At 46.0% G+C, this 260,765-nt stretch overlaps 7 protein-coding genes across 16 annotated transcripts in view; 4 read left to right on the forward strand and 3 right to left on the reverse strand.

Annotated features, from left to right (window-relative positions):
- Positions 1-12,436, forward strand: part of FAM171A1 (family with sequence similarity 171 member A1) — an 84,371-nt gene extending 71,935 nt beyond the window's left edge. Inside the window, exons 6-8 of the mRNA XM_083189391.1 lie at positions 6,744-6,860; positions 7,549-7,663; positions 9,617-12,436. Of these exons, the coding sequence (XP_083045517.1) occupies positions 6,744-6,860; positions 7,549-7,663; positions 9,617-11,189 (1,805 nt within the window). The 3' untranslated portion in view covers positions 11,190-12,436. The remainder of the gene's footprint in view (positions 1-6,743; positions 6,861-7,548; positions 7,664-9,616) is intronic.
- A 20,278-nt stretch (positions 12,437-32,714) lies between these two features.
- Positions 32,715-71,778, forward strand: NMT2 (N-myristoyltransferase 2). Its single transcript, XM_083189392.1, has 12 exons — positions 32,715-32,882; positions 45,319-45,451; positions 52,781-52,925; positions 57,821-57,939; positions 58,428-58,519; positions 59,587-59,703; positions 59,805-59,975; positions 61,468-61,576; positions 62,238-62,408; positions 63,009-63,176; positions 65,086-65,223; positions 66,817-71,778. The coding sequence occupies exons 1-12, from the start codon at positions 32,773-32,775 to the stop codon at positions 66,835-66,837; spliced, it is 1,494 nt and encodes a 497-aa protein (XP_083045518.1). The 5' UTR covers positions 32,715-32,772; the 3' UTR covers positions 66,838-71,778.
- A 6,027-nt stretch (positions 71,779-77,805) lies between these two features.
- Positions 77,806-80,486, reverse strand: RPP38 (ribonuclease P/MRP subunit p38). Of its 4 annotated transcripts, none has more exons than XM_083189395.1 (2): positions 80,306-80,486; positions 77,806-78,810 (listed from the first exon to the last, which is right to left on the reverse strand). In XM_083189395.1, the coding sequence occupies exon 2, from the start codon at positions 78,772-78,774 to the stop codon at positions 77,812-77,814; it is 963 nt and encodes a 320-aa protein (XP_083045521.1). In that variant the 5' UTR covers positions 78,775-78,810; positions 80,306-80,486; the 3' UTR covers positions 77,806-77,811. The 4 variants fall into 4 exon arrangements, with proteins under 4 accessions (XP_083045521.1, XP_083045519.1, XP_083045522.1 ...); XM_083189393.1 differs by having other exon boundaries at positions 77,806-78,813; XM_083189396.1 differs by having other exon boundaries at positions 80,219-80,486.
- Positions 80,487-86,746: 6,260 nt separating this feature from the next.
- On the forward strand, positions 86,747-97,326 carry ACBD7 (acyl-CoA binding domain containing 7). The gene is made up of 4 exons (XM_083189397.1): positions 86,747-86,904; positions 93,579-93,696; positions 95,983-96,045; positions 97,041-97,326. The coding sequence occupies exons 1-4, from the start codon at positions 86,893-86,895 to the stop codon at positions 97,112-97,114; spliced, it is 267 nt and encodes an 88-aa protein (XP_083045523.1). The 5' UTR covers positions 86,747-86,892; the 3' UTR covers positions 97,115-97,326.
- Positions 97,327-104,959: 7,633 nt separating this feature from the next.
- OLAH (oleoyl-ACP hydrolase) lies at positions 104,960-138,393 on the reverse strand. Of its 3 annotated transcripts, none has more exons than XM_083189406.1 (7): positions 138,285-138,393; positions 136,569-136,698; positions 124,114-124,252; positions 115,978-116,077; positions 115,622-115,791; positions 107,334-107,416; positions 104,960-106,045 (listed from the first exon to the last, which is right to left on the reverse strand). In XM_083189406.1, exons 2-7 carry the CDS (start codon positions 136,696-136,698, stop codon positions 105,903-105,905), a joined length of 765 nt encoding a protein of 254 aa, XP_083045532.1. In that variant the 5' UTR covers positions 138,285-138,393; the 3' UTR covers positions 104,960-105,902. The 3 variants fall into 3 exon arrangements, with proteins under 3 accessions (XP_083045532.1, XP_083045530.1, XP_083045531.1); XM_083189404.1 differs by having other exon boundaries at positions 138,080-138,341; XM_083189405.1 differs by having other exon boundaries at positions 138,289-138,307.
- A 54-nt stretch (positions 138,394-138,447) lies between these two features.
- CROT (carnitine O-octanoyltransferase) lies at positions 138,448-168,724 on the forward strand. Of its 2 annotated transcripts, XM_083189401.1 has the most exons (17): positions 138,448-138,596; positions 144,617-144,751; positions 145,982-146,106; positions 151,291-151,472; positions 152,564-152,688; positions 152,819-152,927; positions 154,472-154,565; positions 154,662-154,787; positions 158,890-158,991; positions 159,988-160,071; positions 160,157-160,264; positions 163,620-163,750; positions 164,882-165,005; positions 165,123-165,201; positions 165,798-165,891; positions 166,294-166,413; positions 166,803-168,724. In XM_083189401.1, exons 2-17 carry the CDS (start codon positions 144,631-144,633, stop codon positions 166,921-166,923), a joined length of 1,845 nt encoding a protein of 614 aa, XP_083045527.1. In that variant the 5' UTR covers positions 138,448-138,596; positions 144,617-144,630; the 3' UTR covers positions 166,924-168,724. The 2 variants fall into 2 exon arrangements, with proteins under 2 accessions (XP_083045527.1, XP_083045529.1); XM_083189403.1 differs by lacking the exon at positions 159,988-160,071.
- Positions 168,296-234,911, reverse strand: LOC146081273 (ATP-dependent translocase ABCB1-like). Of its 4 annotated transcripts, XM_083189398.1 has the most exons (28): positions 229,686-234,893; positions 229,068-229,179; positions 215,724-215,790; positions 213,270-213,411; positions 212,894-212,954; positions 211,726-211,917; positions 210,268-210,439; positions 208,428-208,552; positions 205,946-206,117; positions 205,754-205,867; positions 204,982-205,092; positions 202,631-202,756; positions 194,877-195,080; positions 194,269-194,439; positions 191,342-191,503; positions 189,881-190,051; positions 187,598-187,744; positions 185,752-185,853; positions 185,210-185,287; positions 183,954-184,037; positions 183,007-183,210; positions 181,130-181,230; positions 179,015-179,155; positions 178,397-178,553; positions 177,324-177,521; positions 173,680-173,886; positions 172,745-172,891; positions 168,296-171,553 (listed from the first exon to the last, which is right to left on the reverse strand). In XM_083189398.1, exons 2-28 carry the CDS (start codon positions 229,166-229,168, stop codon positions 171,353-171,355), a joined length of 3,858 nt encoding a protein of 1,285 aa, XP_083045524.1. In that variant the 5' UTR covers positions 229,169-229,179; positions 229,686-234,893; the 3' UTR covers positions 168,296-171,352. The 4 variants fall into 4 exon arrangements, 3 of the variants coding, with proteins under 3 accessions (XP_083045524.1, XP_083045525.1, XP_083045526.1); XM_083189399.1 differs by lacking the exons at positions 215,724-215,790; positions 229,686-234,893; XR_014475103.1 differs by lacking the exons at positions 168,296-171,553; positions 172,745-172,891; positions 173,680-173,886; positions 177,324-177,521 and adding an exon at positions 178,661-178,841 and having other exon boundaries at positions 178,417-178,553; positions 229,686-234,907.
- Positions 234,912-260,765: the final 25,854 nt, after the last annotated feature.

Here is a 260,765-nt window from a genome sequence, read left to right on the forward strand (position 1 = left end):
TGACACGTGAATGACAATTAGCATGACAATTCCTTAGATGTCAGATGGCACTCGGGGACAGTTGATTCATACAAAGGAACAGTTGTCATGTCAAAGGAGCGAGTATTTAACACGCCCGGGATGATTAAATATTCACAATTACCGAGCAGTTTTGCAAATGGTTTCTGTTACTATGGATGTAAATCCACTGTACAGATAGATATACATTAAAATGGGATTGACCGAAACTAGTATGTTGGAAGTGGAGGGGGGGGGGGGGGGTATATATGTATTTTTATGATCAAATTAAATTATGGGGGCAAATCAAAAAGTTCGATTGTTAAGTCGATACTATAAAGGTTGACATACATTGGGGTCGAAATGCCTTAGGTCGACACAGGAAAAAGGCAGACATGCCTAAGGTCGACACAAGCAGTAGGTTGACAGTAGGGCATGGGGGGAGAATAGAATTGTGCCCGAAGCATGGCGAGCCATGCGAGGGGACGCAGTTCACCGATATGGTGTCCATGTTGACTATGTCGACATTAAGGACAAAAAAAACCCTGTGAAAAAACATGTCGACCTTGCCAATGTTGACCTAATGCGTTTGTCAACCTTTTAACCTTGTCGACCTTAAGCGTGTCGACCTTCAGTGGTCGACCCAATGTATGTCCACCTTAATTTTGGTCGACCCATATCCATAAAAAACAGGCTTTTTTTTGTTGCTGTTTTTTGGGTGGCAATTCGATTTCAAGGAACGATCTACCCCAGGCATGTCCAAACTGTGGCCCTCCAGCTGTTGTGAAACTACATATCCCAGAGCACCTTGCCATAGTTTTAGCATTCCCTAATAGTAAAACTGTGGCAAGGCATGATGGGACTTGTAGTCTCACAACAGCTGGAGGGCCATAGATGGGACATGCGTGATCTGCCCCTTTCCAATGCAAAAAAAACCACATGGATTGTAGCCACGAACAAACATCATTTTTGGGGGGTATTTTGATTCACTTGTGCCGCTATCGGGGATAATTGAATTACTCCCTGGGGGCCAATTATCCACAGTGATTCATGGCAGCTATTTGAATTTCCACCCATAGTTGTATTTGTACTAAATCGGGTTTATAGAAGTGGAGTTGTTGTTGTGGGAGGAAACCGGAGGAAACCCGCGCAAGTACGGGGAGAATATACAAACTCTGCACATTAGGGAATCGAACCCATGACCTCAGTGATGTGAGGCAGTAATGCTAACCATTACACCATCTGTACTGCCCACTGATATCCCTTAGAAGGGGCACAAGAAGCAATATCTTTTGTAATATCAGGTATTGTTTATGGGGCTTTGCTGTACCACAAAAAAAAAGCGTACAATTAAATTTTGTTCCATACGTACAAAACCTTTGTGTGTGAAACGGGCTGTAGCCTAGATTAAAGGCACATGCACACTGGGCAATTTGGAGCACTGCCGATATACTTTAATGATATTAGCAGTGCTCCCGAACGATATAGCTCACACACGCTGACCGATATTGTTAATGTTTTTATTCAGTGATGTCACCGGGTCCTCTCCGCTGAACATGCAGTTGTTGACAATAAGTCAAATTGAGCTGAGTGCGCAGACGACAAGGGTTGTTAATGACCCGCGGGAGTGGGCATACACACTGAGCAATATTTTAAACACTATCACTCAGAAGAGCCAAAATGAGCAATAAAGTTGAAAAAAATCACCCAGTGTGTATGAACCTTTAGTAAATTTTATGTGAAACTTATTTTAAAAGTAACGAGAGTAAACATGTAATCTACAACCGTGTGTAAAAATAAAACCGAGGTTGTGGCCTTATGCTGTAATATTGGAATTTCGTTTAAAAAATTGAGCATAATTGCACATACAAAAAATATTTATAGGTTTGATTTTCTTTGAACAATAAAGCAGCCTTTGACTAATTAAGCTACTTAGGTTCTGGCCTGTGATTGGGTATGGTATAGAAGACCTAATAAATATTTATAAAATGTGTTTCCGGGATATTAGGGCTACTTTCTCTTTGATCAATATGGCCTTAATGCAGTTAATTGTCATGTCAAGCGGATAAATAGATGATAGACGGGAAACTTGTGGAGCAGATGTGAAAACAAGAGAGGAACGGGGGTCCTTCCTGCTGCAGAATGTGACTGACTGGTGACTGCTCTGTGGTTCGGGAAGCACATATAGGGGGGAAGCCACTGAACCGTGTGCGAATGTGCCCTGCAGCGTTCCCCTCCCGCAGTGCGCAAGTGGGTTAAGAGGCTCCGGCCGGTATGAAGATGTGATCCATAGAGAGAAGCCATAATTGGAGAGGATTAAACATCTGCTGGGAGGCCAAAAGATTAAAGTGGTTCATCCGAGCCGTATGCTGTGTCATAGCAATCAGGATATTTAAATCCGCTGCCTGTGCAATCTGTTCAATTTCTAAAAATGAGGATGAGATATTTTCATATGTTCTAAAGCAAATTATGTAGTGCGGCCATGCTTTTATCCATGGCAAAGTGCTGGAGCTTGCAGGATGCATATTGCAGGCCAGACATCGGGATAGGGTTACTTGCCGTCTAAGCATAAAAAGGTTCTCGTTTTGGTTCAAGATAATAAAAAAATCTAGAACGTTTTGTCCTTTTTAAAAACAACGGTCAATATCTCATTAATCAACGCTGGCAGCTATATTTGCCTGTGGGGTGCGTTTGGTTAGTAAGAATTTGCTGCAGTTTGTGCACTATATTGTGGGCTAGTGTTTGAGGATGCAGCTGATCTGCTCACTAGGAGCCCGAGACACGTTTTGCCTCATACCTCGCTGATGTCTCTGGTAATTGTTGGGGGATTGACTGTCTACATTTCAATGTGTGTTGGCCAAGCTGACTTGACGGTCTGCCTTCCCTGAGAGATGAGGGACCCTCAGGAGGCATAATTGAAAGCTAATTAGCATAATTGAGCAAAATGATGGCCTAATTACCATAATTAACGTCAAAAATTGCTAACTCAGCTTTCCATGCTACATACGTGTCCGTGTGACATTGTTGCCACCAGCCAATGGCAAAGTGTGTTCATAAACAGCCACGTGATGATTACAGTTGCATTGTACAGTATGTATGTATTCTAGCACTACTGTATAATGTAAAAATGTTTCATTTTATATTTATTTTACATATGCTTTTATTTTGATCATAGAATTTATTTATTTTTTTATGCATAGGATTAGCATTTTGTTGGAGCATCCTATAATTCCCCAAACCCTCTACCTCCTAATTGTTTCTGGTAACAATATGATGCTGAAAGATGGAGTACTCTACTCCTCCAATGAATTGACATACCCGCAATGTTATACGTGTTTAAGGCAACTGCTCCACCTAGTGGACACACTAAGGCTGCTGCAGTGTCTGTGTTTTTCAAATGATTGTGTATCCTTTATTCCTAGTGGAGGAGGGGTGCTAGAGGCTTTGTAAAATGCATTCATTTATGCAGTGCTGCTATTGGGCCCCCCAGAAGTGTGGGCAGTGGTGTAACTAGCAATTTTGTACCCCCATGGCAAAAAAATTCGAGTGCCCAACCCCCATACATTTATTTTATATATATATATATATATATATATATATATATATATATATATATATATATATATATATATATATATTTTTTTTTTACCTAATTGCTCGTTGCCAGGGCTGTCATTCTCCGCAGGTCATTAATGACATCCTGTTGTCTGTACATGATATCTGAAGATCTCGTCGACGACCGCTTGACTCCTAGATGTGGCCACTGGCGATATCTTTTGTAAAGTCGCCCAGTGTGTATGCACAATATCATTTGTTTGGGAATTCAAGGGAAATCATATCCTCTGCAGGGGCGGATAATTGGCTGGATGCACAAAAGGAAAAATGCAGTAAAAAAAACATTATTGGATTTTTACCGCATTTTGGGATGCAAAAAAAGGCCGCACGCACGGTTTCCACTGCGGGGAAGTATCACCAGCAAAAGCTATGGGCTTCTTAATTCATCCTACACCACTCCGCACGACCTCCACCGCCCATTCCCCTCACCTGTGTCCAGGCAGCCTCCTGCTGTGTTGCCCGGACCAGTGACTTCCTCCTCCTCCTCCTCCCTGCACCTCTTCCGGGTGCAGGGAGGAGGAGGTGGAGCCCAGCAGTCCCTGCAGCCATCTGAGCAGGAGGCTTACCGGGCAGGAGGAGGGGGGAGAGCGGGCGAGGACACACTCAAACATCGCCAGGTGCATCGCAAAAGGGTAGCTCTTAACGCAAGAGCTGTCCTTTGCGATATGTTAGTGCATATGCAATTTATTATCTATGCGGTAGCCAGCGATGTGCGGCGGACAGGGGCTGCGGATGTTACTGCATCCTGCCCAATGTGTGCCCAGCTTTAAATGTGCATGTGGAGGCAGCTTGGGTAAGATACAGTATGGTGGCAATAAGAAGAAAATCTTTGCCATGTTTGACGTGTAGAGTAAATGCAAAAGTGACATTTAAAAATGTAAACTGTAGAGAAAGTAATAGATTACGAAATCACGTTGCTCATGGCCCTTGTCCTTAATGACAATCAAACCCAGGAACAAGCCACCAATAAGAATATTTACACTGTTGTCTGTGAGTTGCTGTTCAGTGCCTGTAGCAGTGTATCAGTATGGCTGATCAGCCATACCAGGTTGTCGACATGGTCAAAACTGACACAAGCAATAGGTCAACATCACAATGGTCATTTTTCAGTGTTTTGGTTTTTCATACTTTAAAAATAGTATAGTGACCCAAAAGCGTGGTGAGCGAAGCGGTACACTAACTGGTGGTCCACTTGTTCAGGTGTTAATATTTACACCAAAAAAAAAAGTGAAAAACTATCAAACTTTTGTGTTGACCTTTTCAGTGTTGTAATAAATCTTGTGTTGACCTTTTTTCAATGTCAACTTACACATTGTCTGCGAGCTATACCACACCCCTATAGTAGATTAGCAGGTAGGGTCACGCAACACTACATGTCAGAATCTTCTTTTATTGAAAGCTTAAAGTGCGTCTTTACACCACCGCCAGTTCCGTGATATTGAACATGTTGGGTCATGATGAGAAAGTTTGCTAGCGACAATATCTGCAGTGATTGGCAGTAAAGACATCTCTCTACAGTATATGTATACTATCCAGCTGGACACTGTAGTAGCGTATGTGATTGGCCCGTCTGGTACAGATCTCCAACCACTGCTGCTGTATTGCATTCAGTACTGTATCAATCAGTGGAGCATTCGCCACCCAGTGGTTAAGCTGTGCATTGCATGCCTTGGATTCTCCCACATTGTAGCATAACATGGGTATTGACATGCTACATAACTAGGTGTAAGGGATGCCACCAAGGTGGTATAGGTGGCGCTGTTGCACTTGCCCAGCAGTCCTTAAAGCCTCCTGCAGGCTGAGGCTTCACCTATAACAGCCACGTTCGAAGGGGTTAATTAGGTTCACCCCAACCCCAGTGCCGCCAGGACTTTTGAGGGGACAAGGCTGCTACAGGAGGCTGGGCAAGGCAAACACAGGACTGGAGTCAGACTGGGACACAAAAGGAAGGACCAGACACACAAGACAAATACTAAATTAGCACACTACCATGTGCGACTAGCACAGGACCACTGCAGCAGCTTGTATACACGAGCACCACAGCACTGGAGATGGAATTACTAAGCACTGGGTACTGAACCACAATGGTGTTAGAGGTGCAGTGTCTAAATGCAATACAGGACAGGCAGACAAGGAACAGGACCGGATTGCGGAGCAGAGCCGGCACAGGCAGGTAGATACAAGTACCTACATCAAGGTTGCCTACCTGGCCCTCTCCTTCAGGGAGAAAATGCTCTGTTCCTGGACTTCCCTGGTAAAGTATAATTACCATCACCTGTGGGGAGCCAGGTAATTGATAAGAAAGGTGTTTCACCACAGGTGCTGGTAATCCTACATTACCAGGGAAGTCCAGGAACAAAGCATTTTCTCCCTGAAGGAGAGGGTAAGGTAGGCAACCCTGACCTACAGCAGGACCGGACTGTGGGGCAGTTCTGGTTACAGACAGACAAATGGGTGAAAACACAGGTTCATAAACAGAAGCTCTATTGGCGCAAGTATCAACTGAGACAAACAGGACCAAACACAGCACAGGCACATGAAGGGTTAAACAAACTCAGGGCTGGGTAGGATCAGGGTATACAGACAAGGACTAAGTACAGGAGACATCAGCATAAGGGTTGGTCAGGAAAGCATGCATGTGCAATGGCTTGACGCAAGCAGTATAACCAGCACAGAGCTTAGGGCAGGCTGGGTAATATAGAAAGCAATGTCCAATCAGAACAGCTAGAATGGACAAGCCCCCTTAATGAGGAAAGTAACTGCAGGTGCGCAGCCTGACACAAGGCTAATTGCCTAATTATATGACAGGTGAAACTGAACACAGAACAAATACAAGAGTCAGACTGCATTTACACAGACCCGCTAGACTCGTAACTCTAGGACACCTGAATGCCACACTATTGATACTTGTGGTCTGGTACGTGACTGTACCAGCTGATGGCAGATGAGCAGAACTGTGCACATGTTGTAGCATTAATGTGAAGGTCATTTACTTTCTGCATATCTGGTTCATTACGGTCATGCTACCCGCAAGTCTCTCAGTGCCGCCATTAACCTTCCTACTCTGCCTTGTAAGACATTGTGTTGCACCACTGCACAAGCTAACACTCTTCCTGTCTGTCCTGTAACAGGAACATGGGTGAAGAGTAGCATCGGAATCATCCAGCAGGAGGGAAACCAGCTCACCTGGACATACATTGCACCGCAGATGGGATACTGGGTCGCCGCCATGTCCCCATCAAACCCAGGTATGAAGGCGGAGGAATTTTATAAAGTAGGGGAGAGATTGGGTGTGTTCTTTATTCTTTATGGGTGAAGGTGTTATGACCTAGGGATCAACAATATTATTGTTAAATATTGTTCGTCTCTTTACGGATATTAATATAAGTAGAAAGTTCTGTTAATTTGACTTTAACTCTAGATATCTCACTTTCTTCTAAAGCCCCATACAGACTAGGCAATATTGTGAACAATATCGCCTAGTGTGTACACTCAATGACGTTAATGATGCGGACTCCCAAGTGTCCTTAACTACCCCCTCCCTCGACTAAACAGGGAGGTCCTTGTTAACGATGGCCATTCTGTGGGTGCAGCATGACTATACCTCCCCACTGCCGCCAGCCCCCTCACACCCTTGGCTCAGTACCTAGGTTCTGTATACTGATTAATCGGGCTGGTTACGAGATCAGAATACCGACACCGCTATCCCGACTGCCATATTTCCGACAGGTGCCAGCAGTTAAACAAACCCTACCCCTAACCCTCCCCTCTTGCAGCCTAGCTCTAAACCACCCTCACCTCAATAATGCAACCGAACCCTATCCACTCCCCGCAGCAGCCTATCCCTAAACCAGTCTTCTGTACATTCCCGATTAATCAAGTTCCCATTATCCCGATAGAGAAAGCTAATCTCACTGGTTACTTTTTGGCTTTCAGATCCAGTAGTGACACAGGACATCACAAGCTATCACACCTACTTCCTGTTGGCTATATTAGGAGGGATTGTGTTCATTCTGCTGGTCCTGTTCTGCCTGCTGCTGTATTACTGCAGGTAAGCCTATGTGTCCAATTGTATACCTCCTGTATGCTACCGATAAACCTGTGTACAGTATATGGTGTAGCGGTGAAACCTACGGATGGACTGGGTGTTGTTCTGTAAACTTAGAACACGATGTATAAATTTAATGATTCCAGTCTGCCTCCATAGGGGGGATCCTATTGGCTGAATACATTGCTCAGGACCGCCCAGTTAACTTATCAAGGATGTTTTGGTGTCTCAGGCAGGGTAAAACCAAATTTGTTTTAAAGAGCCCTTTGTACTCCAATTGCGACAATACATAGGATATAAAAAAAAGTTGCGGACCTATGTGTTTTTTGTGAGGAAAAAAAACTAACAATTTGTGGACAGAAAAATGTTGGTTTAATTTGATACCCCTGATTTTTTTTTTAGTATTTTTTTTTTTTTGTATTTTTTTTTTTTATAGTGAACATAAAAGGAGGTTCTCCGTGCTTGTGAAATTATACCACCAAGCAGCAAATTTTTTTTGGGGGGGGGGGGGGAAGGGGGGGGTTGTTTTGTTCATTCTTTTGGTGTTTCACGAATACGGTGGTCAAATAATAATAATTTTTAAAAAGTCTGTTATTAAAGATGGTCTACTTTGAAAAAACCCATTAAATGTAATCCAGTAATATCCTAAACCATTTTTAGCCCTAAAAATAAAATGCTAAAAACTCACAAGAATGGAAAATAATTTATAGTAACCTATTTGAAACTCCAGTTGGCTATACAATAAATAGTAATATCCATACAAGAAAACAATCCTCAAAGCCTATCTGAAATCACTCTTTGACTAGCCGCAACTTCTATCGCACTTCCACCTGGAGTTGTTCCCAGCACACTACTCCCATGGCCACATCATTCATCATGTCTACACGATGTGGCCGAATCCCGCACGACGGGTCATTCACCTTTCTGCGTACTGAAGGGATCAGCAGGCTCTATAAATGACCCGCGGGCACCCACGTTGCATCGTCATAATGCCCACACATGTTACATTTTGAAACGATTGGTCATTCCTATCCGTCAAACGGCCATATCGCCTAAAAAGATCTTACGGTATGTAGGTAGCTTTAAGGCCTAAGGCCAATCCTATTGTTGTATTTAAAAATGTAGTTTTAAGCACACACATAGGCCCGTATTCAATGCGGACGGCGAGGGGGTTAAATGGCGGGATTGCAGAAAACAAGTGGCCCTCGCTGTTTAACCCCCGTGCCGGCCGCTCACTCTATTCTACATTCCGGGGGAATCCTCGCTGTCACAGGACGGTGAGGATTCCCCCAAACAGGGAGTCTCTCTCTTTTTTTGTGACCGCATACACCAATTCCCCCTCGCTCCAAAAAGAGAGCAAGGGGGCATCAGCGTATGCAGGGGGGGTCAGTTGAATACTGCTTGCCTTCACAGCTCACCAGCATTAAATACACCCCATAAAATGATACCAAATCAAATGAGAGAGCACAATATCACCACTGTGATGATGGCTCAGCTGGATCTCCAATCTGCATCCTCTACAAAAAGTTCCATCTATAACCCTCCTATGCGTTTTCATAGAATCCCATCTTCATCGGCTGAGTAACTTGACAAAAAAACGCAATGGGTAGTTCTACTTGTTAGTGGTCAAATCTCAGAGGATATATAGTGTAATTATAACCGACGACCTGTTGTGCTTTTGAATGCTACCGCAAATTTACATTCTTATTTGAAATGACTAGACACCTAAGGGGATCATTTAATTAGGCAATTGCTGTCTAGAATGCTTTTAGTTATTTCAGGCAATAGGTTTCTTAGGGGATATCCAATTACTTGAAATCAACAATTTTATCAGAGGGAATTGGATACCCCCAAGTTTATTTGTAGAGTACCATATAAACTTTTGCCAATTGGTTAAGTTTTTTTTTTTTTGGTGGTGGTTATTGTATTAATAATATCTCCGGTTTATTTTACCAGGAGGAAATGTTTAAAGCCACGTCAGCATCACCGAAAGCTTCAGCTCACATCAGCTCTGGATTCTTCCAAGAAGGATCAGGCAACGTCTATGTCCCACATTAATTTAATTAGCCCTATCCATATGGAGATGATGTCCTCTAGTGGTGAGGCAGATATACATACACCAATGCTCAAAGCTTCATATAATACCTCAAGGGAATTCAGCTCAAGAGAGGAGCTGCTTTCTCACCATGATGAGAAGAGCCGAATGTCTTTGGATAACCTGACTCAAAGTGGAACTTTGAGACACGTGTACAATAAATCTTTGGACCAGTTCCTATTGAAGTCAAGGAAGTCAGCAGAAATCTCCGATGGATATCCGTCTCCAATAACCGATGAGTACCGCCGGAGTTACAACTCAGTGATCTGTCAGCCTTTATTTGACAGCAAAGATCAGTCCTCTACAAACCATCTTACGGCAGGAAGTAAGCCAAACATTCAGGAACAAAGTCACCTAGTGCCTTCTGCTCCTGATCCAGAGCAGGTCCTAGACCGACGACCCAATGAATGTATGATGTCTAAGTCTGTAGATCACCTAGAAAGGCCGACCTCTTTCCCTCGTCCGGGTCAACTTATATGCTATAACTCTGTGGATCAAGTCAATGACAGTGTTTACAGAAATGTTCTGCCTACGCTGGTGATTCCAGCTCACTACATGAAACTGCAAGGTGAACACCCTTACCTTGGCCAACAGCTGATTGTGTCCGCCGAACAGCAGTATGAGCTGGAACGTCTTCAAGCCGAGCTTTCAAAATCTCACTCTCAACATCCCCAGCAGATGCAGTCTTCACAACTGGCCCCCCAAGCCATATCGCAGCAACATTTGCCAGACAGAGATGGCAATGAATGGAACGCACAAAACACTGTGATGTCCGAATCAGTTTCTATCCCAGCCTCACTGAATGATGCCACCATTGCTCAAATTAATGGCGAGGTGCAACTCCTTACAGAGAAAGCTTTGATGGAGCTTGGTGGAGGAAAACCGATGCCCCATCCCCGTGCCTGGTTTGTATCTTTAGACGGTCGGACAAATGCACATATTAGACATTCATACATTGATCTCCAAAGAGCAGGGAAAAATGGGAGCAACGATGCCAGTTTGGATTCTGGCGTTGACATGAACGAGCCAAAGCCTGGTCGGAAAGGTAGAGGCGAGAAATTTTCAAAGCTACAGCATTCGACCCTGCAGGATCATCACCAGCATGAGCAGAAGAGGTCAGACAGTACGGCTTACACACAGCTGGTATATTTAGAGGATATGGACCAAAGTGGTAGTGAATGTGGAACAGCTGAGTGCAGCCCAGAGGATAATAGACCTTTCAATGAGGCACCGGCAAGGAGGAGCGGTGGCCAGTTGCCCAGCCTTCAGGAAGAAACCATTAAACGAACTGAAGATTCCTCACCAGTGCCATTAAACAGCCCCGAACGAGAATACTCCATTAACGACGATGGTTCCGACGATCAAGGAGAGAATAAAAAAAGTCCTTGGCAAAAACGCGAAGAACGACCGCTTCTGGCTTTCAATGTGAAATAAGTTGCTATACCACAAAGTGGAGTCAATATAAAATTTGCCAAATAGTCTTTCTTTGGGGATGCTTCGTTTATAAGGGCCGGGAGGGAGTGTAGAGGGTGGGGTCGTTCTACCTGTGAAAAATGAACTGATCGGTGATTTAAACTTTTGAAGACTTTCTACTCAAAGTGTTGGAAGGATAAGTGAAAGGAATCTTTTGAATGGAATTTAAGGAATCTTTTACCGTTTAAAAACAAAAATTTAAGTGTAGCACTATCACTATCCCAGTTTTTTTTTTTTTTTTTTTTAACTGGTTTCTAAGGATTTAAAAAAAAAAACTTGACATTGCTAGGTTCTGACCACTAACCTCCCGCTAAAGGGAGCATGTGACAGCTTTGTAGTTCTGAAACCAATTGTATCGCAGTGTTTACTGTTACATCTGCATTCTACAGGAGGAAATAATATTCCGCGTCGCCATTTAGACACTACTAAAAAATAAAAAAAGGCTATGCATTGCTGCTTTTACACCAACTGACATTTTTGCCTAGAGGCTGCTTTTAAATTCTTAATTTTTTTATTACAAGGCTGTAAATGTGTTTGTGTAAATATATATATATATATATATATATATATATATATATATATATATATTATTTTACACACAGACTATTTCTGGTTTTCATTATAACCTGCTTTTATCTTCTTTACTGTCCTTATTTTGTAATGTATTTCTACACGGAAGCTGTGAGTTGGAACTTTTTTGGTATTAAAAGCTTTTGTTTTGAGGTTTCTAAACAAACAAAAAGTAAAACAAAAACAAAAAAATTATTGCATTGCCCGTTTTGTGTCCATAGAAGTTGATCTCTATTCTCCAAGTGCCTTTTTTAATAGCTTCCCAAATGTTTATCTCCATCCAATCGAATGATCGATCATTTAATTTTTTTTTATTTTTGCATGAACCAGATGTCTGTTGTTCACTCTCTCTCTCGTTTTAGTATACGTATGCTCTAAATTCCATTGTGTACTGTAGAGATCAATGTAGCTGAAGAACTAGGAGTCATCTAGACCCTTTTGTAGTGTTACGAGCATAATATTTATGTAAATATGGTTTCTCTTCCTTTGATAGTTGATTCAAGCTGCTCCCGGTAGACTTGGAGGGCAGAGAATGTGAGAACATTTATTAAGTGCTGGAATGACTTTTCTGTGCATTCTCTTTAAAGAACTGCTTGGTTATACAAGAATTATTCAAATAAAACCGTTAAAAAATGTTTTGTTACTTGTTGGTGCCCGGTGTTTAGGTCGTTTCAATGGGATGTTTTCACCTGTCTTATTGTGTTTGTGTGTTGGGATTCTGTTTGTGTCTGAGCTGTGAAGTAGATGGATTTCACACCACTCTAGAGCAGTGGTTCCCATCCTCGGTTCTCAAGTACCCCAACGGTTCATGTTTTCCCGGTCACCCGGCAGGTGCACAAGATTACTCATTATTTGCTGACACATTTTAAAAGATCCACAGGTGGAGCTAATTATTTGTGATTCTGTGTGGAGACCTGGAGAACGTGAATCGTTAAGGGTACTTCATATAACAAGGTTGGTAACCACTGCTCCAGAGTATAGCTTACCATCAATGGAATATAGTCTTGCAATCTATAACCACCACTGATGGCTAAATCGCAAGGGAGGTGTTCTTATGGTGGATGTCTGATGTAGTCTTAAGGCCCCCATACACTATGCGATTTGAGCACAATTTCACCCGATTCGGAGGAATGTTTAGACAATCGCATGTTTAGACATCCTGTCCAACCCGATGCGCGGTCCCGTGCGCATCGGATCGGAGTCCAGCAGTCGGACCGGCTGCACATAAGATATCCTAAATCTTATGTGCAGGGTCAGCGGGCGGGGGACACTGCGAGGGCAGTGAGAGAGGAGGGGCAGTAGCAGCGAGCGGGGGACACCGGAGAACCGGACAGGGGGAGAGCCAGGCAGAGTCAGCGGCGGCAGATGTTGAGGAGCTGCAGGGGGGGGAGCCGGGGGGATTGACTAGAGCTCTCAGCCAATCAGCAATTGGCTGAGTGAGCTCTCAGCCAATCACTGGCAGCCCATTCATTTGTATTGTTTTTTTCTTCCTTGCAGAGTGAGTCCCCGATCCTCCTGCCCAGCTCCCTCGTTTCACTCGCCGGTTCACCGGCGTCCCCCCGCGCACTGTCTCTGTGTCCCCTGCCCGGCTCCCCAGCGCGCCCCCCCCCCCAACTTACCATGCCCCGCTCTCCCCCTGCTTGCATCTCCCACTGCAGCTCCCCGGGAGTTGCATATGATAAATTGCATGCTCCTGCGACCAGCTGATTACCTCTGTGGCACCACCGGCAGAGGTTTCTTTTCATCAGCGACCATCTCTTGTCGCCGATGAAAAGGGGGCATTAGAACGGGACTGAAACCGGGAGCGCGCACCCGGCAATTTATTGCCGGGGAACACTCCCATCACTGGCAATATATGGCCATATTCCCAGCGATATCCGCCCCTATTGCTGACGAGTGTACACGGCTTTAGGGGTAAAATTGCCACGATTGGATGGTACCCATAGCAACTAATCAGATTCTTTCTATTATCTTCTAGAAGATGCTAATTAAGTAGAATCTGATTGGTTGCTAAGGGCAACATCACATCTTTAGTAGAACTTCCATCTTATACCCCTTTCAGACATACTACCCAGGATTTCACTCCCGGGTTCATTATGGAAATAGATAGATATATGGCAAAATATGTAATGTAGGGAATGCTTTTCACGTACAATTAATCTGAAAACCAGATTGCAAAGCTAACCACAAAATGTTTTTCAACCACATAAATAGCAATAAAAGCGACTACTCTAATAAACTAGAAAAAGTAACAGTAGAAGAGAAGAGCTTTTAAAATCGCCTTTCCAAAGTAAAAAAATGACCATAAACGGTTGTGTAGAAACCTCGGCATGGAAATGTTCTCTTGTCCAACGTATAAGGCGGACACCGGATGACCGAATAAATGGACCAAGCGTGCGGCAGGACGTCAACGCATTTTGGATACTTTCTCTGGGCTGGCCCCTTTTACACCAGCATTTTTTGGTGTGAATGGAAGAGAAAACCATCCCCCCCCCCCTTTTAACTGGCTAGATAGTTTTAACAGGCTATATCTTTGGAACCAACTGACCCTTTTACATGAAACCAGTATTATTTTGAATAACTTTTAAGTGGGTTTCAAATGATTTTGGTCCCATGAAGCTGGGCCATTTGGTTTCAGAGAAATCTGCCCTCCAAAGAATATGAACAGCAATGAAATTAGATTTCAGAAGTAAAAAAATCTGTTTACCCGCAATATCTCTGGAATTAATTAACCCATATGAACCAGCCTGGTATCTGATTGAAGTTTTGGGTTCGAATGAGATCAACCTTGAGCTTATGTGATGCTAGGGGGGACGGGGGGGGGCTGACAGCCGTCTGAACTGGGTGGGGGTCAGAATCAGCGGTATCTCTGGTTCCCCAGGGGGGGCTAGCGGCGCTGGGCTCATTGGAAAGCCCCAGTCCTCCTCTACAAAATAGGCCTATTTGGAGAGTGGGCCTGGAGCTACAGCTCCATCAGAAAATAAGTTTTATGGGTTGACTTTTGCGCTGTACCTTCGCTGAGGGATATAGAGGAAAGTGAGGGTCACCTACCCTCACCAGACAGTAGACAAGTATGAAAAGAATTTACCAATGTATCCCCTAAGCGCTGGTAACAATATGATCCTTTTCCTCTCAGATGGTTACCCAAAATAAAGAGAAAAAGGGGTACAATAGTGTATTACAGTTTTTATACACAGTTTAATTATATATCCACAGAATTTTTATGTGATTTGACTCGTACCCTTTCTTTATGTCTACTAATGTGTAGACAATAGCGTTTTGTAAGGGGGCGGTCATGTCACCGGTGTATCAAGCTTGTATCTTGACCCATAAAGAGAAGAAGAAAACTGGATGGTGCAATACAGTTTAATTCACTTTAAAATATCTACATAAAGAAAACAGCAGGATGGACTCTCACCAGATTGTGTGGTCCACACACAAAGATGCAGACAACAAGATGTTATTACAATTGTGGAGGATCCCAGGTGTCCCTGATCGTCTCACAGGTTCCAGTTTCACCAAGCTGTTTTTTCCAATAGCCATTAGGCTATTGGAAAAAAACAGCTTGGTGAAACTGGAACCTGTGAGACGATCAGGGACGCCTGGGATCCTCCACAATTGCCATTAGGCTATTGGAAAAAACAGCTTGGTGAAACTGGAACCTGTGAGACGATCAGGGACGCCTGGGATCCTCCACAATTGCCATTAGGCTATTGGAAAAAACAGCTTGGTGAAACTGGAACCTGTGAGACGATCAGGGACACCTGGGATCCTCCACAATTGTAATAACATCTTGTTGTCTGCATCTTTGTGTGTGGACCACACAATCTGGTGAGAGTCCATCCTGCTGTTTTCTTTATGTAGATATTTTAAAGTGAATTAAACTGTATTGCACCATCCAGTTTTCTTCTTCTCTTTATGGGTCAAGATACAAGCTTGATACACCGGTGACATGACCGCCCCCTTACAAAACGCTATTGTCTACACATTAGTAGACATAAAGAAAGGGTACGAGTCAAATCACATAAAAATTCTGTGGATATATAATTAAACTGTGTATAAAAACTGTAATACACTATTGTACCCCTTTTTCTCTTTATTTTGGGTAACCATCTGAGAGGAAAAGGATCATATTGTTACCAGCGCTTAGGGGATACATTGATAAATTCTTTTCATACTTGTCTACAGCTCCATCAGGCTCATTGTTAATCCGGGCCTGGTCATTTATGCTTAGACATGCAGCTATAGAAGCAGTTGACAGACTCTAGATCAGTGGTTCCCAACCCTGGTCCTCAAGTGCCCCCAAAAGTTCACATTTTCCAGGTCACCCAGTAGGTGCACTCATGATTCAGATACATTTTAAAAGATCCACAGGTGGATCTAATTATGTCACTTGTGATTGTGTGTGGAGACCTCGAAAACACCCCCTGTGTGGGGTACTTGAGGACCAGGGTTGGGAGCCACTGCTCTAGACCAGTGGTTCTCAACCTCAGTCCTTAAGCCCCCAACAGTGCATGTTTTGCAGGTCTCCACACACAATCAAAGGTAAAATAATTAGCCCCAACTGTCATCTTTTAAAATGTGTCAGTGAGTGTCATGAGTGCACCTGTTCACCTACCAGGTGACCTGGAAAATGTGCACTGTTGGGGGTCCTTGAGGACCAAAGTTAAGAACCACTGCTCTGGATCACAGCAGGGGGCCTTAGAAGATACACACTTTCCCCAAGGTGACAAAATTATATCAGCAGTTCCTGTAAAACTGGTTCCTGTAAAACCCGAATGTCGACATGGACACAGGTTAAGGTGCACCTCGTCTGCTCGCTATGCTTGGGCCTCGTCGCCTCGCTGTGCTCTGCACACTATTTTATTTTCCCACCACGCCCTAGTGGATGGTAGGCAGGGCCAGTGCAAACCCTGTGAGCACCCTAGGCAACCGATCCCCGCCGTGGCGAATAAAGCGGGACACTTCTATCCCTTTTGCACCAGAAAATGCAGGGACTTACCAGGGAATTCAGTCCCAGGATCATGCCGGGGCACTCCCAGGTAGGCCCCTTTCACACCAGCCTACTCTTGTGGGTTGACCTGAGTCTAAAGCTGGTGTGAATGGATCCCGGGCCAAAACTCCAGGGACTGTTTAGGCATTTCAACCCTATGATCCAGTAATAAAAGACCTGTGTGACGCTGACTTTCCCAATACCCAGCCCATAGTCAGACTCTCACAATTCCTAGCAAAAAAAGGAATAAACTGCGCTTTTAACGAATGCACCAAAATAGTACATTTATTAATACATGAATAAGCACCAATAATAAAACCAATTTATTAAATAAAAATGTAAAAAGTGATTACATAGAACCATTTGTAAAGGCTTAATCAAGATCTTGGTTACCCCTTTTTTTTCCCTTCACATAGGATCCTGTTCCTATAGTGGACATTAAAGTGTTGTTTTGTAAATGCAAGGAGTTAAGTGTTCAAAAGGACAGTCTTGATATAACCACTCACAATTCATGGGAGTCCTGCATCAAAAGTGCTTGGATATTGCCCTGTGGAGTGGTGCCAGCTGGGTAGATGCCCTCTGGTGGCGCTCCTCCAATAGTACCAAATACAGTCCTGGTTCAGGTATCCAAATGGAAGGATTGTTTGATAGCCACAAATATTGGGGTGAAACAGCCTGTTGCATTGGATTCAGTATTGGATCCCGGCGTTCAGAATCCCGACGCCGGAATCCCGACAGCTGAAATGCCGACAAGGGGGGACGTGGATTGCCCCCCCTTGCGGGCTCGCCACGCGCTCGCTACGCTCGGCACACTAATTTATTCTCCCTCCAGGGGTGTCGTGGACACCCAAGGAGGGAGAATGTGTCGGCATTTCGGCGGTCGGGATTCCGAACGCCGGGATCCCGACCGCCGGGATTTTAACTGCATTCCGTTGCATTTGCTGGGGGATTCCCAGCTTTTTTCAAAGGTCTTACATTTCTTCGCCCTGGGCCCAGTCATACTCCTCAAATTCCCAGCCCCGGGCCCAGTGAGACTCTCCCAATACCCAGCCATGGGCCCAGTCAGAGTCTTCTAATTCCCAGGCCCAGTCAGACTTTTCCAATACCCATCCTTGGTCCCAGTAAGGCTCTCCTAATTCACAGCTCCGGCCAAAGTGAGACTCTCCCAATGTCCAACCCTGGGCTCAGTCAGACTCTTCCAATTTAAAGACCTGTGCTAAGTCAGACTCTACCAAATCCCAGACCTAGGCCTAGTCAGACTCTTCCAACTTCCAGGACCAGTGATAGTCTTCAATGACCCAGGCCCAGCTAGACTTTACCAAATCCCAGACCTGGGCGCAGTGGGACTCTTCCAATTCCCAGCCCCATGCCCTGCTAAACTCAGGCCCAGCTAGACTTTAACAACTCCTAGCCCAGGGACCATTCAGACTCTTCAAATTTAAAGCCCTGCTCCAAGTCAGACTCTGACAATTTCCAGCTCTTGGCCTAGTCAGACACTCCCAGCCCAGGGATCAGTCAGACTCTTCAAATTTAAAGCCCTGCTCCAAGTCAGACTCTGACAATTCCCAGCTCTTGGCCTAGTCAGACACTCCCAGCCCAGGGATCAGTCAGACTCTTCAAATTCAAAGCCTTGGGCCCAATCAGACTCTAATTCCCAGCCCTGGGCAAAGTCATACTTTTCTAATTCTCAGCCCTGGGCCCAGTGAGACTCTACCACACTCTGCAGAATCCGCAGCTGCCACAGGTACCTGCTCAAAATACGGCTGCGGGACACAGCAATTTAGCAGACTGACCGCTCTGTGTGAAGATGAATAACAGGAACAATGCTTAATATGCCTATTGGACAATGAGACTGAGGGGCTGGTTACAATGTTACCATGCAGACATGAATTCCATCCCCATTGTCATGCATGTTTGATCGAAATATGGAAGAACTGTGGTCTGTGCCACCACCCATTCTTTCTACAGAGAACATGGAGAGAATGGTGTTGCATCTTTTGTGTTCAGGGATTTTCCTTACAGAAAAGCAAATAAAGTTATATTTTTTATAACTATCTTAAGATTTATGTTTACAGAGATTAGGATCAAGCAATCACCAAGATATTTTTTATCCCTAGGGACTGGTACCCAACCAGAAGGTACATTAATGAACCTGTTGAGTGGAGATGTCAGATAGGCATCACCACGCAAATGAAGTTATACAGGGGACAAGGGAAAACGGGGCAGTAGGAAGGAAGGAATACAAAAATGATTCATACAATAGAAGAACCAGAGGAAACATAACCTAGCTAAATCAGAGGTTTTTACTTTTGAATAGTGGTCTTTCTTTTGCACCAATGGGAGGCCTAAACAAGTTTGAAACCTTCACTGACCTCCACAAATTTATCTGAAAACTAACACTTCAAGACACCTTGTAAGGAAGACAATGCCTTTATAAACAATTTTGGAAACAAATCCAAATCAGGATTCAGGATCTAAGGTAAGTAATATCAATATTTTTTATGATCCAGTAAAAAAGGACCTGTGTGACACTGACTATTCCAATACCCAGCCCCTGGGCCCAGTGAGACTCTCCCAATTCTTAGTCCTGGTCCAAGTCAGACTCTTCCAATACCCAGGCACGGGCGCAGCGAGACTCTCCCAATTCCCAGCCCTGAGCCCAGTCAGACGCTTCCAACTCACAGGACCAGTGATACTCTTCCAATACCCAGCCCGGGACCAGTCAGACTCTTCTAATTCCCAGCTCTGAGCTCAGTGAGACTCTACCACTTCCCAACCCTGAACCCAGTCAGACTCTACCAGTTCCCAGCCTTGTATAGAATCAGCAGCTGCCACAGGTACCTGCTCAAAATAGGTAGTCTTGGATGGCCACTGGACACAGCAATTTAACAGACTGCCATCTTGTGTTATGTGTGAAGGTGAAGAGAAGGAGAACTGCTCAATATGCTTCGACTATGAGACTGGGGAGCTGGTTACAGTGTTACCATGCAGACATGAAATCCATCCCCATTGTCTTGAATGTTGGATCGACATACGGTAGAACTGAGCTCTGTGCCACCGTCTATGCTTTCCACAGAGAACATGGGAGGTCATTCTAGTTAGAAAACTCACCCCTACATTTTGGCGGGGGTTCGATAATGAAGCTCTGCGCATATTTGCTTATGCACATGTGCAGAGCTTCAATTTGGGTGCCTTCGGGGACTTACATAGTCTCTGTGGTGCTCACAAAGGGGGTATGTGTAGGAGGCAGGCAGGGGGGCATCCCCATGCGGATGGCCTGCGTTTCCTGGGTGTAACCACAAAAACGCTGGGTGCACCCATGAAAACGCTAGGCGTCCCATGTGAACAGGAGCGGGTACCTGCCATACAGATCACCAGATGTCAGCTGCCCATCCATCTCTCAGAGCTGGACGCCGCAGATCTGACTCAGCAGAGACTAACTTTGGTTTCCAAGCACTGAATAAATCATTTGATAACTATATTAACACCCAGTCACCTGACGTAGTGAGACAAATTAACATATGCTTTACTTGCATAAAGTGCTATTGTACTTCTGTTATGATACCTTAACTGAGGATTGCGTACGGGCTGTCCAGACACAGGCCCTTATTCTGGTTGGTGCGGATATGTCCGCGTGCGTTCGTTCCGCCGATGTTTTGTGTCTGCGCATGTGCAGAGGCATATCTGCGCATGTGCGAAAGGGACATACGTCCAAATTCCGCATGAATTGTTTACGCTACGAACAGGGGGTGGAGAGGGTGTGAAGGGCTGTTTGGCCTCATTAACATATGCATACGCTCCGCGTTTCATGGGCGTTCCCATGAAAACGCTGGGCGTACGTATGGTAATGCGGCCGTGACGCACGTGTAGGGGGCGGACATATGACATTGCCGGATGTCAGCTGCCCGCCCAGATCCCTGCTTTTGCACGGAGAAATGCCCGAGTGGTCTGAGCTCGCGGGAGCTGCCTGACCGCTCGGTCCTGCATTCGATGGCATGCGACCATCGAATGATGGGGGAGGTTCCCAGAGATGGAGGAGGTGTATACATGAGAAATACACTCGTGCTCCGTGCGGTCAGCGGCTTACCGCATTCGGACGGAGTGAGCCATCCGTACGGAAGGCGGGGTTTAGGATGCACAGTCCTGGCCGCATATTCGGCTCCGGCCGCACAGACCAGAATAAGGCCCTCAGTGCTCTTCTTCTTTTTCTCTTTCTCGTCTTATTCCATATATATATATATATATATATATATATATATATATATATATATATATATATACACACATACACACTACTAATTTTAACTACAATTATATCAATCCATCTCTTCACTTACAATTTCTCCCTTTCTTTCTTCGGATTCAGTATTGAATCCCGGCGGTCGGGATCCCGGCGTTCAGAATCCCGACGCCGGAATCCCGACAGCCGAAATGCCGACAAGGGGGGGACGTGGATCGCCCCCCCTTGCGGGCTCGCTGTGCTCGCCACTCAGCGGGCCCGGTGCCTCGCTACGCTCGGCACACTATTTTATTCTCCCTCCAGGGGTGTCGTGGACACCCACGGAGGGAGAATGTGTCGGCATTTCGGCGGTCGGGATTCCGGCGTCAGGATTCTGAACGCCGGGATCCCGACCGCCGGGATTGTAACTGCATCCCATTTCTTCCTATTCCACTTTGTTTGGTCTCTTCTACTTAAATCCTCTGAGTCTACCCCAATCTCCCTTTCCTAATTTACAGTTTGTCATGTTTAACACCTAAAATACCCCAACATAGTAAAATAAGAGAAAAAAACTCAGAAATGTTTTCTTTAGTTTACAGTTACTAACTTTTATTGTATATATGCATGATCAAAAACATATTTTACAATGACCTTTTCTGCATAATATACTGCGGTGTGGTATAGGGTTCCGACAGTCGGGATCCGACAGTCATTAGCCCGACGTCCCGACTGGCCGGACTCAGACAGCTTGGCGAGCGCAACAAAGCCCCTTGCGGGCTCGCTACCTATTCTATTCTCCCTCATGGGGGTTGTGGACCCCCACGAGGGAGAATAGCCGGTGGCCAGTGTACCCTTTTACACCTAATTCCTCAGGAACCACTGAGAAATACTCCTTATGGATCCAGTGTTGAAGGATATACTGCCTCCAAAACCACAAAATAATTTTTATGAAATCTGAAAACCGGAAGGATACCAGGACCCAATATGATGACCAGAAGAATCATGCTCCATACATGGGGTCCTATTAGTGTGGGCGATGTTATGGTTGTAAATATCTTCACCCTTCATTAACATGGTTATAATCAAAGAATACAAGATCAAAGACTTCATGAACTGCAGTCAGTCATATATCTACTAGAATGCAACTGTAGAAAGAATTATGTAGTAAAAATCAAGAGACCTCTCAAAGAGTCTTATTCAGATCTGAGCTCAGTACAAATTTGTTTGGAAAATGGGCAAAACCATGTGCACTGCAGGTGGGGCAGATGTAAAATGTATAGAGAGAGTTAGATTTGTGTGAGTTATTTTGTTTCTGTGCAGGGTAAATACTGGCTGTATTAGTTTTATGCTGTGTACACACGGGGTAATATGATTGCTGGGGATATATTGCTAGCAATATATCCCCAGCAATCATATTGCTCAGTGTCTCCTTTTCATCAGCGGTGAAAAGGAGACACTGCTACGGGGCGGAGGGGGAGCGCAGCAGCAGACGCTGCTGCTGTCACTTTGATGGGAGGAGGGAGGGAGCAGCGGCACGGGGCTGGGGAGATCAACGCTGATCTCGCCGGGGAAAGCCGCTGGTCGCAGGAGCATGCTCAGCGACCATATTCCCAGCGATTTTACATGAAATTGCACCCGTGTGTACTCACCTTAACACTGCAATTTAGATTTCAGTTTCAACACACCACACCCAAATTTAACTCTCTCTATACATGTTACATTTGCCCCACCTGCAGTGCACATGGTTTTGCCCATTTTCCAAACAAATTTGTAGTGAGGTCAGATCTAAATAAGGCCCCAAGTGAGGATCCAGGAACTCATCCACATCATTAAAAATCTAGTAGAAAATCATGCAAGTTCAAGACACTTAACTATACACCACAATTAAAACCCAAAGGAATTGACGTTTAAAGCCATATAATTGGTCAAACTGGTGGAAAGAGAAGGTGATCTGGCCAATAAACTGTCAAGATGTGAAATGCTTTGTGTATTTCAGATACAAACATTGCATCCAGTAGGTTTAAATGGGAATTATGAGATTTCCTGTCAAGTGAAATGTTCTACATTCACCTACTTCATTTTTGCAATTATTCTGCATTAACCTTCTTCGTTGTTCTCCAAATGCACCATTTTCTGCACTACCCTTCCCGTGTATGTTCACTAATTATGACTCTACACTTCAATCCTGGGGAAAAAAAGAACTTAAACTTCTTGCAACATTTGATACAGTCAAACCACATTGGAAATGCCCAGTCTTGTCCAGGAAGGGTGACCAGGTGATCAGATACTGTAATAATAATTTAATTATTTTAACGTATTAATTATAATGAATAGAATTTAATAGTAATGTAATAAATATGAATAAATGCAAGACATTGTAATCTGACATATCCTTAAAATAGGCACTAGATAAGATTCATACTTTACATTATTGATATTATGCATTCCTGTGTCTTTTTATATATTATTAATACACATCCTAAACCCTTTTTACTGTTTGTTTTTTCATATAAAATACCGCATATACAATTGAGCTTCCGCAGCCTGAGCAGAGAAAAATGTGGCTTCCCCAATCTGTCCTCAAATATATACCTACCAGAAAATGGCTGCTGCATCAAGAGATAAGAAGGAAGCGCACCATAGAACACGATGCATTTCAGATGTGCTCCACCTAAAAGACGTTTCTGGGAACCAGATTACATGCAAGCTCAGAACAATACCGGAAGCAGCAGTGGCGTAACTACTAGATCTGCACCCCTCCTGCCGAAAATGTTGGCAGCCCCCCCAAGTAAAGTTAACCCCCCCTGCCTTACCCCTTCCACATGCCGCTTCTGGGACCATATCTCCGGCGATATTGGCTGAAATCGCCCCATGTGTATTGGGCTTAACAGCGACCAAAGACAACGATAAATTGATTTGCAATTCCCTCACAATTTGACTGAGAGGAAGCTGGCATTTGTGGGTGGTAAACGTTCGTTTTCTGGGAGTGTCAGAAAAAAGGAGGAGTGCCCAGGCATTTTCAGGGAGGGTTTGTAATGTCAGCGCCAGCCTCAAACGGCCTAATTCTGATGCACAGTTGTGGAAGGGTCAGAGTTATGCACACTTGCAAAGAGTGGGAAAATCATTAGACGGTGAGAGAGTTGCAGATAGCAGATAGGGTGTGATTTCACTCTGACTGGGCTGCGGCTATCTGGTCGCAAAATCGCCCATCAGCGATAAGGTCTGAATTTATTTATTTATTAACAGTTTCTTATATAGCACATACATATTCCGCAGCGCTTTACAGAGTATAGTTGAACATTCACATCAGTCCCTGCCCCAGTGGAGCTTACAATCTACAGTATATTCCCTACCACATATACATGCACACACAGACATTCTAGGGTTAATACTGTCGGTAGCCAATTAACCTACCAGTATATGGTACTTGTATATTATCACGGCGCCCAGAGCCGGCCCTAGCTTAAATGACTCCCTAGGCAAGATTTTGGCTGTTGCCCCCTAGCACCGCCACTAGTTCCGCCTGACTCTGCTCCCCTTTCCCAGCACCATCAACCCTCATCATAACAGTCATCATTTTGGTGCTCCTACCCGCAATATTTAAATAGAAACAGTGCACACATTCGGTGCGCAGCCCATACAGGGGTGTGTTCTTGCTGGGAAGGGGCATGGCAACCCAATAGTACACCCAATTCAAATTATGCAACACAGTAGTGCAACTTTATTCACAATATATCATGCAATGGTGTCCCTTATTCACGTTACATCACACAGTAGTACTACTTTACCTTATGTACATTACTCTTCACATTATTCACATTATACTCTTAGAAAAAAATCCTGAGAAAATATTGTATTTTAAGCACCTCCATGGCCACACTGCAACCCAGCACAAAGCAGCTTGTGCTGGGCAGAGGTGAAGAGCTGCAGCTGCTGCTGTCATTTAAGGGGAGGGGGCCCGGGGCCCCCACTGGGCCCTTCCATCAGACTTTGGCTTGGGTAATTTGTACCCCCTACCCCTTTCTCTCGGCACCCCTGATAATACCACACAGTAATGCAGCTCCTGGCCAGTTCTGCCAACGTTGGGTGCATTTTTTGCTGAAAATTCATCTTATTTGCACACAAGGAGCTTCCATAACTGCATACGGAATGCTAGTTTACAGTGATTTCCATGAATACACTATTTCATATGCAGATACAGCCTCACTCACACACAGAATATAGGCATGCTGCATATCATTTTAATCAGCAGAAGCTGCTGATGCCCCTCGGCATTCCAAATGCCCTAGGCAATTGCCTAGTTTGCCTATGCCTAAGGCCGGCTCTGACGGCGCCCGTCGCATCGCATACCACTAATTAAGGTATGCGATGGATCCGATTTGAGGCTTTTCCCGGGATGAGTGTACAATTTTAATATCGCATGCCATATATAACGATTTCAATGTTAAATGCCCACCCAGACCCGATTTTTAATTGTATCCCCACCCTGATGGGTAATGACAATGTTAAATGCCCCCCCCCCCCATTGTTAACGCCACCCCACTATCAACGCCAACCCGAAGCGTGGCGAGCGGCGGCAGTACGCATCCTCCGACCTTTTCATACCCCCACTATCCACGTCGGCGTGGAGTTGATTTTATATAGTGTGGCGAGTGCATCGAGCCCGAAGCGTAGCGAGCGGACGCGCATTACTTCACAAGTATTACGCGTCCCCTCGCGGGCACGCTGTGCTTGCCACGCTTCGGGCTTGCTGCGCTCGCCACACTATATAAAATCAACTCCACGCCAACGTGGATAGTAGGGGTATGATAAGGTCGGAGGATGCGTACCGCCGACCCTCGCCACGCTTCGGGTTTGCCTTGATAGTGGGGTGGCGTTAACAATGGGGGGGCATTTAACATTGTCATTACCCATCAGTGGGTGGGTGTACAATGTAAAATCGGGTCTGGGTGCCTGTACAATTAAAAATCGGGTATAATCGCGTCTCATCGCATTGCATGCGATCATATGGCATGGCATGCGATGTGACGCGATTTTGTGGTTGTACAATGCCCTGCGATGGAAATCGGGGGCGCTGTGATAATACTCAAGTACCCAGTATATTTTTGGATAACCCCCTGAAATGCTTTCTGTTAGGACCTCTGTGAGATTAGTGCCGTTTATTAACCTATAAATAAGACAACCAGCTTTAGGGGCGCATTTATCAACATAGAGCGATGCCGGCGCGGTGACATTGCCGGACATCGCATTGCGGTATTGTGAAATACCGCCTGGATGTATCATTATCAGGGCGCAGGGACAGGGCTTCAAAAGGAGCCCGTCCCTGCGAAGCCCTGACCTGGAAGCCGGGGGGGCTGCTCATGCGCGGTTATGCGCTGAACCCCGCCGACTCCTCTGACCGCACTGCCCCGCTCGGCAGTGCGATCCTGCAGCCATAGGCTACAATGGGCTATCGCCATCCCAGAATGGCGATAGCCCAGGTATGCGAAGCTGGGCTGCCCTATGTTAATACATTGGGCAGCTTCGCATCCCCCATAGAAACCTATGGGGGATCGCAGCAGGGATCGGAGATTCTTGCTGCGGTCCCCCTTTGATACATTTACAGTAGGTGATACTTAATATTTGCAGCTAAACCCCAAAAACGGGTGTTTTCGGGGATTTAGTTGCAAATATGGTTTGATAAATGGGCCCCATAGAACCTCTAAAAATGAGACGCGCGCCTTTATGCTGCTTTCAGACCGCAAAACTGCCTTTGACCAGGTATTTTAAAACTTTTCTAAAAACGGGTCTGCCAGCTAAAACCCCTTTCACACCGCATGTCTTTAAACGGTATTTCAGTGCAGTTTTTGTTCCTTCACAACACTGAACCCGTTTTAACCCATAGAAAACAGTGGTTGAAAAAAAGGTCTGAAACGGGTAGGACCCTGATTTATTACCGTTTAGAAATACCAGTTCAATAGAACCGGTAAATTCACTTTGCACCTTTCAGACTGCACAAATTACAGTTTTAAAACGGTAAAAAAAAACGGCAAAATAACGGGTAAAAAGTGCGGTCTGAAAGGGGCATTAGAAACTCTGTAATTAGGGTTAGTGTAAGGGTTTTGACAAGTCTCTACCTCCAATCAGTAATGTCAGAAGACACACGGAAACCAAGCATGTACATAATGTACGGATTTTTATTTAGCATTTAGACCCCTCTATAAGTGAAACGAATGCTGTTTGAACCTGCATAAGTGAGATACTTCAAGCTGGGCACACACTAGACCACATGCACCACGAATAATATCGCCTGGCGATGTCCCTTGAACTGGAGACCCGGACAAACGATATTGTGCATACATGCTGAGCGATTTCACAATCGATATACAGGAGTCATCCAATATGACCAAATTGTTGAGTTTCAGCGTAATTTAAATACTGGGCAGGCATTACAGAGGGCAGGACTTCCAGACGCATACTGGACACATTGGTGGGCAGTGGTGTGGTTAATATACATGGGTGGCATACAATATGCATTGGTGGCATACAAAACATATTGGTGGGCAGTGGTGTGGGCAATATGCATGGGTGGAATACATAACATGGATGGAATATACATGGGTGGCATACAGAACACATTGGTGGCCAGTGGTGTGGTTAATATACATGGGTGGCATACAGAACACATTGGTGGCCAGTGGCGTGGGTAATATAAATGGGTGGTAAGCAGAGCTTATTGGTAGCCAGTGGCGTGTGTAATATACGGAATGGGATCATTCGTCAGACTGCATTTAGGTCTACAGTCATTAGGTCGACCCCACTAGGTCGACTGGCAGGAAGGTCGACCTGACTTAAGGTCGACATGGGCCAAGGTCGACATGACTTAAGGTCGAATTTGCATAAAGGTCGACATAAGGAAGGTCGACTGGTCATAAGGTCGACATGGGTTTTTCACTGGTTTTTTTATCCGAATGTCGACACAGTCGACATGGACACAGTTGGCAATGAGAATCGGACCCTCGCATCGCTCGCTTCGCTCGCCATGCTTCGGGCACGGTGCCTCGCTGCGCTCGGCACACTATTTTATTCTCCCACCACGCCCTAGTGGATGGTAGGGCATGAAATACCGCCTGTCGGCACATGTCGGCTCAAAAAACAGTGAAAAACCCATGTCGACCTTATGACCAGTCGACCTTCCTCATGTCGACCTTTATGCAAATTCGACCTTAAGTCATGTCGACCTTGGCCCATGTCGACCTTAAGTCAGGTCGACCTTCCTGCCAGTCGACCTAGTGGGGTCGACCTAATGACTGTAGACCTAAGTTCATTCTAATAGATGACCGCATCCCTAATATACATAGGGTGACCAACTCATTTCTTTAATCCGGGACACATATTAATTACACAGGTTCTGTGGCTGGATTTCACCTGGTTTTAAACTGCCACACCTCAAGACTCCATTTCACCTGGTTTTAAACTGCCACAGAACCTAATTAATATGTGACCGGGCCCGCTGCGTGGCGAGCGCAGCTAGCCCGCAAGGGGGGGCGATCCACGTCCCCCCCTTGTCGGCATTTCGGCTGTCGGGATTCCGGCGTCGGGATTCTGAACGTCGGGATCCCGACCACCGGGATTCAGTACTGAATCCGGTTCTAATATGTCTGTGTATTTATTATGATATGTTTAACCTTTTTCTGACCACTTATCCTATTTAAATGTTTGAAACAGCCTTTACCATAGACCACCTGTACTGTTAAATATTAATACTCTATTTCATATAGTATCCAGTGTATAAAAAGACCAATTTTTAGAGCTGCTACCGCTCCCCCAGACTCCAGTACTTACTCCAATGGAGATTTTGGAGTACATTTGGAAACCGCTCTCTAGAAATCCTGCGTTTGACACTGGTATTCAGAGGATCTACACGCTGACCACTAGAGTGCTAAAAGATGTTATAACAGAAAGTGAAAGCAATGTTTGCAGGGACACTGAATTCTTTCAAACTTGCTGGATATAAAGGGCCTTATTTTGGTTCATTCTTTCTGACAAAATCCTTCTTAGATGGACAAAACCATGTGCACTGCAGGGGGGCAGATGTAACATGTGCAGAGAGAATTAGATTTGGGTGAGTAATTTTGTTTCTGAGCAGGGTAAATACTGACTGCTTTATTTTTACACTGCAATATAGATCTCACTTTGAAGTAAAACCCCACCCAAATCTAATTCTCTCTGCACATGTTACATCTGCCCCACCTGCAGTGCACATGGTTTTGCCCATCTAAGAAGGATTTTGTCAGAAAGAATGAACCAAAATAAGGCCCAAAGAGAGGGAGCTGTGAAGACAGAGATTGGAGGTAGGAGCAGATAGGAACAGAGGGTGTGGTGGAGAGTTTGTGGGCTAAAAACTGTCACAGCTCAAAGTGAAAGTAAAAACGGTCACAGCTCAAAGTGAAAGTACAATGCAGAAGTCATCATTGTGACAGGCTTTTAACTAGTACCCATAATAATTGTGTTGCCCCAGGAAGTACTGCATGAAGACAAACACAATTAACAATACATATAATATAAAAAAAAAGGTATAAGTACAATTAATACAAATACCAATTAATGTTTAATAATTCCCAGTAGGGATTGGTTGTTAAATTCAGGTGATAAATTCAGTCCCTTTAGAACAATTGGTGGTAGAAACTGATTTATTTGTCCAGCTCAGTCTCAGCTGCACTATGGGCCTTATTCAGATCTGAGCTCAGTACAAATTTGTGCGCAAAATGGGCAAAACCATGTGCACTGCAGGTGGGGCAGATGTAACCTGTGCAAAGAGAGTTAGATTTGTGTGAGTTATTTTGTTTCTGCGCAGGGTAAATACTGGCTGCATTATTTTTACACTGCCATTTAGATTTGAGTTCCAGCACACACCACCCAAATCATAAGCTGTGTACACACGGGGGCGATAGGGGCTATAATCGCTGGGAATATGGTCGCAGGCGACCATATAGCCAGTGATGGGAGTGTGCCCTGGCGATAAATTGCCGGGTGCGCGCTCCCATTTTCAGCCCCATTGTAATCGCTGACCAGCTAATTACTTCTGCGGCTCCCCCGACAGAGGTTCCCTTTCATCAGCGACCATCTCTGGTCACTGATGAAAAGGAGACACTGTGCAATATATTGCTCAGCAATGTATTGCTAGCAATATATTGCTGAGCAATATATCTCCCCCGTGTGTACGGGGCTTAACTCGTTTTGCACAGGTTACATCTGCTCCTCCTGCAGTGTACATGGTTTTGCCCATTTTCCGAACAAATTTGCACTGAGCGCAGATCTGAATAAGGCCCTATATGAAAAGTGTCTTTCAATTGACTTGGAACCGTCCAGTATTAAATATGTATATTCTGCCACACGGGTATGGGTAATACTGTCTCTGTTATATATACAGGTTGAGTATCCCCTATCCATGCATCCCGTATCCAAATTATTCCCAAAACCGTGTTTTTTCAGAACAATTCGAATCCCCCCCCCCACCCTAACCCTTTTTTAATACTTACCAATTCCCCCGGCGTCCATGGCATGCCTTCAGCATCCTCTCCGGCATCTCCAGCGCTCCCAGGAGTGCTTTCGCGAGGGTGCGCGGGCGCCGGTGACGTCACTGGCGCGCCTGGAAACTCATGCAAAGCACTCCTGGGACCACTGGAGACATCTGAGATGGTGCTGAAGGCCTGCTGTGGACTCCAGGGGACAACATGGACGCCGAGGGACCACCGGGCACCACCAGGGGACAGGTAAGTATGCCTAAAAAATTTTATTCCAAAAACCGGAAAATTCCCTTATCCGGAATGCTCGTGGTCCCGAGCATTTCGGATAAGGGATACTCAACCTGTATAGTGAAACGAAAACTGTGATATTACCTCCAGTATGATAGGTATAGACGCCAGTTCGTGATCGGCGGCAGTGTCCGGTAATTGTGATGACCGGCAGCTCCAACGGCACTTTTGAACTTTCACGGTTCAGTGCAGGGAGCCGACTTGAGGAGAGATAAACATCCAGCCAATCACCTGCTAACTGCCATGTTACAGCCTGTGTTTGAAAAAAGTCAGTAAGGAGCTGATTGGCTGGACGTTTATCTCTCCTTATCACCCTTGCATTTATCTCTTGTTAAGGCTTAATACATCTGCCCCAGTATGTCTTACTGGAGCAAAGACGTCTATCTTCCACTGTGGTACTGTAACACAATCCCAAAATGGCTCTGCACATGCTTAGTTGTAGCCTCAGTGGCCATCTTGGTATAGGGAATGAAGCTTCCCAGGAGGAGCAGCATCACAGAATTTGCAAAGTAGCACAATCCACATTCAACATATAGGAGCTGTTATAAGAATAAAATGGAATTGCCTCATTATTATTACACCATGATCTGCTTTCTTGAAATCTAAAGGCCACCATCCATTGGGGCAATTCACATGCAATTTGGGCTCTTTTTCAAGCGATTGTAGCGATCATTCACATGTACAGTATCCATATTGCAGGTCATTAGCAGCAGGTTAATGACCTGCAATATGGATACTGTATGGGGTCCCATGCGCAACGCATTGGAGCCTGCGAGTTGCATCAGCTGCAGTAGCAATCTATTGGATAGCTTTCGGGGCTTGGATCGCATGCAATTTATCTCATGCAAAAGGACCTCCCGCAAAATATGGCATGCGATCCTGGGCGGCTCAATGGGGGTGATCACGGGCAACTTGGCTGAGGGGAGAAGTCATCCTAGTGTATGCCCAGCTTAAGTAAATCTAAGTCCCCTCATTGGATTACAATGGCTAACCTAACCTTGCAGTAACCCTCATCATTGCAAATATCTAAATCGGTACTTGTTTCCTAGCACGGCGCCCATCGCATTCCGTATTTAGTGGTATGCGATGCGATATTCACGAGGGGCGGCGGTACGCGTCCTCCGACCTTTTCATACCCCCACTATCCACGTCGGCGTGGAGTTGATTTTATATAGTGTGGTGAGCCACCGAGCCCGAAGCATGGCGAGCGCACGCATATTACTTCACATGTATTTCGCTGCGTTCGCCACGCTTCGGGCTCGCTGCGCTCACCACACTATCTAAAATCAACTCCACGCCGACGTGGATAGTGAGGGTATGAAACGGTCAGAGGACGCGTACCAACGCCCCACGCGGGCACGCTGCGCTCACCACGCTTCGGGTTGTCGTTCATAGTGGGGGTGGCGTTGACAATGGGGGTGCATTTAACATTGTAAGCACCCATTAGGGTGCTTGTACAATTAAAAATCTCATTGCATGCCGCTATATTGCATACAATGCGATTGCATAGGATGCACTTCGATCAAAATCGGGGGCGCCGTGCTAGGAAACAAGTACCTCTAAATCAAAGACTAGCAAAGAACAATTGCAGAGGGAGAGCTATACAGTGCTACTTCATACATTACTAAAGATAAGCTGCACATTGGAATGCATGAACACTGAGTAATTGCATGTTAAAATAATTTATAACATTTAATTATAGCAGCAATGTAGGGTTAATTAGGTGCCTATGATTTGTAGAGGGTTTCCCAGCAACAGGCAGCAGAGGTTTTCCCGGGCACTCAGCTCACCAGTGGGTAGTAGCACTGCTGCCAGGTGACAGCGCCCTCGTGTGTCTGAAAGGAGCACTGCAGCTCCGGCTGATGAGAGCGATGAAGCGTCCCGGCCGCCAGGCGGCGCTGCGCGGGATCCGCCGCCTGCTTGTCCCCCGCTGTGTGGCTCAGCCTCCTCTGTGTCTCTCTCGTGATGGCGGAGGACAGCGAGTCGGCGGCCAGCCAGCAGAGCCTGGAGCTGGATGACCAGGACACCTGCGGCATAGACGGCGACAACGAGGACGAGGCTGAGCATGCTAAGGGGTGAGGCCGGGAGGAGAGCGGAGGCTGGGGGAGGATGGTGCATGCATTGTGTCATGGTGCAGTGTCTGTGCTACATGCTGGCCACACACGTCACCCAGCCATAGGCAGCATAGGAGGGAGCTGCATGGATTACTCACCCTGGCATGCACCAGCACCCACCCCAGTGCCCCACACAGCTGGCATTCACATGGGCATGTGCTGGTGCTCCTCCCTATGTCCCATATAGCTGGCAGTCATCATGCTGTGCCCCAGGGCTGTCATTCACCCCTGTCATTCCCCGGTGCTGAGCCTCACCCCTGTCATTCCCTGGTGCTGACCCTCATCCATGTCTTTTACCAGCGCTGCCATTTCTCCATGCGCTCCCTGGAGCTGGCACTCACTGTTGTTGTTTTCCCGCTCTGGCCTTGACCTCGGTGGCATCCCCATGCTGACCCCCGCTGCGTCCCCGCGCTGGCCCTGACTCCCTGTGCTGGCCCTGACCCCCCCACCAGACACACGAGGGCGCTGTCCAGCGCGCCTGACACCCCGAGGCGTCCCCGCGCTGGCCCTGACCCCCCAAGGCGTCCCCGCGCTGGCCCTGACCCCCCGAAGCATCCCCGCGCTGGCCCTGACCCCCCGAGGCGTCCCCGCGCTGGCCCTGACCCCCCCCCCGAGGCGTCCGCACGCTGGCCCTGACCCCCCCGCTCCATCCCCGCGCTGGCCCTGACCCCCCCGCTCCATCCCCGCGCTGGCCCTGACCCCCCACTCCATCCCCGCCCTGACCCCCCCCCCCCCCCCGCTCCATCCCCGTGCTGGCCCTGACCCCCCCCCCCGCTCCATCCCTGCGCTGGCCCTGACCCCCCCCCCCGCTCCATCCCTGCGCTGGCCCTGACCCCCCCCGCTGCGTCCCCACGCTGGCCCTGACCCCCCGCTCCGTCCCCGCACTGGCAATGACCCCCCGCGCCGTCCCCGCGCTGGCCCTGACCAGAAATCACCCTGATGTCAACCGCCTTTCTCAACCAGTAGATAACATGTCTTCATACCAGTCTTCTCCATCAAAAGTAGCGCTATCCCTGATGTCCACTTTATACTTGCCCCACCCCAGCATGTGTCCCTTACCCTGTGGCACCTTGACACTGATCTGGCTGCACCATCCCTGTGCAGATTCTGTGCTCTGTTATTTGTGGGAAATGTCATCCCAGTCTCCTGTGGTGTAAGATGGTGTGATGTGTCACATACAGAGGGATTGATGGTGGGGGTCACAGGTCTGCTGTCACCATTGTATTACCTAGTCTCCTAATATACTCAATTACATATAAATGCAGATGAATAGATTCTGTATTTAGTAGACAGACAAGTGCATCCATACAGGCGGCGACACCCGCTCCTGTATGTAGAATATGAAGTGTACACTCATAACTGTTCTACCTAGATGGTTTCATAGTATTATACCCATTTGCACACACACCATGACGAGGGAACGTGTTGGCCCTCCATACAGTGTGCCGCCCCCACCCACCCTTCCTGCACAGAGGTGTCATGTACTAGTTGTGCTCGCGCTGTGGCTCATAGCATCTTATAACACGCTCTCGGTTATTTTCCATTCGGAAACAATGTTTTCTGCAGAATAGACATTTGGGAAAAGTTACTGGTTGTGCTGGAGATGCCAAATGTTTATATGCTAAAATGTAGCAACACCCATTGTGCTCATCATATCTGTATGTACCCTGCCACTAGCGTTCTGTCTACTTGCATGTGTGCACTACATAGCCTATGCTGGGATTGTCCCAGGGCCATAGTCTAGGAAACTTCTTCCTCCGAGGACTGTGACATGGATAAAGGTGGGTCTGCTCCTTCCTGTACACTTTGTATTGCATGTGTCCTGCAAACCCCCCCCCCCCAGAATATCGACATAGACACCATATCCCTGTACCGCAACCCCTCGCATGGCACGCTGCGCTCGCTATGCTTCGGGCACACAGTTATATTCTCCCTACACGTCCTAGTGGATGGTAGGGTATGAAATAGCGCATGTCGACTCCCCTTAGGTCATCAGGCAGTGTCTTTCTTGTTGCTGTACAATATGCAAACGACTCTCTGGATTCGAATTGTATCCAAAGTAGAGAACACTCTACAGAAGCAATGACGTTTCTCGCGGCAGTGTGGATCAAAGGGTCGACACAGAAAAGTTGACAGGCTTAAGGTTGACCTGGTCTTAAAAGTTGACACAAGCAAAAGATTGACAGGAAAAAGGTCCACACTTGAAAAGAGTTTTTCACGTATTTTTGTGTGTCAATGTTGACACCTGCCAACTCGCACCTCCGACTAGTGTAGAGCGTAAGGATGCGTCTTGTCCATTGAACCTCTTGTGCTTCCTGCAGCCTGTCTCCCGGTCCCCCTTTCCCTCCGTATGGCGTATAAGGGGGATACACTGCAGTTGTCATATGCATCAATCGCAGTTGTGGTCACAGGGCTGTGCTGCGTGGGCTGAAGCGTGCATCCAGCATCTCTATATCTGACAGGCGGCCTTGCACAATGCTTCCTCAGCAACAGCCAGCCTTGTGCCTGGGCAAAATGACAGCATTAGCCCTGGAGCCCGGCTAATGATTCTTTGTGTTCCACTGAGGTGGATGGAGAACGCATCCTCTTCTCTCCCTGCAAGTGCCTTGTAGCTTAGGGAAGGACACCCCTTACTCAGTGGAAGTTTGTCACTATGCATAGTGGAAATTCATATGCATGCAGCAAGTGGAACACGTTCTTTTCTCCTTCTTGGTGATTGGTAGATAAAATTCATATGGATAAGGGAGGGATGCTGGAGTTGGTATACTATTAACCCCTGGGCTACAAGCTTATAGTATGGGGAAAGTAGGATCAGATGTGACCATAGGGGCAGTTATATAATGTAACAACCTAGCAGTTCCTATCTGCCATGTTACTGTTTGAAAATGACAGTGAGGAGCTGATTGTTTGGTTCTTGATTACTCTCCACTTTATCACTTATCTAGGGTCAGTACATCTGGCCCTGCTGCATTTTGCAGAAGTCAGTGATGCTAGGAGTTGCAAAGAGTAACCCTGAGTCCTATCATTTCTTATTGACATTGGGTGACTGACAGAAGGCTGCAGGAATGGCAGCCTCTCATACCAGTCCTTGGTAATCACAGAGTTTGGAGGTCGTCGTCCACCCGTAAGGGCATCTCATACAGCTTTCACACCTCCAAAACGTTTTAAAAACCGGTATTTTTAAACAGTATTTAAAATGGGTCTGAGCCTTCATATTGCAGTAGATTACCGTTTTAAATACCGTTTAAGTACCATTCACATCAGTCAACCCGTTTAATCCCCTGAACACGTTTCAAGGTAGAATGCAGGGGACAGCCTATCACAGGTCTGTAATGTGTTGTTTTTACTAAATACCGTTTCAGAGCCATTCTCACTGCATAGAAAACGGCTCTGAAACGTGTAGGACTCTGCTTTTTAAACGTTTTGAAATACCGGTTATCTTTAACCGGTAAATCAACTCTGGCACTTTCCCACTGCAGCGTTAAACGTTTTGAAATGTGAAAAAAACGGCAATATACCGTTTAACAAGTGCGGTGTGAAAGGGGTACTAGCTGCCTGAATATGTTATTTTCTCTCCTAGGGAACCAGAGGCCAACCAACAAGTAAAAAAATAAAAAAAAAATGTAATTATAGACCTTTTTAACAGCTACATTTTCTGTTTGTAAAGAGCATGAGTGAAAAGAAGTATCTAATGTTGTGTCAATTGAAGTTAGCCTAGTACACTGCATGCTTGTTGTGGTGTTTTATAAGAATTAAAACTAAATAAATACAATTAAAATAGAAACATTGACATAAATCAGTGGTTCCCAAACTGTGTGCCGCGGCTCCCTGGGGTGCCTCAAGACACTTGCAGGGGTGCCACGGGTTGGTGGTCCAGGACCAATTCAAATTATTTATGAACAATTACTTATGGACAAAACCAGTGCTGGTGGCTGCCAATCATAAAATGTGTGTACAATCAGAAGCAAATCCTGCCCTTTAACACATAACTGAAGCTAAGAGTCACATATAATCCCAATCTACTTCATTTTATATATATTTTTTGGGGCCTAGGGGTGCCACGGAAAAATTCTGATACTCTAGGGTGCCGTGATTCGAAAAAGATTGGGAACCCCTGACATAAATATAAATGCCTACCCATAATCCAAGGCTGCCAGTCCATCCACGAACCGGTCCAGTCTGCCAGCAAGAGACACCAAAAAGAGGGAAGGAGTAGGAGAAAGTAGAGAAAAAGAAGGGAGAAGTGTAATGAAGTCAGAGGGTGACGGGGGTTTTATTATGTAGAAGTTGCTCGGTACTGTATACCGAGCACACATACCATAGATTGGGAACAAGTATTAATTGCCAACTTGGTTTGAAGAGGCCAGCATTTAAATAGAGCTGGGGGTAGAGAGTCCTTGTGTAACATACTAAAGTTTCCAACCAGTCCATGGTAAAAAAAAGAAAGGGTGAATTAGATGTGGCCATGTGAAGCGAGGGCGCAGAATCTTTAATCAAACCAATCATTTTTATATTGTTATCTATGGGGTTAATTCAGGTAGGTGGGCAATTTTTAAAGACCTTTTAGGGTGCTTTTTCTGGCATCACAACAGCACACTGCGCATCGCCTGCAAATCGCCCTTAATTAATTTAACCCCTATGTGCTTTTGTCATGGATATTGGCACTTTTGAATTTAAACACAGGGGAGATTCAATTAAATGCAGAGTATAACTCCAGGAATGATTGCCCAGAGCTATTCAATTGTCTGCACCTTTTGGATTATAGGAAGACTTGTTCATATTGTATGTTTGAAAAGAGCCACCGTGGGCCCTGAGCCGAACACCTTTCTCCGTGGGACACTGCCATCATATATCACCTCAACACCCAGCCCACAGTTATTTTTCCCAGCCACAGACTTTACACCCATTGACATTGGACAATCAACATCTATCGCCCAATCCCAGAGCGCCAGCACCCCCCATCCCCCCAAAATATTTCCTAGCGACCTACAAGGGGGATCAGGACTCCCCGCCTCCCGGTGCAGGCTGCTAAGGGTTTACCCTTTCCTCTCTGTGCAAACACCATTCACCTAAAAGGTTGACATGCATTAAGTTGACCACTGATGGTCAACATGGGTAGGTCGACACTATTCTATTCTCCTTCCACGCCCTAATGGGTGGTAGGGCATGAAATACCACATGTCGGCTCAAAAAAAGTGAAAAACCCCATGTTGATTTTTTGACTGTCAACCTAGCCATTGTCGACCTAATGCTTGTGTCAACCTTCTGCCCATGTCGATCTAAGGCACGTCGACTTATTTGAGGTGTCGACCTTAAGCCATGTCGACCTGCAGTGGTCGTCCCAATGCATGTTGCCCGTTGGTGTGTCGACCCAACGCAGTACACTAACACAATGGGGATTCCTCGCTGTCCTCTGAGTGCTGGACTCTCGGAGAATTGGAGAAGGGACTTTTTAAACCAGTCAAAGGGATATGAAAATAATATGTCTGTATTGAGATGAGTCAGGATATATATATATATATATATATATATATATATATATATATATGTGAATACTATTCTGGCAGGAAGATGTCTGATACAATGAGAAGCCGACGTGCCTACCGCAGTGGTGTGCAGAATAAGTCACCATGTACTCGGTCGCTTACTTGTTATTATCGGTGTCTCTATAACTGTCTGCGCTGCTCACTATTCCCGACATGTGCTCAGCAGCATGTCCAGCAACACAAGTACATTACACTTTTTTGTTGTTGTTATTTTTGTATAAAAATATATGAAGTGCTTATTTCACCATGGGAACCAGGGAGCTATATACATCTTATCGGGTTTTTTGGCTTTCGGGGTGTCAAGTTTTATCTTGTAGATATTGGACATCCGATTAGTGTAACCGTCTCCCCTTGCTTCATGCGCCGTAACATTCCCAGCCATAGTCCACATCGATGGTAAAGTATAAAAACTTCGTAAATTGTGGTTAACTCATGATGACCGTATCCTGTGACATCACTTATCATGTTGACCATTTAACTATGTCAACGTAATACGTGTTGTCCGACCCAGTGACTGACAGACTATGGTCTAGATACCTACCTTGTCCTACTGTTGTAGTCCTCAGTCGCAGCTACTATGAGGTACAAGAGGAAGCTCTGACCACATACCTGCAGCGAGTGATTTGGTTTATATGGGGAACTTCTCTACTCTGTAGTAGATTTGATATACAGTATCGCTCATTTAGTGTCAGAGGTTTGGAAAGTTCTTTGGTGGCTTTAGTCAGACGGTTGCGCGGGAAGTGGTGAGTTGGGCATGGAAGGCAGTGCTTCCATGTGGGACCTGGTAGCTGGCTCCTGGAAGTGGCTCTTAGATAAGTGATGTAAAGTAAACATTTAGAACTTATCAAACAGAACGTGTAGATCTTATGCCTTGTTGAGGGGTTTGTAGTTCAACAGTAGACTTGAGTTGAGGATCTGTTAAGTACAAATTCTAAATGAGATAAAGCACAAACCGTATGATCTGATACGACCGCAAGCAAAGCCGATGGATCATACCTGCAGCACGTATGATCCGAGGATCGACCCACTGGACTGCGCATCTGAACGATGTGCCTCACGATGTGCACACAATCGATCGCACAACCCCTCTAAATCGTACGTTAAGGCCTGATATCGTTCTAGTGTATGGCCACCTGTACAGTCATAGGTAACAAATTGTTCTACTTACTCATTGAAACTATCTGCAGACCTCTGGAGACTAAATCAGCCTTAGAAGAGGCCACCCCTCAACTTTTTTTTTTTTTTTTTTAAATAAGGTCCCACCTTTTAAAAAATATAAAAGAAGGAATCCCTGATGTATCATATACAATCCCATTCCCCGCGGCTGGGAGGGGAGCCGAGTCGGAGGTCGGACGTTCAGCACGTACAACCCCCCGAGGCGCATGGGACCATGTATCTGATGTCAAACCCCGCAGATTTGGCCACCTCTCACCCATTTTTTTTCTAACCCCGATCTGTCTGAATTCGACGATAAGTGGTTTAATTGGACAAATGTGTGCGGCTTTATTGGCCAGATATACTTGCGTATACTAGGAATTAGATTTGGATTGCTGTGCAACAGCCAGGTTGGGACAAGGAAACCAGTGACCCTACAGATATATCACACGTACAGATGTGCACTAGACCAGGCATGTACAAACTATAGGCCTCGATGCTGTAAAACTACAAGTCCCATCATGCCTTGCCACAGTTTTGCTATTAGGGAATGCTAAAACAATTGCAAGGCATGCTGGGATGTGTAGTTTCACAACAGGGCCACAGTTTGTACATGCCTGCACTAGACGTATCCTGATGAGGGACACGGACATGGGGAACATATATCTATATATATATATATATATATATACTTGGAGGGAAGATGCGGCACACCATTCACGTAAACATGAACAATTTAATAGCACAAAGGCAACGTTTTAATGCCTATGACGGCATTTTCATCAGGCCTGATGACTCGACCAATCTCTGACTTTTTTATTTTATTATTTTTGTTTAAATCAGAGATTGGTCGAGCCTCACACCTCCGGTAGATTTGGACCCTATTTCATATGCCCTCCCATAATGATTTTTGTCCACATACTGTGTCACCATTTTAGCCATGTCAACATTACAACAGTTGACATTGCGGTGTCAATCTTTTGCTATTTACACTGTGAGATTTCTTTGTTATTCGACTGCTATGGAACTCGTGTGCTATTTACATTCAATCTGCACTATATATAGTCATTGCTGCACTGTCTATTTGGCTTTTTCGATTTTCAGCTGAATGGGAGCACGCATCGGCATCGAATCGGGATCAGAAGCTTAAAAACATATTCGATCTGCAGTCGATGTCTATTATTATTATTATTATAATTTTATTTATAAGGCGCCACAAGTGTTTTGCAGCGCCGTACAAAGGAACAATACAGGGAGACAAAACTTGGCATAACATTGAATAAATAACAAAAATACAGTACAAATAAAGAGCACCACAGTTCAATACACATTACAGCTTAAATGTAAGTAGTGAGGACTCAATTAACATACTATAAGAGGCTTGAGGCCAATGATGGAGATGAGTATGCAGACAAAGATGGTCACTGAGTGTTGGAGTATAGGAGAGCTGTGAGTGACATGTGAAGAGAAGAGGGCTTTGACAACAGGAGGGAAGAGGGCCCTGCTCGGAGGAGCTTACAATCTATTAGGAAGGGGAGACAGACAGATTACAAGAGGTGCAAGCGAGGGGGTGGTGGTTAGATAGCAGGATGTAAACAGGCAAGGGGTCGGAGAACCAGCTGGTTTATGCAGTGGAAGGGTACGCTTTGGTGAATAGGTGAGTTTTCAGTGCCCGTTTGAAGATTTGCAAGGTTGGGGAGAGTCTAATGGAGCGAGGGAGTGCGTTCCACTGAAGGGGTGCAGCACGGGCAAAGTCCTGTACTCTAGCATGGGAAGCAGTGATCAGGGTGGAGGAGAGACGACAGTCGTCAGCTGACCGTAGAGGGCGGGAGGGTGTATGAATGGATGTCTATGCGATACTGATTCGATTTTGGCTATATAGTCGATATTGAAGGGTAAATTGCACCGTGTGTACACACCATTAGATATATACAGGTACTTGTTTAGTTTCACGGCGGCCATTATATTGGATTATTATTATAATTTTATTTATAAGGCGCCACAAGTGTTTCGCAGCGCCGTATGCGATATCGGCCAATAAATAGGCCGATCCGATGCAATTTTTTACCTGTTCATAACCCCACTATCCACTACGCATGGATTTGATTTTATATAGTGTGGCGAGCCACTGAGCCCGAAGCGTGGCGAGCGGACGCGGATTACTGAGCTCACCACACTATATAAAATCAACTCTATGCGTAGTGGATAGTGGGGTTATGAACAGGTAAAAAAAAAACATTTATGATGTCATACAGTGAAGTAAAAAGGTGTTTGTGCTGTTGGCTTCTGTACGTACAGCGAGCATCAAATGGTTTAGAGCAAATGGCTGCGTTAAGAGCGGAGGGGTACACACACACACACGCACACATGACGCATTTATCGCAGTATTATCTACACTTGTAGGTCACGAGACCATTTTATTCCTCCGCTCTATAATTATGGTTGTTAGCGGACAATCTCCTTATTTGTTTTCTGTGCTGTGAACTCCCATTGACATATTGATGTAATGAAATTATATCAATTGCATTTCGTACATGCCATCAGAACCGTGCGTCGATGTGACAGATTCCACAAGTGGCCAGTGTTCTTCAGGAATTCCGATGGTCTGGTTTAGAAAAAAAAAAATATTATTATTTGCTAAATCCACTCTGAGCAGTTACTGTTGGGATGGGGATTTTGTGTATTCCTTAGTCCGTTAGTAAGCCATCAAGTACACTTACAGCAGGCTGGCCTATATGTGTAGGATGCAAGGCTCCGCTACATAGTCGTTGCTGTTACGTGAAGTATTGGCGGATGAAAGACCATATAGCTTTGGATGACTGATACATTCATAACACTATATTTATTTTTTATAAATGCCTATTGGTTATAAGAGTTCCTTCTATGGTTCTAGTAAGTATGCTTACAAAGCTTGCCCTGCAGTACAGATGCCATTGTTTCTCTCCCCTGCCCTATAATTCCCTTATGTCTGCCCAGAATTCTTCCGTCAGGCTTATTGAAGTGTAATCCTACTTTCACATACTACGTTATATTCCATGCTTTCTGTGAGCTGTCACGGCTCGCAGGGTCAGTATTCAACCGACCCCCTGCCACACGCCGTTTCCCCCCTCATTAGGTTTTTAGAGCGAGTGGAAATCGGCGTATGCAGCCGCTAAAACTGCGAGGCTCGCGGCTAAATGCAGCGGGGTCCCTGCATTAGCCACGAGCCTCGCTGTTTGGGGGAATCCTTGGGTCCCATGTCAGCGAGGGTTTACTTGGTGTATTGTATAGGGTGAGCGGCCGGCGCGTGTGTTAAACAGCGAGGATCGCTTGTTTTCAGCGATCCCTACCGTTAAACCCCCCTCACCGGCCGAAGTGAATGGGTTTGGTATAGGGTTCCGACAGTCGGGATCCCGAAAGTCATTAGCCCGACATCAGGATACCGACTGGCCGGACGCTCTCCACCTATTCTATTCTCCCTCTATGGGGGTCGTGGACCCCCACGAGGGAGAATAGCCGGTGGTCGTCGGGAACCCATCTGTCAGTGTTTTAACAGTCGGGATCCCGACGTTGGGTAAATGACTGTCAGGATTACACCACATTGTCTTATTATTTTAAGGCAGTATGTGAAAGTATGATCACACCCCACAGTGTATATCCACAATGTGACCACCGGCAGTGTGCTGTGTTAGTGCTGGTGGTCATATTATAGATATACACAGTGAACGTAAGGCACTTAGATTGTGATTCCACTTGAGGATGAAACTGCCCTATTATCTTTTGATGGCACAATCTTTTAATTTGATTTTCCACAACATAATATGCACTTTAATATTACTATTGGCAAAACTTGATGCGCTGTAAACCTGAAAATCCCTGATGAAGTCTTTGACCTTCTTTGTCTGAAAATCATTGAAGACTTAAAGACTTCTTAATAAAAATCCTGGCCTTTCCCTCTCTCGCTCTCTCGCTCTCTCTCTCTCTCTCTCTCTCTCTCTCTCTCATTCTCTCTCGCTCGCTCGCTCTCTCTCTCTCTCTCTCTCTCTCTCTCTCATTCTCTCTCCCCCCCCCCCCCATATTGATGGATCGGTGTATGATTAGTACTATTCTGTAAGTGTAGTTCTGTAGGTACATCTTGTGTACCTACGAGTGTTAGAAGTCTACTACTAATCCCTCTAGTAGAGTAGATTAAGAAGAAGAAAAATATATTCATCCAAATATGTTGACAAACAAATGTGGGGGTGATGAGTTGACTGTAAAGTATTTAAGTTGCGTTTTCTCTTGATGCATAGTTATTGTTTTTTTTTTTTTTTGTGTTCTTTTAATCCAGATTGGCTAAATCACTTTGAGTTAAACAAGAATTCTAATTTAGAAAAGGGATGCATACGTATACCTGGGGTGCCTACTCTGGAGCAGCTCTACTAGATATAAAGTCCTGAGGATCCCCAAATTTTCTTTCCATAGCCACTCAGTGATCCATTAGTTTGGTAAACAGAGGGGTGCAGATGCGCCTCTGGCTGACGGCCGTGGTGGAGTCTTTATCGGTAAAAGAAATAGATACTGTGGTACTTGTGGAGTATCACGGCTCCCACGACCTGCATCGTATGCAGATCGTATGCTAAAAATCGCATCGCATGCCATATGTAGTGGCATACGATGCGATGTTTTACCGATTTTTGAGCATTTTTGCTCAAAAATCGTATGCCATCGCATGGCATCATATGCCATATGTAGTGGCATACGATGCGATACGATGTTTTACCGATTTTTGAGCATTTTAGCTCAAAAATCGTATGCGATCGCATCGGATGCGATGCGTCGCACCCGATTTTGCATTGAAATGCATCAGAATGCATTGAAATGTGTATTAAACTTGTGAAATGCCCCCAAATGCCATTTTTCATAGTGCACCACCCCCACTATCAACGTCAACCCGAAGCGTGGCGAGCGCAGCGGTACGCGTCCTACGACCTTTTCATACCCCCACTATCCACGTCGGCGTGGAGTTGAGAATAGAATAGTGTGGCGAGCGCAGCGAGCCACCGAGCCCGAAGCGTGGCGAGCGCACGCGGATACCTTCACAGCTATACGTGTCCCCTTGCGGGCTTAACAGGTATCGCTGCGCTCGCCACGCTTCGGGCTCGGTGGCTCGCTGCCCTCGCCACACTATTCTATTCTCAACTCCATGCCGACGTGGATAGTGGGGGTATGAAAAGGTCGTAGGACGCGTACCGCCGCCCCTCGCGGGCTCGCAGCGCTTGCCACGCTTCGGGTTGACGTTGATAGTGGGGGTGGTGCCCTATGAAAAATGGCATTTGGGGGCATTTCACTACTTTAATACACATTTCAATGCATTCTGATGCATTTCAGTGCAAAATCGGGTGCCATCGCATCGGATGCCATCGTATGGCATCCGATGCGATCGCATACGATTTTTGAGCTAAAATGCTCAAAAATCGGTAAAACATCGTATGCCATCGTATGCCACTACATATGGCATACGATGCCATGCGATGGCATACGATTTTTGAGCAAAAATGCTCAAAAATCTGTAAAACATCGCATCGTATGCCACTACATATGGCATACGATGCCATACGATGGGAGCCATGATACTCCACAAGTACCTTTTTCTTTTTCAGTGTCCATGACGCACTGTGACTTTATATTCTAACTTGTTTGTATGAATAAGCCATTTTCTGTCTTCTCTCTATCAGAAGTCCATCCGGGGATCTTGGAGCTAAAAAGAAAAAGAAGAAACAGAAGCGGAAAAAAGAGAAGCCAAATTCTGGCGGCACCAAGTCGGACTCTGCCTCTGACTCTCAAGAAATCCGAACACAGCACTCAAAAGTAAGTTGGGTTTGACCATGCGAGCACTAGAAGTCTGTGGACCAGTTTATACTCTCCTCCTACCATGTGGACCTACAGTGTTAGTCTGCAACTGTCTTCAAAACCACTTGTACCCTTTTTACTCCTACAAGCTGGGTGACACCCGGGGATTTGTACCCGGCTCCAACATGGCTGCGACCCGGGTTGTGGCCCTTTTTACACCAGAGTCCCCATCCGGCAGAATGCCGGAGGCGGTTCCTGAGCCAGTGATGGGAGATGAGAGCATATCTCAGCGCCGGCAATTGCCTTTCAGTGAATGGGCCCCGGGTTACATCGCACTGAACAGCGAGCCGGGTTGAATCAGTGTTCAACCTTGCTTGCTACCCGGGTTGAAATGCTGGGTCTCACGATCCCGGTCATTTCAAATGGGAGAGTCATCCCGTGCAAAAACCCGGGTTATTTAGTCTAGTGGAAAAGGGGTATTAGTGAAAGAGTTGCACATTTCCTGGATGGTGGCTGTCCCTGCAAAGCAAAATGAGATTCCACTTAGTATAACCGTGTTCATTTAATTTATATTATTCTAAAATACACCCCAGTTTAGCTTATATCTTCAGTTACTCGTGTGCGGGGACACCAGAACTTTGTTACTGGTCACTTAAGAGTGTTTGGATGTTTATCACATCGGTCAGTGCTGCGATTTCTATGCATACAGGACCTCTTCAACCAGTGGTTCTCAACAGGACCCCCCCAACAGTTCACGGTTTCCAGGTCACCCGGCAGCTGCACTCATTATTCACTGACACATTTTAAAAGATCCACAGGTGGAGCTAATTACTTCACTTGTGATTCTGTGAGGAGACATGGAAAACGTTAACTGTTGGGGGAGGTCCTGGGGGCCAAGGTTGAGAACCACTGCCTTAAACCTTGGTCACATTCTGGGAAATGTGTTACTTTCAGGTAAGCAGCAGCACTGTTAGATCCAACCACCACATCTCAGTCATGGATGTGGGATAATATATGGTTGTTAGGTTGACACACACAAGATCCACATGCATTGGGTCGACACATGACATAGGTCGACATGGCTGGAAGGTTGATAATGGCTAGGTCGACAGTCAAAAGGTGGACATGGGATTTTCATATTTTTTTTTTTTTAGCCATCTTGTGCTGACAGGCGGTATTACATGTATACCATCCACTAGGTTCTCAAACTGTGGGTCCTGACCCCAAAGTGTGTCCCGACCACCTCAGCATGGGGTCACGACTCCATGTTGCTGATCTTAGGCTAATGTGTCTGTGGAGGGGGGACATGGTATAACTCATTAAGTAAACACCCACTGCTTCCCTCTTCCATCCCCTGTCACCCTTTTGCGTTTGCCCCCCCCCCCCCTGCACTGCACTGCTCACACATTCAGTAGTAACTTGCTGGGGTCCTGTAATAATTTTTATTGTCTGACAGGGTCCCAGAGCAAAATAGTTTGAGCACCCCTGCACTATGGCATCAAGGGAAAATAGAATAGTGTTCCAAGCATAGCGTGGCACCACGCCCGAAGCATGGCGAGTGCAGCCGGCACACTTTGACGGTGTCCATGTCGACATTCGGGACAAAAAAAAACAAGTGAAAACCCGTGTTGACCATTTGACTGTCGACCTAATGCTTGTGTAGATCTTCCAACCATGTCGACCTATTTCATCTGTCAACCTAAGCCACTTCGAACCTTCAGTGGTATATCACATATTTATACCTTGTTGAGCGTCCATCTTTCTGTGGAATACACGGGATCCCCCCTGCCTACCTGCAACATCAACCCCCCCCCCCCCCCCCCCAGGCATCCAGAGTCTGTAATACAGTATCCCCACCAATAAGAGCTACAAACAAACTGAGGTCTGGGTGGCTTACAAACGGCAGGTACAGTATTGGGAGAATTCTCCCGTTTCATTTTGTCTGCTGACAGGAAGAGACTAAACAGAGCGGTTAGGAAAGCCAGTTCTGTTTTGGGAATCCCCTTGGATACAGTAGAGGTGGTGGGTGAGAGGAGAATAATTGGCAAGTTTGCATCCCTGCTGGATGATCTGTCCCACCCACTCCAGGACATTTTGTCGGAATGAACTAGTTCCTTTAGTGCTAGATTGCTTCACCTTCTATGCACTTTGCTGTAACAATGTGAATTTCTCCATTGTGAGACGAATAAAGGAATTCTATTCTATTCTCTTTTCTTCCCATTCTTCAAGCCATGGTACAATATGAAAAGATCTTTACATGTGTCCAGTATAGCCACGTCGACATATGTATGTCGACCTAGACTGTCTGTCAACAGATCCGGATACCCTTGGCCAGGACTTCTGTGCAGATAGGCATGCTGAACCAGCTCCAGTGGTTATACAGCAGTGTTTAGGCAGAGCTGTCAGTTTGTACACTACTGATTTTTTACCTCTTGTGTTATCAGCCTATTGTCTCCCAGCGACAGCTGCAGCACCGTTATAATGTAAAGTAAACAAGGTGGAGTTCTACTAATTGTTTGACAGCCGCCCTGGAGTCAGCACTCTGTGCCACTGGCCTGGAAATGTGGAGGGAGTGATAAGCAGCTGGAATTACCTTTTCCCTTGTAGAGCGCTGTACAATTAATATATCAAACACAATGGTATTGTTAAGGGCGGCCTGCGGATATGGAAAAGCAATAATTAGCGTTGAATACGAAAAGTGCTTCTTTTTATTTGGTGAGTGTTTTCCTTTAAATACGTTCAGCTCTAATAAAGCCTTAAAAACTAAATGTACCATCATTACAGCTCTATATAATCGTATTTAGGCAACCAGTAGCACACACAGCCTAACTCAGGGGTGGGGAACCTTTGGTCCTCCAGCATGCCCTGCATCAGTTTTAGCATGGCCAAATATCAAAACTGTAGCAGGGCATGCTGGAATGTGTAGTTCATCAACAGCTGGAGGGCGGAAGGTTCCCCATCTCTGGCCTAACTATTGCTCAGTTACATAGCTGCCATCCATGGTGCAGACTGTGTTTGGTGAGAGCCGGAGAAGTGTTATGTACCTTAGTTCTGAATTATTTATTTTCAGCTGTTCCCAGCAGCTGCTTTACATGGGGTCAACAGGAACAAGAGAAACAAACAGTTTATTTAGAAAGAGAGCACTGACTTGCATTATGCAGGTATCCCTTTATTATTGTTCTATACTGTACCCCCCCCCCCCCCCCCCCCCCCCCCAAAAAAAAAAAGTGAACCTATTATCAGATAACAATATTATTTTCCATGTGATTTCCACTAAACGGGAGCGCGCATCGGGATCAAATGCGGCTGAAAACCATTCGATTTCGATTCGATTTTTGTTATATGGTCAAAATAGAATAGAGTTTGCAGCTTATGTCAAGAGACCCCAATATTTTGTAAGTCCCTAACCTATCTTATAAGCTCAGCGCACTGTTACATTGCAGTTATATAAACTCACCTCCCCAGATACAGAGCGGAACATCTATCTATACAGGACTAAAAACAGAAAAAAAATATGTGCCCATGGTACCAGCTGCCTGACAGTATTATGGCTTATATGTACAAAGTGGTCTTAGTGATTGCACTGGTAAAAAAAAAAAAAAAAAAACGGATTTTGCCTATGGGTGGCCTGCAGTGCTCCAGCCCCCACAGTCTTCCTGTAATTGGTACACACACCTCAACGCCCATACACACTAGATGAGATAGTAAAATATCTCTTTTACTATAGTGTGTACATGCAATATTGTTAATGAGCGCTCCCGTGCACCCTCCCATCCTCTTGCATGTACAGGCAGGGGAGGTCCTCGTTAACCACAGCCATACTGCAGCATGGCCCCCACTCGGGAGTGTGTATGTACATGATTGGGTTGAGGGATTGGGTCTTGGTGATCTGTTCTGCTGCAGTCTCACAAGCATTGGTTAAGCCCACAAACTCGGCATTTATGTGTGAGTCACGAGGCACCAGATTCCATAGACAAAAGAGTGCCATAGACAAGAGAGAAGGGTATCGTTCACATCATAACAGCCGCCACCATCAGGGCCGGCGCTGCCCACTCAGCAGAGCCTGCAAAGCAGGGAGGCGCTGGGATGTAAAGGTGCTCTCTCCCTGCCCTGCAGCTCTACCACTGTGTGCTTTGATGTAAGGTGCTGGCTGCCAGCTGCTGCTGCGCCTGTCAGTGACAGTGTAGCGCAAGCAGCAGCAAAGGGGAGAGAGTACTTACGTTGTGATATACAGTAGAAGCAGCAGCAGCAAGGGATGTCCCTGCACCGGCTTCCTCACTGGTGACTGCGGTGCCGAGCCCCTCCCCCTTCATGTCATCATCAGAGCCAGGACAGCATGTGCCAAGCTGTGATTGGAGGAGCTTGGCACATGCTGAATAGAAGAGAACCTGATTGGACTGGAGGAGCTCCTCTGATCCATCAAACATGGAGGATCTGACTGTCAGCATGGACCTGAGGCTGTCTGTGAGTGTTGTGCCCTGCCTCCACTGTCTCTGCAGCTTTTCTCTCTCTACCACCCCCTCCCTGTCCAGCATCTGTCTGCCCCCAACTCTCTGCCCATCATCTGTCCCCCCTCTCCCTGCCCAGCATCTGCCCCCCTCTCCCTGCCCAGCATCTGCCCCCCTCTCCCTGCCCAGCATCTGCCCCCTCTCCCTGCCCAGCATCTGCCCCCCTCTCCCTGCCCAGCATCTGCCCCCCTCTCCCTGCCCAGCATCTGCCCCCCTCTCCCTGCCCAGCATCTGCCCCCCTCTCCCTGCCCAGCATCTGCCCCCCTCTCCCTGCCCAGCATCTGCCCCCCTCCCTGCTCAGCATCTGTCCCCCTCTGTCTGCCCCCAACTCTCTGCCCATCATCTGTCCCCCCTCTCCCTGCCCAGCATCTGCCCCCCTCTCCCTGCCCAGCATCTGTCCCCCTCCCTGCTCAGCATCTGTCCCCCTTTTCCCTGCCCACCATCTGTCCCCCTTTTCCCTGCCCACCATCTGTCCCCCACTCCATGCCCACCATCTGTCCCCCCACTCCATGCCCACCATCTGTCCCCCCTCTCCCTGCCCACCATCTATCCCCCCTACCCTGCCCACCAACTATCCCCCCTACCCTGCCCACCATCTGTCCCCCCTCTCCCTGCCCACCATCTGTCCCCCCTACCCTGCCCACCATCTGCCCCCCCCTCTCCCTGCCCACCATCTATCCCCCCTACCCTGCCCACCATGTGTCCCCCCTCTCCCTGCCCACCATCTATCCCCCCTACCCTGCCCACCATCTGTCCCCCCTTTCCCTTCCCACCATTTATGCCACCTACCCTGCCCACCATCAGTCCCCCCTTTCCCTGCCCACCGTCTGTCCCTTCTTTCCCTGCCCACCATCTGTCACCCCTTTCCCTGCCCACCGTCTGTCCCTTCTTTCCCTGCCCACCATCTGTCACCCCTTTCCCTGCCCACCGTCTGTCCCTTCTTTCCCTGCCCACCATCTGTCACCCCTTTCCCTGCCCACCGTCTGTCCCTTCTTTCCCTGCCCACCATCTGTCCCTTCTTTCCCTGCCCACCATCTGTCCCTTCTTTCCCTGTCCTCCTTTCCCTGCTCAGTACCTGCCCCCTCTCCCTGCCCAGTATCTGCCCCTCTATCTCTGCCCAGAATATCTCCCCCTCTCTATCTCTGCCCAGAATATCTCCCCCTCTCTCTCTCTCTCTCTCTCTCTCTCTCTCTCTCTCTCTCTCTCTCTCTCTCTCTCTCTCTCTCTCTCTCTCTCTCTCTCTCTCTCTCTCTCTCTCTGTCCAGCATATCTCCCCCTCTCTCTCTGCCCAGTGATCGCCCCTCTCTCACTGCCCAGTATCTGCCCCCCACTCCCTGCCAAGTATCTGCCCCTCCTTTCTCTGCCCAGCATATCTCCCCTCTCTCTCTGCCCAGCATATCTCCCCCTCTCTCTCTGCCCAGCATATCTCAACCTCTCTGCCCAGCGATTGTACCCCCTCTCCCTGTCCATCATCTGGCCCCAATCCCTCTCTGCCCAGCATTTGCCCCCTCTCCCCACATCTGCACCCCCAATTTGCTTCTTTCCAGCATCTGCCCCCCTCTCCCCAGCATCTGTCCCCCATCCCTTTCTGCCCATCTGTACCCCATCTTCCTGCCCATAATCTTTCCCCCCTATCAGTATCTACCCAGCACCTGTCCACATCTCCCCACCATCTGCCCCCTCTGCCAAGTATCTGCCCCCTCTCCCTGCACATCATCTCTTCCCCTCTCGCCACCCATCACATTTCCCTCCATCCCTCTCTGCCCAGCAACTGCCCCCCTCTACCCAGCATCTATCCCCCCACTTTCTCCCCAGCATCTCTCCCCATATCTGTCCCACATCTCTCTGCCCAGCATATGGCTGCCCCTCCCCCTCACTCTGCCGAGTATATGGCCCTCCTACCCTCTCTCTGCCCAGTATCTTTTATCATTTCTGTTCTTTATCCATTTTCCAACAGCAGCCACTTTTCCCTTGTTCCCCTGACAACTCACTGTTCCACTTATATTTCCCCTTCTCACGGATCCCCTTTCTTATTCCTCTTATGCTCTCTTCACACCTTACATCACTACTGTTGTGGGCATTATGTGTATAAGGTGCATTACCACTGTGGATTTTATGTGTAATGGGTGCTACTGTGGGCATTATGTATAAGGGGCATTATTGTAGGTGTTTTTAGTGGCACCACTGTGGGCATTGTGTTTAATGGGCACTACTTCTGTGGTCTTTGTGTACAAGGGATGCTACTATGTGGTGTATTATGAATCATGGGCACCATCTGCAATGTAATGTAAATAAGATTGTGCTACTGTAAGGTGTAATTAAAGTGGGCTATGGTCATTCCTTATGATACCAAACCATTTATTTGTGTGCGCTGTCCCTTTAGGAGAGGGAGGGCGCAAATATAGATTTTGCAGGAGGGCGCCGGACACCCTAGCACCGGCCCTGGCCACCATTGACTCAAAGTTGTATACTGTCATTAGGTCGACAGCACGAAGGTCAACATGCAGTGGGTCCACCACTGAAGGTCAACATGGGCTAGGTCGACAGTCAAAAGGTCGACATGGTGTTTTTTCATTATTTTTGTTAGCCGACATATGCCGCAGGTGGTATTTCATGCCCTACCATCCACTAGGTCTTGGTGGTAGAATAAAAAAGTGTGCCGAGCGTGATGAGGCACCGTGCCCGAAGCATGGCTAGCGCAAGGGTGCACCTATACCCTATGACCCAGACCCCTGGAGGCTACATGTGCACTTTTTATTGATTTTTTTTTTTTTACTTTTGTATCTTTATTTAATTTGTTACAAAGATTGCCTAATGTTAAATGGTTGTGTCTCTGCAGAACCCTGCCATCCCAATGCAGAAACTCCAGGATATTCAGAGAGCTATGGAGCTGCTTTCAGCCTGCCAGGGACCAGCGAAGAACCTTGACGAGGCAAGCAAACGTAAATACCAGTTTTGGGATACACAGCCTGTACCAAAACTTAGTAAGTTGGCATTAGGGAACACCCTGTTTAATCTCTGCTTGTGTTTGCCAAGGAGATTGTAATTGCACCTTTTTATGCAAGTTCAGAACGTTAAAGGGCCACTATACCCCAAAGCTGACCTTTTGTAATAAGTGATAATATAATTCATTTTTATTCTCATCTATGATCTTTATTAATTGAAAACTAGTGTATTACCGCTCACTTTAAAAAAAACAACAACATTCTATTGAAGGGTCAAAAGTGTCATGCGTTCTATTTTATTTATATGGTGCTGAAAGGCAGGGATGGGGAACCTTCGGCCCTCCAGCTGTTGTTGAACTACACATCCCAGCATGTCTTGCAACAGTTTTAGCATGGCCAAATAGTAGAACTGCAGCAGGGCATGCTGGGATGTGTAGTTCTACAACAGCTGGAGGGCCTAAGGTTCCCCATCCCTGCCGTAAGGGTTCCATCATATAAAGGGCATTGGACATACTCTAGCATTACATAAGTAGAATGGTTATAGAAAAGAAGGAGAAACGGTCCTACTCACAAGAGCTTACATTCTAGAAGGGCTAAGGGTGGAACATAAAGGGGGGAATTCAATTGTGCCGCAAGATCACTGCTGGCCGTCTGTAGCAGAGGGCTTCTGCCAGATCTATTTAATTGCTCATTAGCATTTAGCGACTAATGTCCAAGTTTGTGCGCCCAAACTTCAGACTTTAAACACGCAGAGACTGCTTGTGCTGCGGGCAATGACTGCCTGATTGGAGCAACAATTGAATGGCTCTGATAGGCACATTACAAAAGACTGCCAGCAAGGAGGGGGGTGCACAATTGAATTCACCCCAATGAGAGAGAAGGGGGGCGCTTTTAGCGAGTGCAGATACTGCAGAATTTTAAAGGAAAGGTTGTAGTGTTAAAAGAAAAGATGAGTTTTGATTCCCTTTTTTAAAGACTGAGAGGTTGGAAGCAATAGGCGGATCAGAGGTAGGGAACTGTTTTGAAGAAATCCTGCAAACGTAAGTAGGAGGAGACAATCCGGCAGGGGGAGAAGGAATGGTTGAGGAATTTGGACTTGCTTCTGGGTAGGACAGTCAGACACTGGAGGAAGATCAGGTTTATTGGGGGTTATTCATTAAGGATATGAAAAACAAAATCTTTCACTAACGGGCAAAACCAGGCTGCACTGCAGGTGGGGCAAATAACGTGCAGAGAGATTTACATTTGGGGGAGTTATTGTATTTCTGTGCCGGGTAAATATTGTCTGCTTTACTTTTACACTGTTATATAAGCTGGCCATACACCTGAAGACCTATTGTTCATTCTAGTTGGAACAAAAATCTGGTACCGTGTTGGGAGTAAATGGCAGTTGACCATTTGCTTCTCCATTCTGCAGCGTGGCCCTAGTTAACAAAGTCCTTCCTCTTTATTACATGCAGGACAACATCGTTAACAACATATTGTGTACGCATTAGACAAAATGTATGCTAACGATCGTGCATATGTTAACTTCTGTTCAGACAGATCTAGCATCACTCATAACGCTCAGCAAAATCTCCCCGTGTGTAGGCCCCTTTAATCCACCAGTCCACTCTGTGCAAACCAAATCTGTAAGTAGTCGGATCCCCTTACTAATATATATAATTTCCTCTAGGAGTTTCCCTTTCATCGCTGTGCATTATGGTGCATGAAAGCATTTCTCGACAGCATACTGTCTAAAATTAGATCCTTTCTAGGTTCTTTAAAATGAAAATGAAGGAAAATCGTTTTATCCGCTATTTTTCACCTCCCCGCCGGGACCCTCCTGTGAGAGCAGGCTGCATGCTAATCATCTCTCTGGCACTGGGAAGGGCGTTCAAGGTCACTGGGGAGGTCAGACAGAAGAAGGAATGGAATGGAGATTTCTTACAGTGCTGCACATTGTGGTGCTGTAAAATGCACGGCCGGGTGGAAATTATTTTTATTTATTTTCAGTTCTGTATAATACAATTTGGTTTATAGTTTTACTCCTTGCGGATTGTTTTCTGAATAATGCATAATAGGTAGAATACATGGTGACTTTCGACCTTAAGTTAACACATGAAATAGGTCGACATAAAAAAAACTCGACATAAGGTTTTCACGTTTTCTTGCTGTCTGTTGACTTGAACCACGTCCTTTCGTGTGGCTCCCTTCGCTACACTCGGCATACTATTATATTCTCACTGCGGGCCAGATGTACTAAGCTTCAAGAAGTGATAAAGTGGAGAGCGATAAACAGCCAGCCAATCAGCTCCTACCTGTCATTTTTCAAACTCAGTCTGTAATGTGACAGGTAAGAGCTGATTGGCTGGTTGTTTATCACGGGGTGCGGTCATTGGGTCTACAGCATGATAGTCGACAGTCATTAGGTCGACATGGTTCTAGGTTGACAGTCAAAAGGTCAACATGGGGTTTTTCACTGCTTTTTGAGACGACATGTGCCCTACCATCCACTAGGGCATTGTGGGAGAATAAAATAGTGTGCCGAGCGCAGCTGTGCACTTTAAACTGTGTTCTTGTCGACTGTGTTGACATTCGGGTCAAAAAAACAGTGAAAAAGCCCATGTCGACTTTTTGACTGTTGACCTAGACACTGTCGAACTAATGACCTTTTGACCTAGACCCATGTCGACCTAATGACTGTCGACCATGCTGTAGACTAAATGATCCCAAGCCGTTTATCACTCTCCATTTTATTTGGAGCTTGATAGATCTAAACCTTCTATGCCCACTTGGATATTAAAGTATGAAAACCCACTTTTTTTTTTTTAAACCACGAAATCTCATGTCGACGTATTGTTTTTGTCGACCTAAGGACCACGTCTACTATATGCATGTCAAACCCTCCCCCAGATATCCTTGGCAGACCACACAGCGTATGAGCTTAGTGCTGATGTTCTGTGTTTCCTCTCCTGACCGGCTGTCCCTGCTGCAATGAATAAGTAACGACACCTGCTACTAACCCTTCACACATTGGCCAGCATATCAGCATGCATAGCGCCCCTGTCATATCACTCACAACAAGGTTTGTGTTGGGCATTAAATGCAGCAGCAGCAGATAATAAGCTTTTAGTTGAGTTTCCTCAGAAAGTCATCTCCAGATTTTCCTGATGATCCATCCTCTTCCTGGAAAATCTGTGACTCTTACTTATACCCCTTCACACAGCCATTTTAAACCAGTTTGCCAGGTCATCCTTGGTGGTTGCTTGGTGTGAAAGGGGGCGTAGCCTGGGTTGACAATAGACGACCCATTTTCCATTAATATTGTATAGAGAGCCAGCTTAACGGCGCCTAGAGATAATGTCATCTCCTAGTGCCGGCAGAGGGGATGCACCGACAATATCCTGAATCCAGGCTGTGGTGTCAAAGGTTTTCAAGCAACTGTGTCGATGCTTGAGACCCATGTTCAGTGACACGGTCTGCTTCCAGGAATTTGGTGTGTAAAGGGTAGGGCATTCATGTTCGCTCCCAAAATCACCTAATATGTAATTGTTGGTTAGTTCTTTGCAAAAAAAACGGTTTTCTGTAGTTAGAAAAGTTACATAGTGGTAGAGCAATAAGGTGTTGGTTCCGAAATATTATGAATCTCTGCACCCTTAGAGTATAAGAATTTGTTTCGCAGCATTCTTATGCCTTAAAGATTCATATTAAATTAAGTAAATCGTGTTGGTCACCTTTAGTTTCAGTTATATGATGGAAACATCACTTGTTTCTGTTTGTCCACATATTTTACACTCGGAAGCCACAAGCACTGGTTTTTCCAATTACATTCACCATAATTAGTTTTAATTGGTCCAGGACAACCAACCCAGGGCACCGCTGAAAGTTCCTCAAGGCACCATAGGGTGCCTAGGCACACCGTTTTGGAACCACTGGAATGAAGTATATGAGTGGTAAATAGGTTGCAAAAGGGTATATACATAGATGTTCCACACATGGGCCCTTATTCTTGTTCGTGCGGTACGGCCCGCGTGCGGCCGTACCGCCGATGTTTTTACACTGCACATGCGCAGAGGTCAATCTGCGCATGTGCAGCCCCCTTCGCCGCAGACGTATTTCGTCCGCCGCAAAGGGGGCGTATAGGGGCGTGAGAGGCATCATGCCCTCATTTCCCTATGTGTACGCCCCGCGTTTCATGGGCGTTCCCATGCAAACGCGGGGCGTATGCATGGTAATGAGGCCATGACGCAACTCATGGGGGCGGAAAGCTGACGTCGCCGGATGTCAGCTTTCAGCCCCCATACAAGCTACCACACGGACGATTGTCCGTGTGGTCTCAGCTTGCGGGAGCTGCCGCGGCGTGCGGACCTGCCTTCGATGGTCGACGACCATCGAATGCAGGGGGCAGCTCCCACCATGGTGGAGGCGTACGCCTCCACCATTTTTATGCGGATCGCCAGCCGTCCGTGTACGGACGGCCGTGGCGATCCGTAGGGTGGGCGGGGATTGGTTTGTGCGGCTGGAGCCCCGTGTGCGGCTCTGGCCGCACCAACCAGAATAAGGGCCAAGGCCTGTGGCATGCACTCTGCGGGCTGTTAGGGAGCTATACGCAATGGTGGCGGCTATTCTGTGGTCTGAACTCTGATATAACCAGCACCGGTGAGTTACATAAGAAGATATCAGAGTCTCCATACCAGTCATGTCATGGTAAGTAGGCCATGATGTAGTAGTAGTAGTGCTTTGTGTGTATGGGATCCCAGCATCCTCCATTCTGCACTCTTCTGTGTTATTTGTGTGTGTTAAGTGGAACAAAAAAGGAAGTTAGAATGGTCCCTTGGGATGGAGAGAGGAAGATGCAGCTTTGAGAAATAAGTGGGCAGAAGCGCCGTCATTATCATAATATCACAGTGCATCATGAACCTGTCTCTTTATCTCATCCCTCTTTATTTTAGACGAAATTGTAACCTGTCACGGTCCCATCGAACCCGACAAGGACAACATTCGCCAAGAGCCATACTCTCTGCCTCAGGGCTTCATGTGGGACACCCTAGACCTGAGCGATGCTGAGGTGGTAAGTCAGCCGACCCCTGTATTGTGTCGCGTAGCTGCCTGTTATTCCTGGGGAAATAATGCGCGTACGTCATTGTGATTTATCTGTTGGGCCTAGCGCACAGACCAACTTATTTCCATTCACATTTACTAGTCCTGCTGCAATATCCACCTACCCCAGCACTGACTGACTCGCTACAGACGGGCCAGGCTGATCTCTAACCACTCATACATCATTAAGCTTACAGAAAGTTGGTGTACGTGCTGGAAGACCAATGAGGAAATTATGTGACAATCATTGTTGGCTTTTCATTGGTCCTCCCACTCATACTCCCCTCCAGTGCCTCACACAGTCCTGGTTTTCAGCCATGAGAACTTGTCTCTCCGTCATTTTGATTGAACCAGGATCTAGAAATCACTTTTACAGCTGGTTCCTCATGTTAGAAAGCCCTGTGTCATTAATTAATGATTACAGTCACCGATCTCTCCATTTCTGTGTCTAATAACCAGCTCAAAGAACTGTATACTTTGCTGAATGAGAATTATGTGGAAGATGATGACAACATGTTCAGATTTGACTATTCCCCAGAGTTCTTACAGTGGTGAGTATCGCAGCTCTTGTCTCTAGGTAGAGAGTCCATTTTTTTTTTCATTCTAAAAGACACAAAAAATGCATACTTATAGATGAACTAAAATAACAAGATACAAGGACATGGTTAGACATTGTTGTATGTATATTTGTTATCCCTTTAATACAGGACACTCATGAATTACACATGTTCCGTGTTTCATTAAAACCAGGGGAAATGCAGGCCTAAAGTTAGCCAGCCACGGAACCTGTGTAATTCATGAGTGTCCCTGTAAAAAGGACTCCTGCACTCCTTTTTTTTGTGTTTTTTTTTGTGGGGGCCTATGGATGGTACTTATGAAGGAAGATGAAAAGTACTCTCTCTTTTTTGGGTCAGCACAACTTTGTTAGTTTCAATTAAAACTTATTTATGGATGGTGTAATGGTTAGTATTACTGACTCACGGTACTGATGTCATGGTTTCAGTTCCCTTTATGGCCCTGTGTGGAGTTTGTATATTGGCCCTCATTGTAGTTTTTTCGATCCCCTTCGCATACGCACGGGGGACCGATGTTTGTGCCCTTCACATAACCGGTTATGCACATGTGCAGGGCTTCTGTGGGGTGGATGGGAGCGGTGGTGCAGCCTTTCATAGGTGTCCCCATGCAAACGCCGACCGTTCCCATGTAAATACGGCGGTGTGCCGGGCCGCTGATGTCACATGACGCCGCCCACCCTGTCTTCAGATCAGAGCCTGCAAATATAAGTCATTCTCCACTGACTAGGGAATATAAATTGTAAGCTCTATAGGGGCAGGGACTGATGTGAATGGCAAATATTCTCTGTAAATGCTGTGGAACATGTGTGCGCTATATAAATAACTGCTAATAAACAGTGGCGGCTCCAGAGGAGGGGCTGCAGCATGGTCCACTATTTAAATGGGAGAAACACCAACTGCCAGCGAATCAGTTTGGAATGTCCGATGGTGTCGTTTCCGTTTTTGAATTTTGAACTGTGCTGAAGCTCTCCCAACTCCCCTCCCCTGGAGCCGCCACTGGTAATAAATAACACATACTTTATGCTGAGGTGTATCTGTTACAGGGCCCTGCGACCCCCTGGCTGGCTGTCTCACTGGCACTGCGGTGTGCGGGTGTCTTCCAACAAGAAGTTAGTTGGCTTCATAAGTGCTGTACCTGCAACTATCCGTATATATGACAAGTACGTAATGCATTCTACAGTCATACAAATGTTCATCTGGTGGACAGTCAAACAGGACTACTATTATAAATGGTTTTTCTGGTGTTTTGTGCCTCTTTCAGTGTAAAGAAGATGGTAGAAATCAATTTCCTTTGCGTGCACAAAAAGCTGCGATCGAAGCGCGTGGCCCCAGTTCTCATCCGCGAGATCACTCGGAGGGTAAACCTGGAGGGGATATTCCAGGCTGTGTACACGGCAGGTGTTGTCCTACCAAAGCCTGTGTCTACTTGCAGGTACAGTATATATTCCCAATGTATACTACTAGGCTAGTGTATACCCAGTCACTCTAATGAAGTGGTTGGACTGAGGGTGTTTGTTGACACAGGGCATTATGTGGGTGACCTAAAGATGTGATGGGCAGATATATCGGTGTGTACAAGGCTGCAAACAGGGCACAGTTCTGTATGCATTGCATGGCATGGTTGGTGTAATGGTCAGCATTGTTGGGCCCAGGTAGTAGTAGGCATGAGGTCTTTAGTATAGGGGGCACAGGGATTTGTATTGTTGATATGTGGTGAGCATTGGGTTATTATGTTAGGGCTGTATATTGTGGCCACGTCAGTCCTCGCTGGGCACACTGGAGTATCTGGCACACACTGCAGCCATTGCCAGTACCATCAGCTCTCAGTGGTAGATTTATGAAGCAGTGATAAGGGAGGAGAAGTGAGCCAGAGGAGAAGTGGTCTATGGCAACCAATCGGCACTGATGTAACATCTATCATTTGCATATCATAAAACTATACAGAGCAGCTGATTGGTTGCCATGAGCCACTTCTCTGGCTCACTTTTATCCTCCCTTATCACTGCCTCATACATCTATCTCTCATTACTCTACTTTGACCAGATTTTTTTGGTGGGGTGAGTGGTATTTATAATTCCTCAGGGAAATACGTAAAAAAATGAATTTGATAAAGATATTAAGTTGACTGATTAAGAATTATTTTCTTCTTAACTTGCTGTGAGGGAAGCTGTAAGACCACCACCTGTGTGTGGCATGTTCCTGGTTCTCCCGAGATGGCAACCCATGCAAAATGCCCTCATTGCCATGCCAGCTCTCAGTTCAGCTTCCATACAGCGTGATGCCACCCCCTCTGTGTGCATGCAGTTAGATACCAGCTGATTGCTGTCTGTAACATTGCTCCGAGATCATCTATAGGTGCAGCCTGGGTCCATCTTACTGGTCAGCGCAGCACAAATTAGCAAACGATGTAGCATCTGATGAAGAAAATCTGAATAGTTAGTAATATGTAACTTGACAACAAATAATTGGAGGTGAAGAATAGATGTTTGCCCACTGCCCAGCTACCGTCTTTTGGGCTTTTCATTCCTTATAAAGAGCCGTTCTCCAGCCTTTGCTTCCTGTATAAGGCTTTGTTTGCTTCACAAATAAACAGGCCTTGGCTGGCTATAAACATGCCATGTACGATAGAAGGGAGTCCAGGTTTGGCTGCAAACATTATTCTAAAAGTAGTTTCCAAACAAGGAGGGTACTTTGTATGCACCCTGTGATTCAGGCGGAGACCGCGCCAACCCCTCGCAGAGTCTGGTCTGTGCCACCCTCTCTTTTACCGCAGTTTAACCTCATGGCTGCCGGACATTTGTGTGCTGGCAGCATGAACGAAGGGGGAAATTTTTTTAAAGCTTAGAGAGATAAAGGGGAGGGTGATAAAGTACCAACCAATCAACTGTCATTTTCAACTGTATTTCAACTGTTTCTTTCCTCAGGTACTGGCATCGATCTCTGAATCCTAGAAAATTGGTAGAGGTGAAGTTTTCCCACCTGAGTAGAAATATGACGTTACAGAGGACGATGAAACTGTACCGGCTGCCAGATGTAAGTCACCTGCATCGCCATTCTGGTATCGGGAATAATTATCAGTAATAACGGTTATTTGTAAGGTGCCACAAAGTATATGCTGCGCGGCACATGGCATTGTTCTTCTTATATAAAGAGGTGGGTGGATCAGTGGAGATGTTGGTCCTAGCAACTGATTAGCTTTGTGGTATCAAGTGCATTTAAAAAAAATAAAAAAATGATACGTAGCAGCTGATTGGTTGACATTTCTACTTGATACCTCAGTCTTCTGTGTACTAGAATATCTAGTGATTAATATACTTTGTCAGTAACTAATTTACCGATCCTCTTATGCATACATACATACATACATACATACATACATACATACATACATACATACATACATACAAGCACACTCACATCACAATCACTTCTTGGAGACTGAGAATTTGCAAACAGAACTGCAGGGTAGCAATTTCCACACACTGCTTCAATTACAGTATATTGCCCTCTAGATCACAGGTTCTCAAAGTCGGTCCTCAGGACCCCACACGGTGCGTGTTTTGCCATCTGGATTTTTTTAAAAAGTGTTAGTGAGTAAGGAATGCACCTGCGGACCGAGTTTGAGAACCCCTACTCTAGATGTCCTAATAAAGTTCATGTTCTATATTCTGCTCCATTTCATCCTTCTGATAAGGCCACAAAGACCGCCGGGTTAAGACCAATGGAGAGGAAAGACGTTCCAATGGTCCAGCATTTATTAAACGACTATTTGAGTCAGTTTACCCTCGCTCCAGTCATGGATGAAGAAGAGGTTCTACACTGGTTCTTCCCTCAGGATAGTATTATTGACACGTTTGTTGTAGAGGTAAGTCCGTGCTCCCTCCACTGCATGTTGTCCAGTCCCAACGGCTGTAGGAGTGCCGACTGCAATGATGAGGCAGCTGTGGTCGGACAGATAAACGAACGAGTTTCTTCTCCGTATTTGGAGCTCTCTGTACGACCACAGCATTGTTCTGTCAAATGATGTCTCTATGGTTTAAAACATAGGAGGTTTTCCGATAGGAAAATAATAATCAATGTACTGTTTCTATGCTGTGTGTCCGCCAGAGCCTCGCACAGCGGCCGGCGTCTCACATCTGTCCTATTCGCTGAGCATAATTAATGCCACCTAGGCCGTACCCGCATTATAAGTTGGTTAATGGTGATACAGCTTCCTGTTCTGAGGAAGAAAGGTTCCGCGATTGGCTCTACAACTGCATTCAGGTCTCAACTGAGCTGTTTCTTTTAAACTTACCCTATAATTCTGGTTTATAAACACCTATAGAGTTTTCAGTTCTTCTTAAATGTGGTTTTTGGCTGGTATTTATGTGTGAGTCTCTTCTATGTAACATCTGTCCTGTTCTCTAGCTCTGTACTGTGAGGGTAATGGCTAATGTAACGCCTTATGTGTCTGTTTCCTTCTCAGAGTTCTAATGGCGTATTAACGGACTTCCTCAGTTTTTACACGTTACCCTCCACCGTCATGCACCATCCAGCGCATAAAACCCTCAAAGCGGCTTACTCATTCTACAACATCCACACAGAGACTCCGCTGCTGGACCTAATGAACGATGCACTAATTATCGCCAAATTAGTAGGTTCTTTTCTCTTTTTTCTATTCCACATTCCGCCTTGCTAACAACGATGAGAGATTGTGTCTACATGTCATTATACGGTGAAATGTATGTTTTTTTTTTTATGAACGTCCGTTTTATATAGCGCCAGGGTATTCGGTTACATTTTACAGTTGGGAACAAACCAAGTAATAAGACTGGGTAGTAACAGGCCGAGAGATCATAAGGCCCTGCTCGCATGCTTAGTCTATAGGATATCACATATTAACTTATGTGCATTATATCATTCACTATCCACATATATTGTACTAAGCAGTAGCAGTTTTGATGGTTGCCGCACCCTCTGCTGTTATGTTATGCTAATGCCACAGAAGGTGTCACGTGTAGATAGACGCCTCCTGCTGGCTTCTGTGATTCACTGCTGCATGGAGGACGCAGCCATCAGATCACTTGCATGCTATCGGCTGTCTACATACAGGATTTTTCACGTGCAACCAGGATTGTACCGGGTTTAAAATCCCGGGTGGTATGTCTGAAAGGGGTATTACCCTGAGTTTATTCAGGATGGGTGTGGATCTGTTGGTCACCAGCAAGTTGTTAGACCGTCATTACGTGGACATGTGTCTAGGTTAACAGGGTCATTAGGTCGACAGTCAAAAGGTCCACATGGAATTTTTCACTGTTTTTTTACCCGAATGTCGACAGTCGACATGGACACAGGTTAAAGTGCACCACATCCCCTCGCATGGCTTGCTGCGCTCGCCATGCTTCGACTTAATGACCCCGTTGACGTTCCTGCATGTCGACCTAGATGCATGTCGACCTAAATGCAACTCGACCTAATGACTCTCTAACAACTTGCTGGTGACCCAATGACCATATCCCTTCAGGACTGCCAGAGGTTTTATTCAGCTGGGGCCAGTGAACCTGCATTGAAAGATTGCTTGGGGGGGGGGTGGACTGCTTCCTGTTCCGCCCCTTCTCTACCCCAAATGGACACTGTTACTTCTGCTACCGTCATTGTGGTAACTACCGTTGGTGCAGGGGATGCAGCTGCTATGGGGCCCAGACTAACTATAGGGCCTTCTGCTCCCAGTCACAGTCCCCCAGTAAAAAAACATTCCTGCTGACAGATGTCGACTTTCAGGACATAAAAAAAACTGTGAAAAACTCATGTCGACATTTTGATGGTTGATCTAGCCAGTGTCTAACCCAATGCTTGTGTCGACCTTCATTGCTCGCCCTAATGACCGCATACCAGCTCAGTGTACCTATGTTAAAAATGTAAGATAATTATGTCAACTTCTGTCTTCTGAAAGTTACACGTGAAAAACACACAAATGCTTCCATCGGTTCTGGGATGACCTGGGATTTTGGTGGAAATGAGGAATAATTTAAATGCTAAAATGATGCCCATATATTGAAGGGGGACAGGGTAAAATCATTCCAAAAGGTTTTTTATATTAGTTGACCTTAAACTGATCTACTTAACATCATCCTTCCCATCCCTGCTTCCGTCATATCCGCACAATTTGTTTTGAAGATGCTGGTCCGTATATCGCACATGAGGTGACACACATGCTTGCATAAAAAATCTGGTGGCCCGGGGGATGCCCACATCCTTTCGCAAACGGTTGTGTCTGTATAGTAGAAGTGTGGCGAGCCTGACCATTTTTAGCCCGGTGTAATATTAGGTATTTGATTATATTATTTATCTTCCAGTATACATTATATAAACCTTTGTATGACCCATATGTATCTATATAGTCACGTTACACCATTGATGGTAGTTTCCCAATGACTGCCACCACGGATCTTCTGTAGATGGCTGAGGGACGTTCTTTGCAGGATTCGTGACACTGTTGAAGCCTCTAGTGAACAGTTCCCAGTGTGCTCTCATTGTTCTGTCTGACTTCTGTATCCCGGCAGAAAGGGTTTGATGTGTTCAATGCTCTCGATCTGATGGAGAACAAAACATTCCTGGAAAAGCTGAAGTTTGGCATAGGAGATGGCAACTTGCAATATTACTTGTTCAACTGGAGATGCCCAGCCATGGATTCTGAAAAGGTGAGGTGACCTCGCTGACCCCCGAGTCCTTTTATCTTAGGTTCCGCAGCTCGTCGGCAACCTGACGTTTGCTGCTTCTGTATTCTTTTTTTTTTTTGTCCGTTTCATTTGCATTTACATCCTTTCCTTTTATCCACATGTTGATAGGAAAATGACTAATTGTGAAGATTAATTTACATCGACATAAAAAGCGATCATATAAAATACCCAATTTTGCCTCTGAAGATTGAGGCTAAACTGTTTACATACTATTCTTGCCTGTTGTCCTTGATGAATTAGGGACGTACAGAAGCACTGGTTCAAGACCAATCATGAACAGACTATAGCTAACAAAAATATCAGAAAATTCACAGCAGCACAGATCATTTCAGGAGTTGAATGTTGTAAAACATCTGATTATAACCTCATATGGTCAGGGAAAGCCCGCAGCTGGCAGGGCTTTACATGACCATGCAGTGCTGTGCCTGGCTTTTAAAGAGTATGTCACTGGCCATTTTGCTTCCCAGGATGCTGTGCGAGTGTCAATCAGAAGCGCATGTACAGGTGCGCTAATCAGCTGATCTCCAGAGTGCAGAGATTGGCTGCAGCAGGGGGACTGGTGATCATACCCCTTGACATATACAGCTTCTCTGCGACTGTGGCCCCTGATGCATGGTAGGCTACTATACTATATGTCACACAGGGTAGTGCCGCAAGGAGGCTTTTGGACACTGGTTGGTTATGCTAATGGGGATCTAGAACTGCAAAAGGGTATGGGCCAATACCTCTGGCGGGGTGTGGGGGTTAATGTTACAATAGGGAACATATTACATGAGGGTGTGCGACACCTCCATAGACATGACCTTTTGCAATACACGGAGGACGTGGCATAGAGTAAAACACGATTCTTAGTGGTAAGTTTACTAAAGCTTCTTAAGAATTTAAGAGGTGATGTTGCCCATAGCAACCGATCATATTATAATTCTCATTTCTCTATTGCATCCTAGAAGATTATAGAACCTGGTTGGTTGCTATGGGAAACCTCACCTCTTTTCCTGTAACTGCTGATTCGTTCTTCTGAGGACTCCTTTCACCTTTTTATTGGTGCAGTCCCTTCTCCTGACACCCTGGGGGTGATTTGACTTCTCAGACTGGTATCTATAATACTAAGGGGGATATTCAACCACGGCGAGCATCTCCCGTCGGGCCCTATTCAATGCTGTCTTCCCTGACCGCATTGAGCAGGGTATCTCGGCAGAACGAGCCCAACATCACAAGCTGTCGGGCTCGTTCTGCCGAGAACGGCCAGGAAGTGACAAACTGCCGGCTGCAGCTCGCCTCTTCCCGGCCGCAATTCACGGCCACGCCCCCTTCTCGCTCCCCGGCAGGTGGGACATTGAATCCCGCCTGCATGTTCTCGGTCAAGCTGACAGAGAACGGGACTGGGTCATGGCGGTCGAGCAAGCTCGACTGCCGTGACCCCCACATTGAATACCCCCTAAAAATAGAGATAAATGTGTGGGTATGACCCAAAAAAGTGTTACTGTGCGGTCTTTAGTTTCTTTTTATTTATTTTTTTATTCACATGATATATTAACTTCTTTTACTTTTCAGGTGGGTCTTGTGTTACAGTAACTCCTCCGTATTAGACTGCCAGTCATTAGAGACACGCAACGTAAGCTGCTCTTCAGGAAATACGAGCACAAACCGACGGGAGTCAGGGGAACCTGGAGGTGTGACCTAGAGGATATGCGAGCAGCCTAGAGACTTACCGCCACACCGTTATCATACTGCGCTGTGGTCATTTTCCCCATGGCGCACGTGCATTATTTATGGGAGTAAAACAAGCAAACCAACGGGAAACACAAAACCAGAATGAAAGACCAACTCTCTAAGCACACATTCCTTTTCATTACGAAACGTTGAACTTTACAAGGACGCGATCGATCGTTTGGTCTTTACGTCACAACCATTTTTTATACAGCGTGAACTGCAAAATGCATGTAAAATAAACTTTTCAGATTTGATAAAGCACCGTTGAAGCAGGTGTCAACTACGTGGTTTTCCCAAGGGCCAAAAATAAATTACTTTGCATTGTGTTTCGGGCCAATTCCCACAGGTCTCCGCAAGGGAACGTTAGATCTTTCCCTCTTTTTACTGTAACGCTTGTCTGTCCTATGAGATCAGGAATTGTCATAGTGTCCGTTCGTAGCTGGCAATGTGAACAAACAGAGAAATGCCTGTGAGAATTTGTGCAAGCCAGGTCATAGAACATGTACGGAGATGCTGGGAGTTGCAATTTTGCATACAGTCTGGGAAAGGGTAACTCCTAGGTAACACGTGAGGGCAGTAAGTAGCATTTCCAGCCAGCAGGAAGCTACCGCAGGGTACCTTGCCTGAGGATGCTCAGAACTTTTAATAAACTGTATTGGTAATCGTGAAAAAGCAAGATTTTTACTTTCTAGAAATATCTGCCTCAGTTATTTAAGGGACCGAGATGCCAATCACCTCACATGATCATATTAAAGGGTACCCTTTATTTTCGTAATGTGGAGGCGGCCATTTTGTAAGGGACCAAAGGCATCATTGAGACAAAAAAATAAGATGTTCCCTAGAACTCCTATTACGGTAATTTGTAGCAGACATTATAATGACCAGTGTCAGGAGATTGCAGCCTTATTAATTTGGCTTGCCATCACTGAGGTGCTGTATGACTGGTACTTATTGAGTCTGACTTATAGTCATGAGGCAGTGATGTTGGGTAATTTTAATAGGTTGCCATCCCACAATTATTGATTTGGCCGAGACAGGTTCTGCTTAGATTTTTTTTTTTAAAGGTAGCAAGTTTTATATATGTTTAACATTAAGCTGAGGACTATTTGTTTAATAGGTTCTGCTTGAAATCAGTGTTTGCCAAATGCATGTACAGTATTGGGGACATTGCTTCTGCTGCAGCACAAAGGAGTGCCACCTGAGCAGGAGCCAATCAGGAATCCCCTTGGTGGGTCACATGACTGGGGAAAAGGGATGTGGCCTGCTAGCTGCTTCAAATGTTGTATGGTCATTACTAGAGACAGGATTATATGCATTTGCATATTTGCATATGCATTTGCATATTTTGCCCATTCTCACTGGTTATTGCATATTTTACCTAAAATCTAGTAATGGTGCATATTTTAGGCCCCGCCCTCCTCCCACCTGCGAGTCACAGCACTGCTTTGCCCTGTTGCTGCAGACCAGGTAGTGGTAGAGTGTGCAGGCTGGGGCAATATGTGCGCAGTGTGGGGAACCTTGGATGTACGCTATGTCTGACACTGTTCTAGGCTGCCAATCCATGTTGATAAAAGTCAGTCAGGGCGGATGCCATTACGGTGCTCCTGAACCTTTGCCTGCCCCTGGCCTGGGACTTTACACCAAGAGACAGACTTCTGCAGCAGAGGAGGCGGCAGAAGGGTTGTGACATCACGCGGTGCGGAGGAAATGCTGTGTCACAGTGAGTATGCGGCGCAGGGAGGGAGCCTTCCACTGCGCTGCCCTCACATGCTATGCTGACATTGGATCCATCGGAGCTGGAGATGAGGGTCCGTGTAGTTGATGCAAGAAGAGCTTTGGATGATGCAGTCTGCTGTAGCAGCCAGGAAGAAAAAAATCCTGTGTACAGCCCTAGACATCTGCAGCTGTGGGCCTATTTTTGAGGTTTCTTTGCAACTAATTGTATGCTGATTTTTAAATAAATAAGTTAAAAATTACTTTTTTAAAATTATTTAATGTAGCATATTTTAACACTTTTCATGCATATTTTAAGTATTTTTCATGCATATTTGCATGCATATTTCAAGCTTTTTTTGTTGCATATAATCCTGTCTCTAGTCATTACATAACCAGTGCTGGGGTGCCGCTGGCCGGGGGCGGCTCAGCGGTCGTCCTGCATCAGAACTTTCTTGTGTCCAAATTGAGCCGCGGCTATTTGGAAACAACACAAAGACCACCAGGGGGAGTCTGAGGAGCTGGCGCATGTGCAGCCCGGGAGCCCAGAAGATTCATTTTATTTCAGGGGGAGTCTCGAGAGCATTTACATGTGCACAGAACGGTTGGGAAGGAGTAGGTTTCTGGTCCACCATAGAAACCTATGATAGGCCATAATAAAATTAAAGAGGTTGCTGGAGAGGTGACGGGAGTTGGGCGCCTAATAATATTGTGTTTAGGGGCAGCCTGACCCCTTAATCCACCCCTGCGCATAACACTGAGTAACTGGTATCTGTTCGCTTGAATCACAACTCAAATAAAAAATGTAAATAAAAAAAAAAAAAACTGATTTATCTTGCAAGTAATTTTTGAATTTTTTTATTATTATCCAGTCAGTAATTACACATGCATTGCTGGGCCACCAGCACAGGTACATGCAGATCAGAATACTGTCATTGGAAATATTACTGTTTGCATAATTAAGTTAAGGATTTTGATGTCAAAGTGGAGTGAAAGGGATGCAAGTAACAACCTAGAACTGTTATTTATGTGAAATGTCGCTGCTAAAGCTTCGATCTTGCCAGTTAGAAATGTATTTATTGCGGTTCCGCAGTATTGCTGACCAGCCAAACGCATGCGATCTTACTGGACACTATTGTGGATTGCCGCTAGCCATTAGCCATGCAGCAAAAGTAACCGCGTGCTAGAACCGTGTGTATTGTCCCACTGGCTGGCATAGATTTTGAAGTCTATTAATCCATCGTACGCTCCTGATATTCCCATAATCGCTGGAAGCTGAGTCTGTGCCAGTTGTTTAAGGATCGAAATTCTATAAAATCGCATCTGGTTGCTATGGGCAACACAACCATTTTCTGTCTCCCCTCACATATTTTCCTTTGTGCCTTTGTCTACATAGCTACTTACAGAGCTTTGGTGCATTTCTGTTTTTCTATGCAGCCATCTGCAGTATTCATGGTATTAATACCAAATTTCTTACACAAGATCGTTCTTTCCACTCTAGGAAATATCTCATGATAAATAGGGCCTGATTCACACCTGCGTATTTCCGCTGCGCAGTGAGCAGGTAAACTCTGCCCAAAGCCCCTCACTAGCATGGAAGAGAAATCTTTTGATGGTGCTCATTGAATTAATTTTCTTCCCTATAAAAGTAAGGCTGGACTTATTCTGTCCGGAGATGGCTGAATACGGGGCGGGCATCAGGTGACCTCATGGACACGCCCAGCTTTTCTATGGGCACGCCCACTGTTTTTGTGGAAACGCCAAAGAAACGCTGGGCAGTCCCATCCGTTCGCCCACTCTTGAGCAAACGTCCCAGCGGGTGTGAAACTCACCGAAAGCATTCGCTCCGGGGATTTGCACATGTGCATATTCAACAATCGGTCCGGGTAGCGAATTCGGCCTACACAGAGCGGGACTGAATCACCCCCATAGTTGCGGAGTTACTGTTTTTACCCTTCCTTTAGGTCATGCATTGCTGTAAAAAGCTTTAGATTTATATGGAAAAAATGAATGTAATTATGCATTTTGTAGCCTCCATTCAGTCTACTAAGTCCTAGGAAGATTCTATTTCATGCTGTGAAGCGAAGGTACCAGCAATTACCAGTGACAACCAAACCAGTGTATTAGAGTAATTCACCTCCTGAAGTGCTAGAGCGGGCACCGAAAACTGCCCATCCCAGCATGCTTTGCCACAGGTTTAGCATTCCCTAATAGCAAAACAGTTGCAATGCATGCTGGGACTTGTAGTTTCACAACAGCTGGAGAGGCCCGTGTTAGAGGTTTGCCAGCCTAAATGTTTTATCTTATAACGGATGTGGATCATTGGATCGACAGACACAAGTTCGACACCTGAAAATATCGACATGAGTTTTTTCACTTTTTTGGGTGTCAATATGTAGATTTTAATCAAGGACCCCAAATTTGTGTACTGTGTACCCTTGTAAAAAAAATAAAAAAAACCACAAATTTTGACCTTTAAAATGACCATGTCAACCTTTTGCTTGTGTCAAACTTTTAATCATGTAGGCCAATAATTGGCGATATATTGATGGACGACACAAAGTATGGATCCCACACTTATTGGGCCTTTTTTTGTGGGGGGGGGGGGGTTAATAAAATTGAATTTGCACCTGATTATCATGTATTGTCCCTTCCCTGCTCCAGTCATACATATCATTTTATCTTCCCTTTTAACGCCTGTTCCTGTGTCCCCAGATTTTAAACGAGCTGCAATGAAATAATCTACAGCCAATCAGATTATGAGAATGTTCCCAGCAGCACAGACTGTTTCAGCATATAAGAGTTTGCTGATCTTGTGCGGGGCAGTGACTTGTCCCCTCCTGAGATTGTTCGAGAACAGCGCTGTATGTGACTGGGGCTGAGAAATTGGGAGGAGGGGGGGTGGAAGTATATAGTCCTGGAAGGAGCAGGGTTCCATAACGGAACATCCTGCGCACACATTATGTTAAAAAATAAAATGTCTATGATGGAAGACCCCTGTATGTTGTAGCATCTCCCCCTGGAAAGTTACTGTATTGTCCTCAGTGATGAGGTTCCAGTCTGTTTAATAAAAGGAAAGCTGTTACTGCACATTGTATGCTGTCTCCTTTTTTTCCCCTGGAAACCTTTCTCCTCTATAATTCTATTAATTTAGGGAAGAGCCAGCCATGTTTTTATTATTTTAGTTTTTAAGTTATTTTTTACTACTTCTAGTTTTAGTGTTTATTACGCTTCACATGATTAAAGTGTGAGAGAACAATAGCTGGTACTATGGGGCCCATTGCAAGGCATTCACAGCCTGATTGACAGGCTGTGGGTGTGCCAGGGTGGACCCCCAGAATTTCATGATGGGCGTGTCCATAAAAAAAGCAGTGGGCATACCCATACAAACGCTGGGAGGGCCCAACAACGCAGGTGTGTCTTTTGCCTGCTAGGGGCAGGCGCATGACGTTGGTGCCTGCCTGAAAATTGCTGAATTCCTTGCAGCCACCAAATGACTCCTGGGTTATGCTACAGCTGTGATTGGCAGGGAGAGGAGGAAAGATCATTCCAGGGTAACTATCAATTGATGTTTTCCTTTGTGTGGGCGCTGGCGAACGGGTACACATCCGTTCCCAGACCGGCACAGGGTACTGTGCAACTGATTTATTGGATGTGCAATACATGTACATCTACTGCATGTGCAAATGAGTCTGAAGTGCTTTGATGCAGAAACCGTGTCTTCTTCGTTTCATGTATTCTTTGTATACAGATTGCGTCTAATACACATGTTGGTGCGAAGAAGATGCTGCACCGTCCGGTACGGCTCAGTTGCAAAACAGGTGTTGCGCTGCATGGCGAATCGAGGCTAGGTGTAGGAGGTCACATCTGTAGGTTATTTTCAATTTGAGATTTAAATGGATGTTTCACTTTTTGGGTAAAGTGGAGGTAAGTAACGTCGAAAAAAAAATTGAAATAACATTTGCTTCCTCCCAAGATTTTTCTAGTGGTCATTGTCCTGGATGCCCCGTAATTTAAAAACATTTATGTGGAAATTAGACTATGGATTTTTGGCTGAGGGAAGAATATCCTGCTGAGACTGTTGTGGTTGTGGAACAAGCTGGAGCAGCGTATAACAACACTTTATATGAGGAGACTATAAATGGGAAAACTGGGTCAATCCACTAGAGCACCAAACTCTGGGGGTTATTCAGACCTGATCGCTGCTATGCCAAATTGCAGAGCTCTGCTTTCAGATAGCCGCCACCCTGTGCAAGAAGTCTGCAAATGGCTTGTGTAAATAATGCAGATAGGTGGCTAGCTGCAAATCCATATGCAACTCACTCACCAACAAATGATTTTCCCAGTCTGTGCCAGAACCTACTCTGCCTGTGAGATAGCGGGCGTCACATGACTTCCCTGAAAATGCATGAGCATGCCTGCATTTTCCCTGACATGCCCAGATAACTACCAGTTACCACCTCTAAACGTCTGCTTCCTGTCAGTCAGATGGCGGCTGGCTTACGATTTTTAAAAAAATGCTGATTTTTGTTGGTTAGGCGTCATGCGCGGGTACTGTGGTCTCTACACGTGCGCATCATTCGATAATCAGTCGCTGAGCGATCTGCTCTGATTAACCCCTTCTGTTAGGATATATGGCAGGGTAAATTGAAGCTGTACTAGAGTATCCTAGTGGTTTAAAGCCGTATTAATAATGCGATTGTCAGTGGGTTATTTGCTCTGTTCCTTGGATGGGTTTTGATGACAAGTTTATAAGTTGCCCATAACCCTTTAGACATGTTATTAAGAAGCTGTAGCTTTGCCATAAGCCAGTATCCATGTAAGGTAATTAAGAAAATACTGTACCTCACAAAGTAATCCATACAAAATCTGCTTTCCAGTTATGTCCATTAGAGGCAGCCATTTTGTTAGCGGTGTTAGATTAATAAAAATGTGTACTATGCCTGAGGTAAAATAGTGTTTTAGTTTGACCCACAACTTGTCTTCCTCCGCTGTGTAGGTAATGGGGGACATTGTACAGTATGTCAGTGTACAGAGCCGGGCCTAGGCATAGACAAAATAGTAAAATGGCTAAGGCATCCCAAATCTATCTCTAATGGCCTACCTGCCTCTCACAGGCAGCAAAATAAACTACTGTATAAGTGTTTATCTTTCAATAAACAACTACAGTCTTTGGCTTTTGCGGGAGCAGAGGGTTACAGTGCAGCGCAGCTGATGAAATACTCCAATATACTGTATGATCTGATCACCATGGCGAAAAGTTGCCAAATCGCAAGTGTTTGACATCCAGGCCCGCGTACATAGATCAAAGATCGGATCTGCTGCGTAGAGTAGAATCGCATATGATATAGCATTTGCAAAATAAATAAAGGGAATACATAGTTGCATCAGTAGAGGACACTGACATAAGTATCAAGATTTGGTGTCATCGAAGATTGTTTTTAACCCTATACTTCTATGCCGTTATGTACCCTGTACTGGTCTATTGTATTCAGCTGTAAATCACTGTTTCCAGTTTTGCTTATCTAATTATTTACTATGTAATTCGGTGTTGTGGATCCCTTGTGGTACCATATAAACTAAGGGTAATAATTAACTAATGAGGAATATTTTCTGTCAGTAAGCAAAGTAACAGTGTCAGGTGGCACCACAGAAACAAAACATAAAAACTTTCAACCTTTTGTACTGGTCGACCTGCTGACAATATGATGTCAGCGGTCTAGCTAATAACTATATATAGATAGTAATTTTTCAATGGAGAACTTTGTGTTATTTAATATTTACATCTTTAACCAGGTTCTTTATATGCGGAGCTCCTCAGCCTGTCACTGTTTAGACAAGTTTATCTTAATAACCACATTAAATGATACAAAATCTGTAGGAGGAATTAAAGGGATACAATTATTAGGTCTTATGCTTGTGTCGACCTACAGTAGTTGGTGTAGACCTAACAACCCACACCCGAATTAAATGTGCACATTAGGGTAACGCAGCTCCTCAGCGCCATCTACTGGTATGTTTCAAATACACAGTCCACGGTCAACTGTTCTTCTGTGATTGGAATGAGCTTGTCAGACAAGGAACACACATTTAATTATAGGAGACCCCACAAAATATGCAGGCCAGCTGTTATATTCCTACTGAACTTTCCAACCAGTACCACCTATACCTGTAGTGCATTATTAACCATCTTTCGTACTTTGTTCTTTAGATTTACACAGTGGCATAAGTTCGTCCCGGTTGACTGGAGGCCAGATAAATAGTGGTGCCCCCCCCCCCCCCCCCTGCTAATTTGTCAGCATTCTGAGCTGAAGAAGCCTGAGCAACGGGACCTCCGGGGTGCAGCTCAGCAGAAGAGGATATGGGGGAGCAGGAGCTGGGTTACTGTAAGTCAAGTGTGGAGTCCTACGCCCCTAAATTCCTGATGGCAGCCCTGGGGGAGTCAGCCACAGAAACGATATTGATGGCTTTCAATTAACTGATTCAAACATGTAGAGGGGGAGAGGTGACCCTTGAGCGCAGGAGCCCAGCAGCAGATGACTCCTTTGCCTCCCAGAGTTCCTCCTCTGGATTTACATCCAAATGTTATCACTACTCTTGTAATTATGCAAAATTTTACATAATACTATAAGTGAAACACTATTATATATCCATGGAGTTCAGGATTGGGAATGTAGGCATCGCCTGATTTTTGGGGAAAGTATTCCGATAGACCAGTGATGGCTAACCTTTACACTCCAGCTGTTGCTGAACTACACATCCCAGCATGTCCTGCTACTTTTGCTATTTCGCTATGCCAAAACTGATGCAGGGCATGCTGGGATGTGTAGTTTAACAACAGCTGGAGTGTCAAGGTTAGCCATCACTGTGATAGACCCACCCTCCTCTGCAGTTGTACCAAATGTTTGCAGGATCATGCAGCGAGAGATGATGATACATGAGGCACATTAATACCCTCCTTAAACAGGCCCATATATCTGTAGTGGTTCCGTACAGTTTGATATACACACCTATGCTGCTCCAGAGGGACACATGTGGATGACCAGCGGTGGGGATGCCAGTGTTTAGAACACAGACACGGCATCCCAACAGAGGAAATCCAGACAGGGTTAAGTGCTACCTGCCCCCGTTAACCCTCCCCACTAGTTCTTAACCTTAACCACCACACACTAACCCTCCCGTGTGGTTGAAGACATGAATCAACTAACATTAATACATAAACGCTATCAAATTATCTGGCCAATCTGCTGTATTACTGGACAGTGTGTACCCAGCATTAAATTCTCTTTGGAGGGACGTAGCTCATGGGATCAGCGTAATCTGGTTGTGGCACCTTACCGCAAGTAAAAGTTGCGAATTATTAGACCGACAGTCAGTAGGTCTCCCCCAAAAGGTCGACAGGGTCAAATATCGACATAAAGAGGTAGACATGAGTTTTTCTTTTTTTGTGTCAATGTCAACAACTGTTGACATAGACCCTCAATTACTGCAATGCTGCGCTTGCCATGCTTTGGACAAGGTGCCATGCTACACTCAGCACACTGTTATATTTTCCCTTCATGTTGACATGGATGGTGAAGTAAGAACAGGCCGGTTTGCACAACAAAAAATCATGAAAAACTCATGTCTATCTTTTCTTGTCAACGTTTTGAATCTGCTGACATTTTGACCCCCTTACATGTCGACCTTCTAGGGTAGACCTACTGACTATTTAGACACTGTAGATCTAAAAAACAGAACCAGCAAGTAAACGTCTGTGGTTTAGCCGCAGTAAGCTGCATCTTCTGGGTTGTGTCAGGCACGATGCGGTTACCGCACATGGTAACAGTGTGATTCTCGTTGGGGCAATAGTGAACATGGATTTTGCGGAAGAGGGTGCAAGCACAAAACCGCTACTTGTGCCTTTACCACATGAGCAATTGAATGCTCCGGGCACTTAACTCTAAGTAGCTGCTTTTTAGCGCTTTAAAAAAATCCCAATAAGCTGAATATTGTATTTCGGTAATTACTAACCTGAAATTTGAAGCCTCAAATTTGTACAACATTCCCAGAGCTCCTCCCTCATTTGCCTCAAAGAACCATTCACGTTCCTGTGGTGCAGCCTGCTGCTTATCTCCCCCCATACCATCCTTGTGGCATGTGGGGTCTGCTCAGCATCACAGAGAGCCCGTGCAGCAGAGTAATACATATTAACATGTGTATTATGTATTACCGTGTGGGTGGCAGTGTAGAAATGTTCAGATCAGGGGTGGGAGGGAAGAAATGAAAGCTGTGTAAGGTACACTAATGCCAGTAGATGTCAGGTTATACAGGGAGGAGTATTGCTGCTAGGGTGCCAATGACAGGGAGTATGTAATGAAGTGCAGCCATAATGTATTGGCGAGGATGGGGGCGGAGTCTGTGTGCTATATAAATTTTATGCTGGCATAACAGTGGGGGAGGTGTAGCCAACACTCGAAAGAGAATAAGTGGAGGGGTTGCCTATATCAACAAAGTATCTTCTACCCACCTATTATCTAACACATTTTATAAAATGATAGAAAAAAATAATATCTGCCCCAGTATGAATGGAGATGGGACACAGGGTTGGTAAGGGTACAGTGCGGGACTGGTTTTGTAGCTTTCCCTATTCCAGAAGTTACTGCTTCACAGATCAGGTTCTTTCCACTGTTACTCCTATATGGTGCTGCCCTCTCCCCCCAGCCGCCTCTGCTGCCCTCTCCCCCCAGCCGCCTCTGCTGTACCGCAACATTCCCTGTCATTTTCCTAATAAAGCTCACTTTCTTCTCACTAAAACAAGTCTCACTTATATTTAACCACAGGGTTGGTAAGGGTACAGTGCGGGACTGGTTTTGTAGCTTTCCCTATTCCAGAAGTTACTGCTTCACAGATCAGGTTCTTTCCACTGTTACTCCTATATGGTGCTGCCCTCTCCCCCCAGCCGCCTCTGCTGCCCTCTCCCCCCAGCCGCCTCTGCTGTACCGCAACATTCCCTGTCATTTTCCTAATAAAGCTCACTTTCTTCTCACTAAAACAAGTCTCACTTATATTTAACCATACGTAATATAGGCAAGTAAAATGATTCATCGACAGAAGTTTTAAAAAAGGAGGTATTGGTTGGTTCTACTTTTTATTGAGCTTTTTCTTTTTCTTAATTTTCCGTTTTTTATTTGGATTGGGAACAATCCTTTTCACTTTAAGTCCCTGTAACTCCACATTGCCAGGATCCTTGGTTCTGGAGAGCTTACGTTTCCTGGATGTGGTGGACTCGGTATTTTGTGTTTTACCATCTTCCACTAAAACCTCTGTTTTTATCGAGCCACTTTGCAGCCAAGGGGCATCCAATGGTGGCAGCCGTGGGGCTATTGCTTTCACCTGCTCCAGAAACACATCAGAGCTTTTTTTGAAGCCAAGAGCCAGCACCGATTTCAAACCAAGGGCCGGTGCAATGTTCTCACTGAGCCGTGGCAGCTGGCAAGCTGGCACCTCCCGGCTCGCACTTAATTCAATAATGTGTTTTGTAATCATGTCTGGCTTTGCAGATTTACAGACTATTGCCAGGTATAGGTCATTTTTTTCCAGTGCTCGGGTAACTTCATTAATCCCTATAGCTAGGTGCTGGCGGAGGTCACGGTCTGTCCAGCCAGTCTTCTCCTTCGCGGCCTCCCCTCCACTCTCCTCCTTCGGAGCCCCCCCGCCAGTCTCCTCCTTCGGGGCCCCCCCGCCAGTCTCCTCCTTCGGGGCCCCCCCGCCAGTCTCCTCCTTCGGGGCCCCCCCGCCAGTCTCCTCCTTCGGGGCCCCCCCGCCAGTCTCCTCCTTCGGGGCCTCTCCAGCAGAGATTCTCTTTCTGCCTTTTCCATCAGAACTTTGTTTTGATCTTTTAGTCTTTTTGCCTGTAGGTTTTATACGAAACTCCGTCTTTTTCAGTCCGAGTTGATTGAGTTTTTCCATTAAGGTCTGCAGTATGAACTGCATGTCCTCACCAACCACAGGGGTCCACATCCTCTGAAAGGGGCTGTTTAGAGAGATTTTCGACACGACTGGTTTTGCTTTGCGTATGGACCCTTTGGCAACCTTGGCGGCCATGATGGTCACGCAGGCTTGCTCTACACCTCAAAATTTCTACTAGAAAGAGAAAAATATATATATTATTTGCTGAAGTTAACATGCACTAAACAAAGCACAAAAACTTATATTGAACCATTTCAAAATATACTTTATTTCATAGCCTAGCATCATCACTCTTCTGTTCTCTCGTACCTTGGGGAATTTACAGTACCACTGATCCGTCACATTTTACTCTATGTATATTCTCTGAATGGCGTTACCGGAACTTTGTGGTGCCTTTGTAAAGTATATCATTAATAAATATGCTGTAATGTCATAGTTTTCTTTCCCCTCACCACCAATGAAAAATCGGTACTTGTGTATTATCACGGCGCCCCCGATGTTGGTTGTGCGATGTTTGCATCGCATGCCATGCACCTGATGGCATGCGATGCGACGCGATTTTTGTCCCCTATGCGATGAAAGATTGTATAAAACGGGTGCTTACAATGTTAAATGCACCCCCACGCCACCCCCCCCCCCACTATAAACGTGAACCCGAAGCGTGGCGAGCGCAGCGAGCCCGCGAGGGGCGGCTGTACGCTTCCTCCGACCTTTTCTTACCCCCACTATCCACGTCGGCGTGGAGTTGTGAATAGAAAGTGTGGGGAGCGCAGCGAGCCCGAAGCGTTGCGAGCCCCGAGAGGACGCGGATACCTTCACAGGTATCGGCGTCCCCTCGTAGGCTTCACAGGTATCCGCGTCCGCTCGCCACACTTTCTATTCTCAACTCCACGCCGACGTGGATAGTGGGGGTATGAAAAGGTCGGAGGACGCGTACCGCTGCGCTCGCCATGCTTCGGGTTCACGTTTATAGTGGGGGGGGGGGGTGGGGTGGGGGGGTAGGCGTGGGGTGCATTTAACATTGTAAGCACCCATTAGTGTGCTTATACAATTTTTAATTGCATCGCATCGTATGCCATATACAATGTCATACAATTTTAAAATTGTATGACATTGCGCGATATCGCATACCTTTTGGTATGCGATGCGATGGGCGCCTTGATAATACACAAGTACCGAAAAATCGAATCTGCAATTTAAATGATCAGATCTTAAATTCAGGGCTGTAGCAGGGCAACAGTACAACCTGTGCCAGATCTACCCACCATTTCAGCCGTTGTGCAAGAGGTGCCAAAGGGGCACAATGGTACTACTACATATTACAGCCCTAGCCCCTTTTTAGTCTTATTAGGCCTTCTCTTGGAGAATGTCACAGATGCCATTAGTTCCCATAACGTTCTACTAGTTGGAGCTATTTTCATTTGTAGACGCTTTAGTAAATGAACCCGTATTTTTAGTAACGTAAATAAATGAACAAACCATCACTAGTCACACTATTATCACAAACCAAGTGGGGCTTGCAGACCTCAGTCCCTGCTAATAAGTACACATGCACAGCTCCTCAAAACTAATCATGTACCTCTGGCTCCACAGAGCACCAGGATCCCGCCTAAGGTCTCTACCTGAGCTCCAGTACGACTGACCCCCAGACCGGCACCTCACTCACCGTCACCAATACCTCTCCGCTCTCAAGTCTCCGTCTCAATCCACATGGACATTCTCAAACCACATGGACATAGCTTCACTTCCTAGCCTCAGCATGGGGTTATACAGCCCACCAATCAGAGAGCCACATCTACGATCTGCTGCGAGGCTCGAGTACAGTGTGGAACGCAAACCCAAAGCCGCTCCTGATTGGCCTGTTTTGTGGCAGACGGTCCCGCCCCTCCGTCCTTACGGAGAGGCCGAGAGGGCAGGACGTGGAAGCTGGGAGGTGTAGTCTTTACTATATGAGCGGCTATAATAACTTAATGTCCATTTGTTTTTGTCAGCACCCGCTACTATGTGACCTATAGGTATAGGTAGCCATGGAGCATGGAATTATGTCTGGCAGTACCTCTGACTGACTGACAGGGCATGCTGGGACTTGTAGTGCCAGTGATATATAATTGAGATGCTCTTTTGGCTGCGGCTCATGAGGTCTACTCTCCCACTAGCCGCAGTAGCGTGACGTTTTTGCGTGGCAAGGTGGGGGTGCTAGTAACAATGGGGCTTCCCCAATGTGAGTCACATGACCAGTGCTCGTCGCATTGGAGCCTAAAGGCCCCCATACACTGCAATTTGGGCATGATTTCGGATGAATCGGGCTGTGAAATTGGCCCAAATCGCACATGTAGACATCCTGTGCACATTGGATCAGAGTCGGGAGGTACTGTAGGACGGGCTGCACATAAGATTTGCTAAATCTTGTGTGCAGTCCGGAACAGGCAGGGGATGCCCGACTCTCTGGGCGCGGGCATCCCCTGCCGCTCCCTGGTCCCCTCGCCGGCGTCCGCCGCCACCCAGCTCCCCGGGAGTTACATGCGATTTATCACATGAAAAACTTGCCACATGAAGTGTACAAGAGAAAAAAGTGAAAACACTTATGTGCATTAGCAGCCTAGTGGGACAACCTTAAATGATGTGTTTAACCACAACACACAGATACTGTACCACACAAGAAAATTCACTGAGACAGTGATGAGCCTAATCGCGTGATACCCCTCCCGGGGAGCTTCCAGGTCAATCAGGACTAATGTATGGGGGCCAGAGTCGCAGGGGCCACAGGTTAGATAAGTCTCATTGCCAAGTCATTAGGCAGGCTGTATCCACAAGAAAAAAAGATATAGATATATCCCAAGGGATAAATACTGCTTTGTGATCCCAGTTACAACTCATTCTTATTCTTTTAAGTAAAATATAACTTTTATTCATAGATTATTATAGACAGGATGTGCTGGGATTGCATAGATACATTGGGCCAGATTCTCTAAGCTTCAAAAGCGATAAAATGGAGAGTGATAAGCAGCCAACCAATCAGCTCCTGTCTGACGTTTTTCAAACACAGGCCCTTATTCTGATCGGTGCGGCCGGATCCGAATATGCGGCCAGGACCGTGCGTGCGAAACCCCGCCTTCCATACGGATCGCCAACTCCGTCCGTACGCGGTAAGAAGCTGGCCGAACGGACCGCATGTGTATTTTTCATGAATACACCCCCTCCATCTCAGGGAACCTCCCCCATCATTCGATGGTCGCAGACCATCGAATGCAGGACCGAGTGGTCCACCAGCTCCCGCAACCTCAGACCACACGGACATTTTTCCGTGCAAAAGCAGGGATCTGGGCGGGCAGCTGACATCCGGCGATGTCATATGTCCGCCCCCTACACGTGCGTCACGGCCGCATTACCATACGTATGCCCAGCGTTTGCATGGGAACGCCCATGAAACGCGGGGCGTATGCATATGGTAATGAGCCCAAATAGCCCTTCACGCCCCTCTCCAGAGTGTTCACATTTCATGCGGGATTTGGCCGTACGCCCCGCTCGCACATGCGCAGAGACGCCTCTGCACATGCGCAGACACAAAACATCGGCGGCACGTACGCACGCGGATATTACCGCACCAACCAGAAACCACAGTCTGTGACATGGCAGGTAGGAGCTGATTGGATGGTTGTTTATCACTCTCCAGTTTATCACTGTTGATGTTTAGAGAATCTAGCCCATTGTATGCAAAATGACTGCATACGGTGTATAGGCCCCTTTATTCAGCTTGTACAAACAGCAATAAGGCCCTAGCAATACAGTGCACAGAATACAGTGCCAGTATGAAGTAGAGAAAAGCAGCCAGTGCCCACATTCCATTTATAAGCCAGCAGCTGTTACACAGGCAAATTGCAGATCGAGCGATAATTAGGGATGGCCATTGGTGCAGTCGCCATCAATGAAGATACTGCCACCAGCCATCAATAGTAACAAACTATGTTATGGATGACCATCGATAGGTATACCTATCGATGGTCATCCATTTTCTTTGACTGACTGGCCTGCCGTGGGCCAATCAGAAAGTGGGGGCGGGGCTACTGGGTTGCCGTGTCCCATCACCTTGAAAACACAAACCCCGAAACATCGGTTTTGCTGTGCCATCGGTGGAAGGAAACCATCTGGTTCTCCACCATCAATGGCAAAAGTATTCAACATCGGCCATAAACCATCAATGATGGAAAGCCGTCCACCCCCTCAGTACTACTAGCAGATGAACGGCGGACAGCAATGATGTGCAAGCGTGCATCAGCGCTCATCGCTGGCCCATACAGTGTGTATGGGCTAGTGCTGAGCGCTGATGCGCCCTTGCTCAGTTTTGAGCTGAAAGCAGCTTAAACGACAAAGTCGCCCAGTGTGTATGGTCCTTAACCCCTTGGGTGGTATGCCTGGAATATTTCAGGGCTCAGCTGCGCTGCCACAGCGGACTGTCCTGGAAAAATTCCACCACTGGCACACCACCTCCTCAATTACACATACACAACTGGGGGGACAATATAGCAAAAGCAAGGACGAAGGGAAATCTTACACCAAAGCTGGCTCATGGAAATATGGTTATTAAGGCAAATGTGAGCGTAAGCAATCCTTCCAGGTGCTCCTGGCTTGTTCTGCAAGGACAGCATTATAAAGCTGCATGCAGCACAGTAAGTGCCATGGTCAGAGTAATGCCGGTGTGCGGTGCCCTGAATAATATATAGCCAGCAGGACATCACACAGCAGTGTGCAGAACAATATCCCCAATACATAAACCTAAGGGCATGCTAAGTGATCTGACTAGATCGCGCCGTGTGTACACCATATAGCGATGAACTGCGCATCGCTATCACCCACAATGACAATGCATGCAGTGTCTATCATGTTAGGTCAGATCCGGTATTTTCTCCGTTTACACTGCGGTGCCGGCTCGGAGTATTACCAGGCCGGCACCATTTACACTGCACCCGGATGCAGGGAGCGGCGTCTGGAGATGACATCATCTCCAAGCACCGGGATCGCCAACTGGGGGAAAGCCCAGCACCCACTAGCCCCCGTCCGCAAGGTGAATGGATGCTGCACACAGGCAACCATTCACCTCCTCCCTGCCTCCGCTGCTGTCTCCGCAGTACAGCCGACAGCAGTGGTGGCTGCGTGCGCCCCCCGAACAACCGCCATACTAACCGTAGGATGCTGCAGTCGGGTGGTTAGGCTCCCCCATTGCTGTAAACGGGAGCCTTGTCAGATGACCCGGCATACCCGTTTACACTGCCCCACATCAGGGTCCTCCCCGGGTTCCACCCTGATCAGGACCTGGGTTGGTTTTTTTCCAGTACCCCTTTTACACTGACCTGGGTCCATGAGTAAAACAGGTATTACTGAGATTGGAGTTCTATTGAAGATGGGATGTTGCTATGGGCAACATATCTGTTATCTTCTAGAATGTGCTAAATAAATAAGAAGTAGATTCTGATTGGTTGCCTATAGTAATATCCCACCTTCAATAGAACTACCGGTACTTGTTTCCTAGCACGGCGCCCATCGCATCGTATACTATAAGCCTAAATATGGTATGCGATGCGATCGGACCCGATATTGTACAATAAAAAATCGTATAGCATCGTATGCCATACAATGGCATACAATGCGATGGTATATGATTTTTTATTGTACAACCACCCTGATGGGTCCTTACAATGTTAAATGGCCCCCCACTATAAACGCCAACCCGAAGCGTGGCGAGAGCAGCGAGCCCACGAGGGGCGGCGGTACGCGTCCTCCGACCTTTTCATAACCCCACTATCCACTGCGGCGTGGAGTTGATTTTAGATAGTGTGGCGAGCGCAGCGAGCCACCGAGCCCGAAGCTTGGCAAGCCCCGCGAGGGGATGCGGAATACATGTAAAGTAATACGTGTCCGCTCGCCACGCTTCGGGCTCACTATCTAAAATCAACTCCACACCGCAGTGGATAGTGGGGGTATGAAAAGGTCGGAGGACGCGTACCGCCGCCCCTCGTGGGCTCGCTGCTCTCACCACGCTTCGGGTTGGCGTTGATAGTGGGGGGGAATTTGCTTAGCTATATAATAGCCTGTAAATAAATAAACTACCTTAGTACATAAACCCCATAGAATCTGAGATAACACGCAGCAAAACTGCGCTGTACACTGCACTTGGGGGATGAATTGGGATCACTTATAGTAATCCGAATACGGCCCCTGCCCCGAAGGTTGGGGTTTGCACATACATATGAGCATTTCTGTGCATGTGCAAACCCGACTGCGAACAGCCTCAGTGAGTTACTCGCCCGGCCGTTGGCAGTGTGGGTGGTGGTGGCGCTGGGCCATGGCACTGCCCAGCGTTTAATGAGCGTTTCCATGGGTACGCGGGCAGGCAGCTGACGTCACCTGACCCCTGTCTTCATCCCGGCGCCCTCAAATAAAAAGTATTTTATTTGCGAAGACAGGAGAAATCATTCGATTGTTGGCACCCATGAAATGATTTCTCCTGCACTGGTAGCATCGAAGGGATGTGTCTTCATTACACCTCCACCGACCAAACGCGCTGCCTCGGTGTCATCATTGACTCATCCCTCTCTTTCACCCCCCACATTCGTGCTCTCTCACAGTCTTGCCGCTTTCACCTACGCAACATCTCACGCATCAGACCATTCCTCTCCACTGACGCGACCAAAATTCTCATTCACTCTCTTGTCATCTCCCGCCTTGACTACTGCAACATCCTTCTCTCTGGGCTACCTCTCACGCGCCTCGCACCTCTCCAAACCATTCTTAACGCTGCTGCTAGGCTCATCTTCCTCTCCCGCCGCTCTACCTCCGCCTCCCCCCTCTGTCTATCTCTTCACTGGCTCCCCATTCCTTTCCGAGTTCTCTTTAAACTCCTCACCACCACCTACAAGGCTCTCTCCTCCTCCACCGCTCCTTACCTCTCTTCACTGATCTCTATCCACACTCCCTCCCGTCCTCTTCGCTCCATCGCTGACCGCCGACTGACCTCTCACCTAATCACCTCCTCCCACTCCCGTGTCCAAGACTTCTCTCGCGCTGCCCCCCTGCACTGGAACAACCTCGCGCCACCCATCAGGCTTTCTGATTCCCTTACCTCCTTCAAGCGCTCCCTCAAAACACACTTTTTTCAACTAGCCTATCCCTCCTCCTAACCTCTTTTGATCCTCCTATCCTGCCTCCGTTCCCCTCCGTTCCTACTTATCCTGTTGTTTTTCGTTCGTCCACCCACCTATTTTTAGTATGTTAACTCTTATGTGTAGGGCCCTCCTTCCTCACGTACTCACCCTACCTCTTTACCTCACCTGTACTCCTGTCCTGTTCTTCTCTTCCTCTGCTTCATCTTCAGTCTCCTCGACAATTTTGACACCTACTTCTGAACTGATGCTGATTTTATTTCTACCAGCTATACCCCTATTTATACTGTATTTTTCAACACACCCTGTACGTTACCTTGTAATTTGTTTTTTTGTTTGCTATGTACGGCGCTGCTGACACTTTGCGGCGCCTTATAAATAAACGTACTACTACTACTACTACTACTACACATCCCCTCGTATGGTCGTGAGGGGAAACGGCAGCGGTGGGGGAGGGGGTATTCGTGCGGGTGGAATTAGAAGGCTCGCTAAGCAGGTCATTTTCGCTACTTAGTGAGTCAATCAGAATAACCCCCTTGATCCTAACTTGTACGGCTGCATACAGGGCAAGGACGGGCCACCGGGGCACATTCTGCAGTGCTCTTGCAGCTAATTGAATTGATCCCTTACCATTAAATAAATGAAAGCATCTAAATGTCATCAGGTAGGGAAAAGGCAACACAGTATAAGCAGCAGCTGCGTCTCCCTGTGTAATAAATAATATAGTATCCTATGCAGCGTATACAAGGTTAATGAATGCAACCATGTAAATGGGCAGCAGCTCCAATACACTGTGACTGCATTGCGCAGAGAGCTAAGCTTAGTTATCAGCCAATGAAGCCACAGTCCAATTACTAGGCAGCAGATTGCTTGAAGCTGCAACTCATCCCATCACACCAGCGGGGAAGGGGTTACACCTGCATCCCCTTCCTCACCCCCCTCCTGGGAAGCTTTTGTATTCAGCTACAATGGATGATGTCACTTCACAAGACCTGGGCGACCAATCAGAGGCCCAGGAGACTGACCCATATAAAAGGAGACAGCTGTGCTGGTGTAGTGAGTCTGTGACTGCTGAGCTGTGAGTTCTGTACCAACGATGTCCCCCCAGGTATACACCCTTCTCTATGTTCTCATTGCTGTATAGAGGCCTGGTTTTGGGTGGGAAGGTCTGCTGTATGTGAATGTTCTTATGTTGCTGCTGGTTCTGCTATTTATTCATGTTTAGTATTATATAATGTTGCTTAAATGACTTCATTTATTATGGCCTTAAACTGAGCATCTCTTGTATCTGCTGCAGGGATCACATGGATCTGATTTCTGTGCATTCTTCATTACTAGGATGATTTTCTCAATTTAACAGTAGGATCCTCTTTACCAACATTATAAAGAGTGCTGTTGTGCATCCTGGGAGATGTTGTACAGGTGCACAACAGCACCTTTAACACTGCACTCCTCCTTATTTTCTTAATTGGGTCTCCTACATTACTACCTTCTCCACTCTACTGCTGTTGTCTAGCGCAGGGGTTCCCAATCTTTTTTGAATCACGGCACCCTAGAGTACAAGAGTTTATTTCACGGCACCCCATGGCTAAAAAAAATGTAGAAAAAAATATAAAATAAAGTGAATTTTGTTTATATGAGATCCTTAGTTTCAGTTATTTGGTAAAGGGTTCTGTTTGTACACAAATGTTATGATTGGTAGTCACCAGAACTGGTTTTGTCCATAAATAATTGACCATAAATGATGTGACTTGGTCTTGAACCACCAACCCGTGGCACCCCTGCAAGTGTCCTGAGGCACCCCAGGGAGCCACGGCACACAGTTTGGGAACCACTGGTCTAGCGCCATCGTGTATCCTACCTCAGGGAGATATTGAAGGTGCCTCCTTTTGATTGGCCAACTAGCTTGTGTTTGGTAATAGGAAATGTTTTACCATTGAACAGATTTAATTGAGGAGGAGTGGACTTTTAATAGTATTTTCAAGGAAGTGATTAATTGTTCAACTGGACCCTCTAATTACAATGCACTGGAGTCTGGGTGAAAGTATAACTAGATCCCAATGCAAATCTTTACTTGGGATCTGTCAGCAACTGGGGAGATAGCTGTTTGCATGTGATTGTTGCTGTGAATCTGCTGCACCTGATTGTGCTGCATGTTGGCATTTCCCAGCCCCCCTATAAAGGGAGCGTTTTCTTTACAATGCCCCAATCTTTACTACTGACCATACGAGGGCAGAACCCTTTTGTCAGGGATATGGTCGTTAGGTTGACTTGCAGTGGGTTGACAGTAAAAACAAAAAGGCAGACATGAGTGTTTTTTTTTTTTTTTTCCTGGCATGCAGAATTCCATGCCCTACTATCCACTACAGCGTGGTGGGAGAATAAAATGGTGTGCCCGAATCATGGCGAGGGTACATGGTACACTTAGATCATGCATGTCAAAACTGTGGCCCTCCAGTTGTTGTGAAACTACACATCCCAACATGCCTTGCCATAGTTTTAGCATTCCCTAATAGCAAAACTATGGCAAGGCATGATGGGACTTGTAGTTTCACAACAGCTGGAGGGCCATAGTTTGGACATGCCTGACTTGGATGGTGTCCATGTCCACTATGACTTTGGACTGTCGACCTTCCTATTGTCCACTGCTTGTGTTGACCTTCAGACCTTAGCCGTGTCAATGTAAGGCCGGTTGACCTTCAGTGGTAGACCTCCACCCAATGACTCCTCCCCCTGTGTCCTATGGCAGGGTTTGTCCATAGATCAGGGCTGGGCAACATCGGCCCTCCAGATGTTAATGAACTACACATGCCAGGATGCTTTGCATTAGTTTTGCTATGTGGCCATGCTGAAACTGATGCAAGGCATGCTGGGATGTGTAGTTCATCAACATCTGGAGGGCCGGAGTTGCCCAGCCCTGCCATAGATGGCTAAACTGTCTGTCTTTTTTTTTTCCTTTTAAACCTCTATTTGCTTGAATAATGGTTACACCAGTGACTGCTGTTTGTGAATGACTAGTCCGATCTGCCCATTACCAGGAGGCTGACTCGCTGATGCTCTTGGCCCCTAAAATCCATTTCTATCTCTGCAGTAGAGCTGCGGGCTATAAGACTGCATTGCATTACTCCATTCCTCAGGGAAAACGAGGCAGCCAGCGTATGCTATTGGCTGTACATAGTTTCTAGTTTCTATCCCTTTATTGAGAAGTTTTATCATCTTATGGATGGCTTAAAATTTTTGACCCTGTGGCCTGAAAAGCACAAATTGTGTGGAATCTTGAGGTAATTTTGACTATCTATAGCAGGGCTGGGCAACTCCGGCCCTCCAGATGTTGATAAACTACACATCCCAGCATGCCTAGCAAAACTAATGCAAAGCATCCTGGGATGTGTAGTTCATTAACATCTGGAGGGCCGGTGTTCCATAAGAGGGTGAATGACTTGCACTGTGCAGTGCTGCAGCAGATGGCGCTACTGTGTGGAAGGCTGTTCATGTTCGGGGCTCGACTTCCCTCTAGTTTCTGTTACTGTAGAAATTTGCCACTGCAATGCCCTTCTTGACCTTCCTCTCAATGTAGCAGGGGCCTCTACTGACATGCATGCAAAGAAGTGGACTTTAATTGGCCCTTTTCAGAGGTGGGTCCTTGGAACTTTGCCACCTCTGCGTATCCCTCCCCTATAGTTCAGCCAATGACTCGTTAATAAAAGGTTTTTCTAACACTCGCCTACATAGTAGTACCCTTGCTTAGTTTCAGGTGGCATCTTTCAGACAGCTGAAGATCTGGTTATACAATATTTGGAGATTGTCTGTTACTGTCCCCACCATTTTTATTGGCTTTCTATTGGTTTTTAAATACTTTAATCTTTTTTTTTTTTTTTTTTTTTTGTGGATGGATAATGTACAGATTGGACGACTCCTATTTACGTGTCCAACTCTTGCTGTATGTATGAATCGGATCCAGTCACTTTTGCCACTGTAATCCTAAACCTGGTAATTCAGAGGCCAAGCAATGAGAGGTCCTAGCTATCAGGATTCTGTCACCTGATGCTCAAACAGCTGTATCTGCACAGTAACCACTCTATCAGGCCATCTGACACATATTGCAGGAAGCTACAGGAAACCTATCGCTGGTAACGCATGTTACAATTTAGGCCAAACAAGCAGTTAAATGTTTCCTATAAGGAAATGGAGCAGTCCAAATTCTATCGGGTGCTCCTTGCCTCTTTCCTGTGAGGCTCTTAACTCCAGACAACAGCTCCTCCTGTGTTTCTGTACCTGCCCCATAGAGGTGGTGTGTTAGTAAATACAGAGAGATTGACTTGCCGGGTGCATATGCTGTTGAGACATATATGCGTTTTATACTAGTCATAGTATGATCTGAATAATCGGGGAGTAGTAAAATTGGCCACAGACTGTTTCCTGACATAGACTTTAATGGTCAACTGTAGTAGGCTAATACCATGTAGGTCAACTGTAGTAGGCTACCACCATGCTATGCGGTCCTAGAAAATCTGTCTCGGCTCTTATCCTCGCATGAAATGGGGCCTAATAAGGAATGCAGTTGGGAGACCACCCGTCACTCACTGCTCTGTGGTGAATAGACGCTATATGCAGAGGGTCTGTGCATAAAGCACTGGACCTGATCCACCTAATTATGACAATGGAAGGCGGGGCTTGCAATAACCAGATTCTGACAAGGCCACGCCTCTTTTGGAAGCTCATGTGGCATTGCCGCACAGGAGTCCTGATTTGCACAACCTGTATGGCAAGTGTGTTTCCTAGGCTATAGAATTGCTAATCCTAGTTCTGTGACGCTGCCATCCAGGAAAGTAGATGGCCCCTATTGCCGTTGCCAAGTCCCCTACATTTGGTACTCCTACCCAGTACCACTGCAATAACACGTAACCTCTTCGCTTAATGTTAACGTAGGGTTGTGTAGACTCTCTTTGGCAGTAGAAAGAAGAATGTGGTGGAGCGCTCAATTTTACTGCTTTAGCAGTGTACAATAATATGATCAATTGTGTGTATCACATAAAATAACTTCATTCAATCTACTGAATATACATATAAAGAGTAATTTAAAACATAATGCAAGGACATAAAAAAATACAATAAAATATGCACTCAATTGTATATTCATGTTAAAAGGACGATGGAGGTTATACTTGTAGTGTGTCCCGCTTGTTCCTAGTAGTACTCTCCTTTACTGGTTAAGCATTGTCTCCCTCATTGGCGCCAACTGGTATGGTGGGTATCCATATACCTGGCTGGAGGCCTTGTAGCATGCTACAATTTGTGAGCGAGATGATGGTTCAATCTCACAGTCCGGATAGGCTCCAAAATTAAGCAGGCAGCGGTGTCCCAGTATGGCAAAGTCCAGCAGAATATGGAGATCCAAGATGGGGAAAAAGGGAGCGAATATGGAGATCCATCTTGGATCTCCATATTCTGCTGGACTGTGAGATTGAACCATCATATCTCTCACAAATTGTAGCAGGCTACAAGGCCTCCAGCCAGGTATATGGATACCCACCATACCAGTTGGCGCCAATGAGGTAGACAATGCTTAACCAGTAAAGGAGAGTACTACTAGGAACAAGCGGGATACACTACAAATATAACCTCGATCGTCCTTTTAACATGAATATACAATTGAGTGCATATTTTATTGTATTTTTTTATTTCCTTGCATTATGTTTTAAATTACTCTTTATATGTATATTCAGTAGATTGAATTAAATTATTTTGTGATACCCAATTGATCATATTATTATTTTTCACTGCTAAAGCAGTAATATTGAGCGCTCCACCACCATTTTTGTCTTTTGGGGAGGACTGACCCTCCCCAGGTGTGAGCAGCTAGCTCAACAACCCACCCCACAAGCACCTGTGGTTTTTCACCTAAATGAGAATCTTTCTCTTTGGCAGTAGCATCACTGGCGCCATGTTTCTCTGCGTACATGAAGAAAATATACGTCTAAAACAGCCATGACACCACTGCATTTTTGCAAGTTCCCTCGCCCCAAATGGTCCCTTCCTGTCAGTCTTATGCCTATAAGATGTCCGTGCAGGCATGGTACGTTCTCAGTCTGCTAGTGATAAATTGCAGAAGTCTCTGCACTGCATATAAACGTGAATCGCACCCATAGTCTGCTCTGGTTGGTTACTCCCATGGACTTAATGCAGCACAGAATGGGCAGCTGTAAGCTGCCGTCTGAGTGACTAGTGGCTGCTGGTTTGGTTCTGTCTCCCGCTGTACAATGGGACCAGAAATGAATGGGACCATTCATCTATTCAGTTTCCTCTTGCTCCAGAGCGGAACATGGACACTGTAATCCCATTGTCGGCTCTTGGAACCGTCCTGTGGCTGGGCGATAACCTGATCTGATGACTACAATTCATGGAATTGTTCAGTCTGGTTTCCTCCTAATTACCTGTTACCATGGGGTTGATGTAGCAACCAATGGGAATTTTCCCATAGCAACAATCAGCTTTTACCAATCATTCTATAGAATTTATTCAAATGCTACCTTTTTTTAATCTGACTAATTGCTATGGACCACTTCTTCGCTGGCCCACTTATACGTGTCAAACCCATGTATATGCTAGACCTAAATAAATATGTATAGGATGCCTTATACATCACATTCTTAGCTTGGTGGAATTGCTTTGTGTTCAGATCCTAAATCTACAACCTAGGGTGGGCCATCGATTGTTAAAAATACCCAATGGTTTATGGTCCATGCTTTTGCTGTCAATGGGGGAGAACCGGTTGGATTCCCGCCATCCAATGGTTTAGAACCAACGGATGGGTTTCCACTCTGCAGTGATGAAAGGTGGAACATAGCTCTGACTCCCCACCCACAGCTGCTGATTGGCTTATGGGTCAGTCAGTGAAGTACTGGAATAAACATTGTGTTGTGTAACCATTGCTGATCATTTATTGCATAGAATGCAACCATTGATATTAGTTGGCAGGCCATCCCTACTGCAGCCTATCCTGAGTGCAGTGTAGGTTTTAATAAGAAATGGACTCCTGTAATACACAGAGGGGTAGATTTATTAAGCTCGGTGAAGTGATAAAGTGTTTGATTTTTTTATCACCGGCCATTCAGCTCCTACCTGTCTTTTTCAAACCAACTACAGTTATGAGCTGATTGGCCGGTGATAAAACCAGACACTTTATCACTTCATCGAGCTTAATAAATCTGCCCCATAGTGCATTAGTTCTTTTCCATCCCTACTGCCATCACTCCATACACTCCTGAATCAAAGGTTTGAATAGATCTGCCCAAGTTAAGGCACTGTCAAACTAGAGTCCCATAAACCCTAGATCAGGGGTCCGCAAACTATTTTGCTCTGGGATCCGATGAACATGTGAGTCGTTTTCTATATAGCTAAAATCGCCTGCATGTTTAGCCGACGGGGGTTGTTAAAAATGCATGGAAGTGCGCATCCCTATTTTTATTTTATTAAAAGGTCTTGCTCAAAAGGCCCTTCAGAGTCGTAACTTGTAAAGTCATGTAGTGCATAAGGGAGTTTTCAAAGCCCTGCCACCGACTGAAAATAATAAAGCCAGCACCAGATGCATTTTTATCCTAGGATATATTTATTGGTCCTTGTTTCCTGCAACTGACATGATCTGTGCAGCATGTACCTGGTTGTCCATGGCAGCCATCCTGTGCAAGGTGTCTTAGAAGGCACTGTGTACTGATAGCGGTAAAAGACACAGGTGTTCCATAGCTGCTCCTATATCCCTCACTATCTCGTTCTATCCTCCAGGCAGACTTTGACAAGGCAGCAGAAGACGTAAAGAACTTGAAGACGAAACCCACTGATGATGACCTAAAGGAACTCTACGGCCTCTATAAGCAGTCTACTGTGGGAGATATAAACATCGGTATTACCTGCTTTATTTCCGCCCATCTGGAATAATGAATGAAACGGTCCCCAGTCTCATGCAATATATAAAAAATGTTAGGGTCCATAAATGTTTTATAGAAGCACTACACATACTACAACCATTACCATACAACCCTGTCTTCCTGAACAGCCCACAAGTTTGAGCCGGTAACCTTCCTGGGCACTGCTTAAAGCTGGCCTCGCCAACCTGTGGCTCTCGGATGTTGTGACACTACAAGTCCCAGCATGCTTTACCAGCTGTATGGTGGGATGGGGTACTTCTTATCTGGGCGCCCGATGTTGAAATTGTATGCCAGTACCCTAAGTATGCGATTTGACGCGATTTCCCTTGAAGTTGCATTGTATGCTATTGTATTGCATGCGATGCGATTTTAATATGTACAGGCACCCAGATGCCTGTTTCATATGTGAAATGGCCCCCCAGACCCCATTTTTAATTGTATACCCACCCTGATGGCTAAATGACCCCCATTGTTAAAGCCACCCCACTATCAACGCCAACCCGAAGCGTGGCAAGCGCAGCGACCCCGCGAGGGGCGGCGGTACGCGTCCTCCGACCTTTTCATACCCCCACTATCCACGTCGGCGTGGAGTTGATGTCATATAGTGTGGCGAGCGGACGTGGATACCTTCACAGCTATTCGCGTCCCCTCGCGGGCTTCACAGGTATCCGCGTCCCCTCGCGGGGCTCGCCACGCTTCGGGCTCGCTGCGCTCGCCACACTATATAAAATCAACTCCACGCCGACGTGGATAGTGGAGGTATGAAAAGGTCGGAGGACGCAAGCCGCCGCCCCTCGCGGGCTCGCTGCGCTCGTCACGCTTCCGGTTGGCGTTGATAGTGGGGTGGCGTTAACAATGGGGGGCATTTAGCCATCAGGGTGGGTATACAATTAAAAATGGGGTCTGGGGGGCCATTTCACATATGAAACAGGCATCTGGGTGCCTTCACATATTAAAATCGTGGCGCATCGCATGCAATCTGATTGTATGCGATTTTTAGGTGCGATGAAGAAAATCGGGCGCCCAGATAAGTCACAAGTACCTGGGATGGTATTCTGGGTCTTTTAGATTCACAACAGCTTGTATGAAGATAAATGGGTCTCCGAACAGCACTCCTGCTTAAAGGACTGGGGGAAAAGACGCACAATTTTTTTCAAGCTCTTTTATGGGGCACATGAGAGAATAAAGTACCAACCAATCAGATTCTATAATTTTACACACAGCGTATGAACAATAACTGTTAGGAGCTGGTTGGTATTCTTATATCTATCCAAGCTTTCATACATCCCTCCATATGTAAGGAAGTGCAAGTTAATACTTATCTATACAATATTTATATTGAAGTGTAAATATAAACCAGCCAGTATTTACCCCACACAGAAACCATGTTACAGTTGCCCCACCTGCTGTGCATATGGTTTTGACCATTATAGTGAACCAGAATAACCCCCTCCCCCTAATATACTGTATTAGCACAATGGCAGTACAGAGCCTAGAATGGGATTTCTGTGACTTTGTAGTAAATTAGCAAAACGCATTACAAAACTGTCTCGGTTCTTCTTCCTACCTCCCAACATGACCCTCACCCCGGGGGACACAATGCTCTGTTTCTGGACATCCCTCTAAATTTATGATGGCCATCACCTGTTTTAAGCGGGTCAATTGCTCGGGAAGGTGTTTCACCACAGGTGCTAGGAATTCAAAATTAAGAGGTATGGTTCTTGGATATGTACTGTAGATGGCGGGGGTTTCAGTCACATATTTGCTAACTTGGAATACAAGCAGTGTCCTGCATAGAGTGGGGGTATTGACTAGAAATGCTGTGGTTTGGGCAGCTAGATTTTGGGGGATATTCAATCTCCCGTTGCTATTCCCGACGGGGGATATAACGGCGGGGCCCTATTCAGTGCTGTCTTCACTGACAGCATTGAACAGGGCTCTCTGCAGAAAGTACCCGACTTCACAAGCAGTCGGGCATGTTCTGCCGGGAATTGACGAGCTCCCGGCCACAGCTCAACAACCTTCTCGCCAGGCGGGACATTGAATCCCTCCTGCCAAATCTGTGTCGAGCTGGCCAAGAACAGGACAGGACAGGGTCACGGCTGTCAGGCCAGCCTATAGTCTCCTCATGGTTTACTAGATCTGTCTAACCTCATTATACTGATCACACCAGTGTCAATGTACTTGTTCTGTAACACGCAGACAGTTGGGGAATCTAGGCTGTATGTTGTACTGCAGATAATATCTGTTTCCTTCTACAGACTGTCCGGGGATGTTGGATCTGAAAGGCAAAGCCAAGTGGGAAGCATGGAATGTAAAGAAAGGTAATCTATGACCTATAGAATGTGGGCAATGTGATCAGCATTTTATTTGACTATGGATTATGACCTCCAAAATAAGTCATGGGACCCATTTGTTTACATGGACTAATTGGTCTATGCCTTCCAAGTTGGAAGCAGTGGGCAGCCTTGTCTGATGTGCATCATGTGACTGGGTCTGATCCTTGCCACCATTGTCTGCTGCTTAGTCTCTTCTGGCTGATGTTAGCCACATCACTTCTATGCTGTAGCCCGGTTTTCACCTCTGCCTTTATAGTCCAGACTTTAAGGATATCCAAACTTGAGCACAGGCGACTTAAGCCCCATACACCCTAGCGGACTTACTCCATGAGCAATATTGGTAACTATTCCCATGGAACTTGGGGGCATACGCACTGAACAATATCATTCAGTGACGTCATCCTGTCCCACTCTGTACATTTGGTCATACAATATGACCAAATCAGGCAACAGAGGACACCATTAACGACCTGCGGGAGCGTGCACCATCAACGATATTGAGCGTAAACACTGGACCAGGGGTGGCCAAATCTGGCCAAAATCTAGAATTGTATGTTGCCTCATTCCAATTACTGTTCTAACCCATCTTTATGGGGCGCTGTAGCAAGGTTTAGAAAGAGTGAAGTCCCTCAGCAACCCTTTTATAGGTAGCATTTATCAAGTGCATGCCATGAAATAAGTAGAACAATTGCCCATAGCAACCAACTAATTGTCTACTCCACTTTTTTAAAAGGCCTGATACATGCTTAGCATGCATCCATTAAGATGACGGGTAAAGCCAATGCTTCTACATTTGTTCTACTTCTTACTAGAGATTGGATTTAATGGTGTATGGTGCTCCCTAGTTTTCCCTTGGCATTCAGTGCCCATAGGAATAGATATCTGGAAGTACTCAGAAAAACAAGGTCCTAAGCTGCTATGAATGGGCTACTTGCTGTACCGTATGGACCATACAATGGACTCTACTTTCTCTCTTGCAGGTCTGTCTAAGGAAGATGCCATGTCGGCCTATGTGTCTAAAGCCCATGAGCTGATTGAAAAATACGGCATTTAATGTTATGTGACTGTTCACATGTTCTCACTGCTGGCTCCTGGAACTAAAACCGTATCTAGTGGAAAGAACACTTGTACTAATCACTCTACTTACCAGCTCTAGGCTCCTACAGTGTTTCAGGCACAGGTTTCTTAGGATCGTCCGGTCACAGGAAATAATTCTGTTTTCTACACTTTCCTGCCTTTGCTTATTAAACCTATTTTACACAATGACCGTGGTTGATGTGTTTTCTCCTAACGGCAATGCAAATGTCCTCATTTCATAGGAGGCATTTGCACAGTCACTCTGAATGGACGCTTGTTAATGAATTCTTTATTTCAGATGGCAGTATATTATCTAGGCCTGCGGTTCTCAACCGTAATGGCTCATGTTCTGAGTGTCTGTGAGCAGGTTGGATGATTGCAGAAACGGGAACATAGATTAACTCTGGTGTGCACGATTACAGAAATCCTGAAGACCTGGCCTGTTAGTACGTGAAGACTGGAACACCTGATCTATAATGAGCACTGTCTAATAAAGGTAACATATATTTTTTGTTTAATACCATAGGTCAGGCATGTCCATTGTTGGCCCTACAGATGTTGTGAAACTACACATCCCAGCATGCTTTGCCACAGTTTTGCTATTAGAAAATGCTAAAACTATTGCAAAGCATGCTGGGGTGTGTAGTTTCACAACATCTGGAGGGCCAACGTTGGACATGCCTGCCATAGGTATTAAAACTGGGGCCCTCCAGATGTTGTGGAACTACATGTCCCAGCATGCCCTGGCAGTTTTGGCATGCTCTTATAGGAAACAATGTGGCAATGCATGCTGGGACATGTAGTTTCACAACATCTGGAGGGCCACAGTTTGAAGACCCATTGGTTTAATACAATTGATCAAAATAGGTGATGGGTAGAGGATCATCTGTCTATAGTTCCAAAAAGAATCCGGAGGTGCGGGAATCTGAGTGCCTGTATTTTCAAAGCCGCAATTGCTTACAAAAAGGCAAAACCAAGAGCCTAATGCAGACTTGGTTCAGGACCAATTTGTTCTCAATGTGCAAAGCAGGAAGAGATGTACGAGAACCTGAAAATGGCTGACTTTGCCAGAAGGTTGACACAAACTTTTTGGTGTCTGTCAACATGGACACTGTATAAGTGTACAGTGTCCCCTCGCATAGCATGGTGCCATGCGCGCTCAGCATACTATGATATTCTTGCTCTATGCCCACTTGCATAGTGAAGTATGAACCAAGTTGGAACATCAAAAAATGTGAAAAACTCACGTCACCCTTCTGTCAATGCTGACTGCATATGCATACCCCCTGGATTGGTAAACCATGACAAAATAAAATGATTTATGAACAAACAGAAATGAATCCTGTACATTACCACATAACTTACACTAAGGATTACATATAAACAAAATTATTTAACCCTAATTTTGTTTTCCTGATTTTTCTCAATGAGAAACTTGTGGCCTAGGTCAGGCGTGTCCAAGCAAAGACCCTCCAGCTGTTATGAAACTACATGTCCCATCATGCCTTTCCACAGTTTTGCTATTAAGGAATGCCAAAACTATGGTAAAGCATGCTGGGATGTGTAGTTTCACAACAGCTGGAGGGCCACACAGTTTGGACAGGCCTGGCCTCGGGGTACTGTGAAAAAAGGATACTTTGGGGGGGACAGTGATTCAAAAAAGTTGGAACCATGGTCCTAAGTATTAGCCAAGATGCAGTAAATGTCACTGTCTAGTTCTATACACAACACATGTGACTTAGGTCAGCTTATGCGTAGATCTCTTAATAAGGAATATAACAGAATTACTAGTAAACTCAAATGATGGCAGCTTTGGAAATGTTATTCCCAGTCCAGACAGTAAATACTTATAGTGGGCTAAGCTCCCTATTGGATGGTGGGTATTGGCTCTGACAGAAAGTTCTGATAGTATATGATCTGGGATCCCAGTGTCCCTTCTGCTGGGTTGGGATCTTATTCAGAGCCAGGTCTCTAGGTCCTTGCACAAAGGTGCAGGCCGCAACCTCACTGGCTATTGTATAGTTTGTGTGAAAACTGGAGGTTTTGATCAGCCCCAAAAACTAGGATGACATATTTTTAACTGCATCTTGTACAGCTAGTAGCCGATTATTTTAATTTAACAGAGTGAAAACTTCCCAGAAGGCTGTTTCATTTTCATTATGGAATAATTGTGTTACCGCCATTATACTTGAAATTTGGACATTCTATAACAGTAATACAAATCTTGTAGCATACTTCCTCCCCTGCTCTATACAGTGACAGTAGGTAACTATACCCAGAATCCTCTCCTGTCACAAACACCAGGGCCACGGTTTAAGTGGAAATACGCATCTGCCTGCCATGTTAGTCTGCTTCCCCCTGGGTGACGTGCATGTCAAACACACCCTAGGTTTCTGCCTTGTTATATAAGCTAGGCATATACAGTCTGATCTATACAATGAACTATTAATACAGCAAAGCAATTAATTGCACAAGTATTATGCAGTGTGTTCATAGTAATAGTCCAGTGGTCATTTTAAAGGTACTTTAACCTCCAGGGGGCAGCGCACTCACAGAAACAAACCATATATGCTCTGCAAGTTCTGCAACCCTAATGTAATTGTATTTTTTTATTTTTTTTTTGCCTGCTCCCATGCGCAGTCATTTCTTGATCGCATCGGTTCTTGGTCTGCTGTATGTAACACAAAAGCTGAGAGTATATAGAATTAGGAGGATGTCGGGAAATTGGAGGACTCTGCTAGCATTCACGGTTCATGGTTTCTAGGTCGGTCCCCGACCTTTGTTGATGCACAGTTCACCTGTCGGTGACCTGTTAGGGGCTCTGAGGACCGAGTTTGCATCCAGCCAATCAGCTCCTTACTGACTTTTTTCAAACACAGCCTGTAACATGGCAGTTAGAATGTGATTGGCTGGACGGTTATCTCTCTTTATCACCCTTGCATTTATCTCTTGTTCAGGATTAATACATCTGCCCCATTGAATTTTAGGTGGGCCCCTCTGCTACTAGCAGTGTATCCTAAATCTATCCAATCAGTGTATTAAAACCATTGCAACCAGATAGAATAAGGTGTCTGCATCAATTTGTGTTTCTAAAGGAAACCTCCACCTGCAAAATTTTTTACTGTCAGCAGCTCTCTGTAGACCGAGCCCTTGGATACGACAGTAGCTGAGAGAAGTCTGTGCCCTGTATACAATAGCCTCTGAGGATTACCAGCATAAAACGTGGCTGTAGAGAACTAATGGGGAAGATTTTGCTGAGCGATGTCAGTGCTGAGCGATGTTAGTTCGCTCAGTACACAGCGCTGCACAGCAATGGCGGACAGTTGCTCAGGTGAGAACACTGGCTCTGACCGGCGATCTGACTAGACCCCACCGGGTAATAGCGAAATGCGGGTCCTACACATGGAGCGATGCAGGGGCATTTTCTAAGCGATCTAGTCAAATTATGTCCGATCAAGAAAATGCCCTGAAATTGCCCCATAACACAGGAACTAATTCATCAGCCTTGGTCAGGAACATGAGGGGGATCACAAGCGTAGAATCTGAAACCCAAGCACCTGCTGTTCTGCTTTTGTTAAGGCTATTATTACTATTTATACACACTCAACTGAAAAGAACTAAAAAAAAAAAGCAGACACCGGTTACACAGTGGTATTACAGGGAGGTGCATTACACACAGGTTATACAATGCCATTCAGGAGAGATTAGCACAAATGCATTCTATGCAATCAACATGTCATCAGGTAAGGGTTGGGCTGTGTGGGACGGGTGGGTTGGGGGTATTATTCACCCACTGGAACTGCTCATCAATCACACCAAGAAGTCCTCACATAACCACCAGACCCAGAAGGCACTGCTGGAGAGGCCCGTCAAGTAATTTATCAAATGGAAAAAATGTAACACTCTAATCATGTTGAAATGTAATCAGTTGCAATGCCAGACATATTTACTTAATGCAACACAAACTAATGTGAGGATTTATTTTAGATTGTTTCAGAGGTCACACCAGATTGTCAGCTGTTCTGTAACTCCTCCCCCCCCCTTGCTGCTTAATGACATGGCTTATACCCCTTTCACACCAGAAAATGCAGGGACTTACCCAGGAATACGGTCCCCGCTTCATGCAGGGACATTCCCGGGAGGGTTGTGGCATCCGGCACCTCCGTGTACCAAGAGCAGCGGCGGGCGGGGCAGCTCCATGTCCCCAGAGCGACGGACAGGCTAGCAGGGTTGAATTCCCGGGACCAATGGTCCAGGATTTTGGCCAGGGAACCTTTCACACCAGCGCAAGAACCCCTAGCACAGTGATGGCTAACCTTGACACTCCAGCTGTTGTTGAACTACACATCTCAACATGCCCTGCTACAGTTTTAGCATGGCCAAATAGTACAACTGTGGCAGGGCATGCTGGGATGTGTAGTTCAACAACAGCTGGAGAGTCACTGCCCTAGCACATCCCCTTAATAACTGAAAACTTCCAAAGCCTAATTAGTGTAACTTAATTAGTCCAATGTCATGGCATACTAAAATCAACCTTTTCCTTAGATTACACACCCTGAATTTAAGCAAACCCTTTATTTCAGCCAAACGTAATTTGCTTTTTATATTACTTTATAACTGCCAAAAATTACCTCAAAAAACATTTTTTTACTACTTTTTGGGGATTTCATTTCTTTCTGATATTTAGTAAAGCACACATTAGTCATTTGATACCTTTTAGAAGCATCAAGTATTTTCCTTTTGCTCACTAACATCCTCCTATATGATTTTGCTAAATATGTTACTTTTCTATGGTCCAGGAAAGTCTCCCCACTTTTTTTTTTTTTAAATACTTTTCCCACACAACACATTTTCTAAAAATTCCACACAATAAGGAATTCTCGTAGTCACGCATTCGAGCAAATGTCTGCAAATTTCATGACACAACTTTCACCTAATTGGATTGACCCCATAGCACAGGCATGTCCAAACTGCAACCCTCCAGCTGGTGTGAAACTACACATCCCAGCATGCCTTGCCATAGTTTTAGCATTCCCTAATAGCAAAACTGTGGCAAGGCATGATGGGGCATGTAGTTTCATCACAGATGAAGGGCCATAGTTTGGACATGCCTGCCATAGCATATCTCCCAACATTATATATGTCCCAAAACACAGGACTGTTGCGAGCGTGAGCCATAGATCCTGTTTGCCATCACTGTGGGCGCTGCCCAGCCCTCTGGGAGCTGCTGGTCATGCCCCAAGTCCCTCTTGAACATTAGTAAACTCTGTGGACCTCTATTAACTGCTGCTCTGATAGGGTCCAGGATCCTGCTCCCCTCTCCCCCATTGCAGAGAGCCAGGCAGTGGAGAGTAAGATGACAGGATGCTACCGCAGCACAACCTCTCGCCCCAGCTCAGCACATGCTGCTCAGTGCTGTTGCTAAGCTGGGGAGAGAGACAGCTGCTGCGGAAGCCTGTCATCTTACTCCCTCTTGTTTATTTTACTGGGGCCCAGCTGACCTGTCAGCACCCCTGCTCCCAACTGCTCCAGCCCATCCACCACAGTATACTGTAGTCTGTAGGTGAGACACCTGGTCCCAAGTGCAGCCCTCCAATGGCCGGCGCTCACAGGCAAATGCCTAAAGCTACCTAGTGGTGGCGCCAGACCTGGGTATTCCCGTAGCCTGAAGGTCATTCTGTACAATACATTTAACAATTTTGCGCATGAAACAAAGAGATATATTGGATATTTAAATTTAATTCCCTCTATCCGAAAGGATTAAATGACTCATTGGAGCTAAATATCGTTTTATGAAAAATATCATCCACCCCTCTAAAAATATTGGTCCACTGTCTTCATCTGTATGGCTCCCCCTCCTCTCCATTGTACCCACCCCTTTCCCTCCCCTCCCCTCCCCCCAGTATATATCTATATATATATTTAAATTTATTTCTATTATTTTTATTTTTATTTATTTTATGTATAAATAACATTATGCAACTAAATATGATTAAAAGTATTAAAAATATACTGAAGCCAATAAACAAACAAAGAATGTATAAATTATATACTTCATACGAATATGCAGTTTATTATGTTTTTTTCTTGCCCTTTTCTTAATGTCTAAATGAAATGAGAACAAATAATAAAATTTATCCTCTCCCCTCTCTCTGTTTATAATGTGTATATAATATTGTCTATAGTAACTGTGAAACAAAAAGAATAATCTGACCAAATACTTTTTCCTTAATTATGTTTAACAGACTGATTATTGATTTGTAGTATAACTGTCCATAATAACTCTGCCCTGAATAATGGGTCGATATATAAAGTTATTTGCGCTCCAAATATCAGGATGTTGATATCCCGTTTGCGTGCCACACGCAGGAAATAACGTGGTTAACTACGTTCTATCTGCGTTCCAAATATCAGGATGTGATCATCCCACCTGCGTGTCACACGCAGGAAATGATGGAGATAACTCCCTAACCATGAAGCGATACTTCCGGTACCCTCTGCCGGAGCTTCTCTGTTGGGACACAACACGAGCCGGATGTGACGTGCGCGCCGCTAAGCCCTGAGCGCGACGTCACCTCCGGCTTCAGGCTTCTGCATCCATGACAACAAGGATGCTAAACGTAATAACACTTCCGGAAAAAGGTAAACAATATCCCCGCAACACACACTCTGTGTGCGATCGGGATTAACAACTACAAGCGGTATTATTGCCCTTAACTATTCTCTAAAACGAGCATTTTATATGTGACCCAGCACATTGGGAATATACAACTATTGATATTATAAATCCTGACCCGGAAGTAATTTAAATTAGCCCATAGCAGGGCATTGACCCGGAAGTATTATGATTGTCAATATATCCTATTTCTGTTTTTTTTACCTTTGTAAAAACTCGAATTGTGTCATAATTATATATCTTATATAAGTGAGCAATTTTACTGTCTCCGAGTAGGTTTATTTTATGTTTTTTATATTTTGTATAATATTGAACCAATTTGGTATGCAAATGAATCCAAGGGAAGCCAGGTATAAAAATGGCACCCACAGACCACAATGGACACCTTGACAAAGCAGTCAGCAGGCACTGCGAAACGCGTTGGTGACCACCCCATTTGGACCCCAATCACCTGAGGACTTCAACCCTTTGCTTCTAAAGGACTGTCCCACCTGCCAAATTACCTGATCGGACGTTTACCACCTTGAAAGTCTCAAGCCACATCGAAATCCGTTGGACACCTGACCACTCGTAGTAGTGGGACTCCTGATAGGCTAATTCCATCGATGCCATCAGTTGTAGTCCGTGATAACATCTTCAGGATACCACCAAGTGGCAAATAAGGTCTTTTCAGATTTCCCCCAGGATCAGAGCAGGTTAAAACTTCATTTCCATACCGGTGATTATAACTATTGGGTCCACCAATATATCTTTATTCATATTTGCACATGCCAATGGTTCATTTTTTAATGTATAATTCATGTTTTTATTGTGTATAATACATTTTTCATTGTAATTTACAGCGCTGCTTTATTTCCTATTGTTTTTTTCTTGCGCATGAAACAAAGTCTGTGCACACTGAGCCATCAGAGAGCAGAGGTGTCACCATATTATGTCATATGCTTGGATATGGGTGTCTCATATACCAGTGATTGAGAACCTGGGAACTCCAGCTGTTGTTAAACTACATGTCCCATCCCTGTAGTAGGGCATGCTGGGATGTGTAGTTCAACAACAGCTGGAGTGCCAAGGTTCACCATGACTGCTACAGTATATAGCTAATGCTCCCTAACACGCCACACTCCCCTGTATGTTCCAGTCCACACACCGAGGCATTTACTCATTTATTGGGTACATTTACAAATAATTTACAGAATGCACAAATCGTGTTAATAGATTTTCATCATTATCGTTCTAGAATTAAAAATTTGGAAAATCGATCTGTTGTTAAAACCGGGACAGCTGATGGCACTGGGCCACGAAGGGTTAATAACGCCGCAGGATAGGATCTTGCTACAGAAAGATTTACACAAAGCTGTAGATAACGTTTCATGGAGGTAAATGGAGAGTTAGGCAGCTTGGAACGCGGTATTAACGATGCTACAGTAGATACATCCTATATAATAAAAGGCTAATGCTGCTCCTTATCTCTATGGGGGGGGGATTCAAGTGTGTTGTCAGTGGCCACTAGATGGCGCCCAATGGATCAATTCAAGTGTTACACCATTCTGTACCGCTGTATTTAGGGCTGAATTAGCCCCATTCACACAGCCGCCAGCGCTTACATCACTGTTGTGTTGTTCCATCATTTGGACGGGCTGGGGAGGCACGGAAAGAGACGTGTGGCCCGATTCGGACTTGAAAGCAGTGACAACGTTGGGCGCAGCGGAGTCATGGTTTTAGTCTACACAACTGCGTCCTGGTTTTAAATGTGCGATTGCGGTACAAATTTGACGCGCGGTAGCAGAAGTACATAGGAAATGTACTGACCAATCGGCCTTTGATCATCTGAGGATGCTTTTAGTGGGTGTAAAAAGGCCTAATTACTATGTATAAATGTATTCAAGGAAAAGAGAGAAAAGTCAAAAATTTCAAAACAGAAAGGGGTCTTTACGGTACGTGTAGTAAAAACGGTGGAACTGTATCTCACTTACAGCAAATGGCAAAATCAATAGACCCGTGTCTCTTATTCCTTATCCTTACTATGGAACCATGTCCTGTGACAGCTGGGACATACAGGAGCTCTGGATGCTGCCCTAGGAGAGGTGCTTTAAAAATAAGCAATCTCTATGGCCTCCAGATATCTGCAGACGTAGGCCACAAGCGACTTCTCATTCTTGGGATCCTTCAGGTAGAAGTGTCCCCCTGGGAGCATGTGAATACTGAAGTCTCCATTCGTAACGTCCTTCCAGGCTGTCGACAAAAGCACAATAGAAACCGCTTTAATAATGTATATAAAAGACTAACTACTCCTCACCTGACCACTAGAGGCCAGTTGACGGACCAAATTACCCGTTTGTGTGTTAAAATATGTCATAACAGAAAGTGAAAGCTATTTTCGCAGGGACACTGATCTATTTCAAACTTATTGGATATGGAGAGAGGGAGCTGTGAAGACAGAGATGGGAGGTAGGAGCAGATAGGGACTGTGGGTGGCGTGGGGAGTTTGTGGGCTAAAAACTGTCACAGCTTAAAGTGAAAGTACACTGCAGAAGCCGTCATTTTTTATTGGGTTTTTCACTAGTGTTTAATAATAAAAACAGAGCCAATAAGGATTATAATAGTTGTGTGTTTAAAGCAAGGCGTTGGAGACTTTGCAAAACTAGATGCTTAAAAGTGGGAAGCTGAAATTGGAATCTAGCTAAACAATATGTAGAAGTTTGGGTCACATGGGTCAGTGACAAAAAACTCAAAATCCTGCCGCCCCTATATATAAAATAATCTGTAAGGAAAAGGAAGCTAAAGAAAAGATAATTTCAGTAAGACCCCGGTCATGTTTCCTAATAAAAGCTGAATCCTTTCTGGTACCGGTTCCACCAAATGAAGAATCGGTATACAAAACCAGTGCTGTTATTTAATAGTTGTTACAAGCTAATCATTCAGTGTTATCTGTAATAAACAGAAAACCATCAGATAAACCAGGCACAGAACGTGAATTTACGCGTTTCATGGGAGCACCGCCCACTTCCTCAGACAGCATATGCTGTTGTTGCTAGTAACACATTTCATTGGTATAATGGAGTCTGCTCTTTCTGAACATACTGTAGTGTCAGCTGTATGACAGATTCAATGGAGGAAACTTTCAGTTGAATGAGTTACTAACCAGTGCTCCGGTGACACATGTAGCAAGATTATGCTTTATGTAGTATCTCTTGCCCCAAATGTGTGCCTGACAATCAGTGGAGAGTGATAAACAGCCAGCCAGCTACTTAATGTCATGCTACAGGCTGGATTTGAAAAATGACAGGTAGAAGCTAATTGGCTGGTTGTTTATCACTCTCCATTTTATCACTTGTTGAAGCTTGATACATCTGGCCCTGTATGTGGTTATATTCGGACTGTACTTACTAATGTGCTGACCGCATCCAAAGTGGCCCACATATGTCTCCAAAATTGTACGCTGACCCCAGGGTGTCCACATTAATCTCTACTACTCAAACCTTTCCTACAGCTTCACAACTTAAGATCAGCAATTTCTTACCAGCTAAGTCATGGGGAACATCTTCTGTACCATCGAAACAGGTAATTCCACAGGACAGGATAGGCGGGTCCGGCTTCTGGTACCTGTGGAGTACACAGATCGTTCTCATATGCTAATTTAACTGAATCATGGGATCTTTACTCATTGGGATGTGGTAATGGAAGGGTCCCAAATAGCATTAAATCTATTTGAGCCCTAATTACTCTTATTGGAACACACCACTGAAGTGCGGAACCTGACACTTATTGGAACACACCACTGAAGTGCGGAACCTGACACTTATTACACTATCCTTTTCCTTAAAGCAAGATTTAGGGGTTAGTTCAGCAGTCCCTATCTCCCCACAGCCACCGCAGCACAGAGTAAAGGCCCCCTTACACCAACTCGATTTGGGCCAATTTTAGAAAAGAAATAGGCCCGATTCGGGTCAGTGTGATGTTCTCTCAGGTACCATGCACACCGGACCTGAGTCAGAGGTCAGACCGGCATGCTGGTCCGACCGCCGACCTCCCTCCCAGCGGAGGACGGGCAGAGATCAGGGGTCGCATGAGATCCATCACAAGTGAAATGAATGCATGCCACCCTGCCGCCAGCTAACAGGTGATCGGCTGGGCATACACTGTTGCGAGAAATTGCAGTAGTGTATGCCCAGCTTAAGTCTCAGCTTAGGTGGCGCTGCACATATGGGGGGGGCAGTGGCGTAACTATAGCACCCCAGCCCCCGCGGTCGCGCGCGGGGGGGCGCGCTGTGCATGTGGGGGCGCCGGGGGGCTGCGGTGCTATAGTAATGCCCCCGCCCCACATCCCCCGTAGGCTTACCTGTCTGCGCGTCTCGGCTCCCCTCCTGGCTTCAAACAATTCTATGGAGACGGACCACGATAAAATGGCCGCCCCATAAAGCAGACAGTTCTCTGAAACTGTCTGCGGTATGGGGGCGGCCATTTTATCGTGGTCCGTCTGCATAGAATTAATTGAAGCCAGGAGGGGAGCCGGGACGCGCAGACAGGTAAGCCTGCGGCGATGGGGGGGGCACAGGCGGCCGGGGGTGGTGGGAGGCGCCCCCCCATTAACGGCGGGGGGGGGGGCGCCCCAAACCAAGCTACGCCACTGGGGGGGGGGGATCATTCAAAGGTTGAATACAATTTCCCCTTTGCACGGCTGCAATCGCATTTGCAGCTGTGCACAAGGGTGGGATGTCCCTTTGGCAGGGAGGTAGCTAACGATCGTTGTCCACAAGCCTTATGGACATGTATGTTATACCACCTGAACATAGCCAACACCAGCATCTGATTGCTCCCCTCATTATTACTTTGCCATTGATCTATGGAACCTATAACGGTCTACTGCTATAAAAACTGTTGGTACTTGTGTAGTTTCACGGCGCCACTTCCCTGCAGATTACATCGCATGCAAATTGCATGCATGCGATTTGCATACAATTCCATTTAGCACAACCCCACTATCCACGTTAGCCGGAAGCGTGGCGAGCGCATGCGGTAAGTGTCCTCCCGACCTGTTCATACCCCCACTGTCCACGTCGGCACGGAGTTTATTTTATAAAGTGTGGCGAGGGGACGCAGAAAACGAGCCCGAAGCGTGGCGAGCGGACATGGATTACTTGACTTGTATTCCGCGTCTGCTCGCCATGCTTCGGGCTCGTTTTAAGTGGCCCCTCGCAGGGATCGCTGTGCTCGCCGTGCTTCGGGCTCGGTGGCTCACTGCGCTCGCCACACTTTTTAAAATCAACTCCATGCCGACATGGATAGTGGGGGTATGAACAGGTCGGGAGTACGCGTACTGTGTCCCCTCGCGGCGCACACTGCGTTTGCCACGCTTCGGGCTGACGTGGATAGTGGGGGTGTGCTAAATCGCATCGCGGATCGAATCGTATGCAAATCGTATGCAAATATTGCATGCGATTTGCATCCAATTTACATACGATCTGCAGGGAAGTGACGCCGTGAAACTACACAAGTACCCAACTTGTTATACTTATATTGACTACTTATGTTGTCATGTTGGTGTTTTTTTCTCTAAGTATTCAAGTAAAAGTGTTATAGGTACAGTATAGGCCTTATACCCAGTATTCCAATGCGGGCACTGTACTAGCATAAGGTGTTATACATTGGGATCAACGAAGCATAAGATATTATAAAAGGGGTCAATGAAGCAACCTCCACTGATGTCCAAATGAGACAAAAAATGTAACTTCTCGCTGATATAGCTCATAGAATTATTTGGGCATTTACATTTTTTTATATTTTTAACCAAACAAAAACAAATCAAACACCAGTGGGTATAAGGCCTTAAACCAGTCTTGTTGTAGTTATATTTTGTTTTGTTTTTGTATCTGAATTTATTGATACACTAGTTAAAATTAAAAGTTTGCATCACACTTGTAATGTGAATTAAGAAGAACTGAGGTCATGGCTTCAAATCCCATCACACCAACTCTCCTTGAGTATATTCTTTCCATGCTTGTATTGGTTTCCTTGGGGTGCTGCTATTTCCTCCCAAAAAACAAAAATATTCTGGTATTTAAATCGGCTCATGACAAAAAAAGGGGATTTTTGTAAGAACTTACCGTTCGAACCCCTTTTTTTGAGTCCAGTCCGGTGACACAGCTTACGATGGGATGTAGGAGGGTCCGCCAGGAGCCAGGCACCTATGCTTCTAATTCTTTGGGAGCAGGCTCCTCCCTATTGCATCCCATAATGCTTCAGTTAAACTTCAACCGCACACTAGGATACATAACTCAGTACAATGCCTGAACATCATATATGCAACTTATAACACATAACATGGCAACCATGAACTTACTGAGCGTTAAGGAGGGATCGCTGTGTCACCGGACTGGACTCAGAGAAAAGGGTTTGAACGGTAAGTTCTTACAAAAATCCCCTTTTCTCTTTCGTCCAGTCCGGTGACACAGCTTACGATGGGACGTTCACGAGCCGGTCCTTTGGGAGGGTACGCTCAGACTGCCAGTTCTCATCACTGCCCGTCCAAATGAAGCGTCCTCCGATGCGAACTTATGAAACCTGTAAAATTTTGTAAAGGTGTGAACAGAGGACCAGGTGGCTGCCCTGCACAGCTGCTCCGCTGTGGCCCCATGCCTCACTGCCCACGAAGAAGCAACTGACCTTGTAGTATGGGCGTTTATGCGAGATGGCACAGGTCTACCTGCCTTACAGTAGGCAAACGCAATAGTTGATCTCAACCAGCGGGCTATAGTCTGCTTTGAAGCAGGCCACCCAATCTTATGTACATCGTACAAAACCAACAGCAAATCTGATTTTCGAACATCCTTTACTCTACTGATATAGATTCGCAATGCGCGAACCACATCCAACATTTTCAAACTTTCCCTATTCCTCGTTCCCTCAGGCGGGGAAAAAACTGGGAGCACAATGTCCTGATTCAAATGAAAGGAGGAAACCACTTTAGGTAAGAATTTTGGTACTGTCCTAAGTACAGCCCTGTCATCATGAAAAATCAGAAATGGTGACTTGCAAGACAAGGCACCCAATTCTGACACACGTCTAGCCGAAGCAATGGCCAATAAAAAAAGTAAGCTTCCAGGTAAGGTACTTGAGATCAGCCGATCTCAGTGGCTCGAAAGGAGGTTTCTGCAGCATGGACAAAACAAGAGATAAGTCCCATGGTGCAACTGGCTGCCTGTAAGGAGGCTTAATCCTGGCCACACCCTGTAAAAAGGTTTGTACCTCCGGCAACAGAGCCACTCTCTTTTGAAAGAAAATGGAAAGCGCTGAAATTTGCACTTTCAGAGACTGCAAACTTAACCCTGACGACAGTCCATCCTGTAAGAACTCCAGTAGCCTAGCTACCTTAAACCTGGAGGTATGAACTCTCTGCCTTTCACACCACCTGATGTAGATCCTCCACACCCTGTGGTAATTGGCCGCAGACACCGGTTTTCTGGCCCTTAGCATGGTCTGTATGACCTCTTCTGAAAACCCCTTTTTTCTCAATAAGGAGGATTCATATGCCACGCCGTCAAATTTAGATGAGCTAGGTCCTGGTGCAGAAACGGCCCTTGGCTTAACAAGTCCGGCTGAAGAGGAAGTCGCCACGATTCCGTCGATAATCTCAGTATGTCTGAGTACCATGACCTCCGGGGCCAATCTGGTGCAACCAGAATGGCCGGTACTCTCTGGTTCTTTATCCTCTTCAACACCCTCGAGATCATTGGGAACGGGGGGAAGATTGAAAGACCAAGGAATTGTCATGGCATCCACTGCCCAAGAAAACGGATCCATGGACCGAGAGCAAAATCTCGGTACTTGACAATTGGTCCTGGACGCCATAAGATCTATGTCTGTCAGTCCCCATCTGTCTACCATCTTCTGAAACACCTCCCGATGGAGTGACCACTCCCCCTCCAGCAGGTCCACCCTGCTGAGATAGTCCGCCTCCACATTCCGGATCCCCGTAATGAAAACGGCTGACAGTGCTGGAACCTGAACCTCTGCCCAGGTGAAGATCTTCACAATCTCTGCCATCGCCATCTTGCTCCGAGTACCGCCCTGGTGATTTAAGTATGCCACTGTAGTGGCATTGTCGGATTGTACTCGTACTGGCAAACCCTTCAGAAATTCCTCTGCTTGGCACAAGGCATTCCATACTGCTCTCCAGTATATTTATGGGAAGACTGGATTCCTCCACTGACCAAAGGCCCTGCAATCTCAGGTGAAGCACCACAGCCCCCCAGCCCCTGAGACTGGCATCCGTCGTGATGACCAACCAGTCCCATGAGCAAAGGGACCGCCCCATCTGCAGAGTCTCTATATCCGTCCACCATTCCAGGGATATTCTTGCTTCCTGAGACAAGACCAGCCGCTCCTGTTTCATTGTCTTGGCATTGCCGGACCAGCATGCTAGTATGTTCCATTAGAAGGACCTTGAATGGAATCTGGCAAACTGCAGCGTCTCGAAGGTCGCTACCATTTTGCCCAGCAGCCTTACTTCCTGCCACACCGTCGGTGCAGGGGCCCGGAGAATTGTCAGCACCATCTGCCGAATCTCCACAGCTTTGGGGTGAGGTAAGAACACCCTGTGAAGGTGTGTGTCCAAAATAACCCAGAGGAACTGCAGACTCTGAGTAGGTGTTAGATGTGACTTGGGAAGGTTTAGCACCCAACCCTGTTCCTGCAAGAACTGCGTCGCAACACTCAGGTGTTCCTGAAGTTTTCCCGCCGACTCCGCCTTGAATAAAAGGTCGTCCAAATAAGGAATAATTACTATTCCTCTTAGACGGAGAGCTGCAGCCATGACCGCCATCACCTTCGTGAAAACTCTCGGAGCCGTTGCCAAACCAAACGGCAGTGCCTGAAACTGCCAATGGTCTTCTCCAATTGCAAACCTTAGGAAAGCTTGGTGATCCTTGAAAATGGGCACATGGAGATATGCATCCTGAATATCGACCGATGCCAGAAACTCCCCTGGTTCTATGCTCAGGAGCACAGAGCGCAGGGACTCCATTCGAAAGTGATCTACCCACAAGTGAAGATTTAAAGATTTTAAATTTAGTATGGGCCTGAAAGACCCGTCTGGCTTGGGGACAAGGAACAAGATTGAATAAAACCCTTGTTTTCTCTCCTCCTGGGGAACCAGAATCACCACTCCCTTTTCTTTGAGAGACACAGCTGCTCCCAACAGAGCGGACCTCAGTGACGCTGTCCGTGGCAAGGGTGTAGGAAGAAATCTCTTGGGTGGCATGCCCCTGAGATTTATCCGGTAACCTTCGGAAATGATGGAAAGGACCCAAGGATCCACTATGGACCCACTCTGAGCCCAGAACGGGGAGTCCCCGCCCCGTCATGCAGAGGACTTGTCATCCCCCTTGGCTGCATGCTTTTTTGTAAAGGCACCAAAACGGCCTTAGAAAGCCTTTCCTCTGCCGGCCTGAAATCTGCCACAGCCAGACTGTCCTCTGTTGGATGCCCCGCCCCGAAATGGCGGCCGAAAGGACGGCTTGAAAACTCCAAACTTGGAGCCTGAGCTCTTGGAAGTAGTGGGAAGAAAAGTACTCTTGCCCCCAGTAGCCTGCTTGATAATGGCTTCCAGCTCCGAGCCAAACAATAACTCCCCCTTAAAAGGCAAGTTTTCAAGGGACTTCTTAGACTCACTATCAGCTTCCCAAGCCTTGAGCCAAAGAGCCCTTCTAGCAGACACTGAGGTTACAGACACTCTGGACGCCATCTTAGCTCCTTCCTCACCAGCCTCACAAACATACTCTGCGGCCGACCTCAATTTCTCTGCCAGAATAAAAGCCTCTGAATTTTGGTGGAGCAGCCCAGTCAGCTCCTCTGCCCACTTAATCATGGCTTTTGTGACCCAAGCAGACGCAATAATGGGTCTCAAGGTATACCCCACACCTTCAAACAGCCTTCGACTTTTTTGTCCACGGGTCCTTAAAGGCAGCACCCCCCTGGACCGGCAAGGCAGTGGCTTTAGACAGTCTAGCAACTGATGCATCCACTAATGGGGCTTTTTCCCATAATTTGGTATGCTCCTCTGGCATAGGGTACATATTTGCATACCGTTTTGCCATCAACAATCTCTTATCAGGAGTCTTTCCTGCCTCATTTAAAAGAGATGACATTCCCTCATCAGAGGGAAAACACACAGGGTCCCTGCGACTCTTTTTAAACACACACGAGACAGGAATCTTTTCCTCCTCTGCAAGATTCAAAGTCTGCTTAACAGCCACAATCAAATCCTCAATGCCTGAAGTCAAAGCCTCAGCTTCATCACTCATGTCCCAACTCCAGTTCTCATCACACCCACCATCATCATCCAAATCCTGAAAAATTGGTGGTGTAGACACAGGGTGCCTAAGCACACTCTCATCAGAGGACCTTGTAAACTGCTCCATCAGGGCAGTCATTTTATGAACTCCCTGGGCAGTATCCTGCATAGCCTGCAGCAAAATGGGGTCCCCCTGAGCCGGGGCAAGTGACCCCCCAGACACCTGAGACTATGTAAAATGGCCAGGAGACCCTATCAAAGAATCCTTCTGCCTATTCAAAGCCTCAGTAAGAGCATTCATAGACCTGCCCAGAGCCAAAGCCCAAGCAGGTTCAGCTATCTCCGTTCTGGGGGCGTGTGACCCACAGGGAACAGCCTCACAGGACGGGCATAAATCCCCCTGATCCTCATGTTCACATGTAAATTTAGCATCACACTTTTTACAGAAATAAACATGTCTAGCGCTCCCTCCTCCACAGCAGCAGAAGTAAAACCCTCAGCCATGTATTTAACACAATGCAAATGAACAGGCACCGCACAGAGCAATGTATCAGTGTACTTATCTGAGCTGGTAATCCTGTCAGCGAGAAAAGCGCTTCTGTGAAGAGACTGGAGTCTGTGTAAAATCACCCTGTCCGCTCCGCAGCACGGTGAAAATGGCGCCAAACACAGAGCAGGAAGAGACCAAGTCTCTGCTTCAGCAGGGAGACCAGCCCATCTGGTGCTTTCTCCCCCTTCAGCCGCGCCCGCAGATGTCTCTCTCACCTCCTTGTACCTCCCTCAGTGGGACCACAATGGAGTTGTCCAGCAGCGCCGGACTCCTGTAAGGGACTTCACTTCCCTGGCAGGATTTCCATCCCTAAACCCTTCAAGATGGAGGGCGCCATCACGGGGGGTCCGTCCCCCAAGATCCCCTTCTGCAAGGAGCCGGTTAGGACACCACCGGGGCCCAGGAAAGTCTCTATCCTAAAGAGACTAAGCGCTGTGCAGAGGGAATAAAAAGGTGTCCCTCTGCACACAGAGAGCTGACAGGACGCGCTTCTGTCAGCCTCTGCTGCGCTCTCAGTGTGTGTACACTTCTGTGAGAAGCGACACGCTGGCAAACCTAACTATTCTGAAAAAAATCCAAAGAAAAAACGCAGCGCAGCTGCACAGCATAGCACCCACTCCTGTGGGCACCTAAAACTAACTGAAGCATTATGGGATGCAGTAGGGAGGAGCCTGCTCCCAAAGAATTAGAAGCATAGGTGCCTGGCTCCTGGCGGGCCCTCCTACATCCCATCGTAAGCTGTGTCACCGGACTGGACAAAAGAGAAAACAAAAACAACCCAAGTATGTAAGTGTGTGCGTGTTGTGTGCATGGGCCAAGTGGTTCTGATCTGCCTTCAAATTCTAGGTTTCTAAGCTACACATTTTGTCAAGGTGAAATTTGGTCTTTTCTAGGACCAAAAATGAGATTGCTTTAATGTTTTCAGGTGTGCCGATTAAGAGGAATACCAAACCATAATCTAACTCACATAAAGTTCTCAACGACTCGCAGGTCCGCCTTCAGCGGCGGGAGGAACAGCTGCATGGCGTCCTTGTTCTGCAGGATTTCAGCCGGAGTTCCACCCGTTAAAGACATCCACTTCAGGAAATCTTCATCGCTCAATTCTGATCTTTTTTGAAGAGAGTAACGGGATTTGGACTACAAGGAAGAACAAATAACGAAAATTACTCCACAGTAATATTAAGCGTAGAGTTCTGTATTTAATTACCGAAAAGCTATCTAGTTTATACAGCCTTCCCTAGATGACTCCTATTGGCTGCGATGATGGTTATAACAGTTCTGGCAACAAATAGGAAGACTTTTAGATCTGTACATGTAACGCACATGTGGTGCAGACGCTCCGGACACAAAGAGGTGCGCAGGTTCCAGGCCATACTTTTCTTTCAATCGAACTGCAGTAGCAAAACTGGTGAGAGATCCGAAACTATGGGGAAGAGGAAATAAATGTTCACATGCACATATTTTATTTATTTACAGTTTCTTATATACCAGGGTTCTACCAACAATGTTTTACTCTGTGATTTCTACGAAATCCTCGCAGAGCCACAAACAAAGCACAAGGCAATACAATGGGGCTATGTTCTTGCACTGTCATGTGCAGCCAGCAGAGACTTGCCCAATATTTGTTTGGCCTATAGTATCAGTTTGTTTACCTATTACCAACAAAATACAAAAGGTCGGGCAGAGGGCGATAAATGTTTTTAAAAACCCCTATATTGCACTAACCCTTTTGTCCTCTAGGTTCTAGGTCCAAACACTGAAACCTCTCACTTTCCAATAGAGCGGTATTCAACGATGCCCCCGAAGGCGAGCTATATGGCGAGCAGTGATGATAACCCGCTGTCAGAGTATTCAGTGCCCTCCCCTTCACTTGCCATTTCCACCTTGCTGGTTCCTTTCAGCGAGGTGGAAACGGTGAGTGTGGCCATCGAAACGGTGGCTCTCGCTTCAAAATGTAGCGGACTCACTGCATTTGCAGCGAACATCGCTGTTTAAGGGGATTCTCGCTGTTCTCTGATGGTGAGGATTCCAGCCAAACATTCCTTGCCGAAAATAAGCCATACTCGCCGTACAAACCCCCTCGATGACGGCATTGAATGCACCTCTTAGAGAGCAAGGGGCACATTTACTAAAGTTCGATTTTGGGTGAGTGTTGATTCTAGTTAAAAACACAAACACAAAAAAGTCCGCTCTTCATCGATGATGTAAGGCCAGAACTCCCACTCAATTGTCAGTAAATGTGTTTTTAAGCCCTGAAAGCCCAACATCGATTTATTTTTTATTTTTATCGACCTTAAGTAAATATACCCCCAAGTCTCTTTTTTTAAGCATCAACAAAACGTAGAACCACTGATGACTAAACTATTCCTATCCTCAGAGATAATCCATATGTCACGGCCTGGACTGTCTGTGTTCCCGGCACTGACCTGGGTGCGCCAGTGGAGGGCGCAGGGAACTGGAAGCGAGGAGGCTTGAGATAGCTGGAGCTCATGCACGGAGACAGGAGAGAGCTGAACTGCCGGGGACACAGAGGATTGGCTGAGACCTAAGGTAGAGGCGCGGGGTCTAAGCCGACAGTGGTATTCACCAGAGACCCCCGCAAGGGGATATGGACTTAGCTGCAACTGCCGACCAGGTCGCGGCCCTCTGCCCAGGTTCCCCTGTGACTTTGGCAGAGTTTGGATAACAAGAGTCTTTAATGGGGTACAAAAACCATCGATGGTGATCGATGGCACTGAATGCTATACAGCAACACGGAGGGTTCTTGAGAGTAGTGGGATGCGGCCTGGAAGCCGGGGATGACGTGAAGGTAATACAGGGGGACACTGGAGACAATGAGAAATACCGGAGCGGCTAGGGAGCCGATACTTGAGATCACTGGGGATCGCTGGAGCGGCTAAGGAGCCGGTACTTGAGATCACTGGGGATCGCTGGAGCGGCTAAGGAGCCGGTACTTGAGATCACTGGGGATCGCTGGAGCGGCTAAGGAGCCGGTACTTGAGATCACTGGGGATCGCTGGAGCGGCTAAGGAGCCGGTACTTGAGATCACTGGGGATCGCTGGAATCACTGGGGCGGCTAGGGAGCCGATACTGGGAATCACTGGAGCGGCCTGAGAGCCGAGAGGAGACGGGCACGGAACCCACGGATAACCGGACACTGAGCAAGTAACCTGGGCTGCACGAGAAGACAGGATCACACGGCAGATGGAAACACGTGGAGACTTCTGGCAGGAGTAGAATGACCAGGACGCTGAGAGTAACACAGGTGACAGCGGACTCAGGAAAACCGGACCTCTGGAGCACGTGGGGAGTCTTGACAGGAGCTTAACGCTGGAGAACTCACAGGTAAACTGACGAGTTGTTCAAGACAAGGAGGAGACTGTGAGCTGGGTATTTATCCCTCCAGGTGATTAGGGAATCAGACGCAGGTGATGGAATTAGCCGCAGCAGCAGCACACAGACCAGGAAGTAAGATGGAGTTTACCTGGATCATGTGACCCGCAACTTGATCAGGGAATACACCTGGAGCTTACAGTGACGTAGGGGTGACTTGGAAGCAAAAGACATCACGCCAGGGATTGCCGACTGTGCCGGCAGCTGACCTACGGAGGACACTACCCCAGCGTGCCGGTAAGGGGCGCATGCGAGCAGTGCGGGAACCGGGGTTCATGACAGTACCCCCCCCTTTAAGGGTGGGCACCGAACACCCTTTGGGCTTACTTGGATTGTCTTTATGAAAAGCTGCAATCAAACGGGGAGCATGCACATCTGCAGCATTGATCCAGCTTCTTTCTTCCGGGCCATAGCCCTTCCAATCGATGAGGTATTGGATATTTCCATATCTTTTGCGAGAATCCACCACCTTATCGACCTCGAATTCAACCCCTCGATGGGTATAGACTCTGGGGAGCTCAGGAGTAGTACTTTGGAACCGGTTGAGAACAAGAGGTCGCAGTAAGGATATGTGGAAGGAATTTGGGATCTTCAGGTATGGTGGTAGCTTCAGCTTATAAGCTACAGGATTGATCCTTTGGATCACAGGGAATGGCCCAATGAATCGGGGGGCGAACTTCATGGACGGGACTCGGAGGCGGAGATTTCGAGTGAAAAGCCATACTTTGTCGCCAGGCTTTAACTGAGGAACTGCTCTTCTTTTACGGTCAGCAAAGAACTTGTATCTCTTTGAGGCTTTCTTGAGAGAAACATGTACATTTTTCCAAACTTGCGAAAAATGTTTGAGGGTGGAAGATGCGGCAGGCACTTCCAAAACTGGTAAGGGCTCAAAGATCGGTGGTCGAGGGTGATGACCGTAGACTACGTAGAAAGGAGAGTAGCCAGTAGCTGTGTGGTATCTGAAGTTGTGGGCAAATTCAGCCCAAGGCAGCCAGTTGACCCAGTTGTCTTGTGATGAGGACACATACAGGCGCAGAAATGCTTCTAGGTCTTGGTTAACTCTCTCTGTTTGCCCATTAGACTGCGGATGGTACGCTGTGGAAAAGTTCAATTTCACTTTCAGGGCAGAACAGAGAGCTCTCCAAAAGCGGGCTACAAATTGCACTCCACGATCGGAGACAATATCTGTGGGAAGTCCATGAGTTCGAAAGATGTGTTGGATGAAGATCTGGGCGAGCTTGGGAGCAGAGGGCAGGCCAGTCAATGGAATGAAATGGGCCATTTTGGAGAACCGGTCTACCACCACCCAGATGGTATTACATTCTTGAGACTTTGGGAGTTCAGAAATAAAGTCCATGGAAATGTGCGTCCAGGGACGCGTGGGAATGGGCAATGGAAGGAGAGTACCTGCAGGGGACTGACGATGGACTTTATGTTGGGCACAGATAGGACATGAGGCCACGAAATCCTGGACATCCTTTTTCATGTGAGGCCACCAATATGACCGGCGAAGAATTTCCAGGGTTTTGTGAACACCTGGGTGACCGGAGAAGGGCGAGGCGTGAGCCCAAGACAAGATTTTGGGCTGGAGCTCAGGTAAAACTAGCATCTTTCCTCGAGGTGGCACAGGTGACACATGGGTGGCCGCAAAAGCCGTAGGACTGATGATGGGACGTTGTTCTTGTAGCACTGTGTCATCTTCCATAGAGCGGGACAGTGCATCGGCTTTTACATTCTGGGACCCAGGACGATAGAAAATTTTAAAACTAAATCGTGAGAAGAATAAGGACCAGCGAGCTTGGCGGGAATTAAGACACTGGGCGGTCTGGACGTACAGTAAGTTCTTGTGATCTGTAAAGATGGACACGGGAAACTTGGCCCCTTCTAACAGATATCGCCATTCTTCCAGTGCAAGTTTAATTGCCAACAACTCCTGATCGCCAATGGAATAGTTTTTCTCGGCAGGGAGGAATTTCCGGGAGAAAAACCCACAGGGGTGCTGTTTGCCATCGTCTGTGACTTGAGAGAGCACAGCCCCAACACCCACATTAGAGGCGTCGACTTCCAAGAGGAAAGGTTTGTCTGTATCTGGCTGCCGGAGAATGGGGGCAGAAATAAAGGCTTGTTTTAGCAGGTGGAATGCGGACAAGGCTTCTTCGGACCAGACAGCTGGATTGGCACCTTTTTGGGTGAGGGCTGTGATGGGGGCAATGAGGGTGGAGAATCCTTTGACAAATTTTCTGTAGTAGTTGGCAAAGCCAATAAAACGCTGGACTGCTTTGAGAGTGGTTGGTTGGGACCAACTATCGATGGCTTCAAGTTTTGCGGGATCCATTCGCAACTCTGAGCCGGATACGATATACCCTAGGAAGGGTATCTGGGGAACTTCGAATGTGCACTTGGAGAGTTTACCGTACAATTTATTAGCACGTAAACGGGACAGCACTTCTTTGACTTGAGACCGATGAGACTGGAGATCTGAAGAAAAAATCAAAATATCATCGAGATATACAAGATATTTGTATAGGACATCTCTAAAAATTTCATTGACGAATTCTTGAAAGACGGCAGGTGCATTACTGAGACCGAAGGGCATCACTAGATACTCGTAATGCCCATCTCTAGTGTTGAAGGCAGTCTTCCATTCGTCGCCTTGGCGAATTCTGATTAGGTTATACGCCCCTCGGAGGTCAAGTTTGGTAAAAAATTTTGCCCCTTTGATACGATCAAATAGTTCAGTGATCAAGGGAAGAGGATAACTGTTCTTGATGGTTATCTCATTGAGGCCTCTATAATCTATGCATGGGCGTAACCCTCCATCTTTTTTTTCACGAAAAAGAATCCTGCACCAGCAGGGGAGGTAGAGGGTCGGATGAACCCTTTCTGGAGATTTTCTTGAATGTATTCAGACATCGCTTTGGTCTCAGGGATTGACAGGGGGTAGGTACGCCCCTTAGGAGGGGACTTCCCAGGGAGGAGATCGATGGGACAATCCCATCGGCGGTGTGGAGGCAGAACATCAGCGGCTTGTTCACTGAAGACATCACTGAAGGAATGATATGCTGATGGAAGAACTGGAAGGCTTTTGACTGTGGAAGATCGGACTGGAGTTACTTCAGTCAAGCAATGTTTCTGGCAATAAATCGCTCCATTCCACAATTTGGAGAGATCTCCAATCGATACGGGGGTTGTGGAGTTGTAGCCATGGTAATCCTAGCACAAGATCATAAGAAGATTTAGGAATGACCAGGAAGTCCATACATTCTTGATGAAGTACCCCTACGTGGAATGAGACAGGGACTGTCCGATACACAATGTCACTTCCGCGGATCCTGCTTCCATCCACCGCTGTGAGGTAGTGAGGCTGGGGAAGAGGCAGGATTGGGATTTTGCACTTCTTTACCAGCTCGGCTGAGATAAAGTTCCCTGCAGCCCCGGAGTCTGCCAGGGCTGAGACTTTCAGGGTACCCACAGGGGACACAAGGGCAACAGGTAGAATTAAGTCATTGGTGGGAGGAGCTTTACTGAGACAACCTAACCTGACTCCCCCACTGCAGGTTAGGACTTGGCGTTTCCCGGACGCTCGGGACAGGACCCAATGAAGTGACCGGGGGCGGCACAGTAGATACATAATTTTTCTCTTTGTCTCCTGGACCGTTCATCTGTAGATAACCTAGATCTACCTATTTGCATAGGTTCTTCTGTGGAGGTTGTCGCAGGACGGTGCTGAGACGGAGGCGGGACTCGGGGAACTACTTTCTTTAATTTTTCTAAACCTCGCTCTCTTAGGCGCAGGTCTATTTTGACACACAAGGAGATTAAATCTTCCAGCTGCTCGGGGAGATCTCGGGTGGCAAGTTCGTCTTTGATGCGCTCTGAGACGCCCAACCAGAAGGCGGCTGTTAGCGCCTCATTGTTCCATTTGAGCTCAGGGGCAAGGGTCTGAAACTGAACCACGAATTGACCCATGGAACGAGAGCCCTGTTTGATACGGAGAATTTCTGTAGAGGCTGACACAGGCCTTCCTGGCTCATCGAATATCCGTCGGAAGGTAGAGACGAATCTCTCATAATCGGTGAGAATTGGATCAGATCTTTCCCAGAGGGGTGATATCCAATCTAGGGCAGAACCTGACAGCAAGGAGACAATATATGCTATCTTGGTTCTGGCAGTCGGAAAGTTCTGTGGTAAAAGTTCAAAGTGAATGTCACATTGGTTTAGAAAGCCTCTACAGGCCTTGGGATTGCCATCATATTTATTAGGAGTAGGCAGCTGAAGACGAGGGAAATATGATGAAGCATGAGTGGCAGGCTGATTAGATACTGGTGGCGGAGGTGGCCGGAGGGATTGCTGGAGAGAATCCAGACGAGTGGACACATCCTGGAGGTATGTAATCACCTGCTGCTGCGTCGCTTCTTGCGTCTCTATACGCGAGGTGACATCTTGAAGCGCCGCTGGCCCCACACTATGGTCGCGTGCCGAGTCCATCGGTCTTGAACAATCTGTCACGGCCTGGACTGTCTGTGTTCCCGGCACTGACCTGGGTGCGCCAGTGGAGGGCGCAGGGAACTGGAAGCGAGGAGGCTTGAGATAGCTGGAGCTCATGCACGGAGACAGGAGAAAGCTGAACTGCCGGGGACACAGAGGATTGGCTGAGACCTAAGGTAGAGGCGCGGGGTATAAGCCGACAGTGGTATTCACCAGAGACCCCCGCAAGGGGATATGGACTTAGCTGCAACTGCCGACCAGGTCGCGGCCCTCTGCCCAGGTTCCCCTGTGACTTTGGCAGAGTTTGGATAACAAGAGTCTTTAATGGGGTACAAAAACCATCGATGGTGATCGATGGCACTGAATGCTATACAGCAACACGGAGGGTTCTTGAGAGTAGTGGGATGCGGCCTGGAAGCCGGGGATGACGTGAAGGTAATACAGGGGGACACTGGAGACAATGAGAAATACCGGAGCGGCTAGGGAGCCGATACTTGAGATCACTGGGGATCGCTGGAGCGGCTAAGGAGCCGGTACTTGAGATCACTGGGGATCGCTGGAGCGGCTAAGGAGCCGGTACTTGAGATCACTGGGGATCGCTGGAGCGGCTAAGGAGCCGGTACTTGAGATCACTGGGGATCGCTGGAGCGGCTAAGGAGCCGGTACTTGAGATCACTGGGGATCGCTGGAATCACTGGGGCGGCTAGGGAGCCGATACTGGGAATCACTGGAGCGGCCTGAGAGCCGTGAGGAGACGGGCACGGAACCCACGGATAACCGGACACTGAGCAAGTAACCTGGGCTGCACGAGAAGACAGGATCACACGGCAGATGGAAACACGTGGAGACTTCTGGCAGGAGTAGAATGACCAGGACGCTGAGAGTAACACAGGTGACAGCGGACTCAGGAAAACCGGACCTCTGGAGCACGTGGGGAGTCTTGACAGGAGCTTAACGCTGGAGAACTCACAGGTAAACTGACGAGTTGTTCAAGACAAGGAGGAGACTGTGAGCTGGGTATTTATCCCTCCAGGTGATTAGGGAATCAGACGCAGGTGATGGAATTAGCCGCAGCAGCAGCACACAGACCAGGAAGTAAGATGGAGTTTACCTGGATCATGTGACCCGCAACTTGATCAGGGAATACACCTGGAGCTTACAGTGACGTAGGGGTGACTTGGAAGCAAAAGACATCACGCCAGGGATTGCCGACTGTGCCGGCAGCTGACCTACGGAGGACACTACCCCAGCGTGCCGGTAAGGGGCGCATGCGAGCAGTGCGGGAACCGGGGTTCATGACACCATACAGTGGTGTTTCTATAATGGGTGCAGTGTGCGCGGTGCACACGGGCCCCCTGAGTCCCAGGGGGCCCACACCGCACCCATTTTTTCAATATTTACCATCCAGAGTCCAACGGCGGTGGCAGCAGCTGAGATACTGGAAAAATGGTGCGGTGCCCGTTTCCCCGTGGAACTGCGCAAGTGCAGTGGAGTCTGAGCGCTCTAGAGCAGTAAGTTACCGCTCTATTACCAAGCTTCATCAGTCCTTCTTCATGAGGAATATACAAGAGGTGTACCTGTGGCCAAAAAATGCAAAAGGTTTTCCCTGTATCTGTGGCAGCAATACGCGGGTGATTTCATCCACTATCTGCTCCATGCTCTGAGCAAACGCCTCTGAGGAGCGAGATTCTCTTCCTGCGAGTCTGACCGAGTAAACTGCAAAACATAATGCAAAGGATTCAATGAATAGTTTTCTGAATAACATTCCATTTAGCGTTCTGACTTTATTGATACGACTTTTGCATCACTATGTTGGGTCGGACCCGGGTCCGGCATTTTTACGTTAAATCTGGGTTGCCCATTATACACAGGGCAACCTGGGTTTAACCCACCTTATAACCCAGGTCGAATTGCCGGGTTGGTCGACCCAGGTAATAAGGTTTTGGTGGTTTCACACCGCATCTCTACTCGCCAACAACCCAGCAATCGCCCGGGTTTGAGGTACGATGTCAAAGGGGTATGAGGAGTGTTATAATTCAGACACGGTTCCAGCATCTAGCCTCAATGCGCCGCACAGTGCAATATGTCTGCGTGTGTTCGCCGCCAGATCCCATGCAACACTGCTAATGTTAGACATCTTCTGCAGAATATGCGTCTTTGTTGCTTCGTGACTAGGACACACTAGGAGACTGTGCTATTTAATGCGATATTCTACACTCGTATATTGTGTTTAACTGAGACACTGAATCTGTATATTATATAATAGTGCAATTTACATGTAATCATTAATGTGGACTATGGGGGGTATTCAATGTTTAGGTCACGGCGGTCGAGCTTGCTCGACCGCCGTGACCCTGTCCCATTCTCGGTCAGCTTGACTGAGAACATGCAGGCGGGATCCAATGTCCCGCCTGCCGGGGAGCGAGAAGGGGGCGTGGCCGGGAAGAGGCGAGCTGCAGCCGGCAGCTTGTCACTTCCTGGCCGTTCTCGGCAGACAAGCCCGACGGCTAGTGAAGTCGGGCTCTTTCTGCTGAGCAATGCTGTCGGGGAAGACAGCATTGAATAGGGCCCGGCGACCATCGCCGGCGATTGAATACCCACCTATATCAATTATGCACCTAAAACGCTAACAATAATTCCTGTACTGTGCGCTCTGAAGATATGGTCTCCTGGTGCGACATATGAAGGGCCTGCTTACCTCTGGGCCATTGATGGGTCTTTCCACGGGGCATCTTGGAACTGTAAGCACAGGTCCGACTAGCAGGCCAGGAACCAAAGGGACCTCCTGTGGTAAAGGAGGCTGCAGCCTGCTGCAACCTCTGAGAGCCAGTTACTGCTGCCCACAAGCCAGTGACTGGGATATATGGAATGTGTAAATAGCCTTAGTACAGCACAAAGGGATTACTGACATATTCCTAATCACGTCCCTGCAGGCAGCTCTTTCTACTTCAGTTTTCAGTTTCATTAATATAGCCATACTTCAGCACAGGTGCCTTAATTATTCATCAACTCAGTAGTTCCCAAACTGTGTGCCGTGGCTCCCTGGGGTGCCTCGGGACACTTGCAGGGGTGCCACGGGTTGGTGGACCAGGACCAACTCAAATTATTTATGGTCAATTATTTATGGACAAAACCAGTGCTGGTGGCTGCCAATCATAAAATGTTTGCCCTTTACCACATAACTTTACCTAAGAAGCACATTTAAACACAATCTACTTAATTTTATATTTATTTTATTGGGCCTAGGGGTGCCGTGGATACCCCGTGGTTACTATAGGGTGCCGTGATTTGAAAAAGATTGGGAACCCCTGCATTAACTGTAATTTGAACATCTGTGCTTAAGCATGGATATCCTAAAACCTGTACTGTTAGCATGCTATGAGGGGCCAAGGCTGAGAAACACTGGTCTAGAGCAACATCCTTAATAATTTTTTAAATCTTCTTGATTTCAATCAAAATATCAACATGTGACTAATTGTAATGATACTCCACCCAGGTACTTGCAGTGTCTATAAAAAGTCTACAAAACCTTATTGGAATAGTGAGATACAGGGGTAGATGTATGAAGCAGTGATAAGAGAGAAGAGAACCAGAGGAGAAGTGGCCCATGGCAACCAATCAGCTGCTCTGTATAATTTTTATATTATGCAAATAATAGATGTTACTTCAGTGCTGATTGGTTGCCATGGGCCACTTCTCCTCTTGCTCACTTCTCCTCCCTTATCACTGCTTCATACATCTACCTCTCAGTGAGCCACTGAGCAGCCTGATTGTGCCTACAACTACGACCAGATGACGGAGCAGGACTGCGATGAGACACCCTTACACAGAATCAGTAAGAGGGCATTCACAGAAATGTAGCCCACGCGGGCCAGCACCTAAGCGTATATTTTGCCCCTACTACAGGGTAACTGCACGGCCCAGATCGCTTTAACCCTCTGTGCAGCAGTGGATAACTGTATTTTAAAAGCATATTATTTTTAAGAGTCTGTAAGAGTTTGATATGTTTTTCTAACATTTGTAGTGTCGACAGGTACATTTTATCGACAAACACCATGAAGAATGTCGACACTGACAACATGTTGGCATTCAGAATTTTCAGCCTGTTTAATTCGTACTCCTTTACAATGCATATTTAATTAAATCATGGTTTTAAAAAGTCATTTTTCAGATACCTACAACATTCAGAATGGCCTTTCCTCTTTCCTTAATGAAACAAAGGTCTCAAGAGCCTCTAGAGTCGCGGAAAGCCCTCGGGACACAAGAGTGAGCAGAAACAAGGCCGGCCTCAGGTATTATCAGCCACACTGGGCTCAGCTTGGAATACGCTGGATACGCTAACCTGTTGCTATTAGCTGCAAATGGCACCACAACAGAGGCTGGCATTGTGTCCAGTGGCAGGATACACTGCGGCTGCCATTCACAGGGAAACAGAGGGCTCCTTCTCTGCTGGAGCAGCCTGTGATGTGACCAGAACACCAATGATGAACTGAGAATGCCCAGTCCGCGACCTCGCTTTGTTCCCTATGCTAATGCGGAGCCTCTGAGCCCGAGCCGTTCTGTTCTTATTCCAGCCTGGGCTGTGAAAGCTTTCTCAAGTTCCTATTCTTCCCCCACAAATACTTTCTGTGGGCGCTTGCTGGGTTTGGATGCCGATATAATGTAACAAAGACAATGACCTCACCACAGAGCTAAGGTGCCGCGTCCTGTGTCCATAAATACATTGTACTTTATGTCTACAAAACATCGGAATAAAAGTTCTCTTCCATGTATAACAATATAATATCTGGGCTGTTCGCGTGTGTGAAGGCGTCTTATGCAAAAGCCAAGAAGTTGCAAACATTTTTTTTTCAGATCTAAATAATAAAACGGTTTCCATATATTTACAGATCTTAAGGCTCGCATACACCTGAAAGACATTGCACCCAATCATACAATCTTGAGGAATTGTATGATGGATTGTGTGCACACAAATCGTGCAATGCACAGTCCCCCAGGTTGGAGGATTGGTCCTCTGATCAGACGTGCTGCATCAGTTGATCAGTTGGGATTGGGAACTATTAAGCACCATGCTATTGGTCGTTTGATGGCTCATACAACTGGCATCATTTGAGTGGCAGTTTAGATGCATAGAAAATAGGAATTTGGTACTCACCGTTAATTCCCTTTCTCCGAATCCGTAGGGGACACTGAAGTCTACGCTGGGGAATAGAGTGGTGTATCGGAGGAGTCGGCACTTTAAGAAACTTGAACTGTGGTATGGCTCCTCCCCCTCTATTCCCCCCTCAGACCTCAGTCTTAGTTGACCGTGCCCGAGAGGAGAAAAGAGACCAGGGAATCCCCAATAGAGAGAGAGAAAGATATTAACAAAACAAAACGAACAACCATACTACTCAGCAGGCTGTCACCAACACCCAGACGCATGCATAACCAAACATAACTGCATGCGCTAAAAATAAATCCCCCCTTTAGGCCTGAACAGTGCCGGGAGGGTGTTCAGTGTCCCCTACGGATTCGGAGAAAGGGAATTAACGGTGAGTACCAAATTCCTATTTTCTCCTTCATCCTTGGGGACACTGAAGTCTACGCTGGGGACGTCCCAAAGCCATCCCCACGGGTGGGAAGGCACTGGGCATCCTGAAGCACCGCACGGCTGAAACTGGAGGCAGAGGCCGCAAAGGTGTCAAACCTATAAAACTTAACAAAAGTATTAGGGCCCGACCAAGTGGCCGCCCTACATAACTGTGTCAGGGAAACTCCCCTGGCAGCGGCCCAGGACGGCCCCACCGAACGGGTGGAATGGGCCGAGATCCTGACTGGCGGTGACTGTGAAGCATGAAGGTAGGCTTGCTTAATGGTGAGACAGATCCACCTAGCCAGAGTCTGTTTAGACGCTGGCCAACCCCGCTTTGCCGAAGAATAAAGGACAAAAAGTGAATCCGACCTTCTGAGATCCTTGGTCCTATTCACATACACCTGCAAGGCTCGGACCACATTCAGCGAGGCGGAATCTCCCGTAAGAGCTGGAACCACGATTGGCTGATTTAGGTGATAAGATGAAACCACCTTAGGCAAATAATCCAACCTGGTCCGAAGCTCAGCCCTGTCCGGATGAAACACCAGGTAGGGAGACCGGCATGAAAGAGCGCTAAGATCGGACACCCGGCGTGCCGATGCTAACGCGAGCAGTAACACCGTTTTCCAAGTTAACAACCGCAAATCAATAGAGTCTAAAGGTTCAAAAACACTTGACTTAAGATAATCCAAAACTAAGGAAAGATCCCAAGGTTCCTCCGGAGCCCGCACTGGGGGCTGAAGACGGAGAACCCCGCTCAGAAACGTCTGCACCTCAGGAATGACGGCAAGACGCCTATGAAAGAAAACTGACAATGCAGACACTTGTACCTTAAGGGACCCTAGGCGCAAACCCGCCTTAAATCCGGCTTGCAGAAACTGCAACAACCGAGACAAAGAAAACACAGCCGTGGGCAAGTTACGGCACTCTCACCACGCTACATAGGCCTTCCAAATACTATAATAATGCCGTGAAGTCACCTCCTTCCTGGCCCTTATCATAGTGGGAATTACTGATTTAGGAATTCCTCTTCTGCTCAACAGTGTGGCCTCAACAGCCATGCCGTCAAACGAAGTTGCCGTAAGCCTTGGTAGGCAAACGGCCCCTGCTGTAGAAGATCGTCCCTTAGAGGTAGCTGCCAAGGATGATCTATCAGGAGCCCCTGAAGGTCGGCATACCAAGGACGACGAGGCCAATTCGGTGCCACCAGGATGACCGTGGACCTCTCCCGCTTGATTCTTCTGAGTACCAACTGAATCAAGGGCAACGGAGTGAACAGATAAATTAGAGAGTAGTTCCAACTCGCGGTCAGCGCGTCCGTCGCTACCGCCTCTGGATCCCGAGACCTGGAACAATACAGCCGCACCTTCCGATTGCTCCTGGAAGCCATCATGTCCACCTGAGGCATCCCCCATCGGTGGGCGATCTGGGCAAATACCTCCGGATGTAAGGCCCACTCCCCAGGGTGAACATCCTGGCGACTCAGATAGTCCGCCTCCCAGTTGTCCACCCCGGGAATGAAGACCGCTGACAAAGCCAGAGCATGCCGCTCTGCCCATTGCAGAATTGGACGTACCTCCTGCATGGCTCCGCGACTGCGCGTTCCGCCCTGCCGGTTCACATAAGCCACAGCCGTGGCATTGTCCGACTGAATGCGAATCGCCTTCCCCCGGAGGATCCCGTCCGCATAGGACAAGGCCAGACGAATCGCGCGAAGCTCCAAGATGTTTATAGACAGCTTCGCCTCCTGAGACGACCAACGACCCTGGAAGTGCTGCCCCAACACAACAGCTCCCCAGCCTCGGAGGCTGGCATCGGTCGTGACTATAGTCCAATCCCAGATTCCGAACCGTCGGCCCTCCAACAAATTGGCCGACAGTAGCCACCACTGGAGAGAGAGACGGCTGCAGGGCGATAACACCACCATCTTGTACATGTGCAAGTGGGAGCCCGACCACTTCCTGAGCAGGTCCAATTGAAAGGTCCTTGAATGGAAACGCCCGAACTGCAGAGCCTCGAACGAGGCTACCATCTTGCCCAGCAGTCGGATACATAAGTGCACCGACACTCTCCGAGGTCGAAGCACCTGCCGAACCAACTCCTGCAGGGACAACATCTTTTCCCGAGGCAGAAAAACTTTTTGAACCTCCGTGTCCAAAATCAACCCCAGGAATACAATCCTTCTTGAAGGATTCAGCTGAGATTTCTGGTAGTTGAGAATCCAGCCATGGTTCAGTAACGTCTGGCAGGTTACCTGAATAGCCTGCGTCAACTGATCCCTGGATTCGGCCTTGATCAATAAATCGTCCAAATAAGGAACGATTTTTACTCCCAGAGAATGAAGCAACTCTACCATCACTGCCATTACCTTGGTAAACAGACGTGGGGCCGATGAAAGGCCAAATGGCAGAGCCCGAAACTGAAAATGGAGATCCCTTATCGCGAAACGAAGAAACTTCTGATGCGGGACGTAAATGGGAATATGCAAATAAGCATCTTTGACATCCAAAGATGCTAAAAATTCCCCCGGCTCCAGCCCTGCAACCACAGAACGAAGAGACTCCATCTTGAATCTGTGGTACGTGATATATACGTTTAAAGCTTTTAAATTCAATATTGGTCGAACCGAACCGTCCGGTTTCGGGACCAGGAACAGGGGAGAATAAAACCCCTCTGTGCGTTGTTCGGCAGGAACCGGCATTATAACTCCTGCGGTCAACAGTTTCTGTACTGCTTGAAGAAGCAACTGACGGTTCAACTCCACGTGAGGCAAACCTATTGTAAAAAACTGGTGAGGGGGAGTACTGGAAAACTCCAGTCTGTACCCTTGCGCAATGACGGACAGAACCCACTTGTCCTTGCAAGACCCCTCCCATGCCTGCCGGAAGTCCAACAGGCGAGCCCCTACTCTGGGATCCCCCAGGTAGGAGGGCCGGGAGTCATGCTGCGGGCTTTTCGGTTTGCATGACGTCTGCGCGCCGAGCAGCTGGTCCTGAGGAAGTGGTTGCTCCACCAAACCCTCTGCCTCTGCCACGAGAAGCGGTAAAGGATCCTCTGGACTTACCTCTGAACTTAGGTGCCCCCCGAAAGGAGCGAAAGGCCGGCCCTTGATAAGGCTTTTTGGGAGGAGGAGTCGCGGAAGGCAGGAAAGTTGATTTGCCTCCTGTGGCCAGGGAAATCAACTTGTCTAACTCCGGGCCAAACAGGACCTCTCCCGTAAACGGAAGAGTCTCTACCGCCCTTTTAATGTCCGCCTCCGCTTGCCAGGACTTAAGCCACAAAGACCTCCTGGCCGTAATGGACTGAGCCGAAATCCTTGCCACCAGAGCCGCAGAATCCCTTGCAGCCTCTCCAATATACATTGCAGATTCCCGCATCTGTTCTGCTAACTGAATGAACTCCTCAGAAGAACCCTGATCATTCAGACCCTTTGACAAATCCTCCGCCCATTTCTCCATGGCCCTACTGACCCAGGAGATCACAAGAATGGGCCGAAGTGACACACCTGCGGTTGAAAAAATCTGTTTAAGCCCCGCCTCCAGACGCCTATCTGGCGCCTCCTTGAGGGCCACTGCCCCAGGAATGGGAAGTGCCGCTTTCTTGGAAAGCTTTGACACTGACGCGTCTGCCAACGGCGGGGTCTCCCATTTTGCCCTAGCCTCCGGAGCAAATGGGTAAGAGGTCTTAAACCGCTTAGATAACTGAACCTTTTTCTCTGGAGATCTCCAAATATCCAGAAGAGGTTTCTCCAACTCCATAGATTCTGGGAAGGTGACCACTGCCTTAGCAGACCTCCCAAAAATAGAGACCTGCGTCGGCGGCTCCTGCTCGTTAACATTGAGGGTAGATTTGATAGCCTGAATGAGGGCCTCTATACCCTGGGCCTCTTCCTGAGGAACGTCCTCCACAGGATCAATAGGATCCTGAAACATATCCCCTTCCAAGGGGTCCCCCGGTTCCTCCTCTGAAGTATCACCCTGTAACAATAAAGGGACACCTCTTTTCCTCGGGGGAGGTGGAGCACTTGCGGTCCCTGCAGGCACCGCAGCGTCTTGGGCCAACGCCTTCACTGATGTAATCAGTTCTCTGGCCCAGGCGGGCTCCGCAGCAGACATGGAAGCCAGTTGCACCTGCAATGACTCCCTGTCCCTGCGAGATGCAGCCATCTCTGATGCCAGAGTGGCTAACACACTGGTAACTCCCTCAGTGTTCAGAACAGGGACCTGACTCTGCCCAGCATCCCCTTTGAAGCAATCCTTACACAAGGATACACCCTTCACATGCTGCGTAAACTGTTGCTCACACTTAGTGCATACAAACAGCTTTGGAGAAGCTTTTGACTGAGACTTGGATGTCATGCTGCACACACACACGCCCCTTACACACACACAGGTGGAAGGAGGTGAAATAAGCCAGACAAAGAGAGCCCCCACAAGGACCCCACACCAAGAGCAAAAGCACCACACTAATAGGGGGAGAGGAGCGCACCTTCCCCGAATTAGGCCCACCAGATAAACTCTCCAGCGGGGAAGTCTCACAAGAGAAAATCCCCTCCACTCACCCAGCGCAGTATTCAATAATATCCAGGCTGAAGAGGGGGAGAAAGCGTCCTGCTGTCCTGTTCCAGAGAACTGTAGAGGCACAGCCGACAAGGGAGCAGCGTGGCAGGCACCGGCGTCTGACACAGAGGACTGCAGCTAGGACGCGACCACTCCTGGTCCGCCCCTTCCGTCCTCATCAAAGCGCGCGCTGTATACAGCGGCGCTGATTGGCTGTCTGCTCCCTGCTGGACCAGCGAATTAACCCTGGTCCAGCCGTCACCCAGCGCTATGCGCTCGCACGCCCTGCTCTCTCCGGCGGGCGACTAGGTCGCGGCCCCGTAACACACGCCGCAGGCAGCTGTGGCGGGACCCAGACGCTGATGCGTCTGTGACCGGAGTCAGCCGCGTGCGCCGCAAGCGGTGCCGCTCTGACTCCCCGGAGAGCTATCCCACGTCGCAGGCAGCCGGCACGCGCTGGCTGCCTGTCTCCAAAAAAAAAACAAGCAAAAACAAAAAGCCCCAAACGGAGCCCCTTGCCCAGGGATCCGACTCCTCCGGGCACTAAACTAAGACTGAGGTCTGAGGGGGGAATAGAGGGGGAGGAGCCATACCACAGTTCAAGTTTCTTAAAGTGCCGACTCCTCCGATACACCACTCTATTCCCCAGCGTAGACTTCAGTGTCCCCAAGGATGAAGGAGAAACATAGAATTTGACAGCAGATAAGAACCACTTGGCCCATCTAGTCTGCCCCTTTTTAAACATGTTCCCTCAAACCATATTTGATCCTTATTTTTTTGTAACGATATCAATATGCCTATCCCAAGCATGTTTAAATTGTACTACTGTATACAATCGATTGTAAGATGCCCGTTGTATGCAGCAGCTGGATTGTACGACAGATTGTATGATGGCCTGTGAGTACATTGAGTGTCCAAAGACCAACAAGGACTTCCGGGGAGTTGAAGGGACAGTTAAGGCCCCCATACACTAGGGCGACTTGTCCTTAGGACAAGTCGCCCCCGACTTCCCCCTGAGCTTCCCCGGCTGCTCCCCGGGGGAGCTTGATTAGATTGGCACTTGATGTGCCATTTTTTACATGTGATAAATCGTCTCGATTTATCACATGTAAAAAACCCGGGGAGCAGGGGGGGGGGGGGGGGCTACAGAGCAGGGCTGCTGGTGGGAGCAGGAGGGGCTGGGGACGCTGCGGGGGACACAGGCGGCATAGAGCCGGGCAGAGGGAGCCGGGAGCTGTCAGTGCTAGAAAAAAAAGCCTATACAATGAATGGGCAGCCTGTGATTGACTGATCGCTCTCTCAGCCAATTGCTGACTGGCTGAGAGAGCGCTCAGCCAATCACAGGCCGCCCATTCATTGTATGGGCTTTTTTTTTTTATTCAGTACTGACAGCTCCCGGCTCCCCCTGCCCGGCTTTATGCCGCCTGTGTCCCCCGCAGCGTCCCCAGCCCCCCCTGCTCCCTCCACCACCGCGCCGCCCCACTAGGTCCCAAGTCGGGTGGTCGGACGTGCAGCAGGTCCGACCACCCGACGCAGATCCGATGCGCACGGGACCGCACATCGGATCTGAGGGGACATCAAAACTAGCCGATTTTGGTCCGATTTCGGCCAGATCCGACTGATCTGGACGAAATCGGACCAAAATCGGCTAGTGTATGGGGGCCTTAAGACACAATCAGGATTGTAAGCAGGTCTTTCTCATGTATGGCCACCTTTAGATAACTACTGCTCATAGAAACCAGTGACTGCATCCATTAGCATAGAACTTGTCCAAATTTAGGGGTAAATTTACTAAGATGGGAGTTCCATTGACGACAGTCAATAAAGACCGAAACATTGCACTGTATGTGATCGCTGTGTCTGTTATTCACTTTGTGGAGCAAGTCCCGTGAGTGCCGCCTCCCATCTACTCTCTCTCTATATATATGGAAGAATCTCTCTCTATATATATATTTATAGGAATTTCACATATTCTGTACATCTTAATGAGGTCATGGAAAGGAAAATGCACAGTATACAAAGTACAAAGTAGTTAAAAAAAAAACATACATACAGATTATGCTAGTTGCACAGCTACTGTGTCTTTAAACATAGTAACTGTGTGAAAATATGCTTAAGCTGCAGGAGGCGTCTTCAGTAAAAAGACACCCATATACCCTCCAACATGATCCATTCCATCAGGTACAAAATGCTCTGCTTCTGGACTTCTTCCTTAATTTAGGATTGCCTTCACCTTTGCTGGAACACCATTACCATCACTGAACTAGTTCAACACAAGTGACTGCAATTATCAATTAAGAAAGAAGTCCAGAAACAGTGCATTTTGTACCTAATGGAATGGGTCATGTTACCCACCGTGCTGCTGCAACGACCAGTGGCGCCACTGTGCAGCTTGGCAGGAATGTATTCCCTGTGTGATAACTGTACTGTCCCTGCTTATATTATTCCCACCTGGCTGCTGCAATGACCAGCGGTGCCGCTGAATGGCTGCCTCGGCGCTGTGCAGCTCGGCGGGTATATGTCCCCATGTGAAAACTATAATGTCCCTGCTTATATTGTTACCCACCTGGCTACTGCAACGACCAGTGGCTCCGCTGATGGCTGCCTAGGCGCCGCGCAGCTCGGTGGGCATGTTCCGCCCGCATGTAATGTCCCAATGTAACATATGTAATGTCACCCCCCCCCCCCCCCTTCATCCCTGCTTGATGCTGCACTGAAATCCACAAAAAATTCCTAGTGTGCGCAAGCACACATGGCCAATAAAGTGGATTCTATTCTATTCTATTTCTATCCAAAATGTTAAATGTTTTAAGCATAAAATGGGGGCTTACTGGATAGCCTAAAAATGGTGCTAAATTTTTTAGGGTGAAAACCCTAATTTGTGCCCAATTGGATGACCCCCTTTAGTATAATAACTGCACTATAAACCTGCTGAATTAAACCTGAATTTTGAGCTCAAACGGTGAAACTGAGCTGCTTTCAGCTCAAAATCACCCAGTGTGTATGGGCCTTAAGCGTAATATTCTATAATCAGCACCATCTGCTGGTCAATAAAATGTTGCAACTTCAACATCTTGTCCTCATACTGGGGCTGATTTAGTAGTGGATGTTGTGTGGTGTAAAATTATGCTAAAGTCCATCTTGGGTTAAAAGACGCTGGCATCTCTGATCCGCTGCTGCATCTGAGGAAGCTGCGTCCACTGGCTACGGTGCACACAGGAGACGTTTTCTGGAACACTCCAATCAACAATCCCCCAAATGCCAGCAGCATGACAATCATTACATTTAATATTTTTATTTTTACTCTCTGTAAATGAAGATTTATTTTGTTCCAATTTGTAAAAATGTTTATTTAGAAGTATACGGCTGTGTCGCCCATTTATCAAACAATATTTGCGGCTATTCCCACATTTTCAAAGGTTAGCCACAAATATTAAGTATCTTCCGAATGTATGTCGGAAGGAAATGTCATACTAATTAATAATTTATTGGCCCGATGGGTGGCAATCGTGTGATAAAGAGACATATCGTACTAGTGTATGGGGGCCTTTATGCTACGCTTCCTGGTTTCAGCTAGCAGAGGGCTGCTCTGGAACCCTCCCCGGAAGTGGCAGCTTCGCATGTGCGGTTAGAGGCACCATGCAGAAGTCCTGGCAGCTCACTGAGCACATCGCAGCGGCGGGTAACTTTCGGAGCTTGTGTCCCTGCGGGTTCCAGATCATGCATCCCGCAGATTTGATTGCATATAACAATGCAAATTTGTTCACTGCTATCAAGCCAAGATAGCACTGAATATGCGACCAATGGTAACTGAGCCCCTATATCTTGGAAATCACCCTTTTCTGAATTTTATTAGATTTGCTTATGATTTATCGCACCATTATTTAGCTATACGAACCTTCAATGGAGTCATCAAAAAGTCGGCCCCACTGTGCATAGTATATGGATCCTCCGCCGGCCCAGGGGAAGCACACTAAGCGGCTGACGGCGTTTGGCCGCTTATAGAGGCAATTCAGGAGTTTGTCCATCTGAAAATAAAAACATAAGTTAAACAATCTGTAATTACAGTTTATCTTATCTTTTCCATTTTTCCTTAATATGGGGGTCTGTTATTTTGCACCTTATTTCTTTGCAACTGGCAGAAAACATAGACCAAAGCTGGCTAAATAGGAGATTAGTGTTCACTCCAGCACCCTGCATCTTTCAAAACCCATGCAGTTCCTCTTTCCTGCCTGGGGTGTCACTATTTACTGTGGTACTTTTTTATAGTTTAAATAGTGTCTGTGACACCACCATCACAAACTTGTCTGTGGTTTAAGCCACACCTACGTAGAAATGGCCATTGTCCATCGATGAATCATAATCATCAATAGCTTATGACCAACTTCAAATACTTTTTTAACTATACAGTTGCTTTCCTTCCATTGATCGCACAGCATAACCTTTTTTTTAATTTTTTTATTAAGGAGGCAGGAGAATAAGCATAGCTCAGCCCCCCAACATCATCCCTAGGTCCTGATTGGCCCACAGGCCAGTCAGTGAAAGAACAGGGATGACCATTGCTGAAAGGCAGGCATTGATAGACATCCCTTAAATAGGAGGCAACCATGGATGGTCATTTACAATATTGCAATCAATGGTAACCCCACCAATGATCATCCCTACACAAATGTGATGTAGGCGCCAAGATGTGGTAAAGGTGCAATATAGCTGTACTGTGAATTACACTTCCAAGCGTCCAGCGTGAACCACTAGATGAACCATTACGAATGCAACGGTGGCAATTCTTAATGGGAAAACCATTTTAATTGAACTGGAAATGTTGATGGTTGCCACCGGTGTCCGTAATATGGCCACAGAACTAGTCCTTGGTGATGTCCAATATCCATATTCCCATACCCTCCAACATGACCCATTCCATTAGGTACAAAATGCTCTGTTCCTGGACTTCCCTGCCAGTGGCAGTTACAGATGTGAGCCTGCAGCACAGTCCAATATTCAAAAAGGGGAGCCACACCAGCTGCCATACCAAACATCACTGAGAGTTGATGTGACCCCCCCTCTTTGAATATTGGACTGTGCTGTAGGCTCACATCTGTAACTGTCACTGGCAGGGAAGTCCAGGAACAGAGCATTTTGTATCTAATGGGATGGGTCATGTTGGAGGGTATGTATTCCCAGTGCATTATAACATATATTGGGGTCAATACAATTAGCCGCGAGCCAGGCAGTTCCACACTGTTGCAGCGGCACTTTGCCCCATACCTAAATAAATATACACCCCATTTTTCTGTCATAATAAAAGGTATACATGATGCTATATCACATAAACATGAATAAAAGCAAACAGCTGTCAGTGATGGTCTATGCACAGCATTCAGTAGGATATGCCCCTAGCAAAAATAATACCCTCTGCTGCTGCTGCCCAGCTGCTTCCTGGATGCTGAACTCCTGGAACCTGGCAATGATTGTGGGTGAGGCTGGCAGCAGTGTGGGCAAGATGAACGTCACCTGCTGCCCATTCAGCTTCTCCGGACCATAATGAAAATGAGGGCCTGAACAGGGGAACAAGGTAATGCCAACCAGGCAGTGAATAGTAAATACAGCTACATACTGACACAGCCTGCCGTGTGACTGGACCCGTTGCCCACTTCAAAGATGGCGGCACGAGCAAGCTGCTATCAGTGCAAAGGCGTGACGCAACCACACTAGTGCCCGCCCAACGCAATAAGTGACCGCACCCAGGGGGAGGAGATTTTATTTGACAGGACTTCTACTGTTTTGTCCACTCGCAGCATTCCTTGTTGATAAGTTTGTCCCAATCGGCCTGCCGTAGGCTGGGCTCGTAGTAGTAAATAGATTATCTAGGGCAGAGGTGACAGTTGCTGCTGCAGCTGCAGGAGGACAAGGAGCAGTGCAGAGACAGGTAACCTGACATGGGGTAGGCGCTGACAGGACATCAGCGGGGGCTGGGAGGGATGCATCAGCAGGAATCCCTCAGTGTGGGTAGAGTTACTGAGTGTAATAGTCCCAGCACAGCACAACTTTTGCAATGTCACTTGCACTCCGATGTGTGTGTGTTACACACACACACACACACACACACACACACACACACACACACTTTCAGAATCTAGGTGCCAGACAAACCATCCACATTCAAAATCTTATCCACAAGCAAAATATGAAAACTTCTATCATGCCCCTTTAATGCCCCTTAGGCTCCCCCACATGCCATCAGACCCCGAAACATGCTCCTCTCTGGTTCCCTATTCAAAGTATGCTGCCTATTCACAGTATGCCTCACCACAATGCCTCCAGTACATACATAGCCTGTAGGGATGGATATCGGAAGCCCACCTTCGGGATGGGTTTGCACCATCGAATGTCAATGTACTTAAATATTGCAATGTTTGCACATTTGCAATTTTCCTAAATTGCACATGAGCCGCAAGCTGGGGTAGGAGTCAGGGGAAGTTTGTGGACAGGGCCATGGAAAATACAACAACAATGTTTTGGGAGTGTAGGGGAAGATAGAGAGACTCACTAATACCCCTTTTATACCCGGTTCAATCCCGGGTTTTTAAAAATCCCAGGTCCATTGCAGGTGTGCAGGACCCGGGATTGTAGTCTAGTTTATAAATAAAATTATAATAATAATACTAAAATCTCAGGAAGAGCCATTCAGACATACGCTAGTCCCGGGATTATGCACGTACATGTGAAAATTCCCAGGATTTTTCACATGAACGAAAGGTGTTATAAGGCTGCACAAGGGAGAGTGGGGAGCAAACCGCAACCAGTGAGCCTGTACCAACAAATCGGTTGTACAACAGCTATAAGCTGGTACACACCAGAGCAGTGTGTACATGGACAATATACGAGCCGACATATTGTATCCGCAGTACACATCAGAACAATGCAATGAAGAACAGAATGATCCCTCATTCCGTAATTCATTACACTATGGCGCTGGATAAGATGTGATCCAGATAGCTGCGCAGTGTGGCTAACTGGAATATATTGATAATGACAGCGTACACACTAAAGCACAGGTCTTCAACCTGTGGCCCTCCAGATGTTGTGAAACTACATGTCCCAGCATGCCCTGAGGTTTTTTGGCATGCTCTTATAGGAAAAAAAATGTGGCAATGCATGTTGGAACATGTAGTTTCACAACATCTGGAGGGCCACAGGTTGAAGACCCATGCAACTATCCGGTGATATGAAATTCCGATTTGTCCGGAAAGATATGTGCTGAGATGGCTTAGTGTGTACCGGCTACAGATACACACATGGAAACAGATGTGCACTAGTGACACCAATCGAGAAAATTAGGTTATAGAACCCTGGCTGAGTTGTACTGAAGTATGCAGGAGGGAGAACTGTCAGATTGGGTAGGTGCAATAAAATGATGCCAGAGATATTTACTTGTGTTATCCAAACTGCTGATATCTGAATCTGCCACTGGCTAAAAGTATACCAGTATCGCAAAAAACATTCTCCTTAAATTGTCTACCTATGTCTTACAGATACAGGGGCGCTGTGTTTAATAACGCCGGGTATGAGTGCTTGGAGCTATTTAATTGTCTGCATTGTGTCTGACACTTACGATGCAGTTTAGTCGCAGTAAACGGCATTCTCAGACTAAAGTGCTTTAGTGCAGGCAGTAAGCCCACAGCTAGCAATGCGGTAATAGTCTAGTTGCACCTCAGGAGGGCATGAGCAGAAATCCTCTCGGGTACAGCACGGATAATTGAATAGCTTTGGACACTCATTCCCAGCACTATGCAACGTTGTGCTTGGTTGAATTGCCCCATGGCGTAATTGTTAATGCAAAGGAATCCAATTGGTACTTTATTACCTTGTTAGGAGGTCCTTATCCAGAGCAGACCAGATTCTAATAACAGGCGTACACAAAGCCTGTATTAAGCCAGTCTGTGCTATTTTTCTTCTCAGTCACTTAAAAGTCTCATCTAAACTCCTTAACCTCACACGATCGCTTGATCTGTCCCTTTGGACCTCCACCAGGTACTCAGTTGATCTAGTTTTTACTCTCCGTTCTATTTTTAACTTATCCAACTCCCAATTCCCCCTTTATGACATCACATGCTTTTAACTTAGGCCTCTCTGCTTCTCCACCTCTGCCTCCTAAGGCTATTCACTAAGCGTAACATTGAGGCCATCAGTACTGTTTCCTTATCCCCCCTGCTTGTCTCACTTCCCTCTCTATCTCCTGTCCTGTACAAGCCACTTCCCTATACAAACCTTCCCTTACTTCTGCTCTTGGCTCCACCAATACAATATTTACCCTCGCAGAACAACGCCTCAACCCTGACCTTCCAAATCCACCAGGTATCTACAAAAGTGTCCTCGCACAACCTGAGCGACAGTGGAGGAAGTCACTCTCTGAAGCAGACTTTCTCATCTCCTGCCAGATGCCAGAGAGTGATGTCTCTTTTTCACTGCCAACTACCTCCTTTGCCCACCTTGACCTGGATACCCTTTTTGGTACTCTTTACCTAGCACGGCGCCCGCGATTGGCATCGCGGTCATCGGGGGTAAAAAATCGCGGGCCATCGCATGCACTAAAAAACGGGTGCGACGCGATGCCCGCGATTTCCCATAGGGATCAATGTTAAAAGTGTCAATGGACGCGATTTTTGTGTTCAATGCCTCAATGCCCGCGATTTTTCCATAGGAAACAATGTTAAATGGGCCACAGGGCCCTAATAGTCCCCCTGAAGTCTGAAATGGCCCGCACAATTGTTAACGCCACCCCACGATCAACGTGAACCCGAAGCGTGGCGAGCGCAGCGGTACGCGTCCTCCGACCTTTTCATACCCCCACTATCCACGTCGGCGTGGAGTTGAGAATAGAATAGTGTGGCGAGCGCAGCGAGCCACCGAGCCCGAAGCGTGGCGAGCGCAGCGGATACCTGTGAAGCCCGCGAAGGGACGCGTTTACCTGTGAAGGTATCCGCGTCCCCTCGCGGGGCTTGCTGCGCTCGCCACGCTTCGGGCTCGGTGGCTCGCTGCGCTCGCCACACTATTCTATTCTCAACTCCACGCCGACGTGGATAGTGGGGGTATGAAAAGGTCGGAGGACGCGTACCGCCGCCCCTCGCGGGCTCGCTGCGCTCGCCACGCTTCGGGTTCACGTTGATCGTGGGGTGGCGTTAACAATTGTGCGGGACATTTCAGACTTCAGGGGGACTATTAGGGCTCTGTGGCCCATTTAACATTGTTTCCTATGGAAAAATCGCGGGCATTGAACACAAAAATCGCGTCCATTGACACTTTTAACATTGATCCCTATGGGAAATCGCGGGCATCGCGTCGCACCTGTTTTTTTAGTGCATGTGATGGCCGCGATGCCCGCCGTGCTAGGTAAAGGGTACCCCCTTTTTCACTCTCTGCCCTTGATTTCTCCACCTGCTTCACATCACAAAATATACTTCTCCCGATACCCAATGTTATCAGGAATTATGATTCACATGCCTGTGAATCCCCCCCCCCCCAAAAAAAAAAAACCTGAATGCTAATTGGTCATTAACAGTTGGCACAAAGGGTAGCTACAAAAAACAAGTATGCCTATATATTTCAACCAATATTTTAAAAACACCCTAGCCATCTTTAGATTGGTATCCATTTTTTTCAATTGCAAAGCATCATGGGTATTTATCCCATGAGGGAAATATGAATGTTAGATTACTTATGATGCTTATTACACTGAAACAGTTCATCTGACAACATTATTAAAATGCTTGCAGCATTCATGAAATTAATATTTGAGGAAAAAGGAAACTAGAATAATGGTCTTTCCAAAATACGTAACACTTTTCATGTTTCAACTTTGTCCTCCTTAATGTGGAACTGGCCACATGTCTGAAAACTATAACCTTTTTTATTTACGTTTCTGAATCCCTTTCACGCGGGGATAATGGAATTGGCAATGTGTAAATGGTTGATGAGCACGCCTTATCAGTGCCCGGGTGTGGGCTGCTGCCAGCTGTCTCCTTCTGCCTCATTACTGCTCATTAGCTGTAACTAAAATATAATAATGTGGATCACTCGCAAGTAACTGGGTAATAGAGTAAAGGTGCGTACACACTGGCCAATATACCGGCCGTTCGATTGAGTGGCCAATATATCGATGCACCATTGGCCAGTGTGGACGAGCAATATATCTGAACAGCATTGTTCAGATATATCGTATCGGCTCTGCGACACTGCCGATGCCCAATATATCTAGAAATATATCAGCACTTCATGCTGTCTGTATGGACGATCCGCATACCTCCCAACATGACCCTCTCCAGGAGGGACACAATGCTCTGTTCCTGGACTTCCCTGGTAATGTATGATTACCCTCATCTGTGTTGCACAGGTTAATTGATAAGAAAGGTGCTTTAACACCGGTTGATGGTAATCATACATTAAGAGGAAAGTTCAGAAGCAGAGCATTGTGTCCCTCCTGGAGAGGGTCATGTTAGGAGGTATGGATCCGCAGACCACCCATACAGCCACGCCGGGTGCCACAGCTGATGGACAGCTCAGTGGGTGGGCATATGCAAAAGCACCCGCCCATTTGTGATTGGGCAGTGTGAATGGAGAACACGCTGCCAGATCCATCTTTAGCTATATCAGCAGATCAATTAATCTGCAGATATATCTATTATGCTGCTTTCAGACCGCAAAACTGGCTTTGACCAGGTATTTTAAAACGTTTCTAAAAACGGATCTGCCAGCTAAAACCCCTTTCACACCGCATGTCTTTAAATAGTATTTCAATGCCGTTTTTGTCCCTTCACAACACTGAATCCGTTTTAACCCATAGAAAACAGTGGATGAAAAAAAACGGGTCTGAAACTGGTAGGACCCTGCTTTATTAACGTTTAGAAATAACAGTTCAATAGAACCGGTAAATTCACTCTGCACCTTTCAGACTGCACAAATTACCGTTTTAAAACTGTAAAAAAAACGGCAAAATAACGGGTAAAAAGTGCGGTCTGAAAGGGGGCATTAGTGTGTACCCAGCTTAAGATCTTATGATTTCTCTTCTACGTGGGTGAATTCCTGTATAAAAGGGCTCTTCGCTTGTGAAAATCCACATATCTGATTTCACATAGAGTTTTGCTTTGTTCCTACGCATTCATCTGAAATGTGAGTCGATCATTGGTTTTGGCATAGACTATAAAAAGGAGCATTTTTTAAATTGAAGTATGTGCTTTTTATGATGGCTATGGGGCGATACGGAGTTAAATGCGAGGCGCCTGGAATTGCACTGGCTCTGTACACATATATATCTGTGCATCTGCGCCACCCCTGTCTGTACGCAAATAGCTGTCGCCTTATCTGTGTGCGCTGGCTGAGATCCATCCTCTGCATAGCCCACAGTTCCGCCTATACTCCCTCACTAAACCTCACCTACAGTATATGCTTATAGTCACTAGCGCCCAGCTTCAGCCAGTCAGCTGCAAATAGAGATTGAGATGCATATGACTTGGAGTTGTCTGTAGATGTGTGTGTGCACGGCAATAGAGCATGTGCAGTGCACCAAGTGGGAATATCTGTCTGCAAAATGGGCTTATGTAGGCTCACAAAAATCATGTGGCGCTCCCGCTCCCCCAGGAAAAGCGGGCAAGTCCTCCGGATCCTGCCCCAGCGTCCACAGTTACCTACACCCATCTAGCAGGTGTCTACAAAAGTAAGGGTTTCAGGGGTGCTGATCATGCAATTCATGCTGCATTGTGATGGGCGTGGCCATGATGACTGTGTAGCCAAGCCCCCCCACACTGCCTACCTGTGATGTCCCACCCCTTATATTTAGCCACACCCCTCGCTGTACAAACCCAGAGTGGGCAGCCAGAAAGTCAGAAACTCTGAGTAACGCCACTTTGGAATAATGCATGTCCTCACCTGCTTCATTTTCCTTCCCTGTAGATGACTGGCTCTGGATGACCATGGAGAATCATGTGTTTGAGTCTGTAGAGGAGAAGACCTTTCAGTACCAGGAGTCGCTGCCTCCACTCCCAGTTCCTTCCCTTGATGAGTCTTTGTCCAAGTACTGTGATTCGGGTATGTGCAAGCAAACCGTTGCCCATGTAGTACTGATGGTATCGTAATCAACCAATCAGCATGCATTATGCAAATGGAGTGACACGAAACATCACAGCTGGACTGCATATCCTGGTAACATTGTAGGGGCGTGGCCTGATAGAGGTGAGGCGTGACCACGCCTCCTTAGTGAAAAAATGAGTTTAAATAAAGTAATTTGTAATTTCAACATATTGAACTATGAAATTCTTGGAGCTGCCGTAGTGAAAGTGTCTGAGTGGTTTCCATTGGCCGTTGAGAAGTGTGAATAGGCCAGCACTATAGGTTGTCCATTCCGGTAACTAGTATGTACAAATATTCCGTTTCTACATAGCTCAGATATGGCTGTAGAAGGGTAATTCAGACCTGCTCGCTAAGCTGCATATATTCGCTGCCGAGCGAGCAGGTAAACACCGCTCTTCCAATCACATGCCCACCCCGCTGCTAGAATCCCCCTGCTACAATGTGATCGAATGTGTACGCTTATACATCCGCTAGAATACGACCGCACAGAGAAAAAAATGTTCGATGGTATCTCACCATCGAGTGATTTTTCCTTTGTTCTGGACTTTTATCCTGGCTGCAAATTGGGCAGCCAGGGGCACGCCTGCATTTGCAGGGGTCCGTCCGGCACTTCTATGGACACGCCCACCATTTTTTTTGTTTGCAGAACCATGAAACACTGATCGGACCACCGCCCCCTGCCCATCGGTTAATTTGCGAATGCCCCCAGGAGTTTGCACATGTGCGTCTATGCGCATGCGCCACACTCCCATGATTGGAGACGGGGACGAATTCGGACATGTATGCACAGGACTGAATCGGTCCCTAGGTGTCACATGTTATTTGGTGCAAGGCGCACAAAGTCGGAGACTGCAGGATTGGATTTTATTTTTTCTCCTTCTCGTAACTACTTTCCTCACTGCAGGTGGGGCAGATGTAACATGTGCAGAGAGAGTTACATTTGGGTGAGTTATTTTGTTTCTGTGCAGGGTAAATACTGGCTGCTTTATTCTTACACTGCAATTTAGATTTCAGTTTGAACACACCCCACCCAAATCTAACTCTCTCTGCACCTGTTACATCTGCCCCACCTGCAGTGGTTTTGTGGACTCTAAACTAAATAGAAGACATTATTTGTGTTACATCAATCTATAGCGCTTCATCTAAATAAAGTGTATCACTGACTGCAGTGTTTTTGTCTCTTTGCAGTAAAACCGTTTTTAAATGACCAAGAATACAAGAACACATGTAAAATTGTCAAGAGCTTTGAGAACGGAATTGGCAAAGAACTGCACCAAAAGCTCTTAGAAAGGGCCCGAACAAGAAAGAACTGGGTAAATACATTTCTTAAAGTATTATTGACACAAGATATCTGTGAAGTGTTCTGTAACCATTGTAAAATCCTAACTTTATAGAAGCGCCTGCCAATAGATACACGTATTAAAGCCCCACACACACACACTACAAGATGCGCGCCGCAGTCTATATAGTATAAGATATCGGCCGCAGGCGTGGAATTAAGAGCAGACACTGGACGATATCGGTAAACGATATAGATCCGTGATGTCGCTTGGGCCCGATGAACATTTGCCGCATTGGCTATATATCCAAATTGAGCCGCATGCTCAGACAAGAGGGGAAGTCGTTAACGATGCGCAGGAGTGTGCATTGCTAACGACACAGAGCATATACGCTAGAGCAGGGCTGGGCAATATTGGCCCTCCAGCTGTTGATGAACTACACATCCCAGAATGCTTTGCATCAGTTTTGCTATGTGGCCATGCTGAAACTGATGCAAGGCATGCTGGGATGTGTAGTTCATCAACAGCTGGAGGGCCGCTATTGCCCAGCCCTGCGCTAGAGGATATTTGAAAGAAATCTTTCAGAAGCCCCTTTCTGAGCGATCTCTTTTTCAAATATCCTCCTAGTGCACAGGTTCTCACACTTGGTCCTCTGGACCCCACGCAGTGCGTGTTTTGCAGGTCTCCTCACAGAATCACAAGTGAAATAATTAGCTCTACCTGTGGATCTTTTCAAATGTGTCATTGAGTAATGAATACGCCTGTCCACCTGCCAGGTGACCTGGCAAACGTGAACTCTGTGGGGTCCCACGGACCGAGTTTGACCCTGCTCTAGTGTGTATGGGGCTCCTGTCTGGAGGACCTTGGGGGAGGAGCAAATTGGGGAAGAGGCTGTGCTACTACAGGTATTAGGGAGTCTGCTACATGAACAGTCTGTTTGTGTTAGATCAGCGTTTCCCAACCACAGCCCAGGTTTTAAAGATAGCCCTACATAAGCACAGGTGATTAAATTAAATTAGTACTTCCGTTATTTTGAACCTGTCTCTCTACCCCAAATAAATGACAGACGCACTTGGCCATCCACATGATGTCAAATATAACAAGACTCCTCTGATACTCATGTGCCCATTGTAGGGGTCAGTATGGGCACTCAGGCCGATCTCTGCCAATATGCAGTTCATTATATGTATTTGTACCGGGTACCTCCTACATCACTGTTGTTGTTGTTGTTGTTGTTGTTGTTGTTGTTGTTGTTGTTGTTTTGTTTTGTTTTTTTGTGGTAAAGATAACAATCTTAGATATTTTAAATAACGTTTTGGAGACTTAAACTGAAATAGAAGTGGTATTGCAATAGAGAACATTAAATATTATTAATATTCTAACCCCAGTATGTATAATTACACGGTAGGAGGTGAGCCTGATCTTATTCCCCACTGCAGCTGGTTTTGTTTATGGAGCCTGTTCCCCCTGGTGCAGAGCAACAGGCTGTAAGTGGAGGGAATCCCACAGTTCTGGTAAGGAAAGGGTTTGGGATAACTCCTTCCCCTACAGAGAATACACTTCGTTCTGCTGAATGCTACTTTCTGTACATGTGTGGCTCCTGTACTGACAGGTCTCGTGATACCTGTAACAGCCAGGAATTTGTTTTTTTCAGTTAACAGACACCCAAATTATTCTTGTGCCAGATCAGGTGGGACATTCAGTGTTCCAATGTAACTTGCTGGGGGTGATTTCAATAGCCGCCCCCCTCCTTATGCCCGCTGGTAGCTGTACAATTATTTCTACTGATGGGCCCATTAACATAATTTATTCTCGCAGCCTCCTGAGTTTATGCTTCTCGTGTCGCTGCCACCTCATTGGCCGTGGTTTGCGCCGTGTTTGGACATTTTACGCTGCTAAACACCACACTTCAGGTCATGATCAACAATTGCATATCTCATGGCCAAATTTCAGACACCCATTAAACCAGGCGTGTCCAAACTATGGTCCTCCAGTTGTTGTGAAACTACAAGTACCATCAGGCTTTGCAACAGTTTTGCTATAAGGGAATGCTAAAACTATGGCAAGGCATGCTGCGATGTGTAGTGTTAACAACAGCTGGAGGGCCACAGTTTGAACATGCCTGCATTAAACAATTGAATAGCCTCCTCTGAACTGTTACAATTCTATGGGGGAATTCAATTTTCTCCTCGTGACTTCCACTAGATGGCGTCAAACGGAGAAATGTAATCGTTGCGCTTATTGGGGGTGCTGAGCCGCGGCCGCGAGACACATTTCCCCTTGCAGCACAGATTTCTTCACATTGGGATTTGTGTTTCCATTTGATCCTATTTAAATGAATTTACATGTGGTGCAAGCAGGAGTCCTGTGCAGGCTGCACAACTAATATCCTTGCTGGACTAGTTTCTATTCTGTGTGGTTAAGATCCTTCTGTACCTGATCAGTGTTGGATTACCCGGTGTTACAGGCACGCTCCCTCATCTCCTGACAGATTTCCTTACACTGTGAACGAAGGAACCTGAGATCTCCTTGCACGTAAACAATATTGTAACCCGTCTTCTGTAGATCCTGACAAATGATCTCTACTTAGTGCTTAATGTAGTAATGTAACCTAGAAGGGATGAACTACACATCCCAGAATGCATTGCTACAGTTTTAGCATGGCCAAATAGCAAAACAGTAGCAGTGCATGCTGGGATGTGTAGTTCAGCAACAGCTGGAGGGCCGAATGTTCCCCATCCCTGGGGTAGACGTATGAAGCAGTGATAAGGGAGGAGAAGTGATAAAGTGCCTGGTACTTTATCACCGGCCAATCAGCTCCTGACTGTCCCTTTTTAAACCCAGCCTACAACTTAACAGTCAGGAGCTGATTGGCCGGTGATAAAGTACCAGGCACTTTGGGGCCCATTTATCAAACCATATTTGCGGCTAAATCCCCCAAAACGCACGTTTTCGGGGTTTAGCCTCAAATATTAAGTATCTCCTAAATGTATCAAAGGGGGACAGCAGCAGGGATCTCCGATCCCTGCAGCGCCGCCGGCCGTATCCCCCAAAGGTTTCTATGGGGAATGCAAAGCTGCCCGATGTATCAACATCGGGCAGCCCGGCATCGCACCCCTGGGCTATCGCCATTCTGGGATGGCGATAGCCCATAGTAGCCTATGGCTACACATCGCACTGCCCGAGCAGGGCAGTGCGGTAAGAGTGGTCGGCGGGGGTCAGCGCATAACCGCTCATACGCTGACCTCCTGGCTTCCGTGATAAATGGGCCCCTTTATCACTTCTCTTCCCTTATCACTGCTTCATACATCTACCCCCTTATCTCTTCCGATTTCTAACTTACTGTGTGACTAGCTGCTGCCTCCGTTCCCACCATCTGACAGCCCCTGTCCTCGCTCACACTCATCTCTTAGTACTATGGGGACCCTGCTCCTCCCACTATATAACTCTCAGTCTGTGGCTTCCTGCTGCCTCCATTCCCCTCCACACACCATGTAACTGCCCCTGTCGCATGCAGCCCTGTCCTCACTAACATAATACAATGAGTGGACAGGCCAATTTTTCCTACTGTATCCACTCACTAATCTTCTTACATATACTCTGGGCAGGTTTTACTATTCAGGTAATCTAATAAACCGATGACAAGCCGGATAAGTGGGAGATTAAACACAGGAATGTGCTCATGCTCTAGTCAAACACACCTTAGTAAAGTGGAGTTATCATGAATCCCATGATCATTTCTAGAGTTTTTCTGCTGTTTTTGTTTCTCCCTTTGGTTAATTTAGCTGCAACCCTTTTCATATGTAGGAGCGATGTGAGCAGAGCTTCCTATGTAGTCATATAATCCAATTAGCTGCTGAATTGTGAACATTCTAATACACCTTTCACACCAGCCTGAATTTCCGAGTTTGGCCTGGGATTAACCCGCAACTAGCGCAGGTGTGAAAGGTTCCCCGGCTAAAATCCCAGGACCAATGTCCCGGGATTTCAACCCTTACTTACCCGGCTTCCCGGTCTTGGATGGGAACCTGCTGCTGCTGGTCGTTGCTCTGGGGACACGTCAGTAGCTGCCGGGTGCCCCCCCCCCCTGCCCGTTGCTGTGAGGAGACGGAGCTGCCGGGTGCCGCCCGATGCTGCTGCTCGTCGCTATGGGCACGCCACTGGTACACGGAGACGCTGGGTGCCCCCGCTGCTGCCCGTCGCTATGGGGAGTGGGGACACGTTGCTATGGGGACCCCCCGCTGCCCACGCTATCTCTCCCAGTCCCCGGTCACACTAGAAAATGCAGGGACTAGGCTGGTGTGAAAGGGGCCAACCCGGGAATGTCCCTGCATGATCCAGAGACCATATTCCCAGGTAAGTCCCTGCATTTTCTGGTGTGAAAGGGGTATAAGTAAAGTGATTTTATCTTGGAAGGGCTGCTTCCTCTCCTACCCCCGATGACACTCCACCCCTTCATGATGTCATGATGAAGGGGCCAGAGAGAGCAAAATACAGGGTTGCTTCAGGACTGAACCGTTTCAAAGTCCCGGTGCGACTCTGCATTTTGCGATCTGAGGTAAAAATGAAAGCAAAATGATGTTTTAAACTTAGTGGATATAAAGAGAGGGAGCTGTGAACACAGAGATTGGAGGTAGAAGCTAGTAGTAAATGAAAGACAAATATCTGATCTGACTACTGGAGGCATCCCATTCTGCCTCACGTGCCTCTGGGCTGGCCTGTAATAAGTATTCCTTATAATGATATAACATTACCACTCCAAATTTGGCCACAAAAGCTGGACATTTTCTTTATATACATTTTTGGATATTGCAAATTTAGTTCAGTTAATGCTTGTAACGCTAGTGTCGCATCCCGTCCTCTGATCAGTCTTAGCCAAATTCCTTGGTTCCAAATGTATTAGGCAACTGATCAGGGAAGTTCCTAGGATTCCACTATTCTGGAGCGGTGTTCCTTATATATAAGTAAAGTAGCCCCAATAGTGTAACCCAGGCATTCCCAACCACGGTCCTCAAGGCACACCAACAGTGCAGGTTTTAGTGATATCCAGGCTTCAGCACAGATGGTTTCATCAGAATCACTCAGGTACTAATGAAGTCACCTGTGCTCAAGCCTGTATATCTACAAAACCTGCACTGTTGGTGTGCCTTGAGGACCGTGGTTGGGAATGCCTGGTGTAACCTGCGTTCTAGTAATACACCCGGTCTTCTCTCCTAGCTGGAGGAATGGTGGCTGACTGCGGCATACCTTGACGTGCGGACGCCTTCTCAACTCAATGTCAACTTCGGCGGTCCTGCACCTTACCTGGAGCACTACTGGCCACCCAAACTTGGCACCCAGCTGGAGAGGGGAGCCCTGGCTACATGGTTAACACTCAAATTCTGGGATCTCATCAGGAGGTGAGTGATCAATGGGGGTCAAATCCCATCTTTCCACAAATGGAACAGTAATTGCCTCCTCCCCCTATCCATCATCACCCTTGACACACACAGAATGGGGAAATTCAACATGTACAGTATGTGTCTAATATGAGGGCCAAAATGGTTATTTAACATCTATGGTGTCTTTAATAGCATTCACGGTACAGCACAAGCTTTATATGAGGTTCTATCACATTCAGATGCTCCTCTAGGGGACCAAGTTTTAGGGCTGCACCAATCTCACTTAGGCCCTTATTCTGGTTGGTGCGGTAATATCCGCGTGCGTTCGTGCTGCCGATGTTTTGTGTCTGCGCATGTGCAGAGGCGTCTCTGCGCATGTGCGAGCGGGACGCACGGCCACATACCGCATGAAATGTGTACACTATGAACAGGGGGTGGAGAGGGGCGTGAAGGGCTGTTTGGGCTCATTACCATATGCATACGCCCCGCGTTTCATGGGCGTTCCCATGCAAACGCTGGGCGTACGTATGGTAATGCGGCCGTGATGCACGTGTAGGGGGCGGACATATGACATTGCCGGATGTCAGCTGCCCGCCCAGATCCCTGCTTTTGCACGGAGAAATGCCCGTGTGGTCTGAGGTTGCGGGAGCTGCCTGGCCACTCGGTCCTGCATTCGATGGTCTGGGACCATCGAATGATGGGGGAGGTTCCCTGAGATGGAGGAGGTGTATTCATGAGACATACACGTGCGGTCCGTTCGGACAGCTTCTTACCGCGTTCGGATGGAGTTGGCGATCCGTATGGAAGGCGGGGTTTAGGACGCACGGTGCTGGCCGCATATTCGGATCCGGCCGCACCGATCAGAATAAGGGCCTTAATGAGTGACCGTATGTGCACCTGTCCCCGATCAGTGGCTGTATATTCCCACAGCGGTGGTGTTACTGTCCGTTCATTCTGTTATAGAATTATTTGTGCACTTTGTTCAAGCTTCTATGCCGAGCACCCGGGCTGTTATTGGTGCAGCCATGTAACAGAACGTAGTGACATATACACTACATTGTTGTGCAATGATGTGTCCTCTTATATTATACAATTTACCCCCATGACAGGGAGAAACTGGGCATACACCGGTCAAACAATTCTCCGCTGGATATGTCCCAGTTCCATCATTTGTTCAACACCTGCAAGGTCCCCGGGGTGACCAGAGACTCCATTGCTAATTACTTTAGAACTGGTGAGTGACCCTTCATTGAGACTTACAGTATTGTGTAGTATGTACTTGTGCACAGTTTATTAGATAACCAATGATGTTTCCCCTTCGTTAAACAGAGGGCTAATAATTAACCTTCGCTTCTATATTTCAGAAACTGAAGGCCGTTGTCCCTCCCACCTCATTGCCATGTGCAGGGGTCGGATCTTCTCCTTTGAAGCTGTGCATGAAGGACAGATCCTCTCTGCACCGGAGATACTAAGGTCTGTGGTTTAGGTACAAATTCCATAGAAATCAGTAACAAGAATTAACAGCACTAATGGGGCTATACACACTGGGAGATTTCGGGGCGTTTTCTAAGCGATTTGACTAGATTCTGATTCTCACTTATTTTCATTATTAGAAGCTTTAGTAAATTTTCCTCTAAATTGTTTCTTTGAGAAGTAATATGTAGAGATATAAAGGGAATGGAGAAATGAAGCTACGAGGACAGATTGAACAAATTGGGATTGTTTACGCTAGAGAAGAGACGTTTAAGGGGGGACATGCTTAACATGTACAAATATATCAGGGGAGAATACAAGGATGGACTCTAGTACGCGAGGGCACGAGTTTTGATTTTGTTCCCTTAGAAGGAAAAAAATTTTCACACTCAGGGCAGCCAAACTATGGAACTCTATTCCTGGAGAAGTGGTGTCGGCAGAGACAATTAATACGTTTAAAATAAGGTTGGACAAACATTTATTGGTTAAAAACATCCAGGGGTACAATTCAGAAAAAAAATATCAGTATTCACTACATAAAAACAAGGGGTAAGCTAATAAACCAAGGTTGAACTAGATGGACGCAAGCCTTTTTTCAGCCTTAACCACTATGTAACTATATAAAGCCCAGTTCACTTATAGTGTGTACACACAGTTCAATATGCCTACCGATGTTGACGATATAGTCAAGATCGTGTCGGCATTACATGCAAATCGCAAGGGTTTTAACCCCGATGCGCTCTCCCGTATCGCAAGGCCTAAAGTCTTGGCTGCCTTGACTATATAGTGCAGATCTGCACTATATAGTCAAAATTGTATGCAAATCGCATGCGCCGTGCGATGTGATCGCATCGGGGATCTGATCGCACGGAACATCTCACCGTGTGTACACACCATTAGTTATATACACACTATCTGCACAACGCTTCTGTGTTCAAGGCTGGACAAAGCCGGGAAATCAACTTGCCTTATACAGGTACTAAGCCTTGGAGAGTGGTAAAGTGGAGATAAAGCACCAGCAAATCTGCTTATAACTATAATTTTTCAAACTCTGCCTGTAACATGGCTGCTACCACCTGGATTTTGTTGCTTACTTTAACCCCTTCAGTGCAATCTGGCTGTTTGCATTGTGACGTTAGCAAGGTTACACCGCACCCAGCCAGAGGGAAGGAGGCGGGGCAGCCGGAGCCGGGCAGCGGCTGAAGCTGAGTTCTGCGCTCATCTCAGCGGCTCTGCCCGGCACTAAGCAGCGCAGACCATAGCAATCTCCAGAATTTTCAAAAAATTCTGCAAATTTTGCAAAAAACGCATGTTGACATTTTGACTGTCAACCTTCCCAATTCTTGTGTCGACATTCTGACCCTGTCGACCTTAGCCATGGCAACCTATTTCATGTGTCGACCTTTAGTGATTATGTCGACCTTCATAGTGTTCATAGTTTGCATCACTTTTATGAAATGTTGTCGGTTTTCTGCATGTAGTTTATTGAACGTTTCCATGCTGAGACCATTAATCACTTGTATTACTGATATATTTTATTTTAGGCAGCTTTCGTATGTAGAAAGCCTATGCCATAGCGAACGAGACGGGATCGGACTGTCCACTTTAACCACGGAGGAGAGGACACGATGGGCTCAGGTTAGTGGGTCTTCTGTGTTTCGTGACCGTTATTTCAGAAGATGTTACGCGGTTGCAGTATTTTACGGTCACGTTATCACTCTGGATTTCTTGTAGGCTCGTGAACACCTCATTAGCCTCGACCCAAAGAATCTGTCCCATCTGGAGCGGATACAGAGCAGTTTGTTTGTTGTTTCTATTGATGACGAATGTCCTCCTGGAACGCCTGAAGATTATAGCCAGGTAACAAGAACACATCGTATTCTCATCTAGGTTTATTCTGGTATTCAACCTAAAGAAGTGTGAAGTTACAATTTGTATTTTCATCTGGAGAGACCCTTTCCTTGTGAGGACACCCCTGAGTAAGTGGGGGTCTCTCTACTGGAACCGCCAGTGTCATAGCAGCCACCACTCAGTGCTAAGAGGTAAGAAGAGCTATGTGCGGATTACATGTGACCCTGCTTCTGCCCAATCAGGTGCTGAGTTCACTGCACATCTATTATTCAGTTAAGGGTTAATGTCCTGCCCAGTTCCAGCACAACTAGGGTTCTGCAACAGATGCGGGTGTGTGGACTGGTGCCTTTAACCCACAAATTGCTGTAGATTTTATGCACATCCATTTCAAATATAGTAGATACTAGTAAGCCCGCTCGAAGCAAATGCTTCGAAAGCTAGTATATGTAGTTTCACTTGCTGCAAACATATGGCAGTGTTCTGGAGTCACATGGACACTAGATTAGATTTTTTTTTTTTTTTTTACTCTTCAGTATAAAAGTTACAAATGCAGCCCCTAGCATACGTTTAGTTTTTCATAGTTATTTCAGGTGAAAAAATAATTTGCTGCATGGGTGGGGATGTGTTCGCGTATGCATCTCCTTGCATGTTAGAGAGGGGATTCGATCGGGGTGCGGGGAGGCGCGTTTGGCGGGTCAGCGGCAGGATGGTTTAATGTGTATCCAGCATTAGGTTTTCCTGCTCAGTCCCAGTGCCTTGTAACTGTACAGAGTTGTTACAGAGTTGTTACAGAGTTGTTACAGAGTTGTTACAGAGTTACCAGGGAGAGAGACAGTGGTTCTGATTCAGAGCTACATGCACGTCTGCCTCATGTTAGATACTGTGCATGTGTTGGTGCCTGCATGCCCCGCTTTTATTAACCACAAGCGACTACGATGGTGCAGGAGATGCGAATGACTGTGATTTACACCTCCTGCACCAAGGATAGTGCTGGTACAAATGTGTGCTGATAACGGTGATGCTACAAGCAGATGTATAGGGATGGCGCTGCCAATTATCCGGCCAACAGCAATTACTGTATTTCTGAGAATGCAAGTGGGCTGTAGATGCATATCCGTGCTGAAATACAGACCACACTGTGCTAGAAGCATCACAGAAGAGAGCGACACCCCAGACAGGGAAGAGCAGCGGCACAGGTTTTGAAAGATGCAGGGTGCTGGGATGAATGCTACTTCTTGGTCATCCGATATGACATTTAAATTGTTTTTACACAGAGCATTAACCTTACTACCAATCTATGCTAATGGTATTATAAGTGTGTGTTATCTTTAGCCGACGCTAGGCGACACACGCGGTTATGTGGACTTTGTGTTCATACTTAGAGATAATAGAGCACACCTGTTGGCCATTTGTCCTCTTTTCTGTAATAGATCTGTTATTAATGTAATCCTTTAGCCCCTTTCCTGTTTGCATAGGTTCATTTTATGTAAATAACACACAGAACCCGGCAGTTACAGTCACCGGAGCAAACTCTGTGGTTCAGCCATTGGATTTAAAGCGGCAATCATTTAAAATGCAAAACCAAGCTGGTTTAAGCCTAGTGGCGAATTTGTCTGCAGCTGGTCTGCTATTCCACGTGGGCCTTAATGCATTGGTCATATAACTTTATTGGTAGAACCAAACCCGCTATAGCTGGTATCCGGATTCATGATAGATTGACGCTAGGTCAACAGGGTAAAAAGGTTGGCAGAGTCCAAAGATCGACAGCCAAAAGGTTGACAGGGTCCAAAGGTCGACAGAGTCAATTGGTCAACAGCCAAAAAAGGTTGAAAAGGTCGACATGCATTCTTTTTTTAAATTTTGAGCCGACATGTGCCGACAGGTGGTATTTCATGCCCTACCATCCACTAAGGCATGGTGGGAGAATATATTAGTGTGCCGAGTACGGCGAGGCCCCGAGACCGAAGCATGGAGAGACATGTGAGGGGATGCGGTACACTTATACCGCTTTCAGACCGCACTCCAAACACGGCTTATTGGGGATGGGACCCGTGTCCTAATCCCGTGTGCGACACGGCATTTGCGGTCTGAAAGTAGTATTACAGTGTCTGTCGACATAGACACCAAAAAAAAACATGAAAAACTCACATCGACCTTTTGACCCTGTCAGTGTTGACCCTGTCAGTGTTGACCATCGGACCCTGTCGATCTTTTCAATGTCAACCATTAGTGGTCGACCATATGACTGTAGACCTATACATTGTTGATCTAATATACCATAACCCTATATCTTGTTTGAATCCTAGCTCAGTTGTTGTGTTAATACCCCTTTCACATCGCATTGAAAATCCGGTTTATTCCTGGGTTGTACCCGGGTCAAGGTGGCGGTGTAAAAGCACCAAACCGAATACCCCGGGTTGACCAACTGGCAATTCGACCTGGGTTAAACCTGGGTCACCCATTCTGTATAGGGTTTAGTGCAGGCATGTTTAAACTGTGGCCCTCCAGCTGTTGTGAAACTACACATCCCAGCATGCCTTGGCATAGTTTTCGCATTCCCTAAAAGAAAAACTGTGGCAAGGCATGCTTATGATATATTTACACAAATGCATTAATAGTACAACTGTGTGTAAAACAAAGTCTAAAAATAATATAATATACAAAAAATATAACGTTCTAAACTGTATGGCGCACACTGAAATAGTTGCAGAAACTTTTGCGCTTTTTTTAGCTATTTTTACAGGAGGAAAACCTTGCTGGTCTTTTTCTTGCTCCTCTATGGGAAACAAGTAAAGGTGCCCACACACTAGAACAATTTTTGGGCCGATTTCTGATAAATCGGCCGATATATCATCCGATGTTTACCAATAATCGGTAGAAAATCGGACGATTTTGGTCCGATGCGCGCTCCCGTGGATCTTTAGCTGAATCTTCTGATCTTACGTGCTGCACAAAAGATCAGAAGATGTAACAAAAGATCCATAGGAACGCACACGGGATCTTAAGAAAAATCTTTGGTAAAGATGTGCGCTTGCCTGAAATCTTTTGTCCAGGACGGAAAAAAGATTTCAAGGCTAATTTATGCACACATCTTACGATCGCAGATCTTTCTAGTGTGTGGGCACCTTAAGGGATTTGTGCCTTCAGGGCCAGTGGAGTATTGTCACCAGACATATAGACAGTAACTCTCAACTAATACCACTTTCACACCGGCCACCTGGCAATTACCCAGCATTTTTGAGTGTGGTGTGAAAAGGGTATAATTGAATTTTCGCCATGCATCGGTGGAAGATATTCCATATACAAGTAGTGGGTAACACAATGTATGGAGATTGTTCTTATTATCTCGTAAGGCATTTATAGGTTAGTTTGCATTGTGTTCTCATTACTTTGACCATGAATCCTAAACAGGCTTAAATGATATCCCATTTAAACGGTTTTCATTTGGAATTGGTCTGATTACATTTATTTAAAGAGACCACTATACAGTATATATCCAATGTTCAGTCACTGCAGCTCTGCCAGTGATGTCTCCTAAGATAGCTACAGCGTGAGAGTTCACCTTACACGTTTCGTGTGGATGACTTCATCAGAGGCCTCTCCTCTATGACACTGCAGTGTTCTACACCATTATTTACACATATTGGGACATCACGGACGGTGTAATGGTTAGCATTACTGCCTCACAGCACTGAGGTCATGGGTTTGAGTCCCACCATGGCCCGAACTGTGAGGAATTTGTATATTCTCCCAGTGGTTGCGTGGGTTTACTCCGGGTACTCCAGTTTCCTCCCAACATTCCAAATATATACTGGTAGGTTAATTGGCTCCCAACAAAATTAACCCTAGAATGTCTGTGTGTGCATGTGGTAGGGAATATAGATTGTAAACACCCCTGGGGCAGGGAACGATGTGTAGGTATAGTGTAAAGCGCTGCGGAATATGTGTGAGCTATATAAGAAACTGATAATAAATAAATATGAAGGACCAAGCCCTGTCAGCAATGTCACACATACAGATATGTATTCCTATAGATCCATGGTTATTATGGTACACGGTTTGAATGTTAATGGATCAAATATTACAGTTCAATGTGTTATGTAATGTGCAGATCGCAAGGCTGGCCATTGCTGGTGACCCAACCATACGCTGGGGGGACAAGTCCTACAACTTCATCCTATGGCGCAATGGGGTATTTGGCTCCAATTGTGATGTAAGTATGCAATTATGTATTGCATTTGCATTAGAAAGGCATCATGAATGCAACAATGGACATCATTATATCAAATGTAACTTTACATATCTGTGCTTGTTTGGGTTTAACTTTACGAGACTACCCTATTTATTTTTATTTTGGTAATGCTTGATCAATTTCCTTGTATCTGGTACATTTTCATTCATTTGTATGTGAAACTTCTAGAGAACACTGTATATGCACAGGGTTATAGAGGGGGAGACCGGTCCCAGGTAATACAGGGGGTGTGGTTTAATTGTGAGCAGTGTGGCCACACCCCTTTAAAAAAAATAATTGACAAAAATGATATCTACCCACCTTGCACAGGGTGGTGCTATCCAGCCAGGGGCAGATCCAGGTGGGTGGGGTCAGTGTAATTGCAAACCTCACCACATTCTACTGCAGGCAGAGGAGGATTGCTGTAACGTCCACAGCAGCCTTGCCTGACCGATGAAGCCCAGCTCACAGTAGCATTGTGCTGGCTGCGGGGGAAGAGCATGTGTGCTGCCAGCTGACCTGTGAGGCATGAGTAGGGGTGCACCTGGGCCCCTCCAGCAAGCCCTGGCCCAAGTAATTAGTACCTGTTCCCCTATTCCTCCTACAGCTGGTCATCTGTATGTGAAATGCCCGGAGAATAGGCATGAGCTGGCGTTTATCCAATTGCCAGTCTGAAGCACTCTTTAACCGAATCCCTATTAGTTTGTTACTGCAGATATTAGTTCTGCAGCCTCGTTCCCATTGTTATTTGTCCATTCCATAAGCGTACTGTATGTGTCTGATGTGCTCCCACACTCATTCTTCATAAAGAGCTCCATCCTCTAGCCTTTTACTGCTTGCACCCTGAGTCACTCACCCCCAGCCCCCGATAACCAGCAGGAGTCTCACCCCATTGATAATGTTTGTCCCGCCGCATAACTATAAGCATATGTGGCTGATGTCTGTTCTGTTCCCTCATATCCATATGTCTTGTTCCAGCATGCACCATTCGACGCCATGGTGCTCGTAGCAATGTGTGACTACATTGATCAGAACATCAAAGCCTGTGAGGGGCGCTGGAAGGTATGATGTCATTGACGGTAACGCAGAGAAGTTGGCGCACTTGTTGAACTCCGGGTCTATATGAATACGCATCTTCTCTCTGCAGGGCTCACACCTAGTCCGGGACCTGTCGCTTCCTGAAGAGCTGGTCTTCACGGTGGATCAGAAGGTCATCGATGACATCGCTGCTGCTAAAGCGCAGTATCACACTCAGGTAACAGCTTGCGGTTAATGTAAGTGCTTTGTGGTTCTACCTGTGAGCGCAGAGCAGAGGGAGATTGATTTGTAATGTAATCTGCTGTCTCCGCCAGATCTGATAGCTTCCGATTATATTATTATTATCATTTATTTATATATCGCCACCATGTTATGCAGCGGTGTACAGAGAATCACATCAGTCTATGTAGGAACTCCATTCTGTGGTTTTAAAAGTGTAAAAATAATCTAGAAAAGGGTCTGGTAAGAAATATGGGCCTTAAGTTGAGGTGTAGGCTTTTAGTTTAGAACAGTGTTTCCCAATATAAGTCTTCAGGCATGTTTTCTGGATCTCCTTGCTGGAGCACAGGTGTAGTACCTCATTACTGAATGACCCTTTTTATAAGTCCCACCGGTGGTGCTAATTGTCTCACATTTGTTGCCAATTATCTCACACGGTGTTGCTAATTAGCTCACTTGAAAAGATCTGGAAAACATGCACCATTTGTTGATTTTATTTATTTATTTATTTAAATAGTCCTGTGTAGCCTTGCAGGGGGTCATCCAACTAAACCTCTGTTTGCTGTATTGGATGAGTGTGGGCAGTTCTACTAAAGTACCTCTGTACAGCTCATACGTCCTCTTCACCTCAGTGCTACGTATGTAAGTGACAGGAATATTAAATATGCAGAATATTACTCCTACTGTAGATGCCCGGGATTTGTTGACCTGACAGACCCACAATATTCATATACAATCACCTGTATATTCTGCAGCTGTCAGCATAAGTGTTAAGGCTGGGCACACACTATGAGAGCTATCCTTTGTACAGCCATCAAATGATATATCACTAGTGTGTGTGTGTGTGTGTGTATATACAGTCCATATGTCTGTGACGCATCGTTCACAAATGTTATCAGTAAGGGATACGGTCGCTAGGGCTTAGGTCGACACATTAAATAAGTCGACGCAAGCATTAGGTCAACAGTCAAAAATTAAAAATGAGTTTTTCACATTTTTTTTTTTAATTTTTTGGTACTTGTGTCGCGATTGGCACCCGATGGTATACAATTTAAAATTGTATACCATTGTATATGGCATACAATGCCATACGATGCGATACAATGCGATTTTAAATTGTATAAGCACCCTAATTGGGGCTTACAATGTTAAATGCACCCCCACCCCCACTATGAACGTGAACCCGAAGTGTGGCGAGCGCAGCGAGCTCGTGAGGGGCGGCGCTACGCATCCTACGACCTTTTCATACCCCACTATCCACGTCGGCGTGAAGATGATTTTATATAGTGTGGCGAGTGCAGCGAGCCACCGAGCCCGAAGCGTGGCGAGCGGACGCGGAATACATGTAAAGTAATACGGCACACTATATAAAATCAACTCCATGCCGACGTGTATAGTGGGGGTATGAAAAGGTCGTAGGACACGTACCGCCGCCCCTCACGGGCTCGCTGCACTTTGGGTTCACATTCATAGTGGGGGTGGCGTGGGGGTGCATTTAACATTGTAAGCCCCCATTATGGTGCTTATACAATTAAACATCGGGTACTTGTTTCCTAGCACGGCCACATATCTTATGGATCGTGTACCTTTAGTTAAGGTACACGATCCATACGATGGACCCGATTTCCTTTGAAATCAGGTCCATTTGGCCGGCTAGGACAAAATATCGGGGGCATCGCGTCGGTCGGGACCGTTAACAATGGTCCCGACGCGACCGACGCGATGCCCGCGATTTCCCCATAGGCTTCAATGTTAAAAAATATTTTAACATTGAAATCGTGTCGGGAAAGGTAAAATATCAGGGGCATCGCGTCGGTCGGGACATAGGTCCCGACGCAATGCCCCCGATTTTTACATAGGCTTCAATGTTAAAAGATTTTTTAACATTGAAATCCTGAAAAAATGTGAAATGGGCCAATATGACCCATTTCACATTTTAGATGTCCCCGTCACCCCACGATAGACGCCAACCCGAAGCGTGGCGAGCGCCGCGAGCCCGCGAGGGGCGGCGGTGCGCGTCCTCCGACCTTTTCATTCCCCTACTATCCACGTCGGCGTGGAGTTGAGTATAGAATAGTGTGGCGAGCGCAGCGAGCCACCGAGCCCGAAGCGTGGCGAGCGGACGCGGATACCTTCACAGTTATACGCGTCCCCTCGCGGGCTTCACAGGTGTCCGTGGCGACGCGGACACCTGTGAAGTCCGCGAAGGGACGCGTTTACCTGTGAAGGTATCCGCGTTCCCTCGCGGGGCTCGCTGCGCTCGCCACGCTTCGGGCTCGGTGGCTCGCTGCGCTCGCCACACTATTCTATTCTCAACTCCACGCCGACGTGGATAGTAGGGGAATGAAAAGGTCGGAGGACGCGCACCGCCGCCCCTCGCGGGCTCGCTGCGCTCGCCACGCTTCGGGTTGGCGTCTATCGTGGGGTGGGGTGTACGCCGTGACATTTGGGGGGGTTGGGAATATTTTACATTGAATCCAATGTAAAATCGGGTCCCAGGGACCCGATTTACATTTAATAAAAAAAAAAAAATCGGGTCCAAAATCGGTCGGTCGCGACGATCGCATCGCATGCGACCAAATCGCATGCGATGCGATCGACCCGATTTTTCCGACACGACCACCCCGATGTAAATCGGTGTGGCCGTGCTAGGAAACAAGTACCAAACATCGTATAAGGGGCTTATACAATTTTAAATCGCATCGCAGTGCATCGGGTGTATGCCATGTGATGCGATTATATGTTGTACGACCAAATATCGTGGGCGCCGTGCTAGTACACAAGTATTAGCTGATGTGTGTTTACAGACGATATTTCATACCTTACCATCCACTAGAGCGTGGAGGGAGAATATAATAGTGTGCCGAGCACCGTGAGGCACCGTGCCCGAAGCATGGAGAGCGCAGTGGTACACCGATACAGTGTCGATGTCAACTTACGGCGAAATTTGTGCCAAAAAATGGGAAATACTCATGTCGACCTTTTTGACTGTCAAACTTGTCATTGTCGTCCTAGTCCTTGTATTGACTTTCCTACCCTGCCGACCTTTAGGGGTCAACCTAATGTATGTTGACCCTATGACCCATACCCATCAGGACATGCCTGCTGCATAGAAGTCACAGATACAGTATAACGGTACATTGCCTGCGTGTACGGGTGACACCTCTGACCACAGGGACCGTGGCTGAACTATCATTCTAGTTAGTGCTATAGATATACTGTACATCAGTCACCTGAGCAGACTGGGACCGTGGATGCAGGTGTTAGTAGTTAGACCATAGTGCATGTCAGACGGTAAATAATAAAAGAACAGCTTAGTTACAGGGTCCTAACATTGTCCAATCTGCTTTCAGGTTTCAGACTTGCAGGTAGCCAACTACGCCTTTACATCTTTTGGGAAGGCCCTGTTGAAGAAGGAGAATCTGCACCCAGACACCTTTGTGCAGCTTGCCCTCCAGCTGGCATATTACAAACTTCATGGGCGGTAAGAGATCAACGCTGTGTCACTTGGAAAAACCAAAGCTGTTGGCAGGACCTATGGATGTTACTATATGTTTTACACATAGGAGGTTAGTCCACGTGTAGGTTAATCAGGTTGGTGGTTTATTAACAGTCAGGGCCAGGATACAGGTGACTAGTTAGTGAGTGCAGTAGGCACGCACCATCTGCTGTACACAGGGGCACACACTTGTATACGGTGTCTCATGCGACTGCAAGTGGTAATATGGAATATGTACAGAGCCTTACACCAAGCATGCTGTCTCCATTATAGAAGACCTGCTGCATCACCACCGTCTCTAATGGAGGTTTGCACGTGAAGCTGCACGGACAATCCGCACATGCTCACTGGAGTGCTCTAGTCATAGTGACTCGACCGGGAGGTAACTGGCCCGGCCAGTGAGCCAATAGGAAACCACTATGGGAGCGCTCTCCTACCCATGATAGGAGATACTTCACCTAGAGTGTTCTAATGTAACAGGGAAACTACATGCCCCTTTATGTGGGCGCACACCATGTGACGCAGCGATATGGTTTAACCTCACACAGCTGTACACACTAACTGCTGAACAACGGTACGATGTATTGTTGCATGTAACTACACTGTGACTGCCTTTACATTATCCCACTGGACATGGGGCACATCCATTGAAACTAGTCATTGAATAATAATGGTAACAATGGACTTGGGGTGCACACGTGTACGATATCTATTGTACCCATCAACATCGGAACAATGTATTACACAATATATCGTATAGTGTGTACCCAGAAACCCGGGTCTCTAAATGAGTTTGAGACAACTCCGGAAACAAAGTTGACTTGAGAAGCACTTTTGTGGCTCCGGATGTACAGCCACATATGTCGTTGTATAAATTTTGCAGAATTGGTGCTCACAAAGCAGCAATTGGTACAGTTTGCTGAAGTGGTTCTCACAAAGCAGCTTTCACACTTGAGGTGTTCTCTCCTAACTGTTAGCCACTTCACACTTAATATACCCATAGGAGTTATACGGGGAAGATATTTTAGTAGTCCGGTGCCAGCTGGTTTATTTTCATACTTTTTTTTTTTTTTCTGTTTGTTAATTCTCTCTTTATTTTGTGATCTTGTGACGCAGCCCCGGTTGCTGTTACGAAACGGCTACAACCAGGGTTTTCTACCACGGTCGCACCGAGACCATGAGACCCTGCACAATGGAAGCGGTGGACTGGTGCCGTGCCATGCTAGATCCCATGTCTAATGTAGGTGCTGGTGTTTAGTTTACACCACTTATTATGTTAGTCGTGTGCTGGTCAGTCCTGATCTTTGCGAGATTGTCAGATCGAGATAACTACAGGGAAATCTATTTGTCTCTACAGCCGGCTCAGCGCCAGGAATTGATGCTCAGAGCGTTTGCAAAGCATAACAAAATCATGAGGGACTGCCAGAATGGGAAAGGTGAGTTACCAACCTCTCCACACTTCCTGATGTGTGTGTATAGCAGGCAGCACCATTACTGTCTGCAGCTGTCCAATCAGGGCAGTGGAATATACTGTTGATATATAAATTGCTTCCACATTGGTGGTCCCATGCGTGTAATGACGCACTACCTTCCCCACACACCTACCGCTTGCATTGTTACCTGTAGCTGCATGCTTCTAGTAATCTGAGTGGTTCTACACTGCGACCACTTCTGTAATCTAATACTGTGCGTGCGTAGTCAAAAGATCGACATGAGGCTTTCACTTTTTTGTGTGTCCTGAATATTGACGTAGTTGACATGGACACGGTCTGTACTGCGTCACCTCACGTGGCTCGCTTCACTCGGCAGACCATTATATTCTCCCACTTCGCCGTAGGGTATGAAATACCGCTTGTCGGCACAAGCTGGCTAAAGAAAACCTCTTAACCAGACGGTGACCATGTCGCACATTTTTGTGCTTTTGGACTGTTATAATCCTTACACTGAATTTCCTGACAACAGAAGTTTTCAAGTTCCTTTGAAGAAAGTTACTCGACAAAATGACTGTATTTTTTGTGTTTTAAACTTGCAGGGTTTGACCGGCACCTACTGGGTCTTCTCCTCATTGCAAAGGAGCAAGGAATTGCCGTCCCGGAACTCTACAGCGACCCGGCTTTCACAAAAAGGTGAAGAACCTGTAGTTACTGCTCACTGTTATCGAGGGACCTATAACCTCAGAGCAGTGGGGCCTCGGGCCTCAAATCCAACTTTGGGTCAATGTGTGTGAAGTTTGTATGTTCTCCCTATGTTTGTGTGGGCTATCCTCCTGATCATGCTGGTAGGTTAACTGACTTCTAATCAGGGGAAGGGGTGGGGGGATAACTTGTAATCAGGTGCACTGAGAAGAGTGGTTGGGTCAACCTTACCTGGGCCCTGTTCAGCTCTTGGCGGCCCTGCTGATGATCCACCAATCATGTTCTTGGATAATCTGGGTCATTGGATGGTATACGTGAAGCATTAGCAATGTGTGTTGTGGTTTAATTTACGTCGACTAGGTTCTTAAATATGATCCCTTATTTTGATTGCAGTGGCGGAGGCGGGAACTTTGTTCTGTCAACTAGCCTTGTTGGCTATACCAGTATCCATGGAGCGGTCGTTCCCATGATACACGACGGATACGGCTTTTTCTACAGAATCCGAGATGACCGGTATGTTAATCAGTCTGCACTTTGTGCAATTTACATTTATGTCAAAGAAATATAAGCCGTCCAATAACCTGTTACAAAGCCTTTGATCTGTATTCAAGCCTAGATCCAAAAAGTAAACCTTACCTGGTATTTATACATGGTGGCATCAGCCATTTTGTGATGAACCAATATTTTTTATAAATGGAGGCTGTTATTCCTCTAGGAACTGGAGATTTCACTGAGGGTATGAGGGAATAAATGTTCATAAACAAAATGGCTGCTGCATAGGTGTTGGGTACATTTTAAAAAATATCTCTGTTTATTGTAATGAATATATGCATACCAGTATATGTGACTTTTTTTATATATATATGTTTTTGACTTTTGGTTTGGTCAATGTGTGTGTTTAGGTTTGTAGCAGCCTGCACTGCTTGGAAGTCCTGCCCGGAGACGGACGCCGACCAACTCCTCCGGACGGTGTTCCAGAACTTTAACGAGATGATCCACCTCATGCACAATGCTCACCTGTAATTGGCAATGGTGAAACGCGTCTGCACTATTCACACGTAATGAACAATGATTTTAGCTAAGCGTTTACAATTCTTACAAAGCAATATTTGTATGTCTAAGCCTGCTACATGCTACGGACAGAGCTAGCTGCATTGTTCTGATGATGATGAGTGTCAATAGATGCACTGCAGCTTTTGCTGTCATTAGCTCCTGTTGTCCTTCATAGTTATATTGGTGACTGGATCGGCCACTGAAAAGGAGGTTTTCTAGACCAAAACCAAACTAAACATTTTCATTCATTCACTGTAAACACAAAGCCTCATTTAGGATGTTACGATATGGGATAAATTCTATTCCATGTGATGAAATTGCGGGTGCGTGTCACTGCAGCAGCGGCCAACACCTTACGGCGGGCTAGATTTGCACTGCTGCTTCATGGGACAAGGAACACTTTTGTGCAATGTGGGGTAATATCAGTCCCTGAAGGGTGCTAATTCATGTTCCGTTTCTGCTGTTGAAACTGCGGCAACACCACATTGCACCCTTCACGTGGAAGTGGATTGACCTCTGTGTTTTGGCACTATATGTATTCCTTAAAGTAAGACGTCTTTGTTCTTACATGGGAAGATAGACGTGTAAAGATGGTATTGCCCTCATCCTCCCCTTTTTATTTATTTTTTAGTAATTTCATATTTTTATTAATTTTTTTAATACAGGGTAATTTCATGGGTTTTTTTTGTTTTTACTGCGTGTACCTGATTCAGTAGTGCACGTGGGCATGCGTTATTTAAAAAAAGAAAGTTGCATTTCGTATATTCTGTGACCAGAATTTTACGTAAATTACACCCATTGTAATGTGATCTATTTTTATAGAAGCTTCAGTCAATGGGAAAAAAAAAAAAAACAGAAAAGTTTTTAGAGCAAATTTTTGCTTTATTTTTTTCATTCTGCTAAATTTTTACCTGTGAAGTGTCACCTCTGAAGCGACTGCTTCATTCAGTTTTTATATGTATATAATATATTTTGGTTTTCATTAACATGGGGCCCTACTGAGTTTTTGACCAGAGTTTGTTTTCCCAATGCCCCATCATCTCGCATTGCAGTTAGCTCTGTCTGTAGCACAACGCAACAATGCAAAACAAATGCAACAATCTGTGCAGGAAACAATGCAGTCTACCCAATGCAACAGCAATGCAATGTCAACAGAAACTCTTACGCCAACCTCGGTCCCAATGTAGCCATGGAAAGAAAAGGTTGTAAAAGAAAAAAAAATTCAAATTGCTAAATGTTTTTAATTTTTTTTTTGTGATTTTGAAAAATTTGAGAACTGTGATTCTTATTGATCTTTAAAGTTAACGTGTCCAAAACTATACCACACTTCAAAGTCTAATGACAATGAATACGCTTATTTATTTAACATTTTACCACGATTGCTTCATCATATCCAAAGTTGGTAATCCTGAACAGTATTTGAATTCTTAGTTTTATATTCGTCTCATTGAGATGATTTCTTTTTAGTTTATTCAGAGTACTTCAGCAATAAAGGCAGCCATTTTGTGACCTGAAGTAATTACCACTACCTGTGCTTGCATGGGCGTTTCTTTCCCCTATAAATATTTCTTGGTACTATACCCCAGCACTGAGGCACGTTGTGCCATTGACCGCTACGAAGTTGACGAGCTGCATTTTAGTTTATGTTGGTTCAGAGTACAAAATGGCTGCCTTTTAAAACACATGGACGTGAACTGCATTTTAATATCTTAGTTGGCAAATTAAAAAATAATACTGAAACTGTTAATGATAAAACATTCCCTTTCTATAAGCTAATGAGTGAAGTGTCTAATTGCTAATTATACACGCATAATCTCACTTTAACATATACAAAAATCTTTCTACTCAGGTCTGGAGGTTTTTACTACTTAAAAATAAAAATATTCCAAAATACAGAATAATCTGTTCTCCAAAATTCTTCTGGTCCCCAACATTTTGGATACGGGATACTCAACCTGTACAGCCATGAGCTGTCACATGTACTTATAGGAAGATACATAAACAGTCTAAATCTTTAGTGTGATTTCCCTCACAATGGTCCTCTATTACTACAACGGGCCTAGTCAACATGTGGCTCTCCAGCAGTTGTTAAACTACAAGTCCCAGCATGCCCTGTTATCGGTTTGCTATTAAGGAATGCTGAAACGGTGACAGGGCATGCTGGGATGTGTAGTTTCATATTAGCTGCAGAGCCACAGGCTGGCCAGGCCTGGAATAGGGTCACCCGGAAGTGGCGATAGATGATCTGTTGTGTCTGTTTTTCACTTTCTGACTGAATGTATTTGAATCTGTATAGATGCAACATCGATGCTGCTTTCTCAGGAGTTGGCCTTGTAGATAAAATGACTTACTGTACTGTAATAATAACAAAACAATTATAGAAAATAAAAATAATTTAAAATAAATTTGCAGTCGTTTGAAGTTATTTCGCTTTGTGTGCTGCATAGTTTCTAAATACAAGAAATAACCCAAAACTTTGCAGAACAATCCTCTACTCTGCCATCTCCTCCATGTGTAGCCTATAGGGTAGAATGGCTTACCACCAATTTCAGATGCCGGTATCTGTGGGGACCCAATGCTTCACGAATTGAGGCAGGTCTCCCTCCTTCATACATTTGGGAGATACTTAATATTTGTGGCTAACCCCTGAAAACTGTTTTCAAGGAAGTAGCTGCACATATACAATGATAAATGGGGCGCACTGTCTCTCTAACACACAAAAATACGGCAGTAGCACCAACACTTCCACATGGTGCACACAGGGAGGGAACACTGCTAGCCCTTCACTGCCCATCACCTGCATGGGTAGAGCAGACTGAGACAGAGGTCAAGCCGCGGGTGACTGATGGGCTGGAGGTGGTGTGGTAAGTGGTGACTTACTGGTCACCTAATGCTGCCCCAATCACTGCAGCTGGCTTATTGGAGGGGTTATGCAGCCACTAAGGAGACAGGTCAGGTGGAGACCTGCCCAGCATACCAATCTGTCCCTGTATGTACTGTCATCTGTCCCTGCATGTACTGTATGTATGTATGCCAATCTGTCCCTGCATGTATGTATGTATGTATCCCAAGATAAGTAAGAAACTGTAAGAGCCATAATGAGGATTCACAGCTGAATCCGTGCACCCCTGAAATAGTCACAAAATCCTAACTTTAATAGTGGAAAACCGTACAGCCATTTATACAGGATTGTATTATAACGGGATGCTCTGATACTGTGTGGCTTGTAGGTCTCAACTGTATTGGGTGTTATGCTGTGTACACACGGGGGCGATAGGGGCTGAAATCGCTGGGAATATGGTCGCTGAGCCACCATATTGCCAGTGACTGGAGTGTGCACCGGCGATAAATCGCCGGGTGCGCGCTCCCGTTTTCAGCCCCTGAATGGTCGCTGGTTGGAGGAACATGCTCCTCTGACCAGATACATCCCCTGCCTCTTCACCCAGCAGTGTTTAAATTTTCATCGGCGACCATCTCTGGTCGCCGATGAAAACGGGACACGGGGCAATATGATTGCTGAGCAATATATTGCCCCGTGTGTACGCACCTTTAGAAGTATGTTCTATGGGCTGTAAAATATACACTGATTGGGATGTAGTTGCCATCCTGACACTCAGGATAGTTATACAAGAGAGCAAGCAAGTAGTTAGCAGGGAGCACTTGGACACTGTTATATCTAAGACATAATTTTTTATTTGTATGCATTAAAATTAATATATTTAAAACTGTGAAATATTAAAAAGATAGAAGTGAGAATAAGTATAGAAAAAAGTGTATCAATGAAAACTCCTGGTTCAGAGTCTGATGTCAGGGGTTGCCTGAAAATTACTCTGAGCAAGCATGGGGAGACTATACAAACTCCACACAGTTAGGACCATGGTTGGAATCAAACCCATGACCTCAGTGCTGTGAGGCAGTAATGCTAACCATTACACAAGCCGTGCCACCATTAAAAAAGATTGTAAAACAAACCCTTTACATAAGTAGTACACACTCACAGATATAGAACAGTGATGAAAAAGCAACAATAGTCAGCATTTCCCTAAATCAGATTCTACATGAGGATACGTAGAGCGGAAGTGAAAGAATATAGAAGACTTTTCTCAGAGGTTTGGCAGAAGGGTGAGTGAGAGACACTGGGGTGCTGACATGTTCTCTCCCTGCTCTGCCTCTGTCACCTCCTGCTTCTGACAGTATTGGTCCTATAATGACACACATCCCTTCAGATCTGAGCAGCCACAAGGACTGGCACAGATGCCTTTTCTCCTCTCTCCGTATTCCTCGTAACCGTGTATGTGGAGCACATGCAACATTTCCAGAATGCGCTTCACTTAGAAGTGCCGTATTTCGAACATTATCAGAACATTCAGATCCGTAAACCGTTTCCACTGTCTCCGTCTCATGTGGATCCCAGCTGTATTGTGACCAGCGAGTGATAGGCCCCTTTCTGCTGCAGCAGCTGTTGATGCGTCCCTTGTTCTACGACTCTCCCATTCTGTATCACCGCGATTTTATCTGCGTTCTGGATGGTAGAGAGCCGGTGGGCGATCACAATACACGTGCGGCCTTCCCGAGCTTTGTCCAGGGCTTCTTGTACAACCTGTAGGGAAAGGCAAAAACATTTACAAGCTGGTGGATTTGGAAACAAATGTAAGATACAGTGACCATCTAACCGCTGTTCCAGAACAGCATCTGCTACACAGATTTATAATTGGTGTTAGCGATGAATGTGAACTGTACCGTGTAGCCAAGTATTCGTCATGTGTGCCCGCTAATGGTGAGACCCTGCAATCAACAGAAGGTCTGTATCCAGACCATAGTCTACTTAAGTTCTTAGAGGGAGGCTTCAAACTCCTAACCAAAATGGCTGCCGGTCCTATTACTGTGCATGTACAGCACCACCTTGTTACTGTGTTAGAGCACCACAATGGGAGATGTACAGTGGGTACCTGTTGTAATTGCTGATGAAGCAACCTCCTTAAAAAAAGAATTGGTACTTGTTTTCTAGCATGGCGCCACCAATTTACATTGTATGGCATCAGGTCTGTGAAATCGGGTCGTATCGCTTCGCATGTGACGCGATTAGACCCCGATTTTGAATTGTACAGCCACCCTGGTGGCTGATTCCTATGTTAAATGCCCCCCCAGACCCGATACGGCCGCACGTATCCTCCGACCTTTTCATACCCCCACTGTCCACGTCGGCGTGGAGTTGATTTTATATAGTGTGGCGAGCCCGAAGCGTGGCGAGCACACGCACATTACTTCACACGTATTTCACGTCCCTGCCACGCTTCGGGCTCGCTGCGCTCGCCACACTATATAAAATCAACTCCACGCCGACGTGGATAGTGGGGTTATGAAAAGGTCAGATGACGCGTACCTCCGCCGCTCGCCACGCTTCGGGTTGGCGTTGATCGTGGTGTTGCGTTAACAATGGGGGGGGGCATTTGACATAATAATTAACCATCAGGGTGGGTATACAATTAAAAATCGGGTCGGGGGGGGGGGGGGCATTTAACATTGTAATCAGCCATCAGGGTGGCTGTACAATGTAAAATCGGGTATAATCGCATCGCATGCCATTGTAATGGAATGCAATGCGACGCGATTTTAAAATTGTATGGTAACTTCTTAAAAAGCCCAAAATCGGATCCCATTGCATACCTTAAGATATGGTATGCGATGGGACCCGACGGGCGCCGTGCTAGGAAACAAGTACCAAATTATTTAATTTATAATCTCAATGTAGTCATAGACAACCAATGCAAAATCCAGATTTCTATCTCACCTTTTCGCTCTCTGTATCCAGAGCTGATGTGGCTTCATCTAGAAGTAGGATTTTGGGTTGACGCACAAAGGCGCGGGCTATAGCGACTCGCTGCTTCTGACCCCCGGAAAGCTGAGTGCCCTTATCTCCAACGCGGGTGTTATATTTCTATGAAAGCAGAGGGAGTGGGTTGGGTGGGAGAGAATCGCAATTAGGTCCAAAAATATATATATATTATATTTAATATCGATATTCATGATGCACAAGGTATGGATGAATTATGTAAAGGTATCATGTCTCAATCTTCTGTATAAAATTATTAATTGTGAATAATACATAGACTTGACTTTAAATCTACATTCGTCTGTTTGTTGAAGTAAAAAGCAGCAGTCATTTTGGGACTGATTCTAGTTTTCTCGCCGCCCCGCAGAATACCAAACATCCCCCCCCCCACACACACACACACACCGCCAGGATACCATGCAAGGGGATGTGTAACGAAAACATCCCCTCGCTTACCTTTGCTGGAGAAATCATTCGATTGGGTGGCCCCGATCACCACCGCCGTCCACCTCCCGCCCCGCACAGTTCCTTGCGAAGGGGAGCTGCACATGTACATAACACCATGCGCAGAGCCCCAAACATCAGAACGGGGCCGAATGAGTTAGAATCACCCCCTTTATTCACAATGGCGCTATGTAGAGTTCTACGTCAGCCCTTGGGATAGATGTATCAAACCTTGGCATGACATAAAGGGCCGGCCAATACCTTCTACCATTGTTATTTACAGCCTGTAAATTGCAGAAGCTTATTGGTTGGTAAATTTATCTCTCCATGCTTTGAAACATCTACCCCCTATATTTTGGAATACTGAGATCACCCCTTACAGGCATGAAGCATGCAGTCAATACCGATGACATATTATACCAGCACGATGAGTCATTACAGAGACTTACATCTGGGAGTGTTTGAATGAAGCTCTGGATATTGGCTGCTTTGGCTGCTCTTTCAATCTCTTCCTGCGGCACCGTCCTGCTGTTATCCCCATAGGCAATGTTCTCCGCTATGCTGCGGTCAAACAAGATGGGCTCCTGGGACACAATGCCCATCTGGGCTCGGAGCCACTGGATGTTCACGCTCTTCACATCACAGCCGTCTACACTCTAAGAGATAGACACACAGATGACTGTAACACAGAGCCTGTAGCTTACACCGCCTCTAAATACAGACGACATAGATTCTGTATGTTGTATCCCATCCATCAGACCTACTGTCCCCGTGTCTGTCTCTCTGTGAAAATGTGTCCCCTGACAATAATCATGAAATGCTTTACCAGTACAGTAATAGCAATGACTTATGGAAGGCAGGAGCTGAGACTCCACCCCCTAGGAGCAACAACAACAAAAAAATTAACAGGTATGGATGACAAACTTAGTGAATAAATATTAGTATGAAGTAGTGGGCACCCCAAGACACAACGGTTCATAATAAGGGAGATAACAGGTGGCGCGCCAGCTATTGGGGGACAACATGTCTCAGCATACCCTGTCCAGGGCCGGATTTGTGCCGAGGCCCGTGAGGCACGGGCCTCAGGGTGGCACAGCAGGCTGACGTTCTTTTAAATAGCAGCATGGCAGAGCGGGTGGGCAGTGACAAGCGGCGCCGCCACGGACATGATTCATCATATGTCGGCGGCAGTGCCGCTCGTCACCCGCCACTGCCCACCTGCTCTGCCATGCAGAGTACATCACCAGCTATCTCCGACGGTCCCCCTGCGCGTTCGGCTCCGCCGCTGGGTGAGCTGAGCTGAATTGCTCTGGCTCACTGCCGCCGGCGTGGAAAGCAGCTAGGCTGAGTAGCGCGAACCTCCCTGCAGTCAGTCAGTGTGAGAGAGACTGACTGGGACTGCACATAAAGTTAATTCACCCTCCCTCCGTCCGGGTCCTCCATACAGTTAGCAGTCCAGACTGCTTTACATTTTTTTGAGGTGGGCTACAGTAAAGTTTGTATGTAATATATATATATATATCTTATATATTTGGCTACATCTGTCACTCAAAGTGTGTGAGTGTGTCTATAACAGGAGGGACACATTGCTCTGTTTCTGGACTTCTCCCTTAATTAATGATTGCCAGCACCTGTGTTGAAGCACCTTTCTAATCAATTAATAACATGTGTGAAACAGGTGATCGCAATCATACATTGGGCGGGATGCTATATAGCAGAAATGCGGTAAAAACCCCGTTTTCGGGGTTTCTACCGCATTTCTATATGCTATATGGCGCCTCCGCAGTGTCAGCGCTGCGGAGGGAATCGCCAGCTAAAGCTGGCGAATCCCTGCAGAAGCCTATGGGCTTCTTACCGCAGCGCTGTTTGAGGGATCCGTCACGGATCCCTCCCAGCGTGCCCTGCGGCCGGCGCCGGGGTCTGCGCATGCGCAGATGGACTCCCGGGTCACAGACCCGGAAGTCCAGTGCCGGCACCGCATCGCAAGGGACAGCTCTTACCGCAAGAGCTGTCCCTTGCATGAATAACGGCATATGTTACAGCATATGCCGTTATTAAAAATGCGATGTCCGGCGAAGGGGGGCCGCGGATGTTATAACATCCCGCCCATTATGAGGGCAGTCCAGAAACAGAGCAATGTGTCCCTCCTGGAGAGGGTCATGTTGGGAGGTATGTGACTGACTCACATGACAGAGAACCAGCCCAGTGAGCCCACAGTGCCAGACATCCTCTGACTCCCCATGTTGCCCAGCAAAGACACTGCACCAGTGTCTCAAAATCTCATGTCAACCAATGAAAAAGGTTGACATGAGATTTTGAGATTTATTTTTCATTTTTTGAATGTTCTCATATGTCAACATGGACACCAATGAAATGCCACACTTATGTCAACATTTACATGTGTTGACCTTTCTGTGTTGATTTTTTCTTGTGGCGATTCACGGCACCCCCCCATGCGACCACCCCCTCCCGTGATTCGCGGCACCACCCCACCCTGTGACCCCCCCTCCCGCGATTCGCCGCCAACCCCCCCCCCTCCCACGATTTGCGGCAACCCCCGCGACACACCCCTCCTGCGGTTCGCGGCAACCCCCCGCGCCCTCCCTCCTGCGATTCGCGGCAACCCCCTGCGCCCCCCCTCCCGCGATTCATAGCTGGAGTGTCAAGGTTAGCCATCAAGGTTCTAGAAGATAATAGATAGTATCAGACTGGTTGCCATAGCAACATCCCATCTGAAATAGAACTCTTATCTTAGTAAATTTCCCCCAAAGTATAGTGAGGGCTCAACAAACATGAAAAGAACCCATTTCCCAGTTACAGCACTGAAAATAAATGAAATGTTGGAGAAAGATTAAAGACGAAAAAGTACCAACCTCCACTGAGGTCCTGCCTGCTACTCTGGCCTGCTCCAACCGGGGACATCACCAAAACTGCATCCTTTATCTTAGTGCCCACACACTAGAACGATTTTTGTGCCGATTGGCTGATTTATCGGAAATCGGGCAATTGGCCCAAAAAACGTTCTAGTGTGTGGGCACTAAGATAAAGGATGTTTACCGATAATCGGTCGAAAATCGGCCGTTTTTTGTCCGATGCACGCTCCCGTGTGGATTTTTAGCTGAATCTTCTGATCTTACGTGCTGCACAAAAGATCAGAAGATTTAACAAAAGATCCATAGGAACGCACACGGGATCTTAAGAAAAATCTTTGGTGAAGATGTGCACTTGCCTGAAATCTTTTGTCCAGGGCGGAAAAAAGATTTTAAGGCTAATTTATGCGCACATCTTACGATCGCAGATCTTTCTAGTGTGTGGGCACCTTACTCTGCATGACTGTAGACGTTTAAGTCTGTAAAATCCTTCACTTTGCCCTCTAAGCCCAAACTCCTAGATATGGACACTAACATCACCCATTTTCCACTCACACTGTTGAAGTGAACAGGAAAATTAGCGATGTTACTGTACAGCAGAGTTGCCGACCCTCCCGGAATTTCCGGGAGTCTCCCGAAAATCGGGTCACCCTCCCGGCCCCCCGGAAGGGTGGGCAACCCTCCCGGATTCAGGGGGGACCCCCGCTGTCCCCTGGATCGCGGCATTAAAATGCCGCAATCCTCGGGTCTCAGAGGAGGGGGCGGAGCTAAAATGACACAATCGCGTCATTTTAGCCACGCCCCCTCCACGGAGATCCCTGAATTAGCTGGTTTACCAACGTGGGGTGGGGCTTAGTGACGTCACACTTAAGCCCCGCCCCCTGAGCTGCTGCTGAAACTCTCCTCTCCGGGCTTCTCCCGGAGAGGAGAATAATAAAGTCGGCAACCCTGCTGTACAGTATGGATGAGGAACCTTCGGACCTCCAGCTGTTGTCGAACTCCACATCCCAGCATGCCCTGCAACAGTTTTAGTATGGCCAACGAGCAAAGCTGAAGCAAGGCATGTTGGGATGTGCAGTTCAACAGTTCAACAACAGCTGGAGGGCCGAAGGTTCCGCATCTCTGCTGTACAGCATATAACGTGTATTTAAACATAGTGGAACAGAATTTATCCTGCACCCTGGGTGTGAGTGCAGTTGTAGAAGCACTGGGACACAAGTTACCACTTGTCCGTCTTGTGGGTCGTAGAATCTCTCCAGGAGCTGGACAGTGGTGCTTTTCCCACATCCACTGCTGCCCACAAGTGCCAGGGTTTCACCTTTCCCCACACTGATGTCCAGTCCCTGGAGCACTGACACCTCCAGCCTGGTTGGGTAATTGAAGTGAACTCCTCTGAACAGGACATTGCCTTCACATTGTGACTAGAATAGATGAACAACATGAGATTTGTCAAAACATGGGATGCTTTGATGAACGCCTATTACATGGTAAAGATTAGATATTATACTTTATTCAATGGCTATTTGTCTATTAAATGCACTATTTCTGTGGATAATAAGGACTTATGATCTCAGGCCTGTGTGACAGCAATGCTAACTTTGAGTGGCACGGTTGGCATAGTGGTTAGTAATATTGCCTCACAGACCTGAGGTCACGAGTTCAGATTCAGATCAGGAACTATCTGTGTGGAACGTCTATGTTTGTGTATATTTATGGTAATTAGACTTCCTTCCGTACTCCATAAACATACAAGTATGTTATTTGGCTTCTGGGAAAGCTGTTGTGAAACTACACATCCCAGCATGCCTTGCCATAGTTTTAGCATTCCTTAATACCAAAACTGTGGCAAGGCATGATGGGACTTGTAGTTTCACAACAGCTGAAGGGCCATAGATTGGACATGACTGATATAAATAATTACTACAAAATAATGACTAAATAATATTCTGTGTAATAGAGATTGATCGTACTGTGGATAGCAATGTGGGTTTGCAATTATGAATTTATCAGAAGACAGAGATTTCCTGGCCAATTTGTTGGTTGTGTGGTGGCCAGCTTGTGTGACTTCATGAGTCACGCAGCTAGGCGATGGTGTCAGGTGACCCGGTGGTGCATCCTAGGATACATCTCTGATCAGCAATGCAAGCAGAAGGTGTGGTGCCTCATTAACATAGTATTGCTGCTTCCCGCTGTAAGAAGCAGAGATAGCCCCTCCCACCACCTCAGAATCAGGTGCACAGTAATAGAAATAACAATCCGCCGTACTTGGGAACACGTCGTGTCTGGGGTTACTTACAGGTTTCTTCCCATCGGTGCTGTAACTGTCTATGAGGGGCACCTTATCCAGGAGGTGAAAAATACGAGCCGCTGACAATTTAGCCTTAGCGTAGTCTGGAGCAAAGGAACTGGTCTGGCCCAAAGCCATCGCCCCAAATACAATGGCCGCAAACACCCTGAAATAAAGCAACTTGTCAAGATCAAGGGTGATGTTGATTCAGTAAGTTTCCTGCCCACAGCCCACTACTATGCAAATAGAGAAGACAAATGTTATAGTCCATACATTCATACAGATGTCGGGGTGACTCAGACAGGCTGCAGCTGTAATCTGCCATGGTGCACTATTAAGCGGACATCGTCCTTCAGAGCAACTCTACGGTTGCTTGCCGATGTCAGAGGAGCGCCACCTCCTTGGATCACCATGCAGTTCCTTCCTGCATCTGCCTGCGGTGACAATCCGTCTTCTGTTGGGAAAAGTGTGTCCCCAATGACTTACTTGCGTCCACCTGTGACGCAGGCCTATACATTTTTGTCGCTGTGCATTCACCCCACAATGTAATGAATCCCCATGCATATAAATCAGCATTGAATGCGACACAGTTACTTAGCACTTACAAGAAAAAGCAACAATACTCACAGAAACACGTTCTCAAAGGTCATGTGTCCTTCTGCCACTAGATACGCCCCAAACCGAAAATTCCCAGCGTACGCAAAGAACATGATTGCCTGAGACAGGCCATAGGTGAAGCCCTGCATGTGTGCGTTCTTTATAGAGTTCCTGAAACACACAACAATGGGAATAGTGTACTCTCACATACAGTACATAAGACACATACGGAAGATCTAAAAGACACACACAAACCTAATATCTGAGAGGGTACAAACAGACTATTTTGAACTAATAGGAATGGTAAAGAAAATCATACACTGTGGTCCTTATTCTGGTTGACTCGCTCGGATGCGAATTTGCATCCTTGAGAGTCACCCTAACCCCACCTTGTGAATGGTTAGCCGGCGCCACCCATTCGCAAGCGGGATTCATTCGCAAGGCTTGCGAATGGATGTTTTACATGTACATCCAGTGGGAACTTCCCCAATCTTTCAATGGTCCAGACCATCCTTACATATGCTTATTGAAGTGCAGGGAATTGGACGGGCAGGTGACATCATACCCTCCAACATGACCCATTCCATTAGGTATAAAATGCTCTATTCCTGGACTTCCCTGCCAGCGGCAGTTACAGATGTGAGCATGCAGCACATTCCAATATTCAAAAAGGGGAGCCACACCTACTGCCACCCCAAACATCACTGACAGTTGATGTGACCCCCCCTTTGAATATTGGACTGTGCTGGAGCCCCACCTCTGTAACTGCCACTGGCAGGGAAGTCCAGGAACAGAGCATTTTGTACCTACTGGAATGGGTCATGTTGGAGGGTATGGGTGACATCTGTCAGCTGTCCGCCCACCCCCCCCCCCCCCGCACATGTACCACGGCCGCATTAGCATGTGTACGCCCTGCGTTTCCATGGGAACGCCCACGAAACACTGGGTGTTCACATATGCTAATGGCCCAGCCCGGCACCCCCACGCCCCCCTCCACCCCCCGCTCGCAAAGCTGGGTGCGGGCACTTGGCAAATAGACTTTTCAACTAGCGTATACACAGAAATGCTGCTAACGCATACGCAAAACATCGGTCCCCGTGCGAACGAGCGGGCGCTGCAAATGAACCAGAATAAGGGCCGGTATACAATGTTTTCTTAGTGAGACTGCTCCTAAGCTGACATGTATATTGGGTTAGCCGTGTTCAGAGTCGGTGCGGGGTCCTTTCAACACCTGAAATAGGTCAACATGGGTAAGGTCTACAGGGTCGGAAGATCGACACAAGCATTAGATCAACAATGGGAATGTCGACAGTCAAAATGTCGACATCAATTTTTCACTTTATTTTTGTGAGAACCGTTATTTGCCGACAGGCGGTATTTCATGCCCTACCATCCACTACGGAGTGGGGGGAGAATTAAACCAGAAGAGGGACGTGGTACACTTAGATGGTGTCCATGTCGGCTGTGGCAACATTCAGGACAAAAAAATGTGCAAAACTCATATTGAACTTTTGACTGTCTACCTATGCTTGTGTCGACATTCGGACCCAGTTGACCTTAGCCATGTCGACATACTTCAGGTGTCGACTTATGGCCGGTCGACCTTCAGTGGTCGACCCAATGACCCATACCCCTGCATTCAGCATCAGCGTGGAATGTCGCGCTCGGTGTCAGCAGGGAATATACAGTCACAAACTGGGATCGTAGATATTTCCTCCATAAATAGCAGAATCCCAGCACACGGTCATCCCCATACAGTATACAGGGAATTATCATTATTCCAATGTGATGTGCGGTCCTGTGCGCACAGCAGGTCTTGGCTGGGATCGCATGCGATATATTGCATGCGGAAGGACCACATACCATATATCGCATGCGATCCTGCCGCAAGGGGGGGATTGTGTGCAACGTCTCAGAGGAGATGCGGCGAGATAGAAAGTTACGCTTTTTTCACACAGATTGGTTCCACGTATCAGGGAAAATTGGTTCCCCGGTATTAGTGATCAGCTGCAGGTCATCCCTTGTGTTCTGCAAAGTCACATGGCGCTCACTAATTACCATAGGAGCCATGTTCTATAGGGGCTCTGAGTGTGCGCTGCGTATTACCTTATTGTATGAAATAATCCATACTCTGCCTGTCATTACCTGTACGGTCCCTCCAGGGTCCTCTCATACATGCTCTCAAATCTCTTCTCCCGAGTTAAAGAAACAACTGTACGAATATTTTCAACAGCGTCAATGGCCACCTAAGGGGCAAATTTGAGAAAATTGATCAGTTTATTGGCTAAACACAAATGTAATTTACACCAATAGTTGTCCATACCACGTGCACCCAGTGCTATTTTACAGCAGGAACCAGCAGGAACTCAGTTCCTGAACCTCTAATTAAATATGACATCATCAGGAACTGAAAATGTACTTTTCATAAGATAAGTTTTATTTTAAAGTCACCTGTGAGTGCCTTTGTTTCTAAGTACAATAGACTGGTGGTGTAGGTTTGTTAGGGGGTGACAGACTGGTGGTGTGGGTGTGTTAGGCCATTTTTTGGAAACATTTCCAGGGCCACTATAAATTCTTAATCTGCCTTTAACACCAGGGAAGGACGTTGTAGTGAAATTAGCATAAAGTTGCAGACACAACTGCAATTAAAGACAAGTACGACTGCAACTGTGTCCAATTAGGAATGAGGTGGTTCCTACCCCTTCAATAGACCACACCCCCTCAACAGACCCCACCAACATAAGGGCTGCTTTCAGAAATTTCCCAGGCTGGATTTTCATCTCAATCCACCCTGCTTGAGTTGGAGTAGGAAAATGACTGTAGGCCGAATTAAAAACACCACAGGAGGCCCAAAGGGTGGCCCAGCAATCCCAGGTCCGGCTCCTGAGGTACCTGTTCTGCATTAGGAAAGCTTTGGGCCAGCCTGTACAGCACTTACAGAGAATCCTGACATATAGCACCATCCGGCTCATGTATACAGGAGTCTGACAGTATATACATGAGTGCGGCAGGATGTCACCTGCTAATCTGGTGATATCACTGGTGTCACTGCGGGGGAGGCCCTGCTGCCGCACTAGCACACTGCATAAGAGGACATGGACACATCACATGAGGGGGAGGCCCTGCTGCCACACCATCACACTGCATGAGAGGACAGGGACACATCACATGAGCGGGAGGCCCTGCTGCCGCACCAGCACACTGCATGAGAGGACAGGGACACATCACATGAGGGGGAGGCCCTGCTGCCGCACTAGCACACTGCATAAGAGGACATGGACACATCACATGAGGGGAGGCCCTGCTGCCGCACCACTAGCACACTGCATAAGAGGACATGGACACATCACATGAGGGGGAGGCCCTGCTGCCGCACCAGCACACTGCATGAGAGGACATGGACACATCACATGAGGGGGAGGCCCTGCTGCCGCACCAGCACACTGCACAAGAGGACAGGGACACATCACATGAGGGGAGGCCCTGCTGCCACACCAGAACACTGCATAAGAGGACAGGGACACATCACACGAGTGGGAGGCCATGTTGCCGCACCAGCACACTGCATGAGAGGACATGGACACATCACATGAGGGGGAGGCCCTGCTGCCGCACCAGCACACTGCACAAGAGGACAGGGACACATCACATGAGTGGGAGGCCCTGCTGCCACACCAGCACACTGCATGAGAGGACAGGGACACACCACATGAGGGGAGGCCCTGCTGCCGCACCAGCACACTGCACAAGAGGACAGGGACACATCACATGAGGGGAGGCCATGTTGCTGCACCAGCACACTGCATGAGAGGACAGGGACACATCACATGAGCGGGAGGCCCTGCTGCCGCACCAGCACACTGCATGAGAGGACAGGGACACATCACATGAGGGGGAGGCCCTGCTGCCGCACCAGCACACTGCATGAGAGGACAGGGACACACCACATGAAGCGGAGGCCATCTTGCTCGGTCATACTTCCAGGACTGGGAAAGAGCAGCGTGCGACTGCAGTGTACTCACTTTTCCCGCTACTTCCAAATCAGCTCTGTCTTTCTTTGCATGCCCAATAAATACTTTCATCCTGATAACGGTAGAAATGAACAGAACTGGTACGATTACCAGCATCAGAAGGGTCAGCTGCCAGCCATAGATAAGTGATATAATAATGGCAGTGCCCATATTTGCCATGTTCTGGGTAAGCATTGCTAGCCTGGCTCCTGTTGCCTACAATAGATAACAGATACAGCAACACATTCAGTTCATTTGTAATTAGACCATACATAAACCCTATGTGAATGCATACAGCACACAGTCCACGTTTCGTGCGGTAGTCCGTATCCGATTATCTATGTGAAAATAGGGCGTGGTCTTGCAATCTGAGGCAGCACTTGCTAAACAATGACTGTAATTAGGACATGAACTAGACAGCGCTCCATTTTCCACAACGGTATTGGCAAATACGACCATTTTCAGTCCCAGGAATCGGGCTGATTATGATGATGGCTATGGGTAGGAGCCACAGAGACGTGTACAGCACTGCATAGGCAGTAGCGCACCTGTGGGGGGGTTCTGAGTACCCGAAATCTCGCCATATCCCTGACAGAATAGAGTAAGCAAGCATGGTATTACATCAGAATTGTGTTATTTTAGCCCAGCCCCCTTACGATAGACCTGCGAATTGCGACATTATCCTGCAAGGGTGAGGCTTAGTAATATCATAATAATTTTATGGGGAAAACCCCCCCAGAGAAAAATCCTGTGTTTGCCCCTGATAGGGGTGAATATATTAATGTAGTTATATGTGGGAACCCTAGTGTGTGCCCACCCTCTGATTGCCTATAATAGTGACTGGCACAGATATGGCTGTGTGCACGCACCATAAAGTACATATCTCACTGCTTTGCTTTGAGATAACACTGTACAGCTTTTTACCATGTTAATATACCACCTATACTGTAAGTACTTACCCCTTGGACCTGGGAGGCGTCAGTAGCCAGTCTTGTGGTTAAAGCCCCAGTGCTGTTCTTACTATCATCAAACCAGCCCATTTCCTGCAATAAGACCACCACACACCATTACACAAGTTATTACAAGCTCAAGTTCCTCTGTATATGATACTTGCATTACACAGGCCTGATTCACATTTGGGAATAGACAGTACAAGTAACTGTGCATCTGGGTAAAACTGTGCTGCATCAGTGAGATCTGTGCATGGTTCTGTCACCAAAAATGTGTGAATATTTTTTTTTTTTTTAAATGGCATGGGGTCCCCCCTCCTGAGCCAAACCAGCCCCAGATTCATTGAGCCGGTCCTGGTTCCAAAAATACTGGGGACAAAAAGCGTAGGGGTCCCCCGTTTTTCTGAAACCAGCCCAGGGCTTTTGGACCGGTCCTGGTTCTGGTGTTTGCATACAGGGGCAAAAGTAATGCTGGCACAGTCAGATGCACACTTGTACACCAGGGAAGGACTGTAGCGGCATTGCATACAGGGGCAGACGCAATGCTGGCACAGTCTGACGCACACTTGTACACCAGGGAAGGGCTGTAGCGGCATTGCATACAGGGGCAGAAGCAATGCTGGCACAGTCTGACGAACACTTGTACACCAGGAAAGGACTGTAGCGGCATTGCATACAGGGGCAGACGCAATGCTGGCACAGTCAGACGCACACTTGTACACCAGGGAAGGACTGTAGCGGCATTGCATACAGGGGCAGACGCAATGCTGGCACAGTCAGACGCACACTTGTACATCAGGGAAGGACTGTAGCGGAATTTACATACAGGGGCAGACGCAATGCTGGCACAGTCAGACGAACACTTGTACACCAGGGAAGGACTGTAACGGCATTACATACAGGGGCAGATGCAATGCTGGCACAGTCAGACGCACACTTGTACACCAGGGACGGACTGTAGCGGCATTGCATACAGGGGCAGACCCAATGCTGGCACAGTCAGACGAACACTTGTACATCAGGAAAGGACTGTAGCGGAATTTACATACAGGTGGAGAAACAATGCTGGCACAGTCAGACACACACTTGTACACCAGGGAAGGACTGTAGCGGCATTGCATACAGGGGCAGACCCAATGCTGGCACAGTCAGACGAACACTTGTACACCAGGAAAGGGCTGTAGCGGAATTTACATACAGGTGGAGAAACAATGCGCGCATAACACAGAGATGGTAATTTAATTCCAAAAATCTGAGTGACAAACCTGTCTCAATATTGCTTTGAATGTCAGAAGTCTTATTCTCTTTGTAAGGATCTCCCCAGCTTTTCCAAAGGTGTATCCCTGTCAGAGGGTGAGCAAGAACAATATCAACACATTGATACCATAAAGGGAAATAGACTCATCACAGATACGTACACTAACAAACCAATAATCAGAACATACGTTTTTGTCGCACCTATGGCTGCAGGTATAGACGCTGTGCGCATAATGACAATGTCTATTCACGGATGACAGGGGAGGACTCCCTAGTGCCTCCGCAGGACACTGCCAGCCCCAGGAGGGACGGGGGAACATCCTAAAAAAAAGGGGGCGTTCCTACGATAAGCGCGACACTTGGGAGGTACGAGCTGAGCATTGTGCTGCTAATTGTTTCATGTGCTCTGTTTTAGGATATAAAGTTACTGTAATGTAAAGTTCTGTGTGCGCTGAGCAGCGCTGCAAACGACTTGTGGGGCCTTCTAAGTAAAATGTAATAATAAGAATAATAAGAAGAATAAAAGAAACATGTTTTATAAGACACTCACCTGAAGGGAGAAAGTGATAAAAGAAAGTAATCCAAGTCCCAAAAATAGCAATGAAAACATGTTACTTTCAGTCCTGATCTCATCGGCCTGCCCTGAAAATACCTGGGAGATAAGAAATAGCACATTGCTTTTACTAATGGTAGAATTAGAAAGTATATCTACTGTATATGCAGCTTACACTGGAATACGAGCCGCGGACAGCATCACAAATGTAACTATCTACTGTAAGCCGCGCGATGATGTCACACCACGTGCGGCTTACAGTGCGGGCGCCCAGCATTCCTGCTGCCCGCTGCACTGCCTTGCTGTGTATGTTCCCGGGCAGCGGGCAGCAGGAGGATTGGGTCGGGCAGGGCCTGGGGGACTTCTGTGTATGTGCAGCGGGCTGCGAAGGACCCGCAACCCGCTGCTGTGAAGTGGGGGATGGTGACCCATGGGCGAGGGGCAGGTGAATGGGTGTGCTGGCAGGCTGCTGCCCGGGCCCTACCCTCTGTCAGAGTGGCAGGGCCCGGGACAGTTGTGCCCGTAGCACCCCCCTGTCGGCGGCCCTGGTATCAAATGTATCTACTGATTCAGACCTGATCACTGTGAATTCACACGGCATCCGATAATCTATATACTGCGCATGCATACGGCCCATGGTACGCATGGTCGAGGCTGTGCTGCGGTGACAGCCTGCTATATTTTCTTTTCGAGCACCGCTCGCAAAGCAATTAACAGGAAGTAGGCGTCTGGGGTGGTAATGGCCGTTTAGTGGGAGTGCTCAGAAAAACGCAGGCGTGCGTAGGAAAACGCTGGGTTTTGGACATATTCGCACACCTTTAAATAGATGTGTAGCCGTACACATCCATTTGCACAGCAATCTCATTAATTCGCAAGGTGGAATTTCCCTCTAGCGGAGCAGCGTCTTAACTCAATGCTGACTGTGCAAATTCGCAGCTGAGCAATCAGGTCTGAATCAGACCCTAAGATCTAAGAGCTTATAAATGTTGCATGTTCTGTATTTCAAGAGAGAGGTAGCTAATAATGATAATAATAATAATAATAATAATATAGTAGTTCTCTATGGGTGCACCAGGATGGCCGATGCAGCGAAACGTGAGTATACAGCAGCTGCCAGCTCTGTACTTTCTGAGGACCACTCTCAATGCTGACTGTGCAAATTCGCAGGTGAGCGATCAGGTCTGAATCAGACCTTAAGATCTAAGAGCTTATAAATGTTGCCTGTTCTGTATTTCAAGAGAGAGGTAGCTAATAATGATAATGATGATAATAATAATAATAATAATAATATAGTAGTTCTCTATGGGTGCACCAGGATGGCTGATGCAGCGAAACGTGAGTACGTCACGGCAGCTGCCAACTCTGTACTTTCTGAGGACCACTCTCACCCTGCTCAACTCTGCCCATCTGCCCTAGGTTGGTACAAGGTCCAGCAATGCCACATGCCACCAGCTCACTCCATAAACTCATCATGTGATTTCTAGGCATACTAGCATAAATCAAAGTGCTTAGTAGGTCCAACTTGGTAAATGATTGCATAAAATGCTGGGGCTGGTTTAAAGGAAACTAAAATTAAAATATAACTTAATTGTACTTCCAACAGTAAGTTACGTTACACAGAGTGGTCATTTACGGCAATAAGGCATTTCCCAATCATATTCGGACATTTTTCTAGTACATCTTAGAATGTAAAAGCAAAATTCTGATTGGTTTCCATCTTTTCTGTACACATTTCTAAAGGTTGTCACTGTATTTATGTGCTTGTTGTATTAGACATTATCAGTTATTCTAACAATAAACTATTCTGCAATAAGTTATGTCTATTAAAAGCATGAAGCCATACTCCGATAATCCTGGAGAATATAATGGCAAATGCGGGTCTGGTGGCACCGTTGATTATTGCGCAGATGAGTCCCACCACGAAATAAGGCCACTCGGATTTATTCAGCTTCAGGACCTTGAAAAATGAAACTGGAGGTGGCTCCTCATTCTGTGAAACATAACAAGTAATCATTATACTATGACATAGAGTAACGGCAGATGTAGCCTGGGCTATCTGTATCAGGAACGGTTATACTATGACATTATACTATGACATAGAGTAACGGCAGACGTAGCCTGGGCTAGTTGTATCAGGAACAGTTATACTATGACATTATACTATGACATAGAGTAACGGCAGATGTAGTCTGGGCTAGCTGTATCAGGAAGGGTTATACTATGACATTATACTATGACATAGAGTAACGGCAGACGTAGCCTGGGCTAGCTGTATTAGGAATGGTTATACTATAACAATATACTATGACATAGAGTTACGGCAGACGTAGTGTATCAGGAATGGTTATACTATGACATTATACTACTGTATGACCTAGAGTAATGGCAGACGTAGTGTATCAGGAATGGTTATACTATGACATAGAGTAACGGCAGACGTAGTCTGGACTAGCTGTATCAGGAATGGTTATACTATGACATTATACTATGACATAGAGTAATGGTGGACGTAGTCTGGGCTAGCTGTATCAGGAATGGTTATACTATGACATTATACTATGACATAGAGTAATGGTGGATGTAGTCTGGGCTAGCTGTATCAGGAATGGTTATACTATGACATAGAGTAATGGCGGACGTAGTCTGGGCTAGCTGTATCAGGAAGGGTTATACTATGACATTATACTATGACATAGAGTAATGGTGGACGTAGTCTGGGCTAACTGTATCAGGAATGGTTATACTATGACATTATACTATGACATAGAGTAACGGCGGACGTAGTCTGGGCTAGCTGTATCAGGAATGGTTATACTATGACATTATACTATGACATAGAGTAACGGCGGACGTAGTCTGGGCTAGCTGTATCAGGAATGGTTATACTATGACATTATACTATGACATAGAGTAATGGTGGATGTAGTCTGGGCTAGCTGTATCAGGAATGGTTATACTATGACATAGAGTAATGGCGGACGTAGTCTGGGCTAGCTGTATCAGGAAGGGTTATACTATGACATTATACTATGACATAGAGTAATGGTGGACGTAGTCTGGGCTAACTGTATCAGGAATGGTTATACTATGACATTATACTATGACAGAGTAATGGCGGACGTAGTCTGGGCTAGCTTTATCAGGAAGGGTTATACTATGACATTATACTATGACATAGAGTAATGGTGGACGTAGTCTGGGCTAACTGTATCAGGAATGGTTATACTATGACATTATACTATGACATAGAGTAACGGTGGATGTAGTCTGGGCTAGCTGTATCAGGAATGGCTATACTATGACATTATACTATGACATAGAGTAACGGCGGACGTAGTCTGGGCTAGCTGTATCAGGAATGGTTATACTATGACATTATACTATGACATAGAGTAACGGCGGATGTAGTCTGGGCTAGCTGTATCAGGAATGGTTATACTATGACATTATACTATGACATAGAGTAACGGCAGACGTAGTCTGGGCTAGCTGTATCAGGAATGGTTATACTATGACATTATACTATGACATAGAGTAACGGCGGACATAGTCTGGGCTAGCTGTATCAGGAATGGCTATACTATGACATTATACTATGACATAGAGTAACGGCGGACGTAGTCTGGGCTAGCTGTATCAGGAATGGTTATACTATGACATTACACTATGACATAGAGTAACGGCGGATGTAGCCTGGGCTAGCTGTATCAGGAATGGTTATACTATGACATTATACTATGACATAAAGTAACGGCTGATGTAGTCTGGGCTAGCTGTATCAGGAATGGTTATACTATGACATTACACTATGACATAGAGTAATGGTGGACGTAGTCTGGGCTAGCTGTAACAGGCGAGTGACAGGTTTGCTGATCAATACTTGGTCTTGATGTCAATATATGAAATTTCTTGTCAATTACGATTTGATCAATTTAAATGGCACTCAGTTGTCTGTCATTTATTATGCAGTGGCATAAAGTCTATCTGACGCTCATTGGATGATCAGCTGTTACGGAGCTTATGCAATCCATAGAGTTCGGGACAAGTGAACCCTGTAAATATTATGCCTCTGAGCCTCACAGTGTCATTGTCACCTACACATTATATACCTGACTATTATACTCACCGTTTCTTTATTAGTTTCCTCCCTTTCCTTGTCTTGTCTTGCTGATGTTGTCTTTACGCTGAGTCTGCCTGACTGTCTCCGCACTAGCTCGGCATGTGTGTTACTGACACCTGATAAGATTTCATTCTCCTGACTTTTTCGGTCTTCATTGTCATCCTGACCTTCTACGGTCTATAGAGATAAGCAAAAGACAATTAAGGCAAATCAATAAGCAGATTATTATTATACAGGCCAGACTTTGCCAAATGTTTTACCCCTCTATCAACCGTCAAGATGAAGCCACTCCATGTTACCACCAGAGGCCACTTCAGCAGGATACTACAAATAATGGGTGAAGTCATTAGGTGGTCAATACCAATGTCGACAATAATTATGTCAACACAATATTGTCACGTGATTATATTGACATTGTTAAAATGTTAACAGGCAACATGTCAACATGCTCATATTGCTGACATCCAAGCTAAGCTGTGGAATGGGAGGGTCAGGCTACAGGGGTGGTGCTAGGGTTAGGCCCTAGAGGGGAGGTCAGGGGTACAGATCAGGGGCAGCTGCAGTGCCGAATACCTAGTGCAGGGGGGGCCCACTAAGCACATATAAACATACATGTGTAGATGTATGTAGTATATGTGCTGGGAGTGCATTCGGATTGGCAGAGGCCACCGTGGTGAACCCGAGAACTTGCTTCACTCGCTAAAAGGCCCCCCATACAGTAGGCCAGGAATGGGGAACCTTCGGCCCTCCAGCTGTTGTGGAACTACACATCCCAACATGCCCTGCAACAGTTGTAGCATGGTCACATAGCAAAACTGTAACAAGGCATGCTGGGATGTGTAGTTCCACAACAGCTGGAGGGCCGAAGGTTCCCCATCCCTGCACTAGGCCGTCGGACCTCACATATGATTTGGCACTTGATGTGCCATTTTTTACATGTGATAAATCGCATGTAACTCCCAGGGAGCTGCAGACGGAGCCGGGAGTCGGGCGGAAGGATGCTGATAGCCGGGCGGAGGGAGTCGGGATACAGGAGAACACAAAAAAAACAAAAACCATAGAAATGAATGGACAGCCTGAGAGAGCTCAGCGGCTGCCTATTTATTTGTAGGCCGCTGCTGATAGTAATTAGGGTTGAGATTTTCGCCAAGTGAAAAAAATACGGGCGATTTAACTTTTTTTTTTTGTGGCGAATTAACATGGACAAAAACGGGCAAAAACTGATGCCAAAACCATGTGAATTCACAGCAATTTTGCCAATTTACGCTGATTTACGCTACTTTTTCCGTCTAGGCAAAAATCACCATGGGGATTGAATAGAGTGAGTCCAATTTGCCCTAACTACAGGTGAAAAGTACAGATTTTTCGCCTTTCAAAGAATTCGGCCAGGATTGAATACCCCCTAAAAGGTCTTCAAAATTCAAATGATGCATTACAAATAAATGGCTCTGTGGAATAAATATTTACCTGCATGGTGACCAGTTTGTAGTATATCCCTTTCCTCTTCATGAGTTCGCTGTGACTTCCTTGCTCAGCAATGACCCCATTGTCGATTCCAGCAATACTGTCTACATTTCTGATTGTAGATAAACGATGGGCGATTATGATGGTGGTCCGACCCTCTCTGGCCTAGAAGTAAAAGAGAAACAATGGTTCACAACCGTGATGATTATCAGGGCACCTTTCACGAAGGCTGTTTTGGTGGAAGGGATCCATATGGGGACTCTGAGGACACACAGCTCTGCGTAGTCCCCATTTCTATCTACACACTCTTCAATTCTTAACATGCCTTTAACCTTCCTGTCAGATGTCACTGAGGGGTATATTTATTGAGCTGAGGCTTTTCAAAGCCAGTGCTTCCTTGTAGTTTTGGCTGCGGGATTTAAAAGAGTTGAAATACAGGGAGTTCAGAAAGTTCCTCCGCAGTGACTGTGTACTAAGCAAGTCTCCTCGCAGAGGATGTGTTTCAAGTAATGTGACACCATCATTATTTTTTAATACTTAATTTACATGACATATCTACATTAATGCCGCTTTCAGACCGCAAATGCAGGGTCGAATGGTTCAGTCCCGTTGCGACCCTGCATTTGCGGTCTGTTAAGAACGCATCTGCGAACCAGCAATATTGCCGGTTTGCTGACACCATATGGGGGCCGGTTTGTATTGCCGTGTTGCTACCAGTTAGCTGCAACCGGTAACCCCTTTCACATTGCACCAATTAACGGACTGAACCAGAAAGAAACTGCCATGAACCCGGTAATTAGGTGTGATGTGAAAGGGGTATTAGTGTTATCCAACTCTGGCTTCCCAGTTGAGATTTTCTGAACTCCTTGTCTTAAATGAAATACTAGGAGTGCCAGAACTGCCAACAAGTAGCAATTTTAAAAAGCTTCCAATTAGTAAATAATATACCCCCAAGATTTTTTTAATTTTATTCATATTTCTGTTTCCAGAGCCATTGTCCCCTTGAACCTTTGAATACACAGACATACGGGAGCGGGCCTTGCTCTTGCAGGGGATGGCGGAAGATTCGCCATCCGCCATCCCCCGCCAGCCGCCATCGCTGCCATCTGATCATGAAAGGGGACGCGCGCGCATGAGATGCGAACACATCCCCTTCCGATGGCGCTTCCCTTGGGTCCCCGCCTGCTTGTCGGCGGTCGTCCGGGGTCCCCACCGCCTCCCCGCTGTCCTACCTAACCCTGTCCGTCTCCCTGAAGCGGAGACGGACAGGGTTCCCGTTGCCCCGCCGCCTGCAAACTGAGACGCGCGTGCGTGTGAGATGCACGCTCATCTCAGTCGGATATTCAGATGGAGCGCCTCGCCGTTGGCGGATCGCCAGCGGAGACAATCTGGCGATTCGCCAGCAAGAGGGAGGCTGGCTCCATCTGTAAGCCACAATTATCATTTTTCTATCTTGATCCATGCGTACAGGTGGGATCAAGGAAGAACTGGCTGATGATAACTGTTGCATCTTTACTCTGGACACGTCTAGAATGTTCACCGAATCTTATGAATGAAGCAATTGCATAATGTGTAGTTAAAGTCCTCCATGTGTTCAATTCTGGTGCTCAAAGCAATAAAGTTTAAATGACTTTCAAAAGCCATAACAGAAAAGTAATCCTGCATGAACAGTGTGATGTATTTCATTTGTGACATCCCAGATGTCCAGTCCAGGTGGCTCATGTAGAGTTGTGTTTAATGGGAAAACATGACATTATAGCTTAAAATTGGGGCACTAAGGACACACATTAAAAGGGGCATAACTAGATATTCGTAGGCCCCATAGCAAAATTTTGTAAGGGCCCCTATTTAGCAACTGATGGTGATAAAGGTGTGTAAAACATATTACTTAGACAGTAGAGATGGGCCCCCTTCAGCTCTGGGCCCCATAGCAACTGCACCCCTGGCACCTATGGTAGGTACGCCCTTGCACATTACTATATCTATATGTCTTACTTCAAGTGGTGGAACACCACGGCATTTACCCTAAAATAATGCAGATTTTTCTAAACCTTTAATTTTAATATTTCTGCATTTTTCTCAAGCATCTGTTATGTAATAATTTACTGGGTCAGTCAAGCAGATGCACACTGAGAGCTGGAAGGAGGTTCGTCGCCTTGCAGCTCTCACTGGCTGCCTGACAGATAACAGCCTCTCTGCTCTCACTGATAGAACTGTTTTAGATGCACAGAAATAATCCCAGAGTCCTCTCAATGCAGAGGCGTAAATCTGGGAGGCAATGGAGTCATCTGCCGCCGAGCTCCTTCTCCCAAGGGGGCACCTCTCCTCCCCTGCAAGTTTGAATCAGTTAATTGAAAGCCATTGATATCATTTCTGTGGCTGACTCCCCCCGGCTAACATTATTTTTGCAAGTGTCACATCCTGTATTATAACTCATGACCTGTAGACAGACACCTTACCGATTGAGATTATTTTTTTTTTTGGGGGGGGGGGGGGGGTCACCAATATTTATGAGAGAGAGATAGAGAGAGAGAGAAAGAAAAGTGGGTGATGAGTTGGAGAGGGACAGAAATGAAAGAGAGACAGGCAGATAGGGGAAGGGGAGAAAGGAGGGACAGGGATGAGAGAGACAGATGGGAAAAGATGAGAGGGAGGGGGAAGGCACAATAGCTAGTGACCCAGCAAATAAAGAGTCCAAAATGTTATCATGTTTATATGTGTCTTAAGTTTGTTCTATGTAAATAGTAAACATTGTAGGGTATAGAGGGAAAATATGCATGTTTTGGTTTTTATGGCTGTAGAACAGTGCTTTATAGATATTATTTCATATTTTAATTTACATTTTTTGCATTTAAAATGTCTTGCAACTGTTGGTTTTCAGTAAAATGACTTCATGGAACTTTGGTTACTTTACAGTATGCATTATTTACCTTATCCAGGGCCGCCTGGACGACAGATTCACTCTCAGAGTCCAGAGCAGAAGTGGCCTCATCAAGGAGGAGAATTTTGGGGTCACGAACCAGCGCCCGTGCGATAGCGATCCTCTGCTTCTGCCCCCCACTCAGCTGCGCTCCTCTCTCTCCCACCAGGGTGTCAAATTTCTAGAAAGGAATATATTCCAATACTGTAGCGGATGCTAACATGGTCAAAACATGATTCGCTTTTGTGTATAAGACTCTTCTTCACGTTATAATGCGTACTAATAGGCTAATGGTACTTTTGCATGTGCTGCTAATGCTGCTAAGCTGTATCTCTGTGCTATCACATATATACATTTCTATGCCCAGTGTATGAATGGCAATGAAATATTGCTGCTTTGAGTTGGGAATAACTTGCTATAAATTAAGTTCAACTTATACAGGTATTACATTGTCAAAACGTAATATTAAGTTTGTACATTCAGAAAGTACACTAATATACGACAGCGGCATAAATTGTAGTTTTACGGTTTTGATGTTGACCTAACATTGATATATAACAGATGTGACAGACATGATAGAGGGATTTATTTGGAAATTATATTCCAGATTTTTCTAACCTCTGGAAACTCCATAATGAAGCTGTAGGCATTGGATTTCTTGGTGGCCTGTTCAATTTCCTGCATGGAGACGTCTTCTCTGCCAAAACGGATATTCTCAGCGATGGTGGTGTCAAAGAGAACGGGTTCCTGACTCACCACACCAATCATTTCTCTTAGATATCGGACATTGAGGCTACGGATGTCTTGTCCATCAATTGTGATCTACAAAACAAGGATTAATAGGCAGTTAGACAGGGCTGGTGGCAGCGCTGCGTATGCCCTAGGTGGCATCCTTCCATCCCTAACTCACAGTCATTTCCAGGACTAAGTAAAAACCGGACTCGGCCAAGACCCCGGAATGCTGGACCGTACATCAAACTCTGCATTCCAGAGCTTGTAGTGTCCGGTCCAGGGGGGAGTCCCGCCCGGAAGGTGTCTTGTCTGGAGGGATGCCTTTCATCACCAGGGACAAGGGGAAGGAGAGATTACAGCCTCCCCATGTTGTCCGAACCGTTATGGTTTTTTTATTACATCCCCGGACCATGCAGGGAGGCTCTATTGTCCCCCTTCCTCTCTCCCTGGTGACAGATGTCACAGCAGCCCCACCGTACAGGACACCCCCGGCAATGCACCTCCCTGGACCAGACACTACAAGCTCCAGAATGACAGATATTGATGAATGGCGCCTGCCCAGTCAGGTGTTCCGGCATCATGTCCGGTCCGTTTTTTACCCATACCCGTAATTTCCTCTCCTGCTCTCGGAAGTAGGTCCTATTCTTCTTAGGGCATTGCAACAACACGCCTGATTCATCTGGAATTTGCTAGTCAGACTGGGTTCCAGCCGCCCTAAGCTGGCTAATACAGAGGTGTGTCCCCTTACATTGTTCAGAATTTTTTTTTATCTAAGAGTGCTCTTTACTAGGGGTTACATGCTCATTGCCAGGGGTTACATGCTCATAGCCAGGGTGTCACGGCTAAAGGGCTGGATGGAGTCGTGTGGTGCACAGGAACCGGAGACGGACCAGGAGGAGTAGGATTGAAACGTGCAGGTTTAATAACGGATTTCATAAATGATAAACTTCACTCAAATACTTCTTTAAGTGACAGTTGGAATAAATTAAATAGAGTCCAGCACAATACTAATAACGGGCAGGGAAATCTGGAAACGTATACTTGGTGAGCCAGAGTACATAGATGAGGATCCGGAAGGAGGTTGATTTGATGACAGAAGAAATGGATCCGGATGACTGAAAGATGATGGAATGAATGAGTTGTATGAAGGAGGACAGCGGGAAGCTGTGCAGGGTAATTCTGGGACACAAGCAGGAACAAGCACTAGGTAGGACTTGCAGCATTGGTGTCAGGAGAAAACTTCCTTGTAGCAAGATGCAGGGAGCAAGGCACCAGAGTCAGGAGAGAAAGAGCCAGGATCCGGGAATCAGCTAGGAGTTGTGAATGACTCCAAAGACTCATTGCACTGACACTGAACAGCCTAGGCAGATCCCCTATATCCCCAGGGGATGGCTGCCATTGGCTGTCAGCACAGGATGAGGAGGGAACCTCCACTCTGGGCCAATCTGTCTCCTGCCCTCAACCAAGATGGCGACGCCGGCCTCCCGGCACCACTACTGCTGCCATCCCTACCCAGAGCTGCCGCTACCCGCACACCGCAGACCGGAGCCTGCACACGCTAGCCGGCGGCGGGCGCGGACGGGTGAGTACTGTACCCGCCGCGCTCCGTCGCGGCTACGTGTGACAGTACCCCCCCTTTTCAGGGTGACCCCAGGGCGCCTATGGGCCTTGTGCGGATTTCTCTGGAGAAATTGCTTTACCAGTTTTGGAGCGTGCAAATCAATGGAATCCACCCAAGAGTTCTCTTCGGGACCAAACCCAACCCATTCCACCAGATACTGGGTACGAGAATTGCGGCAACGAGAGTCTATAATGCGTCTTACCTCGAATTCAGCCCCACTTTCGGAGTTAATCTTGGGCGGTTTGGGAATCTTCTTTTGATAAGAGTTCAACCTTAAAGGCTTGAGGAGGGACACATGGAAGGAATTCGAAATCCTTAGGGAAGGAGGAAGTTGAAGTCTATAAGCGACAGGATTAATGACTTGGATGATAGGGTATGGCCCAATGAACCGGGGAGCCAGCTTCATAGAGGGCAGACGGAGGCGTATATGGCGGGTAGACAGCCATACCCGGTCTCCGACTTTCAATCTGGGCGCTGCCCTTCTTTTCCTGTCTGCCATCCTCTTGTATCGGGCGGAAGATTTAAGAAGAGCGGTGTGGACATCCGACCAGATTTTAGCAAAGCGTTGTAATGAAGTGGTTGCTGCAGGAACTTCGGAAGAGGATAATTCTGAGAAATCCGGAGATCGTGGATGTTTGCCGAATACTGTAAAGAAGGGGGTGGTTCCGGAGGAAGAGTGATAGGAGTTGTTATGCATATATTCTGCCCACGGGAGAAGATCCACCCAGTCATCTTGGGAAGACGAGACAAACAGTCGGATAAAGGCCTCCAAGTCTTGATTCACCCGTTCTGTCTGGCCGTTGGTCTGGGGATGAAAGGCAGTGGAAAACTTGAGTTTGACCTGTACCGCGGCACAGAGAGCTCTCCAGAACTTTGCAACGAACTGTACTCCGCGGTCGGATACAATCTCTTTGGGCAGTCCGTGAAGTTTAAAAATGGTTGAGATGAATAGCTGAGCCAGGACTGGAGCAGAGGGGAGACCTTTTAGTGGGAAAAAATGGACCATTTTCGAGAATCGGTCGACCACTACCCAGATTGCGGTATGACCTTTTGAGGGAGGTAGTTCGCAAATGAAGTCCATTGACAGATGGGTCCATGGTTCTGTGGGAATGGTTAGAGGGCGGAGAGGACCAGCGGGAGTTGTTCTGGGCACTTTATGCTGAGCACATCTTACACAAGAGGCAACGAAGTTGGTTACGTCGTGGCGGATGGTTGGCCACCAATAAGAACGTGACAGGAACATCAAGGTCTTTTGTGCTCCTGCGTGCCCTGCGAAGCGGGAAGAATGTGCCCATGACAATATTTTCTTGCGAAGTTCGGGGGGAACGAACGTTTTACCTGGAGGAGGAGATGGCTGTACGGTTACTTGGGCGAAGACCAGCGGATCGAGGATTGGACGAGGAGGTGTCTCTAGGTCAGAGGTCGTCTCAAAGGAGCGGGATAGAGCGTCTGCCTTAGTATTCGTGGTTCCAGGTCGGAATTTAATTTGGAAATCAAAGCGTTCAAAAAACATGGCCCAACGGGCTTGGCGGGCAGTAAGGCACTGAGCCTGTTTAAGAAAGGACAGATTTTTGTGGTCTGAATACACGGTGATCTTATGTCGTGCCCCCTCCAGAAGGTATCGCCACTCCTCTAACGCAGTTTTGACTGCAAGCAACTCCTGTTCCCCGATGGGGTAATTCTTCTCTGCTGGGAGGAATTTTTTGGAGAGGAAGGCACAAGGGTGTAATTCTTGATCCTCACCTTTTTGTGACAAGATGGCCCCGATCCCTTCCGAGGATGCGTCCACCTCGAGAATGAAGGGCCTGTCGAGGTCTGGTTGGAGGAGGATTGGTGCCGTCATGAATGCTCTCTTTAACTGCTGGAAGGCAGAGGATGCTTCTGGCGACCATCGGCTTGGATCAGCTCCCTTGCAAGTGAGAGCAGTGAGGGGAGCAGCGATAGTAGAGAAGTTCCGGATAAATCGCCGGTAATAGTTTGAGAACCCTAGGAATCTCTGAATTCCTTTGAGTGTTGTGGGGGCTGCCCAGTCTTGGATGGCTCTCACCTTCTCTGGGTCCATTTCTATCCCAGTGGCGGAGAGAATGTGACCCAAGAATGGAATGGACGTGACCTCAAAAACGCACTTCTCCAACTTGCAGAACAGTTGATTTTGGCGAAGACGTCGTAGGACTTCGGACACTGTCTGTCTGTGAAGTTGGAGATTTGGAGAGAAGATGAGTATATCGTCTAGATAGACTACGATGGAGTGGTACAGCAAGTCCCGAAAGATATCATTTACAAACTGTTGGAAGACAGCGGGGGCGTTACAAAGGCCGAAGGGCATCACCAGGTATTCATAGTGGCCGTCGCGCGTGTTAAAAGCCGTCTTCCACTCGTCACCTGGACGGATCCGGATCAAATTGTAGGCCCCTCGCAGGTCCAATTTAGTAAAGATTGCTGCCCCTCTGATCTTGTCGAATAGTTCTGCGATAAGGGGTAAGGGATAGCGGTTTTTAATGGTGATGTCGTTCAGGCCCCTATAGTCGATACATGGCCGAAGACCGCCATCTTTCTTTTTCACAAAGAAAAACCCGGCCCCGGCCGGAGAAGTAGATGGTCGAATGAAACCTTTGTTTAAGTTCTCTTGAATGTACGAGGACATGGCCTCAGTCTCAGGTAGCGACAGGGGATAGATGCGGCCACGAGGAGGGAATTTCCCGGCCACCAGCTCTATCGGGCAGTCCCAAGGACGGTGAGGAGGCAGGGTGTCGGCACCACCTTTACTGAATACATCTGTAAATGAACGATATGGTGCGGGTATCGACAAGGGTGGAGCTGAAGAGGATGAAGGACAGTTACCCTCACGTTGTGGATGGGTCTGGTAGACCGGAAGGATCTGAGGAATGCAAGTAGACTGGCAATCTGTTCCCCAGGCCTTGACCTCCATATTGGTCCAATCGATGTGTGGGTTATGTTTGGAGAGCCAGGGAAGGCCCAGGACCATTTGGTGTGAGGACTGTGGAAGAATGAAGAATTCGAGGGTCTCTTGATGTAGAGCTCCTATGAGCAGTGTCACCGGGGTGGTCTGATGGGTGATTTGTCCACTACGAATTCGACTCCCATCCACTGCAGTGAGGACCAGCGAGTGATCCAGGGGTTGCACAGGCAGGGCATGTTGGGTAACAAAAGAAGAAGAAAGGAAGTTTCCCGCTGCTCCAGAGTCCAATAGGGCCTGAACTCTTTTTCTCCCTTGGGGACACACAAGGGTAACCGGAATGGTGGAATCAGAAGAAGAGGGAGATGGAAGCAAGACTCCTAATCGGACCTCCCTCGGGGAGATTAGGAGCGGTCGTTTCCCGGCCGCAGCGGGCAGGAAGCCAATAAGTGAGCTGAGGAGCCACAGTACATGCATAGATTCTCTCGCCGTCTTCGGGACTTCTCTTCGAGAGAGAGACGGGAGCGGTTGATTTGCATGGGCTCATCTGTTGACACCGCAGGAGGCGGGGTTGGTTTGGAGGCTGGTGCGACATTGGAAGGAAATCGAGGGCGAAGGCGATCAGAGCGATTCCTCTCAAGTTGGCGTTCTTGGAGTCGCAGATCGACTTTGTTACATAATGAAATGAGTTCAGCCAGGGTGGAAGGAGAATCGCGAGTTGCTAACTCGTCCTTGATGCGCCCGGCTAGGCCGTTCCAGAAGGCAGAAACGAGAGCCTCTTCGTTCCATCTGAGTTCGGAAGCCAGGGTTTGAAATTGTACGACATATTGTCCCACTGGGCGACTGCCCTGACGAATCCTTAGGATCTCCGTGGCTGCGGAGGACACTCTGCCAGGCTCGTCGAAGATGCGACGGAAGGAGGCCACAAATTCTTCATAGTTATTGAGGATGGGATCCGCACGCTCCCAAAGGGGGGACACCCACTCCAGGGCTGGACCCGCCAGTAGGGACACGATGTAAGCCACCCGAGTCTTGGGAGAGGGGAAATTGGAAGGCTGGAGGGTAAAATGGACGTCACATTGATTCAGGAATCCTCGACACCCCCTCGGGGACCCGTCATATTTACTAGGGGTTGACAGGTGTAGCTGGTGAGGAGCAGCTGGCCCAGGGGGAGCAGCAGGGGCCGAAGCTCCGGAGGTTGGTGCTGCTGAAACTGAGGGAGCCGCCTGAGGTGATGACAAGGTCTGGAGAAATTGAGCCACTTGACGCTGGGTAGTCTCTACTTGTTCCAATCGAGCCATGATGCCTTGAAGAACATCCGTCATGGAGGCCTGTGCTTCACCCGATTCCATCGGGTCAGTGCAAACTGTCACGGCTAAAGGGCTGGATGGAGTCGTGTGGTGCACAGGAACCGGAGACGGACCAGGAGGAGTAGGATTGAAACGTGCAGGTTTAATAACGGATTTCATAAATGATAAACTTCACTCAAATACTTCTTTAAGTGACAGTTGGAATAAATTAAATAGAGTCCAGCACAATACTAATAACGGGCAGGGAAATCTGGAAACGTATACTTGGTGAGCCAGAGTACATAGATGAGGATCCGGAAGGAGGTTGATTTGATGACAGAAGAAATGGATCCGGATGACTGAAAGATGATGGAATGAATGAGTTGTATGAAGGAGGACAGCGGGAAGCTGTGCAGGGTAATTCTGGGACACAAGCAGGAACAAGCACTAGGTAGGACTTGCAGCATTGGTGTCAGGAGAAAACTTCCTTGTAGCAAGATGCAGGGAGCAAGGCACCAGAGTCAGGAGAGAAAGAGCCAGGATCCGGGAATCAGCTAGGAGTTGTGAATGACTCCAAAGACTCATTGCACTGACACTGAACAGCCTAGGCAGATCCCCTATATCCCCAGGGGATGGCTGCCATTGGCTGTCAGCACAGGATGAGGAGGGAACCTCCACTCTGGGCCAATCTGTCTCCTGCCCTCAACCAAGATGGCGACGCCGGCCTCCCGGCACCACTACTGCTGCCATCCCTACCCAGAGCTGCCGCTACCCGCACACCGCAGACCGGAGCCTGCACACGCTAGCCGGCGGCGGGCGCGGACGGGTGAGTACTGTACCCGCCGCGCTCCGTCGCGGCTACGTGTGACACAGGGGTTAAGTGCTCACATTAAGGGGTTACATGCTCATTGCCAGGGGTTACATGCTCATAGCCAGGGGTTAAGTGCTCACATTAAGGGGTTACATGCTCATTGCCAGGGGTTACATGCTCATAGCCAGGGGTTAAGTGCTCACATCCAGGGGTTACATGCTCATTGCCAAGGGTTACTGATCAGTGTGCACCAGCACTTCCAGAATCCGCACTTCCGGGTACCACTGGATGCACTGCCTTCCTTTGACAGATGCTAGATTTCTAGTAGGGCTGCACCCCCCTAGGACCCAGCGCTCCAGGTTGCAGCCTGATCAGCCTATTAGTTTACCAGGACCTGATTGTAGGCCTAGGCAATGGGTTCCCTAAAATATTTGGGTCCTTATTTTCCTTTCTGATGGATTTTTGAACAGTGTTTTTCACTACAAAAGCAAAGAACATTCAATTTACTAGTTACACCAAGTGGAGGACTGCTGTGTTTGTAGCCCACACCACTATGGCCCTTATTCAGATCTGATCGAAGTACAAATTTGTTCTCAAAATGGGCAAAACCATGTGCACTGCAGGTGGGGCAGATGTAACATGTGCAGAGAGAGTTAAATTTGGGTGGGGTGTGTTGAAACTGAAATCTAAATTGCAGTGTAAAAATAATGCAGCCACTATTTACCCTGCACAGAAACAAAATAAATCACACAAATCTAACTCTTTCTGCACATGTTACATCTTCCCCACCTGCAGTGCACATGGTTTTGCCCATTTTGAGAACAAATTTGTACTGTGATCAGATCTGAATAAGGGCCTATAACATGTTATGTATACAGGTAACTCCCACAGCTGTACACCAATTCCTGACAACTATTAATAAAGCACCAGCTACGCAGGAGACTGAATGCAGGCTTGCATTGATTGCATGGAAATACAATGGCAGAATCCATTCCCTCTTACCAGGCCTTCTTTGGGATCGTAGAACCTCTGAATGAGCTGCACTGCTGTACTCTTACCACAACCACTGCTCCCTACCAGAGCCACCGACTGACCACTATGTATCTTCAGATCCAAACCTTTCAAGACCTGTAAAAAAGAACTAAAATGAATGGTGTTATGTACTGCAACCAGCACACGTTCTGGATCTGGGGCATCATCGGTATGGAGGATAAAACGGTAGAATTTGATTTGACTGTGAATTGGCCCAGTTTTTGGGCTGATTATTATTTGGAAGATGGAAAATGTGCAGAGAGATTAAAATTTTCAAGGGGCGTGTAAAAATTAATTTCTAATTGACAGTGCAAAAATAAAGCAGCTCATGATATGTGTTGTGGGCTACAGGCAAAAGCAGACGCTATTTACCCAGCATGTGAAAAAAAATATATTATTTACACCCCTTGGATTGCAACATGGCCTGTGCAGGTGCAAATTTACTAGCTCTTTGCTCCCATTTCAGAATCATCATTTCTGTGCATATTTAGAACATTGCTGTGGACAGATCAGACAGTCTTACCCCCAAAACATCAGCCAACCCCATGACTACATCTTTACTAATCCCTACTCCCGTGAGTGCTCAAACTATATACACAATCCTTCTATTCTCAATAGCACAGGGCCTGGTTTGGAGATGGAGGTAAACCTGATAGATAATGTAGTTATCCAATGGTGGGGCCCCATAGCAAAATCTTGAAAGGACCCCCCCTTCTCCCAGCCTATGTCACTACTATGCCCCTTAGGGTCAGGAGAGTGTTAGGGGGAGAGTGAGAAAAAGAGAGAGAGAGGAACAAGTTGGGAGGGGGGGGGGGAACAAGAGTAGGTAAGAGGGGGAGAGAGAAAAAGAGAGGGATGGTTTTCATGTAAAAGAGGGAAGAGAGATAAAGAGACACTAGGGGTGAGATATAATAGGATGAGAGATTCAGAAAGTGAGAGATTTGGGAAGAAATCTCCCAGTTTTTTTAAAGCGGCAATCATTTACACTGCAAAGCCAGTTTGATTTTGCAGTGTAAATGATTGCCGCTTTAAAAAAAATAAATGGAGATTTCTTCCCAAATCTCTCACTTTCTGAATCTCTCATCCTACTAAATATCACCCACAGTGTCAGGAATAGAGAGAAGAGCAAGAGGGAGAGATTGTTAGGGAGAGAGCGAGCAGGAGAGACACGACTTGATTACAACACAGGGCGGAGGGTGAAAGCATAGATAGACAGACGGATGGGGGGAATGGACGGACAGATAATACGGTTATTAACTGACAAATGGACACACAGGGGGAAATTTACTAAAGGAAATTTGTAAAAAAAATAGGTGTATTTTTATCCAGAAATACACTTATTTTTGACATTTACTATACCAAAAATACGGCAATCCGTATTCGTATTGATGTGCTATCAATATGAATACGAATTGCCGTATTTTCGGGATAGTAAATGTCAAAAATAAGTGTATTTCTGGATACAAATACACCTATTTTTTACAAATTTCCTTTAGTAAATTTCCCCCACAGCACCAAATAGGGCAGGCATGTCCACACTATGGCCCTCCAGCTGTTGTGAAACTACAAGGCCCATCATGTCTTGCCACAGTTTTGCTATTAGGGAATGCTAAAACTATGGCTAGGGCTTAGGCATAAACAGACAGATGGAAGGGGCATAGACGGACAGATGAACAGACAGGGCACCATATGGATAGATGGGGCACAGATGGACAGATGACGGATGGGAGGTGACATTGACGGACAAACGGATGGATAGAGCACCATATGTTGGCATAGATGGATGAATAGGAGTGGGCATAGATGGACTGACATGGTCTCCCTCTCAGTAAGTACACTGCTGGCCCCCAACCCGGTACAGCAACAGTAACAAATGATAAAACAATGAAAAAAAAAATTAGAGGGTGCAGTGGGTTTGCGTTGGGGCCCCCCAAGCCTCTGTGCCCCATAGCAACTGCATCCTCTGCACCCTCTATAGTTACGCCACTGATTCAAAGCTGCACGCAATTTCTGCATCTGCATTCGCCACACACGGTGATTCAGAGTCATACTGTATCTCAGATCTCACACAGGAAGGATGCAGCTGGTGCAAATACACGCTGAGGATGAAGACTACGGTACTTCCACAAGCGTACAGATGTAGAATTCGTGGTCACATAGATGAAGCTGACAATCAGAGATCGAACGGTATTTCCGCATGTGTAAAGCGACCGTAACACTGAATCAGGCTCTTTGCGTACAGTTTTTTATTGGTTGTATTCCTGTAACAGCAGTAATTATTTATTAGTGATGTCACTAGTAGTATGTACGTAATGTCTGACCTGGATATCAGATCTGGATGGGTAACTAAACTTCACGTTTCTGAATTCTATGTCTCCTTTTATCTTCTCAGGTTTATATCCTGCTGTAGAAAAACTGTCAATTTTGGGCTCCTAAAACAATAAAAATGCATAATTAATCATCAACGGAGGATGGCTATTTTATGTAATTTACAGTATATCATGTACATTAGTTACACTGACATGGTGTTGCCTGGTATATATATCCTGTATAAAGAAAGTGGTTTTTATAAAAATTGTATGGGTATGGGTAAAAACTGGACCGGACAAGACCCTGGACCGCCGGACCGGACATCAAACTCTGCATTCCAGAGCTTGTAGCGTCCGTTAGGTGTCCTGTCCGGGGGGGCTTCATGTGACAGCTGTCACCAGGGAGAGGAGGGTGAGAATAAAGCCTCCCTGCATGGTCCGGGCATGTATCATAAACCGGATGGGCCGGACCACACGGAAAGGCTGTAATCTCCCCTTCCCCACAAGACACCCCCCGCACCAGACACTACAAGCTCCAGAATGCAGATTTTGATATCCGGTCCGGCAGTCCGGAGTCTTGTCCGGTCCCAGTTTTTACATAGTCCCAAATTGTAGTATTTACCATTATATATATTGGATTGCAAACCGTGAGGGTACCTGCTTGCACAATGTTAGGAAAGATAACGGGTTTCATGACCAACCTGATCTAAACAACAACACTTCTTCGTAACCGGGCAGAAGCACCAGGCTCTATATAGATAATGCTATCCGATATATAACTTACTGTATCGATAATGCGGAATATTGTATAGGCTGCACCTCGGGCCGTGGCGAAGGCTTCTATGCTGGGGGCAGCATGCCCGAAGCTGAAGGACGCAACAGTAACAGCAAAAAACACCTGGCGAAAAAGAGACATATAAAATGTTCATGAATTTATATTGTCACCCAGAGACATATGAAGAAACTCTGCACTTACTGTTAGAATGTCTCCAACTGAATAGTTGTCATCGATGACCAGGGTGGTCCCATACCAGAAGGCCAGCGCGTACGCTGAGTATATTGTTAGGAAGGAGAACCCAATGGATACATTTGTTGTGATCGCCTTTTTGATTCCTATTATCTTTGCATCCTCTAAGTTCCTTTCATACCTGTGGACATGGGATGGTCTTTAGAAAGGTAGTTTAAACAAATACTGTAAACAGATTCATATTCCAGAATCCAACGTCCCTGGCACTTGGCTAACTCCAGTAAGAGATTATTCCGCATTGGGCTTTGGATTGGAGTCTCTGGCTTTAGGGTGTTTATAATGGCGGCTTACAGAATCTTCCAAACTAAGTTTAAAGATTACAGGGAGCTGTAGATCCAAACTGGAGCAAAACATGCCCACCAGCAGAAATGGTAATAATTAGGGATCTCCAGCCGTATCCTAATGGAAACTATTGTCACAGTAGTCTATAGCCTCTGATAGCCACTGTACAGCCTTCTATAGCAATTCTGTAGCCTTCTATAGCCACTGTACAGCATTCTATAGCCACTGTATATCCTATAGCCACTGTATATCCTTCTATAGCCACTGTACAGCCTTCTATAGCAATTCTGTAGCCTTCTATAGCAACTGTACAGCATTCTATAGCCACTGTATATCCTATAGCCACTGTATATCCTTCTATAGCCACTGTACAGCATTCTATAGCCACTGTATATCCTTCTATAGCCACTGTATATCCTTCTATAGCCACTGTACAGCCTTCTATAGTCACTGTATATCCTTCTATAGCCACTGTATATCCTTCCATAGTCACTGTACAGCCTTCTATAGCCACTGTATATCCTATAGCCACTGTATAGCCTTCTATAGCCACTGTACAGCATTCTATAGCCACTGTATATCCTATAGCCACTGTATAGCCTTCTATAGCCACTGTACAGCCTTCTATAGCCACTGTGTATCCTATAGCCACTGTATATCCTTCTATAGCCACTGTACAGCCTTCTATAGTCACTGTATATCCTTCTATAGCCACTGTATATCCTTCTATAGCCACTGTACAGCCTTCTATAGTCACTGTATATCCTATAGCCACTGTATATCCTATAGCCACTATATATCCTTCCATAGCCACTGTATATCCTATAGCCACTGTATATCCTTCCATAGCCACTGTATATCCTTCTATAGCCACTGTACAGCCTTCTATAGTCACTGTATATCCTTCTATAGCCACTGTATAGCCTTCTATAGTCACTGTATATCCTTCTATAGCCACTGTATATCCTATAGCCACTGTACAGCCTTCTATAGCCACTGTACAGCCTTCTATAGTCACTGTATATCCTTCTATAGCCACTGTATATCCTTCTATAGCCACTGTACAGCCTTCTATAGCCACTGTACAGCCTTGTATAGTCACTGTATATCCTTCTATAGCCACTGTATATCCTATAGCCACTGTATATCCTATAGCCACTGTATATCCTATTGCCACTGTATATCCTTCCATAGCCACTGTACAGCCTTCTATAGTCACTGTATATCCTTCTATAGCCACTGTATATCCTATAGCCACTGTATATCCTTCTATAGTCACTGTATATCCTTCTATAGCCACTGTACAGACAACATAGCCATATATAGCTGTTCTATGGCCTTCTATAGCCACTCTGTAGCCTGCTCTAGCCACTGTACAACCTTCTATAGTCACTGTCCAGCCTTCTACAGTCTTATATAGCCATTCTACAGCCTTTGATAGCCACTCTGTAGCCTTCTATAGACACTCTGTATCCTTCTATAGCCACTACTGTATATATCATTCTATAGCCATTGTATATCATTGAATTTCTAAAGCCACTGTATAGTCTCATATAGCCATTCTGCAGCCTTTGGTAGCCCATCACAACGGATCACATGCGTCCCTGCCGCCGGGAAGGTCCCAGCGGCTCGCAGGCTGTTGGGTGTCCGTACACTGCTGCGAGACTTCGCAGCAGTGTATGGGCACCTTAAAGCATTCTATAGCCACTAGCCTTTGAAAGCCACACTGATGCCTTTTATAGCCACTCTTTAGCTTGTATAAAAACTGGATGTTTTATTATTGCCACTCGATAGCCTTCAATAGCCACCATATAGTTTACAATAGCCACCCTATAGCTTTCTATAACCACTCAGTTGCCTTCTATAGCCACTATATACTGTAGCTTACTACAGCCACTATATATCTTACTATAGCCACTCTGTAGTCTTTTAATCCCACAATATAGATTACTACAGCCACTCAATAATCTTCTATGTCCACTCTACAGCCTTCTATAGGTACTCTACAGCCTTTTACAGGCTGGTAAGTAGGATAGACAATAACTATGTTGACAGTGACAATATCAGTACTGTGATACATGGTCCAGCATGGTGACCAGGGTAAATGATTTTGATGACAATGAAATGATGATCATGATTTCATATTCACCTTTCTATTTCTTTGTTTTGTCCTCCGAAAGCAATGACAGTGCGAATGGCTGCGAGGACCTCCTCGGCCACTGCCCCAGCTTTGGCATAAGCTTTCAGCTCCTGGCTGGTGAATGCTGCCAATATCTGTGGATGTAAAATCAGTATCTCATTCAGCCCTGCACAAAACCCACTCTTGCATCACAGTCTGCAGGTCATTCCTCCAACCAACATAAATGTGCCAAGCTATGGCAGCTAAGTGACAGTCCCCGGTTCTGTTCTGAAACTTCTGGGCCATGTAGAGCTGGACTGCAGGAGAAGAGGCGTGCGGGAGATATCGCCTATATGTGTTCCTCAAAGATTTCCCAGAAATACAGCACTACTAGTATATAGGTCAGGTGTATACAAGAAGAAACTGGTGGGGGTATTTATGCCCTGGTCTCTCTAGGGGTCTGCCAATGTAGTGAAGGAGTAGCCACATCAACCCACAATGCCATGACCATTCACCCCATGTTGCCATAAACACAGGAGCATTGTCCTTGATGAGAGAGTAGTCTCGATACGTCCTGTGGTCAAGTACCAGAAGTACCCAGTTGACATATATATATATGGGCGGTGGTGATAAAGTATCAGCCAATCAGCACTTGACTGTCAAGTTACAGGGCAGTAGCGCACGCAGGGGGGGTTTCTGAGTACCCAGAAACCCCCCCAGGAGTCTAAGGACCCTAGGCTGAAAGCTGAGGGTCCCCTCTTTCCATGGGTACACGAATTTTAAAAATCGGCCCTTGGGAACTGGAGATATCTGACTTCAAAGCAGTGGTCCCCATCCAAGCCTGTTAATTGCTATTCCCAGTCAGATGTTTCAGGTTCTTTCTGACAGAGTTTTTCTGAAGATATATTCCAAAAGCTGAGACTCTTCCCCTTTGATTGACACTAGTAGCTTGTCTCTACTGTTCCCAGAACCAGAGATATCTGCCTTCCAGCAGCTGGTTACTGCTCCAGCTCCACACACCTGGTATGTAGTTTTATATACTTGTTGGCAGATTGTTTTGCCTCCTGAACTCTGATCCCCTAGTCCCCAACACCATTTGGTAGGTGGGATTCTCTAGTTTTTAATTCCATTAAAATCTAAGAAATCTATTTCTGGGAACTGGAGATATCTGCAGTCAAGCAAGCTGTCCTCCCACCAGAAAATTATGAATAATAAGCCCACTCCACTATACACCCCTCCTCTGCGTATTAAACATGTGTGTGTGTGTGTGTGTGTATATTATTATTTATATACATTTGGTCTATCTATAATACTTTAACTGATGCGGCATATACTGTGTCACCTAAGTGTCCATCTCCGTGCTTTGCTCCGCCCCTCTGGAAACCCCCTTCTGAAAATCCTGCGTTTGCCACTGGGTGGGGTTGAAAAATGACAGAAGCTGATTGGCTGGTGCATTACCACCTTCCACTTTCTCACTTCACCGGGCTTAGTACATCTGCCCCATAGTGCGCAATGTCTTTGATAGGATTTTTATGTGTAAATCCCAGCATGCAGTACCTCCTTGTACAGTGGGCTGGAATCTGTAGTTCAGCAATATATGAACGTTCACTACACTTTCATTTATTTATTTTATTCACCACTACATTTTTTTTTATTAATATCTACTTCCTGTCAATGGGAGAGATGCAGCAAGCATTGAAGAGAGATAAAGAGAAGAGAGGTAAAGTCCCAAAGAATCAGCTTCTGGCATTTTTCGAACACAAACTGCAAAATGGCAGTTAGACACTGATTGGTTGGTACTTTATTTACACTCTTCTCTCTCTCTCTCTCTCTCTCTCTCTCTCTCTCTCTCTCTAAGTAGCTCACATACCTTTGACCAGAGTGCAGCGGCGAGCCCCATGATTGGGCTGATAGCCAAAATAACAAGGGTCAGCTTCCAGCCCTTCACAAACGCAACGATAAACCCGGCCACGAAAGTAGCTAAGTACTGAAACAGCATAGCGATCTTGTCACCGATGCCCTCATTAATCTTGGAGATATCTCTAAATATAAGAATATAGTGTTTCATTCATTATTTTTTTAGCTAATCATTCCAAACCAAGTTATTAATTCATAAGGATGCCATAGAATCCCTTTGTACCAGGACAGGTTCTGTGGCTGAATAAAAGCAGGTGAAATGCAGGCTTGGAGTCAGAACCTGTGTAATTCATGAGTGTCCCATTGTGGCAGGGACAGGATAAGTCCACATGATGTGAATGTGAACTATCCGGACCAGGTTTTAGAGCAGCAGCAGGGTGATTAGATCCAGTCCAGATTTTCCCAAAAAGGTGATCAAGGTTTCTCTGATTAGCAGCACCTGTGGCTTTCTTTAAAATTTGTCCAGGGCAGGGCAGGGCAGAGGGTAATGGCTCCTGGTGGTGGAATAGAAACCCAGGTGATAGGCTGGGGGTGTGGGCTATGATAGGGCCATTGGAAGCTGTGAGGAGTTTGTTGAACTGTGCTGCTGTACTGTAACCCTGTGAACATACTGGAATGCTGTTGCCTGCTACAAATATAAAGAATCAGACTGCACCTGTGTCCAGTGTATCCGATTCCTTGTCACACAGTTTAAAGGGATAGTATGGTAAGTCTATATATTCATAATCAAACAAATGACTTATGTCTGATGCATATTTGTTTACATGAAGGTCAACATCTACGACGTAGTATTAAAATCAATGATAAAAGCTGGATAGCTCTTGGTAACTTTGGATTCACTTATGTCTACATATGACAGTGCTGGATATCAGGGCCATAGAAGGGCACTTCTACTCCCACTGTCACCCCACTTCCCATAAAATATGTGACATCATGCTGAGGGAGGAGCCAGATAGAGGCCATGCCTCCGAGCACCTCTCCAGGGTGCAGGGCACCATTCCAGGCACCCAACAAGCTGTAGAAGAGTACCACTGAGGCAGGGGCAATACTGCGCCATCTTATCTCCTTTGCGCTCTGGGTGGCTGCACCGGTCACAGTTATATCCAGCATTTGGCAGAGAAGGTCTGTGTGTGTAGTGGCAGTCAGCTCATTCATTGCGGACACATAAATTATACAGGTTCTGCGGCTCCCTGCATTCCTTCTGCACCTTGCCTGCATTTATCCACCGATCCTGTGCAATTCATGAGTTTTCAGTGACTGAACCGGTGAGGTGGCCACCCTGGCAATGGAGGCTGAGTGGTAACATTTTCACAATATGTCTTGATAAGAAATAACAGGCCCCACTGTCATAAATAGAGCTCTTAATGTTTCATGGGTAACCCGAAATCGTTCTGCAAAATGGTGTACTCACTCCGTCAGCCTCGTGTTCAGTTCTCCGGAATCATTGACATCAAACCAACTGATTTCCTGCCTCAGCACCGCATGGAAAAAATTCTGCCGGATCTTCTTTATCTGCCGGCCAGCGGCCAGAGTCCACAGGGATATCTGAACGTAGGCACAGAGGAAAGAGATACATCCCAGGCCAGTGTAGTAATAGGAGAACCTGCGGAAAGAGAATAAAGACGACATCTCGTCACCTCTGAGGATGCCGACGGCAGCTCTACTCTGTTCTTCCCAAATATAATGACTTAATATTATTACATATGGCACTGCTGATTCCATAGACAGTACACTGGACCACTATGTATATTAGATCAAACAGGAATGATATAGTAGCAATACTCAGTGACTGTAGAACAAGGAACTTTGGTGATTAAGGAATCCTGGGACATAGGGGGTGATTCTGGTCTGGTCGCTATGCTACCGATGTTTTCTACCTGTACATGCGCATAGTCACTTATCTGCACTGCGGGCTGCGGCCACCCTCTGAGACTTGCATAGTCTCCATGGCACTCGCACCGGGGGGAGGAGGGACATGCAGGAGGCGGGTGACGCTATGAGGCTGGCCAAAGCAGCTAACTAACGCTGCTTTGCGTGCCAACCAGAATGAGGGCCATAATCTCAATGTGGCCAGGACCCCTCTACATCCTGTCTCTGATTGTTTAGAACATCACACCATATTTACCAAATTTTTTGTCTCCTCTGGGAGGGTTATGGTAGAGATGACAGACAATGTCTAGTTTGACAGTCACTAGGTCGACACCTAAGTATGATTGACATACTCTTGGTTGACATTGACAAAAGGTGGACGCAAAGTTTAGCAGAAGCGACTAAAGCTATTGCTAGGCGGCAGCAGCCTCCCTGCACCACCACAGTCCAGCAAGCAGGCAATTGGTACCTGCTCAAACCCCCCCCCCCCCTTATTTGCGTCTGCGGCAATTAATACGTTCTAACACACGCCCTCACGTCACTTTTCTTGCTCATAAGGTAAACCAAGAGCATACGTGTATATTACTGTTCAAGGGCTGGACCATCTTGAGTCTCAGCACACATCGAAAATTACTTTCTATCTATCTTGATTTAATTGTTCCTCCCATGAGATAGGAGAGATCAGTGTCAGGTATTTCAATTTTACTTACGTGGTCATTTGCTCCTGCAGGGGGTCTGTTGCATTTGCTTTTGTTTCTGTTGATCCATCATCTGAGAAAAGATTGTTACATTTTCAGCAATTGCGAGGCAAAAGGTGAAGGAATTTTTTTTTTACAGGTGGACTACAAATGCCTTACTGAATTTATTGTTACGATTTACTGTATATGATTATATTATTGGTATGGCGATATTATTTATATGTTGATTTTATTGGTGTTTATTGGTGCTCCTCACCTCTATGGTATTCTATTTACGGTGATACATACTATTGGTATGGTGACATTTTTTATATAGTGATGTTATTATCGGCATGGTGATATTATAAAAAATAATAATTTTGAAATATGTCATTTTAAACGTACTTACTTGTTTCTTTGCTCTCAGAAACAAAACTGTTTGTCATACTCCCAAACACAAGCATGAGTAGGGGGAGGCAGGCGCCGTGGATCACCGCTGCTACCGTTCCCACCAGCATCAGCAGCCAGTCCGTAGCTTCAGAGTATCGAAACTGGAAAACACACATAGAAAGCATCACCCAACGTAAGGCCAGAAGCCCATAGCAACCCTGCCTCATCTGTCTCTGCAATCTGCACCGTATTCAGTCGATGGATCGACGATGTCTAGATCAAAAATCACATGGTCGACCACTAATGGTGCACGACGGGAATGTGGTTGACAGTGACAAGTTTGACAAGAGTTTAAGGTTCAAGTGATTTGCAGACATGACACACCTCATCCTATAGACCAGTGATTTTCAACCTTTTTACCTTGTGGCACACTAAATAAGATTTTAAAATTGCCAAGGCACACCATGAGATCCCCACAGGGAAAAAACACATTGGTCCCCACAGGAATAAAACCAAACCTATTGGCTCCCATATAAAAAAACAATCACACTGGTCCCCACAGGTAACAAAAATAAAATACATTGGCCCTTTACATGAAAAGAAGAGACCAGTAAATAACAGTTGAATTGATGGTCGCTGTAAACTTTTTTTGGGCATCTCTAGATCTGAGGGCACACTTGAGAACAGTTCAAGGCACAGTAGTGTGCCACGGCACAGTGGTTAAAAAGCACTGCTATAGAAGGTTTATCTAGAGGGTGAGATTTAATAGGATGAGAGATTCAGAAAGTGAAAGATTTGGTGAGAAATCTCCAGTTTTTTTAAAACGGCAATCATTCACACTTCAAAATCAAACTGGTTTTGCAGTGTAAAGGATTGCCGCTTTAAAAAAACTGGAGATTTCTCACCAAATCTCTCACTTTCTGAATCTCTCATCCTATTAAATCTCACCCGTGGTTCCCAACCCTGGTCCTCAAGGCACACCAACAGTGCATGTTTTCCAGGTCTCTACACAGAATCACAAGTGACATAATTAAAAATGTGTCTGAATAATGAGTGCACCTGCTGGGTGACCTGGAAAACGTGTACTGTTGGGGGTACTTGAGGACCAGGGTTGGGAACCACTGACCTAGAGGGACAAATATAATAGACTCCAATTTGCTGGCCCTGGCAATATTTGGGCATTTAGCCACTACATTTAAATCAAGACCAAGTGGTTTCTGTCTTACTAATTAAACCCAATAGCATCCTTGCGATCAGTTAACCCCCTCCCCTCCTGATTGGGAACCCGCTTCTGAGCACAGCTGCGAATGGCATCCCATCCGTGAAGAGGGTGAAATCCTTTCGTAATCACTCACCAACTAAAGGAACCCCCATCGTGTGCAGCGTTGTGATCGCCATGGAGAGATCGGGGCGTTGATGACATTAGTGGCCTTCCGTCCCAACGGCGGGGCCGCCAGTGTTTTTGTGCGGCCCTCCCAGGCTGGCTGTAATTCAGTCAGCATACGGCCTGTAGTCACAAGCTGTCGCTGGCTGTTGCCACGCGGAGGGCTCGTACATGCGTACTGCGGACCGTGAGCATGCATGGTCCTCTCAAAATCACCAGGGTGCGATCAGGACATAATCAGCTCCTTAGTTACCCCTGCCATACTCAGCTGTACTCCTTGTACTCCAATTATCACAGAACGTCCACATTAAATGAGTCTAAAGGTGCGTACACACGTACAGATTTTTCTGTCTGATCTATCTGGTGGGAACAAAAACCTGGAAATGTATGGGAGCAAATGACAATCAAAAAATGGTTCCCAAACACTTGAAAAACAGACAGTGATCAGTCAGACAAATTGTTTAAATCATTCCGATATAACAAATTTATCAAAGCATATATTTTTTTCTGTTTTCCTGCATTTGGGTGGAAATTTTTGATTGTCATATGCTCCCATACATTTCCAGGTTTTTGTTCCCACCATATAGATCAGACAGAAAAATCTGTACGTGTGTACGCACCTATACTGCGCAAATCTAGATATGTGACATCACAAAAGAGGAGTTGCGAAGCTGATTTGCACTTTGTGATTCATGATACCTTTTATGCATGTTGTCGCTAATACTCAGGGCTATTTTTCAGCAGGCTCCAGCAGGAACTGAGGCCCTTATTCTAGTTCACTCTTTCTGACAAAATATTTCTTAGATGGACAAAACCATGTGCACTGCAGGTGAGGCAGGTGTAAAACCCCACCCAAATCTAATTATCTCTGCACAAGTAACACCTGCCTCACCTGCAGTGCACATGGTTTTGTCCATCTAAGAAATATTTTGTCAGAAAGAGTGAACTAGAATAAGGGCCTCAGTTCCTGCTGGAGCCTACTGAAAAATATCCCTGCTAATACTATGGTGTGCCTTACTACGTTACTTTCATGCCGTAGGAATATCAATAAGGAGAATATGGCAGCTTCAGGCGTTCTCTGCTCCTTACCATGGCAAATGGGCTGATCTTTGCGGCTTTTTCTTTTTTCTCTTTTTTGGTGAACAACTTTTTTGCTCTAAAAGGAGAACATTGTAAATAAAGTATTTTTTTTTATTGAATGTTATGATTGGATTAATAAGACATTTCTACATTGAATTTAAAGTAAATATAACAATCTGATGGTTTGGATTTGGTTTATTCTGGAGATTGGATTTTTTAGCTTACTCTTTCTTCTTTTTGGTTTTGGCGTCCCTCCTCCCAAAATTCCCCGCCCCCAATCTGCACGTTCTTCCATGCAGACTGTTACCCAGTTCAGGAGTGAAAACAGAACTTTGTGGGGTCCATAGCAACATAATAAGGGGGCCCCTGTCCGAATGCTTATAGAGAGACACACCTGTCCACATTAGTTATTATATTAATGCTCCATAACAGAGCCCTAGTTCATTCATTATGAACCATATTAGTGCCATAGTTAATATTATTGCCCATAGTAATGACCTAGTTTATTTTACAAACCACTGTCAGTATACATTATGCCAACCAGTTTCCCATAATTCACATTATGACATACAGTGTCCCCAGCTCATATTATGCCCCATTACAATGTTCCCTGTTCAAACTTTGCCACATTAAAAAGGACCCAGTTCTAATTATGTAACATTATAGTGCCCTCCAGTGAATTTTGTGTAACATTACAGTGACCTTATTTAAAAGGATGCCATGTTTCACTGCCCTCTTTCGATTGTAATATCCACTACACACTCCTCTCACTGAATAGTCACACAATTCAGGCCAATTACTTCACCGGCCAATCTGGGAAATTGGTATGCAACTATCTAATGTGGGTCCAGGCCCCCCTGAACCCCCCTGAACCTCTGGTCCCTATAGAAATGGCACCCATTGTAGTTACACCCCAGATCCAGTACACAATCATTACACGCGATTACTGTTTGGTGGTCCAGTAGTGGAGATTGAGGTCAAAGTGTGGGGAAAAGTTTCCATCATCAAGACCCCATCCACTGCTGCTAGATGACGCAATCCCACTCTATACCCATTCTATTGTTTGTTTGTCACTATTTCTCAATCCAGAAATGGGAACAGTTGACTAGTTTATATTTTTTTTTACAAACTGTTGTCTTTGTATGCTATTACTTTTGGATGGAATACATACACCATTTGTTACTGTTGGAGTGGTGTTGAGATGGTCTCCTTTGGAGGGCAGTTTAAAGAAACAAAGATACTTTTTGGTTAACATAGGGCCTCTTACTGAGGTGAGTAGCCCTCTAAGGGGAATCTCTAAAGTGTGTATCTAATTGATGCCTTAGAGAAGATAAGGGAATTCATCTACCACTAAAAGAAACCTTTATGTGCACATATGGACCTCTTAGAAGGTCAGTGTTAGATACCTACCCTTGGGTTCTGATGATTTAATTTACCAGAGCATATTAATGCAACATCTCCACCCGTTCTTTTGTTTCATTTTGAGATTAATATCAGTTAATGAAAAGGAAAAGGAGTTGGATGAAGAAGTTCAGTCCTCAACTCTACACAAAAGGACAGTGCTTCTGGGTCTATTCATTTGTATTATTAAAGAGGTATGACCTCATTAGGCCTTGCCTCATGCCCCATCCCTCTGCATGCTGTCCAAGCAGATCACCAGGAGGTGGAGATGTGCGGCCATTCCCCATTTGCCAGAAGTTCGGCCAGGATTTACCAGAGATTACTTTCCTAAGCAGCAAAACCAAGATTTGATTGGAGGCATAGTGGTATCCATGGTGAATGCAGTGTGCACCAGGGGGCACACACAACACCCCCACTGAATATATGCTAGGAAAATAGCGCAGGTGGCATGATCCGCTACATACGAGCAATGGTAAAATTCTGCAGAAAATGGCCTCACTGCCGTTTTTCCGTGATGGGCATATGCAAATTAGAAAAAACAAACTGCCAAAGTCTACATGGAGTGTGCACAGTACAGGAGGGGGGTACTATGTACTATCCCCTGGAGACTACACACCGGACCCTTCCTTTCATGAGACGCCCCTGGTTGAATGCAGTGCGAGAGATCTTTCCACACCCGCACACCATCATACTGTAATCCCATGTACAGTGAACATCATACTGTAATCCCATGTACAGTGAACATCATACTGTAATCCCATGTACAGTGAACATCATACTGTAATCCCATGTACAGTGAACATCATACTGTAATCCCATGTACAGTGAACATCATACTGTAATCCCATGTACAGTGATCATACTGTAATCCCATGTACAGTGAACATCATACTGTAATCCCATGTACAGTAAACATCATACTGTAATCCCATGTACAGTGAACATCATACTGTAATCCCATGTACAGTAAACATCATACTGTAATCCCATGTACAGTAAACATCACACTGTAATCCCATGTACAGTAAACATCACACTGTAATCCCATGTACAGTAAACATCATACTGTAATCCCATGTACAGTAAACATCATACTGTAATCCCATGTACAGTGAACATCATACTGTAATCCCATGTACAGTGAACATCATACTGTAATCCCATGTACAGTGAACATCATACTGTAATCCCATGTACAGTGAACATCATACTGTAATCCCATGTACAGTGAACATCATACTGTAATCCCATGTACAGTGAACATCATACTGTAATCCCATGTACAGTGAACATCATACTGTAATCCCATGTACAGTGAACATCATACTGTAATCCCATGTACAGTAATCATCATACATCATACAGTGAACATCATACTGTAATCCCATGTACAGTGATCATACTGTAATCCCCTGTACAGTGAACATCATACTGTAATCCCATGTACAGTGATCATACTGTAATCCCATGTACAGTAAACATCATACTGTAATCCCATGTACAGTAAACATCATACTGTAATCCCATGTACAGTGAACATCATACTGTAATCCCATGTACAGTGAACATCATACTGTAATCCCATGTACAGTGAACATCATACTGTAATCCCATGTACAGTAAACATCATACTGTAATCCCATGTACAGTGAACATCATACTGTAATCCCATGTACAGTGAACATCATACTGTAATCCCATGTACAGTGATCATACTGTAATCCCATGTACAGTAAACATCACACTGTAATCCCATGTACAGTGAACATCATACTGTAATCCCATGTACAGTGAACATCATACTGTAATCCCATGTACAGTGATCATACTGTAATCCCATGTACAGTGAACATCATACTGTAATCCCATGTACAGTGAACATCATACTGTAATCCCATGTACAGTGAACATCATACTGTAATCCCATGTACAGTGAACATCATACTGTAATCCCATGTACAGTAATCATCATACATCATACAGTGAACATCATACTGTAATCCCATGTACAGTGAACATCATACTGTAATCCCATGTACAGTGAACATCATATTGTAATCCCAAGTACAGTGAACATCACACTGTAATCCCATGTACAGTGAACATCATACTGTAATCCCATGTACAGTGAACATCATACTGTAATCCCATGTACAGTAATCATCATACATCATACAGTGAACATCATACTGTAATCCCATGTACAGTAATCATCATACATCATACAGTGAACATCATACTGTAATCCCATGTACAGTGAACATCACACTGTAATCCCATGTACAGTGAACATCATACTGTAATCCCATGTACAGTGAACATCATACTGTAATCCCATGTACAGTGAACATCATACTGTAATCCCATGTACAGTGAACATCACACTGTAATCCCATGTACAGTGAACATTTTTTATACCTCAATAAAAACTGAATTTAAGAAACAATATAGAAAGAGGAAGAAGATGAACTTCTCAACGTCTGAGCTAGTTTTAAAGTCTCCATAGGTCTGCAGAAAACACAAACTAAGAGCTGTGACACCCACTTGTGTAGACACTTTTGTTTTATTGGCTTCTGGTGTGGCAAGAGGTTACTATACAGGATGTAATCTGCGGTGCAATGATTAAGCACAGAGAGTAAAGGTACCATGATAGGTATGGATTATAGGGTTGACTCAATGAAGGCATACAAACTTTAGGTGGACCACTGAAAGTCGACAAGGGCCTAGTTCCACTCGGGAAATAAGTTGACATGGCTATTGTCGACAGGGTGGGAAGGTCGACAATGGGAAGTTTGACAGACAAAGGGTCAACATGAGTTTTTAAATTTTTTTTGTCCCAAATGTCGACCTAGTGACCTTATCCCCACTGATGAGGTGACTCTTCTCATAACACTATCAACTGTTTTCCTGTACTGTTCTCTTCTATGTGTGTTATGCTAACAAGCAATAATGGGAAGAACATGTGGCTTATCTGTAATGGGTGCAGGGTCCATAAACCAAGGGGGTCCCTGCATCGCACATCCTGCACAGACCTACTGTAGGTACCAGAGGAGCCATCTTTCTGGTGGTATCTTAGGAAAATGTTTGGCAAGTACTGTAATATGCAACACTCAGGAGACATCAGGTACCGATTGCCCATCTCATCCTGTGGGAAGATCCACAGTGGTCTGACCTGGCGACCATCGATACCGGTTCGGGTTGCTGGCTTAGGCCAAGAGGGAGGGAGGGACTGCAGGTGGATGGCATGCAGGGGTAGGGAACAGGGATGCTGCATTGAGCGGCATGGAACTGGTTTTGATCTAGCAGATCGAAGCAGAAATAGACTTGCCTGCCAAGTATCTTTCTGCTTCTGATCCCAATGCCGCAGGGCACTAACACTGTTCGATTCAGAGTCATTTTCAATTCGATTTGGACTTTATAATCAGAATCGAATAAAAAACACTGAATAGAACCGTATGTGTGCACAGCAATGTGTTCACCAGCCAGCACAAAGTACGGAATCATGACGGTGATAATTTTTCATTGGTGCATCTTGATCCCTCTCATTACCGCCGCTGGTGTGATATACTGTACTCACATGACTTGTCCGGAGCAGGCGTCACTTGGACAGCTGTGTAGGGTCCAGGGGATGTTTCTGAACTATCGTTATGGGGGATATGTAGGAGTGTAAAATTTGACAACTTTAGAAGTTTCCCATAGCAACAGATCTGCTTTTCGTTGTTTTATAGAATGTACTAGATAAATTATAGCTAAAATTGGTTGCTATGGGGAGTAGAGAGGCGTGGCCACGGACGAGCAGGAGTGAGGAGTATGGTCGCAGCTCCCCTGGCTACATATCCTTAAGAAAAATGCGTGCACAGCGAGCCTGCTTACCCGTCTAAGTCTCCGGCAGAGTGGAGGGAGTGATACCGCTGGGACTTGCTGGATGGAGGCACAGCCGAGACCAACATATTATACAGTTTGAGCTGCCCTAGCCCTGGAAGAGGAGTCCGGCAGCCGGAACATAGTACGGTGTGCTTTGCGGAGGGGAGCGCTTTTCCCGTGCACACTTCCGGGAGAGTGTGGGGAAGTGACGCGGTGTGGAGGCGCTGGAACGGAGACCTGGCTACAGGAGATAGCAGGCACACAGTGTGATTGTCTCCCCCTCCGCCTACCAGCAGAACCAAACGGCCGCTCCATCACCCAAGCGTGCACCGCTGTAAGCAGAGCTGGAGGCTATATAAAATATAAAAAAAAAAAAAAAAGTAACTGTGTGACGGAGACGCAGGCACAGTTAGAAGCCGGTTTATGAGCAGTCCCCCCAGCTCATTAACAGCACCTAGCAATAGCGACACTTCCCAGCAGAGACTTGGACAGGGAGTGTGGTGGCGCTCAGGGCACCCAGAGACGCTGACTTGTATCCAGCCTTTTTCCTGTGAGTGGCAGCTGCAGAGGAGAAGTGCTGGCAGCTAGAAATCGGCAGCCTGAACATACAGTGCTGAGTGAAGCACCAACAACGGCCCGAAAGCGCCGGGATAAAGGCACAGATACTGGGAACGCCGGTATACACAGCCCACGGCAACCAGCAGAAACTGAAGTGTGAATACCTGCTCGGGCTCCCACGGGGAAAATTGTCTTTCAAACCGTCTAAGACAGTTGCTGTGCCGTAGGAAGGTGTGGGCGTCTGGACAGTGACAACAGCAGCTGGCATCAGTGAAACTGTGAAACTCCGCGGTTGCAGAAAGGGGTGAGTGAAACCGGCTTATAAAAAAAAAAAAAAAAGTGCCTAATAACTGATGTGGATAGACTGTGTAGCTCTGTAAGGAAAAAAAAAATTCAGGTGAACTTTCCCGCATTAAGGCCCATCATAGGTGGGTTGTTTGTCCGGTGCCCACGTGCCACTTCCCTTGTGGGAAGGAATTGACTTTCTTTAACAAAAGCTGGGAGACTGTATTAAGCACTGAGCATAATGGGGAAGACAGGCAACACAGCTGCGGCAGCACGCCTGGAAAAATATGCAAGGTCCCAAGCAGGGAATTCATCACAGTCAAATGTTACCACTCCTCAAACCACCCCTGCTAAAGGATCAAATCCCGTTATAACCCCTGCTATTACCTCAGATATAACATTGCAACAGATACTCGACGCAATCAGTAGCAGTGAGACTAGACTGCTTGAGAAAATTAATGATGTACAGGTGGATATTGCACAGATAAAGCAGGATGTCAAATCCGTGAAAGAGAGAATTAAAGAGGCGGAAAATCGTGTCTCTAATCTGGAGGACTCTAACACTAAAATGTTAAAATCAATGGACATAATGGCCGGGCAAATCAGGGATATAAACCTGAAATTGTCCGACGTGGAAGGAAGGCTACGTCGGAACAATGTGAGGTTGGTGGGCCTCCCCGAGAGAGAGGAGGGCAACGAGGTGCCGAAATTCGTGGAACAATTATTGAGGGAGAACTACAGTGCCTCTTCCTTCTCGGGTCAATTTGCGGTCGAAAGAGCGCATAGAGTACCAACTAAACCTTTGCCACCAGGGGCTCCACCCCGTACTCTTATATTTAAAATGCTTAATTTTCAAGACTGGGACACAATCCTGCGCCTTTCAAGGGTAAAAGGTCCCATGGACTATAAAGGTGTAAAACTGGCAGTATTCCCAGACTTTTCTATCGAGGTGCAGAAGAGCAGGGCAAAATATGCAGATGTTAAAAAACGCCTAAGGTCCCTGGACATAAAATACTCCATGCAGTTCCCGGCCAAACTGAGAGTCATTATTGACGATGGAACAAAATTTTTTCATTCACCAAAGGAGGCTGGAGAATGGTTGGACAGTAGATTTCCAGCTGGGCATCAAATAGCTGCTTAAGTTGGGATGTCTGTGATCCACCGATCGTTGGGGGTAAAGGGTTGTGTTGTGAGAATATAAGAGGCTAACGATGTTAAATGTTAGAACTGTTGATATTAGCAAAATATGTCGTTTTTGAATAGTCCAGCTGAAATATTAAGTAATAACGTAAAAGTATAAGCCGGATATTGCTGCCTGTTACCGGGGAGTGGGGTGGGGAGGTGTACTAAAATGAGACTGCACGGGAATTTGCATAACTGCAAGTAGAAAAGCCGGATAAAAATACATAGTCGGGTAATGAATAATATTGTAAAGAAACATGCATTTTTCTATAAAAAAAAAAAAAAAAAATATATATATATAAATTTTTGAAAAGCAAAAATAATAAATAAGCCAGGGGAGGGGAACTACTACGGTCTCAAAGGTATAAGTGGTTACAGGGGATATTAGCCTCATACAAATTGGGAGCAGGATAGGGTAACCTAACCTGCAAGGGAGGAGGGTGGAGAGGATAAGTATACCAAGGGGGGGAGGTATACAGGGTGGCGGGAGGGGGGTATATGTAAGGGGTCGTGTGTTATATGTTGGAGGGAGGGGGGTATCTGTAAGGGGTTGTGTGTTATATGTTGGACAAAGACATCAAGGCACCAAGAAAATACCTGCAATTACGCTGGCGATGGAAGGGGGACGGGAAAAATGGGATTATTTTTAAGCTGATTGATGGTACGGTTATTAACCTGGAATACTAGGGGGATGAACAACAAGATAAAGCGGTCATTAGTTTTGCGGTATATTAGGGGCTGCGCCGTAGATATTGTTTGTTTAACTGAGACCCATCTGATAGGTGGGAAACTTATGGCCTTAAAAAAGGCTTGGGTAGGTCATGCTTTTCATGCCCCCTTCACTTCGTCAGCACGTGGTATATCAATTCTTATCAGAAAATCTATTGCGTTTTCATATACAAGAGTTAAAATAGACCCTGGAGGGAGATTTATTTGTTTGGATTGTGTGATTAACAACTTACATATTCTTTTACTTGCTGTATATATCCCGCCCCCCTTTTCTTTTGATGTTATGGTGAAGATAGCAGATTTTGCTGCAGTAACCCCAGAAGTCCCAGTAATTTGTCTCGGCGACTTTAATAACGTGCTAGATTCAAAAATGGATAGATGGAATAAAAATGCATTTGGTATAAAAAGGGACAGTAGTTCTAAGAATTTTGGCAGTTTTGTGACAGATATGGGGTGGGTGGACCCATGGAGAGAAAACAATCCAAAAGTAATACAATACTCTTGTTTTTCTGCATCACATACGGCCTTTTCAAGAATTGATATGGTATTTGTCTCCAGAGGGCTGTTGCCATTAGTTAGTGAAGTTAGTTATAAAACTCGGGGGATTTCCGACCACTCCCCATTAGTGATAGAACTGAGAGAGTTGACTGACAGGGGTTGCCAATTTTGGAAGTGTGATGCCATATGGTTAAACAATCCGGAAGTGACAACAGGACTGTTAGATCAATGGGGTGAATTTTGGGCAATCAACAAGGGGACCGCACCAGAAAATATAACTTGGGATGCTTTCAAAGCATTTTTAAGAGGGACACTTAAAAAAAAAATAGGTATAGTGAAAAGAACAAACCGTCAAATACTAATGGAATTGGAAAAAAATTGTAACATAAATGAAGCAAAATTTTTGACAGAAGGTACAGCAGAGGCGAAAAAAGAGTGGGAGGCTTCTAGAGAGCGGTGGTTGGATTATTTAAACACAGCAAATGTTAAAAACATGAAAGTAAATGCACAGAAGCTATATAATAATACAGATAGGGCTGGGAGATATTTAGCCTATCTTGCTAATGTAGATAAACCATTAAATACGATTCATAAAATTAAGGATTTATCAGGGGCATTGCAATCTAAAACACCAGAAATAGGTGGCGCATTTAGGGAGTATTTCTGTGGGCTGTACAGGACTAGGGTGCAATTTGATCAGTACCAAACCCGGGAGTATATTAGTAATATAGGGCTGCCCTTCCTAGAGGAGGTGGAAAAGCAGTCCATGGAAGGCCCCATAACATTGGAGGAGATAGTGATGGCGATCAAAGAATTACCAGCTGGGAAATCCCCGGGACTGGATGGTATCCCGATGGATGTATATAAAAAATATGTGGAATTTTTCGCCCCATTATTGCTTGAGCTGTACAAATCTTGCTTTGAGACTGGAGATTGCCCGCAAACAATGATGGAGGCGAGAATTATTCTACTACCAAAGCAGGGGAAGGATCAGGAGGACTTAGAGGCATATAGACCTATTTCTCTATTGCCCTCAGAAGCTAAAATACTGGCAAAACTGTTGGCAAGGAGGCTGGGCGGAAATATTGATAGGATTATTCACCCGGATCAAACCGGCTTCATGCCCGAGAAATCTACATCCATCAACATCAGAAAAGTATTTAGTCACCTACAAGTCATTAAGAATAATACAGAAGATTCAGCAATAATGTCACTAGATGCCATTAAGGCATTTGATGCAGTTGAATGGCCATACTTGTGGGAGGTGATGAGGGCTGTCGGAATCGGGCCTAACTTTGTGAGATGGGTTCAGCTTCTCTATTCTGATCCGAGGGCCAGGGTGTCGGTGAATGGGTGGACGTCCTCTGCCTTCTCCCTCTCAAGGGGGACGAGGCAGGGATGTCCACTGTCGCCGAGCCTATTCGCATTGGCGGTGGAGCCTTTGGCTTGCGTCATGAGAAGACATCCTGATGTAAAGGGCTTTGGGGCAGGACCAGTGACAGATACAGTGGCTTTATATGCCGATGATGTATTAATATTCTTGCAGAACTATAGGGACGCAGCTTCTAGGGTCCTTCAGTTAATTATAACGCATGGAGGATACTCGGGCTTTGAAATTAATGTCCAAAAATCCTGTATATTGGCAATAAAAAAACAGCTTACAATTGGGGCACAGGGAACATTGCCGATTAATTGGACAGAGGCCTTTAAATACCTCGGGATATGGATCACTAGAGACCCTTTTGAGTTCATTAAACTAAACATACAGCCGCTGTGGGAGTATGTGGGTAGAAAGTTCAAAACTTGGAGTAAGCTCCCAATCTCAATGTCTGGGCGAGTAAATTTAATAAAAATGATCATTTTGCCGAAAGTCCTGTACATCCTGCAGCAGTCTCCGGTGTATTTGCCAACGGCCATCTTTAAAAGGCTGAATAGCTTAATATCATCCTTTTTATGGGATAACAAAAGAGCTAAAATTAAACTAGATACCCTAATGAGGAAAAAGGGGCAAGGCGGATTAGCACTCCCCAATTTCAGATTGTATTATTTGGCTGGCCAGTTGGCACATATACGGGAGTGGGTGGTAGAGGATACAGGGACTAATTTAGTTAAAATATTGATTGCTCAAGGCAAGGGAAACAACAGCCCAGTACAACTTTTGTTAAAGGGGGCTATATCAAAATGTGATGCACCATTAGTAGTGCAGGCGATTAAAGTCTGGCGAGAAGTTGGTAAAATAATTAAATACAACGATATAGAAATAGACCACCCTCTATCAGATTATAGACGATTTCAAGAACTTAGCGAATTAAGACCTGATGCAATATGGGGTACATATGGGATTAGTGCAATGAGTCAATTGTTTAATACTGAGGGGCTGAAATCATTTACACAGCTGGTGGAGGAATTCTCACTCCCAAGGTCATTTTTTTTTAGATTTTTACAAATAAGAAGTGCATTAGAGACCGAATTTAGGAACGAATCACCTATATTTTCAGTCTCCCCTATAAAAAAAACCTTATTGGAAGGGGGCAAAAAGAAAGTAGTATCAAGGCTGTACAATCAGTTAGTGGAAACCATTCATGATGATAAAATGGGGGAACTCAGAGGAAAATGGGTAGAAGATGTCGGTAACATAACAGAAACAGAATGGAATATGGCCCTGAAGATGGTCTCAGTAGCTACCAATTCAATAAAAACCCAGCAAGTACAACTATTTATTATAAATAGGAGTTATCTGACTACAAATAGATTGGCTAAGATTAAGGGCAACATTTCATCTCTTTGTCCCAAATGTAACAGTGGTATAGGCACGCTATGGCATTTACTATGGGATTGTCCAGTCCTGAGAATTTTTTGGACTAAAGTAATCAAAACAATTAACAACACAGGGATACCTGTATCAGCGTTAGGGCCTAAAAGCTGTATTCTTGGAATATGTATGGATGGGAATCTGAATAGATTTGATAAGGCTTATATAATTAATCTATGTGCTTTGGCAAAACTACTCATAGCAAGAGTATGGATGGCAAAAGATGGACCAGAACATGTAGCTTGGATTAACTTAGTCAACCTTACAATGGGACAAGAAAAATATGTATATCTAGGTAGAAATAGCACGAACACATACGCAAAGATTTGGCACAGATGGGTCAGTTCCGGGCATACGATAGCCAGCCCGGTCTTAGGTTAGTAATGAAAAAAAAAAAGGAGGAAAAAAAAAAAAAAAAAAAAAAAATAACACAGAATCGTAAGGATAAATATAAGGTACTTAAGAGACACAAATATTGTAAAATAAGCACGTAGTTAATGGAAAATATTATAAATATGTTATCAACATGGTTACTTAAACAAAAGGTAAAAAAAAAAATAATAATTATATAGATATATAATTACACAACACATTGACACATGGTTGTAAAGGTTGTTGGACAACAGGTTGACGTTGATCACATGCTACAAATAAAGATAGTTCTGAGATCTAGGGAAGCTGAGTCCGCACTATAGTAGTAAACCATAGCGAGTAAAAAGACTATAAGAATTGATAATTATCAAATGATGTAGTAAATCTATAATTTTCCCGTTATCAAATTCCACATGTTATAGATCGTTAAGTAGGTGCCGGGATGTCCTAAAAGAGTGTTTTGTCCAAATTGTATGTATTGTACTGTAATTGTAAGGTATGTCATGTAATGGTAAAGTATATGTACTTACTAATGTAATATATATGTATTAATGTCTTTGTTGCAAAAAGAAAATAAATTCAAATTTAAAAAAAAAAAAAAATTGGTTGCTATGGGAAACTTTATCCTTTATGTTGCTTTATACATCTCCTCCTTTGTCTTATTAAATAGTGTAAAAAAAGCATCTGAAATTCTGTCTGAAATAAATATTCCATATAATAAAAGGCTAACGCTGCTCCTCACCAGGAGATGGTGCCCAATGAAGGAATTAAAGTGCTGCTCTGTTGGGACGAACACAGCTGACAGTGCTGACATTACTGTTCTGAATACCCCCTAACACTGTCAGGAACATCTCTATGCTTTTGCCACTCCTGGTGCAAACCTGGTGTATATAATGGACTGGACATATATGGACGGAATTATGGAGGATATTTATCAATGCTTGGAGTCAGATACAGTGGAGAGAGACAAAGTACTAACCAATCACCCCCAATCTGTCATTTTGCAAACATAGCCTGTAACATGACACTTAGCAGCTGATTGGTTGATACTTTATCACTCTTCACTTTACCTCTCTTTGACCCTTTGCAGTCAAATTTTTTTGCAATTCAAACAGTCTGGTTTAAATGTTTAAATTAAGATTTTTTATTCAAAAATGGTCTACATTGAATGTTGAACAATGTTAATGTTCTTATTTTAAAGTCTCACCATTGGATCTGCTACTGGCGCTAGGGCTGTCGAGTCTGACTAGACGTTGGACCTGAAAGGGTTAAGCCTTGATAACTTTAGCCCCGTGTCTCTTTCTCAGACACATTTTACATATCGGCTTTATACGGCAAATCTGTTCAAATCCACACAAGCCCTTGCTATGAACCATATCCAATTATCCACAACCATCATTTATCATTGAAACTTCAATATTATATCTACTTTAGGTTCCCAACCCTTTTGAATCACGGCACCTAGAGTATCAGAATTATTTCATGGCACCCCTAGCCTAAAAAAATAATAATAAAAAAAGATATATATATATATATATATATATATATATATATATATATATATATATATATATATATATAAAATGAAGTAGATAATAGATTTGCTATATTATTCATCTTTAGTTGCAGAATTTGTGAATAGGTTTAGTCACCTTTTTGGGTTGGGGTCCTCTATAGCGACCATGGCTTCTTCACCATTAGCCAGCCCCTTTTCATTTATGTTATTCACTTCAAAATTCTGGTTACTCGACATGTTTTTAATTCCTACAAAGAAAAATAAATTCATAGAGAGTTACTATATACAGAATACATCAGGGAGAACTTTTAGTTCTTAAGGTGCCCATACACTAGTAAGATTTATCTTCAGATCTGGCTGGTTGGAACAAAAACATGGTTATGGATGAGTGACAGTTTGGCAGTTTTCCAGCATTTCCAAGCAAATGGTCAACTGTCATTTGCTCTTATCCATTACCATGTTTTTGTTCTGACCAGACAGATCTGCAGATAAATCTGCGTGTGTATGGCCACCTTAAGTGGTATAGATTAGTGGTGTAGATTAATTGCGTAAATTAGGGCTGCCAAAGTTTTGGCACATGGAAGCAGGGATTGCAGTACAATCAAAACTATGTACAATCTACAAGCTGAAACCGTTACTTATGTAACATCTATTGTGCTTGTAAAAGAAAGAAAAGTAACTAAAATAATCTATGAAAGCAGATAGAAGTAGCAGGCTGGATACAGGACACACAGTTATGCAACCCGTCCCTTACCTCAAGTGCCCTCTGATGAGTAATTGCAACTTTCCTTCTGTCACGCAGTCACAAGGACAGATCTGGCCGCCAGCTTTTATATCCCAGACTCCGGATGACTGTGAAGTGAGGTCAGTTCTCTGGCTCCTCCCTCGCTGATGACGGGTTCATACTATTTGTGAATTGAGATAACTCCACCTAACTCACATTAACCATGACTTTATCCATTCAGACTGGGGATTTCTTCTTCTGTACTCCAGCTAATTGCTCTTTTTATTAATTATAGCATCAAGTCTGTACCACATTTAAACCTCCACATACCTGTCCCACATCATTTACACTTTCACATACCTGTCCCACATCATTTACACCTCTACAGACCTGTCCTACTGTACATCATTTGCACCTCCACATACCTGTCCCACATCATTTACACCTCTACATATCTGTCCCACATCATTTACACCTCCACATACCTGTCCCACATCATTTACACCTTCACATACCTGTCCCACATCATTTACACTTTCACATACCTGTCCCACATCATTTACACCTCCACATACCTGTCCCACATCATTTACACCTGCACATACCTGTCCCACATCATTTACACCTCCACATACCTGTCCAACATCATTTACACCTCCACATACCTGTCCTAGATCATTTACACCTCCACATACCTGTCCCACATCATTTACACCTCCACATACCTGTCCCACATCATTTACACCTCTACATACCTGTCCCACATCATTTACACCTCTACATACCTGTCCCACATCATTTACACCTTCACATACCTGTCCCACATAATTTACACCTCTACATACCTGTCCCACATCATTTACACCTCCACATACCTGTCCCACATCATTTACACCTCCACATACCTGTCCCACATCATTTACACCTCCACATAACTGTCCTACATCATTTACACCTCTACATACCTGTCCCACATCATTTACACCTCTACATACCTGTCCCACATCATTTACACCTCTACATGCCTGTCCCACATCATTTACACCTCTACATGCCTGTCCCACATCATTTACACCACCACCTACCTGTCCTACATCAATTACACCTCTACATACCTGTCCCACATAATTTACACCTCCACATACCTGTCACACATCATTTACACCTCTAAATACCTGTCCCACATCATTTACACCTCCACATACCTTTCCCACATCATTTACACCTCCACCTACCTGTCCTACATCATTTACACCTCTACTGATCTGTTCCACATCATTTACACCTCTACACACCTGATCCACATAACTTACAGCTCCACATACCTGTCCCACATCATTTACACCTCCACGTACCTGTCCCACATCATTTACACCTCTACAGACCTGTCCTACATCATTTGCACCTCCACATACCTGTCCCACATCATTTACACCTCTACAGACCAATCCCATATCATTTACACCTCTACACACCTGTCCCACATTATTTACACCTCCATGTACCTGTCCTATATCATTTACACCTCTACATACCTGTCCCACATCATTTACACCTCTACAGACCTGTCCTACATCATTTGCACCTCCACATACCTGTCCTACATCATTTACACCTCTACAGACCTATCCCATATCATTTACACCTCTACACATCTGTCCCACATTATTTACACCTCCATGTACCTGTCCTATATCATTTACACCTCTACATACCTGTCCCACATCATTTACACCTCTACACACCTGTCCCACATCATTTACACCTCTACAGACCTGTCCTACATCATTTACACCCCCACATACCTATCCTACATCATTTATACCTCTACACACCTGTCCTACATCATTTACACCTCCACATACCTGTTTCACATCACTTACACCTCTACACCCCTGCCCCACATAATTTACACCTCCACATACCTGTCCCACATCAGTAACACCTACCTGTCCCACATCATTTACACCTCCACATACCTGCCCCCCAACACTTTCACCTCCACACATCTGTCTCACATCACTCACACCTCTACACACCTGCCCCACATAATTTACACCTCTACATACCTGTCTCACATCACTTACACCTCTACACACTTGCCCCACATAATTTACACCTCCACATACCTGTCTCACATCATTTACACCTCCACCTACCTGTCCTACATCATTTACACCTCTACATACCTGTCCCACATCATTTACACCTCTACATGCCTGTCCCACATCATTTACACCACCACCTACCTGTCCTACATCATTTACACCTCTACATACCTGTCTCACATCACTTACACCTCTACACACCTGTCCCACATCAGTAACACCTACCCTGTCCCACATCATTTAAACCTCCACATACCTGCCCCCAAACACTTTCACCTCCACACACCTGTTTCACATCACTCACACCTCTACACACCTGCCCCACATAATTTACACATCCACATACCTGTCCTACATCATTTACACCTCCATGTACCTGTCCCACATCATTTAAATGTCCACATACCTGTCCCACATCATTTACACCTCCACATACTGTACCTGTCCCATATCATTTACACCTCCACATACCTGTCTCACATAATTTACACCTCTACATACCTGTCTCTCATCATGTACACCTCCACATATCTGTCCCACATCATTTACACCTCCACATACCTGTCCCACATCATTTACACCTCCACATACCTCTCCCACATCATTTACACCTCCACCTACCTGTCCTACATCATTTACACCTCTACAGACCTGTTCAACATCATTTACACCTCTACACACCTGCCCCACATAATTTACAGCTCCACATACCTGTCCTACATCATTTACACCTCCACATACCTGTCCCACATAATTTACACCTCAACGTACCTGTACCTGTCTCACATCACTTACACCTCTACACACCTGTCCCACATCAGTAACACCTACCCTGTCCCACATCATTTATGCCTCCACATACCTGCCCCCCAACACTTTCACCTCCACACACCTGTCTCACATCACTCACACCTCTACGCACCTGCCTCACATAATTTACACCTCCACATACCTGTCCCACATTATTTACACCTCCATGTACCTGTCCCACATCATTTACATCTCCACATACCTGTCCCACATCATTTACACCTCCACATACCTGTCCCACATAATTTACACCTCTACATACCTGTCTTTCATCATGTACACCTCCACATACCTGTCCCACATCATTTACACCTCCACATACCTGTCCCACATTATTTACACCTCCACATACCTCTCCCACATCATTTACACCTCCACCAACCTGTCCTACATCATTTACACCTCTACAGACCTGTTCCACATCATTTACACCTCTACACACCTGCCCCACATAATTTACAGCTCTACACACCTGTCCACATAATTTACAGCTCCACATACCTGTCCTACATCATTTACACCTCCACATACCTGTCCCACATAATTTACACCTCCACGTACCTGTCCCACATCATTTACACCTCTACAGACCTGTCCTACATCATTTACACCTCTACATACCTGTCCACCATCATTTACACCTCTACATACCTGTCTCACATCACTTACACCTCTACACACCTGTCCCACATCAGTAACACCTACCCTGTCCCACATCATTTACACCTCCACATACCTGCCTCCCCAACACTTTCACCTCCACACACCTGTCTCACATCACTCACACCTCTACACACCTGACCCACATAATTTACACCTCCACATACCTGTCCCACATCATTTACACCTTCATGTACCTGTCCCACATCATTTACACCTCCACATACCTGTCCCACATCAGTTACACCTCCACATACCTGTCCCACATCATTTACACCTCCACATACCTGTCCCACATCATTTACACCTCCACATACCTGTCCCACATTATTTACACCTCCACATACCTGTCCCATATAATTTACACCTCCAAATACCTGTCCCACATCATTTAAACCTCCACATACCTGTCCCACTTCATTTAAACCTCCACATACCTGTCCAACATCATTTACACCTCTACCTAACAATCCCACATCATTTACACCTCCACATACCTGTCCTACATCATTTACACCTCCACATACCTATCCCACATCATTTACACCTCCAAATACCTGTCCCACATAATTTACACCTCCACATACCTGTCCCACATCACTTACACCTCCACATACCTGTCCCACATTATTTACACATCCACATACCTGTCCAACACCATTTACACCTCCACATACCTGTTCCACATAATTTACACCTCTACATACATGTCCCCTGAACAGCTGGGCAGCCCATGTCTCTATCCTCACACTGGTAGGTGGCATGCATATGTGCATGGCATCTAGTCAGTGATCGTCAGCTGCTCTGTAGAGAAGTGATGGTCACCAGCTCCCCCAACTGTGCCCCCTGCCCGGGGGACACTGCGACCTGCGGGTGAGACATCAATACAATCTACAATTACTGGGAGAATTAGGAGGTATGTGCTAGAAAGCAATAGCCAGCAAGAAAAATTCTTCAGAACCAATTCTACATTGCTTTCAGATTTGCACCAAATACATTCCATTAAAGGGTAACAAGCAGTATGTATTAGACATGTAAACACAACAGCAGGTGCAAGACCAATGTGAAACAAGAAACATCATTCAATGAAACCGCAGTTCATAGCATTCTACGTAGCCAATTTATTAATCCTTTGAGTGGCAAATATCGGCAAAAATTACAGCGTCACTCACATTTGTTATAAGAATTCAAATAAAATTCAAATAAAAATAAGATTATTCATTATGATGAATAAATAATGTTTGCTTGCCAATTTTCACAACAATTTTGACATATTCACTTGGCACTCAAAGGGTTAAAAGCAGTTAATGCTACAATTTACTTAACCCAGGGGGGAGAAAGTCAAACAAGAAAATCCTTATCTCTGGAACGACATCTACTAGCTTTCGAAGCATTTGCTTTGAGTGGGCTTACTAGTAGAATAATATTTATAAACAGTTTAGTTGGGTATGGGACTAATCTGCAGTACAAGAGTCATGCATGTAATAGACATAACTGATTTCCCCGTTAGACAAGAAGGTCAGGCTTAACGCAGGGTTACCGACTTTCCGGGAGAAGCCCGGAGAGGAGAGTTTCAGCAGCTGCTCGGGGGGCGGGGCTTGAGCGCGACGTCACTAAGCCCCGCCCCATTGTGGTAAACAGTTGCATTCACGGATCTCCGTGGAGGGGGCGGGGCTAAAATGACGTGATTTTGCCATTTTAGCTCCGCCCCCTCCTCTGAGACCCGCGGATTGCGGCATTTAAATGCCGCAATCGTGGGCGCAGCGGGGGTCCCCCCTGAATCCGGGAGGGTTGTCCTCCCTTCCGGGGGGCCGGGAGGGGGACCCGATTTTCGGGAGACTCCCGGTAATTCCGGGAGGGTCGGCAACCCTGGCTTAACGGATAAAGCATGCCTCCCAGAAGTCCCCCCTGTCATCCGGTGAACAGGCTGGGGGCTGGCCAGCAGCATACAGAGCCGCTGGTCAGGCCCCCCACAGCGGCGAAAATGCCCCTTGCTGATAAGCCACGCCCCCTGGATTCGGCTGCGCCCGGCTGTCCCCCTTTACTTGACTTAAATGGATACAGATCTGCATAGACTATAAACAAAATTAGTTTTTAGCATGATTGTATTTTAGTGTATGAGAACAGTAATTGTAACATGTCATTGGAGCCAGCGGTCCCTTTGCCAAAGTGAGGGTGTGATTTATGTTAATATTTAATGTAGATAAAGACATACATTTGTTAATGTGTTAATGGAGTAAAATAACATTCGCCTGACTCACACACATTATTACCAGAGCTGGTCTGTGCCCTCTCAGACACTGTGTATAAAAGTTTACGCTCATTGACATCATTGTGGGTTTGCTCATAACAAACTGCAGCTCTAAATTCTGAAGGTTAATTCTATGGCAGTGTACCAAATTCCTAGTCATTGCTGTTAAAGGGACTGTGCTTGAACTTGGGACATGCCTGGACATGTTAAGAGTCATTGTAAAGTTTCATACACATCGGGCGATTTTGTTCAGTGTGTATGGACAGCGATAATGGGGAAAATCACTGGGCTGAAAATCGCTCAGTGTATACACACTGAGCAATTTTCTCCTAAGTGATTTTCCCAGTGGTGCATGACTTTCCATAGCAGTACGCTATGGAAAGCCATCCAACCCATTGCTTATCTGCTAGTAATTCCAACAGATGAGCGGCAGGTGCCAGCGATGATGCGGTATCGAGCATCATCGCTCAAACAACAAAACTGAGCTGCTTTCAGCTCAAAAGGCTGTATGAGAATCTTGATTTTTCGAAATTGTGTTTTATATTCAGAAAATATGTAAAAACGTTGTACTTTTTGAGAGATAGAGTTGACCCAGGGTTGCCTACCCTCTCGAAAATTGGGTCCCCCTCCCGGCCCCGGGAAAGGGAGGCAACCGCAACCCACCCCATGGCAGGAGGGTCCGTAGTTCAAATGACTCAGTGGGGGGGCATGGCTGGGGGGGGAGCATGGCTGAAATTACACAAAAAATCAGACCATGATGCCCCCAAACAAGCCACCCCTCCCCTGGTTCTGCCCTGCCCCTTTCACTCCTGGCAACAGCCACACCCCCTCCTGGAGAGGGCAGCCAGAAAGTAGGCAAGTATGGTGTAGGAGAGCAGACAGGAGGCTGGCAGAGGTAGCAATAGGTGCTGGCTGGGTGAATAGTGAGAGCAGCAGAGGCCTGTCTGTGTCTGGGATAGAGAAGGGAGGAGCATGGGAACATGAAAGGAGGAGCCAGCCTGGAGTGGTTCTTAAGTGATTGGTAGCTGGTCCCCCGAGGAGGGGCCAGCCCAGCTACTGAACTGTACAGTAATAATGTAGAATGGGGCAGTGGTGCTGGAGATCAGTACAGCAGCGTGAGTAGTGTACTATAGCACTGTGAATTGTCAGCAGCACTGGGGAGGGAGAGGATACATTATTCTGCAGCTCATACCAGCCACAGCTGCCTCCTCATATAGCAACAGCAGTAACATAAGGAGTTGAATTGACCCGTGTGGCCCCACCCCTTCCCGCAGCCCCGCCCCCAGACACGCTACTGTGCTCTGCTGTGTCTCATCAGAGCAGCCGGGAACCTAGCTCAACTTTGTATAGGTCTCCCGGCTGCGATCAGTGCGCACTGCACCCGCCGCCCGCAGTACAGTCCTGCCTGTGTGTGCATTGCATACCTCCCAACATGAAGCCTGCAAGGGAGGTGCAGTGTGCGCGCCGGGGGCGTGACCTAGCGGGAAGGGGCATGGCCAGTTCGCCGTCGCCGCTGCGGGACCGTTGGGAGGTATTGTGATGTCACACTAGTCCAGCTGCTGTCAATCACTTTGTAGTGGCTTTCCGTCCTGCATTGCTGCTCTCAGAGTAGGTCCTTGTTTATCTAAAAAACTTTAGAAAATTACTTCTGTTATAGACTCCGCGTGAGACTCCGAGTAACATCATCCAATAAGGAATTGAATTAACATCTTCCGGTAAGAACTTTGGCTTTATAGCCTAGAACACTTACCCCTTTACAACCACCCTGCTTACCCTGCTGGGTACAGCAAATTATTATTATCTGTGACATACATACCACAGAAATGGAAGCTGGCAATAGGAAGAGCTTATCAGTCACCAAGCTGATGCTCCAGACCTTGGGATGCCTCTACTCCCCAGTGATCGGGAGATGTTTGCCAGAGATTATTACCACTATGCCCGCGGGCAAACTTGTGAGGAAGATTTCCATACTAAGGTACATCCTCAGAAAGAAACATCTGACCATTACTAAGATGCACATGGTTCTGGATTTCCTGTACCAGGTCTTCGAGGTGAGACCAGATATGATCGGCTTATGTGAGGACATAATTCCTGTTGTTGTGCAGACCATGATAGAGGCAGATAAGGGAGAGTATGAATACATTTGGCAACCAGCCAGCATGGTGCTTTACCATCTAGCCAGAGACTATATGGATATCATTATTAGGGAGCTTATGGATAATCTCCAGGCCCGAACCAAGTCCTCCCTGCTGTCTGCAGTTACCACCTTGACTGCAGCAATGTCTAATACCACCATGCACTTCCTTCCCAGAGTATATGTGCTGTATGAGATATATACAGATATGGAAGCTGCCACTCATCCACACACCCAGAAAGCTCTGTCTATGTGCATTAATAACATTGCTATAGCTTTTGGAACCAATGCTATGCAAGAGCCAAATATCAAGCAGTTATTTACAAAGGCCTGCGCTGTACTCACCAGCTGGGAGATCCAAAACCAGAACTGTGCTGAGATTAAAGACGCCATCAGAACCACCATAGGCCAAGTAAAGGCTTTACTGGCTGGCCATGGCAGCAGTGCTGTGAGCAGCCCAGACCAGAAAAACAAGGTAGGACCAGAACATCTCATTACCTTTGACCCTACAGATCTATACCTGACAGATCTACAAGACAATCTGCCTGAAGAATACGAATGTGTTAATGACCTTGTTGCACATATTGTCCACACTGGGAACTGGAAAGAAATGTTGGCCCTTTTCAGCCCCCTGTGCAACTCCCAGGATTTACAGACCAGAGCGGCCAGCATTACAGTGTGCACATCTCTTATGGCATATGGTGATTGTCGTACTGAAGACCTGGACAATGCCCTCATTAACCACATATTACCCGGGATGCATGACCTTGATACTAATACTCGTTTGAAGGTTATACAGCACATTGAAAACTTCACACTGGCCTCACCAAACATGGCCAAGAAGCTGCGGAATGCGATTATAAAGACCCTTCTGCAAGAGATGAAGAGAGAAAAGCTGGTCCCGCTCGCTGTGGTCCTGAGAACTTTGGTGACCATAGTTCAAAGGCAGAAAACAAAAACCTACAAATATGATAAAATCCTCAGCCACAGCTCAAGGTATTTAACCTGCAGATACCCAGTCCTCCAGCTTCATGCCACCAAGCTGTTTGCTGAGATAGTTCACCGACGCAGAGCCCTTCCATTTAGTCACGTCACCAGACTAGTAAAGGAACATTGCCACTCATTATTGGTAATGCTGCACAGCGATTACACGGACATTGTATCGGCTGCAGGGTTCTGCCTCATTCAGTGTCTTCCTTATCTGGGCTGCAAGAACATCCATCTGGAAGAGGACTGTGACTGGAAGGAACCTAAACACATACAGGCCATTTATCATGCTCTGGCAGAAATGCCCCTACTAAAGACCATGCTATGCCAAGCAGTAAAGGCTCTGATGACATACCCAGAAAGCGAGGCAGTTGCGAGACATATTGCAGCTATAACAGACTTCCTGCCTTATGACCAGCTTGCTCCAACTGACCTCTGCCAAATGTGGATACATTTACAAAATGCAATTAACTGCAATCTAGAGGCCTGTGTAGCTACAAAAGCAGCAGCACAGCGCTTAGCCACAAAGTGGAAGTGCCTAGGCACTGTAAGACCAACAACAAAGCCAACCTGTGTGGGAACATGGTGGAAACCCAAAGCACAGGGGCTGGACAAATATCCAGCAAAACAAGGTGGGAAATCATAGAGCAAATAAAATGGCTCCTGGCATCTTACTGCAAGTTCTGTAAATAACAGAGGACTTCATAGTGTAACCAGACCATTCCCACCAGCAACAACTGACTCTATAATGTATGTAACACCTGAATCTACCAGTGACTCAACAACTAAATAACATCAATAACTGAGCCTATGGTAATAAATTCCATGGTGTCTGTAACATCTGCATCAGTGATACCAGAAACTGACTCAACAACGTCTGATCCAAAATCAGTAACAATTTATTATTTATTATATCACCATCAAAAAGTGATCTTACAACATCTGAGCCTAAATATCTATAACACCTGAATCATCATCATCAGCAACAACAAATGACTCAGCAACATCTGACCAACACAGGGGCGGAACTACCGCCGGTGTAGTGTGTAGGGGAATGTAATGCAGCGTGTAGGGGGATGTAGTATAATGTAGCATGTGGGGGGATGTAGTGCAGAGTGTAGTATGTAGGGGGATGTAGTACAGGGTAGCATATACAGGGATATAGTGCAGTGTAGCCTGTAGGGTGATGTAGTGTAGGGGAATGTAATGCAGCTTGTAGAGGGATGTTGAATAATGTAGCACGTAGGGGGATGTAGTGCAGAGTGTAGCATGTAGGGGGATGTAGTACAGGGTAGCGTATACAGGGATGTAGTGCAGTGTAGCCTGTAGGGTGATAAAGTGTGGGGGAATGTAATGTAGCATGTAGGGGGATGTAGTGTAGCGTTTTGGGGGAATGTAGTGCAGAGTGTAGCATGTAGGGGGATGTAGTACAGGGTAGCATATACAGGGATATAGTGCAAGTGTAGCATGTAGGTGAGTAGTATAGTGTATAAGGACATGTAGTACAATGCAGGGGGATGTAGTATAGTGTAGTATGTAGTATACTGTGTAGCGTATTCTAAAATGTAGTGTAGCATATAAGGGGATGTAGTATAGTGTAGGACGATGTAGTAAAGTTTAGGAGGAAGTAGTGCTGCATGTAGGGGGATGTACTATAATGTAGCATGTAGAAGGATGTAGTGCAGAGTGTAGGGGGATGTAGTGTATAGGGGATGTAGTACAGTGTAGCGTATATCGGTATGTAGTATAGTGTAGTGTATTGGGGTATGTAGGGGGATGTAGTATAGTGTATGGGGATGTAGTATATAGGGGGTGTAGTGGAATACGCTGATGTGACAGAGAAGCTTATGGCTTTTGGGGTACACTGAGGGCAATATCATCCAATAATGTGCTCTTGGGTGGATAGGGGCCCAAAGCATATTTTTGCACCTGGGCCCACTACTGTCTAGTTCCTCCTCTGGACCAACATACAGCTGCAATAATAACCAAGGCAACTGTTGAGTCTACTAAACCAAAAACTTAGTCTGAACCAATAACATCTACAACAACTGACTCTACAGTACATCTTTAACAGTTGTCAAGGACTTCAACAACTGAGTTGACATCAACAATGCTACATTAGCAATACGTGAATTTGAAATGTCACCTGAGCCAAAATAAGCAACAAATAAAGATACAAAAATCAACAGTAAATTGACCTATGATATCAACTAGCAACATCTAATACCAACAACCAAGTCTACACCTACAGCAGGAAGTGACTCTACTTCTCTATCAACAATTACGTTTCCTGCTGAGCAAACATGAACAACCAGTGAGTCCGCATCCACAACCAAGTGTGCAAAATCATTATCCCCAGCAACTGGGTCCATAATTCAGTCTCGCCTGCCAGAAACCATCTGTGACCAAAACTATTCAAACAACTGCAACAGTTACTGGCAGCAACAATACTACAGAACCTGTTACTCCGCTGCTCCTGGGAGGGAATGCAACAAGTACCGTAAGTCGTATTTTAACCTACATCATATCTGTTCAATATAAATTAAGTATTTGTTTGTTGCCTCAAGCTGGACATACAGTTGAATGATTTCAGGCCCGAACAGACGATTTTGACCAGGTTGCGCAATGTATTTTTTTGTGTGCACGTCGTGAGGTGTTTAGGTACGATGCACGGTTCTGTTTGCACCATTCTGTTTTCCAGGTGCATGCACCAAACATAGGGGGGGAGGGGCCTGGGGCATTGGGCAGCCCCATCACCATATTGGAACGCCCAGCGTTTCATGGGCATTCATTCCTATGAGAACACTGGCCGTTCTCATGGTAATGACGCTGTGGCACGGGTATGGGGGGAGGGAAGCTGACATCACCGAATGTCAGCTGCCCGCTCATTTCTTTCACAGCGTGCACGCTAAAACAGCCTCACGGGGAAGCCCAGCATCGCCGTAGACGGCGATGCCTGGCGCTTCCCCGGCAGCATAGTGGCTTTGGAGGGGCCGGTCCCAACCCCTTTGATGACGCCGACGGCCCTTTGATGACGCCGGCGGCCCGGGCACGGCCCTTTGATGACGCCGGCGGCCCGGGCACGCCCCTTTGATGACGCTGGCGGCCCGGGCATGCCCATTTCATGACGCCGGCGGCCCTGGCCCGCTCCCAGCTGTGGCCCGGTCCGCCCCCCGGTGCCCTGCCCGGTCTGCATCCTAGAGTGAACACTATAAGTGACTTGAAAGTCACTTTTATATGAGTGCACCTTCCACATCTTTCGATGTTAAGCAACCATCGAAAGATGTGGGTGTTCCCTGCAGCATGCGTGTAACGATCAGATCAGATTATCGTATGCCTCCTGTTATGATTATCTGTTCGATCAATGTATGTCTGATATTGTTGTAAAGGTATGTCTCCTGTGAGTATTGGAATCAGGACATGTCTTTTATTATGTGGGTAAACTGTAGGTGACCCTGGTTTGAGTTTGAGGCCTGTATTCCCTCTGGTTGACATCTGTGGACTCCTCTGGAGTTAGGATGTAAGATAAAGATCTGAGACCCCTCATAAACCAGATTGAGGGGGAGAGCAATAGTGTCCAGCCAACAGGCCAAAGTTGCTCTGGCCCTCCACTAAATTACCTCTTTATCACTTGAGGAATGTATAAAATCTACTTCAAAGCAGGGACAAATTCTTTATGGGAAAGATCCTATATCTAGGGACCTTCACTAGGCTCAGCAAGGGAATGGTTAAAAATCCCAAGGGTGGGAGGGATGAGGGAGTCTTCAAGGTATAACTAAGACCCTTCTCCCTATAGTCAGTGTCACTACCTGGGGGTCTAGCAAACAGGCTGTAAGCGACCAGAGATTTCTTGTGGAGAACACCCCCACGTCAGGATTGGTACTTAGGTGTAAGATACGGTTCTGTCATTTTTCCCGTTTATTTTATTTCTGAAATTGCATTTAATCGTGTGTGTGCTTTTAAAATCATTGTAAAATCTTGTAACTATTTTCTAAAGCTCTGTAGTATTTCTAGGAATAAATAATACATATTCTCAGTCCTGGTTCTGTGTTCTTAAGACTCATTAGCCTCAGAAGAGAACGCTCCAGCGTGTTACCATTTGTATATTGTATTGTGCGGTCAGGTGCGAGCCAAGCCGCCCCTTGCGCAGTTTCAAGCGCTAAAATCAGGTTTTGGCTGGTGGCAGCGTACCTCAAGGAAAGGACCCGAGTGTCCTAAGTGAACCCCAGTCACGGCCGGAGCTGCTCAGATTGACGTATCGGAGCAGGCGACCGGTGGGTCCGTGACAATGCGAATAGATGTTTATGTTAAAGATCCATTCGCAGCCTGTGCGTGGGAACACACGCTGCGAGGGTGGAGGTGGCGGACGGCCCGGCATTCGCAAGGCGGGGTTTGGTGGACTTGCAAGGCAACCAGAATAAACCCCCTTATGTAAAATTGCACACTTTGGCCAGTATTCAATGCTCCCAATTCTCAGGTTTTTTTGAGAATCGGGCTGTTTTCACTCCTTGCGGTGAATCTGTTTCACTGAAAATGTGATTCACCCTATTCAATGTTCACTGTTCGCCGAAAACAAACAGTGAATGCCGGTCAGTTCTCCATTTCATGTTCTTTGCAAGTCGCTGGAGTATTTCAATGGGGAATTCACTGGGATTCACCGAGAGTGTATTCAATGCTAGGATGGGGAACTGCTTTCTCCATGATTTTTGCCATGATTCACTGTTTTGCATTCAACATCTTTTTTAGGTGAACAGGAAAGTGATCTTTTGAAATAAAGGGTTTTGGGGGGGAAGTTTGGTGTCAAAAAATCTGATTTTTTTCCTAAGGGGCATGCTATTTGTAATCATGTGCACATTAATATATATTTAATTTTATTTTAATTATAAAAAAAAAATGTATACACTGATGATCCCAGCCCCCTGCCAGCTCTGGGGGGCTCTGCCAGTGTCCTGGAAGCCCTCCTCAGTGTCAGGCGCAGGCAGGGAGACTTCCATCTTCCCGCCTGCCGCCTTCCCCCAGCTCCCGCAGGGGTTAAAATTCGCCGCCAGGGGCTCGCTGCCCCTGACGAGTTGAATAGGGTGACAGGGAGGGCTGGCAGCGAATGCTCCAGCCCTCCGGAACCCTGCGAATGTGCATTGAATACTGCACTTAATGTCTATCATGTGCCTGGGAAGCTGACGGGGAAATCGTGACACGATCTTAAGAGGTATCCAATTAGGTGCATGAAAAAGTGAAAAATGTGAGTAATTTGCAATTTTTCACCAATATTGTTTTAGAGCAGTCATGTCCAAACTATGGCCCTCCAGCTGTTGTGAAACTACAAGTCCCATCATGCCTTGCCACCGTTTTACTATTAGGAAATGCTAAAACTACAGTATAGCAAGGCATGCTGGGATGTGTAGTTTCCCAACACCTGGACGGCCAGAGTTTGGACATGCCTGTTTTAGGGGAATCCAGTTAGGTTCTTTTCCATGCGAAAACAATCATATTCAAGGAATACTGTGCATTTTTGCCACCGCCGCGGCCCTGAAAAGTCAGCGCTTATCAGGGATTGAAACAAAATCCCCAATAGGCCGCAGTACGTGCTCAATGACTAGACTCAGGCAAAGCAATTACCCCCCCTCCCATTTTCAAAATTGTGTTCTACTGTTGCCACTTTGTAACCACTACATTATTCAGCCACATAGGATGACATGCGGGAGCGCAGTAGTTGGAGAGGTAATGATTTGCCTGTACTATATATATATAGTAGGGGCAGCACATTTAATAGTTAGAGGAGTCATCCATGTAAATAGGGGAAGGCTGGGACCTTAAAGTGTTCCTGGGAAAACTTTAAAGTAAGCAGGACCAAAATGAAGTAGGGGGGTCAGTACATGTTTGTCATTGGTCACTATGTAGTAGGCTGTAGCAGTGCCTTACATGGTGATAACAAAATGGGTATTTTAGTAAATTTATTTACAAATTCACATTTTCTTTTCTTTTTTCTTTATTAACCTGTACAGAACTAGATAAACAACCTCAGACCAAGTTCGGTCTCTATGCAAGCCGCAAATGCCCGGTTTGGCACTCCTGAAACTTCACCTCCATTACACGGCATCCGAGTTGGTGCATCTACATGTCTCTTCTTTTGGGAAGTGTCCAATTGAATTTTCAGAAAATGCCAATGAAAAGGTGAGTTTGCACTATGAATCATACACCTCCTCCTCCTCCTCCTCCTCCTCCACACCATCTAGATCACTGATCTGCCTGGTTTGCCTCGCACCTCGCTAACCGGTTCTTCTCAGTGTCTGCCTGCTTCACCTCACCCCCTTCATCCTCCCTATCGGTGACTCTGTCTCTAAAACGCAACATGGACAAAAGCAAAACAACAAGGGGTGTGCCAGCGCTGGCTGTTCCAATGATATAGACAAGACGGCTCTCAATTAAAATAGTATTTTAATAATTAATAACAAATCAGTCCCTGGGGCAGGGACTGATTTGACTGTTCGAATATTCTCTGTAAAGTGCTGCGAAATATGTGTGCGCTATATAAGAAACTGTTAATAAATAAATAAAGAAAACTCATCATATTCCCCACCCCAATATCTCCATTACTGTTGTATCACAATCATCTCTTCCCGTTCCTCAACTCCACTGCTTGGTTGCTCGTGACTCCTCCTCCTCATTTGTTCCCACAACCAATCTCTGTCTCATTCCCGTCAGTTTCAGCAATGTTCCTCTCCCAAAGTGCGAGTATATGTATTATTCACTCACCACTGGTCACCTCACGGCTCGTCTATTGCAACATTCTCTTCACCGGCCTCCCACGCTACCAACCTCGCTCCCCTCCAGTCTGCTCTACACTAGCAAGATCTTCTCCCACTGCTCCGCTTCTGCCAAACCCTTCATGAATTCTGCACTGGCCCCTATACTTTATTTACATTGTCTTTTCTTTTGTAGTTATTGAAACTGAACAGAAGATGATACAATTACTTCAGACCAAGCTTCAGACTCCATGCAAGCTGAGAACACTGGGCGGCTTGGCACTCCTGAAACTCTGCCTATACTATATGGCCTCTCCGTTGGTGAATCTGTAGAGTGGATTTGGGATGAGGAGAACCAGGACCTACCTATGTTATTGGTGAGTACTGATTCTAGAGACCCTTTCCCTTAGCAATTCTAACTTGATGACAGCTCCCCCAGAGGGTGAGCTCCATTGATCACACATGATCATACAATGTGAAAGCAGGACTGTGGTTTTGTGGTGGTGATATGGGGGGGCGAGGAGTGGGTCCCTAACTTGTTGCTGTAACATTCCTCTGCTCTTCTAGTTGGCCCTGTTGATAGTGATTCTTCATGGTCTGTAGAATGTAGAACTTCTTTATGGCATTAGTTCTAATACGTACCAGAGTACCTGATCTGTTACACACCGCTTCTGTGTGAGGCAGCCATATACACTATGTAGCTGGAGAAATGGGGAACGGAATATGGCTGTGTTACAAATAGCAGATATATATATATATATATATTTATATGTAGATATAGATATATAGATAATTTACAGGGCCAAATGTAATAGGGTGAGAGTTTCAGAAAGTGAGAGATTTTGGGAGAGTTTTCCCATGTTTTTTAAAGCAGCAATCAATTACATGGCAAAATCAACCTGGTTTTGCAGTGTAATTGATCGCTGCTTTAAAAAACATGGGAAAAACTCTTCCAAAATCTCTCACTTTCTGAAACTCACCCTATTACATTTGGCCCATGGTGTTTTCTTTTTCTAACTCTACAGACACAAACCTTTTAAATACCATGGTCTATTCCTATTCTGGAACATGCAGTTTCCTTTGGGAAAAGTCCAATTGAATTTTCAGAAAATGCCAATGAAAAGGTGAGTTTGCACTATGAATCATCCTCTCCTCTTCCTCCTCCTCCTCCTCCACACTCTCCAGTCCACTGATCTTGCCTGGTTTGCCTTGTACCTCGCTAACTGCTCCTTCTCAGTGGGCCAGATGCACTAAGCTTCAAAAGTAATAAAACTAATAAACAACCAGCCAATCAGCTCCAGTCTGACATTTTTCAAACACAGTCTGTAACATACCAGGCAGGAGCTGATTGGCTGGTGGTTCATCACTGTCCATTTTATCACTTTTGAAGCTTAGTGCATCTGGCCCAGTGTCTGCCTCTGGCTCCACCTCACCCCCTTCATCCTCCCTGTCGGTGACTCTGTCTCTAAAACGCAACATGGACAAAAGCAAAACAACAAGGGGTGTGCCAGCGCTGGCTGTTCCAATGATATAGACAAGACGGCTCTCAATTAAAATAGTATTTTTTTTTTAAATAAAGTATTTTTATTGCATTTTCAAAAAAAGAAAAACAAAAACAGCTTACTATATCCCATCATAACATAACAGAACAGATGCCACATAATGATACGTCACAGTACAAGTAGACAGAGGATAACATATGAATAGAAGCAGATTATTCAGTGTTGACCCTATTCTCCACTAAGGATGTCACGTAGTAGCCCGGAGGCGCCATCCGGGCACATACACCATAAAAGAGCAATGGGTCATACTCATAGAATAATATTAACAGGGCATTACAACACCATGGATAGAAAGTGTGTTGAGAATGATCAGTCGACGGGAACAGAAGCTCTACACTAACCTAAATATATTACCTATACTAAAACTGCCCAAAACAAATCCCCCCCAAAAAGGACCAAAACAAAACCTCCCCATAAGCCCCCCACCCTGTATGACCTAACCCCAACCTAGGTATACCTGGATCCCGAACACCCACCACCCCATCTAAGCTAATTAACTCCAAAAGGGAATAAATTAGTGGCTATTAGCTAAGTTAGCTAACCTTGCCTAAAAAAAAACCTAATTTACCCCTCCTAATCTACCCCCCCCCCCCCAAAGTATAGTATCTACCTAACCCCCCTCCCCCCACCCCCCTTACCCCTTTATACAGGATGAAAAGAAACAAATGTCTAACAGGGGCAGTAAAAGAAGGATAATAGCAATATGGACCATCAGAGGCAATAGCCGTATGCTAAAGAGTAGCGAGTGCTTTAAGTCAATATAACTCGGCGGACTGGTGTTACCTCTATAAATTCTCACATATAAACTTTAGTAGTGAACACACCATCTGTAACGCGTTACATAGCATAGGAGCATACAGGAAATGGTAATTAGCACTATACATATTAATACAGCGGCTGTAACCGTATATTAGGCAAGCATGGGCATAACCAGAATGATTATGCAAGAGTATATCCGGAACTTTCAGAGAATCACAAGAATAAAAGAAACAACAAGTATGAAATGTTCAGGCCAAATAAAGTGAAGTATGAAGACACCTCATGATTCCTTATGTTCTGCGGACCTAATCGGGCCAGGTTTTGAATCCCAAAATGGACCTGCATATAGTATATAGGAGGATTTCAAGCATCCGCATAACCACTGTTTCGGAACCGAAGCTCTTGCAGGGTAGCGTCCAGATGTTGAGAGCTTCAAGCCCAGCCTGATACGAAGAACCAGAGCAGCATCCGGAACCCGCATTCGAGACGGCATAGGTATCCATGGTGATCAGGACTGTCGATGTAGCCGACGGAGACATAGAAGTAACTACCTCCGAACCCGATATAAAAGTGAACGCCCAGTCATCTCCAGCATTCCAGGGGAGCACCAAACAGCTTTTAGGATCTGTGAAGATATTGTCCCAGGAACTGTCAGTGGCCCAGGCAGTTTTTGCAGCTGTCGAAGCCTTAAAGGTGTATACAACCGGGTCTAACACAGGGACGGCAGGAATTATACTTGCAGTATAAACAGTCATACTGTCCTCGATGATATTTGCAGGCTGTGCAGATCCATTAAAGGAAATGGCAGGGGATGAATTTCCATAGTCAGCTGTGTCAAACTTGCTTAAGAGCCTTGCAGTTGAGGCTTCAATCGCCTGAATAATCTTATCAATGGATAGATCCATAGCACAGGAGAGTGCAGTTCAGGGGTCCAAATGTAAGAGGATCTCGGATGTTACCCCACACACACGGGAAGGCGACGGCTAGCACGTCGCCAAGTATTAGTATCTGAGGGGTAAAGGCAAAGATGCCCGTCGAGTCCAGCACAAATCAATGATATAGATGTGCCACAGCCCTAGGGAGAGGCCGACAAGATGGCGCCCGTACCTCCGTGCGGCCTGGGCGGCCCGACACAACAGGATCTTCTCCCAACTCTCTCGCTCCGGATTGAGAGGCCACCGGGCGACTCTACAAGCTCGGCTCAACTCCCCGGTCTCAGTCAGCCACACGAGTGGGCACCCGACTGCTCCCACTATCAGCCGCAGCCGCCGGAGGATCCAAGATGGCGCCCGGAACCGAAGCACCAGGCGCTGCAGTCCCCGCCGTTCAGGAGCTTCACAGGCTACTCCCAGGACAAAAAAGGCAGCGCAGGCAGCACCGGAGAGGCACCGCTGACAGAAGAGGTAATTGCAGGGAGTCTGCGGCGCCGGGGGTCGGATATAGATCAGGATATTAACGGAGCTCACGATCCCTGCGTCCGCTCCTTGTGACGGCCAAGCCACGCCCCCAATTAAAATAGTATTTTAATAATTAATAACAAATCAGTCCCTGGGGCAGGGACTGATTTGACTGTTCGAATATTCTCTGTAAAGTGCTGCGAAATATGTGTGCGCTATATAAGAAACTGTTAATAAATAAATAAATAAAGAAAACTCATCATATTCCCCACCCCAATATCTCCATTACTGTTGTATCACAATCATCTCTTCCCGTTCCTCAACTCCACTGCTTGGTTGCTCGTGACTCCACCTCCTCATTTGTTCCCACAACCAATCTCTGTCTCATTCCTGTTAGTTTCAGCAACGTTCCTCTGCCAGAGTGCGAGTAGACTTATTATTCACTCACCACTGGTCACCTCACGGCTCATCTATTGCAACATTCTCTTCACCGGCCTCCCACGCTACCAACCTCGCTCCCCTCCAGTCTGCTCTACACTAGCAAGATCTTCTCCCACTGCTCCGCTTCTGCCAAACCCTTCATGAATTCTGCACTGGCCCCTATACTTTATTTACATTGTCTTTTCTTTTGTAGTTATTGAAACTGAACAGAAGATGATACAATTACTTCAGACCAAGCTTCAGACTCCATGCAAGCTGAGAACGCTGGGCGGCTTGGCACTTTACTGAAACTCTGCCTATACTATATGGCCTCTCCGTTGGTGAATCTGTAGAGTGGATTTGGGATGAGGAGAACCAGGACCTACCTATGTTATTGGTGAGTACTGATTCTAGAGACCCTTTCCCTTAGCAATTCTAACTTGATGACAGCTCCCCCAGAGGGTGAGCTCCATTGATAACACATGATCATACAATGTGTAAGCTGTTTTTGATAAAAGCCCTGAAGGGCTGAAACGTCACTTGTCGTTGGCTACGAGTCGTTTGTTTATTGGAATAAGTCCTGAGTGCCGCTGCTATCGTTCATTTAGATATAGATATATAGATAATTTACAGGGCCAAATGTAATAGGGTGAGAGTTTCAGAAAGTGAGAGATTTTGGGAGAGTTTTCCCATGTTTTTTAAAGCAGCAATCAATTACATGGCAAAATCAAGCTGGTTTTGCAGTGTAATTGATTGCTGCTTTAAAAAAAAGGGAAAAACTCTTCCAAAATCTCTCACTTTCTGAAACTCACCCTATTACATTTGGCCCATGGTGTTTTCTTTTTCTAACTCTACAGACACAAACCTTTTAAATACCATGGTCTATTCCTATTCTGGAACATGCAGTTTCCTTTGGGAAAAGTCCAATTGAATTTTCAGAAAATGCCAATGAAAAGGTGAGTTTGCACTATGAATCATCCTCTCCTCCTCCTCCTCCTCCTCCACACCCTCCAGACCACTGATCTAGCCTGGTTTGCCTTGTACCTCGCTAACTGCTCCTTCTCAGTGGGCCAGATGCACTAAGCTTCAAAAGTAATAAAACTAATAAACAACCAGCCAATCAGCTCCAGCCTGACATTTTTCAAACACAGTCTGTAACATACCAGGTAGGAGCTGATTGGCTGGTGGTTCATCACTGTCCATTTTATCACTTTTGAAGCTTAGTGCATCTGGCCCAGTGTCTGCCTCTGGCTCCACCTCACCCCCTTCATCCTCCCTGTCGCAGACCCTGTCTCTAATGCTCAACATGGAGAAAACCAAACTCCTCATATTTCCCCCATCTAGAGTGTCCCCCCCCCCCCCTCCTATCTTTGTTACTGTTTTAACACCATCATCTCTTCCCATTCCCCAAGTTCACTGCTTGGGTGGCACTCGTGACTCTCACTCCTCCCTCTCGTTTGTCCCCACATCCAAGCTCTGGCTGATTCCTGTCTGTTCCAGCAATGTAACATGGCTCGCATCAGGCCGTTCCTCTGCCAGAGTGCGAGTAAACTTATTATTCACTCACCACTGGTCACCTCACGGCTCGTCTATTGCAACATTCTCTTCACCGGCCTCCCACCCTAGCAAGCTTGCTCTCCTCCAGTCTGCTCTACACTAGCAAGATCTTCTCCCACTGCTCCGCTTCTGCCAAACCCTTCATGAATTCTGCACTGGCCCCTATACTTTATTTACATTGTCTTTTCTTTTGTAGTTATTGAAACTGAACAGAAGATGATACAATTACTTCAGACCAAGCTTCAGACTCCATGCAAGCTGAGAACGCTGGGCGGCTTGGCACTCCTGAAACTCTGCCTATACTATATGGCCTCTCTGTTGGTGAATCTGTAGAGTGGATTTGGGATGAGGAGAACCAGGACCTACCTATGTTATTGGTGAGTACTGATTCTAGAGACCCTTTCCCTTAACAATTCTAACTTGATGACAGCTCCCCCAGAGGGTGAGCTCCATTGATCACACATGATCATACAATGTGAAAGCAGGACTGTGGTTTTGTGGTGGTGATATGGGGGGGGCGAGGAGTGGGTCCCTAACTTGTTGCTGTAACATTCCTCTGCTCTTCTAGTTGGCCCTGTTGATAGTGATTCTTCATGGTCTGTAGAATGTAGAACTTCTTTATGGCATTAGTTCTAATACGTACCAGAGTACCTGATCTGTTACACACCGCTTCTGTGTGAGGCAGCCATATACAGTATGTAGCTGGAGAAATGGGGAACGGAATATGGCTGTGTTACAAATAGCAGATATATATATATATATATTTATATGTAGATATAGATAATTTACAGGGCCAAATGTAATAGGGTGAGAGTTTCAGAAAGTGAGAGATTTTGGGAGAGTTTTCCCATGTTTTTTAAAGCAGCAATCAATTACATGGCAAAATCAACCTGGTTTTGCAGTGTAATTGATCGCTGCTTTAAAAAACATGGGAAAAACTCTTCCAAAACCTCTCACTTTCTGAAACTCACCCTATTACATTTGGCCCATGGTGTTTTCTTTTTCTAACTCTACAGACACAAACCTTTTAAATACCATGGTCTATTCCTATTCTGGAACATGCAGTTTCCTTTGGGAAAAGTCCAATTGAATTTTCAGAAAATGCCAATGAAAAGGTGAGTTTGCACTATGAATCATCCTCTCCTCTTCCTCCTCCTCCTCCTCCACACTCTCCAGTCCACTGATCTTGCCTGGTTTGCCTTGTACCTCGCTAACTGCTCCTTCTCAGTGGGCCAGATGCACTAAGCTTCAAAAGTGATAACACGGAGAGTGATAAACAACCAGCCAATCAGCTCCAGCCTGACATTTTTCAAACACAGTCTGTAACATACCAGGTAGGAGCTGATTGGCTGGTGGTTCATCACTGTCCATTTTATGACTTTTGAAGCTTAGTGCATCTGGCCCAGTGTCTGCCTCTGGCTCCACCTCACCCCCTTCATCCTCCCTGTCGCAGACCCTGTCTCTAATGCTCAACATGGAGAAAACCAAACTCCTCATATTTCCCCCATCTAGAGTCCCCCCCCCCTCCTATCTTTGTTACTGTTTTAACACCATCATCTCTTCCCATTCCCCAAGTTCACTGCTTGGGTGGCACTCGTGACTCTCACTCCTCCCTCTCGTTTGTCCCCACATCCAAGCTCTGGCTGATTCCTGTCAGTTCCAGCAATGTAACATGGCTCGCATCAGGCCGTTCCTCTGCCAGAGTGCGAGTAGACTTATTATTCACTCACCACTGGTCACCTCACGGCTCGTCTATTGCAACATTCTTTTCACTGGCCTCCCACGCTAGCAAGCTTGCTCTCCTCCAGTCTGCTCTACACTAGCAAGATCTTCTCCCACTGCTCCGCTTCTGCCAAACCCTTCATGAATTCTGCACTGGCTCCTATACTTTATTTACATTGTCTTTTCTTTTGTAGTTATTGAAACTGAACAGAAGATGATACAATTACTTCAGACCAAGCTTCAGACTCCATGCAAGCTGAGAACGCTGGGCGGCTTGGCACTCCTGAAACTCTGCTTATACTATATGGCCTCTCCGTTGGTGAATCTGTAGAGTGGATTTGGGATGAGGAGAACCAGGACCTACCTATGTTATTGGTGAGTACTGATTCTAGAGACCCTTTCCCTTAGCAATTCTAACTTGATGACAGCTACCCCAGAGGGTGAGCTCCATTGATCACACATAATCATACAATGTGAAAGCAGGACTGTGGTTTTGTGGTGGAGATATGGGGGGGCGAGGAGTGGGTCCCTAACTTGTTGCTGTAACATTCCTCTGCTCTTCTAGTTGGCCCTGTTGATAGTGATTCTTCATGGTCTGTAGAATGTAGAACTTCTTTATGGCATTAGTTCTAATACGTACCAGAGTACCTGATCTGTTACACACCGCTTCTGTGTGAGGCAGCCATATACACTATGTAGCTGGAGAAATGGGGAACGGAATATGGCTGTGTTACAAATAGCAGATATATATATATTTATATGTAGATATAGATATATAGATAATTTACAGGGCCAAATGTAATAGGGTGAGAGTTTCAGAAAGTGAGAGATTTTGGGAGAGTTTTCCCATGTTTTTTAAAGCAGCAATCAATTACATGGCAAAATCAAGCTGGTTTTGCAGTGTAATTGATCGCTGCTTTAAAAAACATGGGAAAAACTCTTCCAAAATCTCTCACTTTCTGAAACCCACCCTATTACATTTGGCCCATGGTGTTTTCTTTTTCTAACTCTACAGACACAAACCTTTTAAATACCATGGTCTATTCCTATTCTGGAACATGCAGTTTCCTTTGGGAAAAGTCCGAATGAATTTTCAGAAAATGCCAATGAAAAGGTGAGTTTGCACTATGAATCATCCTCTCCTCTTCCTCCTCCTCCTCCTCCACACTCTCCAGTCCACTGATCTTGCCTGGTTTGCCTTGTACCTCGCTAACTGCTCCTTCTCAGTGGGCCAGATGCACTAAGCTTCAAAAGTGATAACATGGAGAGTGATAAACAACCAGCCAATCAGCTCCAGCCTGACATTTTTCAAACACAGTCTGTAACATACCAGGTAGGAGCTGATTGGCTGGTGGTTCATCACTGTCCATTTTATCACTTTTGAAGCTTAGTGCATCTGGCCCAGTGTCTGCCTCTGGCTCCACCTCACCCCCTTCATCCTCCCTGTCGCAGACCCTGTCTCTAATGCTCAACATGGAGAAAACCAAACTCCTCATATTTCCCCCATCTAGAGTCCCCCCCCCCCCCTCCTATCTTTGTTACTGTTTTAACACCATCATCTCTTCCCATTCCCCAAGTTCACTGCTTGGGTGGCACTCGTGACTCTCACTCCTCCCTCTCGTTTGTCCCCACATCCAAACTCTGGCTGATTCCTGTCAGTTCCAGCAATGTAACATGGCTCGCATCAGGCCGTTCCTCTGCCAGAGTGCGAGTAGACTTATTATTCACTCACCACTGGTCACCTCACGGCTCGACTATGGCAACATTCTCTTCACCGGCCTCCCACGCTACCAACCTCGCTCCCCTCCAGTCTGTTCTGAACTAGCAAGACTTCTCTTCTCCCGCTGCTCTGCTTCTGCCAAACCCTTCATGAGTTCTGCACTGGCTCCTATACTTTATTTACATTGTCTTTTCTTTTATAGTTATTACAACTGTAGAGAACATGAGGAATTACTTCAGACCAAGCTTCCGACTGAGAACGCTGGGTGGCTTGCCTGTATTATACGGCCTCTCAGTTGGTGAATATGTTGATTGGATTAGGGACGAGGAGAATCAAGACCTACCGACATTATTGGTGAGTACTGATCATGAAGACCTTTCCCCTTAACAATTCTTACATGATGACAGTTGGCTCAGAGGGGAATCTTCATTGATCACACAGGCTAATGCAATGCAGATGCAGAACCAAGATTTTGGTGTGGCGAGGTTGGACCCTGATTTTGTCCAAGTAGCATTCCACAATTTGGACCTGATTCTGGTTCACTTGCAAAAGCCAATTCCCTCTCTAATGGACAAAACCATGCTGCAGTTGGGGCAGATGTAACGGGTGCAGTTGTCTGCTAGCGTCGGTAGAAATCTACATAAAAAAGTGCATTACTGCTATTTAGGAAACACTCAAGGATTTCAATTAATTCATTTTACTGGTTATTGTTACTAGGAAAAGGCCATCAATCCGGTTATTTTCCAGTTGCTTATGTAACATGTAACTCTGCCTTCATTTCCCACAATGCAAGTGTTCCTGGGAAAACTTTAAAGTAAGCAGGACCAAAATGAAGTAGGGGGGTCAGTACATGTTTGTCATTGGTCACAATGTAGTAGGCTGTAGCAGTGCCTTACATGGTGATAACAAAATGGGTATTTTAGTAAATTTATTTACAAATTCACATTTTCTTTTCTTTTTTCTTTATTAACCTGTACAGAACTAGATAAACAACCTCAGACCAAGTTCGGTCTCTATGCAAGCCGCAAATGCCCGGTTTGGCACTCCTGAAACTTCACCTCCATTACATGGCATCCGAGTTGGTGCATCTACATGTCTCTTCTTTTGGGAAGTGTCCAATTGAATTTTCAGAAAATGCCAATGAAAAGGTGAGTTTGCACTATGAATCATCCACCTCCTCCTCCTCCTCCTCCTCCTCCACACCATCTAGATCACTGATCTGCCTGGTTTGCCTCGCACCTCGCTAACCGGTTCTTCTCAGTGTCTGCCTGCTTCACCTCACCCCCTTCATCCTCCCTATCGGTGACTCTGTCTCTAAAACGCAACATGGACAAAAGCAAAACAACAAGAGGTGTGCCAGCGCTGGCTGTTCCAATGATATAGACAAGACGGCTCTCAATTAAAATAGTATTTTAATAATTAATAACAAATCAGTCCCTGGGGCAGGGACTGATTTGACTGTTCGAATATTCTCTGTAAAGTGCTGCGAAATATGTGTGCGCTATATAAGAAACTGTTAATAAATAAATAAAGAAAACTCATCATATTCCCCACCCCAATATCTCCATTACTGTTGTATCACAATCATCTCTTCCCGTTCCTCAACTCCACTGCTTGGTTGGCACTCGTGACTCCTCCTCCTCATTTGTTCCCACAACCAATCTCTGTCTCATTCCTGTCAGTTTCAGCAACGTTCCTCTCCCAAAGTGCGAGTAAACTTATTATTCACTCACCACTGGTCACCTCACGGCTCGTCTATTGCAACATTCTTTTCACTGGCCTCCCACCCTAGTAAGCTTGCTCTCCTCCAGTCTGCTCTACACTAGCAAGATCTTCTCCCACTGCTCCGCTTCTGCCAAACCCTTCATGAATTCTGCACTGGCCCCTATACTTTATTCACATTGTCTTTTCTTTTGTAGTTATTGAAACTGAACAGAAGATGATACAATTACTTCAGACCAAGCTTCAGACTCCATGCAAGCTGAGAACGCTGGGCGGCTTGGCACTCCTGAAACTCTGCCTATACTATATGGCCTCTCCGTTGGTGAATCTGTAGAGTGGATTTGGGATGAGGAGAACCAGGACCTACCTATGTTATTGGTGAGTACTGATTCTAGAGACCCTTTCCCTTAGCAATTCTAACTTGATGACAGCTCCCCCAGAGGGTGAGCTCCATTGATCACACATGATCATACAATGTGAAAGCAGGACTGTGGTTTTGTGGTGGAGATATGGGGGGGCGAGGAGTGGGTCCCTAACTTGTTGCTGTAACATTCCTCTGCTCTTCTAGTTGGCCCTGTTGATAGTGATTCTTCATGGTCTGTAGAATGTAGAACTTCTTTATGGCATTACTTCTAATACGTACCAGAGTACCTGATCTGTTACACACCGCTTCTGTGTGAGGCAGCCATATACAGTATGTAGCTGGAGAAATGGGGAAAGGAATATGGCTGTGTTACAAATAGCAGATATATATATATTTATATGTAGATATAGATATATAGATAATTTACAGGGCCAAATGTAATAGGGTGAGAGTTTCAGAAAGTGAGAGATTTTGGGAGAGTTTTCCCATGTTTTTTAAAGCAGCAATCAATTACATGGCAAAATCAACCTGGTTTTGCAGTGTAATTGATTGCTGCTTTAAAAAAAGGGAAAAACTCTTCCAAAATCTCTCACTTTCTGAAACCCACCCTATTACATTTGGCCCATGGTGTTTTCTTTTTCTAACTCTACAGACACAAACCTTTTAAATACCATGGTCTATTCCTATTCTGGAACATGCAGTTTCCTTTGGGAAAAGTCTGAATGAATTTTCAGAAAATGCCAATGAAAAGGTGAGTTTGCACTATGAATCATCCTCTCCTCTTCCTCCTCCTCCTCCTCCACACTCTCCAGTCCACTGATCTTGCCTGGTTTGCCTTGTACCTCGCTAACTGCTCCTTCTCAGTGGGCCAGATGCACTAAGCTTCAAAAGTAATAAAACTAATAAACAACCAGCCAATCAGCTCCAGCCTGACATTTTTCAAACACAGTCTGTAACATACCAGGTAGGAGCTGATTGGCTGGTGGTTCATCACTGTCCATTTTATCACTTTTGAAGCTTAGTGCATCTGGCCCAGTGTCTGCCTCTGGCTCCACCTCACCCCCTTCATCCTCCCTGTCGCAGACCCTGTCTCTAATGCTCAACATGGAGAAAACCAAACTCCTCATATTTCCCCCATCTAGAGTCCCCCCCCCCCCCCCCCCTTCCTATCTTTGTTACTGTTTTAACACCATCATCTCTTCCCATTCCCCAAGTTCACTGCTTGGGTGGCACTCGTGACTCTCACTCCTCCCTCTCGTTTGTCCCCACATCCAAACTCTGGCTGATTCCTGTCAGTTCCAGCAATGTAACATGGCTCGCATCAGGCCGTTCCTCTGCCAGAGTGCGAGTAGACTTATTATTCACTCACCACTGGTCACCTCACGGCTCGTCTATTGCAACATTCTTTTCACTGGCCTCCCACCCTAGCAAGCTTGCTCTCCTCCAGTCTGCTCTACACTAGCAAGATCTTCTCCCACTGCTCCGCTTCTGCCAAACCCTTCATGATTTCTGCACTGGCCCCTATACTTTATTCACATTGTCTTTTCTTTTGTAGTTATTGAAACTGAACAGAAGATGATATAATTACTTCAGACCAAGCTTCAGACTCCATGCAAGCTGAGAACGCTGGGCGGCTTGGCACTCCTGAAACTCTGCCTATACTATATGGCCTCTCCGTTGGTGAATCTGTAAAGTGGATTTGGGATGAGGAGAACCAGGACCTACCTATGTTATTGGTGAGTACTGATTCTAGAGACCCTTTCCCTTAGCAATTCTAACTTGATGACAGCTACCCCAGAGGGTGAGCTCCATTGATCACACATGATCATACAATGTGAAAGCAGGACTGTGGTTTTGTGGTGGAGATATGGGGGGGCGAGGAGTGGGTCCCTAACTTGTTGCTGTAACATTCCTCTGCTCTTCTAGTTGGCCCTGTTGATAGTGATTCTTCATGGTCTGTAGAATGTAGAACTTCTTTATGGCATTAGTTCTAATACGTACCAGAGTACCTGATCTGTTACACACCGCTTCTGTGTGAGGCAGCCATATACAGTATGTAGCTGGAGAAATGGGGAAAGGAATATGGCTGTGTTACAAATAGCAGATATATATATATTTATATGTAGATATAGATATATAGATAATTTACAGGGCCAAATGTAATAGGGTGAGAGTTTCAGAAAGTGAGAGATTGTGGGAGAGTTTTCCCATGTTTTTTAAAGCAGCAATCAATTACATGGCAAAATCAAGCTGGTTTTGCAGTGTAATTGATCGCTGCTTTAAAAAACATGGGAAAAACTCTTCCAAAATCTCTCACTTTCTGAAACTCACCCTATTACATTTGGCCCATGGTGTTTTCTTTTTCTAACTCTACAGACACAAACCTTTTAAATACCATGGTCTATTCCTATTCTGGAACATACAGTTTCCTTTGGGAAAAGTCCGAATGAATTTTCAGAAAATGCCAATGAAAAGGTGAGTTTGCACTATGAATCATCCTCTCCTCTTCCTCCTCCTCCTCCTCCACACTCTCCAGTCCACTGATCTTGCCTGGTTTGCCTTGTACCTCGCTAACTGCTCCTTCTCAGTGGGCCAGATGCACTAAGCTTCAAAAGTGATAACACGGAGAGTGATAAACAACCAGCCAATCAGCTCCAGCCTGACATTTTTCAAACACAGTCTGTAACATACCAGGTAGGAGCTGATTGGCTGGTGGTTCATCACTGTCCATTTTATCACTTTTGAAGCTTAGTGCATCTGGCCCAGTGTCTGCCTCTGGCTCCATCTCACCCCCTTCATCCTCCCTGTCGCAGACCCTGTCTCTAATGCTCAACATGGAGAAAACCAAACTCCTCATATTTCCCCCATCTAGAGTCCCCCCCCCCTACTATCTTTGTTACTGTTTTAACACCATCATCTCTTCCCATTCCCCAAGTTCACTGCTTGGGTGGCACTCGTGACTCTCACTCCTCCCTCTCGTTTGTCCCCACATCCAAGCTCTGGCTGATTCCTGTCAGTTCCAGCAATGTAACATGGCTCGCATCAGGCCGTTCCTCTGCCAGAGTGCGAGTAGACTTATTATTCACTCACCACTGGTCACCTCACGGCTCGTCTATTGCAACATTCTTTTCACTGGCCTCCCACGCTAGCAAGCTTGCTCTCCTCCAGTCTGCTCTACACTAGCAAGATCTTCTCCCACTGCTCCGCTTCTGCCAAACCCTTCATGAATTCTGCACTGGCTCCTATACTTTATTTACATTGTCTTTTCTTTTGTAGTTATTGAAACTGAACAGAAGATGATACAATTACTTCAGACCAAGCTTCAGACTCCATGCAAGCTGAGAACGCTGGGCGGCTTGGCACTCCTGAAACTCTGCCTATACTATATGGCCTCTCCGTTGGTGAATCTGTAGAGTGGATTTGGGATGAGGAGAACCAGGACCTACCTATGTTATTGGTGAGTACTGATTCTAGAGACCCTTTCCCTTAGCAATTCTAACTTGATGACAGCTACCCCAGAGGGTGAGCTCCATTGATCACACATGATCATACAATGTGAAAGCAGGACTGTGGTTTTGTGGTGGAGATATCGGGGGGCGAGGAGTGGGTCCCTAACTTGTTGCTGTAACATTCCTCTGCTCTTCTAGTTGGCCCTGTTGATAGTGATTCTTCATGGTCTGTAGAATGTAGAACTTCTTTATGGCATTAGTTCTAATACGTACCAGAGTACCTGATCTGTTACACACCGCTTCTGTGTGAGGCAGCCATATACAGTATGTAGCTGGAGAAATGGGGAACGGAATATGGCTGTGTTATAAATAGCAGATATATATATATTTATATGTAGATATAGATATATAGATAATTTACAGGGCCAAATGTAATAGGGTGAGAGTTTCAGAAAGTGAGAGATTTTGGGAGAGTTTTCCCATGTTTTTTAAAGCAGCAATCAATTACATGGCAAAATCAAGCTGGTTTTGCAGTGTAATTGATCGCTGCTTTAAAAAACATGGGAAAAACTCTTCCAAAATCTCTCACTTTCTGAAACTCACCCTATTACATTTGGCCCATGGTGTTTTCTTTTTCTAACTCTACAGACACAAACCTTTTAAATACCATGGTCTATTCCTATTCTGGAACATGCAGTTTCCTTTGGGAAAAGTCCGAATGAATTTTCAGAAAATGCCAATGAAA

Source organism: Crinia signifera, chromosome 5 (assembly GCF_055691185.1).
Source record: "Crinia signifera chromosome 5, ASM5569118v1, whole genome shotgun sequence".
NCBI lineage: Eukaryota > Metazoa > Chordata > Amphibia > Anura > Myobatrachidae > Crinia > Crinia signifera.

Coding starts and splice junctions, on each gene's coding strand:
- OLAH (XM_083189406.1), bottom strand. CDS start 136,698: ATGGACAAACTCCTGAATTGCCTCTATAAGCGGCCAAACGCCGTCAGC. Junction 107,417..115,621: donor CGAGTCGTTGAGAACTTTAT/GTGAGTTAGATT, acceptor TGTACTCCACAG/GTACCAGAAGCCGGACCCGC. Junction 106,046..107,333: donor TGTTCCCCATGACTTAGCTG/GTAAGAAATTGC, acceptor TTTTGTCGACAG/CCTGGAAGGACGTTACGAAT.
- CROT (XM_083189401.1), top strand. CDS start 144,631: ATGACCATGGAGAATCATGTGTTTGAGTCTGTAGAGGAGAAGACCTTT. Junction 160,072..160,156: donor CCTGTGAGGGGCGCTGGAAG/GTATGATGTCAT, acceptor TTCTCTCTGCAG/GGCTCACACCTAGTCCGGGA. Junction 165,006..165,122: donor TGCTAGATCCCATGTCTAAT/GTAGGTGCTGGT, acceptor TTGTCTCTACAG/CCGGCTCAGCGCCAGGAATT.
- RPP38 (XM_083189395.1), bottom strand. CDS start 78,774: ATGGCCGCCAAGGTTGCCAAAGGGTCCATACGCAAAGCAAAACCAGTC.
- LOC146081273 (XM_083189398.1), bottom strand. CDS start 229,168: ATGTCGAGTAACCAGAATTTTGAAGTGAATAACATAAATGAAAAGGGG. Junction 213,412..215,723: donor AGATCAGCCCATTTGCCATG/GTAAGGAGCAGA, acceptor TGTGTTTTCCAG/TTTCGATACTCTGAAGCTAC. Junction 206,118..208,427: donor CAAAACAAAGAAATAGAAAG/GTGAATATGAAA, acceptor CCATGTCCACAG/GTATGAAAGGAACTTAGAGG.
- NMT2 (XM_083189392.1), top strand. CDS start 32,773: ATGGCGGAGGACAGCGAGTCGGCGGCCAGCCAGCAGAGCCTGGAGCTG. Junction 52,926..57,820: donor ACAGCCTGTACCAAAACTTA/GTAAGTTGGCAT, acceptor TCTTTATTTTAG/ACGAAATTGTAACCTGTCAC. Junction 65,224..66,816: donor CAGCCATGGATTCTGAAAAG/GTGAGGTGACCT, acceptor TTTACTTTTCAG/GTGGGTCTTGTGTTACAGTA.
- ACBD7 (XM_083189397.1), top strand. Junction 93,697..95,982: donor TGTGGGAGATATAAACATCG/GTATTACCTGCT, acceptor TTCCTTCTACAG/ACTGTCCGGGGATGTTGGAT. Junction 96,046..97,040: donor AGCATGGAATGTAAAGAAAG/GTAATCTATGAC, acceptor TCTCTCTTGCAG/GTCTGTCTAAGGAAGATGCC.